Consider the following 241,493-nt stretch of genomic DNA (forward strand, 5'->3'; position numbering starts at 1 on the left):
TCCATCCTTTAAAAACCAGGGACGGAGAAACACGTACTTTCCGCGTTCCCGACGCTGCCCGCGCTCCCGCTCGTAAACACGCCGCCCGCCGCTAGTAAAACCGCCGCCGCCCCGCTCGCCCAGAGATCAATGAACGGGAAAATCCATTCCCGTTCGTTGATCTAAGCCCCGCAATGATCAGCTGCTCTCCTATGGGCAGCGCGATCATTGTGAGAAAAAACTCACGTGTCCAGCCTCCTTATTCTTCCTCCAAGCTTCCGGAAGGAAGCTTGGAGGTCGCATTAAAACAAAAAGTTACTGTGGCCATCTTGTGGCCAAATAGTAAACTACACCCTACACATTTTTCACATACAAATAAATGACTTTTACACATAAAATTAACTCATTACCTCCCACACTCCCCATTTTTTTTTTTTGTAATTAAAAAAAAATTAAAAAAATTACAATTAAAAAAAATACATAAATAGTTACCTTAGGGACTGAACTTTTTAAATATTTATGTCAAGAGGGTATAACACTGTTACTTTATAAACTATGGGCTTGTAATTAGGGATGGACGCAAAACTGAAAAAAATGCACCTTTATTTCCAAATAAAATATTGGCGCCAAACATTGTGATAGGGACATAATTTAAATGGTTTTATAACCGGGACAAAAGGGCAAATACGTTTCATGGGTTTTAATTACAGTAGCATGCATTATTTAAAAACTATAATGGCCGAAAACTGAAAAATAATTATTTTTTTCCCCACATTTTTCCTATTTTCCCATTAAAACACATTTAGAAAAAAATAATTCTTGGCATAATGTCCCACCTAAAGAAAGCCTAATTGGTGGCGAAAAAAACAAGATATAGTTCATTTCATTGCGATAAGTAATAATAAAGTTATAGACGAATGAATGGAAGGAGCGCTGAAAGGTGAAAATTGCTCTGGTGGTCAGGGGGTAAAACCCCTCAGTGGCGAAGTGGTTAACCACTTTTAATGTGGCGGGGCGCGGCGAAATTGTGACAGAGGGGAATAGGAGATGTCCCCTAACGCACTGGCATGTTTACTTTTGTGCGATTTTAACAATACAGATTCTCTTTAACGTCCCCTAAAACGCAACGCCCTGGTGTGAAACCAGCCTAAAACTTTTGCTGTGGGTTCCCATAGCTTGTGGTTACTCCCCTGGATTTCAGCCATGGCAGTGCCGTATAATGGAATACTTCCTTAACCGCTCATACTTCTAGATCTGTCCCCCACCTTATTATCAGGGTTGGTCAGTGAGATACAAATATGCCAATTTTTATACAAATGCATGCAGCTCAAAACGGGCCAATCAAATCCCACCTTACCATCATTTGATTGGTCCATTTTCAAGCTGTGTAAAGCACATTAAAAACATTTGCATAATACTCCATCACCTCGTAATTATCATTTATCATTATCAATTTTCGTTCCATCAGTATGTGAAGAAAACAGCGCACCAAGAGACACATAACGTAGTGGCAAATAGCCAATTTCAGAACCTACATACGCTGCGGTAGGGGCACGTTGTGCGACTTTAACGTTGCAGCAAACGCTAGCATAAAAAGCGCTAGCGCAATGAAACCCTATGGGCCTGTTCTTACATGGGCAATTTGCGGTAATCGCCGCAAATCGCCCAAAAATGCCAAACGCAAACGCATAGCGTGCACCATTTTCAGGCGATTTCCAGGCGATTACTTTTCAGTGCAATAGAAGCGCAAAACACGATCGCGCCAAAATCGCCACAGTGTTCAGTGATTTTTATGCGTGAAATCGCGGAAAAATCACTCCTGCAGAAAACGCAGGAGTGAATAGAGCCTTAGGCTACCTTCATAGTAAACGTTGCGTTGCATTCAATGGCTCGTGAAAGAGGCGCTGTACGTTACCCACGCATTGTGTCATGTGCAGTGAAGCATACAGTCCATGAAAAGTGTGCTTCACTGTCACTGTTAACATGCGTTTTGGCAGTAAAGCACTGTATGCATGCATTATGATCCCACACATAGGTGGTGCATTGCAGTGCGGCAAGCAGCCCCTGCAGGACCGTTATGCTGCACTGCAAAGCACCACTGTGAATGTAGCCCTTTTAATTCTGAGTTGATGCAAATGTTCTTCTAAAGGGCCCAATAAAATGCAGCAGCCTCTGTAGGTGACCTAGGGCTTGTTTCCACTACACGCAGATTCTGCATGCAGAAAACTGACTCCAATGAATGCCTATGGGAAATCTACATCAGAAAAATCACGTTCAGTGGAAACAGGCCCATAGGCATTCATTGGAGTCAGTTTTCTGCATGCAGAATCTGCGTGTAGTGAAAACAGGCCCTGAAGCATTTTGAAGCTGCCTTCATATACGTAAAATGTGCATACATTGTGCTTTATCACAGAACTATTAGCACTTTATGGACCATCCCTAATAAGGTTCAGAAAATGTTTGGAACTGCTGACAGATCCCTTATGTTGCGCAGTCCTACTTATTACAATTAAAAGGGATAAAATGGCTATCATCAGCTTTATGAAACGCGGAGGGTGGAATACGTATGGTCCATTTTCAATATGTGCAAACTTGCATACAAAATTTGCATATTACTGCATCAGTTCTGAATTATTTCCATCTCATTGACTATCCCCATTGTCCACCCTCAGCAAGCCACGTCCCAGCCGGATCATTTAAAGTGATCCCGAGGTGAGAGTTATATGGAGGCTGCCATATTTATTTATTTTTAAACAATACTAGTTGCCTGGCTGTCTTGCTGATCCTCTGCCTCTAATATTTTCAGCCATAGACCCTGAACAAGCATACAGCAGATCAGGTTTTTTTTACAATATTGTGAGAACTGACAAGATTGGCTGCATGCTTGTTCCAGGTGTGTGATTCAGACCCTACTGCAGCCAAATAAAACAGCAGGGCCAGGCAAATGGTATTATTTAAAAGGATACAAATATGGCAGCCTCCATATCACTCTCATCTCGGGTTCACTTTAAAGTTTATGGAATGGAGCAGGGAACGCCAATGAGATGTGAGTTCTACTGTTTATGCAAATATATCTTGAAAATGAACCAATGAAAACCCGCAAAAATCTAATTTGATTGGTCTGTTTTCAAACTACTTAAATTTGTATACAACATGTTCATAATATTGCATCAGCTCAGAATTATTTGCATCTTATAGAGAATATAGATAGACCATCCCTAGAATGGAGAGTCTTATGCCTCTTTTCCACGAACTGTTTACAGGCAGTGAAATGCCTCTCAAACTCTCACAACTGCTCACTGCTGCCTGGCAACTGCTTGGTGAGCACACAGCTCAACAGTTTGTGGAAAATAGGCCTTAAGCTACTAGAACACTTCTACAACCAAAGACCTACAAATTAGGCCTCTTTTCCACGGACTGGTGAGCTGTGTGTTCAGCAAGCAGTTGCCGGGCGCAGTGAGCAGTTACTAGGCAGCAGTAAGCAGTTATCAGGCAGCAGTGAGCAGTTGTGAGAGTTTGAAAGGCATTTCACTGCCTATCAACAGTCCGTGGAAAAGAGGCCTTAATCTGACAGCAAACAGCAGTGCTTCTCAATAGGGATGATAAAAAAGTACTGGCTAGAGTTGGGCGAACTGTTAGCCGAACTGCAGCCGAACTGTTCGGCTGCCCAACCTGTCATGTCGCTGTGGCTCTTACTACTTCCGCGCTGGCCCGGCGGAGCGCGTCCTAGATCGCGCTCCCGTTGCCGGGCACTCTCTGTCACTCATGACGTCACACACATGCGCAGAGAGTGCCAGGCAACGGGAGCGCGATCTAGGACGCGCTCCGCCGGGCCAGCGCAGACGTACTACTCCGGGTCATTGCGACCCGGAAGTAGTAAGAGCCACAGCGACATGACAGGTTGGGCAGCCGAACAGTTCAGCTGCAGTTCGGCTAACAGTTCGCCCAACTCTAGTACTGGCATGCTACAAATTCAAAATCCAGGATCTCCAAAAGTGCCTTTGGAGTATTTGGGTGCTACCAGATGTACAGCACCTCAGTCCTCTTCCAATCTATGAAAACAAAGGTAATATTGAGCAGGGCTGTGGAGTTGGAGTTGGGGCAATTTTGGGCACTCGGAGTCGGAGTTGTTGATTTCATAAACTGAGGAGTCGGATGATTTTTGTACCAAATCCGCAGCCCTGTTAGGTATTAGGCTAAGGAGTCGGAGTCGAGGAGTCGGAGCCATTTTGGGTACCCGGAGTCAGAGTTGGAGTCGTGGTTTCATAAACTGAGGAGTCGGAGTTGTAGATTTTTGTCCCGACTCCACAGCCCTGATATTGAGGGTTGCAGGTCTTCATAAACAGCAGTCCTGGAATTATAACTAGGGATGGGCAATGAGATGCGAATCATTTTGAGTTAATGCAGCATCATGCACATTTTGCATGCAAAGTTATGCAGCTTGAACATGAACCAATCAAATCCTGCTTAGGTTACATTTGATTGGTCCATTTTCAAGCTGCATAAATTTGTATACAGAATTTGCATAATCCTGCATCAACTCAAATGATTTGCACCTCATTGACCATCCCTAATTATAACCCACAGGTCAAGCTGAAGGCTTCTAATGAGATGAGCCCCACTACTATCCATCCGTGGAGCTCGAAGTCCTCAAGTTACAATGAAAGCTGCACGAAACGTTCCTCACAACTATTTCCTTCTTAGGCGGGGTTCACATATGACATAGCGTGAAAATGCAGCGTTTTAGCATTGTGCGTTTCTATTGCGTTTTTACCACGTTTTTGGTGTGTTGTGTTTTTTTTTAAGATGCGTTTTACATGTGTTTTGCGTGCATTTTAATGTGTTTGTGGTTCGCTAATGTAAAAGGCATATGGGTTTTGTTTGCGTTTTTATTTAAATTTATGCAAATCACTAGGAAGACAACAGGAAGCGGAAACACATCAGAAATCTTCAATGTTTAATTAAAAACGCATTAAAAAACGCATGCAAAACGCAATGCATATGCGTTACCATTAGACCATTGATGGCTAATCTTGGCACTCCAGCTGTGGTGGAACTACAAGTCCCATGAGGCATTGCAATACTCTGACAGCTCTAAGCATAGTTCGGCGAGGCATGATGGGATTTGTAGTTTAATCACAGCTGGAGTGCCAAGGTTAGCCATCACTGCCATAGACTTTCATTATGTGCGTTTTGGCAGCCATCCTGCATAATATGCAACACTACCAGCGTTTACAAAACGCATACTGTAAAAACGCATTGAAATGCAGCTTCTTCTGCGTCCCGTAGACTACCTGCTGTGTAAAACGCAGCGGTTCCGGCTACGCTAGCGTTTCTGCTATGTGTGAACCCAGCCTGCAACTCACACGTACTACAAATGCTATTTTCTGTATGAGGCAGTGCTTTTATTTTTGGCAATGACACAATAACAAATGTAGAAAAAAAAACAGCTGAGGATAAACTACCGCCAATTTCTAACATACAAGAATCAGATCTCAATGCCAGGATGGATCTATTTACTTTGAGTTGTGTTGAATAAATTAAACAAAAAAAAAATGAGAACCTGTATGTCGCTTCAGACTCATAACAGCAAGAGCCAATGTTGTTACAGTTAAAGCGGATCCCAGATGAAAAACTAACTATAACAAGTAACTTGTCTATATATCTTATGTAAAGTGTAGATGGTTTACACAGCAAATCTAGCTGCATACAGCTTCAATAGAATATGATTATTTCTTCCTGTGATACAATGACAGCTGCCATGTTGTTTGTAAACATTACACAGAGGCAAGCTTATCTGTATCTTGAGCCATCAGCATAATCCCCCCCTCCCCCCTTCTGCCTCTGAAATCAATGGCTAGTAATACCTCCCCCTCCTGCCCAGACTGCGCTCCCATGAGCCCTTGCTACTGCCAAGGCTCTCTGAAAACCTGTGGGCGTGGCTTTTTTTTAGTTTATAGGGAATTAGAGTATTAAAACAAAAACAAAAAAGTATTTGGCTTGAGGAATGCCCTATAAACAATAGGAAAGGAACACAATTATGCAATGTGTAAAAGTTCACTTCGGATCCACTTTAAGGGTTTAGCTCAAAGAAGTAGTGTGCTTTCAAGTTCTAGAAACCAAGGTTCAAACCTTAGTGCTAATATAAATATATTCTTACCACTATGGAGCTGATGACAAAAAAAAACATTTTTAAACTTTGTGCGATACATACATTTGTTGATTGTAACCCTCAAGATCTTAGTGTTCTTACTACTGCATGCTGACAACACAGTGATATGAAAAACAACACAACATTTATCTTCTGATGTGCTTGTCTTAAATGTAGCTTACTGAACTTGTGTGCTGTTAACCTAGGCAAAGACCATGATTGTTGTGAGTTCAACTTCCAGCAAATGTGGTTGTTTATTTAAAAGATGAACAATCGCCAACTTTTTAACCTCAGTTTGACATAAATGTGTCTTTTACAGCCACAGCAAAAAACTTTTATAGTAGTGAAGGAATTTCAGAAATATGAAGACCAGGTTCTGATCTCAATGTGATCTATTTACTTTAAATGTGAAGGGTGAATTAAAACTTAGAACCTATGTGTCCTGGTGTGTAGAAATCCTCAACAGGGAGGCCAGCTATCAGAGCTTGGGCTATAGCTCACAGAAATGGAGTGCTGCTCTCGTGGAAATTTTATGGAATAGATCCCAGTTCAAACCACAATACCAGCAGCAATGTATTTATTTCGCCCTGGAGTTGCCGGTGATAACAAATACTACATTTATAACTTGTGTATAACATACTGGTAAATGTGTCTATTACAGCCACAGCAAACCACTTTTATTGTACTGTAGTGAATGAATCTCAGTAATATGAAGACCAGGTTCTGATCTCAAAGGAGCATGTTATCCTACCTACTATGTGAACTTCACTTTGTGAAGGATAAACTCATTTTGTGTAGAAAACCTCAACAGGAAGCCAAGCAGATACAACTCAGGCTTTAGCACACAGCAATAGAGCGCTACTAGCTTGTTAGTTTTACGGAATGGATCCCAGTTCAAAACTCAATACCGACAGCAAAGTATTTATTTCATCCTGGAGTTGCCGGTAATAACAAACACTCATTTATAACCTGTATGTGTTCAAGAACTAACTTCAAATACTAAAGGTGGATGTAACTTATTTCTGCTGTGTAGAATTAATAATAAACTTATTTATAAACTGTGTATCATCCAACTTTGAAGAACCAGGTTAAAATCCCACTTCTCTGAGTTTTGGCTATAGCTCATGATAATAATGCAACAGCTTCTGGATATTTAGCATTTGGAGACCAGAGTTCAAATCCCAAAGCTGGCTTAATCTTATGCTGGGTGATGTTATAGAATTGATGATGCTATGGAGAAATGCTGGTATTCTAACTTGGGTGTTGTCTGAGTGGGCTAGTATTCATTCACTTGACTACTGTTGATGGTGGAAACCTGGGATCAGACCTGGTCTTTTTCTATTTTGTTAACTGTTTGTTCTTGTTAAATATGATAGAAGAAAGGCAATTTGCGTGATTTGAAGACATAGCCTAGTGGGTTAGTCATCAGTCACTGACTCTATAGAGATCCTGGAGACCTGAGTTCTAGCCTTAACATTTCTTTTTAATTTGTAGATAGTTTCTTATTGTGAAATATGATGGACGAACAGGGTATGGGATGATCAAATGAATAGCTCAGAGGAGAAGAAGTCCAACAGTGATCCCGAAATCCTGAGTTCTAATCTTGGTATTTCTTTTTAATCTGTAGATAGTTTCTTATTGTGAACTAAAGAAAACGTCTTTCACTACATCCAGAAAACAAACACCTCCTCTTAGCTTTGGCTATAGCTCATGATGACAATACATCAGCTTCTTGATATTTATCTGGCTTTAGCTAATGCTGGGTGATGTTAAAGAATTGATGATGCTATGGAGAAATGCCAGCATGCTAACTTGGGTGTTGCCTGAGTGGGCTAGTTTTCATACAGTTGGCCACTGTTGACGGTGGAAACCTGGGATCAGGCCTGGTCTTTTTCTATTTTGTAAACGGTTTGTTCTTGTTAAATATGATAGAAGAAAGTCACTTTGCGTGATTTGAAGACATATCCTAGAGGGGTAGTCATCAGTCACCAACTGAAAATAGAGATCCTGGAGACCTGAGTTCTAGCCTTAACATTTCTTTTTAATTTGTAGATAGTTTCTTATTGTGAAATATGATGGACAAACAGGGCATGGCATGAGCAAAGGAATAGCTCAGAGGAGAAGAAGTCCAACAGTGATCCTGAAGACCTGAGTTCTAATCTTTGTATTTCTTTTTAATCTGTAGATAGTTTCTTATTGTGAACTAAAGAATACTTCTTTCACTACATCCAGAAAACAAACACCTCCTCTTAGCTTTGGCTATAGCTCATGATGACAATACAACAGCTTCTTGATATTTATCTGGCTTTAGCTAATGCTGGGTGATGTTAAAGAATTGGTGATGCTATGGAGAAATGCCAGCATGCTAGTTTGGGTGTTAGCTGAGTGGGCTAGTATTCATACACTTGGCCACTGTTGATGGTGGAAACCTGGGATCAAGCCTGGTCTTTTTCTATTTTGTTAACCGTTTGTTCTTGTTAAATATGATAGAAGAATGGCATTTTGTGTGATAAGAAAACATAGCCTAGCGGGTTAGTCCTCAGTCACCAATTAAATAGTGATCCTGGAGACCTGAGTTCTAGCCTTGCCTATTCTTTTTAATCTGTAAATAGTTTCTTTTTGTGAAATATGATGGACGAACATATCATGGCATGAACAAAGGAATAGCTCAGAGGATAAGAAGTCCAACAATGATCCCAAAGATCTGAGTTCTAATCTTGGTATTTCTTTTAATCTGTAGATAGTTTATTATTGTGAAATATGATGGGCGAACATGTCAAGATATGAGCACAGGAATAGCTCAGAGGATAAGGGGTCCAACAGTGATCCTGAAGACCTGAGTTCTAATCTTGGTATTTCTTTTTAATCTGTAGATAATTTCTTATTGTGAACTAAAGAATACTTCTTTCACTACATCCAGAAAACAAACACCTCCTCTTAGCTTTGGCTATAGCTCATGATGACAATACAACAGCTTCTTGATATTTATCTGGCTTTAGCTAATGCTGGGTGATGTTAAAGAATTGGTGATGCTATGGAGAAATGCCAGCATGCTAGTTTGGGTGTTAGCTGAGTGGGCTAGTATTCATACACTTGGCCACTGTTGATGGTGGAAACCTGGGATCAAGCCTGGTCTTTTTCTATTTTGTTAACCGTTTGTTCTTGTTAAATATGATAGAAGAATGGCATTTTGTGTGATAAGAAAACATAGCCTAGCGGGTTAGTCCTCAGTCACCAATTAAATAGTGATCCTGGAGACCTGAGTTCTAGCCTTGCCTATTCTTTTTAATCTGTAAATAGTTTCTTATTGTGAAATATGATGGACGAACATATCATGGCATGAACAAAGGAATAGCTCAGAGGATAAGAAGTCCAACAATGATCCCAAAGATCTGAGTTCTAATCTTGGTATTTCTTTTAATCTGTAGATAGTTTATTATTGTGAAATATGATGGGCGAACATGTCAAGATATGAGCACAGGAATAGCTCAGAGGATAAGGGGTCCAACAGTGATCCTGAAGACCTGAGTTCTAATCTTGGTATTTCTTTTTAATCTGTAGATAATTTCTTATTGTGAACTAAAGAATACTTCTTTCACTACATCCAGAAAACAAACACCTCCTCTTAGCTTTGGCTATAGCTCATGATGACAATACAACAACTTCTTGATATTTATCTGGCTTTATCTAATGCTGGGTGATGTTAAATAAAGAATTGATGATGCTATGGAGAAATGCCAGCATGCTAGTTTGGGTGTTAGCTGAGTGAGCTAGTTTTCATACACTTGGCCACTGTTGATGGTGGAAACCTGGGATCAAGCCTGGTCTTTTTCTATTTTGTTAACCGTTTGTTCTTGTTAAATATGATAGAAGAATGGCATTTTGTGTGATAAGAAAACATAGCCTAGTGGGTTAGTCCTCAGTCACCAATTAAATAGTGATCGTGGAGACCTGAGTTCTAGCCTTGCCTATTCTTTTTAATCTGTAAATAGTTTCTTATTGTGAAATATGATGGACGAACATATCATGGCATGAACAAAGGAATAGCTCAGAGGATAAGAAGTCCAACAATGATCCCAAAGATCTGAGTTCTAATCTTGGTATTTCTTTTAATCTGTAGATAGTTTCTTATTGTGAAATATGATGGGCGAACATGTCAAGGTATGAGCACAGGAATAGCTCAGAGGATAAGGGGTCCAACAGTGATCCTGAAGACCTGAGTTCTAATCTTGGTATTTCTTTTTAATCTGTAGATAATTTCTTATTGTGAACTAAAGAATACTTCTTTCACTACATCCAGAAAACAAACACCTCCTCTTAGCTTTGGCTATAGCTCATGATGACAATACAACTTCTTGATATTTATCTGGCTTTATCTAATGCTGGGTGATGTTAAAGAATTGGTGATGCTATGGAGAAATGCCAGCATGCTAGTTTGGGTGTTAGCTGAGTGAGCTAGTTTTCATACACTTGGCCACTGTTGATGGTGGAAACCTGGGATCAAGCCTGGTCTTTTTCTATTTTGTTAACTGTTTGTTCTTGTTAAATATGATGGAAGAAAGCAACTTTGTGTGATTTGAAGACGTAGTCTAGTGGGCTAGTCATCAGTCACTGACTGAATAGAGATGCTGGAGACCTGAGTTCTAGCCTTAACATTTCTTTTTAATTTGTAGATAGTTTCTTATTGTGAAATATGATGGACGAACAGGGCATGGCATGAGCAAAGGTATAGCTCAGAGGATAAGAGGTCCAACAGTGATCATGAAGACCTGAGTTCTAATCTTGGTATTTCTTTTTAATCTGTAGATAGTTTCTTATTGTGAACTAAAGAATACTTCTTTCACTACATCCAGAAAACAAACACCTCCTCTTAGCCTAGGCTATAGCTCATGATGACAATACAACTTCTTGATATTTATCTGGCTTTATCTAATGCTGGGTGATGTTAAAGAATTGATGATGCTATGGAGAAATGCCAGCATGCTAACTTGGGTGTTGGCTAAGTGGGCTAGTATTCATACACTTGGCCACTGTTGATTGTGGAAACCTGGGATCAAGCCTGGTCTTTTTCTATTTTGTCAACCGTTTGTTGTTGTAAATATGATGGAAGAAAGGCATTTTGCATGCTAAGAAAACATAGCCTAGCGGGTTAGTCCTCAGTCACTAATTAAATAGTGACCCTGGAGACCTGAGTTCTAGCCTTGCCTATTCTTTTTAATCTGTAAATAGTTTCTTATTGTGAAATATGATGGACGAACATGTTATGGTATGAGCAAAGGATTAGCTCAGAGGATAAGAAGTCCAACAGTGATCCCAAAGATCTGAGTTCTAATCTTGGTATTTCTTTTAATCTGTAGATAGTTTCTTATTGTGAAATATGATGGGCGAACAGGTCATGGTAAGAGCAAAGGAATAGCTCAGAGGATAAGGGGTCCAACAGTGATCCAAATGATCTGAGTTCGAATCTTGGTATTTCTTTTAATCTGTAAATAGTTTCTTATTGTGAAATATGATGGGCGAACAGGTCAAGGTATAAGCAAAGGAATAGCTCAGAGGATAAGGGGTCCAACAGTGAGCATGAAGACTTGAGTTCTCATCTTGGCATTTCTTTTTAATCTGTAGATAGTTTCTTATTGTGAAATATGATGGACGAACAGTTCATGGTATGAGCGAAGGAAAAGCTCAGAGGATAAGGGCGCCAACAGTTGGGCTGAGAAACCTGAGTTCAAGAACTCTGACAGCACTACTGAGAAACCTGAGCTAAAGCCTCTGAGTGAAGGGCGGCTCGCAATCACCAGGCATAAGAGGGGTGCCTGTCGTGTGGTGGTGACACACGAAGCAGTGTGATGGTGACACACGAAGTGTGGTGGTGGCACACAAATCATGAGGTGTTGGTGACATGAAAAGGCAAATGGGGCAATGCCTGAAATGACAAGATGGTGATCTAAACTGAGCAATACGGTAGCAATAGCTTCAGACAACGCAGAAGGGCAAATGCGGTTATGCCTGAGAAAATGCAATGAGAATAAATGATGGCTTCAGATAAAGGTGAATAAGGTCAAAATAAGTAAAGACAAGCAAACCAATTAATATTTCAAATAGAAATATACAAATTTTCTTCCATATAAAGTTTTTTTTTTTTTGCCACTCTACCTCCTCTCTTTTTCCCCTCTTCCTCGACCTCCGTAGCCTCTTTTTCCCATTCTTTATCTCATCTGCTTTGTTTATCCACACAACCAGTGACGCCCTTTTTGCATGTCCGCAGTACTCTTGCACCATTTGAGGGAGTGCCACTCATCTCTGTGGCACCTTTCGAGCTGCTGCTGCACACTCCACCCACATCCTGGAGCACCCGAGAGGTTACCTGAGGTTCCCACATCGCAACCACCTCAGGATTCGAACCCAGGAAGTTCCACATGGAAGAGTAGACTTCCAAGCACCTGAGCCACTGACTCCTCTCACAACCAAATGTGTTCGTCCATCATACTTAACATGTACAAAGAAAGAACCCCAAAAATAAAAAATAAATTGGAGCAGAACCTGAACCCAGCTCTCCCACATAGGAGACCACCAAAGCCACCTGCTCCTCTTCGTATCAAGCAAAAGGGGCGCCGGACAATTGTGTGCTACCATAGGCTGTAATGTGAGTGACAGCAAAGGACGGAGACCAAATTATGAAAAATACAGTGCAATTCAGACACCAGCAATAGCTGGCAGCCAAATTGCACCTTTCCCCTCAGTCCATGGCCACCAGGAGGGGGAATGGTAATTAACTCCCTCTTGAAATTTGCTATAGTAGGGCGAGACGATTCTCAATTTCACACTGTGCCCAAAATTCCCAGAGCCCTTTTTCGCATGTATGCACTCCTCTTACCCTTCTCTGTCTTAATCCATCACTTAAAGTGGACCTCAACTCAGAAGTCAACTCTGCTCTAAAAGATAAGCAACAGCATAATAACCTTTAAACAAAAAACATTTCTTTGTTGCAGCCAATACAAACCTTAAAATAAATCTGCACAGTTTCTACTTTTGGATTCATGGAAGCAGACAAATTGTTAACATCCAGTTCTTTCAAATGGGCTTATCTGCCATCCCTGCCATAGGCAGTCATGTGACACAGTGGGAGATCAAATTAAAACTTGTGATTAGACACAAATGAGGGGGAATTAGACAGGCTGAACTCTCTAAATATATACAGCGTGCATTTCTCTCTGTTTTCCTTCTGTCCTGTGCAAGAGTTCAGATCCACTTTAATCATATACAAGGTCGGAATGAAGACATTCATAAACTTTCAGCAACACCGGTATCTACCACTTCACCAGAGATGATTGACTAATAATGCCAGCTTACGGGGCCAAGGCTGGTAAGCCCTCTCCTCAGAAGTGGAGAAGGGATGGGACATGGCACAGCCAACAGAGGGAGGCATTTGAACAGTGTGACTAGCAGTGAGCAAAAAATCACCTGGACAGCCTACAAAGGGAAAGGGCCAGCTTGGCTATAGGAGGATCCCTGTTGATTCCTTCAAATGAAGGTATTTTGTAGCATTATTTAAAACTAGTAGACCCAAGCCGTTTAAAAACGGGCTCTAGGTCTTTTTTTTTTTTTCCCGCCGCCGCCAGTGCGCATGCACGCGCGTGTGCCCGCCGCACACACCCGCCCACCTCGCTCCCTGGTCCCGTCCAGCTGTCCGTTACTGCGCACATGGCAAATAACAGGGACACAGGGACAAACACAGGGGTTTTATAGTATAGGATGTACACTTATATAATGTATATTTAGAAGAAAAAAAAACAGGCTTTAAAAGAAATCTTAAAGGGAACCCAAGGTGAGAAGGATATGGAGGCTGCCATATTTTTTCCATTTAGCCACAGACCCTAAACAAGCATATGCAGATCAGGTACTCTGACTCAAGATTAACTGGATTAGTCATATGCTTGTTCCAGGGTTTTGACTCAGACACTATGTATGCCAGAAGATCACCAGGACTGCCAGGTAACTGGCATTGTTTTCAAGGAAATAAATATGGCAGCACCCATATCCCTCTCACCTCGGGTTTTCTTAAAGGGAAGGTTCAGGGACGCCTTGAAAAAAATAAAAATCCATATCCACTTACCTGGGGCTTCCTCCAGCCCGTGGCAGGCAGGAGGTGCCCTCGCCGCCGCTCCAGAGGCTCCCGGTCGTCTTCGGTGGTCGACCCGACCTGGCCAGGCCGGCTGCCAGGTCGGGCTCTTCTGCGCTCCAAGGGCGAGCTCTTCTGCGTCCCATGCGGGCGCGCTGACGTCATCGGACGTCCTCCGGGCTGTACTGCGCAGGCACAGTAGTTCTGCGCCTGCGCAGTACAGCCCGGAGGACGTCCTGCTGGCTGCGGAATCGTGCTGCGGAGGGGGGCTTTGAGGAGACCCCCTGCTCGGCTACACGGAGCAGCGGCGATCAGACCCCCAGCAGGTCATCCCCCTAGTGGGGAAAAAAAAAGGGGGGGGGGGGGGGGAAGTCTGATCGCCCTGCCATTTACACGATCTGTGCTGCGGGCTGGAGAAAACCCCTGCAGCACAGATCTGCAAAACATAGCCCGGTCCTTAAGTGGTTAAAAAAGAATTTGAACCCAGGATTGAGGTTCAGTAACCCATACCCCTTTTCCCATGAGAAATCTTTACCTTTTCTTGAATAGATCATCCGTATGAATGAAATTGTGATGAAACCCCTTCCACTGTGTAAGGTCAGGGCCATGGCCCTGACAGTTTACTGTCTGTGAAGCGCATTGCATTGTGGGAAATAACAGCCGTTTCCAACTACCAAGCAAGCAATACCTCCCTCTGTGCATAGAGCTCTTAGCAAACTGACATTCTGCAAAGCTGCACCTGACAGAACTAAAGAGGTAACCACCTGGGATAAATTTTAAAATGAAAACCAGGGAGAGGAAACATTTTTTACAATGGGCAAACACTGACTAAATAATTTATAAACTAATATTGTAAAAGATAAAGAATTTTATTAATTACGTTATTTTCTCCACAGTCCCTCTTAACTTATTTTTACTTTGTAATTCACTCATGGCCATATGTGGGACATACAAACACAGTACTCAACTTACCACTGAGCATAGAAATATCTACATACACATAGAATGTGCTTCATACACATATTCAATGCTCGTCAGTTCCCATGGAATCAATCCGCCTAGACGCGTCACCAAGGAAAGGCCAATCATGTCAGGAGACATTGAGTAGATGTATCAGATTTCAGACCAAAGCAATCAGTACTGATCATTCCCTTGTGATGAGCTACTTACTGCCCTGCTATATAAAGAAACCATTCGACCCACCTCCTTTGTGACAGACTAAGGCCCAGTGCACACCAAAACCGCTAGCAGATCGTCAAAACGCTAGCGGTTTTGGGAGCAGAGAGCAGATATTTGGCCGGGTGCACACCAAGCGGATTTTGTATGCGATCCACCAGCCGCATCAGCCAGTGAAAACGCTTGGCTATTGTATTTCAATGTGTGGTGCACACCGGCGGTTTGAGGTTTTTTAGCAAACCGCAAACGCGCAGCAGGAGGCGCGTTTGCGGCTTGGCAAAAACCTCAAACCGCCGGTGTGCACCATCCCATTGCAATACATTAGCCAAGCATTTTTCCAGGCGGATGCGGCCGGCGGATCGCTCCAAAAACCGCTCGGTGTGCACTGAGCCTATGATAGGTCCCTTCATGCCAATGAATCCAATAACTGCTGCTGACAGGAGAAGGTTCCAGCATTTTATGACCCAGCTAAGATCTCTACTGTAATTGTCATTTCCATCCACTGCATAATTTACTGTAATACAGGGCCGACCGGCATCCAACTGGATATACCGTATTTTTCGGACTATAAGACGCTTCTGACCATAAGACGCACCTAAGTTTAGAGAACAGAAACCAGGTGAAAAAGAAAATATATTAAACCTGGTGCATCCATGGTGAAGGGGTATCTTCTCTTTGTACCTCATGCTCCCTTGTACCTCTTGTGTCCTCCTGTGTCCTCCTGTGTCTGCCTCTGTTCTCCTTATGTCCTCCTCGATGCCCCTTTGTGTCCCCGTGTCCTCCGTTTCTCCCCTGTGTCCTCCTCTGCGTGGGCACAGTACAGGGAGCCCCCAACATTGCGGCAGGTAGGAGGTTAATATTAGCAGGCGTTCACAAGTCAGGAACTTCCTGCATTTGGACTATAAGACGCAGTGACTCCCCCCCCCCCCCTTTTTGGGGGGGAAAAACTGAGTCTTATAGTCCAAAAAATACAGTAAATGCTGCAGCAGTCATCAGCTCTAGATCCTGGGATCAGGGGACCTCTCATCTATCAAGCTACATAACCACACAGCAAGACTAGAGTTTTATGCCTAGAGTTCTACTTTAAGGAATGAATTTCACAATCACGTAATAAAAAACAAAAAGGTTTATTGTCACAGTTTTTTGGCAGCGGTCATGTATTGTGATAGGAACGCTCTTAGCTTGGAGATGTGCATGGTCTCCTTAATGGTGGTGTCTCTACTGCGGAGCTGAAGGAGTCCACTCTCCAGAGTGACGTCACTGATCAGAACTGTGAAGAGGACGCCCATCTCGTCATATCTGCAGGAGAAAGAAGAGATGAGAGTCGGTACTGCACTGAGACAACAATATGGTGGCAACCATAACGTCAGTGTGATTCAAAGCGACAACCAAGCCATGCAATTACCAGCCAGGAGAGGCTGGGACTAGGAACAAAAGGGCATCAACAAAACAACGCAGGTGTGAAAGTGGCTGGCATGCTTCTGTCTGATCATATTGGCTTTCCAATTAGGTCAATGGAAAATCAACCCCACTATGGGTGATTTTCACTCTTGGATGCCTACAAGTGCAAGAACCATATTCAAGGAATATCCAGGCAAAAATCTCTCATATTTCTTAAAGGACTTACGAGGCCAAAATGACGAAAATGACACTTTACCTTTTTATCTGCAGAATCCACGGAGGACGCCCTCCGCGTCCTCCGCTCCGTACCGCCGTCAATCTAGCCCTTTTAGTTCCCCCAGGGCTTGTCCCGACCCCACCGAACGAGTCGCATCGTCGTCATTCCACCCCTAAGATGGCCGAAGCCTTGATCCGCAGTACTCTTTGCCGCGAGTGCGACTGCGCAGCCTTTAGCCCGCCTCCAGCCGTGCCCGACGTACGCTTCAGGAGGATGCCGGGAACCACTACGCGGCTGGAGGCGGGCTAAAGGCTGCGCAGTCGCACTTGCGGCAAAGCGTACTGCGCAGCCGCGGATCAAGGGGGCGGCCATCTTAGGGTTGGAATGGATGCAACCCGTTCGGTGGGGTCGGGACAAGCCCTAGGGGAACTAAAAGGTCTCGATTGACGGCGGTACGGAGCGGAGGACGTCCTCTATGGATTCTGCAGATAAAAAGGTAAAGTGTCATTTTCGTCATTTTGGCCTCGTAAGTCCTTTAAGGTGGCCACACACCATACAATTAAAAGATCCAATTTTTCACCAATTCGTTAATTTCGATCGGTATCTTATTGTAAGTTCAAAAGTCCAGAAAGAAAAATTGAGAGCGAATTTCTCATTTTTTTTTTCGATGTCTGGAGATTAAACATGTTGGAAATTTCAGATCAACTTTATAAAGAATTGTATGGTGGGTGATGGATTGTCAATAACTTGATGTACAGTTTCAATCAATTTTTTCGGAACTTTCAATTATTTTATTCACGATTGGGGAAAAATTGAACATAGGTGTGTGGTGATTGATTGGACAGATGTTTGAATTGTTATAATCAGTCAGAAAAATAGATTACTATTCTTGAATTTAACAGATATTTAAAAAATTGTATGGTGTGTGGCCACCATTAAGCTATATACAGACATGCGATAACGGTTGTCTTGAGATGGGCAGTAACAACTGTTTCAGCCGTTGATCGTTGTGTTTGTACAGCGGCAGCCGATCAATATTGCTTTGCCATCATTAAGGATCCATCCTCACAGATGCTTAACGACCCCTGGTGGCCAAGCATGACCGTTCGCAATGCCTCGCCGACCAATTGAAGCCAATCCGTCGACCCTCCATAGCAAAACACGTAACTAACCTCAAGGCTAGGGACGTGTCCCTACAGCATCGTTCTGCAAATTGTTGCCCAAGGAATCGTTCCTCGATCCCTGATGGTCGACAATTCTCGCATGTGTGTATTTGGCTTTAGGGCTGGTTCGCACTGCAAGCACTTTTCTAAGTGCCAGCGATGTGAAAATCCTCTTCTGAGTTCCAATCACATTATTACAGGATAGTGTTAGCGGTGCAGTGCCAGCTAGTGGTGGAAGAGGGGTGATGCAAGAGTCTCTTCCATCACCCCTCTTTCACCACCAGTTGGCGCTTCCCCGCCAACACTATCCTCTGAGCCCCGGTCACATGTAATAACGTGATTGGAAGTCAGAAGTGGATGTCTGGAGTGCAACACCGTGATGGAAGAGGAGAAGCCGGTCCAGCGTCCGGATCAGGTAACTATAAAACCGTTCCCTGTGCCGCTCTGCATGACCTCAGTAGGCAGAACAAGTAGTCCTGCTGGCTGGAGGTTAAAATGGGTGCAGCAGCTCAAACAAAATATTGCATTTAGAGATGCTAATAGGTTTAAATAAAACAAACACATTGCTCAAGTGAGAGCATACACCTAGCATTGCATTAGCAAGAGCTTTTCAAATTATTGGCGCTTAACCACTTCACCACTGAGGGGTTTTACCCCCTGACCACCAGAGCAATTTTCACCTTTCAGCACTCCTTCCATTCATTCGTCTATAACTTTATTATTACTTATCCCAATGAAATGAACTATATCTTGTTTTTTTCGCCACCAATTAGGCTTTCTTTAGGTGGGACATTATGCCAAGAATTATTTTATTCTAAATGTGTTTTAATGGGGAAATAGGAAAAAAAGTGGGAAAAAATTATTATTTTTCAGTTTTCGGCCATTATAGTTTTTAAATAAAGCATGCTACTGTAATTAAAACCCATGAAATGTATTAATCCATTTGTCCCGGTTATAAAACCATTTAAATTATGTCCCTATCACAATGTTTGGCGACAATATTTTATTTGGAAATAAAGGTGCATTTTTTTCAGTTTTGCATCCATCCCTAATTACAAGCCCGCAGTTTATAAAGTAACAGTGTTATACCCTCTTGACATAAATATTTAAAAAGTTCAGTCCCTAAGGTAACTATTTATGTTTTGTTTTTTTATTGTATTTTTTTTTTTTAATTACAAAAAAAAAATAAAAATTAGGGAGTGTGGGAGGTAATGAGTTAATTTATTGTGTAAATGTAATGTTTGTATATGTAAAATGCTTTTAGGGTGTAGTTTACTATTTGGCCACAAGATGGCCACAGAGTGTTTGTTTACATGCGACCTGTAAGCGTCCGGAAGGACGCTTACAGGAAGCAGTAGGAGGCTGGGAGACTCACAATGATCTCGCTGTTTCTGAAAGAAGCAGCAGATCATTGCGGGGGCTAGATCAACGAACGGGAATGGATTTTCCCGTTCATTGATCTCCGGGCGGCGGCGTGCACGAGCAGTGGGTGCGCGTGCACGAGCGGCGGGAGCGCGGACAGCGGCGGTAGCGCGGAAGGTACGGATTTCTCCGTCCCTGGTTTTTTAGGGGGGAAAAAAGGGACGGAGAAATCCGTACGCGTGGGGGTAAAGTGGTTAAAGAGAAACCGTAACCAAGAACTGAACTTCATCCCAATCAGTGGCTGATACCCCTTTTACATGAGAAATCTATTGCTTTTCACAAACAGACCATCAGGAGGCGCTGTATGACTGATATTGTGGTGAAACCCCTCCCACAGGAGACTGTGAGGACCATGGTCCTGGCAGTTTCCTGTCTGTGAACCTTGCTGCATTGTGGGAAATAGCCGTTTACAGCTGTTTCCAACTGCCAAAAAAGCAAGCAGCAGCTACTTCCACTGACATCACCTGCCAGCAGTAAAAATGTCACCATGTGATAAATGTCAGAATGTAAATCAGGGAGAGGAAAGATTTTACAACGAGCAAACACTGACTAAATCATTTATACATAATTGTTGTAAAAATGAAGCACTTTTTTTTATTACATTATTTTCACTGGAGTTCCTCTTTAAGCCTGGTACACACCTTCAAATTTGATTGGTCAGTCACTTACTAATTTCACCCCCTCCATGCAGTATGAGAGTTTGCCTACAAAACCCTTATAGCATTCAAAATCTATTGAAATTCATAGTACACGGAGATGGTAAAATTGGCCAGGTATTGGACAATCAAAATTGAAGGTGCCAGCCAATCGGATCAGATGGAATGATAGAATCGATCCAAAAAACGGATTTGATTTGATCAAATTGCATAAGAGCATTCCTTCCCTTAGTGGGCCCAAACGATTGTTTCCAATCGATCGCTATTACAATTGAATTGGACAATCGATCATCTGGATAAGTGTATCATTAATGGCCACTATTAGGGTGGATACACACATCCAATTAAGATTGGCCAATAATTGGCCAAGTTTACCACATCCATGCTGTATGGGAGCTTACCTACACATTCCGATTACAGAATTCAAAATCTGTTAGCCCTCATACTTAACTGCAGTGGTAAAATTGGTCAATCAAAATTGGATTTGTGCATGGTCCCTTAAGCCTAGTACACGCCTTCAATTATGATTAGCCAATGATTGACCAATTTTAATCACCTCCATGTAGTATGGAAAAATTGGTCAGTGGTTGGCCAATCATAATCAATGGGATCGATTCACTAAACTGTGATAACTGATATCACGGTTGTGCTAGCGTTTTTTGCGCGCAAACGCAAATTTCCGCACGAAACCGCAGCCGTTTTCATGCAAAATATGGAAGATCCATCGGGTTGGAAAGGTCTCTCAAATAGGAATAGAAATGGTCAATGAGATGCGAATTCTTCTGAGTTGATCCCAATTTTATGCAGGTTGGAACGGGACCCAGCAAATGCAGCATCCGATGGCACTTCCAATTCCAATCCGCATTCATTTGAATAAAAGGAGTATACGATTTGCACCCATTTTTATTAGTAACTCCCTGACCATCTGTGATTGTAAGGAATAGAAATACGTGTGTAGCAGATATAATTAGTACTGCGCATGGGAAAGGGAAGAGCTGGCTTATGAGGGGACCATCAGTCACACCCGCCCAATGCCCAGATACACCGACTCACAGAGTCAGCAGTCACTCACTTTGTAAACAGCTGCTCCATCGGAGTGTATAGCGTGTCCTGGTACCCCGGCCAGATGGAGATCCCAACTTCCCGCAGCTCTGTAGACAGTCCCTGGCACACCTACAAGACATAGGGGTAGAAAACAAAAATCAGTCACAAAACGACCCTAAAAGATAAAAAAAAAAAAAAAAAAAAAAAAAACATCCTTGAAGAGAACCCGAGGTGTGTTTAAAGAATGTTATCTGCATACAGAGGCTGGATCTGCGTATACAGCCCAGCCTCTGTTGCTATCCCCAAACCCCACTAAGGTCCCCCTGCACTCTGCAATCCCTCATAAATCACAGCCATGCTGTGAGGCTGTGTTTACATCTGTAGTGTCAGTCTCAGCTGCTCCCACGCCTCCTGCATAGCTCCGGTCCCTGCCCCCGTCCCTTCCCTCCAATCAGCAGGGAGGGAAGGGATGCAGGCGGGGACTGGAGTCCTGCAGGAGGCGGGGAGAGCAGCAGACTGACACTATAGAGATAAACACAGCCAGCTATGACAAGCTGTTTGTCAGCAGCACGGCTGTGATTTATGAGGGATTGCAGAGTGCAGGGGGACCTTAGGGGGGTTTGGGATAGCAACAGAGGCTGGGCTGTATAGGCAGATCCAGCCTCTGTATGCAGATAATATTCTTCAAACCCACCTCGGGTTCTCTTTGAGGCGCTACACCTGCTATTGCCGAAATTCTGTTTTGTCCCCACGTTTACTGCCTGATGAAGGGGGCTTGGCCTGCAAAACGCATTGCACTTTTGGGGTACTATATAATAAATGTGATTGCTACTATTCAGACAGTCTTTCGTGTCTGCTTTATGGAGGTAAGTTCACCGCTTCCTCCAAGCGAATTTCAAAGGTTTTATCCATTTTGTCCTGCTGGTGCATCTGTTCTCCTACTGCTATCCCTTAGGGCTCACTTAATCAGTTGGTGTGCGTTAGTTCGCGTTGGTACACTTTTTTCCATATCAGTGTATTGGGAAGAAGATTTCAGTTAAAACGCGTTAAGTGTAAAAGAGGCCATAGGAAAACATGGGCATTACTTTGAAAATCAGTTATCTTTTCAGTTATAACTGAGAGCAACTGATTAAATGTAAAAGGGCCCTGAGGTGAGCTCTGAGGACAAAAAACGGAGGGACGGAGCTATTCAGTTAAATTTATATAGGTGACATCCTATGGGGTAGAGTGGGCGGAGCATCTACCCATGTGTGTGATGACATGAAGCATAGGGAAACCCAGATTATGGGGAGCTGCTGGTGTGCAAAGCAGTTCATTTTCGTACATTGCCTGCGGTCATGTCTCGACAGTAACATGAACCGCAATGTAGATTTGTGGCTATGGGGCGCTATGGTGTCTAATTTTGCATCACAATCAGCAAGTGGCCCTGACAATCAGCAAGCACTGCAAGGTGATTGGCAAGCGGCGGTAACCGCCATGCAACGCACAAAGATCTAAGAAAAACAACGGCAACAAATCGGTAAGCGGCGTCAGGGCATTACAGTTAGTGTAAGACCAATTGGTAGAAATGTAAAGGTACATACACACGCACGACAGCTGCCAACGACGGGTCCGTCGGCACCTCCCGCTGGGCGGGTTTTCAGCAGACTGTAGTGCGTGTGTACGCACTGTTGGCGGACTGATAAGGCTGTTCCTGAACGATCCACCGGGCGGATCGTTCAGGAACAGCCTTATCAGTCCGCCGACAGTGCTTATACACGCACTACAGTCTGCTGAAAACCCACCCAGCGGGAGGTGCCGACGGACCCGTCGTTGGCTGCTGTCGTGCGTGTGTACGCACCTTTAGTGTTAGGTGTAACTATAGGAGGGTTGACATTAGGCATGGCAGTAGGAGGGCTAGTGTTAGGCGTAGAGCATACGTGTCAAACTATGGCCCGCGGGCCAAATCTGGCCATTAAATTTGGCTCCCAAGGGGCTTCCTTACTTTGCATTATGCTGGGCTCACACTAGACCACCAGGGAAACTGTATTGGAGGTGAAGCCCTAGAACACCAGGGAAACCATTTGGGGGAAGTAGGGGAAAAGCACTTAACACTAGGGAACTGTATAGGGAGGGAGGAGGATCACTAGAAACCAGGGAACTGTATAGGGGTGGAAGGGGAGCCATTAAACACAAGGAAACTTTGGCCAGTAGACATTGAGGTTGGCCCCTGACTAGGTCCCAGTGTTCAATTTCAGCCCACTTGTATTTGAGTTTGACACCCATGGGGTAGCGGGAGGAGGATTAGGGTTAGGCTTAGAGGTAGGAGGTTAATGTTAGTTAGGCATGATGGTAGAACGAATATTAGAAAGCGTATTAGGCATAGCAGGAGGGTTAGTGTTAGACACAGAGGTAGGAATAATGTTAGGCGTGGAGAAAAGGAAGGTTAGTGTAGCGTAGAGGTAGGAGTAATGTTAGGCGTGGAGAAAAGGCGGGTTAGTGTAGCATAGAGGTAGGAGTAATGTTAGGCGTGGAGAAAAGGCGGGTTAGTGTAGCATAGAGGTAGGAGTAATGTTAGGTGTGGAGAAAAGGAGTATTAGTGTAGCATAGAGGTAGGAGTAATGTTAGGCGTGGAGAAAAGGCGGGTTAGTGTAGCATAGAGGTAGGAGTAATGTTAGGCGTGGAGAAAAGGAGGGTTAGTGTAGCGTAGAGGTAGGAGTAATGTTAGGCGTGGAGAAAAGGAGGGTTAGTGTAGCATAGAGGTAGGAGTAATGTTAGGCGTGGAGAAAAGGAGGGTTAGTGTAGCATAGAGGTAGGAGTAATGTTAGGCGTGGAGAAAAGGAGGGTTAGTGTAGCATAGAGGTAGGAGTAATGTTAGGCGTGGAGAAAAGGAGGGTTAGTGTAGCATAGAGGTAGGAGTAATGTTAGGCGTGGAAAAAAGGAGGGTTAGTGTAGCATAGAGGTAGGAGTAATGTTAGGCGTGGAAAAAAGGAGGGTCAGTGTAGCATAGAGGTAGGAGTAATGTTAGGCGTGGAAAAAAGGAGGGTTAGTGTAGCATAGAGGTAGGAGTAATTTTAGGCGTGAAGAAAGGGAAGGCTAGTGTAGCATAGAGGTAGGAGTAATTTTAGGCGTGAAGAAAGGGAAGGCTAGTGTAGCATAGAGGTAGGAGTAATTTTAGGCGTGAAGAAAGGGAAGGCTAGTGTAGCATAGAGGTAGGAGTAATGTTAGGTGTGGGGAAAAGGAGGGTTAGTGTTAGGCATAGCAGTAGGAGGGTAAAGGTGGCCACTAATTTTACCAAATCTATGTCTGTGAGCAGCAGCGGTAAAGGGTCAGCAGGAGATTTATAGGTGCTAGTGGTCTTTTATGTACCTAGTTGCTGTGTAAGCAGGATTGCACTATGATATTATCTCATTGCTTTGTTTGAGATTGGATGCACCATATATTGTTGGAAAGAAGTTGGTTAACCCCCTAAGTGCAGTTGCTGTCTGTAGGGCTGGGCAGCCTTGCAGCAAGGTGAGCGTGCCACTTGTTGGTCATTTGTCACGGATGTAGAGGTGACCCCATAATAGAAGTTACACAACCGGACCCCATAGGGTGATGGTCCCTATATGTTTCCAATCTAAACGGATCGCACTATGATTTCTTGTCTTTGTTCCTTTTTTTGCATATGAACTGTGCCAATAACGGGAGAATTCCTTGGAGTATCTGGAATTGGATGGTGGACAGTGGAGGACGTATTAAAGAGAACTGTTTGTATTATTGAACATTTGGGAAGGGGCAGCGCACTCCATAAGTATTGTTTTAATTGATGGAAAGTATTAGAAATGAACGTTGTATTTCCAGTAATTTGTCAAATTACTTTTGAGCCTCTGAAATGAAGGGATTATGTAAAAGGCAGAATTCTTTAGTTTCCTCACCTTTTTCTGCAATCGTTTTGTTCACCCCACTGAATAAAACCTGAAATCTGGACTTGTGCATCCAAGTTGTTTCATTTAAAATTCATTGTGGTAATGTACAGAACCAAAATTAGAAAACGTTTTTCTCTGTGCAAATACTTATGAACTGTATGTGATCGCAGCCTCACGGTGACAGGGGACACGGGAGTCTTTAATATAGCCATCTGACCAAGAACAATTTTGCTGCAGATTACAGGAATCTGAGCAGCATCTAAATCTTAAAGTGGTGTGAAACTCCAAAATAACATTCAATAAAAATGTGTTTTCCTACTTTTTAGTACTCATACAGTTATATTTGCTTTTGTGCATAAGTAATATTGTCTGTTTACAAATTACAAGTTTCCAAAGTGTAGTTTATCTTGCCCTAAAAGCTGTCATTGCATTTTATTCAAACTGCTTTTTATTATATATTAACGAGACACTGAAGCGAAAAAAAAAATATGATATAGTGAATTGGTTGTGTACTATGAATAATTACTAGAAGATTAGCAGCAAAGAAAATATTCTCATACTTTTATTTTCAGGTATATAGTGTTTTTTCTGACATTGCATCATTCTATAATATGTGCAGATTACACAACACTCAGCATTCAAAATGATTCTTTCAGAGCAGTCTGTGAAGTAATGACCTCTCCTCTGGCAGAGGAAAAGTAAACAGTTCACTTACAGTTGAGATAATAAAAGTCAGATAACAGCCCTCTCCACGACTAACTTAGTCGGAGTGCTTAATGGCTTGTTTGCATAGAGATAACAACTGGAGTTTCTCAACTCTTCCTGTACTGGAAACAATTAGACTGATGTATCTGATCATAATGTTTTATTTCTTAGCTGTGCTACACATACAAATCATAATATCATCTTTTTTTTTTCGCTTCAGTGTCTCTTTAACATCTTCTGATAAGCTATTCTGAACTGTGTGTGTGCCTGAAGCACAGAGAGCTTCACAGAGAGCTCCTTTTCACTTGTTACACTGTGTTTACACACATTGTAACAACATTGGAATGTAAACAAAGATACTGTTATCTCCAGTTTGGATGCTGATTTGAAGCTGAATAGCTGGACAAAGTGCTTTGTTTAACCATTTCAGTGATATTCTGCTAAAAAAAAATATTCTGGGATAGCAGCTTTCAAGCTGTGAGGAATCTTTTAGGAGCAAAGTAGAAATGCTGACTTTCAGACCACTTTAAGGTAATATTTATCCTTCACATCTCCAAAACTGAGCAGTGCGTTATCTTCTATAGCTTTCGTAAAGCACACCAGGCCCAAAGTAAACACAGAGGTATGTTTATTCTGGATCCAAATACCCCTGTGCATGGTCTGTTCCTCTCCTCGTACCCGCCCGCCCCTCCCTCTGTTCCCTATAATCTCTCCCTATAAAAACTTTACGCTAAAGTCAAAATCAAAAGACAACTGAAGTGAGAAGAATATGGAGGTTGCCATACTTATTTCCTGTTAAACAATACCAGTTGCCTGGCAGCCCTGATGATCTATTTGGCTGCAGTAGTGTCTGAATAACACCAGAAAAAAGCATGCAGCTAATCCAGTCAGATCTGACAATAAGGTCAGAAACCCCTGATCTGCTGCATGTTTGTTCAGTGTCTATGGCTAAAACTATTTGAAGCAGAGGATCAGCAGGACAGCCAGGCAACTGGAATTGCTTAAAAGGAATTAAATATGGCAACTTCCATATACTTCTTGCATCAGTTGTCCTTAAAGGTAGTGAAAAGAGCGGGGAAAAGAGGAAATGGGAGGGGTGATAGGAGGGAACATCGCAACAAGCTTGCTTTTTCCGGCCTGAAAATTTGTAGTAGTGACTACGGAGACCGGGGGAATGAGAAGAGAAACGGACAACCCCAGGTGAAGGATAGACCCAGGCTAGACGGTCTCACAGGAGATGGTGACCAACTAACCACATAACAACACACGGCCTCAATTCACTAAGCACTCCCGCATTCGGTAATGCAGAAAACAGCTGAATTTACCGATCACCTTGCCGAATTCCAACTCACTAAACCTATTTTCACACTAAAAAGTAAAATTACTGACGAGTGAGGTAAATTCCCGACTTGTAAATACCTTAAGAAATGTCAAGAAGTTGCAATTCAAAGATTAGAGTTTGTAAATCTAGCTGAAGTGTTTAGTATTTACCTCCAGCTCTGACCAACCGATAACTCACACTCTCCATGCGATAACATTGACAGATGTAGCACAGCCAATGGGGAGAGCCACACAGCCCTGCCTCTCACCCCATTTGTTCCGATACCCTGGAGGGCGGGACTTCAGTCTGGCAGAGCAGGAGGAGACTTTTTAAAAGGTTTTTCTACATCCCTTTCTATGTGAAAGTCTGTATGTTGGTATATAGACGAGCTCCCTCTGGTGGCTGCAGCACATCTAAAGGGATGCCGGGGATGTACTGGACAGAAAACCCCAACTCATGCACACAGGTGCACCGCTTTCTGCCTGACCTGCTCCACAGCTGGTAAGTAAGACTTACCAAGTAGGGCTTAGTGCATTGATGAATGTTTGTTCAGTAGATTACAGAATTTCTACCACATGGGGGAATCTTAGTAAATTTGGGGAAAAAAAGTATATAAAAAAACGAATGCAGTATTTTACCAACCTAAATTATTTTACTGAACTGGCCTTAGTGAATTGAGGCCAATGTTTAAAAAAGTTGCTACAGTTACATAAACAGGGGAGTATTGCTTTCCAGGTGGGCAGTAGTCTGTTGTGATTATTAGAATCTGTCTTCAGTCTCGCCTAAGATTTTGATCTTCAGATTGCTATATTATGTCCTTTCTCCTGCCGGACACCTCTTTAGAAAAAGGTCAGATCAGAGGGAGGCACTGCTACCTTTAAATCCTCTCTCTTTTCTAAATAATTTATCTTCTTGGAAATGGTCTATACAGTTCTATAAGCCAGCCCAGGTTTCCTAGCTCAGCCAGAATCTCCAGCTCCATGACCTTAGTAACGCAGGCTATAAATACTATTATAAATATAACTGTGTACGAACCAGTCGCAGATCCGCTGTAGGGCCTTTCCCCACATCCACAGACACTTTGATGGGGGCCAATGACGGATGAAGCTTCAGGACCTGAACACAAGGAAGAAAGAATTATGCAATATTTTCTGGGAAACTGAAAGTTCCAACTAGTCCACTGACCTCCATTTTTACTATCTCATAAACAGTTTCCCTTAACCTATTTGTCCTATCTGTTAAACCTTTCAAATGTAGGGGCCTATCAGCCTAAATCTGGGCTATAATCTGTAGCGTTCCCTTGCATGGGAGCTGCACACTGCTGTCTATCCTTTCATTGCAGATCGCACTCCGCTGCAAATCTGGATGGCATGCTGTAGTTTTATGCAGCACGCATTCAAATCACTGTAGCTGTGTATGACACGACTACAGGCTACGGCTACAAATCGGAAATAGATGCAGCTTCCTGGGGTGATAAATCCTAATGCCTGCTACACACCATGCCATTTCCCATCAGACAGACGCATCAAATGGATCATTTCCGACAGGAGCAATCTTATTTACAATAGTTTTTCTGATCGATTTTGAAATGACTTCTATACAAACCCGATCGGAAATCAGATCAGACCTGTCCCAAATTATCGATTCGAAGTGTCTATCTGATGGGAAATTGCATGGGCTTATTTCCACTGGGAGCCGTGCCCATTTCCGATATGTCTGTGTACCAGACATAGCCGATTGGCCAGGGCTTTCTTCCCTTCTGTCTCTCAAGGCTGTGTAATGTGTGTACTGTATCTTCAATTCCTATGCAAAAATCTGTTGTTCATTAGATCAGCTGTAATCCACCATTGTCTTGTTAACTATTGTATTGTTTTGTTTTGCATTGTTATACATTGTATTCTGCTGTTCGCTATCTAAATCAATAATAATAGTCCTTTGCTGAATTTGTAAACACACTCTGTTTATTAATCAACGGGTTTATCATCAGATGATCCTGTCAAATCTGGCAATGGTATCAGAAACACCTGATCTGCATATGCTTGTTCAGGGTCTATGGCTAAAAGTATTAGAGGCAGAGGATCAGTTGGACAGCCAGGCAACTGGTATTGTTTAAAAGGAAATTAATATGGCAGCCTCCATATTCCTCTTGCTTCAGTTGTCCTTTAAGGCACACCTGAAGTGAGAATTATGTGGTGGCTGCCATATTTATTTCCTTTTAAACAATACCAGTTGCCTGGCAGCCCTGCTGATCTTTCTGGTCAGTAGTGTCTGAATTACACACCGGAAACAAGAATGTAGGTAATCTAGTTAGATTTCTATTAAGGTGCCCATTAACCTCCCTGGCGGTAAGCCCGTGCTATGCCGCGCAGGAGGATTTCTCAGGCCCTGCTGGGCCGATTTGCATGATATTTTTTTTGCAACATGCAGCTAGCACTTTGCTAGCTGCATGTGCATTCTGATCGCCGCCGCTACCCACCGATTAGCCGCCGCCGCGCCGCCCCCCCCCCCCCCCCAGACCCCGTGGGCTGCCTGGCCAATAAGTGCCAGGCAGTGCTGAGGGGTAGATCGGGATTCCCGATGACGTCGGTGACGTCATGGCGACGGGGGAAATCCGGAAATGACGTCATGGCGACGGGGGAAATCAGGAAATCCCGATCGGAGATCGCCGGAGGCATTCCAAGAGGGCGGGGGGATGCCGCTGCACAGCGGCTATCATGTAGCGATAAAAAAACTGCTCTGCTGCCCCTGGCGGTTTTTAATAGACCGCCAGGGGGGTTAATGGTATAATATTTTCAACAGATAGAATTTTTCGATGTATTTTTTATGATCGAATTTCGAATGTTGGACTTTACAACATTCCCCCAATGCCCGTTTATGGGAACAATCGATAACTGATTGCGAGTGTGATTGCGAGCGTCATGGCTGCGGGCTCGCACAAAGATGCCGACCTGGCGAAGTCGGCATCTCCAACGGAGGGGATCCGGGGACACCGAAACTGCGGCGAGGGACATGGCGGCTGCCAGGGGCTGGATGAACCCCCAGGTAAGTAGATTTTTTTTGATGAGTTCCTCAGATGTGTCCTTTAAAGGGACTCTGAAGCCTCTTAAAAATCCTTTTTTTTTTTTTTTTTTTTTATAAACATTCCTGTTTAATACATTAGTCCTAGCTAAATCGCCGCATTCCCGCGGCTGTAAACTAACTAAATCCCCCCTAAATCCCCGGGGGGCGATCTGGGCAGCGCTTCCGTGTGAGGACGGGCTATGAGCTGCAGCCCTGCCTCACGCGTCTGTCAGCGGTGGATCGCCGCCCCTCTCCCGCCCCTCTCAGTCTTCCTTCACTGAGAGGATTGGGGGAGAGGCGGAGATCCGCCGCTGACAGACGCGTGTAGAGGGAGGGCTGCAGTTCATAGCTGTGCCTCACACGGAAGCGCTTAGGGCAGCAAAATCCACGACCAAGAAAGTCGTGGATTTTGCAGGGGAGAGGGAGGGCGCGTTAGGGGGGTTTTAGATAGTATACAGCTGCGGGAATGCGGCGGTTTAGGTAGGGCTAATGTATTAAACAAGGTTGTTTAATAAAAAAAGGATTTTTAAGAGGCTTCAGAGTCTCTTTAAGGCTCCAATTAATGGCTGGTCCACTAGCACTTCATGATATTTTTCTTTAGAAATAAAGACTACGCTGACATGAGCGTGACTTACCGTCCTCCGCTGGTCTGTGCTCCGTGCTGTGGAGTTCCCAGTCACCTGCAGAGCATCGCACAGATACGCCAGCAGACCTCTCTCCACATCACTGCTCACCCACACCACATGCGGAATGACTGACTTCCTGCCATCCCGGGCCTGCAGGCAGACAGATAGACAGTGACCACGGCTGGAATAACAATGGCCTGTGCCAGGATCACATGATGTTTACACAGTCAGCCAACCAGGTGACATTTTCCACAGCACATCGAATAATCCATAATTGTCCCTCAGTGGGGTCACAATCTGATGTCCCCACTGTAGTCTAATGCTAATCTGGGAGGAGCCAGCTAATCTGCCAGTGTGTTGATTTGGAAGGAAACCAAAGTAAACGGATATAAAGGGATCTATTTAAAAATCTGAAAAGTGAGGATTCTGTGCTTATTGGTTAGAAGATACAGCGATCGCTATGTTGTTGGTCACATTTAGAAGATCCAATTATCACCAGGTACTAGAACACTGACTGGATACAGACTGTAAAAGAAAGGAAAAAACACAATCAAGAGCCCTCAAAAGTTTATTATTGATGATAAAGGAATGCCAAGGTAGCAGCAAATAGAAATACTCACAAGTATGGGTTGCCGGGTTCAGGCAACCACTTAAAGGAATACTGTAGGGGGTCGGGGGAAAATGAGTTGAAGTTACCCGGGGCTTCTAATGGTCCCCCGCAGACATCCTGTGCCCGCGCAGCCACTCACCCATGCTCCGGCCCCGCCTCCGGCTCACTTCTGGAATTTCAGACTTTAAAGTCTGAAAACCACTGCGCCTGCATTGCTGTATCCTTTCTCCTGCTGATGTCCCTAGTCTTGGGTGTGAGGTCCGTGGTCTCAACACCCTGGAACTAGTCTGAAGTATAACACAATAGTAACACAGTATCCCTAGTCTTGGGTGTGAGGTCCGTGGTCTCAACACCCTGGAACTAGTCTGAAGTATAACACAATAGTAACACAGATGTAATCTGGCTCAGTGTGAATTCCCAGGTCCTCCTGGTTCTAACACACTGTGGGATCTGACTATGGTCTGAGTGCTTTCACGTAAGTGTTCGCAACGGCAGACAACTTGAGACTGAACAGCAATAACTATATATAGAGCGGCGCTCCACGGCACCACCCATCGCTGATCAACCAATAGCCACTCGCTCTGAGATCAGCTGACCAACCTGGTCAGCTGATCCCTCCTCGTTTGTCATAAAGGTTCTGCCTCTCAGCGCGCGCGCGCGTATTCCTCAATCTGTGTGCACTAACAGGCCCAGCCACATCAGACGCACACTGCCGCGTGCAAACCGCCGAGCTGGAGGCGGAACCAGCCGCCTCGCTGCCAATCCGCACGGCGGCTTTTCCGCAATCTATTACACAAACACAACCACTATGTATGGTTTAAACAAGATTTCATTTATACTCCAGAACAAATGCAACGCGTTTCGCGGGTCTCTAGCCTGCTTCCTCAGGAAAAAATACAGATAGGAGTAACTCAGAAGTTGTGTAGCCAAGACAGAGGTGCTGTACTATCTTTATTATTGCCTGAGGAAGCGGGCTAGAGACTTGCGAAATGCGTTGCATTTGTTCTGGAGTACGAATTAAATATTGTTTAAACCACACATAGTGGTTGTGTTTGGTTTTGGGGAGGGAAGTCCATCCTTGCCCTCCAACTTTTATCTGTTTTTACCCATCATCAATTTTTACTCTGCTGGGCCTCGGTTTCCATTGCAATTGGATACAGACTGTGTCCATAAACACATAGGTTCTGCCAGCAGATTAAATCACTTCGACCAACTCTACAGAATAACCAAGCAGCTCGGGGTGACCCAAAACCACTAGGAAAGTATAAGGGACTAAAAGAGATCGGAAACGGGCTGTCTGCATGTTGGGTTGATGTGGCTCTTAAACATTTATAAGCTATGGGCATGCTATAGACCAGCGATTCTGGATGTGAGCCTGGCGTCAGGGGCATAAAGAGATAATTTGCATATTCAGTAGTGATGCATTGTGGGTAACCATAGTTGCTCTCTTAAAGGAAACTGGAGATGATGAAAAAAAAATTATACATACATGGGGCTTACTCCAGCCCCCTTCAGGCTGATCGATCCGTCGCCCTCCTCCACTCGGCAGCCCGGTAATTTCTCCAGTGTGTGTGGGGGGGGGGGCGACTGACTGCACATGTGCGGCCCAGCTGCACCTGCGCCCCATCACACTCCCGTAACAGGAAGCTTTCCGTGCACTACTATTGTGCAGTCGCAGAATGCTCCTGGCCACGGGTGTGCAACGGGGGAGTGCGTGCGGCCGGACTGTGCTGCGCCGACTGGATCTGACTGGCGGATTTACCGGCCTGCCTAGCATAGGAGCCTGGCGGCCTGGGACAATGGCAAGAGACCGGCCAGCCTGATGGGAGCTGGAGGAAGCCCTAAGTTGGCACTGGCTGGATAGTGTAATCGTTAAGGGCGCCACCTCTGACACAGGAGACCTGGGTTCTAATCTCGGCTCTGCCTGTTCAGTAAGTTGCACCTATTCAGTAAGGAGTTCTTTGGGAGAGACTGCTGCTGCCTACTGAGTGCACTCTAGTGACTGCCTTACAAGCGCTTTGAGTCTGACAGGAGAAAAGCGCTATACAAAAAAAGGAATTATTATTATTTGTATATTTTTTTCCCCATCGTCTCAGGTACACTTTAAAGCTAAATTATAGCAAATACCTTCTGTTTCAAGAAGGCAGATTAAAATTTACTCCGCCATTCTCTTCCTCAAGCCGGGTAATCAAACTTGGGTGGAGAGAGTAGTGATCAGTGACTGATGACTGTTGTACTGTATTGAGACACACAGTGTGTGTAAATAAAAAAAAAAAAAGAAAAGGTCACTGGCAAAAAAGGAGTAATGCATAACTGTTTATGTATAGATCTGTGTAGCGCTCAACACAAAAGTTCACATAAAATCATAGAATAGTAGTCCAGGTCGGTGATATACAGTCCTAGGATACACAACCAATCCACAAACAATCCACACAGGGTACTCTCAGGGCCCGTTTCCACTGCGGAATCGCCGGTGAATCGCCGCAGGCAAATCGCATGCGGGTGCGATTCCGCATGCGTTTTTTGCCGCGATTTCGCATAGGTTAGGGTGATGCGATTTTAACCATGTCACTGCCTGTGTGAATTAACATGGGTACCTATGCGAAATCGCATGCGAATTCGCGGCAAAAAACGCATGGGGAAAACGCATGCGATTTCCCTATTAAATACATTGCGTGCGATTCGCCTGCATTCCACACGCAGGCGAATTCTGAGGGCCCTACCATGCAGATTTTTTCTGCACAGAAAAACGTGCAGGAAAACGCACAAGTGGAAACAGTTCCATCCACTTGTACTGGCTGTGCGAATACGCATGCGGGCAACGCATGCGGATTCGCGATAGTGGAAACGGGCCCTCACCGACTGGCTGGCTGAATAGGTTACAGATCAGCAAAAAAAGGCACATCAGAAAGATCTTTGACCACTTGCATCCATTTGTATCTGGAGCTCAGAAAAAATAAAGGCACATAGCTTAATCCAGCTTCTGAACAATGGTATAACTGTCTCATGCACCCTTACACGTGTATAAGTGTTCAAGCCTGGCAGCCCTCCACCAGCAATCTCGTAAAACTGTTATACGCTCACCAGATGGACGTGCTGATGATGCAGAAGACCAGCTCACAGCGCTTATCAAGTCCTTGATCGTCCGGACTCCTCTTAAAATATGCAGCGCTTTAAAAACTTAAAACAAACGCTGCATAGCGTAATACTGCTTTATTTAAAAAGTTGAAAAGCATACCAGTGCACTCACATTTAGGTAGAAATAGTGCGCATTGTATATAAAATCCTCAGCGTCCCACAGAGCTTCTGCAGTAGTACCTCCCAGCTCCAACAGGCGGAGCCTCTGGCGTGTTGGAGCTGGGAGGTACTACTGCGGAAGCTCTGTGGGACGCTGAGGATTTTATATACAATGCGCACTATTTCTACCTAAATGTGAGTGCACTGATATGCTTATAAACTTTATAAATAAATCAGTATTACGCTATGCAGCGTTTGTTTTAAGTTTTGAAGGAGCTGCATATTTTAAGAGGAGTCCGGACGATCAAGGACTTGATAAGCGCTGTGAGCTGGTCTTCTGCATCATCAGCACGTCCATCTGGTGAGCGTATAAAAGGTGGCCATACACTGGTCGATTTGCCATCAGATCGACCAACAGAAAGATCCCTCTCTGATCGAATCTGATCAGAGAGGGATCGTATGACTGCCTTTACTGCTAAGAGATTGTGAATCGATTGCAGCATGAAATCGATTCACCATCTGTGAAGCTGCTGCCCCCCCCTTCCCCGCCTAGCTATATATTACCTGATCCGGCGTCCGAATGCCCAACGACTGACGCAATACAGCAGCAATACATTACCTGATCCGGCTGGCGCGAGTCCCCGGTCTCCTCTGTCTCTTCGCCGCTGGGTTCCGGCTGGCTTCACTTCACTTCCGGGGAAGTTTAAACAGTAGAGGGCATTCTACTGGTTAAACTTCCTGCCGGGACAGGAAGTAGCCAGCCGGAACCCAGCAGAGAAGAAACAGTGGAGACCAGGGACTCACGCCGGCCGGATCAGGTAATGTATTGCTGCTGTATTGCATCAGGCGTTGGGCATTCGAACGCCACTATCGACGCACTCCCAACCCGCCGGCGATCGAGCGAAATCTTCCGCATGGACGGATCGACGGGAACGATTGATTTCGGACGGAAATCGTTTTGACAGCGTTTGCGCAATGATTTAACAGCAGATTCGATCACAGTGATCGAATCTGCTGTATATCGGCGGGAAAATCGTTAGGTGTATGGGCCCCTTAACAGTTTTAAGAGATTGCTGGTGGAGGGCTGCCAGACTTGAACACTTATACACATGTGAGGGTGCATGAGACAGTTATACCATTGTTCAGAAGCTGGATTACGCTATGTGCCTTTATTTTTTTGAGTTCCAGATACAAATGGATGCAAGTGGTCAAAGATCTTTCTGATGTGCCTTTTTTGCTGATCTGTAACCTAATCAGCCACCTGAGTCGGTGAGAGTACCCTGTGTGGATTGGTTGTGTATCCTAGGACTGTATATCACTGACCTGGACTACTATTCTATGATTTTATGTGAACTTTTATGTTGAGCGCTACACAGATCTATACATATTCTATTTCAGGGAGGCTACCCCCCCATTGTGTGGCGATCCATTTGTGCTCAATTTAATTCTGATTAGTTCCTTTTTTTTCCCCAGACAGAGGAGTGCTCATAACCACATTGTTGTTACAATACATAACTGTTACCAAATGCCCGATTACTGTACAGTGCTCCATAATGTAAGGCAATAATTCTTACGCGAATTCTGTGTATGATGTATGACTGTACAGAGAACTATAGCAGAGATGAGCAATATGGTCATTTTCAGGAAATTCTTATTGCTAAATTGCTGGCAGAATAATTACTCTAGAAAAAAATCCTAATGAACAGCAGATCTATATACATAAGCAAGACAAAAACACATTCACTAACCTCTGGCTTCTCACTACACATGATTATGCTCAAAAGACAACCTGTCATCAGAACTCATTATATAACCCTCCACAGTTCAATTATTTTTCAATCAGGAAGCTCCCAGACACAGAGGGTAACCACACTGTCCTTTTGAGCCCAGGCAATATTCTTCATATACTAACCTCATCTCTTCCCATAATGCAGTGCATGCACATTTCCCTGGAAAACTGCAGCACCAATTTCTGTCACCATGCCATGATGCAATGTAGTTCCATATGAGCATTTTTTTCAATGATGCTTAAAAAACATTTTCGTATAATAGGACTTACATGGAGGCTGGAGCTGCTCCCACCATGCACCTGGGTGAGGGCAGAGTCGTTTAAGCTGGTGAGTATTTCCACTGCTTGCTCCCCCCAGGGGAAGTGATAATTTATGATGGACATCTTTCGGCCTCCATCATCCTGCTGGTCGCTGATGCTGAATCTGGAGGGTACCTGAGAAAACTATATGGCAAACAATAAAAGTGAATGAGAGGGTAACACAGCACCACAGAGACAGGGGCAAAAACACTTCACACAGAGAGAGTGGGTTACATGATATGTTAAACAGCAATAGAGGGTAACGTAATGCCTCGCACAGAGCTGGAAGGTAAATTGGCTCCTCACACAAAGCCAGCGGGCAACAGTTACTCTTACAGAGACATAGAGCAACATGGCATCTTGAACGATACAAGAGGTTAACACAGCTTCGTACACAGAGCCAGAGGGAGGCATGGCTCCTCACACAGTGCCAGAAGGTGACACGGCTCCTTCACAGAGCCACAGGGTGACACAGCTCCTTCACAGAGCCACAGGGTAACACGGCTCCTTCACAGAGCCACAGGGTAACACGGCTCCTTCACAGAGCCACAGGGTAACACGGCTCCTTCACAGAGCCACAGGGTAACACGGCTCCTTCACAGAGCCACAGGGTAACACGGCTCCTTCACAGAGCCACAGGGCAACACGGCTCCTTCACAGAGCCAGGGAGTAACACAGCACCTCACACAGAGCCAGAGAGACACACAGCTCCTCACACAGAGCCAGAGAGACACACAGCTCCTCACACAGAGCCAGAGAGACACACAGCTCCTCACACAGAGCCAGAGAGACACACAGCACCTCACACAGAGCCAGAGAGACACACAGCTCCTCACACAGAGCCAGAGAGACACACAGCTCCTCACACAGAGCCAGAGAGACACACAGCTCCTCACACAGAGCCAGAGAGACACACAGCTCCTCACACAGAGCCAGAGAGACACACAGCTCCTCACACAGAGCCAGAGAGACACACAGCTCCTCACACAGAGCCAGAGAGACACACAGCTCCTCACACAGAGCCAGAGAGACGCACAGCTCCTCACACAGAGCCAGAGAGACGCACAGCTCCTCACACAGAGCCAGAGAGACGCACAGCTCCTCACACAGAGCCAGAGAGACGCACAGCTCCTCACACAGAGCAAGAGAGACGCACAGCTCCTCACACAGAGCCAGAGAGAAGCACAGCTCCTCACACAGAGCCAGAGAGAAGCACAGCTCCTCACACAGAGCCAGAGAGAAGCACAGCTCCTCACACAGAGCCAGAGTGAAGCACAGCTCCTCACACAGAGCCAGAGAGAAGCACAGCTCCTCACACAGAGCCAGAGAGAAGCACAGCTCCTCACACAGAGCCAGAGAGAAGCACAGCTCCTCACACAGAGCCAGAGAGAAGCACAGCTCCTCACACAGAGCCAGAGAGAAGCACAGCTCCTCACACAGAGCCAGAGAGAAGCACAGCTCCTCACACAGAGCCAGAGAGAAGCACAGCTCCTCACACAGAGCCAGAGAGAAGCACAGCTCCTCACACAGAGCCAGAGAGAAGCACAGCTCCTCACACAGAGCCAGAGAGAAGCACAGCTCCTCACACAGAGCCAGAGAGAAGCACAGCTCCTCACACAGAGCCAGAGAGAAGCACAGCTCCTCACACAGAGCCAGAGAGAAGCACAGCTCCTCACACAGAGCCAGAGAGAAGCACAGCTCCTCACACAGAGCCAGAGAGAAGCACAGCTCCTCACACAGAGCCAGAGAGAAGCACAGCTCCTCACACAGAGCCAGAGAGAAGCACAGCTCCTCACACAGAGCCAGAGAGAAGCACAGCTCCTCACACAGAGCCAGAGAGAAGCACAGCTCCTCACACAGAGCCAGAGAGAAGCACAGCTCCTCACACAGAGCCAGAGAGAAGCACAGCTCCTCACACAGAGCCAGAGAGAAGCACAGCTCCTCACACAGAGCCAGAGAGAAGCACAGCTCCTCACACAGAGCCAGAGAGAAGCACAGCTCCTCACACAGAGCCAGAGAAAAGCACAGCTCCTCATACAGAGTAAGAGAGATGCACAGCTCCTCACACAGAGCCAGAGAGTAGAACAGCTCCTCTCACAAAGCTACAGAGTAGCACAGCTCCTCACACAGAGTCAGAGAGAAGCACAGCTCCTCACACAGAGCCAGAGAGAAACACAGCTCCTCACACAGAGCCAGAGAGAGGAACATCTCCTCACACAGAGCCAGAGAGTAGAACAGCTCCCTTACAGAGAGCCAGAGAGAGTAGCACAGCTCCTCACACAGAGCCAGAGAGAAGCACAGCTCCTCACACAGAGCCAGAGAGAAGCACAGCTCCTCACACAGAGCCAGAGAGAAGCACAGCTCCTCATACAGAGTAAGAGAGATGCACAGCTCCTCACACAGAGCCAGAGAGTAGAACAGCTCCTCTCACAAAGCTACAGAGTAGCACAGCTCCTCACACAGAGTCAGAGAGAAGCACAGCTCCTCACACAGAGCCAGAGAGAAACACAGCTCCTCACACAGAGCCAGAGAGTAGAACAGCTCCCTTACAGAGAGCCAGAGAGAGTAGCACAGCTCCTCACACAGAGCCAGAGAGAGGAACATCTCCTCACACAGAGCCAGAGAGTAGAACAGCTCCCTTACAGAGAGCCAGAGAGAGTAGCACAGCTCCTCACACAGAGCCATAGAGGCGCACAGCTCCTCACACAGAGCCAGAGAGAAGCACAGCTCCTCACACAGAGCCAGAGAGAAACACAGCTCCTCACACAGAGCCAGAGAGAAACAAAGCTCCTCACACAGAGCCAGAGAGAAACACAGCTCCTCACACAGAGCCAGAGAGAAACACAGCTCCTCACACAGAGCCAGAGAGAAACACAGCTCCTCACACAGAGCCAGAGAGTGGCACAGCTCCTCACACAGAGCCAGAGAGTGGCACAGCTCCTCACACAGAGCCAGAAAGTAGAACAGCTCCTCACACAGAGCCAGAGAGACACACAGCTCCTCACACAGAGCCAGAGAGAGGAACATCTCCTCACACAGAGCCAGAGAGTAGAACAGCTCCCTTACAGAGAGCCAGAGAGAGTAGCACAGCTCCTCACACAGAGCCATAGAGACGCACAGCTCCTCACACAGAGCCAGAGAGAAGCACAGCTCCTCACACAGAGCCAGTGAGAAGCACAGCTCCTCACAGAGAGCCAGAGAGAAGCACAGCTCCTCATACAGAGTAATTGAGATGCACAGCTCCTCACACAGTACCAGAGAGAGGCACAGCTCCTCACACAGAGCCAGAGAGAGGCACAGCTCCTCATACAGAGCCAGGGAGTAGCACAGCGCCTCACACAGAGCCAGAGAGTAAAACAGCTCCTCACACAGAGCCAGAGAGACGCACAGCTCCTCACACAGAGCCAGAGAGAAACACAGCTCCTCACACAGAGCCAGAGAGAAGCACAGCTCCTCACACAGTACCAGAGAGAGGCACAGCTCCTCACACAGAGCCAGAGAGAGGCACAGCTCCTCATACAGAGCCAGGGAGTAGCACAGCGCCTCACACAGAGCCAGAGAGTAGAACAGCTCCTCACACAGAGCCAGAGAGACGCACAGCTCCTCATACAGAGCCAGGGAGTAGCACAGCGCCTCACACAGTACCAGAGAGATGCACAGCTCCTCACACAGTACCAGAGAGAGGTATGGCTCTTTACACAGAAACATAGTGCATAAATATACTTATCACAGTATTCTGCTATAATTCGTGCAGAAATTACAAGTGAAAACGTCATCAGGACTCTCATTAATAATAGGCTGAAAATATTAAATGTTTCTAAAATGACAGTTTCACCCTCAAACATAGGAATGCTAGATGTCCAAGACTATTAAACAGAACACAGTTCCTGACGTAACTCACCCTCTGCCACCAGACCAGTCGATGCCTCAGCCAGTAGTCCTGCCACTGACCAGAAGTCTTCCCTGAAGTGAACCAGGCCAAGGATGCCACTGTCCTCTCCCCCAGCCTGTAACACAAACAAACTCAGCCATACATATAGTGAACTGGTGCAACAGCCTCATAGATAAATTGTGACTTAGCATCTTCAGCCGCAACTCTATGCCAAACAGTGGTCACCCATGGCTAGCTTTTAATGCAATGGTTTTATGAAATTCACTATGAAGACAATAGGAACTTAAAGAACAAGAATGTAAAGCAGCTGTTTGTTCAACTACCTTAAAATCTTCCGTGAGAAAACTCAAGAGAAAAAAAAGTTTACGGAATCAGGGCTAGAGTGGCTTCTAACACAATAATGCTGCTGCTTTACGTGCAGTAAAATTATATAGTTATGTCTATTTAGTCATATTACAATAAAAATCCAGAAATGGTTATTTTCCTGTTCTAAACCAGGGGTGTCACACTCAATCACATAAGGGGCCAAAATCTGAAACACAATCTGCAGGACACATTCTTTAGTAATATTTAAGGGGGGCCTCCGGTGGGTATCCCAAAACGTCAGTTCTAATACCCGACTGTGGCCCCTGCACTGATATATTCCTCTGAATGAGAGAGAAGCATGCTGTAATCTGCAGTAGAAGCCAGGGGGCAGTGGAGAGCTGCAACCTATGCTGTATACTGTATGCCATAAATCTGCTTACAGCAAACTGGATGTTACATGCATATTGTAGGATACCAAGCCTGTGGAGGGGGTGGCACCTCCAAACTACTAACAAATGTCTTGCTTAAAGGGAACCTTAACTCAACTGTAAAAAAGAGTTTAAAGCGGACCCAAACCAAACATGTTTTTTAATTAAAAATATTTATTTGCACCACTCTAACACATACAAAGATAAATAAACACTCCTTCAAACCTATGAGCATTTCAGTGCCTGCTTTTCACCCTTCTCTTTTCATAGCTAGGGTTATACTGGGGGCAGCCATTAGCAATTCCTCCATTGCTACTCCACCAGTTTGCCGGAAAAATCCCGGCAATATGAAAGGAAGGGAGGGGTTCCTCCAATAAATGTAAAATATTTTATATTTGTCATCATGCAGCTGAAAAAAGGCTGCTATTTATTATTATAGTTTAGAAAATAGATTTTTTTTCTGAAATCTTGTATTTTTAATTTGGGTCCACTTTAACTTACCTGGGGTTTCTACCAGCCCGCTGCAGCCGATCTGTGCCTGAGAAGTTACCATTCGATCCTCCGTTCCCACGCCGCAGCTCACTCTCACTTTATGCAGTTGGAGTGCACAGCGCCTGCGTGGCCCTGGCCGTGTAAGTCTTCGTTCATGCTCCCAGCAGTAGAGATTTTCTCGTACTGCGCCTGCACAGGACTCTCCTGGGTACAGGAACGCATACGAGGATACGCGTAGCCAAGGAGCAGTGGACGTAGAAGTCAGTTTCCACTATGTGAAGAAAAGTGAGCTGCTGCGGGGGAACGGAGGATCGTTTGGAAACGTCGTGGGCACAGGTCGGCTGCAGGGGGCTGGCAGAAGCCCCAGGTAAGTGAAACTTATTTTTTAGAAAACTTCAGTTCCGCTTTAAGGCTCGGTTTCCACTATACCGGATTCGTGTTGTGCACATTGACAGCAGATGTGTTGTAACATCCACAGCACGGAACACTTGCTCCTAGAGCCCCTGGCTTATCGGACATGTCACTTAGCACTGCTAATATGCCATGTCCAACTTCCGTCCGGTGTCTGGGAATTGTCCTGTATGGCACAAGAGTGTGTTCCGCTGGACATGTCACTTAGCATTGCTAATATGCCATGTCTGACTTCCATCCGGTGTCCGGGAATTGTCCTGTAAGACACAAGAGTGCGTTCCGCTGGACATGTCACTTAGCACTGCTAATATGCCATGTCTGACTTCCATCCGGTGTCCGGGAATTGTCCTGTATGGCACAAGAGTACGTTCCGCTGCACATGTCACTTAGCACTGCTAATATGCCATGTCTGACTTCCATCCGGTGTCCAGGAATTGTCCTGTAAGACACAAGAGTGCGTTCTGCTGGACATGTCACTTTGCACTGCTAATATGCCATGTCTGACTTCCATCCGGTGTCCAGGAATTGTCCTGTATGACACAAGAGTGCGTTCTGCTGGACATGTCACTTAGCACTGCTAATATGCCATGTCTGACTTCCATCCGGTGTCCGGGAATTGTCCTGTATGGCACAAGAGTGCGTTCCGCTGGACATGTCACTTAGCACTGCTAATATGCCATGGCTGACTTCCATCCGGTGTCTGGGAATTGTCCTGTATGGAACAAGAGTGCGTTCTGCTGGACATGTCACTTAGCACTGCTAATATGCCATGTCTGACTTCCATCCGGTGTCCGGGAATTGTCCTGTATGGCACAAGAGTGCGTTCCGCTGGACATGTCACTTAGCACTGCTAATATGCCATGTCTGACTTCCTTCCGGTGTCCGGGAATTGTCCTGCACGCTTGCTGCAATGCACACAGTGTATCCGTTGCAAATGGACGTGTGACTGGATCCTATATGTAACATGCAACATCCATCAAAATGTCCATTTAGCACTGTTTGCTGCAGTAAACAGGTCGTATCTTTCTTCAAGGGGGAATGGATTATAATTGCTGCCCGTATCAATTTATGTCATACAATATGGCTGACCTGAAGGGCATAGACTCCTCCTCATCCATGACTGGGTGAAAACATCTTCCAACCTCAGCAATGCCGAATGGCAGCCTCTTACTCAGCAGTTCCAGGCAAGCGGGGTAACAGCGAAGGGTGCCTGAAATACAGACCAAGTGTACCATATCAGTTTTTACCTCTGGTTCTGTCACAACTACAGGGGTACAACATTACACCAGATGGAGAAGGCTGCTCACCACTTAAAGGGAATCAGCCACAATGTAAAACTGTCTCCTCAACTTCTGAGGAAATCTGTCACCATCTGATTGCTGAACTGCATATTACAGCCAAGGAAGGGAAGTTGAATGTACAGAGTTCACAGAGTAGGCTAGCGCTATATAATTCAATAATGAAAATAATATCATTAAAGGGGCACTATGGTGAAAAACTGTAAAATTTAAAATATGTGCAAACACATACAAATAAGAAGTATGTTTTTTTTCCCAGAGTAAAATGAGCCTTTTCTCCTATGTTGCTGTCATTTACAGTAGGTAGTAGAAATCTGACAGAAGCGACAGGTTTTGGACTAGTCCATCTCTTCATAGGGGATTCTCAGGGATTTATTTATTTTTAAAAGCGCTTAGTGAATGTCAGCTGCTCTGTCCAACTGCTAAAAAACTGGGTAGCGAGCAGGGAAGCTGGCCAGCATCATTGTTTAAATCCTTTTTAGGGAATATCTTTACAAAGAATAATAGCCTTGCTGAGAATCCCCTATGAAGAGATGAACTAGTCCAAAACCTGTCATTTCTGTCAGATTTCTACTACCTACAGTAAGTGACAGCAACATAGGAGAAAAGTAATTTAGGGCTCATTTTACTCTGGAAAAAAACCTACTTATTTGTCTGTTTGCACATATTTTACATTTTACAATTTTTCACCATAGTGCCCCTTTAACCACTTAAGGACCGGGCTATTGAGGCAAAATCTGTGCTGCGTGGGCTCTCCAGCCCACAGCACAGATCGGGAACCACGCAGGGCGATCAGACTCCCCTCTTTTTTCCCCACTAGGCCACTAGGGGGATGACCTGCTAGTGGGGTCTGATTGCCGCCGCTCCATGTGGCCGAGCGGGGGGGGGCTCCTCAAAGCCCCCGTCCGCAGCAATTTCCGCCCTCCGTTCCTCTCCCTCCCTCTCCCTTTCCCTATGGGCTGCGCAGGACGGATATCCGTCCTGCGCCGCCTAGGATAGGCTTCAGCCTATCAATTGCCGGTGATCCCCAGCCAATCGGAGGCCGGGGATCGCCGATCTCCTTTACACCACTGCTGCACAGCAGCGCCGTATTGATGTAAACAGCGGGGATTTCTTCCCCGCGTGTTTACAATTAGCCTGCGAACCGCGATCGGAGGCTCGCAGGCTATTCACGGAGACACCCTCCGTGAAGTGACATGGAACGGACGTTTCCATGTAAAACCACAAACGACCAGCCACCGCCTATTGGCGTTAGCTGGTCATTAAGTGGTTAAGGCAAAAAGTAGAATAAAGGCCTATTAACATGAGGGATGTTTGGAACGGAAGAGCGTGTGGACATTTGCAGAGTACATGTAAGTATGCTAAGTATTGTTTTTTAACGTACTAAGATGGCAGTTAAGGATGGACCACAGAAGCAATGTATAATGATGTCATTTTCACTACGGTCTCCCCATTTCAAAACCACTTAAAATCCAACAGGCCTCTTTTTGACTTCGCAACTTAAAAGCAGTCTATGTCATAATCATGGGGCGCATTTTTTGCTACTTATCTGTAGGGAAGTGTCAGAGGGCATAAAATCTGTTTATAAAACTGACCCGTGAGGAATACAATAAAATATTACACATTCAGTGGTGGCCGAATGGTCATGCCAAGCCAATATTAGCTCATATGCGAGTAGTGCGTAAGGAAATAGATTGATATGTGTTACATTTTAAACAGGACCTGTAATTGTTACCTTCCAAAAGATCTTGTCGAAGGTCAAACATCTTTCCAAAGTCTTCATCCAGCTTATGTGTGGTCAAGTCTTGGTTTTTGCCTGGCCCAGACTGAGGACAGATCTTCAATGACAGTTTTGCTGAAGGACTTGATGATCCTGGCAGGTGGTGCAAAGTGTCAATGGGTAGAACCTGGTCTCGGTTGAGCACCATGGTGCTCCACCATTCATCTAGTAAGTTCTTTTTTAGTCTGGTGCCCAATGGTCCCAGGTTTTGACACCCTCTTAGAACAGAGGTAGAAGTTAACTCATCTCCGAAGATGAAGCCTCTTTTCCTGCACAGATCAAGAAGCACCTTCTGGGTGTTATCTTCTGCCTGAACATGTTGGCTCTGGTCTCTGGGAATGGAAGTGAGCCGTCTGGACTTCAATAATCGGATGATTTGCAGAGTCCTCCTGGTCTGCCTTGCTTGGGACACTTGCAGCACACACAGAAGCATCGTGGCTTGTGTTCGTCTGACACAAAATGGCCTCCAATCCAGGCTGAAGCATTATGTTGAATAACAGACTGTCCTAAATAGGAGAAAAGGCAAATAATGAATATTGCTGGACCTCATATCAGTGCGGTCTTCCGATACAGCTATTTACACCAGGGCTGTGGAGTCGGTACAAAAATCTTCCAACTCCAACTCCTCAGTTTATGAAACCACCGACTCCAACTCCGTCTCCGGGTACCCAAAATGGTTCCGACTCTCCGACTCCATAGTCTAATCGACAAAGTAAGTTCATAAACGCTCTATACCCCCAGGCATCACACAGTCGGTGCAGGATCAGGTCAGCCAAGCCATAACGAAGTAGATGAGCAAAAGAGGACCCGCAAACCAGGCCGGGTTGATGCTTTTATTGCACGGTTTGTGGATTTCTTCAATAAAATATCAGCCTTTTACACGTCAACCCGGCCTGGTTTGCGGATCCTCTTTTGCTCATCTCCTTAGTCTAATACTTATGAGGGCTGTGGATTTTGTATACAAATCATCCGACTCCAGACTCGCGACTCCGACTCCTCAGTTTATGAGATCAATGACTCCAACTCCGACTCCGGGTACCCAAAATGGCTCCGACTCCGAGACTCCAACTCCACAGCCCTGATTTACACCGACAGGCCTGTCTTCTGACAGTGATGTGGCAGGACAGGGATTTACAGTCTCAGAGATGGATTAATGGGGCCCTAAGCAAGGTAGTAGATTTTTGGTAAGTTGAAGTGGAGAGAGATCAGAGAAGGTGGCTGGTGGGCTCCTTGATACCAACTAGGCCCCAGGCACATGCCTAGGTTGCCTGATGGACGATCCTGCTCAGTACAGACCCCTTTAGCAGATGACAAAAACCCCTTTTACCTTCAACCAGAGGCGGGATCTCTCCGAACCACCACCTAATGCTTCTTTCACCTTTAGTGTCTCCTACTACTGTACGGCCAGCGTAACGGTAACGCGCCGGCGGCCAGTTAAATACTTGTCCTCGTAAGGAGCCACGATGTGCGGAGCATGGACTTAAACCTGGCTGGGATTGAGGGAGGGGTGATGATCTGATAACTTAAGCGCCCCTTTGGAGATGAGTGACAAGGGGCATCTGTAGCAGCCTTTAGAAACGCGTCTGGGTAACACTGGGGTTTTGCAGTTATTCTCTTGACATTTATGAACCCATTCTAAAGAGGTCCCCCTCTAAACAAAAAAGTATCCAAGGCAAGAGATCCACACTGAGATGATGGAAACTGCTAAATGTGTCTTTTCCACTAGGTGGTGCGTGTGGTCTGCTTTTAACCTACTTAGTGCAGAACTCTATTCCTGTGAAGAAGACATCGGTGTTCACTGAAAACTAAACACTCAGCTCAATTTGGTCTTCACAGTAACAGATGAGTGCAGAGGTCAGCCAAACACGGCTCCAAGTGCTAGACAGATGCTGGATACACTGTTGGGGCAGCTGGTGGCTTAGCCATGCACCGGAAAGCGGTCTGGTCATTATGGGTCATGGGCAGAGACAAATGTACATGAACTTAGCAGCAGTGCAATTCAAAGACAGTGGGCCTGCCCAGCAAAACCTTGCCTGAAGTTCCCTTTCCCATCATAAAAGAAAATAATACCCCAGTTACCAAACTTATATCAAGGGTTTTAAAAAAAAAAAAAAACATTTGTATAGTGCTTTTCTCCTGTCGGACTCAAAGCGCTCAAGAGCTGCAGCCACTGGGACGCGCTCAGGAGGCCACCCTGCAATGTTAGGGAGTCTTGCCTTGAACTCCTTACTGAATAGGTACTTGACCTAGCCAGGATTCGAACCCTGGTCACCCATGTCAAAGGCTGAGCCCTTAAAGAGACTCTGAAGCGAGAATAAATCTCGCTTCAGAGCTCATAGTTAGCAGGGGCACGTGTGCCCCTGCTAAACCGCAGCTATCGCGCCGCTAAACGGGGGTCCCTGATCCCCCAAACCCCCCACTGCGACACTTGGTCGCAGACTTGGTCGCTCCTGGAGGCAGGGCTAACGGCTGCAGCCCTGACTCCAGTCGCGTCTATCAGCGGCGCATCGCCGCCTCTCCCCGCCCCTCTCAGTGAAGGAAGACTGAGAGGGGCGGGGGAGATGCAGAGATACGCGCTGACAGATGCGCGTGGGGCAGGGCTGCGGCGGTTAGCCCTGCCCCAACCAGGAAGGCTCCCTGGCTGTATAGAGGGGGATTTGGGGGCAAAGGGACCCCCGTTAAGCCGCGGGATAGCGGCGGTTTAGCAGGGGCACACATGCCCCTGCTATATATGAGGTCTGAAGCGAGATTTATTCTCGCTTCAGACTCTCTTTAACCAGTACACTATCCAGCCACTACACACTATCCAGCCACTACACACTATCCAGCCACTACTAGCTTGTGAGCTCCTCTGAGGACAGTCAGTGACATGACTATGTACTCTGTAAAGAGCTGCGGAAGATGTCAGAGCTATATAAACACATAATAATAGTATGGTATGACATTAGACTATGACTATGGTAGGATTAGATGGTAAGCTCCTCTGAGGACAGTCAGAGACATGACTATGCACTCTGTAACGTTCTGTAGAGGATGTCAGCCTTATCCTCTACAGAACGTTACTATAAGCTAGGACAATACAATAGCTATGGTAAGAATTATGAGACAGGGAGAAAATGCAGCAACCGTGAGGCCTCCAAATAATGCCAAATGCAGAAGAGGGTGGGCAGAGAAACAGAGGGATACGCGTGTACAGGTTTCCCCCTAAGCTCATTTAAAAATCTGAAAAATATCAGATCTCCAAATGACAGGGACTCCATCAGTGCACTGTTACCCTCCTTACCTTCCCCGCTGGAAGCTGTTCTGTTGTGTGTACCCTGCTGTCATCCCTCCTCTCCTCTCCATAGAAGTTATAGCAAACTGTTCTGATCCATACTGGTGACAACAAACCTAAAAAGGGCTGGTGCACAGCACAGCGGTTCTGGAGCATTTTTAAAAACGCTAGCGGTTTGAAAATCGCTTGGCTAATGTATTTCAATGGGCTGGTGCACACCAGAGCGGTTCATTTTTTTCCACAAACGCAAACTCGGGGGCTGCAGCATTTTTTTAGATTTCTGAGGCGTTTCTGCCTCAATGTTAAAGTATAGGAAAGTTTAAAACTGCTCTGAAAAACGCTAGATCAGAGCGGTTTTCCAGACGTTTTTGTTACAGAAGCTGTTCAGTAACAGCTTTACTGTAACAATATATGAAATCTGCTACACAAAAACGCTCCAAAAAACGCTAGGCATGTTTAGACAACGTCTCTAAAGATGCCTGGAATCGCTCTGAAATCTGCTTCAAAATCCTCTAGCGTTTTGCGGATCTGCTAGCGGTTTTTGGTGTGCACTGGCCCAAAAATGTTGATTTCTGTACACACTGCATGCATGCGTGAATAACAGCTGTCACAATGAAACAGAAATCGCTTATTTGAGAACAGATCAGCAGATGTAGAGTATTTGTACAAGCGATACATTGGGTGAATGGCGATTCCCCTTCGATGAATTACCGATCAGAGAACTCACTGGCATGTTTTACCTTTTGCTGATCTTCTGGATGTACCAGCAGAGGCGTATCTACTGGGGTGCAGGTATGGCATGCGTCATGGGCGCCTCTTACTGGAGGCGCTGCTCTATAGCATCTGTGGTGTATTCCATACAGATACTAGTTTTTATCTGGAAGACATTCTGCTGCCTTGTTACATCTTTTAGTGGAACAAGCTGCCTGTTATTTGGGGGATTTGCATAGGCTGGCCTATTGTGATACCCCATTCTTACAGGACATGCTTCAATTCAACTTGCACACAACCAATTAAACCAAGACTACCGGGTTTGCCTTGGGCGTAGTTTTCCCTAGATACGCCTCTGTGCATGGGTGCCTCTAGCCATTTTGTCACTCCAGGCGAGAAAACCTGTGGCGCCTCTCCCCCCCACGCCCCCCAAAAAAAAATAATCGTAATGCGGCAATGTTTCACCAGAAAATAATCGTAATGCGGCAATGTTTCACCAGAAAATAATCGTAATGCAGCAGTGTTTCAACAGAAATTACACTTATTGCGGCAGCGTTTCACCAGAAAAATACACGTAAAGGCTGCAGCGTTTCACCAGAAAATACACAATGTGGGCAGCGTTTCACCAGAAAATACACATAGGCAGGGATCCACTTTCATGAGGCACAAAGGGGGACATAAGGAGGCACAGGGGGACTGAATAAGGCACACAGGGCAACAAAAGCAGACACAATGGGGGACAGAATGAGACACAAAGGAGGACAGAAGGAGGCACAGGAGGACAGAAAGAAGGTACACAGAGGGGCAGCAGGCGGTACAGGGAGACAGAAGAAGGCATGAGGGCCAGAAGGAGGCACAAAAAAAAGGACATAAGGAGGCACAGGAGGACTGAAGGAGGCACACGGGGACAGAAGGAGGCACAAAGTGGGGCAGAAGGAGGCACAATGGGGGACAGATTGAGGCACAATGGGGGACAGATTGAGGCACAATGGGGGACAGATTGAGGCACAGGAGGAAATAAGGAGGCACAAAGGATGCAGAAGGAGGCACAATGGGGGGAGACAGAAAAAAGCACAAAGGGGGAAAAAGGAGGCACAGGGAGACAGTAGGAGGCACAAAGGGTAACAGAAAAAGGCAGAGGGGGATGAAGGAGGTACAGTGAGACAGAAGGAGGCACAAAGGGGCACAGAAGGATGCACAGGGGAAAGAGGAAGGTGCAGGGGCAGAGGTAGCACATGGGGACTGAAGAGGCACATGGAGACAGAATGAGGCACTTGAGGACTGAAGGAGGAACAGGTGGGCAGAGGTAGCACAGGGAGAAAAAGAAAGGCACAAGGGGACATAAGGAGGCACAGGAGGACAAAAGGAGGCAGAGGTGGCCCAGGGAGACTGAAGGAGGCACATGAAGACAGAGGCACAAAGGGAGACAGGAGGCATAAAGGGAGATAGAAGGACAAACAGGGGGTCAGACATGGCACAAGGGACTCAAGGAGGCACAAGGAGACAGCATGAGATACAAAAGGGACAGAAGTTGGGAAGAAAAGGGGGGAAAAGGACGTACAAGGCACAGAAAGACACAGTGGCAGCTGCCTGCAACTTACGCTAAGCAGATGCAGCAGAAACAAGTTATAGAACACCTGTGGGGGTGGAGCTTAGTCAGTGGGCATGGCTTCTGTCTGGGGGCGTGGCTTAATCCAGCAACATGCCGCCCCCAGGACCAATGGCACTCCGGGCAATGGCCTGTACTGCCTATGCCTAGAGGCTCCCCTGCCTCTGTGTACCAGGCCTAAAGATAGGCATACAGTGGCTTGCAAAAGTATTTGGCCCCCTTAAAGTTTTCCACATTTTGTCACATTACTGCCACAAACATGAATCAATTTTATTGGAATTCCACGTGAAAGATCAATACAAAGTGGTGTACACGTGAGAAGTGGAATGAAAATCATAATGTTTCTAAACATTTTTTACAAATGAATAACTGCAAAGTGGGGTGTGCGTAATTATTCAGCCCCCTTTGGTCTGAGTGCAGTCAGTTGCCCATAGACATTGCCTGATGAGTGCTAATGACTAAATAGAGCGCACCTGTGTGTAATCTAATGTCAGTACAAATACAGCTGCTCTGTGACGACCTCAAAGGTTGTCTAAGAGAATATTGGGAGCAACAGCACCATGAAGTCCAAAGAACACACAAGACAGGTCAGGGATCAAATTATTGAGAAATTTAAAGCAGGCTTAGGCTACAAAAAGATTTCCAAAGCCTTGAACATCCCACGGAGCACTGTTCAAACGATCATTCAGAAATGGAAGGAGTATGGCACAACTGTAAACCTACCAAGACAAGGCCGTCCACCTAAACTCACAGGCCAAACAAGGAGAGTGCTGATCAGAAATGCAGTCAAGAGGCCCACGGTGACTCTGGACGAGCTGCAGAGATCTACAGCTCAGGTGGGAGATTCTGTCCATAGGACAACTATTAGTCATGCACTGCACAAAATTGGCCTTTATGGAAGAGTGGCAAGAAGAAAGCCATTGTTAACAGAAAAGCATAAGAAGTCCCATATGCAGATTGCCACAAGCCATGTGGGGGACACAGCAAACATATGAAAGAAGGTGCTCTGGTCAGATGAGACCAAAACTGAACTTTTTGGCCAAAATGCAAAACGCTATGTGTGGTGGAAAACTAACACTGCACATCACTCTGAACACACCATCCCCACTGTCAAATATGGTGGTGGCAGAATTATGCTCTGGGGGTGCTTCTCTTCAGCAGGGACAGGGAAGCTGGTCAGAGTTGATGGGAAGATGGATGGAGCCAAATACAGAGCAATCTTAGAAGAAGACCTCTTGGAGTCTGCAAAAGACTTGAGACTGGGGTGGAGGTTCACCTTCCAGCAGGACAACGACCCTAAACATAAAGCCAGGGCAACAAGGGAATGGTTTAAAACAAAACATATCTATGTGTTAGAATGGCCCAGTCAAAGTCCAGATCTAAATCCAATCGAAAATCTGTGGCAAGATCTGAAAACTGCTGTTCACAAACGCTGTCCATCTAATCTGACTGAGCTGGAGCTGTTTTACAAAGAAGAATGGGCAAGGATTTCAGTCTCTAGATGTGCAAAGCTGGTAGAGACATACCCTAAAAGACTGGCAGCTGTAATTGCAGCAAAAGGTGGTTCTACAAAGTATTGACTCAGGGGGCCGAATAATTACGCACACCCCACTTTGCAGTTATTAATTTGTAAAAAATGTTTGGAAACATGTAGGATTTTCGTTCCACTTCTCACGTGTACACCACTTTGTATTGGTCTTTCACGTGGAATTCCAATTAAATTGATTCATGTTTGTGGCAGTAATGTGACAAAATGTGGAAAACTTCAAGAGGGCCGAATACTTTTTCAAGCCACTGTAGGTCAATGATGGCCCAGTTATACAAATAATTCCTTCTCCTCAGCCATAAAAGTAAACAATTAAAAGTAAATCCTAATAAATTTCCTAAGCATTTGCACTTCAATGCAAGGCATAGGAAAATTGGTAAGCGCTTGGAAAAGCTTACCGCTGATTGGAGGGAAGGGACGTGGGCGGGGACATAGAGGAGGCAGGGGAGCGGCAGAGAGTGGCAGTGCACATGTAAACAGCCTGCTGGCAGCACGCTGTGTGTCGCTAGCTTGGCGTTTTACTTTGGGGGGCAAAGCAGAGCGCAGGGGGGGGGGCCTGGGGGGGGGATATAATATAGCAACAGAGGCTGGGCATTATATGCAGAACCAGCCTCTGTGTGCTAATAGGATTTGCAAAACCCACCTCGGGTTCTCTATAAAGGGTACCTTTAATGGGAAGTAATAGGGAACTGAGATGGGAAAAAAAAAGTTTTAAAGTTTAACTTACCTGGGGCTTCTATTGGCCCCCTGCACACGTCCTGTGCCCGCGGCAGGACAAACCAATCCTCTGGTCCCCCGCCGCAAGCCAGTTCTGATCCAGGCAATTGGCCAGTCGATGGGGGGGGGGGGGGGGGGGGGGGGGAGTACTGCACCTGTGCACGTCCTTGCTCATGCTCCCAGGAGGGTGATGTCACTGTCCTGCACAGTACTCCATTTCTAGTACCTCACATATGCAGGATGGCGATGGTAGCATGAATGAGGATGTGCGCAGCCCTGGCCACTGACTGCAGAGGGGTTAGAGGCCCCATGCTAGTTAACCACTTGAGGACCGCAGTGTTAAACCCCTCTAAAGACCAGGCCATTTTCAATAAATTGACCACTGCAGCTTTAAGGCCTCGCTGAAGGGCCGCACATGTCAGCACACAAGTGATCCCCGCCCCCCTTTTCTCCCCACCAATATTGTATTATTTTCATAATAAAAGTGTATTTTCTTATTTATTTTACATGCCTCCCTCCCTCCCTCCCCCCGTCAGTCAATCACTGTGAACAGCTGTCATAGGCTTCAGACTGTGACAACGGATCACCCCCGAGCCTCTGGAGGGGACAGGTGAAAACGGTCTCCTAGCGGCGACCGCGATACAAAGCGGAGATGCACGCGCAACAGCGTGCGTGATCTCCTGCAAGACAGGCCGACCATACGCCAATCGGCGTTAGGCGGTCCTGGGGCTGCAGCCGCGTCCATGCTCATCGGCGGGACGTGGTCGGCAAGTAGTTAAACTATTTTTTCCTAAAAAAACAATACCTATGATGTAGATCACTTTCCACATCACACCACTAGCTATCAGACTGTGTCTCAATACAGATCTGATCTAATATCAGCTGCAGTGCTGCGGTACTGTCTTTGCAGCTCGATCCATTGCTTTAATAAAGTATAATGGCCATTACAGGGATTCTACACCCAATGTGACCTGTTGGTGGCAAATGCTGGATATGGAATAAAGTGCGCCCAGTGCAAAGCAGAAAGAAGGGCGCCGTCATTGGCTGCAATGATAAAATGATTAGCAGAATAGAGGGAAATGTGGGCGTACTAATGTGCCTGATAAAATGCGCCAATAGATGGAATTTTGGCCGCCTGGAAATTGCTACTACAAATAGTGGGCGCAAAGCAGTAGCGGCAATTTCAGGCCGCCCAAATTTCCATCTGCTGCCGCTAATCGCAGTTTTGCAGTTGTGAGAAGTTAAGGTTTAGACGCAACAGGGAGGTTTTTAGGTTTAGGCACCACCAGGTGATCCATGGCAGTTTGCCGCCCGGTCATTTTGGCACAGCATGACCAGAATGACGGCTCAAACTGCTGTCTGTGAAATTTCAGGCGACGTTAATTGCTATTCCCCTGTCGAGTCGTAGCAACTCGGAGGAAGAAGTAAATTGGGGGTCCGGCAATCGCTGGAAGGGGCTGAACCGAGAGGATGAATAGGTTTGATACCATCATGCAGGCGTTCAATCATGTTTAGTACCCTACAGACAGTCTCTAAGGTTCATCAACTTGCACAGAGAGGGAAAGGCTTGCCGCCCTACAACCACTAAAGGTGCACATGCTATACTAAACTTGGCTGAGGTGGCCTTTTGTGGTCACCTTGGATAAACAACAGTGCCCCCCCCAGGGTAACGTTACCCTCCTTACCCCTTCCGTCGGAAGCCATTTTGTTGTGTGCTATCCCATCATCCCTTCTCCCGATAGAAGCTATAGCAAGCTGCTGTCTGAGGGATCGAGTCCTGATCCATGCAAGGCAGGCGACAACCAACCTGATAAACGCTGATTGCTCATTCCCTTCCGATGAATTACCGATCAGGGTATTGACGGCGAGGCAGGGCTTCTTGGCGCATGCTGCGTAGTGTCTGAATTGGGCGCTGCTACAGTCCCAATGCTATAGTGCACGGCCCACGCAGCAGTTATTTGGGGTTCTAGCGATTGCCGGACCCCGAATTACATCTCCTGAGTTGCTACGACTTGGAGGGGGAATAGTAATTAACACCGTGTGGAATTTCACCAGCAGCAGAGTGCGCCATCATTCGTCTCACCCTGTGCCAAACTGCCATGGATCAATTGACTGGCATGATCTCCTGTTTGCAGATCTACTGGGTGTACCCAAGGCCACTATCACTAGCCATCCCCCTTTCAGAAGAGGTAGCTAGATGACCCCTTCCCTATAAGGAGCCTGATGAACCCCCTCCAGTATAGGTAGCAATATGACCCCTCCTCCCTTCCCTCTAATACAGGTAGCCTGATAACCCTTCCCCTATTTCTTCTAGTATACTGTGAGGGGTTCACACTTCTCACACACCTTTGACAGGCCTATTATTCTCCAGACCTGGAAGCTGGTGCCAGACTCCTGCAGGTACACCACTCCTGCTGCCTCTTCACTGAAAACAAAAAACGGAGACGGCACACACGTTGCTTCAGAGGTAATCTGTATTTAAAGGGAAGGTTCAAGCAAAAAAAAAAAATGAGATTCACTTACCTGGGGCTTCTGCCAGCCCCATGCAGCCATCCTGTGCCCTCGTAGTCACTCACTGCTGCTCCAGTCCCCCGCTGGCAGCTTTCTGACCTCGGAGGTCAGGGCCAAATTGCGTACATTTTTACACATTCCCGCAAGTGCAGGAACATTAACACATACATTTTTACGCGTTAGTGGTGAAACGCGTAAATTTTTGTTCCTGCACTAGCTGGAATGCGTAAAAATGTATGCAATGTGGCCCTGACCTCCGAGGTCAGAAAGCTGCCAGCGGGGGACTGGAGCAGCAGTGAGTGACTACAAGGGCACAGGATGGCTACATGGGGCTGGTAGAAGCCCCAGGTAAGTGAATCTCATTTTTTTTTTTTGCTTGAACCTTCCCTTTAAGTCATACAGTTTACAGAACATGCAGAGCACACGACATGTTTCGGGCAACACCCTTCCTCAGGTGTGGGGAATACAATACAGGTAGCCTGATAACCCCTCCCCACCCCCCTTTCTTCTAGTATAGGTAGCCTGATGACCCTGTTCCCCCTCCAGTATATGAAACCAGATGACTCCCTTATTTACTTGCAAATGCTGCACCAGTTTAGCCTACTGCCCACCCGCCCTTGCTCCTGTGGTGCCCTAGGCCATAGCCTTGGCCTAAATCCGGCCCTGGGTGTACCAGGCCTCAAGATAGTGCCTGGTTCATCCTATAGACTTATACAATATTTTCAATAGATTAGACATTCTGTTCAATAAAAAAATTCTAACAAATATTTATGAAAATGAAGACTTTCTTGATCCATGTTCGATCATTCTTACCGATTGAACATTGACCAGGAAAGGTTGTTCCTTGTCTAATCGAGTGGGTGGGAGGGTGAACGGACCACAGACAGCAGTGGTGGGAAATCATATAGTTTTCCACTGGATAGAGCTGTTAACCTCCCTGGCGTTCTGGACGAGCTAGGCCCGCTCAGGCCCCGCTGGGCTGATTTGAATATTTATTTTTTTTAAAACACGCAGCAAGCACTTTGCTTGCTGCGTGTTGTGCCTGTTCGCCGCCGCGATACAGCCTCCCCCCCCCCAGACCCCGTGCGCTGCCTGGCCAATCAGTGCCAGGCAGCGCTGAGGGGTGGATCTGGACTCCCTGTGACGTCATGACGTCACGGCGGTCGTCACCATGGCGACGGGGGAAGCCCTCCTGGAAATCCCGTTCAGAACGGGATTTCCGGATGGGTGATTGCGCCGGCAGGGATCGGAGGGACGCCGCAGGGAGGGGGGAATAAATAAAAAATAAAAATTGCAAAAAACGTTCCTGCGGCCGCAGGGCCGCGGGAATCAGAACGCCAGGCAGGTTATTACAGTACTGCAGCAATGCAGATGACATTACATCAGATCTGTGTTGAGACATGGGCCCATATTCTCCTAGCTCAGTGGTTCCCAACCGATGTGCCGCGACACATATACACAACAGCATAATGCCCTTTATTAAAGCAGACCTGAACTCAGAACGTGCTTTCTGCTCTAAAAGATACACAACAGCATAATAACGGTTATTAATTAAAGCGGACCTGAACTCGGAATATGCTTTCTGCTCTAAAAAATATACAACAGCATAATAACCTTTGGCATATTGCCCCTGCAGCAACCTTACTGTACCAGCTGCAGCAGCATATTATCCCTGCAGCCCCCTGCTTATTGTGCAGCAGCCAGGGCCGGATTTCTGGCAAGGCCACATAGGCCATGGCCTAGGGCACCAGAAGTTTAGGGGCGGCTCAGTGAGTGGCAGTAATGCTGTTCTATGCAGCCATCCCTATCTACAAGGACAGCTTTAACCTTTGAACTCTCTGTCCTGTACTTGTGCTGTCCCTGCAAGATATGTAAGCTCTATCCTGCAGGTACACATCAGCCTAACTCTCATAGTGACACATTGGGTCCATCGTCAACGAGATGGCAAGCATACCATAAAAGTTCAAAACATAACATATAATCTATACGCATATTACTAAAATAGCTATTGTCTGTGACAGCAATGATGGAGAGTAAGAATAATTCTCATTGGGACACACAGAGATAACAACCATACAGACGATATAGTTGGCCTTGGGCGGTAAAAAGTACAAATCCGGCCCTGGCAGCAGCAGCATTGTGTCCCTCCTCCCCCATTGTGCAGCAGCAGCATTGTGTCCCTCCTCCCCCATTGTGCTGGCAGCAGCATATTGTCTCGGAGCCCCCCACTGTGCCAGCAGCATAAGCATATTGTTGCTACAGCCCCCCAATATGCCAGCAGCATCAGCATATTGAACCTGTAGCTCCGCCCCCCCCCCCCCCCCCCAATTCCCATTGTGCCAGCAGTATTCACATTGTCTCTGCAGTCCTGCAAAGCTCTAGGCCTCATTTTCCAGTGATTTCACGATTATTATGCTTATTCTCCTATCATACGTGATGTGTCGCGGATATCTTAAGGTTTGGCGTGATGTGTCAAGACCTGGAAAGGGTTGGGAACCACTGTCCTAGGTGATATTTTCACAACTTATCATAAGTTGCCCTTTAAACCACTAACAAGCTAGAAAATACTCAGAATAAATTTGATAGTACTTTTTCACCAACTTTTGGGTACTTTTACATATAATATGCTGAAATGTTCATTTAAAGAGAAGATGAAAATTATCTCCTAGGAGATAACTTAGGTGAAAAAGTTAATTGCATACAGGCCCTGGTCTGATATCTAGTGGTGTGATGTGGCAATGTGGTGAATGATCGGCGCTAGTCTACTTTAGGGAACCCAGCAGGAATCCTAATAGGGAATTCAGCTAACGTGTTTGGGTGGACGACACTTTCTCCAACTGATAGGTTTACAATAGGTTGTAGTAAACTACGCCCAACTATTTGGCCAATCCCAATGCTTTGTGCTGTAGAGAGTGCTGTGATTGGAGAACTTTTACTTACAAGGATTTCTGCTGGCGCCCCTAAAGTAAACTAGTGCCTAAAGATCTATAGTTTTGATTGTTTGCTCCTTATAAAAGAGTATGATGGCCATTGCAGGGATTCTACATCAAATGTGACCTGTTGGTAGAATTAGCAGGTCCCAGTGTTCCCGAAGTGTACGCTCAAATGGTAAATGTGGAACACAAGTACAAGAATTGGAGATTTATTGGTAAACTATAGAAATGTACACACCTATTCCTTAAACATAATTTTTTTAAAGAAAGAAATTAAAGTTGCCTACACATATTCAGCTAATGTTTCCCCTTTCAAAATCATGGACCAGTCCATGAGCACTGTACAGAGAAGCTGCTTGGCTATAGCTGTGCAGTGTGTACAGTTCAAGAGAGAGGGGAAACACAAGGTGGCACACAAGTGAATGGGTGAGTGGAGTGATAGGGTAAGAAGCAAAATAATACACTAGTTATTTAGCAAAAATGAGTTTGGGGTGAACAGTAAGGACAATAGATTCTCCACCAAGATTGCGCCGAATGACCGCTTCAGCTGTAAACTGTCTAGCTTGAGTCAGTATGTTCATGTTAAGCTAAACATCTATGTTCAGTTGCTAGTTGCTTCAGTTGGTACACACCATGCAATTTCCCATCAGATCAATGGGTCGAACCAATAATTTCCAACATGTCCGATCTTCTCCTGATCGATAAAGTGCCCGATTTTCAGATCACGACTGAACAAAATAGATTCCATTATCGATCTGGCGCAGATCAGACATATCAGAAATTCTCCGTCCAATCCAACAATCTGACGGGAAATTGCATGGTGTGTACTATGGTGTGTACATTAGCAACATGACCTGTACATAGCATCCAAAATGAGGGACACATGAAAGTAGAGTGACCAGACGTCCCGGATTGCCCGGGACGCGTCCCGGATTCGGGGTCCGCTGTCCCAGGCTGCATGAGGTCCCGGGAAACGTCCCGCTTTCAGCAGCGGGACGTACCGGGCCTCGGGACTCTGGCCACTCTATCATCATGAACTGGCAGCGGCGTCTATAGACGCCGTGCCAGTTCATTGCCCGCAGCCCCGCTCCAGCCTCCTTCTTCCGGTGTCTGTTCCGACACCGGCAGGCGAGCAGGGCTACGGCAAAATGGCTGCCGAAGTCCTGTACTGGAGACTATTTGTGTCTCCAGTACAGGGCTTCGGGCGCCATCTTGCCGTAGCCCTGTCAGCGCGGGAGACGAGCAGGAGGAAGGTGGTCCCGGGAGCAGCGCGCCAGAGGCCAGAGACTTCTGCCAGGTGAGTATATGCTTTCTTTTCCAGGTGAAATGTTTGCCCGCATTGCGTTTCTTTTCTGGTGAAATGTTTGCCCGCATTGCGTTTCTTTTCTGGTGAAATGTTTGCCCGCATTGCGTTTCTTTTCTGGTGAAATGTTTGCCCGCATTGCGTTTCTTTTCTGGTGAAATGTTTGCCCGCATTGCGCTTCTTTTCTGGTGAAATGTTTGCCCGCATTGCGTTTCTTTTCTGGTGAAATGTTTGCCCGCATTGCGTTTCTTTTCTGGTGAAATGTTTGCCCGCATTGCGTTTCTTTTCAGGAGAAATGTTTGCCCGCATTGCGTTTACTTTCTAGTGAAATGTTTGCCCGCATTGCGTTTCTTTTCTGGTGAAATGTTTGCCCGCATTGCGTTTACTTTCTAGTGAAATGTTTGCCCGCATTGCGTTTCTTTTCTGGGGAAATGTTTGTCCGCATTGCGTTTACTTTCTAGTGAAATGTTTGCCTGCATTGCGTTTCTTTTCTGGGGAAATGTTTGTCCGCATTGCGTTTCTTTTCTGGTGAAATGTTTGCCCGCATTGCGCTTCTTTTCTGGTGAAATGTTTGCCCGCATTGCGTTTCTTTTCAGGAGAAATGTTTGCCCGCATTGCGTTTACTTTCTAGTGAAATGTTTGCCCGCATTGCGTTTCTTTTCTGGTGAAATGTTTGCCCGCATTGCGTTTACTTTCTAGTGAAATGTTTGCTAGCATTGCGTTTATTTTCTGGTGAAATGTTTGCCCGCATTGCGTTTCTTTTCTGGAGAAATGTTTGCCCGCATTGCGTTTACTTTCTAGTGAAATGTTTGCCCGCATTGCGTTTCTTTTCTGGTGAAATGTTTGCCCGCATTGCGTTTACTTTCTAGTGAAATGTTTGCCCGCATTGCGTTTCTTTTCTGGTGAAATGTTTGCCCGCATTGCGTTTACTTTCTAGTGAAATGTTTGCTAGCATTGCGTTTATTTTCTGGTGAAATGTTTGCCCGCATTGCGTTTCTTTTCTGGGGAAATGTTTGTCCGCATTGCGTTTTTCTGGTGAAATGTTTGCCCGCATTGCGTTTACTTTCTAGTGAAATGTTTGCCTGCATTGCGTTTCTTTTCTGGTGAAATGTTTGCCCGCATTGCGTTTCTTTTCTGGGGAAATGTTTGTCCGCATTGCGTTTCTTTTCTGGTGAAATGTTTGCCCGTATTGCTTTTACTTTCTAGTGAAATGTTTGCCCGTATTGCGTTTATTTTCTGGGGAAATGTTTGCCCGCATTGCGTTTACTTTCTAGTGAAATGTTTTCCCGCATTGCGTTTCTTTTCTGGAGAAATGTTTGCCCGCATTGCGTTTACTTTCTAGTGAAATGTTTGCCCGCATTGCGTTTCTTTTCTGGTGAAATGTTTGCCCGCATTGCGTTTCTTTTCTGGTGAAATGTTTGCCCGCATTGCGTTTCTTTTCTGGGGAAATGTTTGTCCGCATTGCGGTTCTTTTCTGGTGAAATGTTTGCCCGCATTGCGTTTACTTTCTAGTGAAATGTTTGCCCGCATTGCGTTTATTTTCTGGTGAAATGTTTGCCCGCATTGCGTTTCTTTTCTGGGGAAATGTTTGCCCGCATTGCGTTTCTTTTCTGGGGAAATGTTTGCCCGCATTGCGTTTCTTTTCTGGGGAAATGTTTGCCCGCATTGCGTTTCTTTTCTGGGGAAATGTTTGCCCGCATTGCGTTTCTTTTCTGGTGAAAGGTTTGCCCGCATTGCGTTAATTTTCTGGTGAAATTTTCTGGTGAAATGAAATGACGTAGACCTCCAGTTGAAGCCGGAAGTCCGGCGAAACCGGTCGAGGACGCATGTGCTGCGTCCCGACCTCCATTACCCTCCTGCATGTGGACTCAATTGAGCCCTTGGATTTCACCTGGCTACTAGCACACCAGCCTGTAGACGCATGTGCTGCGTCCCGACTACCATCAGTTCCCGACATGCGGATTTGGTACAGCTCTTGGATTCCACAACAGCCGGGCATGCTAGCCTGATTATAGAGGGGAGTCCATCATTGCCATCACGGTACAGCTAATCATTGGAACACGTAAGCCAGCCTCTTTTGGATATACCTTGCCACAATATACCGGCTCATATATACACCTGTCAACTCTCTGCCCGCATGCAAGCAGTATGTACAGGTTGTTTCATATGAACTTCACTTATTAGCAAGCATTTTTCATCTTCAAGGCTGAACTGTTGCCTGTACCTGATAGATGCCGGCTTGGAACTCTTGCTTTGCTTGTCTTGCTTTGCATGAAACTGTGCTTCTATATGCTTGCTGCCGCTGGTGAATCAGACTGCTGCTATATGGATCCATTCACACAGATGCGTGATCATTGGACCCGCTGTGGCTGTACTATCTAGTGGCACTGATGCAAACTTATGTGACCTGCCTGAGGATTGCTGATGATCTTTTTTCCTTGAGTACTTGAGTCTCATATATGCAGGAAAGAATTTTTTCAACTCAGATTGGTGACAATAATTGTTGTACAGCTGGAACATCTTTCCATAAAGGCCTTGTAGGTCCTATCGCTCACCTTCCTTGGTAGTTAGCCTTCAATAGTGGGGTTGTCGAGGGGGTCGAGAGTCCAGGTTGGGGAGGTTATGGGGGGTGCGGGGTGGGCACATTTTTAATGACGTTTTAATGTTAACTATATTTGGATCAATAAAGTGTTCTTCTGTGATAATAGCAATTGATTAGCTGTGATTTGTGCTCAACCGGGTCATACCCACTGTTTTTCTTATCTCACCATTTTTTTGATACATATCATACACAATATTTCATACCTCCCAACATTTTGGAATCAGAAACCGGGACACTTAGGCCACACCCAGGGCCGGCCCGCCCATGAGGCGGGGTGAAACGTTTGCCTCAGGCGGCACTTCTGGGGGGGCGGCACCCGCCCGTCCGTGGGTGGGGAGGGCCGCCCGAACTGGAGGGGATAGCGGGCAGGAAGGGGGTATTGGGCCTAGCGGCGGGGAGGGGGGTCGGACCCCCCCCTCCCTCGCCTGGGTCCCCCGTCCTCCGCTCCCCTCCAGCTTGTTAGGTCGCTGGCTGGCTGCAGCTATAAGAGGCAACGGGCGGGAATCACTCACCTTCCTTGTTCCAGCGTGCGCTCCACTGACGTCACTTCCTGCGGCGTAGCAGAAAGTGACGTCAGTGGAGCGCAGGCTGGCCTGGAACGAGGAAGAGGTGAGTAATCCCTGCCCGTTGCCGCTTATAGCTGCAGCCAGCCAGCGACCTAACAAGCTGGAGGGGAGCGGAGGACGGGGGACCCAGGCGAGGGAGGGGGGGGTCCGACCCCCCTCCCCGCCGCTAGGCCCAATACCCCCTTCCTGCCCGCTATTCCCTCCAGCTCGGGCGGCCCCCGCACACCCACGGGGGGGGGGGGGTTAGGCGGCGGCGGCTTCTTTAAAATTTGCCTCAGGCGGCAAATGGTCTAGGGCCGGGCCTGGCCACACCCCTAGTGCAGCATACCATATAGATTTTTTACAGTTTATTTTTTTATCAATAATCCTTCATGTAGTAAATAAATATACCCTGCCTGTGGGTGGGGAGGAGCGTACCACTGGAGAGGAGGCGAAAAAAAAGAATTAAGGCGCCGGCTGCCAATAGGAGATGAGGGATCTCTGAATGTGCCCCCTGCGTCCCCCCCTGCTTGCAGAGTAAAGTGTGCAGCGGAGCGGGCTGCCATCTTACCATTAATTCTCGCGTACCGGCAGCCGACTCTTCTCTGCTTCCTGTGCCGTCACAGGAAGCAGAGTGAAGTCCGCTGCCGGTACGCGAGAATTAATGGTAAGATGGCAGCCCGCTCCGTTGCGCACTTTACTCTGGTGGACACAGGGGGGCACATTCAGAGGGAGGGAGGAATGTATGTGATGCCAGGCATCCGGCTGGGACACAAGGGGGTGGCGCGGGATAGCCGCCCCCCCCCCAAATCGGGACAGTGGATTCGGGATACTTGGGGTGCTTGGTTATTTTGCTATCATTCATATATGATAATGATCTAGATAGAACCTACTTGTAGGTCCCTCCCCTTAAGTCATACCTCCCAACTTTTTGAGATCATGAAGAGGGACACTTAAGCCACAACCCTGCCACACCTAATAACACCCATGACACACATCTAGTCACACTGTAGTGATGGGAATTCCGGCTCTTCTCGGAGAATCGGCTCTTCTGAATCGGCTCTTACGGCTCTCAATCGGCTCTTCATTAAATATCACTGGACACCACTCAGAATCGGAATAAAAGCCCCGCCCCCGTCTCCATGACCACTCCAGACTGCTTCGCTGACTGCCCCAATCCCTCCTGCTACTGCTCTGCTCTGCCCCATACACTCCTACAAGCTGCAACTACAGGACTACATCTCCCAGCATGCCTCAGCGCCCTTTATTACACAGCAAATCAGAGCTGTGTGGGGCGGCTGAGGCATCGGCTCTTTAAAAACTGAGAGCCGGCTCTTGTCGTTCACAGCAAAGAGCCGGCTCTTAGAGCCGGCTCGTTCGCGAACGACCCATCACTAAGTCACAGCATACTGTAAAGATTTAGAGATGGGAAGTTCGGATCTTTTCAATGATCCGGATGATTCGAATCGGATCATTGAAGAGATCCGGATCTTTGATCCGAATCTCGGATCATTTTACTACCGGAAGCATTCGGGGGTGAAATGAACAGCAGGACAGGTCTGTGGACAGGAGAAGGGGAGGGGGTGGACACACAGAGAAGGGGAGAAGATGGACAGAGGGCAGGGAGTGGACAGAGAAGGGAGGAGGGACGAGCAGAGAGCAGAAATGTTTGCACGTAATACCCACATGCTGAAGTCATACGCTTTACATATATTTCACCTATATGTTCATCTGTACACTTTGAAAGAAAAGGTCTCACAGTGAAAGAAAGCATTCCCAGTCCCAGAAGATAAGTGCAGCTGTTTAGTGCCGAGTGCAGGAGGATTATATTGCCTTTCAATCACACTGTCTGCAAAGTTACTGAGCTGTGCTGAGCCAAAAGCTTCCAATGTGTTCACTGTGCAGCACTACGGAACAGACAGCCTATAATGGGCAGCACGTAATAGCCAGTATGTGTGCTCTACACATATCTGGCAGTGGCACCCATGTCCCCTCTCTCCCATCTACCTGTCCCTGTGCAAGGCTGCCTCCCATACAACAGAGCGATCCATCTCTGCTCTGCTTCCAGGACCCCGCTGCCCGCTGAGAGGGGGCGTGTCGCTCCTGGCCCCGCCCCTTTTGCGATTCGAATCACTCATTTTGATGATTCGGATGATCGACTCATAAAATAGATTCGGATCAAAGATCCGAATCGTTCATGATCCGGACAACACTATAAAGATTTCACCAGAAAAATTATGTTGTTTTATAATTCAAACCACACTGGCCCTGTCTATCCTGGTTAATTTTCTTTATATCAACATGTGAATGTATCAATTTAAAGGATGGGAATAAAGTTTAGAGTCAATTAAACACATTTTTCAGTGGAAAAATACATATATTTACACAGATCTGTACATCAGTCCAGAAAGAGGAACAATAGAGGAAGAAATAAGGACAGGGTTTCCAAAGAGGGACAGTTGGGAGCTATGCCTACAGGTTACTTTACTGTAGTTTAATTACAGACAAGAAAGATACACAGAAAGTCAAGACTTCAGCCCTGACCCCGGACACCAGGATTTAGTGGAGCAACAATACAAGGCAGCAGGAGGCGACGGGAGGAAAGTGATCAGGGAATGCACATATCACGGTGTAGGGGACGGGACCTATGAGCCAAGCGATACACAATAAACAAGAGGTTACCTAATGCTCCATGTGCCTTCTCCGTGCGTTCCACGTTTCAGCCAGTGGGCGGGCCATGCGTTCCACACTGCGGAAAATAGGTGCGACAGGGCGGTGTCTATGCGACTTGTGTCTAGTCCAGGGGGCGTGTTTACCGTGTCTCAGGGCTGACTTACCAATCAGGCTGCAATCTGCGCCGATGATTTGACGGGAACGCCTATTGTATGCGACCTTCCGCTGTGTCACGTGCTGGCATTCGGGTATAGGTCGGGCTGGCAGCACGCATTCCTCGGAGCCTGGTGTGCGGGCGATGCGTTGCAGGGTAGCTTTACAGCCAGACCCTGAGACAGGTAGTGCAAATAATGGAGCAGGGGTTCAGCCTCAGAGCGAGTAAGTAGAGCCCTTTATGGGGCAGCTGCTCCATATTCTATCGGCTTTTCTGGGCATCCAAATTCCCAGACGCCCTTTTTTGATGTGCGCCTCGGACACACAGGAAGTTTGGGTCCCGCCATAGGAGCCCATTGCAATATAATTAATGAAGGCAATCACTTGCATCTGTAAAGGTCCTTGTTTGTTTTTTCTCCTGAGCCTTGGACCCTTGGTGGGGATGGTTAAAGGGGGTGCAATGGATGGTGGCCAGAGTTCCGGGGCCGGGACGCCCTGCGGCTAAAAGCAGGACGTTTCCCGGGACCTCATGCAGCCTGGGAGAGGGGACCCTGAATCCGGGACCTGTCCCGGGTAAAGCGGGACGTATGGTCACCGTAGTTAAATAAACAAAACCAACACTTACCTGGGGCTTCTATCGCCCTCCCCCTGCAACTGTCATGTCCTACTATGCTCCTCCATTCCCCACTGCTGGTCCTGGTATAATATTCGTCTAACAATGAATAAAGCTCGCTTCTCTGCGTGCCATCGGCAGCTTATGGCGCAGTATGAAGTTTTCTTGTACTGCGCAGTACGCTCCCGGTGACAGCCGCAGTCTAATTAGACGCCTGATGAGACAGGTGGCGGGAAATGGAGGATCGTAGGAGGGGGGCGTGGGACATGACAGCTGCAGGGGCCTGAAAGGAGCCCCAGGTAAGTGTTGGTTTTTGTTTACTTAACCCCTCCACAGAACCCCTTTAAAGAAAACCTGAGATAGTACACTCTGCCTGATTTATACTTACCTTGGGCTTCCTCCAACCCCATGTGGACCGTGAGCTCCCTCGCTGTCCAAAATGGCCACTCTGTTGTCCGCTGTAGAAAGCTCCAACAGTTTGGCCAATTGGGGCTCTTCTGCACCTGCGCAGAACGCTCCTGGCCACAGGGACTGCGTGCGTAGCCGGGCCGCTCATGTGCAGAATAGCCCCAACCGGCCGTTGCTGTGCAAACTTTTAGAGCTTTTTACGAAAAACAGCAGCTGGGGAGGACAGCGAGGGAGCCCATGGTCCACACGAGGCTGGAGGAAGCCCCAGGTAATTATAAAGCGGGCAAAGTATACCATCTCAGGTACACTTTAAGGTTAGCCATGGGGGATGGAGGTGGATGTTAGGCATTGATAGTGGGAGTGTTCAGTGTGAGAATAGGGTTATGTTAACTGTTTTAAAATATTTGTATTGCTGATATTTTACTATTGATTTTTCCACTGTAACAGTAGAATATCTGTAAATTTACACTTATATTCTACTATTGGGTTTTCTGGGCGCCCTTTTTTGATATGTGCTAGCTGCTTTATTTTTGCTCCAATGTTCCTCTCACTGGTTGTGATCAATTTTACCTTTCCCGGTTCCCTAGCTCACCACTATTATTATTATTATTATTATTTAGTATTTATATACAGTGTTCTCCCCAGGCTCTTTTAGCCGGGTGCTCCACCCGGCTAATTTTTCATGCCACCCGGCTACTATTTCATGCCACCCGGCTGGAAAAAAATTCTGGGGAGAACACTGTATATAGCGCCGACATCTTCCGCAGTGCTGTACAGAGTATATAAAGTCTTGTCACTAATTGTACCCGGAGGAGCTCACAATCTAGTCCCTACTATAGTCCTATTGTGTATGTATTGTAGTCAGGAGACAGTACCACCTGTCCATCTTCCCTCCTCTTATGTTCCTTTCTTTGGCCAGATGTGCAGATCTGTATAGATAAGGGTAAATACATTTATGTACAACCTGTAAGATATCACCTTGCCAATCTGCAAATGTTAATACAAAATTATAACTGGTTATAGCCAGGATATAGCAGCACCTTTTAGCTAGCCTACAGGACTCCATTATTATTATTTTATAATTATATAGCCCTGACATCTTCTGCAGCGCTGTACAGAGTATATTGTTTTTGTCACTTAAAGAGACACTGAAGTCTCATAAAAATCATCTTTTTTATTTTAAAAATGTCTTTAACACGATAGCCCTAACTAAAACGCTGCATCCCCGTGGCTGAAATCAAACTAAATCCCCCGTCCCTCACCCCCGCAAAATCCACGACTTTCGTGGTCGTTGATTTTGCTGCTGGAGCAGGCAGAGCTTTCAGCCGCAGCTCTGCCTCCTTAAGCGTCAATCAGTGCGTATCTCCGCCTCTCCCCGCCCCTCTCAGTGAAGGAAGACTGAGAGGGGCGGGGTAGAGGCGGTGATCCGGCGCTGAGAGGCAAAGCTGTAGCTGAAAGCTTTGCCTCTCACTGAAGCGCTGCCGGATTGCGCCCCCCCCCCCCGGGGAGTTTGGGGGGATTTAGTTAGATTACAGCCGCGGGGATGCAGCGTTTTAGTTAGGGCTATCATGTTGAAGACATTTTTGAAATAAAAAGATGATTTTTATGAGACTTCACTAGTCTCTTTAAAGTAAATCAGAGATCACAAATTGTTAAGAATTGCCCGGGGCTTCTTTCAGCCCCATAAGCACGTGTGAGTCCCACGGTCAGCCACGGTAACAGGTTGTCCTGTCAGTCTGGGTCTAGACTGGACCCGACAGAGACTGTTACCAGGACTGGTCACGGCTGAACGGCAGACCACGGGTGGACAGTGAGGGACTCGCTTGCTTATGGGGCTGGAGTAAGCCCTGGGTGAGTATTGATTCTTTACAATTTGTGATCTCTGGTACACTTTAACTGTCCCTTAGAGGAGTTCACAATCTAATCCCTACCATAGTCATATGTTGATGTATCATAATCTAGGGCCAAGTTAAAGGGAACCTAAACTGAGAGGAATATGGATGTTTCCTTTTAAACAATATTAGTTGCCTGGCAGTCCTGCTGATCTCTGTGGCTGCAGTAGTGTCTGAACCACAGACCTGAAACAAGCATGCAGCTAATCCAGTCTGACTTCAGTCAGAGCACCTGATCTGCATGCTTGTTGAGGGGCTGTGGCTGAAAGCATTAGAGACACAGTATCAGCAGGCGATTCAGGCAACTGGTATTATTTTAAAAGGAAAATCCATATCCTTCTCAGTTTAGGTTTCCTTTAAGGGGAAGCCAATTAACTTATATGTATGTTCTTTGGATGTAGGGGAAACCCGAGTGCCCAGAGGAAACCCGCACAGACACAAGGAGAACAAACAAACTCCATGCAGATAGTTCCCTGGCTGGGAACCGGAGACCCAGCGCTGCAAGGCAAGCATGCTAACCACTACACCACCGTGCTAACCATGATCTAGATGGAAACGGGATCATTTTTGGATCACCATGTTAAAGGATCCCTGTAACCACCCAGGGAAGAAAAAGTTACATACTCACCTAAGGGCCAGTTCACACTGGCTTCTAGAGACATCCTTTTTGGCTGGCGTCTCGTTCGGGGGGCCTTGCACGGGCTTTCGGCGCCTTCCCGTCGCGATCAGTGGTTTTCATTCCCTCAGGGGGACACGAAAACACGGCGGTAATTGACCCCGTCACCTGGAACGATAGGGAAAATTGGGATCGGAAATCGTGTTTGCACAAAAGCCAGTAATCTATACACGCCGCCTGATACTAACGCTTCCATTCAATTGAATGGGAGCGTTTGACGGCGGGTTCCAGACGCTGGCAGTAAATGCCTGCCAAGCGTCCATGTGAACCGGCCCCAAGTAGTGGGAAGGCTATGTCCATTGGGTAGATTGCGAAGGACTTCATGGTAGATCCCGATTGCACTACATGTTCACTAGACACCAGGGAACTGTATGGGGTGGGGGAGGGTTGTGCCTTAGACACCAGGGGACTGTATAGGGAAGGTAGGGGGCCACTAGACACCAGGGGACTGTGTAATAGCGGAGGGAAAACCACCAAGGAACTGGGGAGGGAGGACCACTAGACACCAGGGAACTATTTAGGGAAGGGAGGACAGAGCAGTGCTTTTCAGCGCTGCTAGATTTGGGCGCAGCCGGCGCCTCCATAGACTACAATAGGAATCACTCCTATTGCAGCGCTCAGTGAGTAACTTCTGCTTCGTCAAAAGACCGAGCCGAGGTTGTTTAAAAACATAATAATTCGGCCTCCAGCAATCGCTGGAAGCTGAATTATTTCATTCCCCCACTTTCCATGGCGGCTTGGAGGGGGAATAGTAATTAACACGGCCCGGACTTGTGCAGAAGCAGGATCAGCCGTATAACCGCTGTATCCTGCGCCCAAGTCTACCGGCGCCGATTTCAAATGTACTCAGGGAGGAGGCATTAGACACCAGGGAACTGTATAGCCGAGAGCAACCAGACACTAGGGACACTAAGCGATCCAGAGCCTTCCCCTTCTTAGGTGAATATATTACTTTTTCTTCTCTTGGTGGTTACAGGTATCCTTTTAGGCTGGTTTCACAGTGGGACGTTACAGGCGCACGTTAGAGCAGCCTGTAACGCAGCCCACCGCACAGTAATGAAAAATCAATGGGGCTGTTCACAGTGCCCACGTTGCGTTACATTGTAACGCTGCGTCACAAGACAACGTACTGCATGCAGTACTTTGGACGCGGCTGAGCCGCGTTAGACTGCTTGCACATGCTCAGTAATGTTGGGGAGGAGCGGAAAGCGGCCAGGCACATGGCTAATATGCACTGCACGTTATGACGTGCAGTGTTTACTTCCTGGAGCAGCCGCTCTGTGCGGAGATTGGCCGGCGGGACCACGTGATGCCGCATGCGCACAAGAGTACGCATCACGGCATCACTGACACCAGAGTGAGCTGCACAACGCGGCTCACCCTGACGTCCAGATCCAGCACCACCAGGCGTTCCGTTAGGGGGACGTTATGCGACCTTAACGCCCCCTCTAACGCAACGTCCTGGTGTGAAATTAGCCTAAAAGATAACCGGGGTGGCAGATGAGACGCAGTGTTCTCTGCCTCATGACATGTCTCTGTGTCCCCCCCCCCCCACGCCACGCTATAATCCCCATGTTCTCCAATAACGACAGCACCAATGGAATTCGACGTGCAATGATCAACCCTGGAGTGCACAGGGTAACTCCATCAAATAAGATCTCAGGATCTGCACCGTCTAAAATCAGTTTTATTTAAAGCTCTTTAAAATCCATAACAAGCATCAATCAGTGTGGCTGGATCACCATGACGCACGGCGTTTCAGAGATACAGCTCATTCCTCAGATAGTACTGGCACACACTCTACCATTCACATGTTCCACTTGCTATTTAACATCAAAAAGAGGACCTGATGGAAGACTGCCAGTCCAGAGTGCATTAGCATATATAATACAATAACATTTCTATAGCGCTTTTCTCCCATAGGACTCAAAGCGCTATAGAAATCAGTTATGATCAGTATTGGGGCGATTACTTGGCGCTGGTGTACTTGGTGACGGCCTTGGTGCCCTCGGACACGGCATGCTTGGCCAGCTCTCCCGGCAGCAGCAGGCGGACGGCGGTCTGGATCTCCCGGGTGGTGATGGTGTGGCGCTTGTTGTAATGAGCCAGGCGGGAAGCTTCCCCGGCGATGTGGTCGAAGATGTCATTGACGAAGGAGTTCATGATGCTCATGGCCTTGGAGGAGGTGTCGGGGTGCACCTGCTTCAGCACCTTGTACACGTAGATGGCGTAGCTCTCCTTCCTGGTCTTCCTGCGCTTCTTGCCGTCCTTCTTATGAGTCTTGCTCACCGCTTTCTTAAGCTCAACACACACCATACAATCTTGGTTGTACAGATTTACCAAATCTATGTAGTATAAGGGCCAGCAGATTGAAAATACCTTGAATGATTGATTGGATAAGCTCTTATACTACATGAAAGTGGTAATTGAACAACCAAGATTGTATGGTGTGTGTGTTGAGCCTTAGAGCCCTTCTCGGGCGCCGGGGCGGACTTGGCTGGTTCAGGCATGGCTGCGGATTCTCAGTAACTACAGAGTGCGGAGACACGCACATATTCATACCATGGGTAATTCTCCATACAAACACCTATATTTCCACTCACATCTAATTTCTATCTGTATATTGCAATGTTAATGGCAAACCATTAATGCGGAGAGCAGGCTTAAATGTCATACTTACACTCAGACTCACCACGCTATGTAAAACACAGCGCTGTGCCGTCTCTCATCGTGCAAGTCACTGTGCGGGGTCAGCCAATCAACATCACGCTGACAACGTCCGCTCTGCACTGCTCTCCTCCTCCAACCAATCATATAGACAGCTACAGCGTCCGCTCCAAGACTACCTGTATGCAGATGGAGCAGAAGAAAATACCGCCTCCTAGGCAATCAGAACACGATCGGCAGAACTGTGAGCTATCTGAATATAGCCGCCCCTCAACCAATCACATTACGGGCGGCAGCGTCCGCTCACAGTGTCAACATTGTAGCTTATTAATTGCAATATGCGGGGAGGTATCCATATGTTCTCCACACGTATGGATGGAAACACCCCCTCCACAACAGCCAATCTAATTTAGAACGGTAACTTCCGCTCGTATCAATCCAGAGCAGCGAACACAGCGCCTCTGGTACAATAAAGGGGGCCTCTCCATCCATCACTTCAAAACCACTTGCATCTATACAGAACTGTAATACAATTGCAATGTATAACATATAAGTAAAGACAATATCCCCATCAAATGCAACCACAGACATCACAATCTGTCATCAAGTCAACATATTTGTAATATCGTATTCACGATTTAACCCCTTGGGTTCCAAGGTCTCTAATTTCTTAATCCAGTAATTCTCTCTTTTAAGTAACTGTTTATGTCTATCTCCGCCTCTTCTTAGCAATGGAATTCCCTCCAGCACCCCAAGTTGTGATAGTCTAGGATTATGGGTAGTGAAATGTTGTGACACCAATGTTGACACTGTGAGCGGACGCTGCCGCCCGTAATGTGATTGGTTGAGGGGCGGATTATATTCAGATAGCTCACAGTTCTGCCGATCGTGTTCTGATTGCCTAGGGGGCGGTATTTTCTTCTGCTCCATCTGCATACAGGTAGTCTTGGAGCGGACGCTGTAGCTGTCTATATGATTGGTCGGAGAAACCGGATAGACTAGCACTCCAATGGGGACAGACGTGTGCTAGAGTGGATAGACCCAGTAGCCCTGAGTGGGTCAAATAAAGTCCAACACGAGAAGTCCACAGCACCACGTCAGTAATCCACAGCTCTTTTATTGTTTTAAAAAGACAAAGAGATAGCCATAATAGTTGTTATGGCTATCTCTTTGTCTTTTTAAAACAATAAAAGAGCTGTGGATTACTGACGTGGTGCTGTGGACTTCTCGTGTTGGACTTTATATGATTGGTTGGAGGAGGAGAGCAGTGCAGAGCGGACGTTGTCAGCGTGATGTTGATTGGCTGACCCCGCACAGTGACTTGCACGATGAGAGACGGCACAGCGCTGTGTTTTACATAGCGTGGTGAGTCTGAGTGTAAATATGACATTTAAGCCTGCTCTCCGCATTAATGGTTTGCCATTAACGTTGCAATATATAGATAGAAATTAGATGTGAGTGGAAATATAGGTGTTTGTATGGAGAATTACCCATGGTATGAATATGTATATATGCTAATGCACTCTGGACTGGCAGTCTTCCATCAGGTCCTCTTTTTGATGTTAAATAGCAAGTGGAACATGTGAATGGTAGAGTGTGTGCCAGTACTATCTGAGGAATGAGCTGTATCTCTGAAACGCCGTGCGTCATGGTGATCCAGCCACACTGATTGATGCTTGTTATGGATTTTAAAGAGCTTTAAATAAAACTGATTTTAGACGGTGCAGATCCTGAGATCTTATTTGACGCTATAATCCCCCGAAATTGGCGACAATAATTGTCACTAATCTTGAGGTGAAAGGAGGAGAGGGATTCCCTGCTGTACCACTTAAGTATGGGGTGCCCCAGGGCTCAATCATCTCTCCCCTGCTCTTCACAATTTACATGTTACCGCTTGGAAAACTAATCCAAAAACATGGCCTGACATACCACTGCTATGCGGACGACACCCAACTATATCTTTCCTTCAAGCCTGCTGTGACAGACCCAACTCTAACTATAAACACCTGCTTACGTTAACTACAGCAATGGATGAATGACAACTGTCTGAAACTGAATGCAGACAAAACTGAAGTCCTTCTGATTGGAGGGCAGCGCACGATAACAAAGCAACTGAACTTGCAGTCTTCACCACTGGGAATAGGAGGCACGGATCTACGCAGCTCTGATCATGTGCGTAGCCTGGGAGTTCTAATTGATGGGGATTTAAACTTCAGAACTCAAATCTCTGCTGTGGTGAAATCATCCTATTTTCACCTGAAGAACATTGCAAAAATCAAGCACCTCATCCCCCCAGAAGATCTGCCAAACTTAGTCCATGCCTTCATTACATCCCGACTGGACTACTGTAATGCTCTCTACACTGGCCTTCCAAAAAAGGTCTTGTACCGCCTACAGCTGATACAGAATACTGCTGCCAGACTGCTAACCAACCAACCCCGTCACTGCCACATAACGCCAGTCCTGCACTCCCTTCACTGGCTACCTATAGAATGGAGGGTCCTATTCAAGATCGGCCTACTGACATTTAAGTCCCTGAATAATCTGGGCCCTGGATACATGAAAGATATGTTGCAGCTGCGTAGCAATCCCAGCATTCTCAGATCCACAGGTTCTAATAATCTAGTCATACCCAGAGTCCACTTGGAAACTTTTGGTCCCAGAGCCTTCTGTCATGCTGCCCCTTACGTTTTGGAACTCCTTACCTCAACAGATCAGGACAGCTCCATCCCTGGACGTGTTTAAATCCAGACTGAAAACCCACCTGTTCAGTTTGGCATTTGCAGAAATATAACTTTTGTTGTGTGAATACTTCATCCTACTACCAATTACTGAATCTGAGAGAGCCTAAGCGCTTTTGAGTCTTATGGGAGAAAAGAGCTATAAAAATGTTATTGTATTGTATTGTATAAAACACCCACTGCCCGTTCTTGTAGACTTTCCACAGCTGCTATTGGGCAGCTGTCTCTCCCTGGCCGCGCCCCCACCTCCCTGAACGCTGAGAATCTCTTTTCAGCGTCGTGACCCCAGATTTCACGAAAATGAAAGTAAGCTGATGCAGGCCAATGGAGCAGCAGGGAGTGTGGTTACCCGATCCGCCCAGCCCCTCGGATCAGGTAGCATAGGTATTCTATTTTATTCCCTCACCTCGGGCTCTCTTTAAAGAAAACCTGAAACTAAAAAAAGTCCCCCTGGGGGGGTACTCACACCAGATCCTATCGAGGCTTCCCCTGTCCTCCTGTGTCCCATGGTGGCAGCGATACAGCTTCCCGAACAGCGGGGATATAAATATTTACCTTCCTGGCTCCAACGCATGCACAGAATCGGCTCTACGTTCAGGAATAGGCGATCGCTGTCGGTCCGCTCTACTGCGGCAGAGATTGGCTATTTCCGCCTATCTCCATGCTGAGAGCCGCAACAGCGCCCCTGCTGGAGCCAGGAAAGGTAAATATATCAGGCCATGTCGATCCAGGATTGCGGGACGCTTTGGGGGAGCCTGCGCTGGACTACCTGCAGCTATGGCGGAGTGGTAAGCCTCATTGGGACCCTGACGCTTCCCCCTCCTGAGGTGAGTACCCCCAGGGGAACTTTTTTTTCGTTATAGTCTCTTTAAAGGATACCACAACCGAAAAAAATGATAGCTGCAGTGTGTGGGGTTAAAAGTACATACCATCTGCTCCTCCTGCCTCCCCCCTCCGTCTGCCGCCATTAGTCTAATATACATCCCGGTGTCCGGTGACTTTCTTGACCCCTCACCTGGACATACTGCGCCCTGTGTGCGCAGTATGTCCTCCCCTCTTCACATCTGGCCGGCGCATAGCGAGCGGCTCAGAAGCACACTGATCCCTCTGTCTCCACTGGGATGCATGTGTACTCCAATACACCAAGCATCATATGATTAGCTATCACAGACGTGCTAAGCTTTGATAACGCATGAGTTGATTGTACTCCATTTTTATTGCCTGATGAAGTGGGATGTGCCCACGAAATGCGTTGCATCCACCCAGAGTATGTAAATAAATTGTTTATTTGTTGAAATAAGCAACATCATTTTTGTGTCTACTTTGGGGAAGCGAGTCCACTAACCCCCTAGTTTTTTATTTTTATATTTTTACCTCCTTTTATACTCCTGGCACCTCTGTACAACTGTATAACTACCTATGGATATGCCCATCTAAGGGGGTACTATAGTTTACTTTTGCTGATCCACTTTCTACAATATAAAAGATTAGGGATGTAAGAAAGGACCAATGCAATGTGAAATATGAAAATATATTCTCTTTTTGAAGTTTTCATGGTGTATTTGACTGTGATTGTCCCAATTTAATTTTGATGGGCCAATCACTGGTCAATTTTACCCACACGATTTGTTCGTAGTATTTAAAATCTTTTGGCCCTCATATATGGAGGTGGTAAATAGGATGCACCTTAAAGCGGAATTGAAATAAAAAAAAGTTTCACTTATCTGGGGCTTCTGCCAGCCAGGGATGCTCTTAACTTCGAATTCGGATGAAATGACTACACTTCCTCCTTCAACCCGGAGAGAGGAAGTGTATGTAATCACGTGACGCCGGATTGGAACGCAGCATGGGAGGCGCCGAGGGACGAGCGAAGAAGACGCCTGATGGGTAAGATTAACCCCCACTCGGCCACCCGCACAGGTGCTGCAATTAGTAGGGTGAAATTCGAATAACCCTATTCGAATTTCATCTGAATTCGAAGTTAAGAGCACCCCTGCTGCCAGCCCCCTGCAGCCAACCTGTGCTCTTGATGTCCTGGACCGATCCTTCATGGCTCACTTTTCTTCACGCAGTGGAAGCCGACCTCCACTGCACCCTGGCCTCACGTATCCTAGTATGTGTTCCTGTAGCCAGGAGCCTACGCAGTAAGCTCCCTGCTACGAGAGCGTGAATGAGGATGTGCATGTGCCGTACACTGGAACTGCGCAAAGCGAAAGTGAGCTGCAGTGGGGGACTGGAACATCGGTGAGTGGCTGTGTGGGTACAGGTAAGTGAAACTGTTTGTTTATCTCAGTTCCGCTTTAAAGATACTCTGTAAAAAAAAAACCCTTTGGGGAAACTTACCTCAGGAGGAGGAAGCCTCAGGGTGCCAATGAGGCTTCCCCGTCCTCAATAGTCTGGGGAATCCTGCGCTGGCTACCCCGAAGCTGACAAGCGGAAATATTGACCTACTACGATCCAGTGCAGGTGCAGCTTTTCGTTCGAGTAAGACAAAAATTGCCGAACCCCATCATATCCACTCTACTACGCAGGCACTGGACTTGAGACAGAAAAAAAAGAAACTTGCGCTCTACAATGCAGTACTGGCCCTTTAACAATGCACTGATGCAGTGCAGCTCTCTCAGAACTGAGTGGTGCCAGTCACTAATGCAAAAACAAGAAGGTGGTGGGGGGGAGCGAGAGAGAGAGAGCGCTCTGATAGTGCAGCAACTTGGTGTAAATGTCAACGCGCTAATAAATATTGCACTAAGAATTAGAAGGTTAAAAAGTGCCTTTCTCAAGCCTGCAGAAGGTCCTCTCAAACTGTATCGGCCTGGCCAGGGACGACAGTGTTGGTGGAAGACGAGAGGCCATCTTGCTGCTGGCGAGCGGTGCACTGGATGCTGTCTGACGTCACTACCGGTTTCGGCGCGTAACCACCTGACCTGAGGAAGGCGTGGTTACGTGCCGAAACCGGTAGTGACGTCAGGCGGCATCCAGTGCAATATTTATTAGCAAGGTTTAAATTTACACCAAGTTGCTGCATTATCGAAGCACTCTCTCCCCCCTACCTTCTTGTTTTTACAAATGGACTTGAGCCTGCGCAGTAGAGAAGATCAATCATACTCAGCTATTTTCGCCTCAGCTCAAACATGGAGCTGCAAGCGCGCCTGCGCAGAATTGTGGTTTGGGCGATCCTGGCACTCAGATGGAGGACAGGGAAGCCTCGTTATGATCCAGAGGCTTTCCTCTCTTGAGGTAAGTATCCCCATAGGGTTTTTTTTTTAAATACAGTTTAAGTTTACACTCAAAATGAGCAGGCTTAATTGCATTTGTCATGCATTTTGTATGGATAGTAAAATCTTGAGCAGGGGGGGGGGGGGGGGGTGACTGGAGCTATGCAGGAGGTGGGGGGAGCGGCGAGAGTGACACTACATAGGTAAACACATCCCGCTGCGTGTCGACAGCACAGCTATGATTTATGGGGGACAGCAGAGCGCAGGGGGAACTTAGGGGGGATTGAGACAGCAACAGAGGCTGGACAGTATAGGCAGACCCAGCCTCTGTGTGCAGATATCATTAGAACCCCACCTCGGGTTCTCTTTCAATAGTAGCTTTCCCTGGTGCTTCCATGGCAGCATACCATAGGGCGGGGCCACAACCCATAGTAGTATGCTGCCATGGAAATGCACCAGGAAAGGAAAATTTCCGATAGGTAAGTATTAATTTTCCTGTATTTTGATTTTTCCATGACATTATAAGCTATAAATTAGCAGCGTCCCCTCGGGTCTGCTGGTCTTGGAGGTAGGCGCTGTGGTAGTTGTAGTCTAAACTCTAAAGGACTTGTTTTACTACCATTTATAATGCCTTAATCTATATTTGTTCAGCATTAAATATGCTGTATATCATTGGGGCAGTGGGAGTTTATCACCTTTCTTCTTCAATCACGATGTCCGGAACGTCCCACACCGACTGTAGTTCCGTCTTCTCCGGGATGGAGCGCATACGTCACGTCCGGTGACGTACTTCCGGCTGCTGACCTCCGCCCGGCAATCCCTGGACAATGATTGGGACAGCAGAGACCGGGTAATCGGAAGTCGCATTTGCCGCGTTACGATTGGAGAAGCGAATGGAGGGGGCGGATACCTTGCCGGAAAGCAGTATATTTAAACAAATATGGAGATGGCGGCTGCAGTCTAGATACTACGTGTGTTTGGTCAACGTTGTATAGACCATATAGCAGCCTATATTTGTAGGTAGACTCATTTCTACCATTATGGAGGCGGATCCAGTGGCTACCCCTAAGATACCTCAACAATGTAAGTGGACTAGTGGGTTTAGTATAAAAGGTGGATTACTTCATTGGCTTACCTTCTTTATTCTAATCTGTCGTTCTATTTTTCATTTCGTCAGCTACTTCTGCTGCTCCTATTGCTCCCACTGCACCCCCAAAAGACCAGCATTGGGTTGAAAGGTAGAGGCAATAAGGTAGTCAAATAAGGTTTTAGTCCGAGAAAACATCATAAGAAGAGTACTCGATCAAGATCCAGATCTGGAAGGCGAAGTCCTCCTGCACACAGACATACGTGGAACTAATCTTTTTGGCAAGGAAATGTATGACGCAATTAAGAGTAATGCTGGGCATACTTGGTTCGTTTATGCACCGGTATCAAGGCAGCGGCTCGATGCCAGCGCGTCACCGCTCGTCTGCGCGGATCGATTCCCGCTTGTCCCCGCGGGTGCTTCTTATCAGCTGCTCGTTTTTTACTATTGTCCGCCTGCAGGGATCAAGAGCGGAATCGATCCGCCGTGGTGATCGTACACGTCGGATGTTATCAATCAAGCCATCAGCGAATCGATTGATAACAAGTATCTGACCGTGTATGCCTAGCATTACAGGTGGAAAATCAGGACTACTACCTCAGGATAGGAAGAATAAAAGATCTTTTTCACACTAGCCAACACGGTTTCAACAGGCAAGATGCAGAAATACAAGATCTTACAAGCCTGGTAGAGAATTCAAGAGGAGCTGGCAAAGTTCACAATCTAATCTACAGCGCCTTACGAAGCAGAGGTCCACACAGTCCACGTCCTCTCAGCAGAAGCCCTTTTGACAGGCAAACGGCTCAGTCTTGCCCGGTGGGTGAAAGAGTTACCCACTTCAAACAAGTCTGGGCAGAGAGTATCAACAATCAGTGGGTAATTCGAACAGTATCTCAAGGTCACCGATGGAGCTTTATAACAACTCCAAGAGAGTGTTTTCAACTAACAAAGATGCCAACACAAGGGGACAAAAAATTTATTTTAGATCAATATATTCATACTCTCAAGGAGTAGAAAGCAGGGGAGTATATTCCCCATTATTTTTCGTCTTAAAGAAAACAGGCAACTGGTGTCCTGTTCTGGATTTGAGAAATTGGAACAAAAGAATCAGAGTAAAAAAAATTCAAGATGGAAACCCTGGATTCAATCCGTCAAGCCATAAGGACATCAGACTGGATGCTTTCTGTGGACCTTGAGGACGCTTACTTGCATATCCCAATACACCCGAGGTTCCAGAGGTATCTGAGGTTTGCGATTGCGGAAGACCACTTCCAATTTACTTGCCTACCCTTTCGGATCTCCAATGCCCCAAAGACATTTTCCAAGGTTCTACTAGCAGTAGTGGCCCTATTACGAGATAAGGGATTAAAGATTGTACCACTACCTAGACGATCTTCTCCTTCTGTTATTAGACAAGGAAACTGATACAACACAGAAAAGTATTGGAGACACTGCTGTATTTCGGGTGGAAGATCAATTACACAAAAAGCCATCTAGAACCAACCCAGTCAATTATCTTCTTGGGTGCCCTATTCAATACAGTGCAGAACTTATTGACCCTTCCAGATCAGAATGTGGAGAGTCTGATTCACAGAATTCAGTTAACATTATCCATGTCATAGATAAGGGCGAGACAATGCCTCAGCCTGATAGGCCTAATGACGTCAACGATAGCAATGGTGAGATGGGCGCACTGGCACATAAGACCATTCCAGTGGGGTTTCCTGAACCAATGGAACAAGATATCATTCAACCAGAGGATCCGTAGAACACCATTAATGAGGAACAGCCTACTGTGGTGGACATAGACCAAGGACCTCACACCCAAGCTTAGGATTACTGTGTCATTGCTGAGTTATTCTCTAGACTAGTTCCTGGGTGTCGAGACCAAGGACCTCAGACTAGGACTGTGCTTTATATCTGTTATGACTATTTGCTCTGTCGACCTCTCTCTTGCTTTCTGATTCGGTACCTCTGCATATCTGCCTACCTGTTGCCAAACCCTCCCTGTACCCGGTTACCGAATCAACCTTCTGTCTCTGTACCTTATCTGCTCGTGTGTTGCTGACCTGGCCTGCCCGACCCTCCAGGCTGTCACTCATCCCTTGAGTGCTCAGTCTATCTGTACTAGCTGTGACACTATTCCACCAAGTGTCAGTTAGCTATTAGGACTCCTGCTCCTCAGAGAGTCCGGCCTGCTAGCAGCCAGTGGCCTCTACTCCTCTGGAGTCCCCTGGCTGCAGTACAGTCTATTATCTGATCACCAAGTATCACTGGTTGCCAGGTTCTCTATATTCCCTCTCAAGGAGATAGTCCCTGCACAGCCAAGGGCCACCTGCCCCTCAGGTGGTTCCTGGCCGAGCTGCCTGTGTCTCCCGCCTCACGGGAAATAGCCTACAGTTACACCAAACACTTACACTTCATTAGGTGTCCAGAGGTTAGTCATACTTGTATTGTTGGTGATTCTGCAGATCATCCATAATCAAGTATACATCTGTATTACTTATGATTCTGCAGATCATCAATAATCAGATTCTCTCTGTGTGCTGACACCAATCGTTACAAAGACAATGTAGTAACCATCATTACTACAGACGCCAGTCATGATAGGTTGGTGGGCTCACTGTGAGGGCCAGTTTGCTCAAGGCAGATGGACTTCTTCAACCAATCGAATTCCAGCGAATGTGTTGAACTACAAGCTGTCTATCACACACTAATCAGTTTTCAAGACCTTATACAGGGGAAATCAATCCTGAGAATGGACAACAAAGCTGCAGTAGCCTACATAAGGAGACAAGGCGGCACCAAGAGCATGGCGTTACTACAGGAATCCGCTACAGTATTCCAATTTGCGGAAGGAGCATTTATGGAACATCAAAGCTCTATACATGCCGGGCAAGCAGAATCAGACAGCAGATGAAAATTAAACGAGTGGAGTCTGTCTCAGGAGACCTTTCAATGGATCTGCAAACAATTCAGAGTACCAGAGGTGGATCTGATGGCCACCCCACAGAACACAAAATGCAGGAAATTATTTTCCAGGTACAGATACGAGCAGTCCGCGGGAGTGGATGCACCATCTTGCCAGTGGAACTCCCTAGCATATGTGTATCCTTCAACACCAATGATTCGACTATTATTGCTCAGACTGTTCAATGAGAATGTGACACTTATAGCGGTTATTCCATACTGGCCAAGACGCCCATGGTTCCCCCTGCTGTGGGAGCTGAAGTTACGGTATCCACTTACCATCCCATACAACAAGAACCTACTAACTCAAGGAATGATATACCATCAGAACACAGAAAAACTGACTTATGGTATGGATATTGAGGGGCAGAGGCTGAGACAATCCGGTTGTTCAGAGGAGGTCATAAAACATTACTTAGTGCCAGAAAACCAACTACTAATGCTACATATACTAGCGTGGAATAGATTTCAGCTGTTCACCACAGAAAAGAAGTTTGACCCATTAAAGCAGGGGTGCCCACACTTTTTCGGCTCGCGAGCTACTTTAAAGTTCGTCGAGGCCAGGAGATCTACCGACGTTTTAAATGCACACGCACCCCCCCCCCCCCCCCCCCCCCGAAAAGTAGTTAGGTATAGGTCCATTCAGTATAGGTTAGCTGGGTATATGTGCCGTTAGTATAGGTTAGCTGGGTACATGTGCCCTTAGTATAGGTTAGCTGGGGGTGTGTGCCCTTAGTATAGGTTAGCTGGGGGTGTGTGCCCTTAGTATAGGTTAGCTGGGTACGTGTGCCCTTAGTATAGGTTAGCTGGGTATGTGTGCCCTTAGTATAGGTTAGCTGGGTATATGTGCCTTGAGTATAGGGCGGAAATGCTTACCAGCTTCCAGCTGTGGTGTCCTGGTCTTCACCCCCTCAGCCGCAGCTGCCTGGAGGGCAGATAAGCAATTTGGAGACTGAGGGAGGCTCCGGCAGGCAGCGTGCGTTGAGGAGGAAGTTTTGCTTCCAGCGCCACGCCCCCAGCCGTGACAATGAGTCATGGCAGAGCCGCCCCTGGCTTCTCAGCCACGCCTCTCTCCGCCCGATTGGCCCCGCTATCATCGACCAGCAGCACAATCTGATAGGACGCGGCCAATAAGCTGTGTTCTAGAACTGCTGGCCGCAAAATTTAATCTACAGGTAGATCGCGATCGACCTATTGGGCAGCCCTGCATTAACCACTTGCCGACCGCACACTCATAACGTGCGTCGGCAAAGTGGCAGCTGCAGGACCAGCGACGCAGTACTGTGTCGCCAGCTGCAGCCTAATTAATCAGGAAGCAGCCGCTCGTACGAGCGGCTGCTTCCTGTCAAATCACGGCGGGGGGCTCCGTGAATAGCCTGCGGGCCGCCGATGGCGGCTCGCAGGCTAGATGTAAACACAAGCGGAAATAATCCGCTTTGTTTACATTTGTACGGCGCTGCTGCGCAGCAGCGCCGTAAGGCAGATCGGCGATCCCCGGCCAATCAGCGGCCGGGGATCGCCGCCATGTGACAGACCACATCCTGTCACTGGCTGCACAGGACGGATAGCGTCCTGTGCAGCCCGGAACACCAGGGGGAGGCAGCAGGTAGGAGAGGGAGGGGGAATTTCGCCGCGGAGGGGGGCTTTGAGGTGCCCCCCCGCCACCCACAGCAGGCAGGAGAGATCAGACCCCCCCAGCACATCATCCCCATAGGGGTTAAAAAAGGGGGGCAATCTGATCTCCCTGCCTGCACCCTGATCTGTGCTGGGGGCTGCAGAGCCCACCCAGCACAGATCAATCAAACCAGCGCTGGTCCTTAAGGGGGGGTAAAGGGTGGGTCATCAAGTGGTTAAAGCCAGAACCACATGCAATACTGGACTTTTTACAAAATGGCCTTACAAAAGGACTTGGTTACCATACCATCCATCAAAGGCCACATATCGGCTGTAACGGCTCTTTCTGGTACATCATGAGCGACCCATCCTCTTATTAACCTCCATAGCGGTAACCCCGTGCTGGACACTAGGTAAGCCGCCTTGGAGGATATCTCAGCCCCTGGTGGGGCGATTTTCATTCTGCAAAGTGCTGTACACGCAGCTAGCAGTTTGCTAGCCACGCGTACAGCTTGATTGGTGCTGCCGTGCGGCGCTCGGCTGCACGCAGCGGCGGAAGAGGGCTCCCCGCCAGAGCCCTGTGCTGCCCGGACAAATCACTCCCGGGCAGCGCAAAGGGTTGGATCGGGTGCGCCTGACGTCCATGACGTCATTCCGATCGTCGCCATGGCAACAGGAGACTTACCGCTAGTATTGGAAGCCCTTGCTAAGGATCCATTCTATCTGGCAAAGGAGAGTAATCTGTGGCACATAACTCAGGACTGTATTCGTAGTGGCGATATAGTTGGCTAGGAGGGTTTCTGGACTACAAGCCTTGGGGTCCAAAGAACCGTATCTCTGTTTCTTCCCTGACAAAGTAGTGTTAAGGCCAATACAGGAATTCATTCCAAAGGTCACATCTACATTCCACCTCAATCAGAATTGGACGCTCCCTTCTTTTCATATAGAGGACTCTAGCGAACTACACCCACTGGATGTGGTACAAGCCCTTAGAACTTACTTTTATAAGACTCTCAGTCTAGAGCCACCACAACAAATAAGAGCCCATTCAACGCGTAGCATGGCAACGTCATGGGCGGCTTATAATGAAGTACCGGCAGATAAAATCTGCCAGGCTGCTAACTGGTCAAGTATACATACTTTCATCCGCCACTACAGAGTTGATCTGTCAGCGCAGAGTTCTCTTAAGTTTGGCAAAACTGTATTATCTGCAAATTCAGGGGCGCCTCTAGCCATTTTGTCACTCCAGGGGAGAAAACCTGTGGCGTGCCCCCCCCCATATGAAAATAATCATAATGTGGCAGCGTTCCACCAGGAAATAACCATAATGCGACAATGTTTCACCAGAAAATAATTGTAATGCGGCAGTGTTTCACCAGAATTTACACTTATTGCGGCAGTGTTTCACCAGAAAATACATGTAAGAAAGAAAATACATGTAAGGAAGAGGGCACACAGGGTGACATAGGGAGGCAAAGGGGGACAGAAGGAGGCACAAGGGTCAGAAGACGTCACAAAGGAGGACAGAAGGAGGCACAAGGAGACAGGAGGCACACGGGGACAGAATGAGGCACAATGGGGGGCAAAAGGAGGCTTAATAGGGGACAGAATGAGACACAAAGGAGGACAGAAGAAGGCACAGGAGGACAGAAGGAGGTACACAGAGGGGCAGTGAGAGGTACAGGGGGACAGTGGAAGGCATGAGGGCCAGAAGGAGGCACAAAAGATGACAGAAGGAGGAACAGGGTGACTGAAGGAGGCACACGGGGACAGAAGGAGACACAAAGTGGGGGAGAAGGAGGCACAAAGTGGGACAGGAGGCAGCACAATGGGGACAGATTGAGGCACAAAGAGGGGCAAAAGGAGGCACAAGGGGACTGAAGGAGACACACAGGGGACAGAAGGAGGCACAATGGGGGACAGAAAAAAGCACAACGGGGGGGGGGGGGGGGGCAGAAGGAAGCACAGGGAGACAGTAGGAGGCACAAAGGGGGACAGAAGGAGGCACAAAAGGGGGACAGAAGACAGTAGATGGGGATGTAAGGAGGCACAGGGGGACAGAAGGAGGCAGAGGGGGACAGAAAGAGCCACAGGGAGATAGAAGGCACAAAAGGGCACAGAAGGAGGTGCAGGGGACAGAGGTGGCACATGGAGACAGAAGGAGACACAAAGGGAGACAGAAGGAGGCAGAGTGGGACTGAAGGAGGAAACGGGGGCAGAGGTAGCACAGGGGGACAAATTAAGGCAAAGGGGACATAAGGAGGCACATGGGGACAGAAGGAGGCAGAGGTGGCACAGGGGAACTGAAGGAGGCACATGGAGACAGAAGAAGGCACAAAGGGAGACTAAAGGACAAACGGGGGGGTCAGACATGGCACAAGGGACTGAAGGAGGTACAAAAAGAGACAGAAGGAGGCACAAAAGGGGAAAGAAGGATGCACAAAGAAGAAAGAAGCACAGGAGTGACAGCTGCCTGCAACTTACGCTAAGAAGAAGCAACAGAAGCAAGTAATAGAACACCCAATGGGTGGGGCTTGGCCTGGGGGCGGGCTTAATTTGGGGGCGTGGCTTAATTCAGCAACATGGCGCCCCCCAGGACCAATGGCACTCCAGGCAATGGCCTGTACTGCCTATGCCTAGAGGCGCCCCTGTGCAAATTCATAATTAAATTGTGTTAAAGCATTAAATTCCCTCCCTTCATTTCTTTCCTAGTTAAAGTGTTTATGACATGGAAGCACAGGGAAAACGGAAAATTGTTACTTAACTATCGGTAATTTTCCTTTCCTGATCGGGAAAGGAAAGTTACTGATAGGTAACAATTTTCGATTATTCTTCTAATACATATTAAACTCAAGCCTGCAGGCCAAAGTTGTCTCCTTACTTTGCATTATATTTGGCACACTAGATCACCAGAGATATTGGAGGTGAAGCCCTAGAACACCAGGGAAGCCATATGGGGGGGGGGAGGTAGGGGGAAAGCACTAAACACTAGGTAACTTTATAGGGGAAAGTGAAGGCCTGTAAACACCAGGGAATTGTTTAGGGGTTGGAGGGGTCCTTAGGACACCTGGGAACTTTATAAGGGAGGAAGGTGGCCACTAGGTCCCAGTGTACAATTTCAGCCCACTTTGTATTTGAGTTTGACACCCATTTTAATACAACTGCACGTGTGCTCGCTCCCACTCACATCTAGAAGCACACAGTATTCGTCTAGTTTGACGAATAATTAGACCAGGAACGGAGAATCATAGGAGGATGATGCCTGACATGACAGCTGCAGGGGACCGATAGAGGCCCCAGGTGTCTTTTTTGTTTTTTTAAACCCTCCACAGAACTCCTTTAAGTCTGCATGCTGAGTGCTGGCAAGTCCTGGCCCATGCATGGAAGCAGCTGACAGGCAGTTTTCAGCCTTCCATGTGAAAGGGGCCCAATGCTTCCAATAGATATCACAACAGGATTTTTGTCAGTCATTTTATCAGCTACGAATAAAAAAAAACAAGTTTTAAAATAACATTTATATTTGCTTTAGAGCAGGGGTGTCAAACTCAATACACAAAGTAGGCCAACATTGAACACTGCAACCTAATCATGGGCCAACCTCAATGTCTACTGGCCACCTTACTCCCTTATAAAGTTTGCTGGCATCTAATGGCCCTTCTCCAAATTTCCTTGATATCTAGTGGTCCTCCTTCCCCTGAACAATTCCCAGATGTCTAGAAGGTCCCCATCCTCCCCTACACAGTTCCTCAGTGTTCATTGCTTTCCCCCTACCTCCCCCATATGGCTCCCTCGGTAATCTAGGGCTTCACCTCCAGTATAGCTTCCCTGGTGGTCTAGAGTGGGCCAAACCTAATGCAAAGTGGGGAAATTCAATGCCTCTGAGGTCCAGATTTGGCCTGCAGACAAGAGTTTGACATGTATGCTTTAGAGCAGAGGTCCTCACACTTTCAGTCAAGGGCCGGGTCAACATACTTCAGATTGCAGGGGGGGGGGGGGGGGGGGGCGGCAGCGCATACATAAAATGTTGAACAAAATTACATTGAATCTAGGTATTGATTCCCCCAGTGGCGTAGCAAGAGGTTGCAACCGCATCGGGGCCTGTAGGGCCCTCCCTCAAATCCAGTATTCTCTTTATTTGGTCATATGCTGGTAATAACTTCTGTTTCCAATCCCCTTCTTGCACCTCTGACAATGTGGTTGTCCTTGGCAGGTTTTTATGTATAGCTGGCCCCATGGGAAACTCACTTCAGGGCCCATAGCTCCTTAGCTACGCCACTGATCTCCCCCCAATCATGCTCAGAGAACTCCCAGCAGCAGCCATTCAGTCATGCAGCACTCGAAATATGTCTTTGTGTACCAGACAGTGAAGCATACCCAGGTGACAGCCTGTTGTCCAGTTGGAAAGCAGTGTCATGCAGAAATGGATTGGAAGCCAGCGAATTACTTCTTGCTGGCTTCTACAGTAGGTGGATGGGTGATGCCGGCACGGTTATTCTAAATGCAAGCAGCTGATATTTACAGGTACTACAGTGGGCCACATCTACAAGTTATGGATTTTGTCTTGGGGGGCCAATGAAAAAGCCTTGGCAGGCCTTAGCTTGAGTACCGCTGCTTTAGAGTTAGGACCCATTGTGGGTCCCTTCTCCATACAGTTACACTGGCAAAACTTTTTGGAATCAGCAATTGTTGGTGATCCAAAACCGCTCCAGTGGGTCCTGGGCCTATGGCAGAGTTTACACGTGGAAAATGCACTCGTTTGGGCATGGAGATATCAGACATTGTACACTTTGACTGCATCACATTTTTTTTCCATAGTTAAAGAGAACCCGAGGTGTGTTTAAAGAATGTTATCTGCATACAGAGGCTAGATCTGCCTATACAGCCCAGCCTCTGTTGCTATCCCAAACCCCCCTAAGGTCCCCCTGCACTCTGCAATCCCTCATAAATCACAGCCATGCTGTGAGGCTGTGTTTACATCTGTAGTGTCAGTCTCAGCTGCTCCCCCGCCTCCTGCATAGCTCCGGTCCCTGCCCCCGTCCCTTCCCTCCATTCAGCGGGGAGGGAAGTTCTACAGGAGGCGGGGAGAGCAGCAGACTGACACTATAGAGATAAACACAGCCAGCTCTGACAAGCTGTGTGTCAGCAGCGTGGCTGTGATTTATGAGGGATTGCAGAGTGCAGGGGTACCCTTAGGGGGGTTTGGGATAGCAACAGAGGCTGGGCTGTATAGGTAGATCCAGCCTCTGTATGCAGATAACATTCTTCAAACCCACCTCGGGTTCTTTTTAAGGTTACCAATACACCTTGCATAGTGTGCAAAGTTATGCTTTAGGCTGTATGTCTTTTCATATGCAGGAAAACCCATGTGAATGAGCCCATTGATTTACACTGCCTAATTCTAATGCAAATTTACATGCAAAAAAAATAAAATGGCCAGTTATGAAATATTCAGGCAGTTCGAAAAGGTTTCTAGTGGGTTTGAGCCTCTTCAAGTGAGCGATTTGATAAAAGCTCTTACTAATGCCATGCTGTGGGATTTTTATCACATCGCTCAAGTGGGATCACACCCATAGCATTACATGAAGAGCTTTTCAAATCACAAAGCGCTCAGAAAAGTGCTTAGTAGGCTCCAGGCCTGAAAAGGGAATCTTAGGGCTCGTTTCCACCATAGCGAATCCGCATGCGGCGCCGACATGCGGATTCGCTTGGTACATTGAAGTGGCCGGGGCTGTTTCCATATGTGCGGCGTGCGGGAGCGATTTGGCGGCGGGCCAAATCTGCACGACGAGACCCACAGAATTTGCCTGCGTCGGGAATCCATGCGAATCGCCGCTAATGTATTTAATAGGAAAAACGCATGCGTTTTTTACATGCGTTTTTACCCGCGATTCGCGTGCGATTTCGCACCTTTTTCAATGTTATTTTGCCCTGGCAGTCATGGTTAATTGCGGGTAAAAACACATGCGGAAACACATCCGCATGCGTTTTTACAAGCGTCGGGATGCCAGCGAAATCGCGTCGCAACAGTGGAAACGGGCCCTAAGAGGAAATGTGGCGGTTACCCATTTTCTCCAACCACTTCAAGACCACATGTTATAGCTGCACAGCCACCAGCAGGACTTCTGCTAGGAATACACAGCTCGATTCTGAGCCATTTAGATGGCTTGATAATTTCTGACATGTCCAATCTCCCGATAGATTCCATGCTAGATTCTGCATTGAGGAGGAGGGAAAAAGCGGAAAGAGAATCACCTGCGGAATTCAGCGGGTGATGGGTGGGAGAATAGAGCGGCAAAATCAAACCGTGTATGCCCAGCATTAGACCTTATTTCCACTTAGTGCACTTCTGTCTGCTTATCAGCACATCAATGTTAGATTGATACATGTTGCAGAAAAGCGGAAAATTGTATACTCACCTATCGGTAATTTTCCTTTCCTGATGCATCCATGGCAGCACATTGGGTAGTGGCCCCGCCCCCCCTACCCCATAGGACCAGTCAGTATTTAAAAAGAGGTTTGAGGAGGTGCTCGCTGTCTTTTGTAACTATCAATCTCACCGAATAGTCGGGTGGGACCCATGTGCTGCCATGGATGCATCAGGAAAGGAAAATTACCGATAGGTGAGTATACAATTTTCCGCTTTCCTTATGCCTCCATGGCAGCACATTGGGACCTAACTATTATAAATAAGGGAGGGAGACTAATATATGCTGCAAAATGAAAGAAAAATTTATTCATTACTGAATACAGAGGAGGAGATTACAGCTCTCCCAAACTCAATTGGAGTATTAACAGAAACGTCTACTTTATAATGAGAGATAAAAGTATTAATTGTAGACCAATTTGCCGCCTGGCATATTGTGGTTGCTGATACATTTGAATAGGCTGCCCACGATGAGGAGATTCCTCTCGTTGAGTGCGCCCCTATCGACTCTGGCGGTTGCAAACCGACAGCCCTATAAGCTGCTTGAATTGTCTTTATTAGCCATGAAGCTATGGTTCTTGCGGAAGCAGTTTGCCCCCTTCTGTACCCTGAAGGTACTATGAAGAGACGGTCTGATTTTCTGAAGGACTCCGTGATTTCCAGATATGCTTTCAATGTTCTTGAAACGTCCAGGGTATGTAGAACTGACCTAGAGTCGTCTTGGAAAGATGGTAATGACCAATGTTGGTTGATGTGATATGACTTTACTACCTTAGGAAGGAAAGAGTCTACTGGTCTTAGCTGGACCCTGTCATGGAAGAAAGTCAGATGAGGCTCCTTGTATCCTAAGGCACTCAATTCTGAGACCCTGCGGGCAGAGGTTATTGCCACTAGGAAGGCCGTTTTAAGGGTCAGATTCCACAGTGAACATGACTGTATTGGCTCGAAAGGGTTGCCTGACAGAAAATTCAGTACTAGGGGAAGATCCCACTTCGCATATGTCGACTTTCTTGGTGGCCTAATTTTAATCAAGGCTAGCATAAATTGCTTGATGAGAGGGTTCAAGGCCCACCTGAAATCTGACAGTGCTGAGATGGCAGAGACTTGGACCTTAATTGCGTTGTAGCCTAGACCCTTCTCTATGCCCGTCTGTAAAAAGGCTAACACATTCTGAGGCAAAGGCTGATGGGGATTGAAAGAAGACGATCTAGCGAATTATGTGAACTTCTCCCAGATGTTATAGTATGTTCTGTTAGTAGAGGGTTTCCTAGCTTGAAGAAGAGTGTCTATGACTTCTGCAGAACAACCTAGGGCTTCCAACTTCGCCCTCTCAATTGCCATGCCGCTAAATTCAAACGACTCGGATTCGGGTGTAGGAATGGTCCCTGTGTTAGTAAGTCCTTCCTGAGTGGTAGTGTCATTGGTTCCGCCACCGCCAGTGTCCGCAGAAGAGGGTACCATGGGCGGCGAGGCCACACTGGTATTACTGCTATTACAGAAACCGGTTCCTGTTGAATTCTCAGTAGGTTGTGAATCATTGGTGTTGGGGGGAACACATAGCCCTTCGAAAAGTTCCATGGGGCCGTTATTGCGTCTACTGCTTCCGCCGGTTTTAAGGGGTATCTTGCCATAAATCTCTTGCATTTGGCATTGCGATTCGACGCCATCATGTCTATGTCCGGCTGCCCCCAGCGCCTGCATATCAGGTCGAATGTTTCCTGATGTAAGGACCACTCGTTGTTGTCGAGGGAGTTGCGGCTAAGGTAGTCTGCCTGTGTGTTCAATCTGCCGGGAATATACACTGCCTTCAGAGACAAGAGGTTCGTTTCCGCCAGCTGGAAAATCTGGTTGGCAATCTGTAGAAGATGACGGCTTTTTGTTCCTCCTTGTCTTTGGATGTAGGCTACCGCTGTACTGTTGTCGATGCGGAGGAGACAATTTTTGTTGAGAATGTGCTGTCGGAAGTGGAGCAGTGCTTGTAGGACTGCTCTGAGCTCCAGTGAATTTGAGGATTGTTTCGCCACATCCTTTCCCCAGAGACCCTGAGCTACCATATCCTGGCATGTAGCGCCCCATCCCTTCCTGCTGGCATCCGTTGTCACAATTATTGGAGGGTCTGGTGTCAGCTGTACCTGGCGGCATATCTTGTAGTCCAGAAGCCACCAAGCAAGGCTGTCTGTCATCGGCCTGTGAAGTGTTATACGCTGATCCAGTCTTACCCTGTCCCACTGATCGAGGAATCCGATTTGAAAGTCCCGAATATGCCAGTGGGCCCAGGGCAGCATAAGAATGGTCGCCGATAGGGTGCCTAGGAGTCTTAGACATTGTCTTGCGGAGGCCCAAGAGGAGCTCTTGATATTTCTGACCCTCTGTTGGATAACGGGAATCTTCTCTGTCGGGATGGAAATTGCGTTTAGGCGAGTCTGGAAGCGAGCCCCGAGGAAAATAAGATCCTGGGTTGGTGTTAACTGGCTCTTTTCTGGATTGATCAGCCACCCGAATTGTTGTAAAGTTTGAAGCAAAATGTCCCTGTGCTGAAGGATTAACTGCAGGCTGGACCCCAGAAGTAGTATGTCGTCCAAATAGTGGTAAGTTCTCAGTCCTTGGACCCTGAGCAAAGCGATGATTGACACTAGGACTTTCGTGAAGGTTCGCGGTGCAGTTGAAATGCCAAAGGGGAGACAGGTGAATTGGAAGTGGTGTCCCTCTACTGCGAACCTTAGGAACTTCTGGTAATCTCTTTGGATAGGTATGTGCAGGTATGCGTCCTGCAAATCTACCGAGATCATCCAGTCGTCCTTCAGGATAGACTGACTGATTGACTGGAGCGACTCCATTTTGAAGGTTTCTAGACTTATGTGACGATTCAACCTTTTCAGGTCCAATACAGGGCGAAGCTTTCCCGATTTCTTTTTCACTAGAAAGAGAGGGGAGTAGAATCCTTCTGCTCTTTGATTTACAGGGACCCAAGATATTGCCTCCTTTTGAATTAGTTCTTGCACGTAGGAGAATAAGATGTCCCTTTTCTCTTGTGTAATTGGAATTCTTGTTTTGATAAATCGATGCTTCGGGATGTACTTGAATGTCCAGAAATGTCCTGTGGAAATCGTTCTGTTGACCCATTGTGAATCGATCTTGTTCGCCCAGACTGAGCTGAAAGAACTCAGTCTGGCACCTACAGGTACATCCTGGACTCAGACACCGTCAAAAAGATTTCTTTTGATTGGTGGGAGCCTCCGTGGCCCGCTGTTTAGCGGATCTATGTGATGGCCCCTGTGTGCTTTTCCAGTCCTTCCTATAGTTTTTCCCCGGGCGGTATGCCCTTGCGTTCTTATATCTGCTTTGTTGCTGTTGTGAGGAGGTATAGTTCGGTTTCGTAGATCTTCTATCTTGGGGCAAAAGACCAGATTTGCCTCCAGTGACTCTCGTAATGGCTGCATCCATTCTGTCGCCGAATAAAGACTTCCCGTCGAACGGTATCTTGCACCACGCCTGTCTCGAGTTTATGTCTGCTGACCATGATCTGAGCCAAAGGGCTCTTTTAGCTGTTACGGAGTAAAGCATTGCTCTGGAGGCTCCTCTCACGACATCGAATGATGCTTCTCCTATAAAGTCTGCGGAAATTTTTAAGTCTTCCAGTGAAGAAACTATCGTGTCCTTGTCAGCATCTGCTTTTATAGCTGTTTCAATGTTCTCTGTCCAGGACTTTATTGCTTTCCCTACGGCTGCTAATGTAATAGCGGGCTTGCATGCTCCTCCAGCCGAGGTATATATTTTCTTTAGATCCATATCGGCTTTCCTGAGTAATACATCCTTAAAGGATATGCAGTCCTCTAGAGGTAGAGTCATGTGTTTTGCTAGTCTCATGATCGAGGCGTCCACTACAGGGGCGTTGTCCAAGGACCTTGATTCATTCTCTGGTAGCGGATATAATTTTGAGAGCCGATTGGCCAATGGCGTTTTCTTTTCCAATCTTTGCCACTCATCTTTAATTACTTCTTCGATTTCTACAAGGTATGGAAACGTATCTTTAGTTTATTAAGATGCGTGTAGTATCGCTTCTTTTCTCTTTTCTTAGTAATAGATTCCTCCATCTCCTCCTCAGATTCCCATTCAATTGCTTCTCGCACTGCCTTGATGAAGGGGGGAACAAGAGAGAAATCGAAGCCCCCTATGGCTACATTTTCCGTGGGTATTTCACCGGTTGAAGTGTTAGGTGACACCTGATCTAATGGATGGGAGGGAGGAAGGTTTGCGATATATGTGTCCATCGATTCCTGGACAGCCTTCTTTATTAGTGCCGAGACATCAATTTCCGAGTGCTCCGCTTCACCGGACTTTTGTTAAAAGCAGGTTTTGCACACCAATTTTCCCGTCATTACAGAATCTCCACAGGCCCAGCAGCCCTTTTGCCGTGGGTGACGGTCCGGTGAATAGTGTCTAGGAGGCGGACTTCTTCTCCTACGGTATGCATAATAGTCATCATCATAATATTCGTAATGATTCCTGCTGGGAGGAGAACGACTTCTTGAATAGCGCCTTGTATATGAAGATGCATAATATCTTGGAGGGGAAGATTTCCTTTCTGCCTTTCTTGGGTCTGGCTCCCTTTGTCTTCTAGGGCTGAAAATAAAAATGGCCATATATCAATAACTGCCATTAGTGCACTCCCAAATAGATAGCCTACCTATAATGCACCTACCTATCTATGATTTGCTGGTCTCTGAGAGGCGCATGTGTGTCCGGAGATGAAGAGGAAGAAGAGTAATAGCTGGAAGAGAAATAGTATCTAAGATAGGCACAAAGTAATATATATATATGAATAAAGGAACAAAGAAAGCAAAAGTTTTTTTTTTTTTTTTTCAGTCACTTTGCAAATAGACAAGCATAGCAGTGCTGTATAGACAAATAGAGAAGAAACAGACAGTGTACTCACTCCTCCGCCACTATGGAGACGTCTGCTGCCACAGCAGAGTTCTCGGGCTCCATCTGTCCGACCTGTGCAACAAGCTGCGTTGGGCTGCACGGAAGACGCCAGCCGCCACCGCCACCAGGTTTTAAAAAAAGCTTCCTGTATGGGCGGCCGCCGGAGGACCAGGGAGGAGTAAGATACGTCACCGCCCAATCAGGACAGAGGGCGGTGATGTCACGGGCGAGAGGGCGCTGCTGCGACTATACCCCGCCCCCCTGCGCTCCAGCACGGAATGCTGTGGAGCGCACGCCCAGGACAGCGAGACTTGAAGGACACGCGCCGAACAAGACTCTATTAGAGTCATATAGCCGCCGGAGCTGGTAAGTTTTAGACCATCAGGTGGCCACTATCTTGCATCCCATACATATTTATGCATAAAGTGCATCTGGAGATAGGCCCAAAAAGGTGCCCCCAGCACAGCATAAACCGGCTCTTTGCCCCCAAGACCAGCAGAACGGGGCATCCCCTCAGATCCTAATTTATAGGACATATAAAGGGGATCATCGCACAGGGAGGCAATGTGCGGGGACTGCAGGAAAACAGTCAGGTAGGTGCAAAAAAAAAAAAAAGGAATTTTTCTGTAGGACTGCAGCTTCTAATCCTATGAGGTGAGGACGGAGAAAAAAGACAGCGAGCACCTCCTCAAACCTCTTTTTAAATACTGACTGGTCCTATGGGGTAGGGGGGGCGGGGCCACTACCCAATGTGCTGCCATGGAGGCATAAGGAAAGCATGCTCAACAAAAGTATTTTAAATGCACGAACTTAAAGAGAACCTGAACTGAAAATAAAAAGTCAAAATAACCATACATACGATACTTGCCCCCTGTGTAGTCTACTAATTTCTCCTCTCCTGCATCATTTTGTCCACTGTGATCGATGGAATTCTCAGTCCTTCAATTTAAAAATTGACCTACCCCATAACAGCTTCCTGGTCAGCACACTGTTAAACTAATATCACACACTTGAGCCATAGGGAAACATGGCAATTACCTTGCACATTCAGTTGTAACTGACAGCTGCTGCTATATAACTGACAGCAACTGGTATATTTCCGTTCTGACAAAATATTGTCAGAACTAGAAGGGATCACTGCAAGAAGAAAATTGTGAGCTGAGGGGGACAGTAAGGTTAGTATGCAATATTCATTTGCAGCTACGTCATGTGTTTATTTTAAATAGTTTTCCTCGCTTCAGGTTCCCTTTAAGAAGTTGGACAACCATCAAGACAAGGAGTTATTGATAAGAGGTGACCGACTACTGATAAGACGCAGCTCAAGTCAAACCAACTGTGAGCTGCGTCTTAGTAGTTTGTCACCGCTTATCTGTTATAACACCTGGTTTGCGCATCTTGACAAAAGTTAGCCAACTTCTTTGAAGATTGTGCATTTAAAAGGCTCAAGCGTGTGTATGTGGCTTTAGATTCTGACATAACATATGCTGTCCTGTCACTGCACAGATGTGGAAGCTTTGCCATCACCGAGTCAGGAGCCAATGAATACTGTACGGGGGGTCGGGGGAAAATGAGCTGAACTTACCCGGGGCTTCTAATGGTCCCCCGCAGACATCCTGTGCCCACGCAGCCGCTCACCGATGCTCCGGCCCCGCCTCCGGTTCACCTCTGGAATTTGTGACTTTAAAGTCTGAAAACCACTGCGCCTGCGTTGCCGTGTCCTCGCTCCCGCTGATGTCATCAAGAGCGCACAGCGCAGGCCCAGTATGGTCTCTGTCTGCGCAGTACACTCCTGGTGACATCAGCGGGAGCGAGGACACGGGCGTGCAGGCGCAGTGGTTTTCTGACATTAAAGTCACAAATTCCAGAAGTAAACTGGAGGCGGGGCCGGAGCATCGGTGAGTGGCTGCGCCAACACAGGATGTCTGCGTGGGCCATTAGAAGCCCCGGGTAAGTTCAGCTCATTTTCCCCCGACCCCCCTACAGTATCCCTTTAAGCCAATCACAGGACACAATAGGGCTCTAGTCCTTAAAGGACTATGGTCATGAAAATCTTAGTGTAATATATGTAAACATAATTTCCTCTAGAGTAAAATGAGCTATAAATGACTTTTCCTATGTTGCTGCCACTTACAGTAAGAAGTAGAAATCTGACAGAAAGGCTTTGGACTAGCCCATCTCAGGGATTCACAGGGTTTTCTTTATTTTCAAAAGCACTTTGTGAATGACAGTAGCTCCATCCAACTGCCAAAATACTGTGCAGGGAGGCTAGTCAGCATCTTTGTATAAGTCTTTTTCAAGGAGTGTTTAAAGAATAAAGGCCAGCTGAGAATACCCTATGCAGAGATGGGCTAGCCCAAAACCTGTCGGGTAAGGTCTCATTACTAGCTAGAGAGACTAGAGACAGCAGCACAGGAGAAACATAATTTGTGGCTCATTTTACAAAAAGAAACATGCTTCTTGTTTTCATGAGTTTTAACCACAGTCTTTTCGCCCCGTAAAGGGAACCAGAGAGCGAAAATATATATAAAAAAAAGATTTCATACATACCTGGGGCTTCCTCCAGCCCCATAAGCCCAGATCGCTCCCACACTACCATCCTCCGTTTCCTCTATCGGCTGACGCGGCCAATTGTCCGCATGCACAGGAGCTCCCTCCATACCCTTACGCATGCGGCTGCGCAGTATGGAGCCGTACCGGTATGGAAGGAGTCCCTGTGATGCAGACAATTGGCCGCATGCTGAAGCCAACTGGCCGAAACTATGGGACCCTGTACCGGCAGATACAGGCAGCGGAGGACGGCGGCGTGGGAGCAATCCGTGCGTATGGAGCTGGAGGAAGCCCCGTGTATGTATAAAAGCTTTACTTTACCTCTGGTTCTCTAAGGACCAGAGCCTTTTTTCCCATTCAGACCACTGCAACTTTCACGGTTTATTGCTCGGTCATACAACCTACCACCTAAATGAATTTTACCTCCTTTTGTCACTAATACAGCTTTCTTTTGGTGCTATTTGATTGCTGATGCAATTTTTAGTAACATGAATTTTGTTAAAAATGTTTTAACTTTCTGTGATAAAATTTGTCAAAGTAAAATTTCTGTATGCATTTTTGTCCAAATTTATTGTGCTAAATGTCTAATAAAAACCCATTGAGTGTATATTTATTGGTTTGGGTAAAAGTTATAGCGTTTACAAACTATGGTGCAAAAAAATCAAATTTTCCCATTTTGAAGCATCTGACCACCCGTCACATTTCATGAGGTGCTAGAATTCCAGGATAGTATAAATACCCCCCAAATAACCCCATTTTGGAAAGAAGACATCCCAAAGTATGCACTAAGAGGTATGGTGAGTTCATAGAAAATTTTATTTTTGGCACAAGTTAGCGGAAAATGACAGTGACAAAAAAGTTTTCCATTTCTACTTACTTGTGACAAATGAAATCTGCCACGGACTCACTATGCTCCTCTGAATACCTTGAAGTGTCTACTTTCCAAAATGGGGTCATTTGTGGGGTGTGTTTACTGTCCTGGCATTTTGGGGGTGCTAAATTGTAAGCACCCCTGTAAAGGTGCTCATTGGACTTAGAGCCCCTTAGCGCAGTTAGGCTGCAAAAAAAAAAGTGCCACACATGTGGTATTGCTGTACTCAGTAGTATAATGTGTTGTGGGGGTGTATTTTTACACATACCCATGCTGGGTGGGAGAAATCTCTGTAAATAACTTTTACACACAATTGTCAGTTTATAGAGAAATTTCTCCCACCCAGCTTGGGTATGTGTAAAAATACACCCCAAACCACTTCTGAGTACAGCGATACCACGTGTGACTTTTGCACCCTAACTGCGCTAAGGGGCCCAAAGTCCAATGCGTACCTTTAGGATTTCACAGGTCATTGAGACGTTTATGACTACACAGTTTAGGAACCCCACAAGTGACCCAATTTAAGAAAGAAGACACCCCAAAGTATTCCATTAGTAGTATGGTGAGTTTATAGATTTTATTTTTGTCACAAGTTAGCGGAAATTGATTTTTATTGGGTTTTTCCACAAAGTGTCATTTTCCGCTAACTTGTGACAAAGTCTATGAACTCGCCATACTCTTAACAGAATACCTTGGGGTGGCTTTCTAAAACTGAGTCATTTGTGGGGTTCCTATACAGTCCTGGCATTTTAGGGGCCCTAAACTGAGTAGTCTTGAAACCAAACATCTCAAAAGGACCTTGTCACGGACGGTTGCGGGGCCGCAGGCGCGTCCTGTAACCGCCCGTGAAGAAAAGCGATCGCACTCGATTCTCTGCGTCGATTGCGCTTCAAATCGATAGAATCTGGATTTATTGTGTAGGAGGTCTGCAGTCCTTTCTTAGCAGAGGAATAGCATCACCTTAACTGCAGGATGGCTCTTTTGATATGCTAATGAGCCTGGGCCCAGAGAGTCCCTGGCTTCAAGCTGTGCTGATGGCCCATCCATCAGGTATAAGGTGACAAACACCATGACAGAACCAATTTAGAGTGAGGAAACTCAGACACTCCGACTCCTTTTCCCAGCAGGGAGCCGACATGTGGCTTGCTGCTGCCAACTTCAAAGAACCTTTGCCTGGGAATGACCTGGTATAAATCCCAGGGGTCTCTCATATTCCATAAATTGCTATATGTATCATATTTTCTGTGTTGCCAGGCTGGCAGACCCTCCAAACTAACAGAGCAGGTAGGGCCCTGCCTGGCGTTGGTTCTGAGAACATTTCAGAACCTTCTGAGGTAAAGACTGCCCGTTAGGCAGTCCAACAGTGCCCTAATGGTACCACCCCTCATGTTTGGTATCAGACTGCTGGGTACATCGAGGCAGATCTGAAAATATTAGTAAATCTGACCTGTACGGTTCTGTGAGATAGAGCCCATATATGGGTAGATATGATTTCTAGCCCCAGTACAAGAGGAGGGCTCATCTTTGAAGGAGGTGTATAGCTCCCCGCCCTCACTCCCTCCTACTGAAGCAGGGGCATAAGAATGGCTGAGGACCCAAACTCAGGGTCCTCCACACTGAACCATCTTGCACTCATCAGATGCCAGCTTGAGGATATGCTGGTATCCACCTGGTCTGAACTCTGGACTTTGAAACCAAGGACTTTATGATTCTTCCCACAATAAGGACATCTTTCCAGGAACTAAGTATTTTTCTCCCTTCTTTTATTTTTCATACTGGCTATTCCTGTTTAATAATTGTCTGTATATATTAATTATTTATATTGCGTGAATAAACGACTTTCTCCAAGTCATTCACTTTCCGCTACCCTGCTTATCAGCACACACAGAAATGATCCCGGGTCTCTGAAGATACGCTACTGTTTGTTGTTGGCTAGACAGAATATCGTGTGTTTAACCGTTTTATTCGCAGGATTAGTCAGTCAGTTAGTGGGCCCCACGGTCCCATGATAACCGCGGTGGTAGCAGTTTACTCTGAACCAGTGGGTGAAGTGGTAATCACCCGTGTCTCACAGGCTCCCTTCTGAGTTGTCCGCGGCTAATTCTTAACGGTTCCTGCGCATTGACTGCGACCAGAGTTCGCACGATCTGTGCGCTGGCACCGTTTAGAAGACTAAGTGCGGTCAGCCACTGAGGGCTCCTGTGACAGACCTGTAAAATCCTAAAGGTACTCATTGGACTTTGGGCCCCTTAACACAGTTAGTGTGCAAAAAAAGTGCCACACGTGGTACCGCCATACTCGGGAGAAGTAGTATGCTGGGTAGGAAAAATCTCTGTAAATGACTTTTACACACAATTGTCCATTTACAGAGATATTTCTCCCACCCAGCATGGGTGTGTGTAAAAATACACCCCAAAACACACCATTTCTCCAGAGTACGGCAATAGCACGTGTGGCACTTTTTTGCACCCCAACTGCGCTAAGGGGCCCAATGTCCTATGAGTACCTTTAGTATTTCACAGGTCATTTTGAGGTGTTTGGTTTCAAGACTACTCCTCATGGTTTAGGGCCCCTAAAATGCCAGGGCAGTATATGAACCCCACAAGTGACCCCATTTAAGAAAGACCCCAAGGTGTTAGTATGGCGAGTTCATACTTTTATTTTTGTTACAAGGTAGCGGAAAGTGATTTTTTTTTACAGTGTCATTTTCCACTAACTTGTGACAAATTCTTCTATGAACTCACCATACTACTAACAGAATACCTTGGGGTGACTTTCTAAAATGGGGTCACTTGTGAGGTTCCTATAGTGCCCTGGCATGTTTGGGGGCCCTAAACTGTGAGTAGTCTAGAAACCAAATGCCTCAAAATGACCTGTGAATAGGCTGCAAAAAAAAAAAAAAAAAAAAGGTCACATATGTGGTATCGCCGTAATCAGGAGGAGAAGTAGTATGTGTTTTTGGGTATTTTTTTTACACATACCCATGCTGAGTGGGAGAAGTCTCAGTAAATGGACAATTGTGTGTTAAAAAAAGTCATTTACAGAGATTTTCCCCACCCAGCATGGGTATGTGTAAAAACACTCCAAAACACAGTACGGCGATACGTGACACTTTTTTGCAGCCTAGGTGCGCTAAGGGGCCCAACGTCCTATTCACATGTCATTTTGAGGGGTTTCTAGACTACTCAGGGTTTAGGGCCCCTAAAATGCCAGGGCAGTATAGGAACCCCACAAGTGACCCCATTTTAGAAAGAAGGCACCCCAAGGTATTCCGTTAGTATGGATAGTGCATAGATTTTATTTTTGTCACAGGTTAGTGGAAAATGACACTGAAAAAAAAACAAAAATCAATTTCTGCTAACTTGACAAAATTCGATGAACTAGTCATACACCTAATGGAATACCTTGGGGTGTCTTTCTAAAATGCCGTCACTTGTGGGGTTCCTATACTACCCTGGCATTTTAGGGGCCCAAAACTGTGAGGAGTCTGGAAACCAAATGCCTCAAAATGACTGTTCAGGGGTATAAGCATCTGCAAATTTTGACAGGTGGTCTATGAGGGGCTGAATTTTGTGAAACCGGTCATAAGCAGGGTGGCCTCTTAGATGACAGGTTGTATTGGCACTGAAGTGCAGGAAGCACAGGATGTTCTCAAATAGTGACCTGGACATGGCAGCAGAGAACATGGGCATGCAATGTATTGGGTGCGTAGACCAATAAGACTGCAATACATTTTTTGACTAGACCCATGTTAAGGAAAAGGCTCCAAAAAATGTTACGTCCGGAAACTTTGGCGTGGCTTCCACCGAAAAGGCTGGGCATAGTAGCTTCTTGGATTGGCGGTTGCGCATTATGTGGCATAACGGTTGGTCTCAGCCACAATTAAGTCAACCAGCAGTGATCTGAAAAAAAAATTCTGTCACTGCGGTGGGGCAGGCGTGGGTTTGGCCAGGTGATCAGAAGCAGGCAGATTAGGACCTGATCTGATGGGTAGCAGTGATTTGGGGTGATCAGTAGGCGATTACAGGGGAGAATATTTGCAAGCAATGCACTGGTGAGTTGATCAGAGGGGCTATCTAACTGAGGACGAGTGTTTGGGTGCCTGCAGGGGGCAGTTTAAGGTCTGATCTGATGGGTAGCAGTGACAGGTGATCAGGGTGCGATTAGAGGAGAGAATAGATGCAAGCAATGCACTGGCAAGGTGATCAGGGCTGGGGTCTGAGGGTGTAGGGTGGGCGATTTGGTGCCCAAGGGGCAGATTAGGGTGTGATCTGATGGGTAGCAGTGACAGGGGATGATGGGTGATCAGAGGGGAGAACAGATGTAAATATTGCACTGGGTAGGTGATTAGGGGAGGTCTGAGTGCAATCTGAGGGTGTGGGCGGTTGTTTGGGTGTCCGCAGGGGCAGTTTAGGGTCTGATCTGATGGGTAGCAGTGATGGGGTGATTGATAGGTGATCAGGGTGTGATTAGAGGGGAGAATAGATGCAAGTAATGCACTGGCGAGGTGATTAGGGCTGAGGTTTGAGGGTGTGGGCGGGTGATTGGGTACCCAAGGGGCAGATAGGGATCTGATGGTAGCAGTGACAGGTGGTGATTGATGGGTGATCAGTGGGAGATTAGATGGGAGAACAGATGTAAACAATGCAGTTTGGAGGTGATCTGAGGGTGGGTCTGCGGGCGATCTGATGGTGTAGGTGATCAGATGCCTGTAAGGCAGGTTAGGGTCTGATCTGATGGTTGGCAGTGACAGGTGGTGATTGACAGGGTTTCAGCGTGTGATTACAGGGGAGAATAGATGTATACAGTACACAGGGGGGGTCTGGGGAGATTCTGAGGGGTGGGGGGACCAGGAGCCCCCAGGGGCAGTTTAGGACCTAATAAAAACTAGCGTTGACAGATAGTGACTGATGGGTGATTAGGTGCAAACGGGTCTGAGGGGTGGGCAGGGGGGAGTTTGATGGGTGCTGCGGGTGATCAGATCAGTGTTTTTGGGTGCACACTAGGGTGGCTGCAGCCTGCCCTGGTGGTCACTCGATCACTGGGACCACCAGTGCAGGAGGCAGCCTGTATAATACGCTTTATACACATTACAAAGCGTATTATACACTTTACATGTGGCGATCCAGGGGTCAATAACCTGCTGGTGCTTCCGAATGGCGGGTTACCGCACCAGGTGGGCGGAGCCCATTCCCGGCAGCTGATTGCATCAGTGACGCGATTGCTGCATAATCACGCCCCACCGCAGGTCAGCTGACAGCAGTCCCTAAGTGGTTAAGTTTTAAAGCCAGTGGTTACCCATTTAAAAATCAAAAAGTCAGATACTCACCTAATGAGAGGAAAGGCTCGGTCCTAATGAGCCTTCCCTCTCCTGGTGCCCTCGGTGCTGTGTTGGCTCCCCCGTTTGCGTCCGCCGCCGCAGGGACTTCGGGAGCACTCGGGCTTCCGAAGACGGGCTGCTTCATACTACGCATGCGTCAGAGGGCGCCTGCGTAGTATGGAGCGGCCCGTCTTTGGGAGCCCGAGTGCTCCCTTCGGCTGCGGAAGTGGCAGTATTTGACCAAACTGGTCGAATACTGTCACGGGGGATCCTGCGCGGTACCGGGAGAGGAAAGGCTCATTAGGACCGAGCCTTCCCTCTCCTTAGGAGAGTATCTGACTTTGATTTTTAGAATGGTAAACATTCACTTTAAAGTTTTGCAATGGTAGTCCTTTAATAGGTCAAGTCCAACAAGGGCAACATACCAGCTGCCTGGCAGTCCTGCTTGATTTTTTCAGACATTACTGTAACCATGTAGCCAATCCAGTCCCAAGCTAAAGGTTTAGCATCTGAAGCTTTAAAAGTAGTGAATGAAAAAAATGATACTTACCTCAGGAGGAGAAAGCCTCTGGACCCCAACTAGGCTATGCCCCTCCCTCTGGTGGCCAGGCAATCCAGCACTGCAAAGCCTCCCAAGCACACCATTACCCACCATAGCCTTCCCCAAGCACACTATTATACACCACACATTCCATCTCGCCACCAGAAAAAAAAAAAAAAAAGACACCTGCTGAGTTAAACGATGTTTATTGAAGGCCATGCATTGCCCCCCTTTACAGTACTTGAAATCACTGTACAATAAACTTTGAAACACTGGCTGCATTTTCTAGTACAAAAAAAACTAAAAAGTCTTCAGGAATGTTGAGAAAAATAGTTAACTTAAATAGTGAAAAAGTGCACTACAGTCACTGCCCAGGCAGCGGACAATCAGCATCTCCTGTAGAGACTTAAATAACTATCCTGTTTCTTGAAAAACACAATATAAAGAGCAGGTATGGAAAATAAAATAAAACAAATGTAGACACTAGACTGTGCGTTTTATTGTGTGTAAGCCGCTGGCATCGGGTATCCAATCAAGGCTGGCGTTGTTGTGGCAGTAGTGGCCATTGGGTATGTGTATGCTTGTTGAGTCATTCCATTCTGCATGGTTGCTGTGTACTGCTGGCTTGCGTAGGCCTGGTAGGAGCCATTTTGCTGTGCTCCACCCCGATAGCCTCCTTGGCCGCCCTGTGCATTGTAGCCATTGCTGTAATTGTTCCCGTTATAGGACTGAGCACCGAAGCCATTCTGAGTCTTGCCAAAGTTTAGGGATTTATTTCCAAAGCCATTTTGGGATTTGTTTCCGAAGTCTCTCTTAGCGCCAAAACCTCTGTTTTCCCGGTCCCACCCTCCCCGCTTGCCTGAAGAGAACCTGTCACGACGGTCATTCATTCCTCCACGGCCTCTGAAGCGTCCTGTGGGCATTCAAAACAAAGGTTATGTTAAGAGATGTGTAAAGCTGGTCACTGCAACTAGTAGGTTACATGGGTGCTGAAGGGATTTGAGGGCATCTTTCATGATGCAGCAACTTCCCATCACTTGTATACAATATAGAAATTAGGATTGCAGTCTATTAAACACTGGCCACCAATTCCAGTACCAACACTAGTTTTTAATGACAAAATAGAACCCCTTAACCTTGCCTGTTCTATACTAAACTTGATATTTTGGCATGAGATTCAAGTGCATGATAAAAATGTACCATGTTTCCCCGAATTTAAGACAGCCTCTGAAAGTAAGCCCTAGTAAATATTTCGAGTGTGCTTGAATTATAAGACCTACTCCTAAAATAAGCCCTAGTAAAATTTAGCCTGCATCCCTCTAAAAGAAGTCTCAAGCGGCAGACCTGTTCTCCCGTCCCCCCTCCTGCAGCCTCGCTTTACCTCCAGGCTGCTAGCACTCGTGGCCCCGTCCTGCAGAGAATCCACATCCTCTTTATTGCCGGCATAATTCACACCGCAGATTAGTGGTGACGTCTGGTAAAGGCAGCTAATGTAGCCAATAAGAGTGCTGCCCTATACAGGAAGTAAACAAAGATCACTTCCTGTATAGGGCAGCTCTCATTGGATACATTAGCTGGCTTTACCACACGTCACCGCTAATCTGCAGTGTGTGAATTATGCCGGCAATAAACAGGAGGATATGGATTTTCTGCAGGACGGGGCCACGAGTGCTAGCAGCGGTAAGGTAAAGAGGCGGTGGGGGGACGGGGAGAACAGGTCTGCCGCTTGGGCTGTGTTCAAGCCTGCGAGCGGGCAGGTGGCCGGGGACTGATCGGGGGGTTAAGGGGGAGAGAAGGTCCGACGCTTACGACCTTTTAAGAGGATCTGGACTTTCTGCAGGGGGGGGCCAGGTCTAAGTTGTAAAGCGGGCAGGAGCAGGTCTGCTGCTTGGGGGATCTGCTAGTCTGACAGCCACAAGGGCTCATTTAGCAGGGAGCAGAGGGGGAATCAGCCTATATACACTAAAGGTGATGGCTACAAGACCTCCCCGAAAATAAGCCCTAGCACATTTTTTGAAGGGTAAAATATAAGTGTGTCTTATTTTCAGGGAAACCGTGTTTTATCACTGTGCTAGGTTCGCATGAAAGATCTCATTCAGCACTGCGCCCATCTGCCCTCTAGTGGACAATGCTATCAGTGTTCAATGCTGAACAATGCTTAGCAATTTTCATTCCACCCTGCTGGGAACTGCTTCAGGTTAGACTCATACCCAAGTAGAGGAAAGTTTCTGGCCACCACAAAAAGCTCTGAAGGCTTCCCAAAGAGTAGCAAAGAACTACTTGACCTAGTAGGTATACATGGGACAGTGCAGGATTGGAACAGACTGAGGACTGGGAAGGATCAGCATACCAACCACCTAACCTCTAAAGGCCATGAATTTTAAAACACAATTCTAGTCCCTGAATTCAGTAACTAGCTATTTAACAGGTATAAAACACCAGGTTGTCAGTAGTTTGAATTGTCACTGGAAGCCAGGAGTCGGGCCACAGAGCTCCAGGCTTCAAAGAGGGTTTGTTTTCAATAAGGAGGTGGGGTTTATTAATGGTCAATTCCCAGCAAATAAGTTCTAGTTCCTGAATAGCTTTGTTATTTAACTAGTTTATAAAGAGTACATTAAAAGACTACCAGCAGTATTTTCAAATGCAGAGACAACACTGACCGAATTATAAAATCTGCAGAGGTAAAAATCTCTAAATCTAAGGAGTTCAGTTAGGGCCTGAGCCCACCGATGCAGTTGTATCCGCTTCTGTCCGCTTTTCTGCATCTCTGACATTGATGTTTAACTGAAAAGCGGACACCACTGCGTCAGTGGCTCAGGCCCTTAGCCTTAATTGCACCTTACCTGCCCAAGTATGTAGTTTCTAGTATTGGCTAATACCATGAAGTGCTCCACTATATTGGCCACAATATTAACAGCTGAATGCAGGGTAACCGCTTACCTCTGTCGTCCACCATCTGGAGCAGTTTGGGGTTGATTGTCTGGTTAGCTTCCCTCAGCACAGAGATCAGGTCACCCACTTGTTTGGCATTGTTTGGTGTGAAGAAGGTGTAGGCTGTACCAGTGTTGGTGCTACGAGCTGTTCTGCCAATTCGGTGAATGTAATCCTCTGAGGAGTTGGGGTAGTCATAGTTTATGACAAATTTGATGTCTTCCACATCTGTAAAGTGTTGAAGCGTGGCAAATAGAGGCAAAAATGATATTTGCACACCACAACAGCCAGAGCAAAGATACAAGTTAGAGTAAATTCTCAGCAGGAAGCCTGACCTGAAAGAAAGACGTTAAAGATACCACTACTAAGTCATTACACTACTCTGCACCCAAACTGCTTACCGAGAGGATTCAACTCCCCACGACTCCCTACCAAATGACATCTTAGCTTCTCCGCAGTACGGCTCCAGCCTCCTCATGTGCGCCACTCAGGACCATCAACGAGAATATTTGCCCGAGGTCCCCACACACTCATTAGAAGCTCACTCTGGCCAACCACTGCATTTTTGTCTTGCCAAGACCCAACAAACCACCGTCTCCCCATGTCTAATCACGGGGGAAACTCACCGGTAGCGCGGGCTATTTTATGAAACATGTCTCGTCTAGGCAAGAGATTTCCAAGAAGCCAACGTGTCCCCTCTGGGCTGGTCTTGACATGACGACTACGGTACAGGCGAGGGAGGATGGTGAGAGGATTGCAGAGGTGAGGAGGGCTGCTCCACTTGCCCCCTCTACAGAATCATGTGCCAGTACTCAGCCGCCAATCATTCTCTACAAGAGGCTTACAATGTAACGCTCTCCTGGGGGCCAGATCCTCACCGAATCTCTCCTTGTGTCTAACAGTACTGCTATGACTAGCATGCAAAGCATGAGCGGAGAGGGAAGATGGGGAGAATGATAGCGGTTATTTTTGGTTGTAACTGAAGTTTTCAAAAAGGCAAGAGACTTTATAGTAGACTACTGGCACACGAAGTTCAAAGCTTTCCACCTCTACCCGACTGGCAGCAGTACCAGCCGATTTTGCACTATTCCTCCGTCCCCTTCGAGTCCTCCAAATGTCATGCCTAGGCCAGGCCTCAAAGACAGCACCTTTGTGAAAAAAACTGAGAATTGCAGAGGTTAAAGAAAGCAGTCAACTTTCTTTAAAAAAAATAAACCAATCCTGAAGCAGACACGTGACATGCAGTTGATACTGACCTAGACCACGGGAAGCTACATCTGTGGCGATGAGGATTGGTGACTTGCCGTGTTTGAATTCTGTAGAACAAATACAAATATTAAGCAAGGGCACTAAACTAAATTCTTGAAATAATTCAGAAGAATTGGAAGAGTACATACCATTTAAAACCCAGTCTCTCTCCTGCTGGCTTTTGTCACCATGAATCCCCATTGCAGGCCACCTGCATTAAGAAAACAGATTTTCATTGAGCTTTCAATGTTTACTAGATTCAAGGCCTCGTATTACTGTTCTGTACTTTCATTTGGCTACAGGGGCTGGAAAATTCTAACATTCTCACTGTTTCAGCCCTTCACCTACTGTGATGCACAGCTCTGCATATCCTTATCGTGGATTGTTTTAGCAGTTTTCACATTCAGTCTACATGATCTGCACAGCTTTAAAGTTAATCTTGAAGAGTTCTGAATATAGCAGTGGCTTAGTAATCAGATGTCGCCTTGCATGAAAGGAGTCCACAGCAAAAATTGTTTTATTTTGATTGTGTGACCAGAAGCACTCCAGTCAGCTTTCAGATGCTCTAGTGGCATCACTCTCACTGTTTAAACATGTAAAGAAAAAAATTACATAACTGGGGCTTCCTCCAGCACCCTCCACACTGATCAATCCACAACATCCTTCACCTTGTTTGCTTGTTAGAAGCTCCACCTGGCGCCCTGCTCAAATTAGGAGCATACTGCACAGAAGCAGAATGCTTTGAGTTGCAGGACTGCCTTCTGACTTGCCAGAGTTTCTACTAGGCAAACGAGTAGGTGGAGGGTGGTATGGGAGCGATTGGTGCTGAGGTGGCTGGAGAAAGCCCCATGTATGCATATAACTATTAAGAACGGACCTTAAAGAGGAACTTCAGTGTTTGCCCATTGCAAAATCTTTAAGCCCCTGATTTATATTCAGACATCACATGGTGACATTTTTACTGCTGGTAAGTGATTTAGCTGCTGCCTGCTTTTTTGGCAGTTGTAAGCAGCTATTTCCCACAATGCAACAAGGTTCACAGACAGGAAGATGCCAGGACCATGGTTCTTCCGTTTGTGGGAGGGGTTTCACAGCATCAGCCAATACAGAGAAACCTGATCTGTTTGTGAAGAGGAATAGATTTCTCATGTAAAAGAGGGTATCAGCTACTGATTGGGATTAAGGTCAATTATTGGTCATGGTTTCTCTTTAAGAGCTCATCCAAAGCCATTTGAACTCAGCCTACATTTACACCTACACTGAGATAGCATAATGTGACAAAACCTAGGACAAGCAAAACGGTCCATACATGACAACGAATGCAGGCTTCTGGCTATAGGGAGACATGTTCTGTACACACAAGTCAAGTCATTAACTGCACTTACCCATCCCTGCGCAATTTCCGTGTGAGATCATCACAGCGTCTTTTGGTCTCCACAAACACAATGGTCTTGTTTTCCTTCTCACTCATGATCTCCTCCATCAGACGGACAAGCCTGCAGGGTTACACCAACCAATGTCAAACATGTAGCGGTTCTGCCATGCCACCATATAATGTACACATCATTTGTAAGCTTCAGCCAAATAGAATTGTAAAGTTTCATAAAGCTTAAGTGAACCTTTTCATGTTACCCATACTAAGGCCATCACAAGGTAGGTTTCCCAATCTCCACTATCCCACTGAATCATGTGTTCCTATAGGTAGCTGTATTGCTTAGACAGGAATGGAAGCTAGAAGATGCCCTCAACTCAAATATTGTTAAGGAATGCGGTTCTCAAATGTTGAATAGGTTGAAAACCCCATTAAGGGTCTCAGTGTAACCCAGATGAATCACCACAGCCATCAAGTTAAGCTAGAAAGCACTCAATTGGGGCATCTGCTAAGATCTAAGATGCCATACCCGGCTACGTTTAAGATTCATTAGCTTTTATTTAAAGCTCTAGAACTACTCAGGTTGGATGATTTTATTCCAACTCAACAGTCCTACCTCCTTACAGCGGACTCAGGAATTATTTTCAAAAGCCTTCCATGGACAGTACTGTCCCATCTGGCACACAGGCAAGTATGCTAGCCAACATCTGTTATCTAAATAAAGGTATTCACTCAAGACTGCTTTAAGCTGCAAGCCAAGCAGAAGGAATGTATTACACGTACTTGTCATCTTTCTCCACATCATTACAAACATCAACGATCTGAAGGATGTTGTGGTTGGCACTCAGTTCTAGGGCTCCAATGTTAATGTGCACATATTCCTTTAAGAAGTCTTCTGCCAGCTGTCGCACCTCTTTTGGCCAGGTAGCACTCCACATCAAAGTCTGTCTGTCAGGCTGGAGGAGACAGGAGCAGTCAGGAGAACATTCCACAGAAAGCAGAGAAGGTGAAATATAACAGATGGGTACTTACTCGAATCTGTTCAACAATCTTCCTAATCTGGGGCTCAAATCCCATGTCCAGCATTCTGTCTGCTTCATCAAGGACAAGGTAGGTGCATCGGTCCAGATTGGTTTTCCCAGCTTCTAAGAAATCTATTAAGCGGCCAGGTGTAGCAATGCAAATCTCAACACCTATTTTTAAAAAAAGGGAGGCAGAGTATTAATCTAGTAAACAAAGTAGATCAGAGCTACACAATATCCTAGTCCTCATCTCACCTCTCTCCAGATCACGAAGCTGTGGTCCTTTGGGTGCACCACCATAGATGCAGGTAGATCTTAGGCGGCAAGCTCTGCCATATTCGGCTGCAACTTGTTGCACTTGCTGAGCCAATTCACGGGTAGGTGCCAGCACCAGGAGCTGAGAAGGGAGGACCAGAGGTCAGTGATGGCAAGAAACTTTAGACAAAATTATTGATTGTAAGTATGGTTTACGTCAGTCAGGATATCTGCCTACAAGTCAACCTTTCAACACACCCCATTTTTTACAGAACCCTGATCATATTCACATCACATATGGAGGTTCTACAGTTCGCTCTTAACCCATAATGTAGGAGATGGCTGGAAAAGAGATGCAGATAGCACTGAAAACTACTCTTCCCTCCTACCTAGATGCTAGTTTGACATACAGTATGGTAATCAAGGTTCTTCATAGTGAGGTGATCTGATGCTGGGAATACATGGGTTTTTTCTGCTCGATAGATTTTGCCACTCAATTATTTTATCTTCTGCTCATTCTCTTTCCATTCACCTCTATCAGGAATTGAGCAGCAACATGATCGAACATGTCGGAAATTATCCAACAATCTGCCAAAAAAACGACCTGTGTATTCCCAGCATATGGTACACAGCTAGCATTTTAAAAGGCTACGAAAATGGACCATTTGCAGATATGGGCCATTTAATTTGGAGAAAAAAATTCTGAAGAGAATTATGGAGAGCGAAATAGATACTCTTGTGGAATACAATTTTTTTCCAAACTAACATTGCATAAAACCAAAGACTGGTCTTTATGTAATTTGACTATATTTACACCTCACTGAAACTAACTGAAATGGTTGGGCTGCAGGACATATAGTACACTGATAATTCTGGTTTAGCCAAGCTTGTAAGTAGCTAGATTAAGTTAAATGCTATTAACCCTCCCAGTACCTTGAAAATCACTCCAATGGTTTTAGCCACGATATGCTGCATTATAGACCATATATGAAATTTGGGGATCAAGTCCAAGTCATTATATAAATACTACCCAAAAATATATCATTTCAGAGGTCATGTCCTTTGAAAGGCATTATAAGAAGATACTTACAATAGGCCCATCTCCTCGCTGTAGGAATGGCTGATGATTAATGTGGACAATTCCAGGAAGCAGATACTGAAAAGAGAAAGGCATCACTTATTATGGAGGCACACATGTTTATATCCATTTCTCATTGTAGGCCTAATCAATCTTAGGAATTAAGGATATGGTGACTGCTATATTTATTCCCTTTAGTCAGACCAGTGTTCTCCCCAGAGCCTTTTAACTGGGCGGAGCGCCCGGCTGGTGGTCAGTCCCCGCCCGGCTGCTGTGATCACTATCACTAATCCCTGTCTACGGCATATTTGCCGTCCTCCACACTCATCCAGCACAAGTGCGCAGCGGCTTTGGCATTGGAGCTGGCCGCTGTCACTCTGATACAATCTCCGCCCTCCTCCTCAGCTCCTGACATTACAAGCCAGCCAGACCGCGGGAGCTTTGAAGAGGTCGGGGCATACAGAGAAAGAGCCGAGAGAACGTGGGCTTGCTGTGTTCCCTCTGATGAGTCACTGATCTGCCGGAGTAGTGCAGAGAACGGGCTCTCCTCCTTCTGTCTTACCATCATGCAGGAATTTTCTCAGCACGTTCCCCAGCCTCCCCCGATCAGAGGTCACAGCACAGAGAACAGCGTGGAGCAACGCTCATTCATGCCGGGGAGAGCAGCAGCAGGGCAGATGGTTATCTGATATCAGTAATGGCCCCCCAGCAAAGGAATCCTTGTGACTCAGCTGCCGTCTCTCAAGACAGGTATTAGAAAACTTTACAGCTAGCTACTACTGCTTCCCTTCCCCCACTGCTCTGCCTGGAGAGGTTACATAGCTAGCTGTCCTGGACATCAGTCTGCAGACTTCCTGCAGTGTGCTGTGCACTCACATTTTCTTTTCTGCATTAGTCTGTTTCTCACTCTCCCTCTTACACATTTTCCTCTGTCTCTTACACACTTTCTCCCTCTTTTTTTCTTTCCCCTTTCCCAGTCCTTTTCACACTCTCTCTCGTCCCTCGAAGGCAATCTATCTCCCAGACTCACACCTATTCCTCTTCCCTTCAGTTTGTATTCACCTTTTTCTACTCAACCCCCCTCTGTCCTCTATATACTGTATTTCCTGTATACAGTATGTATGTCTGCTTACCTGTACTTGATTTTGTTTAAGGGTAGAAGCCACAGCAGAAACCCCCAAGCACTTTTATGTTCCTTTGTAGTGCATGTTGATTAGCATAGACAAACAACAAGCATGTCTACACTGGGTTTACTACTACTGTCAGCCAAAATTATTGTGAGACTTTTTGAATGAGATAACAAAACAGTCTGTGGGGATGTGTGGTTTTGGCCCTAATTAGTCACCCTGTCCACAGCCCCTTTCTGGCATTAATCCGGCTTTGGCAGCACTTTATCTGATTGCCCATCAAAACAGCACCACTCAGTGCAAGATGCCTCTTTCTCCATTAGCATCATTTAGTGTAATCCTCTACCCCTATCAGCAGCGGCTAGCATGACTACCTCACCAGGTAACAACCAGCGTGCTCCACCTACTCTTCTCCCCAGCAAGCAGCACCCAGCATGATCCTCCCTCTCCATTCTCACCTAGTAGTAGCAGACAACATCACCCTCCTTCCCCACACATGGTGACCGTAAAGGGAAGCAGAGAGGAAGGATAGGGAAAAATAGGAAAAGGTTTTATACATACCTGGGGCTTCCTCCAGCCCCATAAGCCTGGATTGCTCCCACGCCGCAATCCTCTGCTTCCTGTATCGCCGGTACCGGGCCCTGTCACTTCCGGCGGGCGCGACCAATTGTCCGCATCACAGGGGCTCCCTCCATACCCTTACGCATGCGGCTGCGCAGTTTGCAGCTGCACGCGTAGGTATATGGAGGGAGCCCCTGTGATGCAAACAATTGGCCGCGTCCTACGGCCGACTCGCGGAAATGACAAGACCCGGTACCGGCAGATCCAGGCAGCGGGGGACGTGGCGTGGGAGCGATCCAGGCTTATGGGGCTGGAGGAAGCCCCAGGTATGTATAAAACCTTTCCCCCAACGTCTCTGGTTCCCTTTAATTTCCCACCCGGCTACTTTTTCATGCCACCCGGCTGGAAAAAAATTCTGGGGAGAACACTGCAGACTAAAACTAGTGCTTTGTAAGAGTACTTGTAAAAGGTAAAGAACAGAACAAAACATCAGGCCCTAGGCAATGTGACAGTGGGTACATGTAAGAGTGATGTGCAGGTACTCTGCAGGGGAATGAGGAGATTCTTCCTCTATTACACATCTGATCATCTATCAGGCCCTAGGCAATGTAAGTGTGGGTACATGTAAGAGTGATGTGCAGGTACTCTGCAGGGGAATGAGGAGATTCTTCCTCTATTACACATTCTTCATGCACAATCTGAACCAGGTTTATGGGTGACAGACAACACCTGTTCAATGTGCACAACATTCTCAGTGGATTCCCTGCAGCTCTGTGGGGAGAGCATATGTATGTGTAACAAACATGACAGATGAAATTAAAGTTTTATACATACCTGGGGCTTCCTCCAGCCCCCTTCAGGCTAATCAGTCCCTCGCTGTCCTCTGCCACCCGGATCTTCTGCTACGAGTCCAGGTAATTGAGCCAGTCTGGCGTAGTGCGCATGCACACTCTGCCGCCGGGAGCGTACTACACCTGCGCAGCACTATTGCGCAGGTGCAGAACGCTCCTGGCTGTGGAAGCGGCATGCAGCTGGACTGCGCTGGCTGCTGAATTACCAGGACTCATAGCAGAAGATCTGGGTGGTGGTGGAGGACAGTGACTGACTGATTAGCCTGAAGGGGGCTGGAAGAAGCCCCAGGAATGTATATAAAAAAAAAAAAAAAATTCTGTCTCAGGTATCATTTAATTTGTAGTCACCAAACCAAATTTTAACATATCAAATTATTTGATTTCATGAGCAAAGAGTGCGTACATTTGCATAAATCAGAATCAATGCAGATTTCCATCTCCTTGACCATCTCTATTAGTGACACGGCTACACATCAGGCTTTATACTTACAGCATAGATGTATATAGATAGATAAGATTCCTGTGTACACATCTATACAGCAACTATCAGATGTTTATATCTGACTTTAAAAATATGGGGACTGCTTTATTGAAGCAGCACAAGTAACTAATTTTGATAGGTTTATTTCATTGTTGGACTAAGCACAGCTATTACTGTATGTATAATTTATGATGACTATTATCTGAGAAAGAACTCATTTTCTATTTTAATTACAGTTTAAATTCATTAGGAGTCGGTGCATTTTTTCCCCCGACTCCAGGCACCCAAAATTGACCCGACTCCACAGCCCTGGTAAAATGTCCTGTAGAAGCTGGGTTAGGAGAATTGGGACAGCTCTGGGAACAAGGATTCAGCCTATAACTTACAAAAACCTACAGATACAGTGTTAGAAATGGCTTTATGGTGAACAACTTTGTCTTAATTAGTGCATGTACTGTCACCTAGCAGGGATCAGTACATGATCTCTTGGGCAACAGTACTGTGCTAATGCTGTACAGATGCATCAATACCTTGCAGGCTAGTGGTGCACCTGTTGCTACAGAGGGGGTGGAGAGTGAAAGACCATGCATTCCAGCAGGTGGGGAAGACAAGGGTCAGGCATGGGGATTATGTCAGGTGGCCGCTGTACACATGCTGGAGTCACTCACGATTCTCTGGGCTGAGGCAGTCTTTCCTGCCACAGCAGAGAACAGAGCTTATGTTTCTTTAATTCATATTTATAAACAAAAAAAAAACAAAAAAAAACTTACTGAAAGTGTTTTTCCAGATCCAGTCATGGCCACGCCAACCATATCCAGTCCGCTCAGGGCAACCGGCCAGCCCTGGCTCTGGATAGGAGTTGGTTCTGTGAAGTTCTGACGTCTAAGGACATCCATGAGGCTGTCTGCTGGGGATAAAAGAAAGGTTAGAGACTACCTAGTGATACTGTGCAAGAGTAGTTTGTGTGTACAGAACGGTGAAAAAGTATTACCAGGAAAGCAGGCCTCATGGAAGGTGAACACTGGCTTGGGGCAGTTGTATCCACGGACAGTGATTTCCTTACTCCTCCGGTATTGCTCAATTTCTTGCTGTAAGAAAAAGGTTCGACTTAGCACCAATAGTGCAAACAGCAGCTACTAGTACTACTCAGTAAGAAAAGCTGCAGCAGCCTACAGAACCTGAATTTGGAGATACCAGCCATTTCACATGTAAATGCCTCCAAATCTGCATTGTTATTCATATGCCTTTGCCACCCAGCAACTATAATGAAGTAATCTCCTCAATGACCTAGTAATTAAGTCCACTATACTCTGGAATATGTTTGATTAAAGGGAAGGTTCAGGGTGAGGGGGAAAAAAAAAATCCACTTACCTGGGGCTTCCTCCAGCCCGTAGCAGGCAGGATGTGCCCTCAGTGCTCTCCGGCGGCCGACCTGGCCAGGTTGGGCTTCTGCGTTTCACGCGGGCGCGATGGCGTCACCGGACGTCCTCCGGGCTGTACTGTGCAGGCTCAGTAGTTCTGAGCCTGCGCAGTACAGCCCGGAGGACGTCCGATGATGTCATCGCGCCCACGTGTACCTGCTGACGCCGGACCTGCCGTGTACCTGCTGACGCCGGACCTGCCGTGTACCTGCTGACGCCGGACCTGCCGTGTACCTGCTGACGCCGGACCTGCCGTGTACCTGCTGACGCCGGACCTGCCGTGTACCTGCTGATACGCCCGCTGACTTCCGGAACTGCCGTGCCTGCTGACCCCGGACTTGCTGTGTGCCTGCTGACCCCAGACCTGCCGGGCGCCCGCTGACTTCCGGAACTGCCATGCCTGCTGACCCCGGACCTGACATGCGCCCGCTGACTTCCGGAACTGCCGTGTGCTTGCTGACCCCGGACCTGCCATGTGCCTGCTGACCCAAGAACTGCCATTTTCCAGATGACCCCGGACCTGCCGTGTGCCTGCTGACCCCGGACTACCCATGGGCCTGCAGCAGCTTTCATCAGCAGAATCCCCTGGCGACTTCCTGACCACCAGTTCAGCCATGTGCCTGCATAGAGAGGGCTGCCAGATGTCACTCCCGATGCGTATGTACAAACGTTGTTTATCTCCAGACTAGTGTAGATGGCATTGTTACTGCAGTGAGGGGCAGTATTGTTATTGTATTGGGGGGCAGTGGGAATTAGTGTAGGTGGTATTGTTACTGTAGTGAGGGGCAGTGGGTATTAGTGTAGGTGGTAGTGTTTAGGGTAGGTGGTATTGTTACTGTAGTGGGGGGCAGTGGGGATTAGTGTAGGTGGAATTGTTACTATAGTGGGGGCAGTGGGGACTAGTGTAGTTGGTATTATTACTGTAGTAAAGGCAGTGGGGATTAGGGTAGGTAGTATTGTTACTGTGGTGGGGGTGGGATTAGTGTAGGTGGTGTTACTGGAGCAGGGAGGCAGTGGGGATTACTATAGTTGGTGGTTACTGTAGCTTTGGGGCAGCAGGGGTTAGTGTAGCTGGGGGTCAGCAGCGGTTACTTTAGCTGGGTAATGTGGCTTAGATAGAGTTGGGAGGGGGGAAGAGGTCCACAAGACTTCCCTGCACCATGGACACACCAGGTTTAATATATTTGTTTTTTTCCCTGGTTCTTGCCCTCTAAACCTAGGTGCGTCTTATGGTCAGGTGCGTCTTATGGTCCGAAAAATACGGTATGTACAATTTTTGGAGCACATTTGTATATACAGAATGGAAACTGTAGTGGGGTTGAGATCTACCATGAAGTCCTCCACGATCTACTGGTAGATTGCGATCTACCTAATGGGCACCCCTGGTGTAGAGTCTAGACAGCCCCAGTCAGGTTTTGTACACCAACATTCCCAGAGGTAAGCAATTAGGAACCAGGTACTGAGCTCTTACCGGAGTTCTTCTTGCAGCATCGGGGCTCTCTTGATAGAAGTTCTTCTCGAATTTTGGGAGAGTTTCCAAGTTCCATTTCTTCTTGACAAGCCGCTCACCTGGGTTTCCATATTTGCCAGATGATCCTCCACTTCTGTTCCCACCAAATCGGGGAGCTCCGCCAAATCTGAGAAAAGAAAAAGATTTCATCAACACAATAGTAGCAACTGAGTGTTATTTTACAGCATTAATCAGCAGTTTTGGCCACTAACAGCTCTTAGCTGTTCCACTATCTACAGTCACTACGTTCCTTACAGCAGTAATTCAGCCATCTGCAGCACTGGGGCTTTCATTGTCAATGCGCAATTCTAACCTTTTTACACAAGACACCCCTATAAACTACCAGAGCAGACCTCATGTCACCAGCCCCATCACATTCACGCAACTACCACTGGCCATATTCCAATTATGCACAGTCTAACAAATACAAAATCCAGCTTGCATAACTTAATGTTAATTTTAAGATTAGAGTTATTGCTGTCCAAAAGTGCATTTGGCATAACTAGCCTGGCAATAGCTTTTATCTCTTCCTGACTCAGTAAAAAATTCAGAGTAATCAGATCTACCAGGAATAAGAGGGAAAATCTGAGCGCATGGCCTGCTTTACCAAAATCCCAGCAAGATTTAAGGCAGCACCTCACAACGGGCTCTATTCTCAAAGACTTCCCGCATGCGGTAAAGTACATGTGGGAAGTTTGCACCCAAAATACCGTCAAGTTGGAATTCTCAAAATGTTCCGCATGCGGAAAGTGTGGTAAAAGTGCGGGATTCATGCGGAAAACTTTCCGCAAAAGTCGGTATTTTCCGCAATAAAAGATCAATTCTCAAAAATGTTCAGGCGCATCATTCCTTCGTTAATTACCGATTTTTTATCACCTACAAGTAGTAGGTGATATATTCCGGATCCCATTGACTTCAATGAAGTGTGGAGGCTTAAGGGCTGTGCTTGCTGGACTTTAACACTTTTTCATGCGACCTTTTTACCGCATCATTCCCGCATGAATAATGGCTGTTTCCGCATCTTTTTTCCCGCATGCGGAAAACATGCGTGAATGTGGAAAAAATGCGGAGTTTACCGCTGGCGGGAATATAGTGGTAAAATTTTGCATAAAATTTGGCTCTTTGAGAATAGAGCCCAATGAATTGTTATTTTCCTGGAACAGACCAATGAAAAACACAGGACAGTCAGGAAGTTAAATCTCCAGCAGGAACAACATGTCAGAACAGGACATGTTTAATTGTCCACCTCAAAATTCTGCTCTTCCTTAGGCAGTAAGAGCCTAACATGTTGTATAGCTTCCCAACAATAAATTGGTAGAAACTCATTTTGTGCAACTAGCTGAGTGAGGGTAGTCAATACTTCAGCTTTCCACAATTACAAATATATAGAATCTAGGCCGACAGCTTCAGGCAAAGACCCCACTTGTGTTTAGATTGCATTTGTCAGTTTACCATAACAAGCTTCTACTGCATTAATATCAGTCTAGCTTCATAAGACTATAAAAAAGGGCAGATCCACAAGTGACCCGTAATAAGGTAAACGCAGGACATATATTTAGATGTGAGTCATGATCTCAATCTCAGGTCACCGTTCTAACACGACTGCTTTGTGCTGCGTCACAGGGCGCAGGCGCAAGCTCAGCTGGGTGTGGAGATTGTGATGCAAGCCGCAGTGATGTAATCAGAGGAAAGATCAGACGCAGCACAGCTACATCCTCTTCCAAGAAACACAAAGGCTTTCCGAGAACAGGCTGTACCAGCAATTTACCAGGAACTCACCAGCAGTACACGACGCGCCATTTCACCAAACAACCTCCACCTCCCACAAATAAAACCACCAATGTCCCAGAGCATTGTCTAGCCAAGCAGTAGCTCCAGAACATTGGAGAAAAAGGCAACCCCTACAATCTCCAGCCATAAGCACCGCCTCCCGTCTACACAGCCAAGATGAATAACCCACCCGATTCCGGCTGTGTGAGTCACCAAGCTGTGCGTCATACATGAAACGTCTGATCACCCAGTGGAAACATTAATCCGGCGTACATTACATGCTGGGAAACACCTCTATACAGATTTCCATATAAAACCTGCATACTTGCCGAAAACTCCAACTCCAGCCATTAAAATATCTATGCCCATAAAGAACCAATAATTAACACATTTGGGTACAGACTTAAATAAGCCTCACAGGATTTATAAAATATGAACTGTATATACACAACTCTGCTTTATGTACATTATTGCTGGAGGCACCTATTGTAAATACATGTAGTCTATGCTACCTGCTACGCACCAGTCACTCTGAACAGCACTATGGAAACCTCCGGCTGCAGCATAAAAAAGGCGCATTAAGGCCTCTTGCACACTGCAAGCAAATCAGATTCAGATTCAGATTTTTAATCTGTTTTTACATCCGATTCAGATTTTTAATCTTAACTGCATGCTGCGTTTTTTGATCCGTTTTTCTGTTGAATGTATTCAAGGAAAATCGGAAACGGAATCGGAAAACGGATTTGCAGTGTGCAGGGAGCCTAAGATTGCTAATAACTCACTAACTATACAACCCTGCACCCCATAGTTTCCAACAGCCAGTTAGATCAAATTAATCCATTTTCCAAACCACCATCAATATGGTTAGCAGGTTTCAGCCGTTAATTGATCTGGCTAATCGTTTTCCACATTTCTGATCAAATAACCTAGTACAGGTCCGTTTTAGCACGCAGTGGGAAGACACTCATTAGCTGACCATTAATACAATCCCATGAAATAACGATTGGCCACAGGATTGTATTAATAGCCACCTTAAGTTTGAGCACTTCCCGACTGCCATGCTAAAAGAGAGATGTGTAGAAGAATGTATTTAATGTGCTAAACTAAATAAATTGGAGTCAACTTTCTTAGGCACACTCTAGTACCTATAAACCCTAGTGCCAATGGTCCTTCAAATCTACACTTGCTATTTATGCCTTGAAGCAAGGCCTTGGTCTAGTGCTTGCCTTGTTAGTAAACTGTTTTACAGCAGCATAAATACATCACCACAGAAAATATAAAAACAAACTTTATATTAAAAATTTTTACCACCAATGTAATACATCTGGTCAACTAAAGCCCCCCAATATGCAAGACAGTATCAGGGATCACTATAATGCCCTCCTACAGCCAGGCACATCACCATTGCTGGTTACACAACACAATACCGCGTTAGATAACGATTCCATCAGGCAGCAGAAACATAAGCAAGTGCAGTATACTGAAACTACACAAAAAAACCAACCACCGTCTGCCAATCACAGTGCCCTCCCTAAAAAGGCCAGCCCTCAAACCCCATTTTACCATACAGAGGATACAGTACATGGCATCCATCTTAGATTTCCTCCCCATCACACATCCACCTTTCTGATCCTAAAATGTCTATATGAGAAAAAAGGAACACAACCAGATCTCATACAGAGATCACCACCCAAGCAGCCCTCAACGTCACATCTTCACACAAAGTGGCCATTGACAATACAATTCCTTAAAATATACATAATACCAAACTGCATCAATACAATCCCTTAAATTTGATGGATTTGGATAGCAGCTGAATAAATCCGATTAATCGTTTCTGATCGATCATCCAGTCATAAGACCAACAGGAGAAAAATCAATAATCAGATTAACCAGACTCAGATCATTAAAGACCACCTTTCCCCCCATAGACCTCAATACAACCCACACAAATCCTCTACCACTTCTCTATAGTGATTACCCCCCATAGACGGCGATCGACTACACCCCAAACACCGATCACTGCGCCACATCACAGGCAGCCACTAATATAATCTCTAAGCCGATTATTTCCAGGAAAGCATTGATATCGCGTGTATTGGTTTCCTATCCGCACATATAGGCGGGAATCCTCCCAGTAACAGCTGCGCAGGGACGGTTACTCGGCTGACGGTCTCTCCGGCGGCCATCTTGTGGTGAGAAGACAAAGAGCCGCCATCTTGTGCGACAGCCGCATGGAGCCGCCTGGCTTCCCTCAGCCGAGCGCGCTGCCCCGAGAGAGGAGTCCGCCATCCCCCCTCCGCTTACTCGGTGCTTCTCTCCCCCCACAAACACCACAGCGAACGTCCGAGCGGCACAACAAACCGAAATACAAAAACCGAATAAAAGGCTATAAATAGCAGCGCGCGCCGCGCCAGACAACACTCTCCGGCCTCCTCACCCTCGGGGTCTGTCGTTGAATCCAGGCATGTTGCGCGGTGTACCGGCGTAAAGTGATCCGGTCGTCTCAGGCGGCTGAAGGAGGAAGGTGTGAACGCTTTGCCGGCCGGTTAAATAGAGAGAGAGAAGCCGGTTAAGCGCCGCCCTATCAGCGAAGCCTGCTCACCGTGACGTCACCCACATTCCTCCGCCGCGGCCGGATCTACAGCTCCGCCATGTCTGCTGAGGGCGGGCTCCGCCCCCCTACTGCGCCACTTGTACGGCCCAGCGGCGCCAGCTTCACCCTCTTCGAGGCAGTTTTTAGGGGAGAGGAGAGGGACTGAGGGAGAACCGGGGAGCCGTAATAACGTTTCGGGGAAGAAGAATAAGGGGGGTGGTAGGACAGGCTTAGTGCCCACAACTAACATGGCGGAGGGAGACGTGTCACGCGGTCATATAGGAGGAGCAACCTTTTCGGGGGGAGTATATAAGCACGAGGAAGCGCGGCCTACTTTCTTAATGGAAGCTGAGGGTGAGATTGGCGGTTGTGTGTGAGCTGCAAGGTCCTGAAGGGAAATGAGTACAAGCGGTTTAGTACATATGGTACATATAAATAGTTATGTATCTAATGTGCTCTTCACTGTGTGTTTTCCACCAGTGTTGCATTGGTGTGCTCCACAGGCTTTTCCCTCCATGACTTTGGATGCTCAGTGTGTTTGGTGGTTGCTTAGCTCAGCATCCTTTATCTTTTACACATTGATCTTATTTGATTGCCCTCTGTCTTGGCTGCCTGTGGCAGGGGGTGACATGATAGGACCTTTCCAGCGATGCCCCATTGTGGTGGCCATGAGCTTGGAGGACAATGGCACAGGTGGCAGCTCTGGAAATGATGATTTGATCAGATATACTAGTCTGGGTCACCAGTCTATGAGTATAGAGGCGATTCTGATCCAAGAGCTGCAGCCAAAAGGAGGGTTACGTTCCCTTGGGGTGCTATTGTCTGGAACTCTTCAATGCAGGTGTATATGGCTGGTATGTTGCAACTATTATGCAAAGGTTCTTTAAAGAGGACCTGAAATCAAAGCTTTCTCTTTCTTTGCTCTGAAAGATATGCAACAGCATAGCCGAATGTTTGTTACTGCTGCTACAAAGCCTGCGTTGGCCTCTATTCATAAGTAGTTTCCACGTGTAGTGACAGTCTTGGTAAATTACCAACTAAAGTATGACCATGGCCACATTCACAATGTTATATTACCCTTTGTGGAGAAGTGCAGAAACAGGTTTGTAAAAATTAGATATTTTAGAGGTAAACTCCCCCAAAAATATTCATAATGTGCATTTTATACTTATTTTATCACTTGCAAGTACCTTGTGCTATATTTCACTTTACATGTAGTCTAGAGCAGTGTTTTTCAATGTTGGGCTCTATTCACATTCATTAACCTCCCTGGCGGTATAATTCCTGTGGGAGGGTTTTTTCACTTTTTTTTTTTTTTTTTAGTATGTAGCTAGCCTAGCGCTAGCTACATGCTTCCCCCCCTCCCTGCGGCGTCCCCCTGTATCTTCCGATCGGTGCCGTTTGCCCATAAAGAAATCCCTTTCTGAACGGGATTTCCTTGAGGGCTTCCCCCGTCGCCATGTCGACGAACGGAGTGACGATCCACCCCATAGCGCAGCCTGGTGGCAATTGGCCAGGCTGCGCAAGGGGTATTCGGGGGGGCACTATATCAGGGTGGGTGGCGGCGATCGGACCAAACACGCAGCTAGCAAAGTACTAGCTGCGTGTTTGGGGGGGAAAAATTATGCAAATTGGCCCAGCAGGGCCTGAGGAATTCTCCGCGGCGGGTTACCCTGTGTCCAGCACGGGGTTACCGCTAGGGAGGTTAAGGCTACTTTCCCACTAAGACGGTGCGTTAGGTGCTACGTTAAGGTCGCATAATGTGCACCTAACGCAACGCATAGTGGGGTTGTAGCTGGACGTTACATTGAGCTGCGTTAAGCGGCTCTTCACACGTCCTGTGATGCGTACTCTTGGATGCATGCGGCATCACGTCCCGCCAGCCAATCGCCACACAGAGCGGCGCTCCAGTAAGTAAACCCTGCACGTCACACCGTGCAGTGAATATTAGCCATGAAGATGTCCTCCTCCAACACTACTGAGCATGTGCGCACAGTCTAACGCGGCTTAGCCGTGCATAACGCACAGCATGCAGCACATTCAACTGACGTCCTACGTTACAATGTAACGCAACGTGGGCACTGTGAACAGCCCATTGATTTTTCATTACAGTGCGGTGGGCTGCGTTACAGGCTGCCTGTAATGTCTCACTGTGAAAGCAGCCTTAGCGGATGTGGAAAACTACTTGTAGGAAATTTGCGACCAAAATAAGACCTTGTTAACCTACACAACATTTTCCTTGTGTGGAAAATGTGCGGGAAAAGTGTGCAAATGATGCGGAAAATTACCGCAACCGTCGGTAATTTCTGTAAAAGATTCAAATTCACAATGAAAATGGATGCATTATTTCAGATGTGATTTTTGTCTAAAAGTGTCTGAAAAAATTTCACTGCTTTTAGACAATAGAGGGCTCTAATTACAAAGCATTACTGCATTCGGTAATGCTGAAAAAAAAAATCTGATTTTTACCGATAACCTTTCCACATTCCGATTCATCAAACCCATCTCTGCACAGAAAATATTGCCGACTGGTGAGGTAAATTACTGAATTAATTGCCTCAAAATTAAATTCACAAAGATTTGGGGCCCGTTACCACTTGTTGCCACACGCGGCAGTACTTCCGGGTGTGCGGGATCGCAGGCGAATCCCAGAAGCCATGCCATGCACGGCTATGGGATTCGCAGCCTCCCGTGCGAAATCTGTGGCCCGTGTCGGACGAATCGCTAGGGTACTGACCAAAAGTGTTCAGTAATTTTCTCCAGCTCACAGCAGCTGATAACTCTCTCCCCATGCTGTCTCTGTGTGGCCTTTGGGGGGAGCCAGGCAGCCAATAGGGAGAGCCACACAGCCCTGCTTCTCACGCTGATTTGAAGCAAAGGGTTTTCTGGTGAAGGGGGAAATTTTCAAAAGCCATCCCTGCATCCCTTTAAATGTCCTTATTTGTATTGTAGCACAGTAGAGCTCCCCTGGTGGCTGTAGCACATCTAAAGGGATAACAGGGTTGCGCTACACACAGTTTCCTGCTCGGCAGCTGACCTGCTACCATGCCCATTTTTAGGGCTGTGGGGGCGCTGTAAAGGAGGGGGGAGCCGCGGGGAGGGCAAACCTCCCTCTCCCTGGGCCGCCCTCTGTGCTCCCCCATCAGATGCAGAGTAATTAGCGCAGCAGGAAGCTCTGTACACAACTACTCACCTCCCTGCTTTCCACTCGCCGTTGATCTCCTCTCGGCATAGACTCTGATACACATGCTGCTTGCTTTATTGGGGGGTGGACCTACCTAACCTATACTGGGGGAAGCTGCCTATCTAACCTATACTGGGGGACACCTACCTAATCTAGCCTATACTGGGGGGCACCTACCTAATCTAACCTATACTGGGGGGCACCTACCTAATCTAACCTATACTGGGGGGCACCTACCTAATCTAACCTATACTGGGGGGCACCTATTTGATCTAACCTATACTGGGGGACACCTACCTAATCTAACCTATACTTGGGGGCACCTACCTAATCTAACATATACTGAGGGGCACCTACCTGATCTAACCTATACTGGGGGGCACCTACCTATCTAACCTGTACTGGGGGCACCTACCTATCTAACCTATACTGGGGGCACCTACCTATCTAACCTATACTGGGGGCAGCTACCTAATCTAACCTATACTGGGGGGCACCTACCTAATCTAGCCTATACTGGGGGGGCAGCTACCTATCTAACCTATATTGGGGGGCACCTACCTAATCTAACCTACACTGGGGGGGCACCTACCTAATCTGACCTATACTGGGGGGCAGCTACCTAATTTAACCTATACTGGAGGTTCTTACTTATCTAACCTGTATTGGGGGCACCTACCTAGCTAGCCTATACAGGTGGCAACTATACTGGCTACCTATATTGCAGGCACCTACCTAAATAACCTATACTGGGGGCACCTACCTATCTAATCTATGCTGGGGGCTACTATTCTGGCTACCTATATCAGAGGCACCCACCGAGCTAACCTGTAGTGGGGCACCTACCTATCTAACTTATACCGGGGGCGCCTGCCTATCTAACCTATACTGGGGGCAACTATACTGGCTACCTATACTGGAGGCACCTACTTGGCTAACCTATACCGGGGGCAACTATACTGGCTACCTATACTGGGGGGACCTATACTAAGTGCAACTAGACCTGGCTAACCTATACTGCGGGCACCCATACATTGCTCAGGGGGGGGGGGGGGCAATTTTTTAAACCCTCGCCCTGGGTGCATTTTAGCCTAGTAATTGCACTGCCTGCTACATACTGGTAAGTCACACTTACTGAGCAGGGATTAGTAAATTGGTTTGTTTGGTAAATTATCAAACTTCTTCCTCATGGGGGAAAACATTAGTGAATTTGGAAAAAAAAAGTGCTGCCACGGATGTTTCACACCGGCTAGACTCGTTCAAACGCTGTAACGCTGTTATTTACCCTTCAAAAAACATGAAAAGCTTAGCTGTTTAAATGCTGGCATTCTTAAACGATTTTAATGGCTTTTAGGAGAGTGTTGCATTTTCTGGACTTTTGCTGGCTTTTGCAGGAAGTGGGTGTAGGGAAAGGTTGGGTAATTTATGGGCTTTCATTGGCTTTCACAGGCTTTTGCTGGCATTCAAACGCAACACCAGCAAACGACTTCTAGAAGCTGCATGTTGCTTTTGAGACAAGATGCCGGGATCTACTGATAGGCTTTCATGAAAGCCTGTAAAATCTACTAAACGCTCCCATTCACTTGCATGGGGCGGTAGTAGATCTCTAAAAACGTTACTTTTAAAGAGACTCTGCAGCGACATTAAAAATCGCTTTTTACTTTATAATCAACATGGGCATGTCTGCCCCTGCTAAAACGCCGCTATCCCGTGGCTTAACGAGGAGGGGTCTTTACCCCCCAAATCCCCTCCATGGTGCCCGGGGATCGCTTACTGTTGAGGCAAGGCTAATGGCCGCAGCCCTGCCTCTCAGCGCATCTATCAGCGCATATCTCCGCCTTCGCCCCCGCCCCTCTCAGCCTACCTTCACTGAGAGGTGCGGGGAGAGGCAGAGCTCCGCCGGCTGATAAGACGCACATGGGGGCAGAGCTACAGCCGAAAGCTCTGCCTCCATGAGCAGCAAAATCCAAGTCCAAGTTGGTCGTGGATTTTGCAGGGGGTGGGGGTAAAGACCTCGTTTAGCCGCGGGATCGTGGTGTTTTAGCAGAGGCAGACATGCCCATGTTGATTATAAAGTAAAAAGCAATTTTTAATGTCGCTTCAGAGTCTCTTTAAAATGCCGTTAGCCTCTGGAGCATCAAGAGGCTTAGCTCTTGGCTAAAGGTGCGTACACACATGCGATTATAGTCGTTTGTAACGATCGTTCCCCGATCTTTACCAACGACTATCGTTACAAAAAACGAACCACCGACTATTAAGGCAAACGACGAACGAGCCAAATCGCTACAAAAGAAAGTTCTGTCTCTGCGGATTTTAACCAACGACGATCGTTTGCAAAAGTAGTACATCGTTGGAAACGGTCGTTCGTACTAGGCTTGACATGCGCATTTCACTATTTCTCCCTGAAACTTCTCTTTTTTATGCACAGGCGCAATAGTTGCTTTACGTGATGTAACATTCGTTCTAACGATCAGATCGTTACACACCTTTTAAAACTAACTTTACTTAGGTCGTTCTTTCATCAATTAAAAGTTCGTCGTTCTTAACGAACGATTGTTGTCTCATGTGTGTACGTAGCATTAGTATCTAACTTTTTTGTTCCTCAGCCTTAAAGAGACTCCGTAACAAAAATTGCATCCTGTTTTTTATCATCCTACAAGTTCCAAAAGCTATTCTAATGTGTTCTGGCTTACTGCAGCGCGTTCTACTATCACCATCTCTGTAATAAATCAACTTATCTCTCTTTTGTCAGACTTGTCAGCCTGTGTCTGGACGGCTGCCAAGTTCTTCAGTGTTGTGGTTCTGTGATGCATCTCCCCCCTCCAGGCCCCTCTCTGCACACTGCTGTGTGTTATTTAGTTTAGTGCAGCTTCTCTCTGCTCTATTATCTTTTACAAGCTGGATAAATCCTCCTCTGAGCTGGCTGGGCTTTCACATACTGAGGAATTACATACAGGCACAGCTGTCTGCACTCTGCAGGAAAAAACAGCCTGACACTTCAGTGGAAGATAGCTGCAGGGGGAAAGAAACACACAAATGATCTCTTGAGATTCAAAAGGAAGGGTGTATACAGCCTGCTTGTGTATGGATGTATTTTCTATGTGTGGACATGCTTTACATCAACCTACTTCCTGTTTTGGTGGCCATTTTGTTTGTTTATAAACAAACTTTTTAAAACTGTTTTTAACCACTTTTAATGCGGCGAGGAGCGGCGAAATTGTGACAGAGGGTAATAGATGTCCCCTAACGCACTGGTATGTTTACTTTTGTGCGATTTTAACAATACAGATTCTCTTTAAGAGCCTGCCTGTTACGTCCAGGAGTTTCCCATAGAATCCTACAGGCCAGTTTGCCTGGAAACGCAATCTGCCTCCAAGTTTCAACGGATCATCAGAACAGAGATCAGTGCACAGGACATACTGCTTGGGTCCCTACTGAGCGACCTGCACTGTCCTTAGAAGAGAACGAATATTTGTTAGTCATTCGTGGTAAAATTAAACATCAGTATAGGTTGCCTTAACCCACCCAACTCCATAGACCAGTGTTTCTCAAACCTGTCCTCATGACTCCAACGGTGTATGTTTTGCAGGCAGTCTCACCTATGCACAGGTGGGGTAATTAGTGTCTCAGCTACATGAAATCCACCTAGCTGAGACACTAATCGCCCCACCTGGGCATAGGTGAGGATGCCTGCACAATATTCATCGTTGGCGAGTCATGAGGACAGGTTTCAGAAACACTGCCATAGAACATAACAGGTTGATAAACTTATAGGCAATTCAGTGTGCGTGTCTGGAGATCAGCAGGGGCGGGGCCTGCACATCTCGTGCACTGTAGTTCTGCCCCATTGCAGGCGCCCCAATTTAATTATGTGGCACAGTGTGGTATCGAAGGGGATCAAAGTATGAAATGTTGACCGCAGACTGATTGATGCCATGCTTAGGCAGCCCAAATGCGCCCACATATTTATATTATGGCTATCATTCATAAAGCATTCCCGCATGAGGAAAAGCTGAAAACAGCTAAATTTACCGAGCACTTAGCAAAATGTCCATTCATAAAAGCTGTTACCGCATGAAAAGCTGACATACCCGAGCAGTGCGATAAATGACTGCCTTGTGCAGTTATGTTAACACATGTCAATTCATAAAGATTAGAGCAAGCGGTGTCAGCACAGAGAATATCTCTTCCTTGGCAGAGCTGATAAGCATGGGGAGAACAGCTAAGCTAATGAGACAGACCTCCCAGGCAGCAGCAGTGAGAGCAGAGCAAAAAAAAGGCATTCCGGAATACCCAGGCTGTGTTTTTAACCCCTTGGGTACCTGTTTTCAGATATATTTCACATCAGAAAGCCTGCATGTGTAAAATGTTTTTGAAGTTCTTCTAAGCTGTGGCAAATTAAATAGATTGTTTAGAAAGACTAATAGACAGATTCAGTGCAGATTCAGGGCAAACAGAGGTCGATTTAAAAAAAATGCACATGTAAAGGGATGCTGGGGCTGCCTCTTCTGTAGTAACGCTGTCTCTGGAGGAGAAAATGTATCAACTCGGCAGCTTCTAGTGTTTCCGCAAGCCTACCACCTGCCTAGAGCCAGCCTAGTTCGGGAAAATACCGCAGTGCTATCGCAACTGTAAACATTTTTATGAATGAGCACACAGAAGTCTAAACTACCGAATGCGGTATTTTCCTGCACAGATTTTTTTTTTTACCTCACTGTTTTATGAATGATAGCCAATGTGGTGGTTGTGGCTGAGAGTGCACACGTAGGGCTGTAGGGAGTTTTACTACTTATATGTAGTATAAAAGCTTACCTACAAGATTTGTTCATAGGATTCAAAATCTGTATGGGTAGCACAGCGGCGTAGTGGTTAGCGCTCTCGCCGTGCAGCTCTGGGTCCACAGTTTGAATCCCAGCCAGGGCACTATCTGCAAGGAGTTTGTATGTTCTCCCTGGCTCTGGGTGGGTTTCCTCCCACATCATAAAAACATACAGATAAGTTAATTGGCTCCCCTCTAAATTGGCCCTAGACTACCCTACATGATGCATACATAGACATGGCAATGGTAGGGATTAGATTGTGAGCTCCTTTGAGGGACAGTTAGTGACAAGACAAAATATACTGTACAGCGCTGTGTAAGATGTTGGCACTGTATAAATACTAAATAATCTGTAGGCCCTCCTACTACATAGTAGTAAAATTGGTTGTGTATGCACTCCTAAGCTGGCCAAGAACTTTCCAATTTTTAGTGAGGAATCGTTTAAGTGAACAGATGCAATCGAAAATGTGATACTGATGCAACTAACCAATCTGTACTTCCATAACAACTGATTACAAAAAATATTTTTCTGTTCGACAAAATTGCCATGGAACGATCATTTATAGAATAATTCTCAGCTGATTGGTTACACCAAAGTGTTTCTGCCAATCGAAACAATTATCGATGGAACGATTTCTTCGCTAAAATTGGACTGTTAGTGGCCACCTTTAGTCCAACGCTTTGATCTGGTGAAGAGGCTGACTCTGTGCCTTTATCCGCCCAACACCACCACCTAGCAGCAGCCATTTTTACTGTTGGACTATGTCCAGCATTGGGGCTATACTGGAAAGTGTGAATGTTGGTCATAATCTGACACAGAAAGGGTTAACTCCTCCCCCTTGTTTACAGAATAACCAGACTTGAGGCTTGTGCATGCTTGCTGCTTTGGTCATAGTTGGTTCAGGGATTTTACAAAGTGTGTATGGGTTTCCCTCCTACCCCCACCTCAGATCTGCAGATTAGCAGCCATGCTCAATAGCTATTGTTTCACCCCCTCCTCAACTTTCTCCTGATCACCTTCCCTCCCCTTCCTTTGTTTTTAGGGCAGAACATGCTGTTTGCCAGATAGCTGAGTACCTTGTTTGTTCAGGATACTTCCACACTATAGGCATTGGAATAGGATCACAACAGTGTTGTAAAGTCACATTGCATGTTTGCAGTACAGTGTGACACATACAGTACATTGAAAGTATGCTTCACTGTAAGTACACATTGGCTATCATTCATAAAACTGTGGTCGGTAAAGTAAATCTATGCAGGAAAACACCGCTGGCGGTATTTTAGACTTCTGGCTGCTCATTCATAAAAATGTATCCAGCTGCGATAGCAGTGCGGAGATTTCCCGAACTAGGCTGGCGGTAGGCAGGCGGTAGATTTGCGGAGACACAGGAAGCAGCCGAGTTGATACATTTCTCCGTGTTCTGCTCTACTGCAGCTGCCTGGGAGGTCTGTGTGTCTCCATTCACTTACATTGGTATCGCCACATCAGAGGGAGCGGTACTTCCCGACCTCACACCGCTGGCGGTATTCTTTATGAATTAACATTTTGTTACATTTGTTACGATAATCACCGCACAAGGCGGTGATTTATCGCTCTGCTCGGTAGTGTCAGCTTTTCATGCGGAAAGAGCCTTTATGAATGCTGAACTTGCTAAGTGTTCGGTAAAGTCAGCTGGTTTAAGCATTTCCGCATGCGGAAATGCTTTATGAATGATAGCCAATGTCTGGTAATTGTGCTGTGCATTATACCGATGGAACCCCCTGCACCGCTGATGTGAACGTCCATAGAAATATAATTGTGACGCAAGGCGATCACATCATCTGTTGCAAGGGACGGAGTATGAGGAGCCGTAGGGACGGTTTACACTGAGGGGGGGTGAGTTTTGCGGGACGCGTACCACCTCTTGCAGAGATGTGAGCACACATCCGAGTCCCTTTAGCTGTGCCATGCTCTGCTATAAGGATTCAAATGCATGAAAAGGAAAAACTGCTGCATGCTGTCCAGAATCGCTCAGGCATGCGATTCCAATGGCATGCTATTGCTGGAATAGGCAGTTTCCCATGTGACTCTGATGCGGGAAACGCATATACTGCACAAGTAGTAATGGGCTGTAAAGGTTTGTACACCCCATGCAATTTTCACTTCATTTTCCATCGAGCAAATGATCGGATAAAAATACAGCCAACTGATTACCAGCAAAGGATTCCAAGCACAAAATCGATTGTAAGAAGATCGGAAAATATCGATCAAAATACTGACTATCGTTCTGTGTATGTCCAGCAGATTACATTTTGACAGTTATTGAATCGGAATAATGATCAGATATCTGATCAGAAGTCGAAAAATTGAAATGTGTGTATGCTAGCTTTGTCTATATCCGATCAGTGTCAGATCTGAATATTCATTTGATAATTTGCTTTAGTAGTAGTTGCTTGAAGGTAAAAGTGTGTGGTGTGTACCAGAGCTGATAAAATCTAAACGTTTTATACATACCTGGGGCTTCCTTCAGCCCCATGCGCACACGGATTGCTCCCACCCCACGGTCCTCTTCGGTACCGGGTCCCGTAACTTTGGCCAGTCTGCGCAAAAGTGCACCTTCTATGTATCATATGTAGGGGGCGCAGAGTGGCCTCGACTGGCTGAAGTTACGGGACCCGGTACTGAAGAGGACGGCAGGGTGGGAGTGATCCGTGCGCATGGGGCTGGAGGAAGCCCCAGGTATATTTTATCAGCTCTGGTTTCCTTTAAGGTGCCCCATACATCTATAGACTTGGTGGCCGGTCGACCATCTGATTCAATAATTATAGCATTGGATGAAAATCAGTGCTGCCAAGTTCCTGCCCAGTCAACGATGTGACCAGTTTTGGGCAGTAACGGCAAACGATATCTGGATAAGCAAAGAAACCCCCAGCACTGTCCTCAATGTCCAATGTCACACCGCCAGTGTGCAGTATACTCTACCTCTCCATGTCTGCCGCTGGCTCTGTCCATATATGTGCATGACGCGGTTGCTGGTGAACACGTGGGCATGTGATGACGCACACAGGCCCACTTTACTATGGCAACCACGTGGGGCGTGTATGGACAAACCCTGGGGCCAGTGGCAGGCATGGACAGGTAATATAGACTGCACTGGGGGGGGGAGGGGGGGGGGCAGCATTGGGCCAGTGAGGCTGGCAGATGCTGTCACAAGGCAGATTCTGGATCAGTTACAGCATGAAATTGATCGGGGAAACTGCCTGCAGTGTATTGGCAGCCAACAGATCTCCCTAATCAGATTTGATTAGAGAGCGATTTGTCTCCTGGTCGAACCTGCCCATCATTGCTAGACGTATGGCTACCATTAACCAAGGGAGCTATCAGGACGGAATGTTTGACAACCATTACTGCAGTTCTAGTGGAGTTTAACAGTTTTGCATTAAATAAAAAAAGTTTAAACTGTTTAAAGAAAGGTTAAAAATGGATGTTTAGGGGAGTTCAGCATTTTGTGTTTAAACAAATGATTTTTTTTTAATGTAAATTAACCTCAAAATAAACCTTTGTCTCCTGCTATTCTTATGGCAGATTAGCTGTATTGTGTAGCAGTTTATACTATTTACATGTAAAATGTGCACTATATCTACTGTTGCAATACTGAGCCTCATGTGGTGTCCTCCTGTGTGGTAGTATCTGATTGTAGGCCCACACCCCTGTTTACCATACAATCCCCCTTCCTGCCACCCATTTCCATGCTGGAGTATTTGACTGGGGGTTTTTTGTAAACTTTTTTTATGTAAGGCAGGTTGGTTGCTTGGGCTTAAAGTTGGCCATTATTATTTATTAGATTTATATAGCGCCAACACATTACGCAGCGCTGTACAATAAATAGGATTACAGGCAGTAACAGGGGTAACAGAACAATACAGGTAATAGGCAATAGATACAATACAGGTAATAGTAATAAGATACACAACACAATGCAGATAGTACCATGCCAGATCATACACTGGAGTGGTAGTGGTAAAAATAACCAGTTCCAAATTCTGGGTAAAGTGCACACAGTTATGTATGATACACAAGGGGAGAGGGCCCTGCCAAAGGCTTACAATCTGGAGGGAGGGGCCATACACCAGGTGACTTGGTGGTTATAATCAAATTGGTTGAAAATCGGTGCCGCCAAGTGCAACCAAAATTGGTCACATTCTCAATTGCGCATTCTGCAAAATGTTGTGCTGACTTGCTTGATCGGGTGCATGGTGGGAACAGCGTGCAATTTCCAGATCTACTAATCCCCAGACGCTGTGCCCGCTAATGTAAATGTCCCCCGTGTAAAGTAGACGTTACCGGTCTGCGGCCTGCGCTTGTCCCTCCGCTGCTCCGGGTGCATTCTCCTCTTCATACACACCACGTGGTTTCCTAGTAAGGTCGTGTGTGTGTGTGACGTCTCACGCGTGTCCTTACTAGGAAACCACGTGGGGCGCACGTGTATGCGGAGTAGGAAGCCAGCGGGGGGACAAGCGCAGGCCGAATACAGGTAATGTATACATGGGGCACGGGTTGGGACATTAACCTTAGAGGGGCACAGTGTCAGGGCGAACAGATGCGGCGCACAGGCCCGATTCCGGATTGATATCAGCATGAAATCGATCAGGAATTGGCCTGCGGTGTATATGGGCAGCTGACAGATCTCTCATCAGATTCGATAAGAGATTTGCTCTTGGTGGAATCTGCCCATGTGTCACTAGATGTATGGCTACCTTATATTTTGTCGTCTGATCAATTTTCTATAGCATATTGTACATCACCCACTGTTAACTGATGAATCTTAAAGAGAACCCGAGGTGGGTTTGAAGAATATTATCTGCATACAGAGGCTGGATCTGCCTATACAGCCCAGCCTCTGTTGCTATCCCAAACCCCCCTAAGGTCCCCCTACACTCTGCAATCCCTCATAAATCACAGCCACGCTGCTGACAAACAGCTTGTCAGAGCTGGCTGTGTTTATCTCTATAGTGTCAGTCTGCTGCTCTCCCTGCCTCCTGCAGAACTCCGGTCCCCGCCTGCATCCCTTCCCTCCCTGCTGATTGGAGGGAAGGGACGGGGGCAGGGACCGGAGTAATGCAGGAGGCGGGGGAGCAGCTGAGACTGACACTACAGATGTAAACACAGCCTCACAGCACGGCTGTGATTTATGAGGGATTGCAGAGTGCAGGGGGACCTTAGGTGGGTTTGGGATAGCAACAGAGGCTGGGCTGTATAGGCAGATCCAGCCTCTGTATGCAGATAACATTCTTTAAACACACCTCGGGTTCTCTTTAAGGCTCGTACACACATCTGACGATGACCCAGGGTGAGGCGGACATTTGGCTGGCCGGCGTCCTGTGACTTTTATATGCTGCATACTGCGTTGGGTCCCTGTCACAAGGGCCCTTACGTGAGTGATCTTTTACTGGGAATCTTTTGGAAATACATTAAGACAGATACGCTTAGATGAGTTTTTATATTTTTCATGCATGCTACCATTGGGGGTAGGATTATCCAAGTGAGTGTGGACATCACAGCGTTGAATCAGAGGACCAGCAGGGAAGACACCGGCCGCTGGTCGCATGATGCCTTGTTTCAGACCCTGTAATTTAGGCCTGACACAGTCTGGTAAGCGCACTGTGTTTTGTGGTGCATTGCTGGTGGAGGAAATTTGAGATTGGCGCTGAAGTGATACATCTGGTCTAATGCCAAAAATATGTAATAGTTTTTCTGCACTCGGTAACTTTGTTGAATGAATCTATGCCAGGATAGTGTTTGTTTAATGCTAATCTCTTATTGGTTGAGTGGAGGGTCCAAGGGTGGGGTTTTTTTTTTGGGGGGGGGGGAAGGGAAAGGTGGGGGGGTGGTATGAGGTAGGGTGAAAATCTTGTGTATCATATGCAGCAACTTAACTACTGTACTTTGTTTTTTTTTTTTTGTACACTCGTATTGTAGAGCAAATGCTTAGAGGTGTCGCCTGAGAGATGGGCATGTGACACACTATGCAGGTGTCTTTGTTAAAATATGTTGGAAATGTTCAGTAAAACACGTTTAAAAAAAAAAAAAATAGGTTCATTTTGTGTCTGCTTTATCCCACCACCCAATAGCGTTCTGTTATACACCAGAGCACATTAATGGTTCCCCCAGGTTTCATCTCAATAGATGTTGCTTCTCCAGGGCCACTTTGCAGTATTAGAGGCAGGGGAGCAATACCAATTGGGAGGGAAGACATAGAGGGCCTATTAGCTGGGGCTGTGGGCAATTGCTCAGTTTGCATCTGTAGGAGTGCCGGCCCTGCATAAATGTATCTCTGGTCCCATCCAAGAGTCCCAGTGTCTGCTTCCTGCAGGGCTGTGGAGTTGAGCAGTTTTTGGGTACCTGGAGTCAGATGTTTTTTGTACCCACTCCATAGCTTTGCACAGGCTGTGGAGGCAAGGAGTAACAGTACCCAATTTTGGGTATCTGGAGTCGGAGGTTTCAAAAACTGAGTCGTCGGATGATTTTTGTAGCGACTCCACAGCCGTGGCTTCCTGCCCGTTCATGCGAGTTCCCTTCTTAGGTAACTGGTTTTGTTTTACTAGATTACAGTTGTCCATTAACCACCCTGGCGTTCTATTAAGATCGCCAGGGAGGCTGCGGGAGGGTTTTTTTTTTTTATAAAAAAAAAAACTCTTTCATGCAGCCAACTGAAAGTTGGCTGCATGAAAGCCCACTAGAGGGCGCTCCGGAGGCATTCTTCTGATCGCCCCCGGCGGCCAGAAGTAACACGGAAGGCCGCAATGAGCGGCCTTCCGGGTTTCGCTTACCTCGTCGCCATGGCGACGAGCGGAGTGACGTCATGGACGTCAGCCGCCTCTGATCCAGCCTTTAGCGCTGGCCGGAACTTTTTGTTCCGGCTACGCTGGGCTCAGGCGGCTGGGGGGACCCTCTTTTGCCGCTGCTCGCGGCGGATCGCCGCAGAGCGGCGGCGATCAGGCAGCACACGCGGCTGGCAAAGTGCCGGCTGCGTGTGCTGCTTTTTATTTGAGCCAAATCGGCCCAGCAGGGCCTGAGCGGCACCCTCCGGCGGTACTGGACGAGCTGAGCTCGTCCAGACCGCTCAGCAGGTTAAAGTGTACCTTACGGGAGAAAGTGTGCCTAAAGCTGGCCACTAACAGTCCAATTTCTAGCGAAAAATCGTTAGAGCGATCAGAAATTCTGATCGGATGAAAAATCGTTCACTACACCATCAACTAACCAATCATTGCTTTCTATCTATCACGACCACCAAGAAAATCCAAATTTTCGTTCGACGAAAATTCATTCGGGCGACATTTTTTTCACTCGTTCATAATCGATTGTGTCCACCAATGGAGATTATTTACAACCAATCCGATCAGAATTTCTGATCGCTCGAACGATTTTTTGCTAGAAATTGGACCGTTAGTGGCCAGCTTAAGGGATTCTCACCTCAGTAGTGGGAAGTCTCTGGATCTACCAGCTTCTCCCATCGTCTTCTGCAAAAACTGTCAACAAGGGCTTGTCTACAGCTCCTGCATAAGCAGTTATTTCTACAGAAGCCTTTGTGACCACAAATAAAAAACTCTGGTTACAGCCTCCTCCTTTTCTGTCGCCACACCCTCCCTTTAGATTGTAAGCCTTTGGCAGGGCCCTCCTTCCATGTGTATTCTTCTATGAGTAAGGACTGATAGTCCGAAACATGTCAGCTCTGTACGCTTGCCATGGTTGTTCTTGGATACGTCCATAATAAAGGATTTATGTTTTACTGACAAGTGCGGACCTCTCCTCTTCTTCCTAGTACATTGGATTTGCTGCCCAGGTCGAGTACTGCAGTAAAGAGTGGTGGAGTAGAGCGGTGTTCACCTTGCCCTGTATACCTGTATTCTACTTTGTTGTTCATCCTGCCCCAGGGTTGGCCCGAGGGGGAGGCTAAAAAGGCACCAGCCTCTGAGCGCCGAGGGCGGCCTTTCTTCCCTGAGTGCCCCCCTTCGCACGGTGATATGCAGAGAAGAAGCGCAGGTATAACTCACCTGGGAGCTTCAGCATGTGTTCTCCCCATTGCAAAGTCCAGCGCCTACTCTCTGATGTCCTCTAGTGGCGCCTCTTATTACTGTGCCACTTGAGTCAGAGAGGTGACGCTGAGCTGTGCAGCATGGAGAAGACATGCTGAAATTCAAGTGGTGCACAGGACTAGCTAATGCAGCATCAATGAGGTGCTCAAAGCCCATCAGCATCAACTTGAAAGAGAAAAAGCAGCTGGGTACTTCCAATGAAAACACCGATTTATTGAATGCCATTAAAAATCAATCCATTGTACAAACCACAGCAGCATAGGAGAGAGGGTAAAGCATGTAGGGAGGTTGACAGCTGTTTCGCACTTACTCAAGTGGATTGCTTCATCAGACTAATTACTGTGCAGCATGGAGAAGACGCGTGATCGCGTGCAAACCTTCGCTTATCACGTGAAGTAGTGCTGTTTGCGCTAACCTTTGCGTGTGGCAGCTTGCGTGATAACTGCTGTCTGTGATAAGTTATCACGCTTTAGAAAATTGAGCCCTATATGTAATTTAACGGAAGTCTTTTTCGCAATGCACTGCTATGGAAAAACGCATCCCAACATGTAATAACGCACACTAATGCTTACCAACGCAATGTAAAAGGGCCCTAAGTTACCATATCACTAAGAATTCAGAAGCAAAAGATTCAGTTTTATCATTCAAAACACACTGGTCCTTTCTGCCATCATTAGTTTTATTTAGTAAGAAAGTAAAGCAAAGTAAGGAAACCTGAGATTGGTGTATTAATACTTACCTGGGGCTTCCTCTAGCCCAGGCTTGGGCAAACTTGGCCCTCCAGCTGTTGAGGAACTACAAGTCCCACAATGCATTGCAGGAGTCTGACAGTGGCAATGCATTGTGGGATTTGTAGTTCCTTAACAGCTGGAGGGCCAAGTTTGCTCATGCCTGCTCTAGCCTCATGAAGGTGCATGGGCTTCCTCACCGTCCTCCCTGCCTGCTCTGTTCTCGTTGACTGTAATCTAGCGGGCCATGCTCTCCTGCGCATGCTCGGGTGTGTGATGGGGGCCACGCATGCGCAGAAGGGCATGACTGGCCAGATTACCGGAGGGCTAACGAGAGAACGGAGCATCTGGAGAGGATGATGAGGTAGCACATACACCTCATGGGACTGGAGGAAGCGCCAGGTAAGTTAATACACCAATAATGTACAGCTCGTGTACACTTTGGATGATAATATAGTTTACAGACTATTTTTAAAGCATTTTACAAGAGAAAAATACAAATATTTACACAGAGGAAGTTGGTTCCCAGAGAGAGACTGTTGCTGCTACAAAGGCACAGTTTGTGCAATTTACTGGCACAATTCTGATCTGCCTCAGACTGGATGCACACTTAGCAGTGCGGGAAACGTGGTGTTTTTATGCATATGCGTTTGCATTGCGGTTTCCATGTGTTTGCAGCTTTTCCACACATGCGGTTTTCTATTGCGTGTTATGCAAATCACTAGGAAGACAACAGGAAGCGGAAATGCATCATATTTTTTTTTGTTTTAACTACGTGCTGACTGCTCCATGGCAATTGGTGTGAGCAGTGCGGCAGTCCCAGGAGCGCTCCACGCCCACATTCTTCTATGGGGCTAGCAGGAGATCGCACGCACACTGCACGCATCTCCTGCTCGGGGTGCGGAGCCCTACCTTCAGTCTCCATCCGGCGATCGCCGCTCAGACTGTTAGATGGCAAAACCGCCGCTGCGATCTAAGGCAGCACTGTACTGGGGGCAGCCATGTGACACGGCTGTCCCCTCCAGAGTGTTGGCGGTGTTCCGCTGTCATAGGCTGAAGCCTATGACAGCCGATCACAATGATTGGCCAGCGGGGGGAGGGTGGGTGGGGTATTCAAAAAGAAAAAAATAAACATTTTTATTTAAAAAAAATAATAAGATAAACACTGGAGGGGATGATCAGACCCCACCAACAGGAAGCTCTGTTGGTGGGGGGAAAAGGGGGATCGCTTGTGTGCTGTGTTGTGCGGCTCTGCAGCTTGGCCTTAAAGGGAACCTTAACTGAACGGGGTGGTAAAGAGTTTCACTTACCTGGGGCTATTACCAGCCCCCTACAGCAGTCCTGTGCCCTTGGCGCCGCTCTGGAATCCTCTGGTCCCCCGCCGTCACTTAGTTTCGTTTTTGACGACTCACCAGTCGCCGGCCGATTCACCAATGCAATTAGCGCTATTGCGTTGCGGTCCGCAATAGCGCTAATTACATTGGTGAATGCGTCCAATAATATGCATGGCGACTGGTGAGTCGTCAAAAACTAAACTAAGTGACAGCGGGGGACCAGAGGATTCCAGAGCGGTGCCAAGGGCACAGGACTGCTGCAGGGGGCTGGTAATAGCCCCAGGTAAGTGAAACTCTTTACCCCCGTTCAGTGGCGTAGCTTAGGAGCTGTGGGCCCCGATGCAAGTTTTACATGGGGCCCCCCAAGCACTCTATACATAACAATGGATATGGCGCGGAAAAACCTGCCAATGACAACTACAGTGTCAGAGGTGCAAGAAGGGGATGGGGAACAGTTTGTTAATGATTACCACTATTCAATATATCTATAGAAGTTATTATTATGGGTGCAGGACCAATAGAGAGCTAATGCTGAAGTTCAGGGAGGGCCCTACGGGGCCCCTCTGGCCCAAGGGCCCCGATGCGGTCGCTACCTCTGCACCCCCTATTGCTACGCCCCTGCCCCCGTTCAGTTAAGGTTCCCTTTAAAGGGGAACTGAAGTAAGAGGTATATGGAGGCTGCCATATTTAATTCCTTTTAATCAATACCAGTTGCCTGGCAGCCCTGCTGGTCTATTTCTCTGCAGTAGTATCTGAATAACACCAGAAACAAGTATGCAGCTAGTCTTGTCCGATCTGACTTTAAAGTCTGAAACACCTGATCTGCTGCATGCTTGTTCAGGGGCTATGGCTAATGGTGTTAGAGGCAGAGGATCAGCAGGGCTGCCAGGCAACTGGTATTGATTAAAAGGAAATAAATATGGCAGCCCCCGTATACCTCTTACTTCAGTTCCCCTTTAAAGCTGCAGTGGCCCTATTAAGCTAATTAACAAAAAATGGCCCCGGTCACTAGGGGGGTTTAACACCGCGGTCCTCAAGAGGTTAAAAACACATGAAAAACACATTACATTGTGTCACCGTTGACTTTAATTATGTGCGGTTTTTTTTTTTATGCGGTTCTGAAAAATATAAAACAAAACCAGTGTTTTTAAAAAGGCATGTGTTTTGTTTTTTTTATACGCGTTTTTTGATGTGGCCCATTGACTCGTTTTCCACAACGCTAGTGTTTCTGCTTCATGTGTTCCCAGCCTAGGCTGAATTGTCTTCACCATCTTTAGTACTACTGTACTGTAGTGTGAAGAACCTGCAAGGCCTGCAGAGGACTCTCTGTTTGTTTAGAAAGAACCCCTCCCCCATCCCCTCAGCTCTGTGTGGAGGGGTGGAACACAGGTGTCTCCATGGTTACAGGTTAGCCCTGCCCCATTACATCACCGCAGCAGTTCCGGCTCCTCCTCCTGCCCACTTTGATTGACGTCACACCGGGACTACATTCTGGCGGAGGAACACAATGTCTCGGTGCTGAAGAAAACGGTTTTCCCCGATTCACTTTTATTTTCCGCCGGTGACAACGGGGAAGATACGCACGGGTGAGCGAACTGCAGGCTGAGGAACGGCGCACCGAAACACGCGATATTCCACTGCGGACAGTGACGTCATATCCGGAAGTAACTGTCGCTTCGGAGCGAGCCAATCACAGAGCGCTGCCGTTTAAATGTCCCCTCAGCTACCTGGCGACAGTGTAGAGTGACTTGGGGGGGGCGCATAGAGGGGGCTCTATTCTGCCCTATACCTGGGGGGGGACTTCTCTGCTCAGTGCTGTGCTGGTGGCAGTGGCCAAGAGCACCTGCCACTACCAGGGGGCAGATAGAGGATACTTGTCAACTTCTGCCAGGAGGGCATAGAAACTGGAAGTGTTGGTAGTTCCACAGGAGCAGATAGATTGGGACAGCCCTGTACTGGGAGTTCATGAAGAGGAACTACAGATACTGAAGTGGACCTGTACCTCAACAGCAGGGGACACCCAGAGCCAAACACTACCCCTGTGCTTGTGGCATCTATCTGGAGCCTGGAACCCTTTGCCTGTGGTACCCAGAAGCTGCCATTACCTTCTGACTGACTCAGTGGCTCTGTCAGTCTGACTTCACCAAGGATAACTGACTACTTGTGGCACTATGGGCACACAGGATTCTGGTAAGTCTAACTATGCCCTAATTCTTCCCTGATACCTCCAGCCAAGGAGGAAGTCTGGTTTTCATTTGTATAGCTCTGTCATATTCCACAATCCAGAGATCACTGATCAATTCACATCACTTTCCCCACCAGAGGAGCTTACACTCTGTCCCCACCACTATTATAATCATTATTTATTTATGTAGCTCTGGCCTACAGTTCTGCATAGAGATCACTGGTCAATTCCTATCAGCTTCTGACAGGTGGCTGGATGGTGTAATGGTTAAGGGTTCTGACACAGGAGACCTGGGTTCGAATCTCGGCTCTGCCTGTTCAGTAAGCCAGTAGGAGACCTTAGGCAAGTTTCCCTAACACTGCTACTGCCTATAGAGCGCGCCCTAGGGACTGCAGCTCTGGCGCTTTGATTCCGCCAGGAGAAAAGCGCGATATAAATGTTATTTGTCTTGTCTTGTCTAATGTCCTCAACATAGGCACACACTATTATTATTTAGTATAACACTTACATGCTCCACAGTGCTGTACAGACAACAGTTGCCCATCCACACCAGTCTGCACCATAGTATAACGTTCTCCCCACAGTCGCACGTTCCTGGTATTATATTTTTATGGAGTTTTACGGCTCTGATCGATTCCTATCAGTCCCCGCATTAGACAATATTACACTAAAATCTTCTCCCCATAGTTTTGCACTATAATTATCCTATAATAATTGAGACCTATTCCACATTGCTGTACAGAGATTACTGGTCTATTCCCCGTTTCCCACCAGTGTGCACCAGTCAGCTTACACGCTAATGTCCCCACCACAGCTGTACAACACTCCACTGTGTTTTTGATTACAGAAGAAATTCTATGCCCATGAGTCTTAAAAGGAAAATGTGGAGACTTCATGCATAGGGTCCTGGTGGGACCGCAGTATGGCTGCATTGCTGTCTAGGTTGCAGACAGCTGGGTAGACTCCATTAGTCACATGTCTGTGTGTATTTGCTCTTGTTGTGGCGGTATTGTTGCTGTGAGATGCGGGAGACCTGAGTGTTAACTCTCTCCCTGCCACAGCTGGCACTTCCTCCCTGAGATGTCAACATGCTTTTACTTCCCATTTTTATTAGCACCTCACAGCCATGAGTCAGGAAATGGACACAACCCAGGTTTCGGGGGGTGATGTGAATCCTTCTCATGGCTGGGACCAGTCACAGGGAATATATTCATGTGGGGTACATGACTCCAGGGTGATGCCATTACAAAAATAAGAGATGCTCTTTCAGCGGCAGCAGTGGTTCTCATTGGTTAAGCCAACAGTTCAAGCAAATATAAGTGATGTAATCTATTATTATTGTTTTAATTTTTGCTTTATTTATCGAACTCCAACATGTTCCGTATTGCTGTACAAAACAAATAGTAGGGAGCATAGATACATGAGAAATTCAAAACTCTGTACAGTCAGGACATCCAGCAATATACATACCGGTACATAGATGATGTGTGGTATGAGACATGAGTAATATTGGTACACATTCACATGATGATAAACTATAGCAAAACAAGAAACAGGAGGAGCCCTATGGCTAATTTGGCCCTGTGTATGACTTCCTGTGTATGGAACCTAAACTGAGAAGGATATGGATTTTCCCTTTTAAAATAATACCAGTTGCTTTGTCTACTCTGCTGATCCTGTGTCTCTAAAGGTGCCCATACACTGGTCAATCGATTTGCGATCGATAATCGGCTCAATCGATTTTGTGGCAGATTTCGATCGATTTCAATCTGACATGCTGCAGAATCTAGGTCGATCTGCTGAGAATGCTTATCATTTTGCATTGGACCTTATGGAAATCTGATGGCAAAAAAAATCCATCAGATCGATTTTCAAATCTATTGGAAATCTGTTTCTAGTAAAAAAAAAAATGTTCCTAAACACATCAGATCAGAGGTCTGTCTGCTGCTAATCTAACGAGTGTATGGCCTGCTTAATACTTTTAGCCACAGCCCCTGAACAAGCATGCAGATCAGGTGCTCTGACTGAAGTCAGACTGGATTAGCTGCATGCTTGTTTCAGGATAGTGTAATACTAGGTACACACCATACAATTTTCTGTTAGGTTTTCTCTTAGATTTACCTGCCAGATAGCTTTTTTTCCATGTTGTAAGTAAATCTAACAGAAAATTGTATGGTGTGTACCTAGCTTAAAGAGAGTCTGAAGCGAGAATAGATCTCGCTTCACACCTCATATATGGCAGGGGCACGTGTGCCCCTGCTAAAACGCCGCTATCCCGCGGCTTAACGGGGGTCCCTGTCCCCCCAAATCCCCTCCGTAATGCGGGGGAGCGCTTCCGCATAGAGGCAGGGCTAACCGCCGCAGCCCTGCCCCACGCGCGTACCTCCGCCTCCCCCCCGCCCCTCTCAGTCTACCTTCACTGAGAGGGGCGGGGGAGAGGCGGCGATGCACGTCTGATAGACGCGCTGAGAGGCAGGGCTGCAGCCGTCAGCCCTGCCTCTAGGAAGCATATTCTACGACCAACCTTTGCGACCAACTTTTGCGGGGGGTGGGTTGGGGGGTCAGAGACCCTCGTTTAGCCGCAGGTTAGCGGCGTTTTAGCAGGGGCACACGTGCCCCTGTTATATATGAGAGCTGAAGCGAGATTTAGTCTCGCTTCAGTGTCTGTTTAAGTGGCTGGATAGTGTAATGGTTAAGGGCTCAGTCTCTGATACAGGCGACCTGGGTTTGAATCTCGGCTCTGCCTGTTCAGTAAGCCAGCACCTATTTAGTAGGAGACCTTGGGCAAGTCTCCCTAACACTACGACTGCCTATAAAGCGCGTCCCAGTGGCTGCAGCTCTGGCGCTTTGAGTCCGCAAGGAGAAAAGCGCGATATAAATGTTCTGTGTTTTTGTTTGTTTCGTTTGTGTAATTCAGCCACCACTGCAACCAAAGAGATCAGCAGGACTGCCAGGCAACTGGTATTGTTTAAAGAGAATCTGTATTGTTAAAATCGCACAAAAGGAAACATACCAGTGCGTTAGGGGACATCTCCTATTACCCTCTGACACAATTTCGCCGCTCCTCGCCGCATTAAAAGTGGTTAAAAACAGTTTTAAAAAGTTTGTTTATAAACAAACAAAATGGCCACCAAAACAGGAAGTAGGTTGATGTACAGTATGTCCACACATAGAAAATACATCCATAAACAAGCAGGCTGTATACAGCCTTCCTTTTGTATCTCAAGAGATCATTATACACAGGCAGTGTACAGAGAGGGGCCAGGAAAGGGGAGATGCATCACAGAACCACAACACTGAAGAACTTGGCAGCCTTCCAGACACAGGCTGACAAGTCTGACAAGAGAGAGATAAGTTGATTTATTACAGAGATAGTGATAGCAGAAAGTGTTGCAGTAAGCCAGAACACATTAGAATAGCTTTTGGAACTTGTAGGATGATAAAAAACAGGATGTAATTTTTGTTACAGAGTCTCTTTAAAAGAAAACGTCCATATCCCTCTCAGTTTAGGTTCCTTGTAAGAAGTAAGGCAAACCTGATTATTCAGTTATGATAATGGAATAGTAAAGTTATGAGCCAATAGAGATGGCAGTAATAAAACATCAGTATCATGTCATGTATTTATGAAATTCTCACATAAAGAATAAAAATAGAAACCTAATATCCATAGCACAGCTCTGTATAAAATGACCCAATAAACCATTACTATGAATTGTTAGCGTAGAGCAGAAGTTGTACTAAATAAAATGCAATTGAATCATCGTATAAAGAGTTCATACAGCATATCCACAAGAATGCTGAAGCCATTGTAACTCAAGCCTGTCCCTCCAGAATCTGAGGCTAGTTTCACACTGGAGCGTTGCATTGCGTACCCTGTAAAAGGTGGAACGCGCAGCTCACGTGAGTTGTACACAGCCAGTGAATAGTATGCTTCACTGCAACTGTAAATGTGCACGTCGTCCAGTACCGTATACAATGATTGTCTGACACAACCCAGTGTTTCTGTGATTCTCTGCCCTGGATCGCTAAACAAGCATTGATGAAAAAGAACTATAAGTAGGAGGTGCCTTCTACTTGTCATCCCTCCTCCATAGAACAGAGCAGGCTGTTCTGCAGATAGCCCATCTGTATGTCTGTACAGTGGTCATTCTGGATGTTAGTAATGTGTGCCTTTTAAACCTGTCTGTTGGGATTGGTTAGCTAGGTGGATAGATGAGTGAGTGGCTGGGAGACATTAAACGTGCCCAGCTGAGGATAAAATAAACAGTGTTAAAAGGTTTGGTACAAATGTTGTTGTTTTCGTATGCCCAATTCAAAGACCTTTCAGTTGAAATTGTCCTCCACCTACTTCCTGTGAACTACATATACTGCCTGCTAGTATAGACTCATGGGGCTTGATTCACTAAACAGTGCTAACTCGGTTAGTATGTGTTAAAGCTAATGGGACCCCATATTTAAATTAAAAAAAAGTCAGATACTCACCTAAGGAGAGGGAGGCTCTGGGTCCCATAGAGCATTCCCTCTCCTCTCCCGGTCCCCGCTGTTCCGCTGGCCCCCCCGTAGCGGTATTCGACCGTTTCAGTCAAATACCGCTGTCTCCCGGCCGAAGGGAGGCTTCGGAGATCCCGAACACGGGCCGCTCTACACTGCGCACGCGCGAGCGCCCTCTAATACGCACTCGCACGTGCGCCGCCTGTCTTCGGGAGGGCTCGGCTCCCGAAGACTTCCAAAGTCCCAGCAGCGGCGGATGCGAACGGGGGAGCCAGCGCAGCACGGAGGGCACCGGGAGAGGAGAGGGAAGGCTCATTAGGACCGAGCCTTGCCTCTCCTTAGATGAGTATCTGACTTTTTTTATTTAAATATGGGGTCACATTAGCTTTAAGGCTTTGCATGTGCAAACTAGGGTGCTAAGTAGACTGCACGGGCAAAGCTGTTGCTGTTCACGTGCTATTTTGGCACACATACGGCGTTACGCGGTGCGAACGAACGGTGCTGTGCGCTACACTCTGTTTGCGTGCAAAGTATGCTTATCACGCTACTTAGCAAAACGCTGCATGCTAAACTTTACGCGCTCAGCGCTAAACCTTACTTGTGCAAACTCTTACGTGCCTATTAGCGTGTGAAGAGGCAGTTTGCACGTGCTAAGGGGCTTTTCACTGCCGTGCTAACCCTTAGCACGCTTTTGTGAATGAAGCCCACGGTGTACTGCTGGGAAATGTAGTCAGACATTTATGGTGCTAACCAGTTTGGGTGTGCTGCAGTCACACCTGACTGACACATCCAGAGAGGACAGGAAGCAATTATTATCCACCACTTTGCTTCCTTACATTATATTTACTTAGGTGGTGGCAGGAGCTTATCTCAGGTATTCCTGTTGAGGAGAATTTCATGGAAATCTAATTACTGGTAAGAGTATCTCTTCAGCATCTGTGTATCCCCATTTCTCTCTTTCTTCTTTCTAGACTGGGTGTCCATTGCCAATAGCCTGCTGAACAGATGCCACGTTGACCTCCAGGTCACGGACCTGAAGCAGTGCGACGCGCATGTCTTTGTCTCTCTGTATGAAGCCATTTTGGGAGAGAAGGTTCCAGGTGAGTCGTAGATCATGTGACCAGTACATCATGGCTGGTGTGTACCAGCCTACTGTTTAAAGTCACATGGGTGGCAATGACTGCAATGTCTGCTTTCCACAGATTTTATCGCTGATTCTCACAGTCCAGAAGACGATGCCCATAACATTCAATCTGTGATCGACTCGCTAGCTCTAGACTATTTGCAAGTCAGCCTCTCTCATGTGACAGGTATGCTGTGATGCTGGTGGGTGATGTGGCCAGGCGTCTGGTGCATGCTGGGGATGTTGTTGTTGTTGTTGTTGTTGTTGTTGCAGCAGCTTTTTACACTGCAGACTTGGATTGCCCCCAGGGGCGTAACTACAGGGGAGCAGTCCCTGTGACTGCAAACGGGTCCCAGAGCTGTAAGGGGGCTCCAATTACTACCTCACTCCCTCAGACAAGGGGTCCATCCTTCAGATAAGGTGTTTGTGGCTACACGTGTTATGGGTGTGATGATTACGATGTCCACACTTGTTTTATGACCCTTGAAGGATGGGCCCCCAGGCTGTGAGGGTCACCAGGGCTAGGAAAGGGTGTGATCATTGGGAGGACCCCCAGTGTTCTCCCCAGACTCTTTTAGCTGGGTGCTCCACCCGGCTAGTTTTTGTGACCACCCGGCTGTCATCGGCTCATCTTCTCCTCTGCTGTATGCAGAGAAGCGCTGGCCCTGCATTCTGTTATCATGCCACCCGGTTGGAAAAACTTTCTGGGGAGAAAACTGACCCCATCAAAGTTTTGCTAGGGGGCCCCATGCTTTGTAGTTAAAGTGAACCAGAGACGAAGCACCCTCATGTATTTTACAATATAGATCAATGGGAACCTTAGAGAAAACACCTCCCCTGCTTTCTGTTTCATTCTGCACTGCACAGCTTGTCAGCCCTGATAAAATCCCCGACTGAGCATTCAGTCTGGCTTTGCTATAATGACTCAGCTACAATGCTTCCTAAGAAGAGCCAGCAGGGGGCAGGCTTGGACTTGAAAAGACATGAGAGAACACAGACTGAGCTATAGATATTCCTGAGCAAAGCCAGACTGAATGCTCAGTCGGGGATTTTATCAGGGCTGATTAGAAGCAAGCTGTGCAGTGCAGAATGAAACAGAGAGCAGGGAATGTGTTTTCTCTAATGTCCCCACTGATATATATGGTAAAATACATGAGGATGCTTCCTCTCTGGTTCACTTTAAGCCGCTGATTGCCCAGTGATGGGAAAGAGCATGGTCTTCAATATATGCCCTTCATGAATCAAACAGATTATGTCTGTGTTGTCCTAGCAGCAAATCAGATCCTCCCTTTTGATGATACTTGCAATGTGACAACATGGAGGGGTAAAAAAATCCTCACTGCAGTGAAATTCTCTTTTATAATAGTCATGTTTTTATACAGACTTGACTATGGAAAAGTACAGTACTTTGTAATAAAGAGTAATTGGGTTAAAATCATGTATTATGCGAATCGTGTTATCTATCGATCTACAGTGGTGTGAAAAACTATTTGCCCCCTTCCTGATTTCTTATTCTTTTGCATGTTTGTCACACTTAAATGTTTCTGCTCATCAAAAACCGTTTTCTATTAGTCAAAGATAACATAATTTAACACAAAATGCAGTTTTAATTGATGTTTTTTATTATTTAGTGAGAAAAAAAACTCCAAATCTACATGGCCCTGTGTGAAAAAGTGATTGCCCCCCTTGTTAAAAAATAACCTAACTGCGGTTTATCACACCTGAGTTCAATTTCTGTAGTCACCCCCAGGCCTGATTACTGCCACACCTGTTTCAATCAAGAAATCACTTAAATAGGAGCTATCTGACACAGAGAAGTAGACCAAAAGCACCTGAAAAGTTAGACATCATGCCAAGATCCAAAGAAATTCAGAAACAAATGAGAACAAAAGTACTGTAATTGAGATCTATCAGTCTGGTAAAGGTTATAAAGCCATTTCTAAAGCTTTGGGACTCCAGCGAACCACAGTGAGAGCCATTATCCACAAATGGCAAAAACATGGAACAGTGATGAACCTTCCCAGGAGTGGCCGGCCGACCAAAATTACCCCAAGTGCGCAGAGAAAACTCATCCGAGAGGCCACAAAAGACCCCAGGACAACATCTAAAGAACTGCAGGCCTCACTTGCCTCAATTAAGGTCAGTGTTCACGACTCCACCATAAGAAAGAGACTTGGCAAAAACGGCCTGCATGGCAGATATTAAAGACGCAAACCACTTTTAAGCAGAAAGAACATTAAGGCTCGTCTCAATTTTGCTAAAAAAACATCTCAATGATTGCCAAGACTTTTGGGAAAATACCTTGTGGACCGACGAGACAAAAGTTGAACTTTTTGGAAGGTGCGTGTCCCATTACATCTGGCGTAGAAGTAACGCAGCATTTCAGCAAAAGAACATCATACCAACAGTAAAATATGGTGGTGGTGGTGTGATGGTCTGGGGTTGTTTTGCTGCTTCAGGACCTGGAAGGCATGCTGTGATAGTTGGAACCATGAATTCTACTGTCTACCAAAAAATCCTGAAGGAGAATGTCCGGCCTGACCTGAATCCTATTGAGATGTTGTGGCATGACCTTAAAAAGGCGGTTCATGCTAGAAAACCCTCAAATAAAGCCGAATTACAACAATTCTGCAAAGATGAGTAGGCCAAAATTCCTCCAGAGCGCTGTAAAAGACTCGTTGCAAGTTATCGCAAACGCTTGATTGCAGTTATTGCTGCTAAGGGTGGCCCAACCAGTTATTAGGTTCAGGGGGCAATTTCTTTTTTACACAGGGCCATGTATGTATTGATTTTTTTTTTTTTTTTTTTTCTCACTAAATAATAAAAACCATCATTTAACCACTTCAGGATTCTGCGTACGCATAAGTATGCCCCTGAATCCTGAAGTGGATTCCATGGAAAACGGCCGTTCCATGTCAGTTCACGGAGAGTGTCTCCGTGAACACCCTGCGAGCCGCTGATCGCGGCTCGCAGTGTAAATGTAAACACACGGGGAAGATTTCCCTGGTGTTTACATATATACGGCGCTGCTGCGCAGCAGCGCCGTGACGGAGATCGGCGATCCCCGGCCTCTGCTTGGCCGGGGATCGCCGGCATCTGATAGGCAGAAGCCTATCCTATCAGGCGCAGGACGGAATTCCGTCCTGCGACGCTCACAGGGGGAGGGAGAGGGAAGAAAGCCAGGAAGCGCTGTGGAGGGGGGCTTTGAAGAGCCTCCCCCCGCAAGCGCAAGCAGCCGGCGGCGAACAGACCCCCCCCAGCAGGACATCCCCCTAGTGGGGAAAAAAGGGTGGGGAGTCTGATCGCCCTGGCTGCTAGCTGATTGGTGCTGCTGGCTGGAGAGCCCACGCAGCACCGATCAGGAAAACCACCCCCTGGTACAGAAGTGGTTAAAACTGCATTTTGTGTTCAATTATGTTATATTTGACTAATAGTTAACGGTTTTTGATGAGCAGAAACATTTAAGTGTGACAAACATGCAAAAGAATAAGAAATCAGGAAGGGGGCAAATAGTTTTTCACACCTATCTATCTATCTATCTATCTATATTTCACTTTGTACCTGTCCGTTCTGTTACTTCTGATTATTTTTCACCATGTTTACATGAGAAGAGCTGCGTCTCTAGATACCTGAACTAAGATATATAAGAACTAAGATAACTGGATATCAAAATATCTGATTTATTTTCATTTGGGGGGGTTTCTTTATGTATGCATATCCGTGTCTCTAGATTTTTATCTTGTTTGTCATAAAAAGACTTGACATAAAGATTATTTAAATCGTGTTCAATATTCTCTCTTCTTTAATACCTGAGTAATGCTGCACCCCAATGAAACTGACAGCATTGGATCGGTGAGCTGGCCTATCTTCACAGGGGGAGCTTCCATGTGAATGGCTGTGTGGCATAATCCATCTACTTGTCTCCCCCACCATGCACTGTAACACTTGTAAAAAGAGGTTCACTATATCAAGATTAGTATAGGAGCGAGAGACAACCACTGTCACTCTTGCTGTGCCCAAAATAATGTACTGCGCATGCATGCGCACCCACACTCACTTCTGTTAGAATGTTTGCATAGTATAGATCAGAGATGGGAGGAGTTTTTAACTAAATGTAGGTGGCGACTTATTTGAATGAATATGCAAATTTATGGCTAGCAGTCTATAGAAGAAAATGCTGCCTGTTATTACTGCCCAATAAGGTGCCGCCTACATTTAGTCAAAATGCCTCCCACCTCTGCCGGCTCTAATCTATATAATGCAAACATCCTAACAGAGGTGACGTCGGATGTGCGCACATGTATCGAAGATTGGTGGATGGATTATGTCACACCAGTGTTCTCCCCAGAATTTTTTTCCAGCCGGGCGGCATGAAAAAGTAGCTGGGTGGCATGAAAAAGTAGCCGGGTGGGGCAAGATAAGCGAATGCAGGGCAGGTTCTTCTGTGCGCAACTCTGCTTACTGAATAGGAGGTGAGCCAATGACAGCCAGGTGGTCACCAAAACTAGCCGGGTGGAGCACCCAGCTAAAAGAGCCTGGGGAGAACACTGTACACAATGCTTCTCTTTAAGATCAGGTTACCTTTTACGTTACCTATGTGGTAGCTATTGGGTTCCACCAAGTGACTGTGCCTCTTGGTAATTTGTTTAAATAAAATTATTTATTTATGATGAGTCAGGAAGTTACATATAACAATTTCACCAACAGGGGGAGCTCACCAAAGCCATAGATGAGGTAGTGTATGTCTCTCCATCATTACTGAGTACATGGCGATAACACTTCACTTCTTCCTCAGGTGAGAATATTGTCAGAGGTGACACAGAATCCATCCGAAACCTCCTGGAGATATTTGACGGCTTGTTGGAATATCTGACGGAACAGATCAGCGAGGCCTCGTCTCAGAATGGAGGTAAAACTCACAGAATCCAGACCATCGAAAACTGCTCTGGCGACTGCTGGAGGATCTTCCATGGCTGGTTACCTAAGCCCAATCTACACGATGCAATTCTTTGTACGATTCGATTACGATTCTATTTACGATCTGATTAAATCCGGCATGTCCGATCAGGATTCGATTCATTTCGATTTGACATTGCAAATCGAACTGAATCGAATCGAATCCCGATCGGACATGTCGGATTTAATCGGATCGTAAATAGAATCGTAATCGAACCGTACATAGAATCGCACCATGTAGATTGGGCTTTAAAGATGGATTGTCGGCCATAAAATCAAATTCCATTTACCCACTGCTCTGTGTTTATTATGTAGTCTACATGCAGTCTGCATTGCAAACATTCCAATATAATCATAAATGTGTCTGCTGTAATGAATCGTATCTCAGCCTGGCTCTATTCTGGTACATTGCCGGGGAGAGGGAAGCTTTTAATCTCCCCTCCCACATTCTTGCTCATGATTGGCTCAGAATAGTTCAGTGTGATAGGAGGCTAAGGGGAGACATACACCTCACCCCTCTGCAGAAGCTAGTGAAATATGTACGATCTATGCTGTGCTCACATGTGTTTGCAAAGCAAGCTAGATATGACAGTGCTGTACCTACAGAGCTCAGTGGGGAGGAGGGCTGGCAATGGATCCACCATTTCAGGCAGGAGAAAAAGGGAGAAAATTACATCAGGGTTGGCTTCAGTCAGTGTCCGTATAGATGGGAAATCGTGGACAGTACAATACATATGTAAGTATTTATCTACTGTATTTTATGGACTAAAGACTCCAAAACTGGGGATAAAAAGTCACTGCGTCTTATAGTCCAAATGCAGGGAGTTCCTGACTTGTCAACGCCTGCCAATACCAACCTCAAACCCGCCGCAATGTCAGGGACTCCCTGTACTCCCTGCACAGCACCTATTCAGTAGGAGACCTTAGGCATGTCTCCCTAACACTGCTGCTGCCTATAGAGTGCGTCCTAGTGGCTGCTGCTCTGGCGCTTTGAGTCCGCCAGGAGAAAAGCGCAATATAAAGGTTATTTGTCTTGTGTGTACTGTGCCCATGCAGAGGGGGACACAAAGGGGCAGATAGGAGGACACAAGGGGGCATAAGCCACATGGATGCACCAGGTTTAGTATATATATTGTTCCCCACTGTTTTTTTTTTTTGCCCTCTAAAACTAAGGAGCATCTTATAGTGAGAAAAATACGGTATGTATGTCTGTATGTATATATGTGTGTATGTATGTGTTTTTTTTTCCTTAAAGCTTTAAATAAATGTAGCATTACTGTGCCATTCAACCGTTTCCATGGTTATTACCGTTTCATAGCTGATTTGTCTGCAGTTTGAGTTACTGAGAAACAACCTTTGCTGAAATTGAGCAAGGAAAAAATACATTTACCAGTGACAGCCTGACTCCTGCATTTAGCATGGCGAAGAGGCAGCTTATACTCAGTTGACATGGGTTAGGGCTAATTCACATGGTATAGTTCCACCACTGGCTTTCCTAGCAGTTTCTTCAGTAAGAAACTGTCACCCTCCACTGAGTGCTGTACTCCATATATGCCTGTCTCTGATGGTATACACTGGTTTGGTATCCGGGCAACAGGGAGCTCAAACCCGCCACCTGTAGCATTCTCAGCCACATGGTCTGCTCATTCTAGTTAGTAGCCCCTCCTCCAAGCAGAGACCACTCCTATTGCTTGTCTGGCGGCTTAAGGTAATTTGGGCACACGTAGTAAACGCTGATCACTGCTGTATCAATGCTATGCACAAACTCAGTGAAAACGCGACTGAGCAGCAGCGGTAAAGCGGACCTGAACTCAGAACTCCCGCTCTGCTGTAAAAGATCCGCAACAGCATAATAACCTTCAATATTTCTTTGTTGCAGCTGATACAATTCATGTAATACATCTGCAGTGTGTCTATTTCCGGCTTTCATGGAAGTGGACATATTGTTTACATCCTGTGCTTTCAAATGAGCTTATGTGCCTTATCTGCCATGGCAGTCAGCTGACACGAGGAGAGATCACATTACAATTTGGGATTAGACACAAATGAGGAGGAATTGGACATGCTAAACTCTCTAAATACATACAGGGTGGATTTCTCTGTGCTTTCCTTTTGTCGTGTGCAAGAGTTCAGGTCCACATTAATCAGGTGGTGACTAACCATCCATGTGAAATAGTATTTATTGTACATTTGTGTCACCCTTGCCTTGTGCATGGACTTGATGCATCATAATCTGTGAGGCCCAATGTGCGGCCATGTTTGTGCGTATGTATTAGTGTGTTATAGGCTCCTGTCTATCATTTATTCAGATGATGGTGAAGCCTACAGGGATCTTCAGCGGCAATATGAGGATTTTCTCAAAGGACAGAAGGAAGCTCTATCTGCCCTCAGACCGCCTGCCTCCTTAGGGTAAGTATTTCCTGTTTGTATTTGGCAAAGCTCTTCAATGATTACGTACATTTTATCACATCTTCAGTATCTATTGCCAATCCTTTCCATAAAACACATTGACAGAGAAACCCCACCCATCTTCATACGATGACAGGAGTGGAGATAGATTTGGGTGGGAGATACAGACTCCCCTCATGGCAGGCTAGTTTCTTCATTGCAGAAAATCCCGCTATATGATGTCACGTATGTGCGCTGCTCTGTTCCATGTCTTCTAGCTACCGGTATTCCTTCTGAAGCATCAGACGTAATGGAGTTGAAGAGGAAGTGTAGCAGGTAGAAGAGCAGGGGGGGGGGGGGGGGGTGATCTTCTTAAGAGTACAGTTGATGTGAAGACCTGGGGAGGTGAGTATGTATCTCGCACCTGCTTGCCCATCATATGGTGTTGGTTGGACTTCTCCAATAAAGTGACCCTGTAGTGAGTCTATGCATGTGAAAGCAAAGTTACAATATGAAACAAAGGAGTTTGAAGCACACCTGAAGTGAGAGGGATATGGAGCCTGCCATATTTATTTCCTTCTAAACCATACCAGTTGCCTGGCTATCCTGCTGATCCACTGCCTGTAATACATGCACTCTCTTTGAGGCCCTTGTATACTTGTGCGCTGTGTCGCCCCGTGTTACGCTAGTCTATGGAGACTTGCACAGTTCATGGAATGCGGTGCGTCGTAATTATCCAAATAGCCCGCAATGCCGATGCAAAAGCTGCTGCAGCATGATCCGTGCCTACCACATGGATTATGCAGCAATGCTAGTCAATGGACGACACAACAAGTGTGCATGACTGGAGTGCAATGTGGTTCGGATCAGCGGGAATCCAAGTGACGTACTTCCTGGCCAGCAGGGAGTATGTTACTCGCCAGGGGGCAGCGCGATGCATATGACCGTGGCGCAGGGTCATATGAAGGCTGATTGCTGCACTATTAGGTGTGCAACCAGCCTCAAATTGTCCCTCCAGGCAGAACGGTATTATTGGGTAATGCAAGGAAAGGTTAGAACCTGCTTGATTGTGCTCTGTGTCCCAGGAAGCATGTCTGTTGTGCCACTAGAACAGGAAGTAACAAGATATTTTAGTCCGGACACAGACCGAAATAACAACCTGACTGGTTGTATACCCTCCCCTTTGCTATTTAAAATTTTGAATAGCTGCAACTTTAATTCTAAATTGGGGTACAAAAAAAAAAAAAATCCTAGGAATATCTGTCAGTATACTTCCAGCAATGCACACTGGTTGACAGACGTGTGATTTTTCCCACAGGTCCTCTGATCTCATCATTCCCTCCTGGGAAGTGGACGGGTCTGAATCCACCAGCGAGCTGATACGGCTGGGAGACACGGCTCACACCTACATCCAGAGAGGTAAATATTGGGGCCGAACCCTTTTATGGGTAGAGATTGGCTGGAGATCTGCTGTATCCCAGAATCATGTGACGCTGCCTAAAGCACTTGGGAAGACTCTGTGCAGAGCTTTGGGTGCTTGTGTGATTATCAACAGCAGCAAAACATTTGCAAAGCGGTTTTTCTTCCGTAGAACCCAATGTGCAATATCAGAGGGACAGAGCAACAGTGGCCAGCTAGAAAATTACCCATGCCCCATTCTGTCATTCTGTTAGATGGGCTCAGTTTTATTCTTTAAAAATATTAAACTCTTGTGATCCATTCAAATAGTTTTCATTATACTGATGACCTTATCAGTCCAACCAGCTGCTCTCTTAGCTGCAGAGATATGGAGCGCCTCTCTCCATGTGATTGGTCCACTGCTGCCCACCCCGTTGAACCTATTCAACCAACTAGTCAAATAGGCCCTTGGGAGATCCTCGGAAGGCTTCAGAAGCACCCTTGTCTCTGAGTGTTTCCAAAGATTGGGTGGGATTCGTACTGTACATCTGCACATACTTGTCCATGACGCCCTGCACTGCTCATGCACAAGTCAGTTCGGGTATCCTTTAAAGCCCTTTTAAAGGATACCTGAACTGACATGTGACATGATGAAATAGACATGTGTATGTACAGTGCCTAGCACACAGATAACTAGGATGTGCTCCTTTTTTTTTTTTTTCTTTCTCTGCCTGAAAGAGTTAAATATTAGGTATGTAAGTGGCTGACTTAGTCCTGACTCAGACAGGAAGTGACTGCAGTGTTACCCTCGCTGATAAGAAATTCCCCTTTTTATCTCTTTTCTTGCTTTCAGAAGCCATTTTCTGCTAGGAAAGTGTTTTATAGTTGGAATTTCTTATAAATGAGGGACACACTGTAGTCACTTCCTGTCTGAGTCAGACACTTGCATACCTGATATTTAACTCTTTCAGACAGAAAGAAAAAAGGAACACAGCATAGTTATTTGTGTGCTAGGTACTGTACGTGAACATGTCTATCTCATCATGTCACATGTCACTTCGGGTATCCTTTAAAAGCACTGGGAGATATGAGTGCTTCCGAAGACTCCTAGAGAGGACACTCTAGAGAGGCCCGGGAAGGCTCTATGACAGTGATGGCTAACTTCGGCACTCCAGCTGTGACAACTACAAATCCCATCATGCCTCTGCCTCCCCAAGTTATGCTTAGAGCTGTCAGAGTATTGCAATGCCTCATTGGGACTTGTAGTTCCACCACAGCTGCTGTGCAAAGGTTAGCCGTTACTGCTCTATGAGATCCAAAGCCTTCCCTCCATAGGTGAGTATCTGACACTTTTCCAGGATGCTTCACATTTGCTTTAATAGCTAGATGACAAACTTGAGGCTTCTTTTACACTGCAAATAGCAATTCCGATTTGCGATTTTCACTGGATGCTAGCAACACAAGAAGAAAAACTGAATCACATGTAGTGTAAAATAGCCCTGAATCCCAATGGCTAGTGCTGCTGTTTTGTAGCTATGCTGGCCATTGGGCAGTAACTAATTCCCATAGTCCTCCCAATACAGAAAGTGTAGCCATCTTTTTTTTTTTTTTTTTTCGTACAGCAACATCTGCGAGATACTTTTGGGTTCTTTCACACCAAAAATTGCAAAACGGCATGTTTTGCAATTTTTTTCACTATGTTGAGCTCATTTGAAACGCAAGAAAAATGCCAGCAGAAGTAAGATTGCCTTTTTAGGAAATGGTACTTTTCCCACAATTCTAATTGTAAACTTACTGTACTTGAGTTTGGAAAATCGCAAGCCTTTTAAAAAAACAAAATGGAATGCAGATTGTGTGAAAGGGCCCTAAGTAATAAAGGACTAGCAAAGATACAACAATCCTCCCTGTTTTCATTCTCTCACATACCCTACGGTCATGCTAGGTACACACAATGCAATTTCCTGTCAGGTCGATGGGTTGAATCGACAATTTCCAACATATCCGATCCGCTTCTGATCGGTAACCAGATCGAGTTTGTGCTGTACAGATTTGAAAATTGACATGTCGGAAATTATTTATTTGACCCGACGATCTGAAGGGAAATTGCATCGTGTGTACCAAGCATTAGAAGCAGGTGAACTTCTTTAGGTTTTTTTTTTTGTTTTTTTTTTTACTGAAAGCTTTGTAGCTAGGGATGTATCCTTCTTAACAACTGTATAGTTTTAGACTTTTTCTGTAGTGATTGTTGTCTGCAGAAACAGCTAATGCTGGCTCCTGCGGTTCCCATGTGTCAAGTGTGCTGGGGGTGCCGTGTGTAATGTTCTGTACATCCACAAGTGGCACCTGACACCTCTCCCTTTTTTTTTTTTTTGTATCGTGTGATCAGGAGGGGTCACAGTAAATGGATTCTCTCGGGATCAAAGGAATAACATTACTCAGCTCAGCCAGGAGGGGGCACCAACTGCCATCCCTCTGAAGCGGCCATATCAGCCCAAGGTCAGCAAGCCCACAACTGTCAGCCAAGAAGTTCAGGTGTCAATGAGCAGTGACAGACACCTTGGTGGAAGCCCGGTACGGAGCAGAGAGCACACTACGACAGCAAGAGAGGTCTCCGAGAGGACCAGCACATCAGACAAAGGTAGACTGCTTCCTTACTGATACAATTTATAAATCTTCTTTTTGTGCATTAAAGGATACATGAGCTGAATATAAATAATAGCTGATTTACTTACCTGGGTCTTGCTCCAGTCTCTTGAAGCCTAGATGCCTCTTCTGGGCTGTCCTGCATAGCGGCTGCCTTCTGCATGCACACGGTTGCCCGAGTGCTCTGCATAGGCACAGACTACGAGCAGCGCATCTGTGCACATGCGCAGAAGCCGCCGACCCGGTCATCTACTATCGTATGTCAGAAACTGTCATACTAAAGCACATTAAAGAGAAACTCTGACCAAGATTTGAACTTTATCCCAATCAGTAGCTGATACCCCCTTTTACATGAGAAATATATTCCTTTTCACAAACAGACCATCAGGGGGCGCTGTATGACTGATATTGTGGTGAAACCTCTCCCACAAGAAACTCTGAGTACTGAGGTACTTTTGGCAGTTTCCTGTCTGTGAACCTTGTTGCATTGTGGGAAATAGCTGTTTACAGCTGTTTCCAACTGCCAAAACAGCACGCAGCAGCTACATCACTTGCCAGCAGTAAAAATGTCACCATTTAATAAATGTCAGCATAGAAATCAAGTATTTAAAAGATTTTACAATGGGCAAACACTGACTAAATCATTTATACATAATTATTGTAAAACTGAAGCACTTTTTTTATTACATTATTTTCACTGGAGTTCCTCTTTAAGTATACTATGGTACTGTATCTTAATTCGGTCAGTTTCTGTGCAGCTTGGATGATACTATAGCTTTGCAGCCATGCACAAACAAGTCACAGATAACAGGCAATACCCTCAGTAATCAGGAAGCAGCTTACACAGGAAGCTTGGGTCTCATCAGTTATTCTGTCAATAATTGGGAGTCATATTTGCATTTCAATGCTTTCAGCAAACGAGCACAGACTGCATCTAAGCTAGATCAAAATGCACAGTGCTCAATATGCAGGGATTTGCATGCAATAATCACGCAACAGCTTGCACAGGAAGCATAGGTCTCTCCAGTTAATGCAGGTACGGTACTGATAGTGTGCGCCTCTGTCCACATTTCTGTGCAGCCTGGATAATATTGCAGCCATGCACAAGCAAGTCACAGATGACAGGCAATTCCCTCAGTAATCAGGCAGCAGCTTACACAGGAAGCTTAGGTCTCACCGGCTGGTGCTTTTGAAGTAATCCATGCCAGCCGAGAGTAGTGTGCAGATAGCAAGCAGGCTACAAGTGGCTACCCACCGACCACCGCTCATGTCTCCAACTGACGAATAGCCGGATACAGAATGCCTCAAGGGCCAAGTTCTGTTATATAAAGATTTACTATACCAGGCTGTACTCTGATATACTTATAATGTTGTGTGGCTGAGACCCTGGACATATAGTTTACTATATCCGAATGTTTATTATTTCAGAGTTTACTATGATGAGATTGTACTGTAATACTAACCAGCCAATGCTATCCCCATATTCTTTCAGATGCTCCCCCACAGAAAAGCCCAGAGCCCAGCTATCCCACATCTCCGGAGAGGAGGAGTCAGAAACCAGTGCCCAATGGTTGCTCTACTGAGGTGAGTATAGTGGAAAGAAGTTCTAGATGCATTGCAGCCAAAAGTATGTACCAGTCAGAGTTCCACTGCGTCCTGTCATAGCTGACATCACAGGAAGTGAGCAGAGGTCTCATGTCGGGATAGAAACACTATGAAAACTCAGGCAAAATGTATAAAGAAAATAAAGCATATAGAAGTTGTCTGGATGTGTATCGGGTGTCCCTTTCCTACTGCATACATAAGGGTGGGGTCATATTATCACAAACAGTAAAAAATAATTTTACAACCTGTTTACATTCTAGGATATCCGGCTGCATTCCACAAGCTGTTCCAAAAGCTCATTAGCATACATAAAAACTCAACTGTTTTATGCTGTACTGGAAAAGATCAAGGGACTTCAGACAATTTCTTAGTAGGACTAGTATTATATGTTGTTATGTTTACCTCATCATGTCAGGTACTCTTTAACAAAATGATCCATTTTCTGACAATGGGCTTGATTCATTAAGACCTGTTTGGTAAAAATTTCATGTGAGGTAAATTACCAGAAAAACCAATTTTAGTATTCACACATGCGGTAATACGGTTATTTACCAAAAAAACATGGCACCAATTCACTAAGACCTGTTTGGTGAACAATAGAAGTCTAGGCAGCTGTGGTCTCAGCTGCAAGCTGTGTTCTGTATGGTGGTGGTCTCCCACTTCTGTGCTGTGACAGCATTACAACAGAAAGAAGCATGACTCTATATTGGCATTAGCATGCCTGTAGCCTCTCTGAATCTGTGTGTGTCTTTCTTAACTTTTTTTTTTTTTTTTTTTTATAGCCTGAGTTTAGGTGAACTATCAGTAAACATAAGGGCTGGTTCAGACGGGCGTTTTTGTGGCGTTTAACGCAGCGTTTCAGACGCAGCGTTTTTTGGGATCTACTGCCATCCCATGCAAGTGAATGGGAGCGTTTAGAGCTGGCTTTTGCAGGCTTTCATGAAAGCCTGGCAGTAGATCCCAGCGTTGCGTCTAGTCTCAGGCAGTAAACGCGAGGAAACAATAGCAGAGACCAGAACTGCTAGCTTTGAACGCTTTTCAAAAGCCTTCAAAAGCTAGCTTTTAAACGCTGGCGTTTGAACGCAATGCCAAGCAAAAGCTCAGCAGACGCCCGTGTGAACCAGCCCTTAGATGCCTGGAGGATCTCACCAGCTGTTCCTCGGTATCTTGGAGTGTAAAGGGTTAATGCCTAGAGGGCTGTAAGGGAAACCTCTACCTGTGCTGACTCTTTTCTCTGCTGCCGGAGGGAGAGAAACTTGTCCCGCCTGACAGTATATCGGCACCAATGGAGGGTGTAGCAGGATGGGGTGGCTCCTCCTATCGGCTGGCTCCTTCACCTTTAACATTTTATCGAATGGTGATTGGCAGCTCCAGGCTGGAGATAAAAACCGAACACCTCACATTTACAGCAAAATTCAGTAACTTACTCACTGGTAATGCCAGCTTGCCGTGGGGTAACAGCCTTAGTGAATTGACATTTGATAAGATGTACAGTAAAATCATCTGTTTTCTGCATTGCCCCGTGTTGTATTGCTTAGTGAATGGAGCCCAATGAATGACTTCCATTGGATTGTGTATGACCACAAAGTCTCCTATTTTTAGATACAGGTTTTTACTTCCAGGCCACAGTACTGGCAGTTGGCTGATGGTGTAATGGTTAAGGGCTCTGCCTCTGACACAGGAGACCAGGGTTCGAATCTCGGCTCTGCCTGTTCAGTAAGCCACCACTAATTCAGTAGGAGACCTTTGGCAAGTCTCCCTTACACTGCTACTGCCAATAGAGCGCGCCCTAGTGGCTGCTGCTCTGCTCTGGCGCTTTGAGTCCGCAAGGAGAAAAGCGCAATATAAATGTTATTTGTCTTGTCTTGTCTACTAATCCATTATGGCTTCTGTCCAATCAGGTTTTTATACCTGCTATTCCGAGCACAGTGTTGAGACGCTAAGCTGTGATAATGTGGTGCTCACTGATACTAACAGTCATAAGAGGGATCCACACACAGTCTTCAGGGAACAACGTGCTTTTATTATTTCAGTGCGCACATATAATACACACCAAATCGTCTCAGCCAACAATCGTTTCGGGGCCAATCAGGTCCCCTTTATCAAGGCATAAGCAGACAACATATACAACCACCAGTGTGAACAAAACCTCCTATATATAATAAAGGCACAATTGGTACAACACTAACTGCCACTGCAGCGCCGCCCCTAATTGGGCGGACTGTCACTCATGTCAAACAATTCAAAATCATTGGTGGAATGACCGGCCAGCTTACCTGTCAGGATCAATAGGATCATATTGTCCGGCGCTTCGTCGGCATAGGTGTTGCTAAGCAACAGACCCTCCTAACTCTCTATGGGGGCTATTATTGGACAAGAGAGCCATCATCCGCGCACTGGCCACACCCACTTTTCACATTATGCTGCAGATGGCACTGTCCTGCAATAGAATACGCTGGCAGGTAAGCTGACCGGTCATTCCCTCAATGATTTTGAATTGTTTGACATGAGTGACAGTCCACCTGATTAGGGGCGGCACTGCAGTGAAAGTTAGGGTATTGTACCTTTATTATATATAGGGGGTTTGTTCACACTTGTGGTTGTCTGCTTATGCCTTGATAAAGGGGACCTGATTGGCTCCGAAACGATCGTCGGCTGAGACGATTTGGTGTGTATTATATGTGTGCATTGGAACGGTAAGACCACTTTGTTCCTTGAAGACTGTGTGCGGATCCCTCTTTTGACAGTTGGATTATCGCTGCTACGGGTTCCAGCTCCCGCACTGCTCTACCATAGGTGTGCGATTCTATCGCTTGAACTCACTGATACTAATTCATCATCTTCAGGTCTCCTCCTCACAGTTGGCACAGAAGAAAGTTGCATTTCGGACTCAGCCTGACATTCGGCTCATGACCCTGCAGAGCACACGAGGAGATCAGGGTGACTGGACGATTCCCAGTGACGGAGGAGAAAGCGTGGAACCAAGCTCGCCCGTCCAGAGGGTGCAGGAGGAGCCCTCCACACTGGGCTCCGAGTACTCCCTGCTCAAGTGAGTAATGCTAATCCATGACATGACCCTCCTCACACTGTCACAGCGCTATATTACCCATAATGCCGTGCTGATGTGATTGGCTGCTTCTGTTACACACCCATCCCAAATCTACATATAAAAAATGGCAGAGGACCTGATGCAAACCAAATTGAAACTGCAGGTACAGCAAGATGCCTGTCAGTACCCACATTATATCTTTTCCTGTGCCAATATAGACTATTATTTTCAGTAGTTGTATCAGTATTACTCAGAGGATTGTGTGTATTTATTACTTGACAGACATTTCATCCAAAACCAGTGGTATTAACAAGTTAGGCCCGGTTCACATTAGCGTTTTTGAGCCAAAAGGATACGGTGAGCGGAACCGGTCTCCGCTTCGCCGGCTCCGGATGGCTCAGTCCGTGGCCCGGTTCACATAGTGAAAACTGATCTGATCAATGATTGATCGGATCCTTTTTCACTCAGCAATACATAACTAATTTTCCATAGCAGCCGGCGGTAGAGGCTTCCTCTTCTGCTTTGACTACACTGCGCTTCATGTGCCTAGTCACATGACTCGGAAGAAGATGGAAGCCTCTACCGCCGTTTACTACTGAAGATTAGGTATGTATAAACCCTCCCTCACCCACCTGCTGCACCCTCCCCTCACCCTCCCATCGCTCAGGTTTGCGTTGGCCCATGCCCCCATCCCGCATGGAACAGTCCGTTTCTTCACTTGTGTGAAGAAACGTTCCGTTTTACATTGCCCCAATGCTGCAACATTTTTTGTCCGGATTCATTCCACTAAGCAGAACGGTCCGGAAAATTAGGGCCTGCAGCAATTTTTAGGTCCGGGGACCAAAACGTACGGAATGTATCCGTACCAACGGATGCATGTGAATGGATCCATAGGTTAACATTGGATCCTTTCACATCCGTTCCGTTTGTACAGTATGCTTTTCGGTTCCGATCTGCAAAAACCCGCTAATGTGAACCGGGCCTAACTGAAGTCTCACTGTTTAAAGGGGTTCTGTGGAGTGCTGCAAAAAAACAAAAACTGACACTTACCTGGGGCTTCTATCAGCCCCCTGTAGCTGTCATGTCCCACGCCGTCCTCCTCTGATCACCCGTTCCCCGCCGCCGATCCCAGTCTAATTACGCGGCTAACGCTACTGCGGCCGTGCTCTGGGAGCTTACTGTACAGTACAAGAAAACCTCATACTGCACCTGTGCAGTAAGTTCCCAGAGACGCAGGCAGGAGAATCCGCTATTCATCTTGACAGACGAATAATTGACTAGCGGCGGGGAACGGGTGATCGGAGGAGGACGACACGGGACATGACCGCTACGGGGGGCTGATAGAAGCCCCAGGTAAGTGTCAGTTTTAGTTTTTTTGCAGCACTTCATAACTTATGAAACCAAAATGTTGCAGATTTTGAATATCCTGATGACATCATCACTCTAGCACCACTGCACTCACATAGCTGCAGAGCAATTACACTCTCCTAGCAGCAGAGCTATTGGGAGGGTTTTATGCCGCCTCCTGCTCCTGGACACAGGACTGCATTTCCCACAATCCTTAGCAGTGACTCATCTGCTAATATGAAGCTGATATGACTTGTAGCTTGTGTATGTTTGCAGCTCTGCTATGCTCGCTATCAGATAACAGAAGGAGTAGATTTACAGGAAATATCAAGTCAATAAATACACAGGCGTGTTTTTTTTTTTTTTTGTGTGCAAGTTCTCCAGGGCAGTATAAGAGATCACAGATAATCAAAGTTACACTATCCTCATTTAAAGCGGACTTTAACTACGAAATCTCTCTCTGCTCTAAAAGATATGCAAAAGAATAATCACCTTTACAGAAAAAACATTTATTTGTTACACCTGATGGAAATCCTGCAATAAATCTGCAGAGTGTCTACTTCCTGCTTTCATAGAAGCAGATGTATTATTAAACTCCTGTGTTTACTAATTAGCTCTCTGCAGTGGCAGGAACTGACACAGCTGGGCGATCAAATTACAACTTGTCATTAGTCACAGCTAAGGTGGAATTAAACAGGCTAAACTCTCTAAATACATACAGGGTGTATTTCTCTGTTTTTCTTCTGTCCTGTGCAAGAGTTCAGATCCACTTCCTATTTTTACAGCTCTGAACCCACAATCCTTAGTTTAGTGCGCAAATTTTATATGGAGGTAGCTGACCACACACAATGCCAAGTTATGTTTGATAATCTGCCCTGATTGGTGATATGATTGGATTAGGCAGCAAATTACCCAGAGTTCCACTTCCCCGCTGATGGCTTCCTTCTCTTCTGCATCCCATCAGCTCCAGGACGATGGACCTGTCTCTGGCAGATGAGCCACTCTCTGTTCAGAGGGCCAGGAACAAGTTATCAGAGCTGGAGCTTCAGGAGATGGCAGATAAGCTGTCGCGGAGGCTGGATGAGCTGGACCAGGTGAGTGTGGAATGGGACAGTATGCGGTCTCTACCTGTGCAGTTTGTGGTCATTCCACTGACTTTGTGTTATGTGGACAGATGCTGAAGAAGGCACTGGGGAATAAGGCTCAGAGCAGCGAACATAAAGAAGAGGACAAATTATCCCAGCACAGCGACAGCATCATGGAGATCCGCAGGAAGAAGAGACTGCAGGGTGAGTCAGGGATGCCGACAGAGGCTGGAGGTTTGAACTTCACAGAACTGTCAAATAAACCGTCAGTCATGTCAATGGGTCAGTGGATAGGTCAACCACAACACTGCTCCAGCCTTTATAATGATGGATGAGGCAGGGAGAGTTTAAAGTGCATCTGAGATGGGAATTAAAAAAAATATATACATATCTGGTGCTTTCTCCAGGCTTATCGCTCCCATGCTGTCCTTCTCCGCCTCCTCGTTGGTCCGCAACTGGTCCTGATAAGTTGTCCAGACAGGGCAGGTGCAGTCTGGCCACGCGTGCTCTCCTGTCCCGCGCCTGTCAGGCGCAGAACGCTCCCAGTGACGGAAAGTCCTCCGGTCTGGAGGCATGGGAGTGATAAGCCTGGAGGAATCCCCAGGTATGTATATATTCTTTAATTCCCCTTCTTAGGTTCTCTTTAAAGAGGAGCTGTTAGGTATAGGGTCTCAGAGAAAAAACACATATATCAGTAGCTAAATATTGGCTGTACTTACATTACATATGCATTTCACTGTCCACGTTTGGATTTCACAGAATATGATGCTCCTGACAGCTCATGGCAGGTTCCATGTTTGTCTGTCTCCTATGAAGCCAATTGTGTCATCATGTCCTGCCTGCTTCCTGATGATTCCACTCACAAAAAAGATCCTAATGGACAACACTACTGTGCAGTGAATATTAATTAGCCATGTGGCTAGGAACAATAGCGGACTCATGCAGTATACTCTAACGGAACATGTGCCCTGTGATTTTTCAGTTCTGTGAGTTTAGGCTGCTGCTGTTAGAAGCTGCTGTAACATGAGCCTGTAGTGCACTAGGGAGAAGCAGCCCCAGAATGCTTTGCAGTATCTGTTATGCGTCCTGCCGGCCTCCTTACAGAGCTTGGGAATAACAGCCTTGCTGTTCAGCAAACATCAAAGTAAGAGAGATTTTTAACTTCATTATTGCCCTTTTGGCTTCCTTCTAAACTGTTTGTCACAGGAGCCCTAGTGGCTGACCGCACTTAGCCCTCTAAACGGTGCCAGCGCACAGATCGTGCGAACTCTGGTCGCAGTCAATGCGCAGGAACCGTTAAGAATTAGCCGCAGACAACTCAGAAGGGAGCCTGTGAGACACGGGTAATTACAACGTCACCCACTGGTTCAGAGTAAACTGCCACCACCGCGGTTACCATGGGACCGTGGAGCCCACTAACTGACTGACTAGTCCTGCGAATAAAACGGTTAAACACACGGTATTCTGTCTAGCCAACAACAAACAAACAGTAGCGTATCTTCAGAGACCCGGGATCAGTTCTGTGTGTGCTGATAAGCAGGGTAGCGGACAGTGAATGACTTGGAGAAAGTCGTTTATTCACACAATATAAATAATTAATATATACAGACAATTATTAAAATCACAATTATTAAGACAGTAATAGCCAGTATAAAAAATAAAAGAGGGGAGAAAAATACTTAGTTCCTGGAAAGATGTCCTTTTTGTGGGAAAAACAGAGTTCTGGGTTTCAATCAGAGTTCAGACCAGGTGGATGCCAGCATATCCTCAAGCTGGCACCTGATGAGTTCAAGGTGTTTTCAGGGTGGAGGACACTGAGTTTGGGTCCTCTGCCATTCTTATGCCCCTGCTTCAGTAGGAGGGAGTGAGGGCGGGGAGCCATACACCCCCTTAGAAGATGAGATGAGCCCTCCCCTTGTCCTGGGGGCTAGAAATCATATCTACCCATATATGGGCTCTATCTCACAGAACCGTACAGGTCAGGGCCGATTTATTAACATTTTCAGGTCTGTCTCGATTTACCCAGCGCCCTGATACCAGACATGAGGGGTGGGACCCCTGTGGTATCATCAGGGCATTTTCAAACTGCCTAACTGGCAGTCCTTACCTCAGAATGTTCTGAAACTTCCTCAGAACCAGCACCGGGGCTCATGCTACACTTCCCCCACGTTTGGCGAAGCTGCCATCTCAGGAACCCCAGAAATATGACAGATCTGGGAAGTTATGGATATGCTATGAGACTCAGGTTATTCCCAGGCAAAGGCTCTTTGAAGTTTGGAGCAGCCAGCTAGGTGTCACCTCCCCTGCTGGGAGGGAGCCAGTGGGTCTGGCTTCCCCCCAACTAGATTGCTTCTGCCATGGTGCTTGTCACCTTATACCTGATGGATGGGCCATCAGCACAGCTTGAAGCCAGGGACTCTCCGGGGCAGATTAGGCTCAGGCTCATTAGCATATCAAAAGAGCCATCCAGCCTTTAGGATGGTGCTCTCTCTGCTAAGAAAAGGACTTCAGCTGCCCCTACACACTCAACCCAGATTGTATCGATTTGAAGCGCAATCGATGCAGGGAATCGAGTGCGATCGCTTTTTCTTCATGGGCGGTTCCAGGACGCGTCTGCGGCCCCGCAACCGTCCGTGACAGCACCCCCTGGGGAGAAGGCAGATAGCCATGCATCAGCAAGATGTGTGGCGGCGCCGCTAACCTGGCTGACGGGCCTCGAGTTGCCGGTACGGCGGGAAAACCTATTGGAGCCTGTGGCTCGGTTCCCCTGGACCGGTCGCGGTCTGCTACCCTCAGGGTTGACCCGACATGGACCGTTCTGGACAGGGCGTTTGCGCCACTGCAGTCGGACGGGGTGTCTGCCGGGACTGCTGACAACGGGCAGTGGGTTGGTTAGGTCAACAGCCAGCCCACGCAGGGTTCCCCTGCTAAGTGGCTGTGGACCTAAGGGAACCCCGCGGGAATCCCTGGACCTTCCCAGCTCCTGACAGACGGCACATGCCCTGCAGTAGTTTGCTACATCCCTGTTCATCCGGGGCCAATAAAACTGGTTCCGAATACCGGCAAGTGTCTTGCGGACACCCGAGTGCCCTGTCAGAGGATTACCATGTGCGGATTTCAGCACATGTCCCCTGAACGCACTCGGGGCCACAAGCCATTTGGTATTCGCGTGGGATCTACCTGTAGGGGGCTGTACAGACTCACTGTACAGTCTCCCACCTTCCCAGTACACCTTGAAAGCGGCCCCGTCTGCGAGGGGCTCAGCGGCTTGCTGCCTGAGCACCTCCAGGCTTGGGTCACGTTGTAGTGCGGCTGAGAATACGGCGCTGTCAGTTTCAGCCAACTGGCTCATGTCACACGAGGCCAGCGGCTGAAAGGTCTCATCCCTGCGGTCAGAGGAGGGGGAGGAGGCCGGAACCCCCTCCACCTGTTCTGAGCTCGGGTTCTGAGCAGTGCAGCTGCGCGGTACTGCTAGCACAGGTACACTGTCAGAATGGCACAGACGGACATTACTCAAGTCATCATTGCATGCAGTAATGACATTGACAGGTATAGACATTTTTTCATTACAGACAGGTTGTACAGTAAACTCAGGTACAGTTACAGCATCATCACAACAGACAGTCTGTACTTTGAACTCAGGTGCCTTTGAAGCAGGCACTATTGAACCTGGTACCCTTGAACTGGGCACATTCAACCCGCCTCCCCCTGGTGCTCCCCCAAGTGTATAAAGTACCTGGTGGTGGGTGGAGAGTCCATCTCCTTCCGTGAGCGACAAGGCGGTCGTGGCAGGTTCATAGTAGGACACAAGCTTGCCCAAATCAGTCCCTAGCAACACAGGGACTGGGAGATCCTTCATAACCCCAACAACCCCTTCGTGGATCCCTAATCCCCAATCCAGCTTCACTGTCGCGTGGGCTATGTGAAAAAGGGTGCCCTCTACTCCAGTAAGGGCAAGGGATCGGCTGGAGCTGATGCTCTCCTTTGGCACAAGGTGTGAGTGAACTAACTTGATGTCAGCTCCGGTGTCTCGAAATCCGGTGACAACTTTGCCGTTCACTCTAACAAGTTGCTGCTGGTCGGTTCGGTCGCGGATTTCCTTTCCGCGGGCAAACAGGACAAAATCTGATGATCCAGGCTGTGGTTCGCTGGCGGGTTGCCTCTGCTGTGGGTGAGGTGCAGGTGATGCAGATGATCCAGGTGCTGGTGGTGTCTGTCTCCGCTCCGGACAGTCGAATTTCATGTGTCCGGGCTGGCGGCAGTAGTGACAGGTGACCTCTCCAGGCGCTGCAGGCCTGGGTGCAGCAGCTGCGCTGGGTGGCCTCTGTGGCGGACGGCTCACAGGGGCAGGAGGGTCTGCCGAGGTATTGGGCTGACCTCCTCTCCAGCTGGATGGGACAGTTCTGCGGGTATCGGCCACCCGGGTAGTTGCAAAAGTCTCAGCAAGGTCTGCAGCGACAGTTGCTGAAGCCGGCCTGCGTTCTAGCACAAACTGGCGTACATCAGCAGGGCAAATGTTCAGAAATTGTTCCAGGACTATCAAGTCCTCCAGGACATCATAAGACCCTTTGGTGAGGCCTAGTGTCCACTGGCGGAGTGTGGTGAGCAAGCTGCTGACCACATCTCGGTACGAATCAGAAGACTTTTTCTGCCAGGCCCTGAACTTTTTCCGATAGGCTTCTGGCGTCAGCTGGTACTTAGTAATGATAGCGTCTTTTATAGCAGCATAATCATTATCCTTCTCCGCAGGCAATTCTGCGAAGGCATCAAGCGCTTTGTAGCGCAGCAAAGGTGCCAGATGTCTGGCCCACTGGTCTTGGGACAGACGATACTGACGGCATGCTTTTTCAAAAGACCGCAAAAACAAGTCAATGTCTGTGTCTTTTTCAATATTAGCAAATTTAAATTTTGCACTTACGGGTGGTACAGCTCCTTCAGCAGGGAGGCTGGGCGGTGAACTCCGGCTGGCCTGTTGAACCTTTGCCATGTTGAGCTCATGCTGTCGTCTCTCCCGCGCCTCTGCAGATTGGCGCTCCTGTTCTCGCTCAGCGGCATCCCTCTCCGCGTGGCGTTCAGCAGCAGCAGCAGCTTTGCGTTCTGCAGATTGGCGCTCCCGTTCCTCTCGTGCCTCTCGCTTTTGCTCCGCCATGTACTGCAGGTACTTGTCCAGGTCAGTCTCCATCAGCTTTTGTAATGCCTGCTGCATTACCGGGTCAGCACCCATGGACAGTCCAGTACTGGCCGGTTCCAGGCGAGTACTTTCAGAAACTCTGGGATTGGGGTCCATACTGACAGTCTCTGGCGTAACTATTGCAACAGGGCCCGCAGGATGCTCAACCTCTGTACGCCTAGGATCTTCAGCCTCTGGTTCCCCTTGCCTTGAGTCAGATGGGGCAGCGTCTACCTCAGCAGACACATCCAGCTCCCGCGGTTGCTGGGTATCCCATTGAAACAAGTCATTTACCATGTCCTGTTTGTTCCTGCGGAGGGTGTCAATGCCCCGCAGCTGACAAAGATTTTCCAGGTCGGATACGGCCATGAGCTTGTAGTTCCCGGACATTTCCATGCCAAATAAAATAAAACTTTTGGGGAGGGGTACTGGCTACACAGTCTCTCTGTATATATAAAAAATATATTGCCTTCCAGCTACACCAACGAATTAGTTCGTTTCTCGATAGCACTAGCGCTATCGCAGATACTTTCAGCACAACACAGGTCCCACCCGCTGCCTAACACTGTCACAGGAGCCCTAGTGGCTGACCGCACTTAGCCCTCTAAACGGTGCCAGCGCACAGATCGTGCGAACTCTGGTCGCAGTCAATGCGCAGGAACCATTAAGAATTAGCCGCAGACAACTCAGAAGGGAGCCTGTGAGACACGGGTAATTACAACGTCACCCACTGGTTCAGAGTAAACTGCCACCACAGCGGTTACCATGGGACCGTGGAGCCCACTAACTGACTGACTAGTCCTGCGAATAAAACGGTTAAACACACGGTATTCTGTCTAGCCAACAACAAACAAACAGTAGCGTATCTTCAGAGACCCGGGATCAGTTCTGTGTGTGCTGATAAGCAGGGTAGCGGACAGTGAATGACTTGGAGAAAGTCGTTTATTCACGCAATATAAATAATTAATATATACAGACAATTATTAAAATCACAATTATTAAGACAGTAATAGCCAGTATAAAAAATAAAAGAAGGGAGAAAAATACTTAGTTCCTGGAAAGATGTCCTTTTTGTGGGAAAAACAGAGTGCTGGGTTTCAATCAGAGTTCAGAGTTCAGACCAGGTGGATGCCAGCATATCCTCAAGCTGGCACCTGATGAGTTCAAGGTGTTTTCAGGGTGGAGGACACTGAGTTTTTGGGTCCTCTGCCATTCTTATGCCCCTGCTTCAGTAGGAGGGAGTGAGGGCGGGGAGCCATACACCCCCTTAGAAGATGAGATGAGCCCTCCCCTTGTCCTGGGGGCTAGAAATCATATCTACCCATATATGGGCTCTATCTCACAGAACCGTACAGGTCAGGGCCGATTTATTAACATTTTCAGGTCTGTCTCGATTTACCCAGCGCCCTGATACCAGACATGAGGGGTGGGACCCCTGTGGTATCATCAGGGCATTTTCAAACTGCCTAACTGGCAGTCCTTACCTCAGAATGTTCTGAAACTTCCTCAGAACCAGCACCGGGGCTCATGCTACACTTCCCCCACGTTTGGCGAAGCTGCCATCTCAGGAACCCCAGAAATATGACAGATCTGGGAAGTTATGGATATGCTATGAGACTCAGGTTGTTCCCAGGCAAAGGCTCTTTGAAGTTTGGAGCAGCCAGCTAGGTGTCACCTCCCCTGCTGGGAGGGAGCCAGTGGGTCTGGCTTCCCCCCAACTAGATTGCTTCTGCCATGGTGCTTGTCACCTTATACCTGATGGATGGGCCATCAGCACAGCTTGAAGCCAGGGACTCTCCGGGGCAGATTAGGCTCAGGCTCATTAGCATATCAAAAGAGCCATCCAGCCTTTAGGATGGTGCTCTCTCTGCTAAGAAAAGGACTTCAGCTGCCCCTACACACTCAACCCAGATTGTATCGATTTGAAGCGCAATCGATGCAGGGAATCGAGTGCGATCGCTTTTTCTTCATGGGCGGTTCCAGGACGCGTCTGCGGCCCCGCAACCGTCCGTGACACTGTTTAACACAGGAGAATAGAGGTTTAAATTAGCTTTTGCAGCCTGACAGTTACTCTTTAAATTTTCTGTACACATTCCTTCTGCTGCGGAAGACACAAAATACTTTCTTGTTATGCTATAATTTCACTTATGCAGTCACAAATAGCCATTAATCTATCAGTGTCAGGTCACTTGCATCACGTTTAGATAAATAGACATAACCAATGCCCTCTGCCAAGCAACGTCTAACAATGCTCTGTTCACCAGCCTCGCAGAGCCATCAGAAGCCCCCGACCAGGCCGCGCTCTCTCTCCTCCTCCCCTGTGCCGCTGCCTCACCCCTCGCTGCAGGCACAGTTTGAGGATGCTCTGCACAAGGAAGCCAGAGGAGAAATGGGGAAGATCCGAAAGGAGGTGCAGAAAGAACTGGACCTGCAGAGACTCAAGGCTCAGGTATGTACAGTAAAGATACCAAAGTGCTGAGAAAATGTATGCTCACTCACCGAATGCCTTACTGACCAGAGCTGTACATGCCCATCCGCACAACTGTGTCTGAATGAAGGGCAAAGGCAGACTAAATTAATTGAGCAAAGGGACGGATATTAAGGCCTTTTCCAGACAACCATTTAAACGGCACACTTAATGTGCTATTTAGCTGTTGATAACCAGGGTCAGTCACCTTCCAGTTGCAAAACATTGCTTTAGTAACGTCATGCGCATCAGTAGTTTACATGTTGTGCGGTTACTGCCTGGTAAATAATGCAGCACATCGTATCCAGGGCCAGCTGCGGAATACTCAGATGCACATGCAGTGCTTGCTGCTGTTGCCAAGATGCTTGCAGCTGGTTGAAAGTGCCCTGCACATAAACAGGAGTGGCCGGCAAGCAGTGAAGTGTGCTGCTGTCAGCTGTTTGCGTGAAAAAGCCCTAACCGTAACCTTTAGAATACTGATTTTAAATAAATCTGCTGCAAAGTGTAATAAACTTGATGAGAACCCAAAGCAGCATACAATAAAAAAAAAAAAAAAAAACCTATGAAGAGTGAAGCCTTGGTATCCTCCAGACGCGTCCCATGTCCTCCTCCAGGCCACCGCCACTGCTTAGTTGGGGATTTTATCAGGGCTGGAACAAGCAGGCTGAACAGTGAAGAATGAAACAGAGAGCAGGGTAGGAGTTTTCTCTAATGTTCCCACTGATATATATGGTAAAATACATGAGGGTGCTTCGTCTCTGGTTCACTTTAAGGGATAGCTGCACTTAACGTACTTTTCCTCTAGAACCTAGGTTTTCAGCATTCGGTACACATATAGGGTTGCCAGGTCGGCTGATGGAGAAAACCGGACAGGGGGTGGAGTTAGGGGCGAAGTCAGAAGCGCACTTTTATGTAGAGTGGGGCTAAGCAATGGGCTTTTTAAAAAATGTTTTTTACAGTATTTATATCGCACTGACATCTTCTGCAGCACATTACAGAGTACATAGCCATGTCACTAACTGTCCTCACCAGTACATGCACATAAGAGACCACTTTTCACCAGTAAATGCACATAAGAAGAGACCGCTTTTCACCAGTAAATGCACATAATAAGAGACAGAGCAGAAAACTATTACAAAACTGGAAAACTATGCAAATAATGCAATGCATTTATGGCGTTTTTGCACAGTGAAGTGGTCGATTTCTTGCGGGAAGTTTTAAAAAAAATTTTTTTTTTTCCCACCAAAATTTTTTATTGAGAACAATAAAGTGGACATACATTGCGCAGATTTATATTTTAACTTTATGCCTTACATGTATGTACACATTTTGAGCAAATATAACAAATATAACAGTATAACAGTATAAATTGCGTTGTACAATAGTATGAATTCAAGTATAAAGTATAGTAAGCAGCGGGCTCAGGCGAGATTGAATGAGATTGAAAGTCACGCCTGGACTATACGGAGGGGAGATAGAGCGGAGCCAATGCACACAAAGAGCGGAAATACAACCAGAGAATTATGGGTCACTCACTCACCATATCTCCAGACTCCTGACCTTACCTTGCTTCCTTCGCAGATGCAGAATCGCATTGCAAATGACGTGAGTGACGCACGTCATGCGTGCGTTGGCAACGCAGCGTTGGCGTTGCCGTAGCAACGTCGGGAAGCGTGGGCTCGGGGGCGGTACTTAAGCTGGCATAACTTACGCCGCGTAAGCTGGCTGGCTGTGCCTTTGACTGACAGCCAGGCAGCGAATCAGCGGTCGCGCAGCGCTGGCGGACGGGTGGCGGCAAGTGGCAAAAGGCATAAAACCGGACATCTTAATTGTCCGGTTTAACATGCCTTTTTGGACAGGACACAGCGGCCAAAAACCGGACTGTCCGGTCTAAAACCGGACACCTGGCAACCCTATACACATACCCCCTGGGGGTACTTCCATGTGATCTGTGTTTCTTTATTTTATTTTTTTCTGCCTGACCGTCTACCTTTTTACTTTTTTTTTCTTTATTTTTATTGCTTGTTTTGTGATTCTTTTGTATATATTGTGGACCTTGTTTGATTGGCATTTGGTCACCCCTCCATGCTTTCCTGTGGCCTACCATATACAGCTTGCATGATCTAGAATATTACTCAGTGGCGTAGCTAAGGAGCTATGTACCCTGCTGCAAGTTTTACATGGCTCCCCCCCCCCCCCTCCCAGCACTCTATACATAACTATTGATACGGCGCACCAAAACCTGCCAAGGACAACCACAGTGTCAGAGTTGCAAGAAGGGGATGGGGAACAGTTTGTTAAGGATTACTAATACTCAAAGTATCTATGGAAGTGATTATTACAAGCACAGGACCAATAGAGAGCTAATACTGTGATAGAGGGTGGACCCTTCGGGGCCTCTCTGGCCCAAGGGCTTCGATGCGGTGGCTACCCCTGCAACCCCTATTGCTACGCCACTGATATTACTCCTGCAGTAGCTGTTCATTTGGGCTACCACAAGGAGAAAAATGCTTTGCATTGAGCCTTTGTCTAAAATACAGTGCGACCTCCATTGCCATGATGTCATGATTTGAATATCTTTCAGCTCCTCTGACATCTGGTGTCCGGAGGCCTCACCACTTTCGTACCTGATGGGCTGAATAGGTCCGTAACCTCTAGTGTGCTTTCTGTCACTGAAAATACAAGCTTAAAGGCCCGTACACACTCCGGATTGGAGGCAACGATGGGTCCGTCGTCACCTCCCGCTGGGTGGGCGTTCCAACGACAGTCTGGCGTGTGTACGCGCTGTCGGCGGACTGATACGGCTGTTTCTGAGCGATCCGCCGGGCAGATCGCTCAGAAACAGCCGTATGAGTCCGCCGACAGCACGTACACACGCCGGACTGTCGTTGGAATGCCCACCCAGCGGGAGGTGATGACGGACCCGTCGTGGCCTCCAGTCCGGCGTGTGTACGGGCCTTAAAGCATGCAAGCGGTGTGCTGCCTCTTCTCTCACCTATGTGAGCTCACCACCTCAGCCTCTGGCTTGCTTTGTTCTTCCTCTGAATGTACATGTGTAAATCACTGTGCTCAAGTAATATGCTAGGGAGTTGCTATGGGGTTTGATTTAAAACCTATCATATAAAATATATAGTAATTTGTAATGTTGCTGCACATATATCATTATTATTATTTCTTTTTTTTATTACCTGGCTGGGGCTGTTTACAAAGCTGGCTTCCTGTGTCAGATGCAATTTGGTTAAACTAAACAGCAGTTTATAAACTTTCCAAACTCCTCCCTCTGTCCCTTCATCACCAGCATGAGGAAGTGTGGGAGGAGCTGGAAGAGGCACCAGCCAGTCTTACGCTGTGAACAAAGAGCTAACTCCCACCCACCTCCTCTGTGCTGCTGAGAGAGAGAACTTCGTGTCTAGCACTGCAGCTCTGGAGAGTCTCATCATCCATTCCTGTCCTAGTTCCTCCTTGCCCAGCGTGTAATAAAGCATTTATCCTTTCCACACCTTTTCTAGTGTGTGCAACAAAAGAGCAGTGAAAAATGGCTTCCAATTGTGGAGATTAAAGCAAAAGGCAATATCTTAATTTCATATGGGGAGGGATTAATAACAAACCATATTTCAGCTTGCTTCTATATTCACTTGCAAAACCGTTTGTTCCTCCAGATGGTGACTTGGAAGTTGCCATGCTTTGCTACAACCTAGGGGAGGGAAATGAATAAAAGGGGTCCAACTCTGTAATCTAATTACTTTTGCAGCAAAATGGTATTTTCTAGTCTGTGTACTCCACAAAGGATGGACAGGTTCCAGGCCTGCAAAGAGAGAACGATTTCAGCTTCATCGTGTTCTGGAAATTCATACCTGGATGCAAATTGAAATGGAAAGATATTTTCTAACAGCATTATGTGATGGAAAGTGTTGTGGATCAGTCAAAAAATCTGCTGGCTCATTAATGGCAAGAGAACCTAATCCGTGGCAGCGGGTCTTAGAGCAGCACACTTCAGGACATTTTGGTATTACTCTTAGGCCCCGTTCACACTTGCGGTTCTCTGCCAAACGGACTGGATGACCTGACCGGATCCGGATCGGAACCGTACGGTTCTGATCCGGACCGGATCCGGTCAGTTTGCATCATGTGTTCATCAGGATGCGATCCGGATCCGTTTGGCAAAAGATAGTAGAAAAGGAATAAAAATGTTGGGGTCTGGGAGGTCAGCAGAAGGTGGACCTGTGGAATCAGGCCCTCCGCTGTTTAGCACTCACCTCCACCGCCGACATACTGCCAACATCTCCAGCACGTTTAAAATCACTGCTGCTCCACTCCAAAATGCTTGCCCATGTGTCCCCATCCAAAATCGCCGCTTCAATACGCATAGGAAGTGGGGTAGAACATCCAGATTTTTAGCCAGTGTGTTGTGCGCTCTCCGGTTCTCATTGGTTTGTATTGGCCGGATAGTGCAGTCCAGCTCCGCTCCGGATACGGCTGCCGGAGGAGCCGGACCAAAAAATAGCGCATGTTGGGTGTTATGCCGGAGTCCGGATCCGGTCCGGACGAAACGGACGCATGTGAATGGACGCATAGGCTTTCATTGCTATGCCGTGCGTCCGTTCCGTCCGTTCTGCATGCGGTCCGGCTCCGGCACGGCGATTCCGGACGGCGACCGCTAATGTGAACCGGGCCTAAGTTCTAACATAAATCTGTATATTTCTGGTCCAGTCAGTTTTCTATCAGTTTAACCTGACTGGATTGGAACTATACACCTTTTATGTGTGATACAAAACTGATGGAACTGGACTGGAAATGTACAACTTTAAGTGTAAACACAGCCATAGAAACACATAAAGAACTGATACTAACTGTCAAAAACGGACAGGACACGACACTTTATGTGTGAACCAAGCCTTAGTATTCACATGAAAGGTTGCCTGTAGAATGTGCAGCCTTCACTTGGACTGCAGGGGTTTTATCTTCTCTCACTGCCCCATACTCCCCCGGAAAATCACACAGCAGCAGGATGGGTCGCTCTCTACCACCGATCAAGGAGTCCACTGTTAGGAAGGTGAGTGGGGTCTCTATAAGGGTTGGTTCCTGTAAGAGGGCATTTGGAGAAGTTAGACACCTGAATGTTACTGTGCTCTCCACTTGGCCAGACAAACCTATGAACAAGACATAAGGCTCCACATAGCATAATACTGTTTCAATGACTCCACAAACACCCGTGTCACAGTGATTAGCGCTGCATGCGTGAACACACTGCTTCAAGCCACACTCTCCAATATATTCAGCTCACCAAATGGTAGCCACCTCAGACAGCAGGTGGATCTATCGTTTATTGATTAACCCCAAAGGCAACTTTCTGTCTTCCATGTCTTTAATCACAGATTCAAATTCCAGCTCATAAAAAACATAAAACTGAACATAGCGTAAAACCTTTAAGCTAATTGAATCACCCGTGCACAAATTGCAAACCTCACATGAGGTGTTCTTGTAGTATTGCACATCAAATGCTTATACAGCGGGGTCTGCAGTGGCCTCAGCTTCCGTTCTGGTTGGTCAGAGATGCGGCATCCCGAATCTCTATCCCGGCCTCAGGCTACCTGACTGGCATTCTCTCGCTACTCGTATCTCGTTCAGATTCACCAGTGTATGCAGGACCTCGATGATGTCAGGCGCGTGCAGCACTAATCACTGTGACACGGGTGTGTGTGGAGTCATTGAAACAGTATTAAGCTGTGTGGAGCCTTATGTCTTGTTCACAGGTTTATCTGGCGGAGTGGAGAGCGCAGTTCAGTTATTATATACAATCTTTTACCTGGAACAGTGAAACAGCGATCCCACGAGGAGATTACAAGGAGGACGGTTCTTAATAAGAAAGATAACAGATTGCTCTAAGAAGAATTGTTTTAGACAGCGCAGCCTTATAAATCATTAATATAAGACACCTGAACGGTGATGTGGTGAAGGTGGGCTTGCCTTTTAATGACCACAGACAACATGTTTCTCTGCTCAAACCCAGCTTCATCAGGTGCTGTCTATGATAGAATGTAGAACTCCCTAGTGATTGCACCGAATGAATTAGGCTTTGACAGGCAAAATGTATTGTGCTGTGCTAAATAAATATGAAATTCATCCTTGTGGTCATTCAAAGGTATGCAACCTTCACCCAGGATTGGCGCTGCCATAGGGGCAAAGGGGGAAATGGCCAAACCCTGCCAATATGTGTCATTCTCCATCCCCCCCACCCCCCTTACATGTAGCAGCATTCATTCGTCCCCCGTCCCTGCACTCTTAGCCACACTGTCTGCCTCTTGTCTATCCGGCACGTGTTTAAAAATAACGCGCCAGATACAGAAGAGGCAGACAGCATGGCAGAAGAGTGCATGGACGGTACAACCGCTGTGCCAGGGCAGGAAATGATGCTGCTACACATTAAAGGGGCTTCAGCAAGTAGTGCGGTAATGACTGTGCACATCGGCCGGTAACGCACAGTATGCTGCACAGTATCACGTACCAGTGTTGGAGCCCCATTGGAATATAATGGTATTGCACTGCACAACAGACATTGGGCCTAGGGGATAATATTTCATCTTCTGTTTAACCACCTTAGCGATAATGATGAGCTCAGCTCGTCCATTACCGCTGCAGTGGATATCTCCGATCTTTTTTTTTTTTTTTCTATACACGCAGCTAGCACTTTGCTAGCTGTGTGTGGGGTCTGATCGCTGCCGCTAACAGTGGCGTAAGGGCGCAACCGCCCCCCCCCCCCCCCCCAGAACCCTTGCACAGCCTGGCCAATCAGTGCCAGGCTGCGCTATGGGGCTGGATCGGACATCCCCCGACGCCATGACGTCATCCCGATCGTCGCCATGGCGACGAGGGAAGCCAAGCAGAAAATCCCATTTACAACGGGATTTTCTGCTTTCTATAAAAGCCGGCGGCGATCAGACTAGATGGGCAGATGCGCCCTCTAGTGGTGAATCATGTAGCTAACTGACAGTTAGCTTCAATGATTCACAGAAAAAAAACTAGCTGCACGCCACCCAATTGAAAAAGTCCAAAAAGTAGGTGAAAAAGTACTGACAAAGTACAGATCAGACTATCATCTGCAGAGCTGAAAATCCATCCTGGTGGATCTGATCTGCAGATGAATGTCTGTTAAACAAGGTGTGTATGAGGATCTGCAGATCTCATAGACTATGAATGCATTTTGCAGGAACGGATCTTTTGCAGGTACTGATCTGTTGCATGTGTACAGCATCTGTGTGTGCAGCATCTTGCAAAGATTTCTGTCTGATGTGGAGTTCAGCTCCATAGAATAGACTGTGTAGAGTATGTCTCTCATACTACATGGAAGGGGGTAAGATTGGTCTGTGATCTTTCATGTTCCAAAGATATGGTCTGATGTGTGTATGCACCTCCAGTCGTCTGCTTTCAAATTTCCAGGTCTGCCACTAGTTTACCATTTACCACTTAAAGTACTAACATTAAGTGAGATCGTACTGCAGAGTACTGTAGGCAGGAACAGAAAATGTGGGGTTAACTTACCTGGCTTCCACCTGCATTCTGGTGCGTTCCATTGCCGTATATGACTGCATTCAGAGACAGAATGTCCAGCTCTGAATGCGGAAGTGTACAAAGATGGGATGCAGGTGGAAGCTAGGACCCCACATTTCTCACTCTTGTCATTAGTACTCTGCAGGATGCTCTTGCTTTTTGCAAGCGCATTCTCTCCTCTATGGTGAATGGGTGTCAGCATACAAAATCTGGATGCTCTGTGTGTAGAGCGCAAACTGCTATGCACCATCTCTTCTGACACTTAATCTCAAGGTAAGTATTACTTTTTTTTTTTTGCAGTCTCTACTGCTGTAGTTCTTCAGTGGATTGGACCAGATTGGCTTCTCACATGCACCAAAGAGCCTTTAGTGCCCATGAACCTGTTTCCTGTTCACCAGCTGTTCCTCCATAGATTACTTTTGATAGGTACTCACCACTGCAGACTAATAACACTCCACAACACCTGCCCTCCTGGAAATCAGCTGATCCAGTTATCTAACCATCACAGTCTAAGGCTGGGCATATACGGCTCAATTTTGCCACTCGATTCTGTGCCCGATTCTGCAGGTGATTCTATTCCACTCGTTTTTCTTATCTTTTCCCATTGTCCTCCATGCAGAATCGAGCAGCGAAACGATCCGGTCGCAGATCGGACATGTCGGAAATTATCTATCGAGCCATCTAAATGGCTCAGAATCCAGCTGTGTATTCCCAGCATAACTGCTGTCAGATTCTTAGGGTAGGGTCACACTTCCGCAATACAAAAACGTACATAATGCCCCCTAAGGCACAATCACAGTGCACTGGGAGCAACGTGCAATTTACCGCAGCTCTGCTTGTTTTGTTTTATCACACAACGCATGCGATTTCCCATTGCCAACAGTCAGCTGTTCACCAATGATAAAGATTCAGCCACTGGAAACCGCTGCCTGTTTTCCCGCAGCCTCATGTGTGACCCTTCCTGGCTGGGAGCACTCGTTTGAATTGTGCATGTTTTGCCGCACATGGCGGAAGAGTCCACTAGCCTTTGAAGTCAATGGAACACGTGGGAATTGCACATCATTTGTATTTGTTCGCACTCCATGATTTAAAAATGTTTACTTATTCCTATGCATTTCTTACGTAAATATATTGCACCACAACCCTAAAAAAATTTAGAACTGTCATGGAAAATTACGTGTAGTAAACGCAGAGGACCTGAAACTCCTGTGAAATCACACCACCAAGTGTGCCTCTAGCCTTAAAGAGAACCCGAGGTGGGGTTCTTACAACGAAATCCCCATACAGAGGCTGGGTCTGCCTATAAAGCCCAGCCTCTGTTGCTAGTCAGATTCCCCCTAAGCCCCACCTGCGCTCTGCGAGACCCCATAAATTACAGCCGCACTGCTGACACGCAGCTTGTCAGCAGCGGCTGTGTTTACCTCCGTAATGCCAGTCTCGCCGCTCCCCCGCCTCCTGCATCGCTCCGGTCCCCGCCCATGTCCCTTCCCTCCGCCTGCACAGCGCGGCTGTGATTTATGAGGTCTCGCAGAGCGCAGGGGGGGCTTAGGGGGAATCTGAATAGCAACAGAGGCTGGGCTGTATAAGCAGACCCAGCCTCTGTATGGGGATTTCGTTGTTAGAACCCCACCTCGGGTTCTCTTTAAAGGGAACCTAAACTGAGAAGGATATTAATTTTTCCTTTAAAAATAATACCAGTTGCCTGACTCTCCTGCTGATCCTGTATTTCTAATACTTTTAGCCACAGCCCCTGAACAAGCATGCAGATCAGGTGCTCTGACTGAAGTCAGACTGGATCAGCTGCATGCTTGTTTCAGGTGTGTGATTCAGCCACTTCTGCAGCCAAAGAGATCAGCAGGACTGGCAGGCAACTGGTATTGTTTAAAAGGAAACATCCATATCCCTCTCAGTTTAGGTTCCCTTTAATAATATTTCCTGATTCAACATCCTACCAGAGATACAGGTCCTTCTCAAAAAATTAGCATATTGTGATAAAGTTCATTATTTTCTGTAATGTACTGATAAACATTAGACTTTCATATATTTTGATGTATTACACACAACTGAAGTATTTCAAGCCTTTTATTGTTTTAATATTGATGATTTTGGCATACAGCTCATGAAAACCCAGAATTCCTATCTCAAAAAATTAGCATATTTTATCCGACCAATAAAAGAAAAGTGTTTTTTAAAACAAAAAAAAAGTCAACCTTCAAATAATTGTTCAGTTATGCACTCAATACTTGGTCGGGAATTCTTTTGCAGAAATGACTGCTTCAATGCGGCGTGGCATGGAGGCAATCAGCCTGTGGCTCTGCTCAGGTGTTATGGAGGCCCAGGATGCTTCGATAGCGGCCTTAAGCTCATCCAGAGTGTTGGGTCTTGCGTCTCTCAACTTCCTCTTCACACTATTCCACAGATTCTCTATGGGGTTCAGGTCAGGAGAGTTGGCAGGCCAATTGAGCACAGTAATACCATGGTCAGTAAACCATTTACCAGTGGTTTTGGCACTTTGGGCAGGTGCCAGGTTGTGCTGAAAAATGAAATCATCTCCATAAAGCTTTTCAGCAGATGGAAGCATGAAATGCTCCAAAATCTCCTGATAGCTAGCTGCATTAACCCTGCCCTTGATAAAACACAGTGGACCAACACCAGCAGCTGACATGGCACCCAAGACCATCACTGACTGTGGGTACTTGACACTGGACTTCAGGCATTTTGGCATTTCCCTCTCCCAAGTCTTCCTCCAGACTCTGGCACCTTGATTTCCGAATTACATGCAAAAGTTGCTTTCATCCGAAAAAGAACTTTGGACCACTGAGCAACAGTCCAGTGCTGCTTCTCTGTAGCCCAGGTCAGGCGCTTCTGCCGCTGTTTCTGGTTCAAAAGTGGCTTGACCTGGGGAATGCGGCACCTGTAGACCATTTCCTGCACACGCCTGTACACGGTGGCTCTGGATGTTTCTACTCCAGACTTAGTCCACTGCTTCCGCAGGTCCCCCATGGTCTGGAATCGGTCCTTCTCCACAATCTTCCTCAGGGTCCGGTCACTTCTTCTCGTTGTGCAGGATTTTCTGCCACACTTTTTCCTTCCCACAGACTTCCCACTGAAGTGACTTGATACAGCACTCTGGGAACAGCCTATTAATTCAGAAATTTCTTTCTGTGTCTTACCCTCTTGCTTGAGGGTGTCAATGATGGCCTTCTGGACAGCAGTCAGGTCAGCAGTCTTACCCATGTTTTGAGTAATGAACCAGGCTGGGAGTTCTTAAAAGCCTCAGGAATGCAGGTGTTTAGAGTTAAATAGTTAATTCAGATGATTAGGTTAATAGCTCGTTTAGAGAACCTTTTCATGATATGCTAATTTTTTGAGATAGGAACTTTGGGTTTTCATGAGCTGTATGCCAAAATCATCAATTTTTAAGAGAACCCGAGGTGAGAATTTATTATGCTAGTGGGGCACAGAGGCTGATTGTGCACACTAACACCAGCCTCTGTTGCCCCATGGTGTGCCTCCAAGACCCCCCTGTGCGCCGCTATCCCTCCCCGCAGTGCTAGTGACACACAGCGTGTCGCCAGCACAATGTTTACCTAAGCGCTGTCTGTCAGTGCCGCTTCCCCGCCTCCTCCGTATCGGCGCTACCCGCCGCGTCACTTCCCTCCAATAGCGGCGCGCAGGGGGGTCTTTGAGGCACACCATGGGGCAACAGAGGCTGGTGTTAGTGTGCACAACCAGCCTCTGTGCCCCACTAGCATAATGAATTCCCACCTCGGGTTCTCTTTAAAACAATAAAAGGCTTGAACTACTTCAGTTGTGTGTAATGAATCTAAAATATATGAAAGTCTAATGTTTATCAGTACATTACAGAAAATAATGAACTTTATCACAATATGCTAATTTTTTGAGAAGGACCTGTAGACAATGAGACGTGAGCATACAGCAGGCATGGGCAAACTTGGCCCTCCAGCTGTTACGGAACTACAAGTCCCACAATGCATTTGCCTTTATGAGTCATCACTGTGGCTGTCAGACTCCTGCAATGCATTGTGGGACTTGTAGTTCCATGACAGCCACAGTGATGACTCATAAAGGCAAATGCATTGTGGACTTGTAGTTCCGTAACAGCTGGAGGGCCAAGTTTGCCCATGCCTGGCATACAGGCTAGTGAGATGTAGGCACTGGGAGGCTGATTTATCAAACCGGTAATATTACCATTGCTTACGAGCAGAAGTACTGCGAGATACACTAGTGTGACCCGTGATACTCCAGTAGAGTGTCTGCTTCTATGGTAATGCGCATAATGTATTACCGCGGTTTGATGAATCAACCCCTAGGTGAGCAGATGAAGGGGCCAGTGAACGAGGCAGTAAGTCTCAGCATCTAAGTATTGCAGATTATAGGTTTGTCTGTAGAGGTGTAGTTGAGGGTATGCATGCCAGAAAAGCTATGGGAGAGTTTTCCAAAACTGACACATGAGAAGTCCTAGGTGAGAAAGTTAGGCCTGGAATCCACTAGAGGGTTTTTCGAGCATTTAGGGAGCGCTTTCCATCGCTAGCGTTTTTCCTAAACGCTCTGCCAGTGTAAATTGATTTGACAGATTCCACTAGAGCAGTTGGCTCTCTACTTGGCTAAACTTGGCTCTCCAGCTGTTAAGGAGCTACAAGTCCCACAATGCATTGCAGGAGTCTGACAGCCACAGTCATGGTTCATAAAGGCAAATGCATTGTGGGACTTGTAGTTCCTTAACAGCTGGAGGGCCAAGTTTGCAAATCACTGCACTAGAGCGATTGTGATTAAAGAGACACTGAAGCGGAAAAAAAAATGATGATATTATGATTTGTATGTGTAGTACAGCTAAGAAATAAAACATTAAGATCAGATACATCAGTCTAATTGTTTCCAGTACAGGAAGAGTTGAGAAAATCCAGTTATCTCTATGCAAACAAGCCATTAAGCTCTCAGACTAAGTTAGTCATGGAGAGGGCTGTTATCTGACTTTTATTATCTCAACTGTTCCTGGACTATTTACTTTTCCTCTGGCAGAGGAGAGGTCATTACTTCTTAGACTGCTCTGAAAGACTCATTTTGAATGCTGAGTGTTGTGTAATCTGCACATATTATAGAATGATGCAATGTTAGAAAAAAACACTATATACCTGAAAATAAAAATATGAGGATATTTTCTTTGCTGCTAATCTTCTAGTAATTATTCATAGTACACAACCAATTCATTCTATCATATTTTTTTTTTCGCTTCAGTGTCTCTTTAAGGAAGTCACAATCACAGAATATGCAGCATTTTGGGAGTGTTTCCATTCTAATGAATTGTATAGGAGCAGGGAAATTGCTCCCAAAATCACTTGCAAAACGTTATCACAAATCGCCAGCGATTGCAATCGCTTTTTGCGCTTTCTAGTGCGTTCCAAGCCTGAAAGGTGGTTACAAAGCTAGAGAATAGGGGGTTTCATGGGAGGAGCCAAAGTTCCTGGTGAAATGGTTGCTAAATAATATTAGAAAGGAAATGAACTCTGGAGACAACTTATGGTTGTATGATAGGGTTGGAGTTTGCACTGGATTCTTTGACAATCCCTCTACTGGCTGTCAATATTCAGAGGCAGGGGAGCAGTATCAGAGGCGGGGGAGCAGTATCAGAGGCGGGGGAGCAGTATCAGAGCCGGGGGAGCAGTATCAGAGGCGGGGGGGGGGACAGTATCAGAGGCGGGGGGGGCAGTATCAGAGGCGGGGGAGCAGTATCAGAGCCGGGGGAGCAGTATCAGAGGCGGGGGGGGGGACAGTATCAGAGGCGGGGGGGACAGTATCAGAGGCGGGGGGGGGGCAGTATCAGAGGCGGGAGGAGCAGTATCAGAGGCGGGGGGCAGTATCAGAGGCGGGGGGGGGGGGACAGTATCAGAGGCGGGGGGGCAGTATCAGAGCTGGGGGAGCAGTATCAGAGGCGGGGGGCAGTATCAGAGGCGGGAGGGGGGGACAGTATCAGAGGCGGGGGGGGCAGTATCAGAGCTGGGGGGGCAGTATCAGAGCTGGGGGAGCAGTATCAGAGGCGGGAGGGGGGGACAGTATCAGAGGCGGGGGGGGGCAGTATCAGAGGCGGGGGAGCAGTATCAGAGGCGGGGGGCAGTATCAGAGGCGGGAGGGGGGGACAGTATCAGAGGCGGGGGGGGGCAGTATCAGAGGCGGGGGGGCAGTATCAGAGGCGGGAGGGGGGGACAGTATCAGAGGCGGGGGAGCAGTATCAGAGGCGGGAGGGGGGGACAGTATCAGAGGCGGGGGGGGGGGCAGTATCAGAGGCGGGGGGCAGTATCAGAGGCGGGAGGGGGGGACAGTATCAGAGGCGGGGGGGGCAGTATCAGAGGTGGGGGAGCAGTATCAGAGGCAGGGGGGGCAGTATCAGAGGCAGGGGGGGCAGTATCAGAGGCGGGGGAGCAGTATCAGAGGCGGGGGGGGGCAGTATCAGAGGCGGGGAGGAGCAGTATCAGAGGCGGGGGGGCAGTATCAGAGGCGGGGGGGCAGTATCAGAGGCGGTGGAGCAGAGATCAGAGGCGGGGGAGCAGTATCAGAGGCGGGGGAGTAATATCAGAGAGGGGAGCAGTATCAGAGGCGGGGGAGCAGTATCAGAGGCGGGGGGGGCAGTATCAGAGGCGGGGGGCAGTATCAGAGGCGGGGGAGCAGTATCAGAGGCGGTGGAGCAGAGATCAGAGGCGGGGGCGCAGTATCAGAGGCGGTGGAGCAGAGATCAGAGGCGGGGGCGCAGTATCAGAGGCGGGGGAGTAATATCAGAGAGGGGAGCAGTATCAGAGGCGGGGGGGGGGCAGTATCAGAGGCGGGGGGCAGTATCAGAGGCGGGGGGGGAGCAGTATCAGAGGCGGGGGAGCAGTATCAGAGGCGGTGGAGCAGAGATCAGAGGCGGGGGAGCAGTATCAGAGGCGGGGGAGCAGTATCAGAGGCGGGGGAGCAGTATCAGAGGCGGTGGAGCAGAGATCAGAGGCGGGGGAGCAGTATCAGAGGCGGGGGAGTAATATCAGAGAGGGGAGCAGTATCAGAGGCGGGGGGGGGGGGGGGGGCAGTATCAGGGGCGGGGGAGCAGTATCAGAGGCGGGGGGGGGGAAGCAGTATCAGGGGCGGGGGGGCAGTATCAGAGGCGGGGGAGCAGTATCAGAGGCGGGGGGGGGGGCAGTATCAGAGGCGGGGGAGCAGTATCAGAGGTGGGGGAGTAATATCAGAGAGGGGAGCAGTATCAGAGGCGGGGGGGGGGAGCAGTATCAGAGGTGGGGGAGTAATATCAGAGAGGGGAGCAGTATCAGAGGCGGGGGGGGGGGCAGTATCAGGGGCGGGGGAGCAGTATCAGAGGCGGGGGGGGGGGAGCAGTATCAGGGGCGGGGGGGCAGTATCAGAGGCGGGGGAGCAGTATCAGAGGCGGGGGGGGCAGTATCAGAGGCGGGGGAGCAGTATCAGAGGTGGGGGAGTAATATCAGAGAGGGGAGCAGTATCAGAGGCGGGGGGGGAGCAGTATCAGAGGTGGGGGAGTAATATCAGAGAGGGGAGCAGTATCAGAGGCGGGGGGGGGGGGGCAGTATCAGGGGCGGGGGAGCAGTATCAGAGGCGGGGGGGGAGCAGTATCAGGGGCGGGGGGGCAGTATCAGAGGCGGGGGAGCAGTATCAGAGGCGGGGGGGGGGGCAGTATCAGAGGCGGGGGAGCAGTATCAGAGGCGGGGGGAGCAGTATCAGAGGCGGGGGAGCAGTATCAGAGGTGGGGGAGTAATATCAGAGAGGGGAGCAGTATCAGAGGCGGGGGGGGGAGCAGTATCAGAGGTGGGGGAGTAATATCAGAGAGGGGAGCAGTATCAGAGGCGGGGGGGGCAGTATCAGGGGCGGGGGAGCAGTATCAGAGGCGGGGGGGGGGAGCAGTATCAGGGGCGGGGGGGCAGTATCAGAGGCGGGGGAGCAGTATCAGAGGCGGGGGGGGGGGGCAGTATCAGAGGCGGGGGAGCAGTATCAGAGGCGGGGGGGGCAGTATCAGAGGCGGGGGAGCAGTATCAGAGGTGGGGGAGTAATATCAGAGAGGGGAGCAGTATCAGAGGCGGGGGGGGGAGCAGTATCAGGGGCGGGGGAGCAGTATCAGAGGCGGGGGAGCAGTATCAGAGGCGGGGGCGCAGTATCAGAGAGGGGGGCAGTATCAGAGGCGGGGGAGCAGTATCAGAGGCGGGGGAGCAGTATCAGAGAGGGGAGCAGTATCAGAGGCGGGGGAGCAGTATCAGAGAGGGGAGCAGTATCAGAGGCGGGGGAGCAGTATCAGAGGCGGGGGAGCAGTATCAGAGGCGGGGGCGCAGTATCAGAGAGGGGAGCAGTATCAGAGGCGGGGGAGCAGTATCAGAGAGGGGAGCAGTATCAGAGGCGGGGGAGCAGTATCAGAGGCGGGGGCGCAGTATCAGAGAGGGGAGCAGTATCAGAGGCGGGGGAGCAGTATCAGAGGCGGGGGAGCAGTATCAGAGGCGGGGGGGGGCAGTATCAGAGGCGGGGGAGCAGTATCAGAGGCGGGGGAGCAGTATCAGAGAGGGGAGCAGTATCAGAGGCGGGGGAGCAGTATCAGAGGCGGGGGAGCAGAGGTAGATGAGCCAGGCAGCAGAGATCAGTAGGGATTGGAGGGATGCCAATCTTTTTCGTAGCCTGCAAAGTAGGATGTTGCAATAGTCACACTAGGAAATGGTTTGCATTCAGATTTCATGCAAAATGTATACAGCTTGAAACTGGAATAATAAAATACAATCTGCTTGGAATATGAATGAAATCTAGACTGTACACTTGCTGTGTAATATAGTTCAACCCTTAAAGGGAACCCAAGGTGAGAGGGATATGGAGGCTGCAATAATTATTTCCTTGTAAACAATTCCAGTTGGCTGGTTGTCCTGTTGATCTTAAGTCAAACCCTGGAACAAGCATATGGCTAATCCTGTAAAGCCTGATTCAGCTGCACCAGAGTACCTGATCTGCTGCATGCTTGTTCAGGGTCTATGGCTAAAATTATTAGACACACAGGATCAGGAAGACTGCCTGGCAACTGGTATTATTTAAAAATAAATATGGCAGTCTCCATTTCCCTCTCACCTCGGATTCCCTTTAAAAGGTACTACAGTAGAATTCCCCCTTTTTTTTAATAGTAAACTCAGAAGTGGTCATACTCAAGAACATAAAATAAATTGCATCTAGTTCTGGGATTCAAACCCAGGTCTCCAAAACATCATCCAGCTATTGGTGACTACCTCAGTGAGCCACAGCCCAGCATGACTTGATCATCTACCTTTTCGCAGTCATCAACTGCGAACAAGGAAAGTCTAGAGCTACAGTTCTCAGATCTCACCAGCAGAGTGTACATTGCAGATTCCTCATCCAAAATAAGCATTTATCATTGATCTGTAGAACCTCTATTTCTAAATAGTGATAGAAATCTGAAAGCCTTCAGAGTACTCCTGATTCAGGTTGCCTTTAAAAAAAGAACTATTCTGGCAGCCTCCATATTCCTCTCTAATCATGTATAGGGCAGTTATGACGAGCACGGTAAATCCAGCGCTGGACACGTGGGCGCAGCAGCGCAGGAGACTTGAGCGCAGCTGGCGCCACCATAGGCCGTAATAGGAACTACGGCTATCGCAGGCACAGGGAGTAACTTCAGCGCCGTCAGAAGATGAAGCTGAAGTTGCTTTTAAAACAATAATTCGGCGTCCAGCAATTGCTGGAAGACAAATTATTTCATTCCCCCACTATCCATGTCGGCCTGGAGGGGGAAGAGTAATTAACACGGCCCGGACTTGTGCAGCAGCAGGATCAGCCATATACTGGCTGTGTCCTGCGCCCAAGTCTCCGGCGCCGTTCTCTCTCGTACGCAGTTATGAAGCCTTTACAACAGTCAGTGCATACGTGGCGGCCAATATCAAGACTCCAGCCCAAGTCTTCAAAATTACAGCTGTAGAATATGTACTACTTCTGTAAGTCGCATCCCGAAATGCTGGTTTGATGAGCGATAGATGGACCACGAAGAACCAAACTGTAACCAAAAGTTGTAACAAAAAGAGCTTCACTGCAATCTATTTCCCAATATCTTGTCAACAAAAACAATGTCCTCACATGGGCACCAGCTGGTGTTAAACTCCCACATTTAATAGCAAGGTTTGCAATACAAAGGACAATGTTATACAGTAGAATGTATCCAATCGCAATACATCACCATTCCATCAGATAATACCACCCACAGAGACCTGTCCAGTCGACAATTGTTTCGCTAAAGTAACTTCCTCGTGGACTGCTGCTCTCTGCAGCGGGGATAAGGCATATGTGGTGGCAGCCAATATCAAGATTCCAGCCCAAGTCTTCAAAATTACAGCTGTAGACTACGTACTACTTCTGTATGTCGCATCCCGAAGATGCTGGTTTGATGAGCGATGGATGGACCACGAAGAACCAAACTGTAACCAAAAGTTGTAACTAAAAGAGCTTCACTGCAATCTATTTCCCAATATCATCATCATCTACAGAACACAAGCAATACAATCCGGTCAGGGTCCAGATTCAAAAGCAAATCTCCTAAAGTGGCATCAAAGCTTCTGTATAAGCTGCTAGTGCAGTAATACTTCTGAGAAGTAGCTACAGAGCTATGAAGTATGCAGGCCATGAATGAGAGTTATAAATAACATGAACTACCAGGATTAGGAGCAAAGTCTTTACATCAGCAGGTCACAAGTTAGGCCGCTTAACAACATGAAATAAAGAGAAACATTTCTAATATGCGCTGTGGCTCAGCGAGCTAAGATACATGCTTCTTTTAGTTTTAGAGACCTGGGTTCAAAGCCCGATAGATCCAGCAGTTATCTCCCTGTGAGCTGTGAATACTTGATGAGAAGCAACATTCTAACAGTTTTGAATGTGGCCTAGCACATTAAACACCTTCTTTGACTAGTTTTCAAGTCCTGACAGTTCTTTATATAACCTCAGCATGTTGTGTAGAGTTCACAATGAATCAATTCTTACTTCATTTGTGATGAATGAGTTTATGATGGACCCCAAAAAGCAATAGCCAGTGGCACAGTGTGTTAGTGTGCTTACTTTATTTTTGATTTGGAGACCTGGGTTCAAATCTCGGTGCTGGTATTTATTTATTCCTTGTGTGTTGGGTAGGGTTGATGATGGATCCACACTAACTCAGGACAAGTATGTGATGTAGCTAATGCAAGCCAAGCATTCACCTGGGATTTGGCTCAGTGAGTTAAGCACCCTGCTGCTACTGCACCAGTGTTGTTGGTCGTGGGTTCTAGTCTGACTTAGCTCTTGTTATTTTCTAAATGCCTGTGAAATATGATGGATGTGTATATGAAGAAGCGTGAGTAAAGGCGTTAGCGCAGAGGCCTTCTAACCAGCCCAGAGTGGGGCGCTGTTGATTTGAAGACCTGGGTTCAAATCTCGGTGCTGGTATTTATTTATTCCCTGTGTGTTGGGTAGGGTTGATGATGGATCCACACTAACTTAGGATAAGTATTCACTTGGGATTTGGCTCAGCAAGTTAATGCACCAGTGTTGTTGGTCGTGGGTTCTAGTCTGACTTAGCTCTTGTTATTTTCTAAAAGCCTGTGAAATATGATGGATGTGTATATGAAGAAGCTTGAGTAAAGGCGTTAGCGCAGAGGCTCTCTAACCAGCCCAGAGTGGGGCGCTGTTGAGCAGACCTGTCTCTTTATTTCTCTTGTTTTTACATCTTTCTTCTAGTGAAATATTATGGACGAACAGATAATGTATGAGCCAAGGAAATAGCTCAGTGGTAAGGGCTCTGACAGTGGCACTGAGAAACCTGAGTTCGCTTCCCACAAGCGCTCAAACAGGGCTGCTGAGAAACCTGAGTTCGGTTACCAACGGGGCTGCTGAGAATCCAGCCTCTGAGCAAAAGGTGGCTCTCAACTCCGTGGCATGAGATGTGTGGACGGTAACATGCCAGTAACGCAGGAAAGGCTACTGAGTCGCCTGCAAGGTGTGAACGGTAACACAGGAAAGGTTAATGGGCTGCCTGCAAGGTGTCCCAAAAGTCTCAGCACAGGTTACAGATACAGTGGGCAATTAATAAATATGGTGTTTTTTTATATTTTTAACAAAAATGTAAAATGTATTTATTTTTTGGACGCTGTAGTCCCCCTTTCTACCACCCTTCACCCTCCTACCGGGGTCTGCCTCCTTCCCCCCCAGGCTGGGCACCTTTAGTCACTCACCTGGCATATTGGAGCTTCTGATATCTGGCTCAGGACCCCCCATAGACCTTGCTGATCCTGAGGGCTGGAGCAGGCCAGAACCACAAGCTCCCATGCTGGGATTTGATCTCGGGTCTCCCATGTATTAGGTCAGACCTCCAACCATATAAGCCACCAGCTGCTCACTCCCAAATCTGCTCGTCCATCATATTTCACCTACATTACCGGGAGAGCGATTAATAAAAAAAAAAACTGCAGAGCAGCTGAATTCAGAGGAACTCGTAGATCTAAGGGCCCATTCACACTAGAGCATTTTTGCCGCAATTTCAGCAAAACGCTCAAACGCTAGCACTTTTTAAAAGCGCTAGTGTAATGAAACCCTATGGGCCCGTTCTTACTTGGGCGATTTGCGCTAATCGCCCAAAATCGCAAACGCATTGCCTGCACCATTTTCAGGCGATTTACCGGCGATCGCGTTTCAGTGCTATAGAAGCGCTAAACGCGATCATGGTAAAATCGCCGCACTGTTTAGTGATTTTTCCACGTGAAATCGCAGAAAAATCACTCCTGCAAAATTTAAACCGCAAGTGTGAATGGGCCCTAAGTCAGGGGACACACTTGACTGTTTTTGTGCACATTTTCTGCACAGAAACAACATGTTAATAAGTGGGCTAGTCCACACAATGCGTTTTTCAAGCGCATAAAAGAAATGGCCATCCTGCAGAATAATTCTACACATTTTGTCAGTTTTCACTATTAATTACAGTAGCCGCTGTGAAAAAGCATGTGCGTTTTCCTGCATACAAAACAAACATGGTGTGCAGAAAAACGCGTGCAGAAAACTGAAAGACGTGTGTGTCCCCCTGCTTCAGAGCTCCATTGTATCGCCATCCAAGCGATCAATCTGTGGAGTTATGTCTGACATTTAGGCACAAGTCTGCTCATTCTTATATTTGGGAACTAAAGGTGGCCACTAACAGTCCAATTTCTAGCGAAAAATCGTTCGAGCGATCAGAAATTCTGATCGGACGAAAAATCGTTCACTACACCATCAACTAACCAATCATTGCTTCCTATCTATCACGACCACCAAGAAAATCCAAGTTTTCGTTCGACGAAAATTCATTCGGGCGACATTTTTTTCACTCGTTCACAATCGATTGTGTCCACCAATGGAGATTATTTACAAACAATCCGATCAGAATTTCTGATCGCTCGAACGATTTTTCGCAGAATTTGGACCGTTAGTGGCCAGCTTAAGTCACATATTACTTGAAGCAAACTCAACACTCGAGAAGAGCCCCATCCATCCCACTATATAACGGTCATGACACATTCACAACATCCAAGAATCCTCATTATCAGGGCTTGCTCACACTGCAAGAGCTTTTCTAAGCGATTTGTGAATGTAAAAGCTCTTGCTAATGTTATCCTATGGGTGTATTCACACTGGAGTGAGGTGATTTAGGGGTAGTGCACACCAACAAGCCCTAGCGTAATCGCAAACACTCAGCGCTTTTTGAAGTGCTTTTTCAGAGCGATTCTAGGCATGTGCCGTAGCGATTTTTGGAGCGTTTTGTTACAGTAGAGCTGGAACTGAACATCTTCTGTAACACAAATGCTTGGAAAATCAATCTGATCTAGCGCTTTTCAGAGCGATTTTCCACTTTCCTATACTTAACATTGAGGCTGAATCGCCTCAGAAATCAGCAGAAATGCTGCAGGACCCGCGTTTGCATTTGGGAGAAAATCACATCGCTCTGGTGTGATCCATCCCATTCAAATACATTCGCCAATTCACTTTATTGTCATTGTGTAACACAACGAAATTACGTTTCAAAGCGCTAGCATTTTTAAAAGTGCTCAGAAGCGCTCTTAGGCCAGAAACCCACTGGGAGCGCTTTGTAAGCGTGAGTGATATTTGAAAAAACTCTTGGTAATGCAATGCTATGGGGGATTTTTATAAAATCACATCACTCAAGTGGGATCACACCCATAGCATTACATTAGCTAGAGCTTTTCAAATCACAAAGCGCTCAGAAAAGCTCTCCTAGTGGGTTTCTAGCCTTAGTGTGCAGCAACCCTTAGCAAAATGCTCCCATAGCATTGCATTAGCAAGAGCTTTTAAAATCTCTAGTGTTTAAAAAGCTCTTGTAGTGTGACTCAGCCCTCAGTCTGAGGCCTGGAACCCACTAGCAGTACATAATTTCTGAGCGCTTGTGATTTGAAAAGCTCTTGCTAATGTAATGCTATGGGTGTGATCCCACCAGAGGGATGTGATTTGATAAAAAAAAATCCCCCATAGCATTACATTAGCAAGAGCTTTTAAAATCACCAGTGCTTAGAAAAGGCTGCTGGTGGGTTTGAGGCCTGGTTATCTTGACACTTGTATGATACTAAAGCAGAAGTGACCCAGCTACCTGGCCGTGCTCAGTAGGAAAAACCACAACACCATTAGCCATAGTTATCTACAAATCTAATAGTAGTTGGCAGTGCAAGGGAGCCCTTACATTGCTTGTTGGTATCTATATCCATCCGATTCAATCATAATGATCAAGTCTGGCAGATATGAAGCATTATCTTATCCTTTTGGCTAAGCCAACATCCACATAGCTTGTCTTATGCTGGATCCACACTGTACAATTTTTCGGCCGATTTACATACCCGATCGATTATTTATCGATCTGAGAATCAAATTATTTTTTTTATTGATTTTCTGACCGATTTCTGTAGAAACAAACAGAAATCGGTTATAAAATCGCTTAAAAAATAAACAATTCTCAGATCGGACATGCTGGAAATAATCGATCGGCCAAAAAATTGTATGGTGTGGATGTGTATGGTGTGGATCCAGCATTAGTGAATACTTCATCCTACTACCGATTACTGAATCTGAGAGAGCCTAAGGGCTCGTTTCCACTATAGCGAATCTGCATGCGGTGTCCGCATAGGCAATGCAAGTGGATGGGGCTGTCCACTTGTGCGGCTGCGGGAGCGTTTTTTTTTTGTGCGGCAGAAATCTGCACGGCAGAGCCGTCAGATTTCGTGTGCAAGAGGCATGCACGCGAATCGCGCTAATGCTTTTAAATAGGGAAACCGTATGCGGGTTGAGCATGCGGTTTTTGCCATGAATTTTGCATAGGTATAATGTTAATTTACACAGGCAGTGACATGGTTAAATTCGCACATACCCGTACCTATGCGGAATCGCATGCGAAATTGCGGCAAAAACCGCATGCGGAATCGCACCCGCATGCGATTTTTGTCTGCGGTGGAATGCAGGCGATTCCGCACCGCAACAGTGGAAACGAGCCCTAAGCGCTTTGAGTCCTATGGGGGAAAAGCGCTATAGAAATGTTATTGTATTGTATAGGATTGTATAGTGACTCTGAAACCAGCTGATGGCAGAACTGGATATCGTACTGTATGTAGGTTTCCACAATCTAAAAATGTATATATTAACTGAAACGGAGAATAAAACCTCTTAACCAACAAATAAACGTGTTTTTACATGCAGCCAGTAGACTGGCATTAGCTGCAAATGAACGCAGATAAAAACGTATATATGTGCATTTTACATTGTGCATTTTTTAAAAATTCACAACTTGCATAATTTTCAAAAACGCATGTAAAACATTTTTACATCTGTTTTTGATGCCTTTAAAAAAAAAAAAAAAAATTACTGTATTTTACTCCATTCATTGGGGAAATGAATAAAAAACGCAAATGCAAAACATAAAAAAATTCAGCAAAAAATAAAAATGCATGTTTTTCTGCACTACCTAGTGTGCTCCCAGTTTTTAGGAAATTCTAGTTCTAGGCTGTCCTGCAGATCTATTGGCTTCAGCTGGGTCTTGGAATAAGCACACTGCCAGTGGAGTCAGAATATACACTATGCATAGGGGTTCTCGGTACATAATACAGTATTAGGCCTCTTTCAGACAGGCAACTGACAGGTGGTGAACTCCCTGTCTGTCAGCCACTCTCCTGCATCGGCCAAGTGCTTCCTAACACTCTGTACTGGCGCTGGACAGGTGCCATCCCCCATGGAGTCACATCTGAGCGCAGCTGCAACCTGGTAACAGTACCATCATCAGCGGCGTATCAGCGCTTGATACACGTGGCGTTACAGCCGCTGCAATTCGGTTGCATTTAAATTGCTCTGATGTGCGGCAGACGGGACGCTGAACTACTCGACAAGCGCACAGTTCAGGCTCCCATCCGAAAGAGGCCTTAAGGTCCATACACACACTAAACGCAGCCAAAGCTGCTGCTAAAGATAAGAGTATCTAGTGTGTGCACGGTGCGTCCTATACATCAGTGAGAGATCCATTGTGGCGGATCATCTCACCCAGATGCTGCATGACTGCACTGTTTACTCCTGCGCTATGCCCCGTCTGTCCTGCGCTGCACATCGGAAATCTGCTGCCTTCCCTAGTGACAGAACGCGGTGCAAGCCTGTACCGCCTTGTCAACACAATATCGGCCAACATTAGTCTCAAGCGTGTACTGCAAAAGTAAAAATTATTAATAAAAAGGTCAGGAATGGCAGCCTCCCTATACCTCTCATTTCATGCTTCCTTTTTAAGAATTGAACTCTTGTTTCTGCGCTGAATTTAGTTTAGGATGAACAGCTTTATTTGAATAGTAATTGTGCTTTACATCTGCACCTTACCTGGAAAACTCATGGAGGTTCAGCACTTCCTGATCTTATTTGTAAACAGGAAACAGAGGTGATACCAGCTCCCAATCAGATTGAATGCATGGTGGACTCAGCTTAGAACTAAGCCAGTCAGATGAGTTTCCTGATTGGCCCAGTTCCAAGCTGAGTGAAATTTGCACACAAGCTAGATTTATTTGAAACTCAATGCTTCATCTAGTGGTGAAAACAGAACAAATTAGTGATCTAGTGATGGTAACAGGTAACACATTTGTTGTTGTTCCTTATAATGGTAGGCATGCGCCATCTAGTGGTGATGATAACAGATGTCACATTAGTTATTACTCCTTATACAGGTAAACATGCTCCATCTAGTGTTGATCACAAATATCACATTAGTTATTGCTCCCTGTAATGGTAAGCATGCGCCATCTAGTCCTGATAAGCGGTAGCGCATTAGTTATTGCTCCCTGTAAAGGTAAGCATGCGCCATCTAGTGGTGATAACAAGTAACACATTCGTTATTGCTGCCTGTAAATGTATGCTTGCCCCATCTAGTGGTGATAACACATATCACATTCAATATTGCTCCCTGTAAAGGTAAGCAGGTGCCATCTAGTGGTGATAACAGAAACCACATTAGATATTGCTCCCTGTAAAGGTATGCATGTGCCATCTAGTGGTGATAACAAGTAACACATTAGTTATTGCCCTCCTGTAAAGGTATGCTTACCCCATCTAGTGGTGATAACAGGTAACACATTAGTTATTGCTCCCTGTAAAGGTAAGCATGCCCCATCTAGTGGTGATAACAGATAACACATTAGTATTGCCCCTTTTAATGCTAAGCATCTGCCATCTACTGGTGATAACAGGTAACACAGTTATTGCCCTCTTGTAAAGGTAAGCATGCCCCATCTAGTGGTGATAACAGGTAACACATTAGTTATTGCCCTCCTGTAAAGGTAAGCATGCTCCATCTACTGGTGATAAAACACGTATCATATTACTTATTGCTCCCTGTAAAGGTAAGCATGCACCATCTAGCGGTGATAATGGATAACACATCAGTTGTTGCTCCCTGTAATGGTTAGCATGCACCATCTAGTGGTAACAACAGGTAACACATTAGTTATTGCCCTCCTGTAAAGGTAAGCATGCGCCATCTAGTGGTGGTGATAACAGGTAACAAATTAGTTCTTGCTCCTTGTAAAGGTAATATACTCCATCTAGTGGTGATGCCAGATATCACATTAGTTGTTGCTCCCTATAAAGGTAAGCATGCGCCATCTAGTGGTGATAACAGGTAACACATTAGTTATTGCTCCCTGTAAAGGAAAGCATGCTCCATCTAGTGGTGATACCAGGTAACACATTAGTTATTGTTCCTTGTAATGGTAAGCATGCACCATCTAGTGGTGATAACAGGTAACACATTAGTTGTTGCTCCCTGTAAAGGTAAGCATGCGCCATCTAGTGGTGATAACAGGTAACACATTAGTTGTTCCTTCGCCATCTAGTAATGATCACAGATGTCACATTAGTTATTATTCCCTATAAAGGTAAGCATGCTCCATCTGGTGGTGATCACAGGTGTCACATTAGTTATTGCTCCCTGTAATAGTAAGCATGCACCATCTAGCGGTGATAACAGGTAACACATTTGTTCTTGCTCCCTATAAAGGTAAGCATGCTCCATCTAGTGGTGATTACAGGGAAAAATAACTAATGTGTTATCTGTTAAGGAAAGCATGCTCCATCTAGTGGTGATAACAGGTAACACATTAGTTGTTGTTCTTTATAATGGTAAGCATGCGCCATCTAGTGCTGATAAACTGTAACACATTAGTTATTGTTCCCTGTAAATGCTAAGCATGCGCCATCTAGTGGTGATAATGGGTAACACAATAGTTATTGTTTCCTGTAAAGGTAAGCATGCGCCATCCAGTGGTGATAACAGATAACACATTAGTTATTGCTCCCTGTAATGGTGAGCATGCGCCATCTAGCCGTGATAATGGGTAACACATTAGTTATTGTTTCCTGCAAAGGTAAGCATGCTTCATCTGGTGGTGCTCACAGACATCACATTAGTTATTGTTTCCTGTAATGGTAAGCATACGCCATCTAGTGCTGATAACAGGTAACTGTGACGGATTGCGGAGAAACCGCCGCGCGTTCTGGCAGTGAGGCGGCGGAATCCGCGCACGGAGCGGCGGTTTCCCCTCAGCAACATGCTTCTGGTTTGTCTGGACCTAGTAGTTCACACAGATGGAGAGCTACGCACGCGCGCCGTAAGACAGGCTCTTTATGCCAATAGGAGAAGGGTCAGCTGATCGGGACGGTCAGCTGACCCCAGCTCAGCAAAAGATTGGTTGATGGAAGCTGGGCGGCGCTGTGGAGCGCTTTACTATATATATATATCTTGCTGTTCAGTTGCTGGTTGTCTGGCGTTGCGAATACCTATGTGTTAGCACTCAGACCTTAGTCAGATCCTTTAGTGTGGTGGAACCAGGTGGACCTGGAAATCCACACTTAGCCAGTTTACTGTGTATCATCTGTGTTATTCTTTAGACCAGTTCCTGGGTGTAGAGACCACGGACCTCACACCCCAGACTAGGAATACTGTGTATCATCTGTGTTATTCCTTAGACCAGTTCCAGGGTGTAGAGACCACAGACCTCACACCCCAGACTATGAATACTGTGTATCATCTGTGTTATTCTTTAGACCAGTTCCAGGGTGTAGAGACCACGAACCTCACACCCCAGACTAGGAATACTGTGTATCATCTGTGTTATTCCTTAGACCAGTTCCAGGGTGTAGAGACCACGGACCTCACACCCAGACTAGGGAACCTGTGTTATCATTCTGTTATACATCAGACTAGTTCCAGGGTATAGAGACCACGGACCTCACACCCAGACTACGGAACTTGTGTCATCATTCTGTTATACATCAGACTAGTTCCAGGGTGTAGAGACCACGGACGTCACACACCCAGACTAGGCATTGTTTGATATCTGTTATGACTTTGCTTTCCTGACTATTCTTCTGATCTCTGATTCGGTACCTTGCACTTCTGATATTCCGTTGCCAAACCCTGCTTGCCTTGGATACCGAATCAGCTTTCTGTCTTTGTACTTTATCTGTCTGTGTGTTGCTGACCCGGCCTGCCCGACCTTTCTGGCTGTCACCCACCCCTTGGATGCTCAGCCTTCCTGCAGGGGCCCCTGCTCCTCAGAGGGGGCACTGCTGCAAAATCAGTCAGGGTCTCCTTCTCCTGGAGTCCTTGACTGCAGTAGAGTCTGTCTCTACTCATTGGACCACCTGCTACCCCGGTGGTCCAATTACTACTGTTACACCAAACACTTACACGCTTCAGGTGTCCAGAGGTTAGCATATATCTGTATTCTCGGTGATTCTGCAGATCATCAATAATCAGGTATATATCTGTATTCTTGGTGATACTGCAGATCACCAATAATCAGATTCTCTCTGCGTGCTGACACCAATAATTGTTACAGTAACACATTTGTTGTTGCTCCCTATTAAGGTAAGCATACCCCATCTAGTGGTGATAACAGGTAACACATTAGTTATTGTTCCCTGTAAAGGAAAGCATGCTCCATCTAGTGGTGATAACAGATAATATATTTGTTGTTGTTGTTTATAATGGTAAGCATGCGCCATCTAGTGCTGATAAACGGCAACGCATTAGTTATTGTTCCCTGTAAAAGGTAAGCATGCGCCATCTCGTGATGATAACAGGTAACACATTAGTTATTCCTCTTTATGATAGTAAGCATGCACCATCTAGTGGTGATAACAGATGTCACATTAGTTATTACTCCCTATTAAGGTAAGCATGCTCCATCTAGTGGTGATAACAGATAGCACATTAGTTATTGCTCCCTGTAATGGTAAGCATGCGCCATCTAGTGCTGATAAACGGTAACACGGTTATTGCTCCCTGTAATGGTAAGCATGCTCATTCTAGTGGTGATAACAGGTAACACATTAGTTATTGCTCCCTGTAAAGGTATGCTTGCCCCATCTAGTGGTGACAACAGATAACTCTCTGGTACTGCTCCTTTTAATGCTAAGCATGTGCCGTCTAGTGGTGATAACAGGTAACACATTAGTTGTTCCTTATAATGGTAAGCATGCTCCATTTAGTGGTGATAAGCGGTAATACATTAGTTGTTGCGCCCTGTAAAAGGTAAGCATGCGCCATATAGTGGTGATAACAGGTAGCACATTCGTTTTAGTTCCCTGTAATGGTAAGCATACTCCATCTAGTGGTGATAACAGGTTACACATTAGTTATTGTTTCCTGTAAAGGTAAGTATGCACCATCAAGTGGTGAGAACAAATAACATGTTATTTTCCTTGTAATGGTAAGCATGCTCCATCTATTGGTGATAACAGATGAGGGAGTTCTTGCTCCACCAGGTGGTAATATCAAATAACACCTCATCAGTAAAGGAAGACATCTACAAATCTGCTGGTGGCAGTCCAGGAAATCCCACACTAGAAGGCCTGGTACAAACTGTGCAATTTTCACTTCAGATCCTACTGGCTGGATGGTGTAATGGTTAAGGGCTCTGCCTCTGACGCAGGAGACCTGGGTTCGAATCTCGGCCCTGCCTGTTCAGTAAGCCAGCACCAATTCAGTAGGAGACCTTAGGCAAGTCTCCCTAACACTGCGACTGCCTATAGAGCGTGTCTTAGTGGCTGCAGCTCTGGTGCTTTGAGTCCGCCAGGAGAAAAGCGCGATATAAAAGTTATTTGTCGTGTCTTGTACTATGCAGCCTACTGATTGCCAGCGTCCAATTCCAAGTGTATCTGTCTCAATCTGAAGCAGATTAGACATGCTAGAAAATATTGACTGAAATGCTGGCTCGTGTTCAGGGTGTATGACCTTTCCATCCACTTCTGTTTGATGTCCAATTGGAAACATTGTCAGAATTTGGAAAAGTTGCATATGCTTGTATAAATCAATGTACAGAGGCGCCAGTAGGATAAAAGATACTAAAAGGTTTAAAAAATCTAGGTGGTGGTGGTGGACCAACCGACCTAAAACAGACACGATGCTGTCGATTAAAGTCAACGATAATTTATTCACATACTCCAAGGAACACTGCGACGCGTTTCATGGGTATAAATCCCACTTCTTCAGGCATTAAACACAGCGAATCAAGAGGATCAGGAGGACAGTGAGGGACCTACAAGACTACGGGGGATGAAAGAAGCCCTAGGTAAGTAAAAGAACACTTTATTTTCACCCCTGGTATCCTTTAACCACCCCTGGACCCTGATGTATGGAATCTGCTCCTGTTTGAGCTGCTGCTATCCTTGCCAGGTTGTAGATTTCAATGAGTCATGCCGCACAGTCTCGTCGTGCTTGCCGTGCATGCCGCTGTACCGTCGCTGCAGTCCACTCGCTCTGACAGCAGAGCTTCCGTATCTCGGTCAGGAGCAGATTTCATTGGCTCCTGATCTCATGATTACTGAGAGCCAATCACAGTAGTCACACAGCAAAACAGGTAAAGGGCAGCTCTATTAAGGGGCCAGAATCGTCTGGTACAAAAAAAGGGTTAAAGGGTAACTGAAGTAAGAGATATATGGAGGCTGCTATATTTATTTCCTTTTAATCAATACCAGTTTCCTGGCAGCCCTGCTGGTCTATTTCTCTGCAGTAGTATCTGAATAACACCAGAAACAAGCATGCAGCTAGTCTTGTCAGATCTGACTTTAAAGTCAGAAATACCTGATCTGCTGCATGCTTGTTCAGGGGCTATGGCTAATAGTATTAGAGGCAGAGGATCAGCAGAGCTGCCAGGCAACTGGTATTGATTAAAAGGAAATAAATATGTCAGTCTCCATGTACCTCTTACTTCAGTTCCCCTTTAAGGGAACTTCATCTGATGGTAATGAATACAAAATGTTGCCAGTATAATATGAAGTAATGATTTCAACAAAGAAAATATGTTTGCATCAACCAAGCAGAACCTGATAAATATGGCTTTGGAAATTTGGCCTAATTGGCTAATCACAAGACATCGCTTATGCAAATGTGCATTTGCTTTCGCATGCCAAAATATGCAGGGTCTACAACTAATACTGCCAAGCGGTTGCCCTGCGGGAATTAGTTCATGCTACATTAGCACTATCCAGGGGCGCCACGGGGAGGCTCCCCAATGCCCCCATACAACCGGGGGGCCGCGGGCACCCCAAGATCTCTCACTGCCTAGAACCCACACTGCGGCACCCCGGAGTTGGAGGTGCAGGCGACCCCCCCCCCCCCCCCCCCCCCCAGCATGGCCAGTGTCGGGAAAGGCCGCCCGCACCCACCTCCCAAAATTAAAATCAGGCACTTACCTTAACGACCATTGCGTTCTGCTGCATGTTCATGACCTGGGCGCGACACATAAGAAAGGAGTAAAGCATGGGCCCCCCAAGCTTGTAGGGCTCAGGAGTAGCACACACGCAACACTCCGGGGGGGGGGGGGGGCAGGCGTAAACAGCCTGTTCCAGGGCTCTCACCTCCTAGAACAAGCCATTCACCACCTGCCTCCAAAGGACAGAAATGCAATACTGATTTCAACAAAGAGAAAATGTGTGCATCAGCCAAGTAGTAATATGAAGTAAATAGACATCCATTTTTCGGTGCGAGTGGCAGCGAATCCCATAGCCATGCATACAGCTTCCGTGATGTGGCTGCATACTCGCCCAACAGGAAGTGCGGCCATGCGTCTCACAGGTCCCTTACCCTGTCATTGTCTGACTAAATAAACACTTCTAGACACCTATAGCTCTGGGACATGGGCCTGTGTAGAAGGAACCAAGTCATTACCTCACGGTTTTCCTGTCATAGAGCTTGGCAGTTTTCTTTGCATATTCTGCATGCGATTTACAACATGCACGAATCTGCGGTTTCCGATTTTTCAGGTATTTTCCTTTGATTTTTCTTTTGCGATTTTTGTGCATGTTTTTTGTGAATTTTTATATTGCGAGTTTTCTGTGCATACTTGAAAATGTATCTGATTAACTACAAAAAAAAAAAATAATTTCTGCACAAAATGCAATTTTTCTGCGTTTCCATTGACTTGCATTAAACGAGAATGGCACATGAAAAAATGCAGAGGAAAGATAAATGCAGAACAAAATGTGCTGCCATTGAAATACATTAGATATGTGGCGATTGCGGTTTTGCAAAGAACGCACACGGATTTTGGTAAATGTGAACGGGGCCAAATAGCAGATGTGTGATTGTAGTGTTGTGGAGCACCCGCTCTGACATCCCTATTGTTTTATAAAGCCAGCATTGCCCACATAGAGTATTGGCTTGTGGTTGAGGAATACAACAGTCATTACAAAGCTGCTAATTCACAGGCCTTTCTACAGTCACCACTATGATTTGATATGACCCAGCGGAGGGCAGCAAACTCTTGCTTTTTATAAATCCATTTCAATCTTGCTAGGTAAGAATTCTGTTCAGCTAAGCATGGGGTGTCCAAACTTTTTAGGCGAAGGGCCATATCGCCATTCTTGAGAGTGCTACGGGGCTGAACTACCGAAATTAAACACAATTTTTACGGATTGCTGTTAAGTACATTATGCTTGTGATATTTTGTCAAATAAAAGGTGTCCATGGGAAATAACCAATATACCGTGTGCAGTTAGCACAGTGGCAGCTGCTAATCAGTGGCTGTTACTGCTGCTGGCACAGTGGCAGCTGCTAATCAGTGGCTGTTACTGCTGCTGGCACAGTGGCAGCTGCTAATCAGTGGCTGTTACTGCTGCTGGCACAGTGGCAGCTGCTAATCAGTGGCTGCTACTGCTGCTGGCATGGTAGCGGCTGCTAACCAGTAGGCTGTTACTGCTGCTGGCACAGTGGCAGCTGCTAATCAGTGGCTGCTACTGCTGCTGGCATGGTGGCAGCTGCTAACCAGTAGACTGTTACTGCTGCTGCCATAGTGGCAGCTGCTAATCAGTGGCTGTTACTGCTGCTGGCACAGTGGCAGCTGCTAATCACTGGCTGTTACTGCTGCTGGCACAGTGGCAGCTGCTAATTAGTGGCTGCTACTGCTACAGTGGTAGCTGATAACCTACAAGCGAGCAAAGGGGGAGGCAGAGAAGCAACACAAGGTGCCCCCTGCATGCAGCACTGCAGCTACGGCCTGTGGGCCACATGTTATTAACTGTAAAGAGCTTTGGGGGCTACCAGAAAAGGCTAGGCGGGCCACATTTAGACATGATGGACTTTGGACATGTCTGAGCTAGGAGAAGCTTAGTAAGTCAGGCCTATTTAGCCTATGGAATGAACTATATTGATACATTCAGATATATGCTCAGCTTTCTCTTGTCTTCTACAGATGCTGAGCAGAGCTTACCAGAACGAGCTGCAGGACTTCCAGGAGGCAGAGCAGGAAAAGCTGTCAAAGCTGAAAGACAAGCTGAAAGATAACGTGAGTAACTGCATAACACTTCCTCCACACTGGAGGATGAAAGCCCCGGGTCTCCCTCCCTCACTGTTAGTAGAGATGAATGGAGACTATGCCTTTACTCACAAAATTCTTATATTTGATGATGCACCGGTTTAGATAAGTCATTCCCAGAGATCTGTGCACACAATACAGAGCTGCCAGCAGAGTGTGAGTTCCTTACCATTGATAGAGGGATGGGGAGGAGTTTGGACAGAACACAGACTGGTGTACAGTCCAGCCAAGTAGTATCTGACATTTTCACAGGGAGTCAGCATTGCAATCCCAGAATGCCATCTAGAATAATTTCCAAGCTGTCCCCTGTGTGTATGTCCACCCTGGAGATGCCCCTCCTGCCCCCAATGTGACTGGCGGACATGCTGATTGGATGGCACCTCTCCAGGCCCAGACTGGGAGTAAAACAGGCAATAACGTTACAAAGTTGTCGAATCTCTTATTATTATTCTGTTTATTGCATAAATGTGGAGCACCACCAAAGACAAAAGTGGCTACTGATTATCACCATGATAGGTCAACACATGCTCCTCCTCCAGTCTGACCCTTATCTGACCCCATTGGATCAGGGGACAGTTATATCACATGTGTGGTCTCTTCAGAGCTCCTTACCTATGAGTCTTACTACTAGCTATCCAGTGAGTAGCCAAGGCTTTAAAAACACCCTCCATGTCTTCACACATGTTCAGCAAACATTTCTCCAGAAGTATCGGATCTCTTCTAGGCATCCAAACAATGCTATTTGTATGTTTATGGTGTGGTTATTCCATTTTACGGTTTTATTCTTTCAGGAACAAGAATTCAAAGAAAACATCCTAAAAGCACCTCCAAAAAGGTCTCATCCACAAAGGGTGTATTCAGGAAAGCAGATAAGGACACGACAGTGGGCTCCCAGTAGTCACAAGGCCCCAGGCCGCAGTAAGTGTCTCTGTGTGGATGGTCATGGGTGAGGTGTGGCTTTGTTATGGTTGGGCTTCACTGTAGACCTTGACACCAGTGGTTGGACCCTCCTAGGGAGGGCAACCTAAGTGGTCTTCACCAGAGCATCTACAAGGGTAGATAGGCTGCCACACCTGTGGTTTGATTCATTAAATTAATTAATGTAGTAGCGGCCATGCTAGTGATGTATCACAGTCACGCTCACTGTCGTGAGGGACTTACATGTATTGGCCGTTGCTACAGAGAGCATGCTACGCTGCCAGGACCGCACTTAGCATGCGCTCATTCAAATTACCTTGCACTACTTACATTACTAGCGTTGACAGGCCCATTCCTTTTAATGAATCAAGCCCTTAGTGGGCAATGTAATTCTTTGTTGTAAGTGATCACCAGGACCAGGTTTCAAACCCCGGAAATTGCCCCTGTGACTTGGAAGAAAGTAGAATCCATAAAGTGGAAGCCCAAACTTGATGGCATGAAGGTGGTAGTCAGGAATGCGCTAGTGCATTAGGGCAAGCAGTGGGCAGGCATTGTAAGAATCTAGTCAGCAGGGTCAGGGCAGGCAGCAGACAATCAAGGACATGTATCAAGCTACTGGAAGTCAAGACTAGCTGCAGAGGTTACATTGATGTCCTGCTGTATAGTCTCTCTTAGCGGAGTACCATTATGCACGGCCTTTACCTTGTACATTGCTGTGAGTGGATTCTTCTGTCTCTTGCAGTGAAGGTTAAGGAGAACGATTTACTTCCTCTCCTGCTGGAAGAATTCCCAAACCTGCAGATCTCACCTCATGCCTTCAACGCCATGTGGAAAGGGCAGCTCGTCCAGGTGGAGCAACTCGCCAGGTCTTGCCAGGACGACGAGCGGAGCGAGCGCAAGCTACAACGAGAGGTGCGCAGAGGCTGGAAAGAGCCCAAGATCATGTTTTATCCCACTGCCAAGACGGGTGTATCCGTTCTGTTTCATACTCTCCTCCTCTCATCCTGCTTCTCCACTTTGTCATGTGTTTCAAGCTTCACCCACTTTCCCTCTTCTTGCTGGTTGCCATGGGTGACCAGCACAAATGATGCACTATGAATGAGGTTTGTATTCTTGCATGCCCTTCTGTGATAGATTTCATTCAGTAGACTTCAGTGTTCTTGGTTGTAGGGGGAGGGGCTAAAGTAAAAGGGCCGCTGACCATTCCGCTCTATACTTCTGTAGGTGGAGGAGGCGCACAAGAAACACAACCTCTTGACAGACATTATCCAGCGGGAACAAGAACACAACACGCGGCTGGTAAGTACAGAACCCGCCAAGAACTGGCTCTGCTCTATGCTGAGTAAAGCCTGGCACACACCTTCAACTTTAATTGGCCAATCACTGACCAATCTTACCAGCTCCGTGTAGTAGGAGGGTCAACAGATGTTGAACGCTATAAGCAAATTGAGTAGGTAAACTCTCATACTTCATAAAGAACCGGTCAGTGATTGGCCGATCATAATTGAAAGTGTGTGCCAGGCTTTAGGAGCGAGAGCAATCATACTGCAAGTGACAAAGCTCTGACTATTTTCCGTTAGCCCTCAATAGTGATAATGAGCTATCTTACCAGTTAAAGTGGACCTGAAAACAGAGAGAAATACACCCTGGATGTATTTAGAGAGTTTAGCCTGTCTAATACCCCCCTCATCTGTGACTAATCACAAGTTGTAATTTGATATCTCAGCGGTGTCAGCTCAGGAATCTTGGCAGTCCTCAGCAGAACAGCTAGTTTGGAAAAACAGGATGTTAAAGAGACTAACAAAATTTTGAGCCTTATTTCTTCTATCCTATTAAGTTCCTATACCTGTTCTAATGTGGTCTGTCTTACTGCAGACTTTCCTATTTGCACAGTGGCTGTGTTTTCGCTGTATTATGATCTAATCTTCTCTCCTCTGTCGGGCTCAGGCAATCAGGCTGGAATGTGCTGTGCTGCTTGTGATTGGATAGAAGCTATACACACCCTCTCCAGGCCCCCCTGCACACTCTGTATGACTCACACACTGAGCTACTCTCAGCCTATCACTTGCTATGTCTTTTGTTTGTAAACACTGCATAACAATGGCAATTACAAGCCAGGATCACAGCAGGGAGTGGCAGAAACAGCACAGAGGGGCCCAGAAGAACATAATGAATAGAATGCTATGCTTTTTATTGTGAGAATTTTACAGTACAGATTCTCTTTAAACCTATGTCTGCTTCCATGAAAGCAGGAAGTACACATACAGCAGAATTATTGCAGGATTTCTATCAGCTGCAACAAATGTTTTTCTTTCAAAGGTTATAATGCTGTTGCTTATCTTTTAGAGCACAGAGAGGAAATTCAGGTCCACTTTAAGATCTAAACGTCACAAGGAATTTTCAAACATTACTTCAACTTTCTTACCCTGGTTGAATCTGCAGGGACAGCCACATGCACAGCAGGAGCCTCTGTTACTCTTCTTCACACATTTATTAATCCCATGATTGGCAGTAGCCTGAGACATTATGACAGATTGTGCTACTAACAATGCACCAAACTCATACTGAACATGCTTGGGTAACATGTGATATTAATACTTGCGGTTTATAGACCTGAAAAAGGTGGGATTCCTTTTCGTCCAACTAAAGTAGATTCTTCTACAAGACTGTCCTGTCACAAGAGACAGCGGTCAGTTCACAGGATCGGAATTACTAATTATCTGACAGTTCAAGGCTTCCTCACAGCTTGGGTGATAGATACAGCTGCTATATTGTACAGGATGAACTCATATTGCTGCCTGATATACAGACATCAGCCTCATGCCAAACTCTGGACCAGCAGCACAGTACTACTACCCCACCTGTGCCTCATACTAAACTCTGCACCAGCAGCACAGTACCACTACCCCACCTGTGCCTCATACTAAACTCTGCACCAGCAGCACAGTACCACTACCCCACCTGTGCCTCATACTAAACTCTGCACCAGCAGCACAGTACCACTACCCCACCTGTGCCTCATACTAAACTCTGCACCAGCAGCACAGTACCACTACCCCACCTGTGCCTCATACTAAAATCTGCACCAGCAGCACAGTACCACTACCCCACCTGTGCCTCATACTAAACTCTGAACCAGCAGCACAGTACCACTACCCCACCTGTGCCTCATACTAAACTCTGCACCAGCAGCACAGTACCACTACCCCACCTGTGCCTCATACTAAAATCTGCACCAGCAGCACAGTACCACTACCCCCCCTATTCCTCATACTAAACTCTGCACCAGCAGCACAGTACCACTACCCCACCTATTCCTCATACTAAACTCTGCACCAGCAGCACAGTACCACTACCCCACCTGTGCCTCATACTAAACTCTGCACCAGCAGCACAGTACCACTACCCCACCTGTGCCTCATACTAAACTCTGCACCAGCAGCACAGTACCACTACCCCACCTGTGCCTCATACTAAACTCTGCACCAGCAGCACAGTACCACTACCCCACCTGTGCCTCATACTAAACTCTGCACCAGCAGCACAGTACCACTACCCCACCTGTGCCTCATACTAAACTCTGCACCAGCAGCACAGTACCACTACCCCACCTGTGCCTCATACTAAACTCTGCACCAGCAGCACAGTACCACTACCCCACCTGTGCCTCATACTAAACTCTGCACCAGCAGCACAGTACCACTACCCCACCTGTGCCTCATACTAAAATCTGCACCAGCAGCACAGTACCACTACCCCCCCTATTCCTCATACTAAACTCTGCACCAGCAGCACAGTACCACTACCCCACCTATTCCTCATACTAAACTCTGCACCAGCAGCACAGTACCACTACCCCACCTGTGCCTCATACTAAACTCTGCACCAGCAGCACAGTACCACTACCCCACCTGTGCCTCATACTAAACTCTGCACCAGCAGCACAGTACCACTACCCCACCTGTGCCTCATACTAAACTCTGCACCAGCAGCACAGTACCACTACCCCACCTGTGCCTCATACTAAACTCTGCACCAGCAGCACAGTACCGCTACCCCACCTGTGCCTCATACTAAACTCTGCACCAGCAGCACAGTACCACTACCCCACCTGTGCCTCATACTAAACTCTGCACCAGCAGCACAGTACCACTACCCCACCTGTGCCTCATACTAAACTCTGAACCAGCAGCACAGTACCACTGCCCCACCTATGCCTCATAATAAACTCTGCACCAGCAGCACAGTACCACTACCCCACCTGTGCCTCATACTAAACTCTGCACCAGCAGCACAGTACCACTACCCCACCTGTGCCTCATACTAAAATCTGCACCAGCAGCACAGTACCACTACCCCACCTGTGCCTCATACTAAAATCTGCACCAGCAGCACAGTACCACTACCCCCCCTATTCCTCATACTAAACTCTGCACCAGCAGCACAGTACCACTACCCCACCTATTCCTCATACTAAACTCTGCACCAGCAGCACAGTACCACTACCCCACCTGTGCCTCATACTAAACTCTGCACCAGCAGCACAGTACCACTACCCCACCTGTGCCTCATACTAAACTCTGCACCAGCAGCACAGTACCACTACCCCACCTGTGCCTCATACTAAACTCTGCACCAGCAGCACAGTACCACTACCCCACCTGTGCCTCATACTAAACTCTGCACCAGCAGCACAGTACCACTACCCCACCTGTGCCTCATACTAAACTCTGCACCAGCAGCACAGTACCACTACCCCACCTGTGCCTCATACTAAACTCTGCACCAGCAGCACAGTACCACTACCCCACCTGTGCCTCATACTAAACTCTGCACCAGCAGCACAGTACCACTACCCCACCTGTGCCTCATACTAAACTCTGCACCAGCAGCACAGTACCACTACCCCACCTGTGCCTCATACTAAACTCTGCACCAGCAGCACAGTACCACTACCCCACCTGTGCCTCATACTAAACTCTGCACCAGCAGCACAGTACCACTACCCCACCTGTGCCTCATACTAAACTCTGCACCAGCAGCACAGTACCACTACCCCACCTGTGCCTCATACTAAACTCTGAACCAGCAGCACAGTACCACTACCCCACCTGTGCCTCATACTAAACTCTGCACCAGCAGCACAGTACCACTACCCCACCTGTGCCTCATACTAAACTCTGCACCAGCAGCACAGTACCACTACCCCACCTGTGCCTCATACTAAAATCTGCACCAGCAGCACAGTACCACTACCCCACCTGTGCCTCATACTAAACTCTGCACCAGCAGCACAGTACCACTACCCCACCTGTGCCTCATACTAAACTCTGAACCAGCAGCACAGTACCACTGCCGCACCTATGCCTCATAATAAACTCTGCACCAGCAGCACAGTACCACTACCCCACCTGTGCCTCATACTAAACTCTGCACCAGCAGCACAGTACCACTACCCCACCTGTGCCTCATACTAAACTCTGCACCAGCAGCACAGTACCACTACCCCACCTGTGCCTCATACTAAACTCTGCACCAGCAGCACAGTACCACTACCCCACCTGTGCCTCATACTAAACTCTGCACCAGCAGCACAGTACCACTACCCCACCTGTGCCTCATACTAAAATCTGCACCAGCAGCACAGTACCACTACCCCACCTATGCCTCATACTAAACTCTGCACCAGCAGCACAGTACCACTACCCCACCTGTGCCTCATACTAAACTCTGCACCAGCAGCACAGTACCACTACCCCACCTGTGCCTCATACTAAACTCTGCACCAGCAGCACAGTACCACTACCCCACCTGTGCCTCATACTAAACTCTGCACCAGCAGCACAGTACCACTACCCCACCTGTGCCTCATACTAAACTCTGCACCAGCAGCACAGTACCACTACCCCACCTGTGCCTCATACTAAAATCTGCACCAGCAGCACAGTACCACTACCCCACCTATGCTTCATACTAAACTCTGCACCAGCAGCACAGTACCACTACCCCACCTGTGCCTCATACTAAACTCTGCACCAGCAGCACAGTACCACTACCCCACCTGTGCCTCATACTAAAATCTGCACCAGCAGCACAGTACCACTACCCCACCTATGCCTCATACTAAACTCTGCACCAGCAGCACAGTACCACTACCCCACCTGTGCCTCATACTAAACTCTGCACCAGCAGCACAGCACCACTACCCCACCTGTGCCTCATACTAAACTCTGCACCAGCAGCATAGCACCACTACCCCACCTGTGCCTCATACTAAACTCTGCCCCAGCAGCACAGTACCACTACCCCACCTGTGCCTCATACTAAACTCTGCACCAGCAGCACAGTATCACTACCCCACCTGTGCCTCATACTAAACTCTGCACCAGCAGCACAGTACCACTACCCCACCTGTGCCTCATACTAAACTCTGCACCAGCAGCACAGTACCACTACCCCACCTGTGCCTCATACTAAACTCTGCACCAGCAGCACAGTACCACTACCCCACCTGTGCCTCATACTAAAATCTGCACCAGCAGCACAGTACCACTACCCCACCTATGCCTCATACTAAACTCTGCACCAGCAGCACAGTACCACTACCCCACCTGTGCCTCATACTAAACTCTGCACCAGCAGCACAGTACCACTACCCCACCTGTGCCTCATACTAAACTCTGCACCAGCAGCACAGTACCACTACCCTACCTGTGCCTCATACTAAAATCTGCACCAGCAGCACAGTACCACTACCCCACCTGTGCCTCATACTAAAATCTGCACCAGCAGCACAGTACCACTACCCCACCTATGCCTCATACTAAACTCTGCACCAGCAGCACAGTACCACTACCCCACCTGTGCCTCATACTAAACTCTGCACCAGCAGCACAGTACCACTACCCCACCTGTGCCTCATACTAAACTCTGCACCAGCAGCACAGTACCACTACCCCACCTATGCCTCATACTAAACTCTGCACCAGCAGCACAGTACCACTACCCCACCTGTGCCTCATACTAAACTCTGCACCAGCAGCACAGTACCTCTACCCCACCTATGCCTCATACTAAACTCTGCACCAGCAGCACAGTACCTCTACCCCACCTATGCCTCATACTAAAATCTGCACCAGCAGCACAGTACCGCTACCCCACCTGTGCCTCATACTAAAATCTGCACCAGCAGCACAGTACCACTACCCCACCTATGCCTCATACTAAACTCTGCACCAGCAGCACAGTACCACTACCCCACCTGTGCCTCATACTAAACTCTGCACCAGCAGCACAGTACCACTACCCCACCTGTGCCTCATACTAAAATCTGCACCAGCAGCACAGTACCGCTACCCCACCTGTGCCTCATACTAAACTCTGCACCAGCAGCACAGTACCGCTACCCCACCTGTGCCTCATACTAAATTCTGCACCAGCAGCACAGTACCACTACCCCACCTGTGCCTCATACTAAACTCTGCACCAGCAGCACAGTACCACTACCCCACCTGTGCCTCATACTAAACTCTGCACCAGCAGCACAGTACCACTACCCCACCTGTGCCTCATACTAAACTCTGAACCAGCAGCACAGTACCACTACCCCACCTGTGCCTCATACTAAACTCTGCACCAGCAGCACATTACTACAACCGCACCTGTGCCTCATACTAAACTCTGAACCAGCAGCACAGTACCACTACCCCACCTGTGCCTCATACTAAACTCTGCACCAGCAGCACAGTACCGCTACCCCACCTGTGCCTCATACTAAACTCTGCACCAGCAGCACAGTACCGCTACCCCACCTGTGCCTCATACTAAACTCTGCACAAGCAGCACAGTACCACTACCCCACCTGTGCCTCATACTAAACTCTGCACCAGCAGCACATTACTACTACCGCACCTGTGCCTCATACTAAACTCTGAACCAGCAGCACAGTACCACTACCCCACCTGTGCCTCATACTAAACTCTGCACCAGCAGCACAGTACCACTACCCCACCTATGCCTCATACTAAACTCTGCACCAGCAGCACAGTACCACTACCCCACCTGTGCCTCATACTAAACTCTGCACCAGCAGCACAGTACCGCTACCCCACCTGTGCCTCATACTAAACTCTGCACCAGCAGCACAGTACCACTACCCCACCTGTGCCTCATACTAAACTCTGCACCAGCAGCACAGTACCACTACCCCACCTGTGCCTCATACTAAACTCTGCACCAGCAGCACAGTACCACTACCCCACCTATGCCTCATACTAAAATCTGAACCAGCAGCACAGTACCACTACCCCACCTATACCTCATACTAAAATCTGCACCAGCAGCACAGTACCACTACCCCACCTGTGCCTCATACTAAACTCTGAACCAGCAGCACAGTACCACTACCCCACCTGTGCCTCATACTAAAATCTGCACCAGCAGCACAGTACCACTACCCCACCTGTGCCTCATACTAAACTCTGCAACAGCAGCACAGTACCACTACCCCACCTGTGCCTCATACTAAACTCTGCACCAGCAGCACAGTACCACTACCCCACCTGTGCCTCATACTAAAATCTGCACCAGCAGCACAGTACCACTACCCCACCTGTGCCTCATACTAAAATCTGCACCAGCAGCACAGTACCACTACCCCACCTATGCCTCATACTAAAATCTGCACCAGCAGCACAGTACCGCTACCCCACCTGTGCCTCATACTAAACTCTGCACCAGCAGCACAGTACCACTACCCCACCTGTGCCTCATACTAAACTCTGCACCAGCAGCACAGTACCACTACCCCACCTGTGCCTCATACTAAACTCTGCACCAGCAGCACAGTACCACTACCCCACCTGTGCCTCATACTAAACTCTGCACCAGCAGCACAGTACCGCTACCCCACCTGTGCCTCATACTAAACTCTGCACCAGCAGCACAGTACCACTACCCCACCTGTGCCTCATACTAAACTCTGCACCAGCAGCACATTACTACTACCGCACCTGTGCCTCATACTAAACTCTGAACCAGCAGCACAGTACCACTACCCCACCTGTGCCTCATACTAAACTCTGCTCCAGCAGCACAGTACCACTACCCCACCTATGCCTCATACTAAACTCTGCACCAGCAGCACAGTACCACTACCCCACCTATGCCTCATACTAAACTCTGCACCAGCAGCACAGTACCACTACCCCCCCTATTCCTCATACTAAAATCTGCACCAGCAGCACAGTACCGCTACCCCACCTGTGCCTCATACTAAACTCTGCACCAGCAGCACAGCACCACTACCCCACCTGTGCCTCATACTAAACTCTGCACCAGCAGCACAGTACCACTACCCCACCTGTGCCTCATACTAAAATCTGCACCAGCAGCACAGTACCACTACCCCCCCTATTCCTCATACTAAACTCTGCACCAGCAGCACAGTACCACTACCCCACCTATTCCTCATACTAAACTCTGCACCAGCAGCACAGTACCACTACCCCACCTGTGCCTCATACTAAACTCTGCACCAGCAGCACAGTACCACTACCCCACCTGTGCCTCATACTAAACTCTGCACCAGCAGCACAGTACCACTACCCCACCTGTGCCTCATACTAAACTCTGCACCAGCAGCACAGTACCACTACCCCACCTGTGCCTCATACTAAACTCTGCACCAGCAGCACAGTACCACTACCCCACCTGTGCCTCATACTAAACTCTGCACCAGCAGCACAGTACCACTACCCCACCTATGCCTCATACTAAACTCTGCACCAGCAGCACAGTACCACTACCCCACCTGTGCCTCATACTAAAATCTGCACCAGCAGCACAGTACCACTACCCCACCTGTGCCTCATACTAAACTCTGCACCAGCAGCACAGTACCACTACCCCACCTGTGCCTCATACTAAACTCTGCACCAGCAGCACAGTACCACTACCCCACCTATGCCTCATACTAAAATCTGAACCAGCAGCACAGTACCACTACCCCACCTATGCCTCATACTAAAATCTGCACCAGCAGCACAGTACCGCTACCCCACCTGTGCCTCATACTAAACTCTGCACCAGCAGCACAGTACCACTACCCCACCTGTGCCTCATACTAAACTCTGCACCAGCAGCACAGTACCACTACCCCACCTGTGCCTCATACTAAACTCTGCACCAGCAGCACAGTACCACTACCCCACCTGTGCCTCATACTAAACTCTGCACCAGCAGCACAGTACCACTACCCCACCTGTGCCTCATACTAAACTCTGCACCAGCAGCACAGTACCACTACCCCACCTGTGCCTCATACTAAACTCTGCACCAGCAGCACAGTACCACTACCCCACCTGTGCCTCATACTAAACTCTGCACCAGCAGCACAGTACCACTACCCCACCTGTGCCTCATACTAAACTCTGCACCAGCAGCACAGTACCACTACCCCACCTGTGCCTCATACTAAACTCTGCACCAGCAGCACAGTACCACTACCCCACCTATGCCTCATACTAAACTCTGCACCAGCAGCACAGTACCACTACCCCACCTGTGCCTCATACTAAAATCTGCACCAGCAGCACAGTACCACTACCCCACCTGTGCCTCATACTAAACTCTGCACCAGCAGCACAGTACCACTACCCCACCTGTGCCTCATACTAAACTCTGCACCAGCAGCACAGTACCACTACCCCACCTATGCCTCATACTAAAATCTGAACCAGCAGCACAGTACCACTACCCCACCTATGCCTCATACTAAAATCTGCACCAGCAGCACAGTACCGCTACCCCACCTGTGCCTCATACTAAACTCTGCACCAGCAGCACAGTACCACTACCCCACCTGTGCCTCATACTAAACTCTGCACCAGCAGCACAGTACCACTACCCCACCTGTGCCTCATACTAAACTCTGCACCAGCAGCACAGTACCACTACCCCACCTGTGCCTCATACTAAACTCTGCACCAGCAGCACAGTACCACTACCCCACCTGTGCCTCATACTAAACTCTGCACCAGCAGCACAGTACCACTACCCCACCTGTGCCTCATACTAAACTCTGCACCAGCAGCACAGTACCACTACCCCACCTATGCCTCATACTAAACTCTGCACCAGCAGCACAGTACCACTACCCCACCTGTGCCTCATACTAAAATCTGCACCAGCAGCACAGTACCACTACCCCACCTGTGCCTCATACTAAACTCTGCACCAGCAGCACAGTACCACTACCCCACCTGTGCCTCATACTAAACTCTGCACCAGCAGCACAGTACCACTACCCCACCTATGCCTCATACTAAAATCTGAACCAGCAGCACAGTACCACTACCCCACCTATGCCTCATACTAAAATCTGCACCAGCAGCACAGTACCGCTACCCCACCTGTGCCTCATACTAAACTCTGCACCAGCAGCACAGTACCACTACCCCACCTGTGCCTCATACTAAACTCTGCACCAGCAGCACAGTACCACTACCCCACCTGTGCCTCATACTAAACTCTGCACCAGCAGCACAGTACAACTACCCCACTGGTTCTCTTACACTGAACTCTACACCAGAGCCACAGTACTACTACCCCACTTGTGCCTCATACCAAACTTTGCCCTAGATGCTCAGTACAACTACCCCACCGCACCTCATAGCAAACTCTGCACCAGCTACACTTTACAACTATCCCACCTGCACCTCAGTTTATCTCCTTTTCAAACTGATACCAGATACACACCATTTATACTGAGACCAGTATTCTCCCAACAATAGAGACAACTATATCTGGAAAGGGCTGAGACTTCACTTACACAAGTGTCCATGCAGGAATTCAGAAACCGGTGTAAATAGAAGCAAGACATGTGACCACTACACCACCACAGTGACCAGTACTGTACAGAAATAGAAAAAATAAAATCACGCTTGCAGTAAGTTTTCAAAATTGCACCATTTCAATCACATATGTTGGGAAGGGTGCCATTGAAATGCACTGGTCACACCTCCACTGGGGAAATCAAACCAAGAGTCACGTACAAAAACACATACTGAGCCCAGAGCCCAAGCATTGTATGGCCTAGCACTGATCCCTGAATGTCAGTGCTGTACCAGCTAGCATCAGCAAGGCACATGAGTGTTTCCTATGACTAATCAGTCCATTTCCACCACATCACAGAAAGATTTCAAGGACCGGATCCGCCTGCAGAAATCTGCCCAGAATAAGATGAAGGAAAACCGCCAGCAGGTGGCGCGAGCCAAGAAATACTATGAAGACTACCACGTCCAGCTTCGGGCCAAGCTGCTGAGGGCCAGAACGCGGGAGGAACGGGTATGTACAACAGTGTCACAGCATAGAGAACACTGCCTGAGACCTCACTGTGCGATTAACTGGGGGCCAGAACATGGGAGGAGCGGGTATGTACAACAGTGTCACAGCTGCATGGAACACTGCCTGAGTCCTCACTGTGTGATTAGCTGGGGGCCAGAACGCGGGAGGAGCGGGTATGTACAACAGTGTCACAGCATAGAGAACACTGCCTGAGACCTCACTGTGTGACTAGCTGGGGGCCAGAACTCGGGAGGAGCGGGTATGTACAACAGTGTCACAGCATAGAGAACACTGCCTGAGACCTCACTGTGCGATAAGCTGGGGGCCAGAACTCGGGAGGAGCGGGTATGTACAACAGTGTCACAGCACAGAGAACACTGTCTGAGATGTCACTGTGTGATCAGCTGGGGGCCAGAACTCAGGAGGAGCGGGTATGTACAACAGTGTCACAGCATAGAGAACACTGCCTGAGACTTCACTGTGCGATTAGCTGGGGGCCAGAACTCAGGAGGAGCGGGTATGTACAACAGTGTCACAGAAGGAAAGAACACTGCCTGACACCTCACTGTGTGATTAGCTGGGGGCCAGAACTCGGGAAGAGCGGGTATGTACAGCAGTGCCACAGCATAGACAACACTGCCTGAGACGTCACTGTGTGATTAGCTGGGGGCCAGAACGCGGGAGGAGCGGGTATGTACAACAGTGTCACAGCATAGAGAACACTGCCTGACACCTCACTGTGTGATTAGCTGGGGGCCTGAACTCTGGAAGAGCGGGTATGTACAACAGTGCCACAGCATAGAGAACACTGCCTGAGACGTCACTGTGTGATTAGCTGGGGGCCAGAACGCGGGAGGAGCGGGTATGTACAACAGTGTCACAGCGGCATGGAACACTGCCTGAGACGTCACTGTGGGATTAGTTGGAGGCCAGAACTTGGGAGGAGCAGGTATGTACAACAGTGTCAGAGCATAGAGAACACTGCCTGAGACGTCACTGTGGGATTAGTTGGGGGCCAGAACTTGGGAGGAGCGGGTATGTACAACAGTGTCACAGCATAGAGAACACTGCCTGAGACGTCACTGTGTGACTAGCCTGGGGCCAGAACTCGGGAGGAGCGGGTATGTACAACAGTGTCACAGCGGGAGAGAACACTGCCTGAGATGTCACTGTGTGATTAGCTGGGGGCCAGAACTCGGGAAGAGCGGGTATGTACAACAGTGTCACAGCATAGAGAACACTGCCTGAGATGTCACTGTGTGATCAGCTCGGGGCCAGAACGCGGGAGGAGCGGGTATGTACAACAGTGTCACAGCATAGAGAACACTGCCTGAGACCTCACGGTGTGATTAGCTGGGGGCCAGAACTCAGGTAGAGCAGGTATGTACAACAGTGTCACAGCATAGAGAACACTGCCTGAGACCTCACTGTGTGATTAGCTGGGGGCCAGAACTCGGGAAGAGCGGGTATGTACAACAGTGTCACAGCATAGAGAACACTGCCTGAGACCTCACGGTGTGATTAGCTGGGGGCCAGAACTCGGGAGGAGCGGGTATGTACAACAGTGTCACAGCGGCATGGAGCACTGCCTGAGATGTCACTGTGTGATTAGTTGGGGGCCAGAACTCGGGAGGAGCGGGTATGTACAACAGCGTCACAGCAGGAGAGAACACTGCCTGAGACCTCACTGTGGAACTAGCTGGGGGCCAGAACTCGGGAGGAGCAGGTATGTACAACAGTGTCACAGCGGGAGAGGATACTGCCTGAGACGTCACTGTGTGATTAGCTAGGGGCCAAAACTCGGGAAGAGCGGTTATGTACAACAGTGTCACAGCGGCATGGAACACTGCCTGAGACATCACTGTGTGATTAGCTGGGGGCCAAAACTCGGGAAGAGCGGGTATGTACAACAGTGTCACAGCGGCATGGAACACTGCCTGAGACGTCAGTGTGGAACTAGCTCGGGGCCAGAACTCGGGAGGAGCGGGTATGTACAACAGTGTCACAGCATAGAGAACACTGCCTGAGACCTCACTGTGCGATTAGCTGGGGGCCAGAACTCGAGAGGAGCAGGTAGGTACAACAGTGTCACAGCAGGAGAGAACACTGCCTGACACCTCACGGTGTGACTAAATGGGGGCCAGAACTCTGGAGGAGAAGGTATGAACAACAGTGTCACAGTAGGAGAGAACACTGTCTGAGACCTCACTGTGTGATTAGCTGGGGGCCAGAACTCGGGAGGAGCGGGTGTGTACAACAGTGTCACAGCGGGAGAGAACACTGCCTGAGACCTCACTGTGTGATTAGCTGGGGGCCAGAACTCTGGAGGAGCGGGTGTGTACAACAGTGTCACAGCAGGAGAGAACACTGCCTGAGACGTCAGTGTGGAACTAGCTGGGGGCCAGAACGCGGGAGGAGCGGGTATGTACAACAGTGTCACAGCATAGAGAACACTGACTGAAACCTCACTGTGTGATTAGCTGGGGGCCAGAACTCGGGAGGAGCGGGTATGTACAACAGTGTCACAGCTGCATGGAACACTGCCTGAGACCTTACTGTGTGATTAGCTGGGGGCCAGAACTCTGGAGGAGAAGGTATGTACAACAGTGTCACAGCGGGAGAGAACACTGCCTGAGACCTCACGGTGTGACTAGGTGGGGGCCAGAACTCTGGAGGAGAAGGTATGAACAACAGTGTCACAGCGGGAGAGAACACTGCCTGAGACGTCAGCGTGGAACTAGCTGGGGGCCAGAACGCGGGAGGAGCGGGTATGTACAACAGTGTCACAGCATAGAGAACACTGACTGAAACCTCACTGTGTGATTAGCAGGGGGCCAGAACTCTGGAGGAGAAGGTATGTACAACAGTGTCACAGCGGGAGAGAACACTGCCTGAGACCTCACTGTGCTATTAGCTGGGGGCCTGAACTTGAGAGGAGCAGGTAGGTACAACAGTGTCACAGCGAGAGAGAACACTGCCTGACACCTCACGGTGTGACTAGGTGGGGGCCAGAACTCTAGAGGAGAAGGTATGAACAACAGTGTCACAGCGGGAGAGAACACTGTCTGAGACCTCACTGTGTGATTAGCTGGGGGCCAGAACTCGGGAAGAGCTGCTATGTACAACAGTGTCACAGCATAGAGAACACTGCCTGAGACGTCACTGTGTGATTAGCTGGGGGCCAGAACTCGGGAAGAGCTGGTATGTACAACAGTGTCACAGCATAGAGAACACTGCCTGAGACGTCAGTGTGATTAGCTCGGGGCCAGAACTTGGGAGGAGCGGGTATGTACAACAGTGTCACAGCGGGAGAGAATACTGCCTGAGACCTCACTGTGTGATCAGCTGGGGACCTGAACTCAGGAAGAGCGGGTATGTACAATAGTTTCATAGCGGGAGAGAACACTGCCTGAGACCTCACTGTGCAACTAGCTGGGTGCCAGAACTCGGGAGGAGCAGGTATGTACAACAATGTCACAGCGGTAGAGAACACTGCCTGAGACGTCACTGCGTGATTAGCTGGGGGCCAAAACTCGGGAAGAGCGGATATGTACAACAGTACATCCACCTTTTGCGCAATTTTCGATTTGGTAGCGCACCCAGGCTATGCATATACATAGCTTAGGATTTAGTTAGTGTTAGGCCCCTCCCATGGAGGATTGACTTCTTCGCAGTGGGAGGGACGAGTACTTAATAGGTTGCATGCAAGCTGTTACAGGAAACCAACATCCTCCAGTGGTAGACAGGTCATGTGTATGCTCGGTGTGTATTCGATCCCACAAGTGGGGCTTGCACTCTTTTGCAGGTAGGCACTAGTCTGTCTTTAAGTAGCGCTGCTCATTCCCTTGCCATGTACAACAGTGTCACAGCATAGAGAACACTATATTGTGTGTCACACAATATTTGGAAATACAGCCGGTCCGCTACATACACACACGTTCCGTTCCAGGAGATTGTAAGTTGACTTTGATTGTAACTTGAGTCCTGTGTTAAACGTGGATGAACAATTTACCGTATATTCCGGCATATAAGACGACCCCCCAACTTGTCCAGTTAAAATGTAGTTTGGGATACCCCTCTTTCAACGCACACCAAATTAAAAAACATCATATAGTGGTGCTGTGTATGAACAGATACTGGTGCTGTACTGTATGTGGTACCCAGTGTATTGTATTGGTTGGATTGGTCAACTCTCCCTAAGTGGACTGGTCAGCTCTCCTTGTCTACCTGTTTATCAGAGCGGTATGGAAGAATAGATTGCGTAGTGTCCATAAACCATGCCTCTTTCACCCGTTTGGCCCACCCTTGTATCCTATTTACCTCCTTCTCTGCCTCTCAGATCTCGCTCATGTGCGCCTGCACCGCTTTACTACAGTCCTCAGCAGCGAGATCTGAGAGGCAGTAACAGGATAAGGCATATCTCCTGGCATCAATGACATCCGGCGTATACGACGACCCCTGACTTTTCAGATGATTTTCAAGGGTTAAAAAGTCTTATACGCCAGAATATACAGTACTTTCGGTCAACTCTGGAATTCGGTTTTTGATATCCTATATAATTACCCTGTCACAGCGTCCGTGCGTTGTGCCTGGCGGACTGACTTCTGGCAGGGAGGACGACGAGCGCAGGGGGGGCGGCCGTGTGAGATGGTTGTGCGCACGGGTCATACCGCGTGCGCATTGCGTGGGATGGGGGAGTCGCGGCCAAGGCCTAGCGTCTGTTTTTTAACTAGCGGGCCTTTTACCTAGTATAGTATAAGCAATGTGTTTTGGTTGTTTTCAATGTGCTTTTAGGCCTTGCTTACATCATAAATCAAGCGCTTTCGATTTTTAAAATCGCCTTTCCCTGTAATGTATAAACCACTTTTGCAAAGAGATTTTTTTTTACTTCCTAACGTCAATCAGGAAGTGAACTCTTGTACCCGGAAATGAATAAATACAATGTATTTATTCATAGAAGCGCTCAGGAAATCGCTATACAAAGCTGTTTTGCAAGTGCTTTGTGATTTCCCTATACCCTCCATTATAGGAAAATCACCCACAAAATGGTGCAGGCAGCGCTTTGGTGAGCGGATCGGAATCGAACCGCTCAGATGTGAACTCATAGGGAATCCTTGTACAAGCGCTTTTAGGGCAATGTTGAAAATCGCCAGCGCTTAAACCCGGAAGCGCCCAAGTGTGAACACGCCCTTATTGTGGTTTAGGGCTAGTTTTTCACACTGCAGGAAAAAATGCAGCGTTTTCCAGAACACAGGAAAATGCAAACTGGGACAGTGAACTCATCCTATGTTATGGGATGCATTCACACTGTCAAACGAATCGTGCGCTGGCCAGCTAATGCAAAGCCCCAACCTGCTGGAGGCCTATGGGAATGGACAGTGTCTCTTCCCGCTAGGCTGATCACTGCATGCTGAACACCGACTCACCTGACCAGTGAATTAGGTTCTGCTGGCACCTGGCGTACAGTGTATAGCAGATCAGAGCCCAGCAGAAGCATTGGGCACCGCATTGGTCTGCAAAAACCAATGGGAATCCTGCTACTCATTGGTTCATGGTGGACCAATGAGAATCCTCCCAGTTGCTATGTACGACTGTTGATTTCTTACAATCCAACAGGGAGCCCCAAAATGGCAGGTATGTGAACAACGCCGGCGTTTCTGCATTTGTTGCGTTCACAGTGCAGTGAGACCCCGCCTTAAACTACCTTATCAATAAATATGCAATAAAATCAGCATTGAATATTTTGCACATGAAGACTTTGTATCTCTGGAAAGTAACTTGAGTTGTTTGTAAATAGGGGAGTCTGTATTCCCAATTTAACATGCAGATTCTCTTCCAGATCTTCAAAAACCTGTATGAGGAGGGCCTGGAGCTGCAGAAGCGGCGGCTGCGCGAGATGCGGCAATACACAAAAGAGCAGCGGGAGGAGCAGAGGAAGCGGCACAAGGATGAGCTGGAGTCCATGGAAAACTACTATAAAGATCAGGTCAGTCCATGCATCCCATAACACAATCAGCTCTGAAGTCCTCTTCCCCACATTCGCATTCAGCAAAGTGATGCAGCGCAACACACAGAGAATAGAGTGCACCGATGTCCCCATCCATTCACCACAGAATCACAATGCATGGTTGCCAACAGATTCCCACAAAAGCATTGCGATTCCCATTCACTGTAACAAATGAGTGGTCACAACAGCACCAGGAAGAACCGCATAGAAGCATTTCCTGCAGTGTGAATGTGGGGGAGGAGCCTTAGCTCATGTAGTGCGCAGTAATCTGACTGTTCTGTTTGTCGCCGACAGTTCTCCATGCTGGCAGAAGCCGTGACCCAGGAAAGGCAGGAAATCCAAACCCGGGAGAAGGCGCAGTCCAAGGTAAGCAGGAAGGCCAAGCACACTCCCCTCTGGGGGCCGGCCGCTACGGGGTGCAGTGAGACTCACAAAGCTGGAATAGTCTGGAACCACAAGTGGCAAATTCAAGTGAACCAGTCAGGGGCGTAACTAGGCCCCACTGCAGAATTTCAGAGCGGGCACCCCACCTCCCTGGGGCCCGCTCGGGGCCATTTTGTGGGGGCTGGAGGGGTGGCAACATGAGGGGAAAGACTTGGCCACAGTCGACGGGGAGAGGGGAAGTCCCCCCCCCCTCTCCCTCACCTCGGGGCTCCCCCCTCTGCGCTCCCCTCCAGCTTAAGTTACAGTGTGGGCAGCGGCAGGCAGATACATACCTTCCGTGCGTTCCACCGCATACTCTTCACTCTAGCGTCACGTCACTTCCGGAAGTGACAACAGACGCTAGAGAGGGGAGTATGCGGTAGAATGCACGGAAGGTATGTATCTGCCTGCCGCTGCCCGCACTGTAACTTAAGCTGAAGGGTAGCGCAGAGTCAGGGGGGGTAGCGCAGAGTCGGGGAGCCTCGAGTTGAGGGAGAGGGGGGAACTTCCCTCTCCCTGCTGACTGTGGCCACGGCTTTCCCCTGTGGCCACGGCTTTCCTGTTAAAATGCATTTACAATAAAGTGGCTCTTAGCAAAATGTACCCCCCAAAGAAAGCCTTATTGGTGGCGGAAAAACAAGATATAGATCAGTTCATTGTGATAAGTAGTGTTAAAGTTATAGGCTAATGAATGGGAGGTGAAAATTGCTTGGATCCATAAAGTGAAACCGACTGAAGGCTTAAGTGGTTAAAGAGAACCCGAGGTGGCTTTGAAAAATCCTATTAGGACACAGACACATTCTGCATACAATGCCCAGCATCTGTGTCCGTACTGTGTCCCCCCAGTCTCCTCCGTGCTCTGCTGTCCCCCATAAAATAAAACCCACTAGGCTAGCGACACGCAGATTGTCACTAGCCGGCTGTTTACTGAAGGCTGTCTATCACCGTCGCTCCCCTGCCTCCTCTATAGCGCGGTTCCCCACCTCCATAAGCAGATTGGAAGCTTACGGAGGCTGGGAGGGAAGGGACACAGGCGGGGAGCCACGCTTTACAGGAGGCGGGGGAGCCGCGGTGACAGACAACCTTAAAGGACACCTGAAGTGACATGTGACATGATGAGATAGACATGGGTATGTACAGTGCCTATCACACAAACAACTAGGCTGTGTTCCTTTTTTCTTTCTCTGTCTGAAAGAGTTAAATATCAGGTATGCAAGTGGCTGACTCAGTCCTGACTCAGACAGGAAGTGACTACAGTGTGACCCTCACTGATAAGAAATTCCAACTATAGGCCCATACACACGTCGGATTTTCGTGAACGACGGGTCGTTTGAACGTTCAGTCGTTCGCCCGCTAAATATGGCGTGTGTACAGACTGTCGTTCGCGTGATAAGACTAAGTTTGAGCGATTCGCCGGGCGTTCAAACGACCCGTCGTTCACGAAAATCCGACGTGTGTATGGGCCTTTAGAAACACTTTCCTAGCAGAAAAATGGCTTCTGAGAGCAAGAAAGAGATGAAAAGGGGAATTTCCTATCAGTAAGGGTCACACTGTAGTCACTTCCTGTCTGAGTCAGGACTGAGTCAGCCACTTACATACCTGATATTTAACTCATTCAGGCAGAGAAAGAAAAAAAGAAACACCATAATTATTTGTGTGCTAGGCACTGTACATACACATGTCTATCTCATCATGTCACCTTGGGTATCCTTTAAAGGAGAACTGAAGTAAGAGGTATACGGAGGCCGCCATATTTATTTCCTTTTAATCAATACCAGTTGCCTGGCAGCCCTGCTGGTCTATTTCTCTGCAGTAGTATCTGAACAACTCCAGAAACAAGCATGCAGCTAGTCTTGTCAGATCTGACTTTGAAGTCTGAAACGCCTGATCTGCTGCATGCTTGTTCAGGGGCTATGGCTAATAGTATTAGAGGCAGATGATCAGCAGGGCTGCCAGGCAACTGGTATTGCTTAAAAGGAAATAAACCTGGCAGCCTCCATATACCTCTCTTCAGTTCCCCTTTAAGTAAACAGCCGGCTAGCGACAATCTGCGTGTCGTTAGCCTGGTGTTTTTTTTTATGGGGACAGCAGAGCAATGAGGGGACACTGTACGGACACAGAGGCTGGGCATTGCATGCAGAATGTGCCTCTGTGTCCTAATAGGATTTTTTCAAACCCACCTCAGGTTCTCTTTAACAAACGGTTTCCTTACTCTGATGACACTTCTCTGACACAGCTGTCCTTGGTAGGTTTTGGGGCTCCATATTAATGGAGTGCTTGGGACCCCATGTTAAACTTGCACCGGGGCCCCAAGCTGCTTAGTTATGCCACTGACTCCATGTACCATGCGTTGAGATCCCAAAGTCATGATTGAGGCATACGGACGTGTTTCTTCCTGGAAAGCGATAAGTGTTACCGCTACTATAATAACGGCCAGGGGCGTAGCAATAGGGGGTGCAGAGGTAGCGACCGCATCGGGGCCCTTGGGCCAGAGGGGCCCCGAAGGGTCCACCATCTATCACAGTATTAGCTCTCTATTGGTCCTGTGCTGGTAATAATCACTTCTATAGATGCTTTGAATAGTAGTAATCCTTAACACACTGTTCCCCATCCCCTTCTTGCACTTCTGACACTGGGGTTGTCCTTGGCAGGTTTTGGTGCGCCGTATCAATTGTTATGTATAGAGTGCTTGGGGGGGCCCCATGTAAAACTTGCACCGGGGCCCACAGCTCTTTAGCTACGCCACTGATACCGGCTTGTACATTGCAGAACTTACACAAGATAAAGCGGGAGCTCCGCACAAAGATGGAGAAGGAGATCCAGGAGCTGCAGGAGATGATCATCAGAACGGACGAGGACGCCTTCTTCCGAGAGCTGGAAGCAGAGCGCCTGAAGAGAAGACTACAGATGGCCTCCTTTCAGTACAGCAAGAGCCATGGCCTGTAATGTGGCCAAACCACCACAAGAGGGCGACAGCTGGGAGAATAACTGCTGCTTGTGATCTAGAAATAATTAACCCTTGCACTGACCTGTGGAAGGGGGTCAACTGCTGCTGCTGCATCACAACACTCACCAATACTGTACAGAGCCGCCCCCACTGTGCCACATGATTGGGTATTACCTCCCCCTTCCCCTCTCCAGTGTGCCTTACTTCCTTCTCACCACAATGCTACGTTTTTACCACGTCTCTAATTCTAATTTTTATTTATTAGGGCAATAACTTATTTGTTTTATTTTTTTAATCAATTAAAATCTTTTTATCATGAAAGTGAATTGTAGAATGTGATTATCTGATGCAAGCAGAGCTGCTACAATCTGCGGGGCTTTACTGCACCGACCGATCTCTAATAACCGCCAGACCGATAATCAGCCCTGTGAGACGAGCTTCTGCAAACATGATTTAGAAGCTGTCCATACATTATACAATTGTGATTGTACAATCATACCACGTCTATAGCACTCAGCAGATTGGGTAGGTTAGCTGTCACACTACGTTGGGGGGGATGTTGGACAAGATTGTATGGGGAGTTTAACTCCTACCTCATACACATTCGTAGCTCAGAGAACTTGTCACTGAAAGAGTCCAAACTAGACACACAGATCCCTACACAACACAGCTTTCCCCACTGTTATTTTAGCATTAGCTCCACCTCCAGCCCGAACACCGTGAATCCAGCGCAGCCGGCGCCACCATAGGCCGTAATTTGCATTACAGCTATAGCTGCGCACGGCGAGCAACTTCGCCACCGTCAGAAGACTGAGCTGAAGTTATTTTCAAAACACAATAATAATCATTTCATTCTCCACCATCCATGGCGGCCTGGATGGGGAATAGTATTTAACACGGCCGGGAACCTGTGCAGCAGCAGGATCAGTCATATACCGGCTGTATCCTGCGCCCAAGTCTCCCGCGCCGATTCCTCTCTTACTCCCTCCAGCCACCTAACAGCTAAATGACAGGGTTTCAGTGAGGAGCACAGGCTCGCTGCACTAACTCGATTGAGAAATTGGTTCCAGGTCGTGTAAATCGAGCTTGAGCCAAGCTGTACAGACATGACCCTTGCTCTTTGGCAATACTGGTTGTTCAGGTGTTGGGATATTACATTAAAAGGAGCCTGAAGTAATATGTAAATGACACTGTAATAAGCTATATACTCCAATGTTCCTTACAGTGAAGTCTCCACATCTTAATATTACCCTAAAGTGGGATTTGAAATAAAGAAATGACATAACAGTAGAGGGAAGACTCCTCCTGGTGCCCACCAAGCCAGCGCTGGATCCCACTAAGCATATTCGTCACGAGCTTGTTAGATATGGTCTTGGGACCATGTTCCTGTCTGAGAGTGACTGTACTGTGCCTGTGCAAATACAATCCACGCATTCCCAGAAGCCTAAAGCCACTTTTACCTCCAGAGACCCAAATAAAGAAAAAAAAACTTCAAAACATTTTTTTTCAACCTTTCACATGTTGTTATAGAAGGCTTATGATGCCTAAATCAGTGGGTTTTTTTTGACATTTTAGTAACTTTTGAGGAGGATGTTGTAAAATTGCAACGCTGGGCTTGTAGAGTAGCAGAATTTCAATAGTATCACTCACACTCTGAACACATGTAAGGAACAATTAAAAGTTATTTTTGTACTTTACAGTATAGTTTATGTATATACACAATAACAATAGTATAATACAGAAAAATATTTTTTATTAGCAATTTAATACAAAAAATGAGCATCATAAAAAAAACAAACAAAAAAAACAAAACACTGGATCCAGACTATGGCCTCGATTCATCAAGTGTTACCGAATGCTTCAGAGCGTTCGGTAATTTAGCACAAGCATATAGCGGAAGTTAGTATTCATGAATGACATTGCATGTCAATATCGTGTGTGCGGTAAATTTTTCGAAATTAGTATTCAAGAAGCAGAAAGGTGTCATGTCAGGGCGGTAAATTCCAAGTGCAATATCGCCTGCACTGTCCTGTCGTTATTTATGTTTCTGCTGCTGGTGTATGTAACAGGAGCCTGAACGGAGTAAAATTATTTAAAATAAACACGACGTAGCTGCAACTGAATATTACATACTAACCTCACTGTCAGTTTCTCTCACAAACTTACCATTTTCTTCTTACAGTGATCCCTTCCAGTTCTGACAAGATTGTCAGAACTGAAATATACCAGTTGCTGTCCCCAGGTTTGCTTGAAGGTTCTATAGTCCCAGAGATTATAGTATATACCCGAGTTTAAAAGCCGTTTTTGTGAACTTACCTATTGGTCAGTGATGACATCAATCAAATCAAAGGTCCAACAGAAATACTGGAAAAGTAAAAATTGGCAACAGCTGTAATTCTTATCCTCTCATCTCTGGACACATCAATAATTCACTGAAGTCATCCTCTTCATTATTTATTGTGCTATATCATCACACACTCAAGTTTACCTCAGAGAAATATGATTGGGTAAAGCTGAATTCACCTCTCCTGTCCAGTCGCATGAAGGATGGACTTATCAATAGTCCCAGGGTGTGCTGAAACTTGTAGAACAGCATCCAGTGATTATTGTGTCTCCAGAAGAAGGAACCACCAAGTCTGGACAGCAGAGCTCACTTTGCTTATAAACAACTGATTAGATGATGAGAAAGAGTACCGCTCCAGTCATATTGTGTCTCAACTAAGGGCTCATACACACATCAGACCATAGTCTTTGGAAAACGAAAGATCACAGACCAATTTTACCCCCTTCCATGTAGTATGAGAGCCATACCTACACAGTCTATTCTATGGAGCTGAACTCCCCATCAGACAGAAATCTTTGCAAGATGCTGGACACAAACATGCTGTACAGACACAAAAGATCAGTATCTGCAAAAGATCCGTTGCTGCAAAATGCATTCATAGTCTGAGATCTGCAGATCCTCATACACACCTTGTTTAACAGCCATTTATCTGCAGATCATATCCACCAGGATTGATTTTCAGATCTGCAGATTGCCTGATCTGCAGATGAATGTCAGTTAAGCTGCGTACACACGCCTGACTGCAGGCAACGCCCACCCAGCGGGGGGTGACGACAGACCCATCATTGCCTGCAGTCAGGCGTGTGTACGCACCTTTAACCTCCTTAGCGGTAACCCCGTGCTGGACACGGGGTAAGCCGCCGGAGGGTGCCGCTCAGGCCCTGCTGGGCCAATTTACATATTTTTTTTTTTGATACACGCAGCTAGCACTGTGCATAACGATCGCCGCCGCTGCCCGCCGATTGGCCGCTATCCGCGCCGTGCGCTGCCCCCCCAGACCCCTTTCGCTGCCTGGCCAATCAGTGCCAGGCAGCGCTGAGGGGTGGATCGGAATGCCCACTGACATGACGTCGGGGACATCATCGCGATTGTCGCCATGGCGATGAGGAAGCCCATACAGGGAATCCCGTTCAGAACGGGATTCCCTGAAGGGTAAAAGCGCTGGCGGCGATCGGAGGGGTGGGAGGGATAGCAAAGAGAGGGGGGAAGCATGTACCTAGCGCTAGGCTAGCTACATGCTTTAAAAAAAGTGCTGCGCTGCCCCCTGGCGGATTTATTGTACCGCCAGGGAGGTTAAACAAGGCGTGAGGGCTGAGACACACCAGAAAAGCTCCCCAAACGCTAGAGGTTTCAAAAGCTCTTCCCAATGTAATGCTATGGGAGTTTTTTTACAAAACCTCATTGCTCCGGTGTGCACAGACACATAGGATAACATTAGCAGGAGGTTTCAAAAACTCAAACCGCTCAGAAAAACTCCTCTGGTGTGCACCAGGCCTGAATGATGATCTGCAAATCTCAGACTATGAATGCATTTTGCAGGAAGAGATCTTTTGCAGATACTGATCTGTTGAATGTGTACAGCATCTGTGTGTGCAGCATCTTGCAAAGATTTCTGTCTGATGTGGAGTTCAGCTCCATAGAAAAGACTGTGTAGAGTATGGCTCTCATACTACATGAAGGGTGGTAAGATTGGTCTGTGATCTTTCATTTTCCAAACACTATGGTCTGATGTGTGTATGAGCCTTTAGGCTACTTGCACACTAAGACGGTTGCGTTAGGTGCCACGTTAAGGTCGCATAACGTGCACCTAACGCAAGGCCTGGTGCTCTTTGTTGTGGACGTCAGAGTGAGCCGCATTGTGCAGCTCACTCTGGCGTCCGTGATGCGTACTCTTGTGCGCATGCGGCATCACGTGGTCCCGCCGACCAATCACCGCACAGAGCGGCCGCTCCAGGAAGTAAACACTGCACGTCACAACGTGCAGTGAATATTAATTAGCCATGTGCCTGGCCGCTCTCCGCTCCTCCCCAACATGACTGCGCATGTGCAAACAGTCTAACGCGGCTTAAGCCGCTGTAACGCCGTAGCATGCTGCACCTTCGGGAGAACCTGCAGCGTTACATGTAACGCAACGTGGGCAGTGTGAACAGCCCACTTGTGTTACATTGCTGTGCGTTGGGGGAGCGTTACAGGCTGCACTAACGTGCGCCTGTAACGTGCCTGTGTGTAAGCAGCCTAAGAGTACATCCTAAATACACCTCATATGACTTCCCTACCTGCACTGCAACAGATGACTCTTTAGATCAGTTTCTCAGCATTGTTACAGCATGCTTCCCTTCATGAAAGATGGTGCTTGCCAAATACCCCCCATTTGTATCCCATCATATAAACCTCTGAAGTACCCTTTGCCACAATTGTGTATATGTTACGGCCGGAACTTGAAGTTTGGCCACCTTAGGCTCAGTCCACCCAATCTGATCAGTGGCCAGCTGCTGTGGTTAATACACTTAGGCCTGGTGCACACCAAAACCCGCTAGCAGATCCGCAAAATGCTTGCAGATTTTGAAACACTTTTTCTTCTTTTTCTGTAGCGTTTCAGCTAGCATTTTGCGGTTTTGGGAAGCGTTTTTGGTGTAGTAGATTTCATATATTGTTAAAGTAAAGCTGTTACTGAACAGCTATTGTAACAAAAACCGCCTGGCAAACCGCTCTGAAGTGCCGTTTTTCAGAGCGGTTTGCGTTTTTCCTATACTTAACATTGAGGCAGAAACGCCTCCGCAATCCAAAATCTGGAGCAGCCCGGGAGTATGCATTTCTGCAAAACGCCTCCCGCTCTGGTGTGCACCAGCCCATTGAAATACATTACCCAAGCGGATGCGCACCCGCAAGCGGATCGCAAACCGCAGCCGAAACGCTCTGGTGTGCACTAGGCCAAAGAGTGCTTTGTGTTTTCAGCAGGGATGATCTCCGACCTTAATCACAAGTGATAACTCGTGATTCAAATGAGGATTAATTACAACAGGTGTGCAGCGGGAATGAAAGGGTGATTTACCCATAAATCTGCATCCTCCCTGCGCTCCAAATAGGTCCATGCGTCCGGTTAGTCTTGTTCCAAGCTTCGCTGCTGTCACTTCCTCCTTCAAGTCGGAAGAAGGAAGTGAAGGCAGCGAGTCTTGGAACAAGAACAGGACGCATGGACCTATTTAATAACTCGTGATTAAGGTCGGAGATCATCCTTAGTTTTCAGTCTTTAGCCAGCCAAATTCTGAAGAAAGCATTCCAGCAAGAAGAGTGTCCAACAGCATTGCTCCGTTTATACCCCCCACCCCCTAAAACTATTATCTGTTTGGAGAACACCAAAGATGCTGTAGAGCAGCACCCCTAGTAATAGGCACCCATGGCACATGCCATACCTGTACCCCTTTAGATGCGCCTTTCCCACTATGCACAATTTTATTTACTATTTGGGAGGTGGCGGGGGACACAGAGCAACATGGACAGTGCGAGTGGATGGGACACACTAAGAAATATGGACAGCAGCTGGCCAAAACCCAGAGACCAGACACTGGTACACTGAGCACCACACACAGCGGGACACACAGCTACAGGGGCAGCAGAGGAGGGACATATCATGGTTTTGGTTGGTGTGCGGTGCTTTCGTATCTTGTTACGGTCACTAGCTTGCAGCAGTCATATTTGAACTGCACTATGATGTTTACCAGAATACTGGAAGTTAGTCTGCAGCCCCCTTCTGCTATCCTCTTCCAATCTACAGTAGGAGATGCCTCACAGTCCACATACCACACAACAGAGGTTGTCCTACAGCACTTTCAAATACCACCTAAAAAACGCACAGTGAATGGCTAAAGTATTCTGCTCCCTTGAAGTTTTCCACATTTTGTCACATTACTGCCACAAACATGAATCAATTTTATTGGAATTCCACGTAAAGGACCAATACAAAGTGGTGTACACGTGAGAAGTGGAACGAAAATCATACATGATTCCAAATATTTTTTACAAATCAATAACTGCAAAGTGGGGTGTGCGTAATTATTCAGCCCCCTTTGGTCTAAGTGCAGTCAGTTGCCCATAGACATTGCCTGATGAGTGCTAATGACTAAATAGAGTGTACCTGTGTGCAATCTAATGTCAGTACAAATACAGCTGCTCTGTGAGGGCCTCAGAGGTTGTCTAAGAGAATATTGGGAGCAACAACACCATGAAGTCCAAAGAACACACCAGACAGGTCAGGGATAAAAGTTATTGCTTAATTTAAAGCAGGCTTAGGCTACAAAAAGATTTCCAAAGCCTTGAACATCCCACGGAGCACTGTTCAAGCGATCATTCAGAAATGGGAGTATGGCACAACTGTAAACCTACCAAGACAAGGCCGTCCACCCAGGGCCGAGGCATAGGCTGGAGAGGCTCCAGCCTCAGGGCGCAGTGTAGGAGGGGGCGCACAATTCATTTAGCTGTCATTCCTAATTGTGTTTGAAGCAGAAAGAAATAAGAAAAGGGGATACATAGCAGTGACTGCAAGCCAGATAACTAGATATTAAGGTGTTGGGGAGGTTGTGGGCCCTGTGGCACCTCTTAGTCTAATAGCAATCAGTGTGTGACGGCTGGGGGGGAGGGATGGAGGGGCGCACTTTGGTGTCTCAGCCTTGGGTGCTGGAGGACCTTGTCCCGCCTCTGCGTCCACCTAAACTCACAGGCCGAACAAGGAGAGCGCTGATCAGAAATGCAGTCAAGAGGCCCATGGTGACTCTGGACGAGCTGCAGAGATCTACAGCTCAGGTGGGGGAATCTGTCCATAGGACAACTATTAATCGTGCACTGCACAAAGTTGGCCTTTATTAGAGTGACCAGACGTCCCGGATTGCCCGGGACACGTCCCGGATTCGGGGTCCGCTGTCCCAGGCTTAACGAGGTCCCGGGAAACGTCCCGCTTTGAGCAGCGGGACGTCCCGGCCTCGGGACTCTGGCCACTCTCTCCTCAATGAACTGGCAGCGGCGTCTATAGACGCCGTGCCAGTTCATTGCCCGCAGCCCCGCTCCAGCCTCCTCTTCCGGTGTCTGTTTCCGACACCAGCAGGCGAGCAGGGCTACGGCAAGATGGCTGCCGGAGCCCTGTACTGGAGACCTATTTGTGTCACTAGTACAGGGCTTCGGGCGCCATCTTGCCGTAGCCCTGTCAGCGCGGGAGACCAGAGCAGGAGGAACAAGACGGTCCCGGGACGAAGCAGCGCGCCAGAGGCCGGACACTTCTGCCAGGTGAGTAAATGCTTTCTTTTCCAGGTGAAATGTTTGCCCGCATTGCGTTTCTTTTCTGGTGAAATGTTTGCCCGCATTGTTTCTTTTCCAGGTGAAATGTTTGCCCGCATTGTTTCTTTTCCAGGTGAAATGTTTGCCCGCATTGTTTCTTTTCCAGGTGAAATGTTTGCCCGCATTGTTTCTTTTCCAGGTGAAATGTTTGCCCGCATTGTTTCTTTTCTGGTGAAATGTTTGCCCGCATTGTTTCTTTTCCAGGTGAAATGTTTGCCCGCATTGTTTCTTTTCCGGTGAAATGTTTGCCCGCATTGTTTCTTTTCTGGTGAAATGTTTGCCCGCATTGTTTCTTTTCTAGTGAAATGTTATTGTTTGCCCGCATTGTTTATTTTCTGGCGAAATGTTTGCCTGCAGTGCATTTCTTTTCTGGCGAAATGTTTGCCCGCAGTGCGTTTCTTTTCTGGCGAAATGTTTGCCCGCATTGCGTTTCTTTTCTGGTGAAATGTTTGGCCGCAGTGCGTTTCTTTTCTGGTGAAATGTTTGGCCGCATTGCGTTTCTTTTCTGGTGAAATGTTTGGCCGCAGTGCGTTTCTTTTCTGGTGAAATGTTTGGCCGCAGTGCGTTTCTTTTCTGGTGAAATGTTTGCCCGCAGTGCGTTTCTTTTCTGGTGAAATGTTTGCCCGCATTGCGTTTCTTTTCTGGTGAAATGTTTGCCCGCATTGTGTTTATTTTGTACTGACATGTTTGCCCGCATTGCATTTATTTTATACTGACATGTTGCCTATTGCGTTTATTTTCTGGTGTCCGGGGTAACTGTTACTGCATTTATTATTTAATGGTCATAGATGGCTATGTTTGCTGCTTTGTGGTTACGGTATACTATTAGCATCACACAGTTTCTGCACACCCATGATACAAAGTCTCATTTGTCCACATCATGGCGTAAACACTGCTTTCTTATGCCTCGCTGTTACATCATTACGTTAGCTCCGCCCATACAATGTCATGGCCACGCCCATTTTTTCGGCGCGGTGCGCGCGCCCCCCTCCCCCAGTCTTCGCCGCTGCACGCTCCTCACTCCTTCCCACCTTTCGCCGCGGCGGCTGCGCGCGCCGCCCCCCCCCCACGCCCCCCTCCCCGTCCCAGGTTGGACCCACAAAAATATGGTCACTCTACCTTTATGGAAGAGTGGCAAGAAGAAAGCCATTAACAGAAAAGCACAAGCAGTCCTGTTTTCAGTTTGCCACAAGCTATGTGGGGGACACAGCAAACATGTGGAAGAAGGTGCTCTGGTCAGATGAGACCAAAATGGAACTTTTTGGCCGAAATGCAAAACGCTATGTGTGGCAGAAAACTAACACTGCACATCACTCTGAACACACCATCCCACCATCCCCACTGTCAAGTATGGTGGTTGCAGCATCATGCTCGGGGGGGGGGGGGGGGTGCATTTCTTCAGCAGGGACAGGGAAGCTGGTCAGAGTTGATGGGAAGATGGATGGAGCCAAATACAGGGCAATCTTGGAAGAAAACCTCTTGGAGTCTGCAAAAGACTTGAGACTGCGGTGGAGGATCACCTTCCAGCAGGACAATGACCCTCAACATGAAGCCAGGGCAACAATGGAATGGTTTAAAACAAAACATATCCATGTGTTAGAATGGCCCAGTCAAAGTCCAGATCTAAATCCAATCGAGAATCTGTGGCAAGATCTGAAAACTGCTGTTCACAAACGCTGTCCATCTAATGTGACTGAGCTGGAGCTGTTTTGCAAAGAAGAATGGGCAAGGATTTCAGTCTCTAGATGTGCAAAGCTGGTAGAGACATACCCTAAAAGACTGGCAGCTGTAATTGCAGCAAAAGGTGGTTCTACAAAGTATTGACTCAGGGGGCCGAATAATTATGCACACCCCACTTTGCAGTTATTTATTTGTAAAAAATGTTTGGAATCGTATGATTTTCGTTCCACTTCTCACGTGTACACCACTTTGTGTTGGTCTTTCACGTGGAATTCCAATAAAATTGATTCATGTTTGAGGCAGTAATATGTCAAAATGTGGAAAACTTCAAGGGGGCCCAAATACGTTTGCAAACCACTGTATATAGTTGTGCTCTTAGGTGTACACACCCTGGCTACATTTATGATTACTTAACCATTTTTCATAGAACATGAATAAGGCTAGGTCCACACTAGGCACGGTTGCAGATCGCAGTCCGCGGTCCGTGCTCCGTGTAAACAAAAAACGGAACGCAAACGGATCCGTTTTTAGAAAAGGTGCAATCCGTTTCCGTTCCGTTTTTCAACCCAAAAACGTGGACAACTCTGACCTGCAGCATTGCAATTGTTTTTGACCAATAGAATAGCAGTAGGAGGGTCTATGCTGATACTATTTACCCGTTTCACACCTCATGAGCAATAGGAAGCCAGTGGGAGGGGCTATCTGTTGAAAAAACTGTGTTTTGTCCATTTAAAGGCATATTGAATGTCTTGGGGAGGTGTTTGTGAGTGCCTGTACCAATAGCAGGTGATTGGGAGTGGTTTTGCTGTACAGGGAGTGGTTAGGTTACTGTCTGTACCATGTTTTTGAAGCACTCTTGAGAATACAGCAGGCAAAAAAGTACTACATCAGGCAACACCATGGACCCCCTTGTCTTTCTGTACTGGATGAACCTGGCTTGGATGGGGGTCTTCCTGTACTACAGTGGGACCCTCTTGCGGTCAGGAGTGCGGAGATGGTGGGTTCATCCTCTCCTGCAAGAGAGGCAGCAAAAGGGGCAATTTTCTGTCCTCTGTCAAGACCTGAGAAAACACCCGGTCAAGTTGTTTAAATATAGCCGGATGTCTGTGAACCTGTAAGTACCTTCTTCTTGCCTGAAATAACATTTTACCTGTCCACACACTCTGTACCTGTGTCAAGCTAATGGTGTTGCCATTTTTGTCATCAAGGTTTGATCACCTTCTCACCATCTTGAGGCCACACCTTCTGAAAAAGGACACCAGGATGCGTAAAGCCATCACTCCAGAGGAGCAACTTATGATCACCCTGCGGTATGTTATGTCTTTTATCTATCATATCTTTTTTTTGTAATGATGAGACAAACATTTTTTTTCTTCAAAGAAAAACATTTATTTTTGGTTATCAAAAACAACAACAAAATGGCACTCACCAACATGGTGACCATAATTAACTTTCAAAATTGAAAGTACATTTCCGCTTCAAGGTACAATACTTCTTGTTTGTTACAATCATCCCCCACAACCCCCATTGTCCTATTGTCCCAGTGCTCATGGTTTGGGAGTGGACATGTTTGCTTGAACAATGTGGCAGACATTGGCTCATGTTATCTATTGAGAACAGGTAATTTGAAATCCAATCCATTTTAGCTGTGCCTTTATTTGTTGTAGTGTGTTTGAACAATATACAGCTAGCCAAAGGTGGTGGTGGTGGTGGTGGT

The 241,493-nt window shown here is 47.1% G+C and overlaps 4 protein-coding genes and 1 non-coding gene across 7 annotated transcripts; 2 read left to right on the plus strand and 3 right to left on the minus strand.

Moving 5' to 3' along the window:
- Positions 1–16,533: 16,533 nt before the first annotated feature.
- Positions 16,534–65,987, minus strand: POLG2 (DNA polymerase gamma 2, accessory subunit). Its single transcript, XM_068264445.1, has 9 exons — positions 65,904–65,987; positions 45,426–45,976; positions 43,482–43,602; positions 40,765–40,870; positions 36,834–37,007; positions 30,937–31,077; positions 28,277–28,357; positions 21,357–21,457; positions 16,534–16,724 (listed from the first exon to the last, which is right to left on the minus strand). Exons 2-9 carry the CDS (start codon positions 45,901–45,903, stop codon positions 16,559–16,561), a joined length of 1,368 nt encoding a protein of 455 aa, XP_068120546.1. The 5' UTR covers positions 45,904–45,976; positions 65,904–65,987; the 3' UTR covers positions 16,534–16,558.
- A 5,617-nt stretch (positions 65,988–71,604) lies between these two features.
- Positions 71,605–72,146, minus strand: LOC137541865 (histone H2B 1.1-like). The gene is made up of 2 exons (XM_068263415.1): positions 72,099–72,146; positions 71,605–71,931 (listed from the first exon to the last, which is right to left on the minus strand). Exons 1-2 carry the CDS (start codon positions 72,144–72,146, stop codon positions 71,605–71,607), a joined length of 375 nt encoding a protein of 124 aa, XP_068119516.1.
- Positions 72,147–104,749: 32,603 nt separating this feature from the next.
- Positions 104,750–122,766, minus strand: DDX5 (DEAD-box helicase 5). 2 transcript variants are annotated; one of them, XM_068262858.1, is made up of 13 exons: positions 122,627–122,766; positions 118,378–118,543; positions 116,477–116,573; positions 116,256–116,389; positions 112,478–112,543; positions 111,388–111,529; positions 111,143–111,303; positions 110,894–111,066; positions 110,124–110,234; positions 108,888–108,949; positions 108,747–108,806; positions 107,500–107,718; positions 104,750–105,472 (listed from the first exon to the last, which is right to left on the minus strand). In XM_068262858.1, the coding sequence occupies exons 1-13, from the start codon at positions 122,653–122,655 to the stop codon at positions 105,057–105,059; spliced, it is 1,836 nt and encodes a 611-aa protein (XP_068118959.1). In that variant the 5' UTR covers positions 122,656–122,766; the 3' UTR covers positions 104,750–105,056. The 2 variants fall into 2 exon arrangements, with proteins under 2 accessions (XP_068118959.1, XP_068118958.1); XM_068262857.1 differs by having other exon boundaries at positions 116,256–116,392.
- A 377-nt stretch (positions 122,767–123,143) lies between these two features.
- LOC137542629 (small Cajal body-specific RNA 2) lies at positions 123,144–123,558 on the plus strand. The gene has a single exon (XR_011025506.1). It is a non-coding gene; the product is annotated as a small Cajal body-specific RNA 2 (non-coding RNA).
- Positions 123,559–142,393: 18,835 nt separating this feature from the next.
- On the plus strand, positions 142,394–230,745 carry CEP95 (centrosomal protein 95). Of its 2 annotated transcripts, none has more exons than XM_068262241.1 (20): positions 142,394–143,113; positions 148,571–148,699; positions 148,802–148,909; positions 153,518–153,631; positions 155,988–156,087; positions 157,385–157,485; positions 159,851–160,102; positions 161,600–161,691; positions 164,559–164,761; positions 167,073–167,202; positions 167,283–167,397; positions 174,628–174,812; positions 207,662–207,754; positions 208,576–208,702; positions 209,445–209,614; positions 209,927–210,001; positions 220,895–221,047; positions 226,887–227,033; positions 227,349–227,420; positions 230,247–230,745. In XM_068262241.1, exons 1-20 carry the CDS (start codon positions 143,095–143,097, stop codon positions 230,421–230,423), a joined length of 2,562 nt encoding a protein of 853 aa, XP_068118342.1. In that variant the 5' UTR covers positions 142,394–143,094; the 3' UTR covers positions 230,424–230,745. The 2 variants fall into 2 exon arrangements, with proteins under 2 accessions (XP_068118342.1, XP_068118343.1); XM_068262242.1 differs by having other exon boundaries at positions 164,574–164,761.
- Positions 230,746–241,493: the final 10,748 nt, after the last annotated feature.

Source organism: Hyperolius riggenbachi, chromosome 12 (assembly GCF_040937935.1).
Source record: "Hyperolius riggenbachi isolate aHypRig1 chromosome 12, aHypRig1.pri, whole genome shotgun sequence".
Classification (NCBI taxonomy): domain Eukaryota; kingdom Metazoa; phylum Chordata; class Amphibia; order Anura; family Hyperoliidae; genus Hyperolius; species Hyperolius riggenbachi.

Excerpts from the sequence above, each read along its gene's own strand:
- POLG2 (XM_068264445.1), bottom strand. The coding sequence starts at position 45,903 with ATGCTTCTGTGTGTGCTGCAAGTGTCCCAAGCAAGGCAGACCAGGAGG. Across the intron at positions 37,008-40,764 it reads GACTGGTCTGGTGGCAGAGG|TTTTCTCAGGTACCCTCCAG; the intron begins GTGAGTTACGTC and ends TTTGCCATATAG. Across the intron at positions 28,358-30,936 it reads GCACAGACCAGCGGAGGACG|GTCCTGAAGCTTCATCCGTC; the intron begins GTAAGTCACGCT and ends CCTTGTGTTCAG.
- LOC137541865 (XM_068263415.1), bottom strand. The coding sequence starts at position 72,146 with ATGCCTGAACCAGCCAAGTCCGCCCCGGCGCCCGAGAAGGGCTCTAAG. Across the intron at positions 71,932-72,098 it reads CGCCCGAGAAGGGCTCTAAG|AAAGCGGTGAGCAAGACTCA; the intron begins GCTCAACACACA and ends GTTGAGCTTAAG.
- DDX5 (XM_068262857.1), bottom strand. The coding sequence starts at position 122,655 with ATGCCTGGATTCAACGACAGACCCCGAGG. Across the intron at positions 116,574-118,377 it reads ATGCTGCAAGAAGAACTCCG|CAAGAAATTGAGCAATACCG; the intron begins GTAAGAGCTCAG and ends TTTTTCTTACAG. Across the intron at positions 116,393-116,476 it reads CCATGAGGCCTGCTTTCCTG|CAGACAGCCTCATGGATGTC; the intron begins GTAATACTTTTT and ends TTTTATCCCCAG.
- CEP95 (XM_068262241.1), top strand. Across the intron at positions 161,692-164,558 it reads CCAATGGTTGCTCTACTGAG|GTCTCCTCCTCACAGTTGGC; the intron begins GTGAGTATAGTG and ends CATCATCTTCAG. Across the intron at positions 227,421-230,246 it reads GGGAGAAGGCGCAGTCCAAG|AACTTACACAAGATAAAGCG; the intron begins GTAAGCAGGAAG and ends TGTACATTGCAG.